General features: G+C 42.9%; 2 protein-coding genes across 2 annotated transcripts; both read right to left on the bottom strand.

Annotated features, from left to right (window-relative positions):
• Positions 1 to 42,537: 42,537 nt before the first annotated feature.
• yeats2 (YEATS domain containing 2) lies at positions 42,538 to 108,163 on the bottom strand. The gene is made up of 30 exons (XM_038963578.1): positions 107,918 to 108,163; positions 106,994 to 107,099; positions 106,728 to 106,825; positions 100,729 to 100,821; positions 100,395 to 100,628; positions 99,957 to 100,090; positions 97,424 to 97,585; positions 89,428 to 89,539; positions 89,074 to 89,118; positions 88,690 to 88,888; positions 86,190 to 86,432; positions 85,642 to 85,809; positions 82,234 to 82,328; positions 72,408 to 72,602; positions 71,492 to 71,729; positions 71,187 to 71,348; positions 68,900 to 69,018; positions 67,475 to 67,624; positions 60,969 to 61,154; positions 60,055 to 60,463; positions 59,735 to 59,863; positions 58,938 to 59,093; positions 54,232 to 54,406; positions 53,799 to 53,875; positions 53,239 to 53,318; positions 51,622 to 51,832; positions 49,673 to 49,908; positions 46,200 to 46,274; positions 45,913 to 45,986; positions 42,538 to 45,790 (listed from the first exon to the last, which is right to left on the bottom strand). The coding sequence occupies exons 2-26, from the start codon at positions 107,091 to 107,093 to the stop codon at positions 51,722 to 51,724; spliced, it is 3,870 nt and encodes a 1,289-aa protein (XP_038819506.1). The 5' UTR covers positions 107,094 to 107,099; positions 107,918 to 108,163; the 3' UTR covers positions 42,538 to 45,790; positions 45,913 to 45,986; positions 46,200 to 46,274; positions 49,673 to 49,908; positions 51,622 to 51,721.
• Positions 108,164 to 118,524: 10,361 nt separating this feature from the next.
• On the bottom strand, positions 118,525 to 160,173 carry LOC120020119 (kelch-like protein 24). The gene is made up of 8 exons (XM_038963577.1): positions 159,922 to 160,173; positions 154,843 to 154,946; positions 153,659 to 154,503; positions 151,036 to 151,220; positions 146,297 to 146,415; positions 134,152 to 134,340; positions 119,682 to 119,870; positions 118,525 to 119,353 (listed from the first exon to the last, which is right to left on the bottom strand). Exons 2-8 carry the CDS (start codon positions 154,915 to 154,917, stop codon positions 119,150 to 119,152), a joined length of 1,806 nt encoding a protein of 601 aa, XP_038819505.1. The 5' UTR covers positions 154,918 to 154,946; positions 159,922 to 160,173; the 3' UTR covers positions 118,525 to 119,149.
• Between the last annotated feature and the right edge of the window lie 51,727 nt (positions 160,174 to 211,900).

Below are 211,900 nucleotides of genomic sequence, written 5' to 3'. Positions count from 1 at the left end.
CCAATATTGCAAGCTCTGATATTGCTAAAATGTGGACTACAGGAAGTTAGTTGTCTGTCTGGCGGACTAAACTCCACTCCATGTTGAAGGAAGTTTCGGAAGAACTTCACCAACGTAGTGGAGCCGAGACCAGGCTTTGTGGAATCTAGCTCAATAGTTAAAAAAATTAATAATTATGAAACGCTTACCTATGTTTGTCCTCTGGAGTTGTGTGCCTTTCTTTGTTTGCTGAAATTAATACTTTTTCAATAAAAGTTAATACATTTCAGACATCGGAAGGATTTGTTTCATGATTTTGTTACTTTAGCCCATACTCATGTATGGAAGTCAGTAACCACCAAATAAAATAAAATGTCATTTGTCACATGTTTTGAAAAACAACAGGTGTAGACTAACAGTGAAATGCTTCCTTACGGGCCCTTCCCAACAATACTGAGAGGAAAAAAGAGAAATAATAACACATTGAGTTTAACTAGACAAGTCAGTTAACAACAAATTCTTATTTACAATGACAACCTACACTGGCCAAATTCAGACGATGCTGTGCCAATTGTGAGCCGCCCTATGGGACTCCCAATCACGGTCAGTTGTGATCCAGCCTGGATTTGAACCAGGGTGTCTGTAGTGATGCCTCTAATACTGATATGCAGCGCCTTAGACCGCTGCGCCACTGTGTATATAACTTTGCTATATACACAGGGTACCAATACCGAGTCGATGTGCAGGGTTACAAGGTCATTGAGGTAGAACATATAGGTAGGAATAAAGTGAATGGGCAATAGAATAGATGAACAGTAGCAGAAGCGTATGTGATGAGTCAAAAGAGTTTAGTGCAAAAAGTGTCAATGCAGACAGTTAACCAATAGCTACCCGGACTATCTATCTACAGTTGAAGTCGGAAGTTTACATACACCTTAGCCAAATACATTTAAACTCAGTTTTTCACAATTCCTGACATTTAATCCTCGTAAAATGACCTGTCTTACGTCAGTTAGGATCACCACTTTATTTCAAAAACGTGAAATGTAAGAATAAAAGTAGAGAGAATGATTTATTTCATCTTTTATTTATTTCATCACATTCCCAGTGGGTCAGAAGTTTACATACACTCAATTAGTATTTGGTAGCATTGCCTTTAAATTGGTAAACTTAGGTCAAACGTTTCGGGTAGCCTTCCACAAGCTTCCCACAATAAGTTGGGTGAATTTTGGCCCATTCCCCCTGACAGAGCTGGTGTAACTGAGTCAGGTTTGTGGGCCTCCTTGCTCGCACACGCTTTTTCAGTTCTGCCTACAAATTTTCTATGGTAATAGAGGCCAGGGCTTTGTGATGGCCACTCCAATACCTTGACATTGTTGTCCTTAAGCCATTTTGCCACAACTTTGGAAGTATGCCTGGGGTCATTGTCCATTTGGAAGACCCATTTGCGACCAAGCTTTAACTTCCTGACTGATGTCTTGAGATGTTGCTTCAATATATCCACATAATTTCCCTCCCTCATGATGTCATCTATTTTGTGAAGTGCACCAGCCCCTCCTGCAGCAAGCACCCCCACAACATGATGCTGCCACCCCCGTGCTTCACGGTTGGGATGGTGTTCTTTGGCTTGCAAGGCCAAACAGTTCTATTTTTGTTTCATCAGACCAGAGGACATTTCTCCAAAAAGTACGATCTTTGTCCCTATGTGCAGTTTCAAACCGTAGTCTTGCTTTTTTATGGTGGTTTTGGAGCAGTGGCTTCTTCCTTGCTGAGCAGCCTTTCAGGTTATGTCGATATAGGACTCGTTTTACTGTGGATATAGATACTTTTGTACCTGTTTCCTCCAGCATCTTCACAAGGTGCTTTGCTGTTGTTCTTTGATTGATTTGCACGTTTCGCACGAAAGTACGTTCATCTCTAGGAGACAGAATCGTCACCTTCCTGAGCGGTATGACAGCTGCGTGGTCCCATGGTGTTTATACTTGTGTACTATTGTTTGTTAAGATGAACGTGGTACCTTCAGGCATTTGGAAATTGCTCCCAAGGATGAACCAGACTTGTGAAGGTCTACAATTTTTTTTCTGAGGTCTTGGCTGATCACTTTTGATTTTCCCATGATGTCAAGCAAAGAGGCACTGAGGTTGAAGGTAGGCCTTGAAATACATTCACAGGTTCACCTCCAATGTCAATTAGCCTATCAGAAGCTTCTAAAGCCATGACATCATTTTCTGGAATTTTCCAAGCTGTTTAAATGCACAGTCAACTTCGTGTATGTAAACTTCTGACCCACTGGAAATGTGATACAGTGAATTATAAGTGAAATAATCTGTCTGTAAACAATTGTTGGAAAATTACTTGTCATGCACAAAGTAGATGTCCTAACCGACTTGCCAAAACTATAGTTTGTTCACAAGAAATTTGTGGAGTGGTTGAAAAACAAGTTTTAATGACTCAAACCTAAAGGGAATGTAAACTTTCGACTTCAACTGTAACTATTTAGCAGTCTTACGACTTGGGTGTAGAATCTGTTCAGGGTCCTGTTGAGGGTCCAGATTTGGTGCATCGGTATCGATTGCAGAGATTTAATTTTGCAGAGAGAATAGTCTATGACTTGGGTGGCTGGAGTATTTGACCATTTTTAGGGCCTTCCTCTGACACTACCTGGTATAGAGATCCTGGATGTCAGGAAGCTTGGCCCCAGTGATGTACTTGGCCCTACGCATTACCCCCATAGCGCCTTGCAGTTGGATTCAAAGCAGTTGCCATACCAAGCGGTGATGCAGCCAATCAAGAAGCTCTCAATGGTGCAGCTGTATAATTTTTTGAGTCCCTGAGGGCCCATGCCAAATCTTTTCAGGCTCCTGAGTGGGAAGCAGCATTGTTGTGCCTTCTTCACGACTGTTTTGGTGTGTGTGTACCATGATGATTCTTTAGTGAGGTGGACAACAAGGAATGTGAAGCTCTCGACCCGCTGGGGACGTGCTCAGCCTTCCATTTCCTGTAGTCCACCATCAACTCCTGTTTCTTGCTGATGTTGAGTGAGAGGTAGTTTCCCTGGCACCACACTGCCAGGTCACTGACCTCCTCCCTATAGGCTCTCTCATTGTCGTCTGTGGTCAGGCCACCACCATAGTCAGCAAACTTAATGAAAGTGTTGGAGTTATGCTCGGCCAATCTTTCGTTGGGTGAACAGGGAGCACGGGAGGGGACTGAGCACTCACCCCTGAGGGGCCCCCGTGTTGAGAATCAGCGTGGTGGATTTGTTGTTGTCAATCCTCACCACCTGTGTGAGGCCTGTCAGGAAGTCCAGAATCCAGTTGCAGGGGGAGGTGTTCAGTCCCAACTATGGTGTTGAATGCTGAGCTGTAGTCAATGAACAACATTCTCACGTAGGTGTTCCTCTTGTCCAGGTGGGAGAGGGCAGTGTGGAGTGCAATAATGATTGCATCATATGGGGATCTGTTGGGGCGGATGATGCTTATGTGAGCCATGACAAGCCTTTCAAAGGATTCTATTGCTACAGATGTGAGTGCTACTGGGCGATAGTCATTTCGACAGATTACCTTGCCATTCTTGGCCACAGAGACTATGGTAGTCTGCTTGAAACATGTAGGTGTTACTGACTGGGTCAGGGAGAGAATGTCAGTGAAAATGTCAGTGAAGAAACTTGCCAGATATTCAGCGAACGCTCTGCGCACACGTCCTGGTAATACGTCTGGCTCCGCGGCCTTGTGAATGTTACCCTGTTAAAGGTCTTACTCACATCGGTTACGTTGAGCGAGATCACAGTCGTCCGGAACGTGCTATGTGGCTCTGTCTGCATGCTAAGTTTTGTTTGTCCTATGTTGCTCTGCGTGTACTGTCACGGCCGTCGTCTAGGTAGAAATGACCGGACCAAGGTGCAGCGTGGTGAGCGTACATTTTCTTTCATTTAGAATGTCGCCAACAAAACAAGAAACAAAGAAACGACCGTGAAGCTTACGAGGGCTATAGTGCCACTAACAGAGTCAACTACCCACAAACACCAAAGGAAAAAAGGCTGCCTAAGTATGATTCCCAATCAGAGACAACGATAGACAGCTGTCCCTGAATGAGAACCATACCCGGCCAAAACATAGAAATACAAAACATAGAAATAAAGAAGCTAGAATGCCCACCCTAGTCACACCCTGGCCTAACCAAAATAGAGAATAAAAGCCTCTCTATGGCCAGGGCGTGACATGTACTCACTGCTCATTGATTGTCTGTATTGTTATTGTTTTTAATAACCTGCCCAGGGACTACAGTTGAAAATTAACCGGCTGGCTAAAACCGGCACTTTTACTGAAACGTTGATTAATGTGCACTGTCCCTGTAAAAATAAAAATAAACTCAACGCAACAGCTGGTGCTCTCATGCATGCTCTCATGCATGGTTAAGTGTTGCTTGCCTTGAAGCGAGCATAGAAGGAATTTAGCTTGTCTGGTAGGCACATGTCACTGGGCAGCTCGTGGCTTGGTTTCCCTTTGAAATCCATGACAGTTTGCAAACCCTTTCACACCCGACAAGAGTCAGAGCCGGCATAGTAGAATTCGATCTTAGTCCTGTATTGGTGTTTTGACGGTTCAGTGAGGATGTTGCCTGTAATCCATGGCTTCTGGTTGGGATATGTACGTACGGTCCTGTGGGGATGACGTCGTCGATGCAACTATTAATGAATCCAGAGACTGATGTGGTAAACTCCTCAATGTTATCGGATTAATCCCTAAACATATTCCAGACTGTGCTGGCGTCCTGTAGATTAGCATCCACTTCATCGGACCACTTCCGTATTGGGCGTGTCACTGGCACTTGCTGTTTGAGTTTTTGCTTGTAAGCAAGAATCAGGAAGATAAAGTTATGGTCTGATTTTCCAAATGTAGGGCGAGGGAGAGCTTTGTATGCGTTTCTGAGTGTGGAGTACAGATTTCAGTATCCCTGCATTAAAATCACCATCCACTAGGAGCGCCCCCTCTGGATGTGCATTTTTTCTTTGCTTATGGCCCTATATAGATTGGTGAGTGCGGTCTTAGTGCCAGTATCGGTTTGTGGTGATAAATAGACAGCTATGAAAAATAGTAAATAGTATGGTCTGCAGCTTATCATGAGGTATTCTAACTCAGGCGAGCAAAACCTCAAAGCTTCGTTAACATTACAGATCACACACCAGCTGTTGTTAACAAAGAGACACACACCTTCCCCCTTAAAACCTTAAGCTGCCATTCGGTCTTGACGATGCTTATAAAAACAGCTAGATGTATATTATCCATGTCCATTTTCAGCCACGACTCAGAGAAACATAAGACATTAAAGTTCTTCAGGTCCCGTTGATAGGATAGTCTTGAACAGAGCTCATCTAGTTTTTGCTCTAGTGATTGTACGTTCGCCAATAGAACAGAGGGTAGAGCCGTCGTAGTCTCGTCAGGGAGCTCACTCGTTTGCCTCTCTTGCTCCATTACGTCCTCTTTCGAGTCCTGGGGATTAGGGCCTGGTCTGGAATAGGAAGTACATCCACAGCGGCCGACTATTTGAAGTATAAATCTTCATCCAAATCCAGGTTAGGGATCACTGTTCTGATGATCAGAAGCTGTTTTTGGTCATAGGAAATGATTTTGGAAATATTATGTACAAAAAAAGTTACGATCAGCGTAAAGAAAAACGAAATAACAGAATTGTTCAGGAGCCCATAAGACGCCAGCTATCAACTGCAGCGCCATCTTCACAATCAATGCATACAGCAGGCCTCCAGAGTACCAGAGGGAGCAGTGGGATGTTTGCTCTGAGACTAACATTTCCAAGTGCCGTTCCAAACCGCTGCCATATCATCATCATATCATCGCACTACTTGTGGGTGAAGTCTCCATTCTCTAATGACAAGAAATCCGCGACGTCGTTCACCTAGCCTGGGAGATGGACAGCTCATAGGGCGGCCATGTCAGGAGTTGTTGGGCCACCTATAGGGACCGTACAGACCGCATTCCCCTTTGATGGTTGATGTGGAACACTCTCGATGTATTGTCTGATCGTATCAGGACATGTTTTTGTTTGAGAACAGGTAGAAAGTGTTTCAGGGCTAGGTAAACTGCCAAGCGGGGGCACCACTCTCCACGTACAATTATGTGTTGCTACACTGCTCCCCGGCCTGTTAGTGAAGCATCGGTCATCACTACTTCCCGCCTTGACAGAATTGATCCGAAAGGGATACCTGTAGTCAGGTAGATTCTCTTTCTCCACAGCTGCAGAGTAGAGTAGCACGCCCTTGTCACTCAGATTTTGGTGTTTCTGTCCCTCTTGGGTTCCAAGCAGCAGTCCTGTGTGGCTCAGGTAGCTAGAGCATGGTGCTTGCAATGCCAGGATTGTGCGATTGATTCATACGAGGGACCAGTACGAGAACAAAATATAGGCACTCACAACTGTAAGTGGCTTTGGATAAGAGCATCTGCCAAAATGTAACAAATGCAACCAGGCCTAACTGTATCACTGCGGAGGCCACCACAAGCATGCCCATCAGTTGTGGGAACGTTTGTACTTTCACCAACGTGTTCAACTGGAATTGTTGCAGAAGAATGCTGCCCACACCTTTATGGTGTGGGAGTTCAGAGTCATGCCAGTAAAAGTGACCTTTTGGCTTGGAGTGCTCTTTTAGTTGTTCATGGTAAGACCCAGTGCGCGAGAGGTGATTCAGATGAGCCAGTCGTCAAGGTAATTATTATTATTATTATTATATGAATGATTATTAAATAATTGTGAGCTCAGGGCTGCACTCATGCATCTTGTGAAGACACGAGGAGCCAGGGAGAGGCCAAAGGGTAATACCGCAAATTGGTATGCCTGGCTTTGGAAGGCAAACTGCACAAAACATCTGTGTTCCGGTAACACAAGAACGTGAAAATAAGCGTCCTTTAAGTCCAAAGAATGAGAACGATTCCCCTTCGGCTATGGTCTGAAAGACGTTGACCATCCGTGAAAGTGGAGAACTTTCCCTATGCAGGCCACTGTGTCGTAGGCCCGTGACAGTAGGTCAACAGTGGCCCTGCACTGAGGTCTGGGGAAGCGGGCGTCATCCTTCAGGGCTTCATCTGGGGAAAGCATCAGCTCTGCTATGCATAGGCATATGGTCCAGCCCATGTTGTTTTGCGCTGAGCAAGGCAGATAGCATTCTACTATCCTTGCCTTGGTGGGCGAGAACATGTGGGACGGCCCAGCATCTCAGAAGCTCCATAAGAAAAGCCGGTGAAGGTGGCACACCGAACGGTGTAGGTGCAAGCATTCTTAAATAACGAGTTAGTGACAGAGGCTGTGGCTTGAGAGCTCTAGCCTAGTTAAGACTGCACGCAGGACAGCATGTAGTTAGTCAGAGCCTTGGAATGACTCTTCTGACCCATCCTTAGCGTTGAAGCTGAATGGGTCCACAACACTGGTTGCCACTTCCCTCACCATGCTGGGCGTGTCATCATACTGGTCATTAAAGTGCCAGTTGGATGCCCGAGTTGGATGCCCAAGAATCAGGTCATCATCACGACTATCTGAGTCGGCTATGACATATGCCGCGCAGCAAGAGTCGAGTTCAGTCAGTGGTCCTGATGATACCTTTCCAGCTAGCTAGTTTGTGCTTGTGGCCAGAAACTTCAGAAGTCTCAACTTGTCTGACTTCAATGCCATAGTTGTACATTTCAGTGAAAATCCCTAGCCTGCAATAAATGTGCTTTAGCTGTAACCCTGGCCTGATAGTGGTTACACTATATAGCTAATTCCCTCTTCTTACTGCAGCAAGCGGGAGCGAAGGACACCGTGCCCGGTGTTGTTGTGTTGTCAGTTTGCAGCGTAAACGTTCTCCATTGGGCAGTAGACTGTATCACGTGACATTCAGATGGTTACTACCAATATTACAAGTTATTTCTCGTGTAGGCTGCTATTATACAAATAAAATGGCAGACATATCAGTGTGGATGACGGATCACCACCTCAAGCTGAACCTCGGCAAGACGGAGCTGCTCTTCCTCCCGGGGAAGGACTGCCCGTTCCATGATCTCGCCATCACGGTCGACAACTCCATTGTGTCCTCCTCCCAGAGTGCTAAGAACCTTGGCGTGATCCTGGACAACACCCTGTCGTTCTCAACTAACATCAAGGCGGTGACCCGTTCCTGTAGGTTCATGCTCTACAACATTCGCAGAGTACGACCCTGCCTCACACAGGAAGCGGCGCAGGTCCTAATCCAGGCACTTGTCATCTCCCGTCTGGATTACTGCAACTCGCTGTTGGCTGGGCTCCCTGCCTGTGCCATTAAACCCCTACAACTCATCCAGAACGCTGCAGCCCGTCTGGTGTTCAACCTTCCCAAGTTCTCTCACGTCACCCCGCTCCTCCGCTCTCTCCACTGGCTTCCAGTTGAAGCTCGCATCCGCTACAAGACCATGGTGCTTGCCTACGGAGCTGTGAGGGGAACGGCACCTCCGTACCTTCAGGCTCTGATCAGGCCCTACACCCAAACAAGGGCACTGCGTTCATCCACCTCTGGCCTGCTCGCCTCCCTACCTCTGAGGAAGTACAGTTCCCGCTCAGCCCAGTCAAAACTGTTTGCTGCTCTGGCACCCCAATGGTGGAACAAACTCCCTCACGACGCCAGGTCAGCGGAGTCAATCACCACCTTCCGGAGACACCTGAAACCCCACCTCTTTAAGGAATACCTAGGATAGGATAAAGTAATCTTTCTACCCCCCCCCCCCCTTAAAATATTTAGATGCACTATTGTAAAGTGGTTGTTCCACTGGATATCATAAGGTGAATGCACCAATTTGTAAGTCGCTCTGGATAAGAGCGTCTGCTAAATGACTTAAATGTAATGTAAATGTAAAATCAAGTGGGATGGGAACAAATTTGCCACGTTAGCTACCGCCTGCAAAATGTGATAGCTTACAGATGCCCGGTGGGAAGCAACTGCTGCCCATTGGGATGCAACTCACATCGGCAAAGCACCTCGATACAACACCGTTGTACTGGTCATTCACACTGGCTTGTTACGTTAGCCAATTGCTGACATCCAGTTGGTTACCAGTACTACAAGTTATTTCTCCCTTGCCCATTAAAATAAACATCACTTTATATTACACGTTTTAACTAGCGCCATGATGATGTTCTTGCCAGCTAGCCAGCCCATTAAAAAATTGGTAGCTGGGAAGAGCTCATCAGGACAACTGACTGAACCGAATCCATTCCACTCCACGTTCAGCTGCGCTACATACGTCATCAATTTGGGCACCAGGCTTGTTTCCCGTATGAAGTAGATTGGAACAATGTTTTCACTTTTAATAATTTCCACTCTGTTTGCAATCACATGACCATTTTCAATCACATTGTATTCACTGTGCAAGCAAGCATCCTGTTTTTATGTGTAAAACAACAAATAATTGTTTCGTTTTTTTTACATTGTGACAGATGTAACAGCACTTGAATTCCATCTAATTTGCCTAATATGCCTAATAGCCTAATATGTTGGACAACAAAATATATATTTAAATCAAATCAAATCAAATTTTATTTGTCACATACACATGGTTAGCAGATGTTAACGCGAGTGTAGCGAAATGCTTGCGCTTCTAGTTCCGACCATGCAGTAATATCTAACCAGTAATCTAACCTAACAATTTCACAACAACTACCTTATACACACAAGTGTAAAGGAATGAATAAGAATATGTACATAAAAATACATGAATGAGTGATGGCCGAACGGCATAGGCAAGATGCAGTAGATGGGATAGAGTACAGTATATACATATGAGATGAGTAATGTAGGGTATGTAAACAGTATATAAAGTGGCATTGTTTAAAGTGGCTAGTGATACTGTCAAGAGAATTATGTTCTCGATGTTCATAAACCAATTCAATCAAACTACTCAGTCTGCTCGATCAGGATTTGTAAGATACTGATTGAAATGAAACAGACAGAGGCCCAGCTAAAATAGTCAATAAGGTTTATTCACGGGAACGTTCTAAAGTCAAGAATACAAAACAATTCATTTTATACTGGCTTCTCACGCACACACCTTCACACAACCATACGCACACACATCCACACTAACATTAGCACACAATGTCCTGCCACGCACACACATTCACACTAACAGAAGGTATCCTACGCACATACTGTCTCACTACCCAGCCGACAGAGATTAAGGAGACCTTGAGACTTACTCCCCGTTCTCTCCCAAATCTCTAGTCAGGTCGGCGCCGAATTTTGCTCAGACATTCTGTCTTTAAAATACCATAAAGACAAACATTAGCTATATTGTTTTACCCTAATTCTGACTAGAACATCACATTAATTGATTATAGTTAAAAAAAAAAATTATACATACAATTCCATACAATGATATGCTTTCAGGGTGGAATATTCTAATCATTCAATTAACAGATAAATCCCATTAACAGATACATTTATTACATCAAGATGGCAAGATGCAGTAGATGGTATAGAGTACAGTATATACATATGAGATGAGTAATGTAGAGTATGTAAACATTATATAAAGTGCCATTGTTTAAAGTGGCTAGTGATACATTTATTACATCCATTTTTCCATTATTAAAGTGGCTAGAGTTGAGTCAGTATGTTGGCAGCAGCCACTCAATGTTAGCGATGGCTGTTTAACAGTCTGATGGCCTTGAGATAGAAGCTGTTTTTCAGTCTCTCGGTCCCCGCTTTGATGCACCTGTACTGACCTCGCCTTCTGGATGATAGCGGGGTGAACAGGCAGTGGCTCGGGTGGTTGTTGTCCTTGATGATATTTTTGGCCTTCCTGTGACATTGGGTGGTGTAGGTGTCCTGGAGGGCAGGTAGTTTGCCCCTGGTGATGCGTTGTGCAGACCTCACTACCCTCTGGAGAGCCTTACGTTTGTGGGCGGAGCAGGCGGTATCACCAGGCGGTGATACAGCCTGACAGGATGCCCTCGATTGTGCATCTGTAAAAGTTTGTGAGTGTTTTTGGTGACAAGCCGAATTTCTTCAGCCTCCTGAGGTTCTTCTTCACCACGCTGTCTGTGTGGGTGGACCATTTCAGTTTGTCCGTGATGTGTACCCCGAGGAACTTAAAACTTTCCACCCTCTCCACTACTGTCCCGTCGATGTGGATAGGGGGCTGGTCCCTCTGCTGTTTCCTGAAGTCCACGATCATCTCCTTTGTTTTGTTGACATTGAGTGTGAGGCTATTTTCCTGACAACACACTCTGAGGGCCCTCACCTCCTCCCTGTAGGCCGTTTTGTCGTTGTTGGTAATCAAGCCTACCACTGTAGTGTCGTCTGCAAACTTGAGGATTGAGTTGGAGGCGTGCATGGCCACACAGTCATGGGGGAACAGGGAGTACAGGAGAGGGCTGAGAACGCAGCCTTGTAGGCTATATTAATAACCATTATTTTCTGTAGTGTCAGAATACTCTAATTGTGTTTTGAAACATATTAATTGCTGTCTTCTATATTGTAAATACACTACATGACCAAAAGTATGTGTACACCTGCTCGTCCAACATCTCATTCCAAAATCATGGGTATGTAAACCACATTTTTGTGGTAGTTGAAGAACTATGTAGAATAGGTTTGTATGTAGACCTACTGATAACTAGCTGTAATTACAGTATATCTAATAAACAACCTCTTAAGGCTAACCGTGATCACTGAATAGTACATTTCCTGAAGAAAATGTGGTGTGCATGCTAGCTTGTTTGAAATAATGCATGATTTTGAAATAAGTTATAGTAGTGGTAGTGTCTGCAGTAGTAATGGTGGTGGTTGGTTATAGTTGAAAAGTAGGTCATGAAAATATTGATTGATTGATTGATTGATAGGATAGCCTGAAGATGTGAAAGTTGGTAAAGTGTCTCTTGCATGAATAGTACAAACTATTTTGGGGGGGTAATATATGCTAATTTATGCACATTTAAGTAGTTATAATTTTTAGTACAGACCAGAGCTAGTGCGAACCAAAGCTAGCTGGCTAAGCCCAGGACCAGAGCTGGACCAGAGCTAGTGCAGACCAAAGTAGTAGTTGTGGTCAGTATTTGTGGTCAATAGTTGTGGTCAGTAGTTGTGTGGTCAGTAGTTGTGTAGTTGCGTGGTTGTGTTCCAGGTTCTTTGGACCATACAGTATGGACCTGGTCAGTAGTTGTGTGGTCAGTACTTGTGTTGTCAGTAGTTGTGTGGTTGTGGTCAGTAGTTGTGGTCAGTAATTGTGCATTTGTGTGGTTGTGGTCCAGGTTCTTTGGCCTGGTCAGTAGTTGGTCAGTAGTAGTAGTTGTGGTCAGTAATTGTGTGGTCAGTAGTTTTGGTAAGTAGTTATGTGATCCGTAGTTGTGTGGTCGTGGTCATTGGCTGTGATCAGTAGCTGTGGTCAGTAGTGGTCAGTAGGTGTGGTCAGTAGTTTTGTGGTTGTGGTCAGTAGTTGTGTGGTTCAGTAGTTGTGTGGTCAGTAGGTGTGGTCAGTGGTTGTGCGGTTGTGGTCAGTAGTTGTGTAGTTGTGGTCAGTAGTTGTGTAGTTGTGGTCAGTAACTATTTGTGTTTAGTAGTGGTCAGTAGGTTTGTGGTTGTGGTCAGTAATTGTTGTTCCGTAGTTGTGGTCAGTAGTTGTGTGGTTGTGGTCAGTAGTTGTGGTCGGTGGTTGTGTGGTTGTGGTCAGTAGTTGTGGTTAGTAGTTGTAGTCAGTAGTTTTGTGGTTGTGGTCATTAGCTGTGATCAGTAGCTGTGGTCAGTAGTGGTCAGTAGTTGTGGTCAGTAGTTTTGTGGTCAGTCGTTGTGGTCAGTGGTTGTGTGGTTGTGGTCAGTAGTTGTGCAGTTGTGGTCAGTAGCTAGTTGTGGTTAGTAGTGGTCAGTAGGTTTGTGGTTGTGGTCAGTAGTTGTTGTTCAGTAGTTGTGGTCAGTAGTTGTGTGGTTGTGGTCAATGGTTGTAGTCAGCAGTTGTGGTCAGTAGTTGTGTGGTTGTGGTCAGTAGTTGTGGTCAGTAGTTGTGTGGTTGTGGTCAATGGTTGTAGTCAGCAGTTGTGGTCAGTGTCTAAACTACAGTTGTGTGTGAAAATGGAAAGAAGCACGCTGAGAAGTGATAGGGTAAAATATGAAGCGAGTGAACAGAGACAGCTTCGCTCTATCCAATCAGGGCAGCAGGATCAACGGTCAGCCCGCCCTTCTCTTCACAGACAGGCAACCTAGTCAGTTGAGTCATTTAGAGCACGAGACACCATCCCGAGAAGGAGGAGAAGCTAGTGATCATTAAAAATATTTCAATGTATCGTTCCAGGTCGTCCAGCCTGGGGAAACATTAGAAATGTTCTCTGTATCGTTCCAGGTCATCCAGCCTGGGGAAACATTAGAAATGTTCTCTGTATCGTTCCAGGTCATCCAGCCTGGGGAAACATTAGAAATGTTCTCTGTATCGTTCCAGGTCATCCAGCCTGGGGAAACATTAGAAATGTTCTCTGTATCGTTCCAGGTCATCCAGCCTGGGGAAACATTAGAAATGTTCTCTGTATCGTTCCAGGTCGTCCAGCCTGGGGAAACATTAGAAATGTTCTCTGTATCGTTCCAGGTCATCCAGCCTGGGGAAACATTAGAAATGTTCTCTGTATCGTTCCAGGTCGTCCAGCCTGGGGAAACATTAGAAATGTTCTCTGTATCGTTCCAGGTCGTCCAGCCTGGGGAAACATTAGATATGTTCTCTGTATTGTTCCATGTCGTCCAGCCTGGGGAAACATTAGAAATGTTCTCTGTATTGTTCCAGGTCGTCCAGCCTGGGGAAACATTAGAAATGCTCTCTGTATCGTTCCAGGTCGTCCAGCCTGGGGAAACATTAGAAATGTTCTCTGTATCGTTCCAGGTCGTCCAGCCTGGGGAAACATTAGAAATGTTCTCTGTATCGTTCCAGGTCGTCCAGCCTGGGGAAACATTAGAAATGTTCTCTGAATCGTTCCATGTCATGCAATAATGGAGTAATTTTTTTCAGATACGTCTCCATGAAATCGTATTCTTTCAAAGCCATTTTAGCTGTTGCGCTAGCTGTTCGGTCTGAAACAGATTTACAAGTCATGGGAATTTGTCATGCTATGAAGACATCTCTCTCTGAGGCATGTGCTGCTAGGCAACCACCCTGTAGTTGCTTTGGCAGGCTTGCTCCTTCCATGGCTAAAGCCAGTGTGAGAAACTTGCTAACAAACTGCACTCAGCTAACAAACTGCATACTGCACTCTGACCCACAAAACGTATTTGCTAGATTCATGTTAGTGTTGCTAGAGAAAGCAAGGAAACTTCAAAATGTGAAACAGTTTTTTGGGAATTTGCAGCTCAGATTTGAAAAGCAGAGAAATGGAAGAAGATTTTATACGCTCTAAGTTTTGTCTGACATGTTCGGGCGAAAAATACGGAGGTTGTTTGGAAAAAGTTGGGGAAAATGTGTTCATGCAGTTATTAAAACAGCTGTGATGTTGGATTATTAGTAACAGATCATTCTGTTCCAATTTCCATTTTGAATAGCAGGGAAGTAGATCAGGATGTCATATCCTCGAACTTTTTGTCTAGTTTGTGGGAAAAGTGGTCAAAATAGCCGATTCGTGTCAAAAGTTCCAATGTTGCATTTACAGCGAATGGAATGTCGGAAGTCATTATGTCACAATGGGGCCTTCAGAATGCTAAAAAAAAGTACCATGAAAGTGAATGAAGATTGACAAAAAGCTTAATAGTTTAAAAAGTATAAAAGTTGTATGTAAGCAACTCAATCCAGACCAGTTGTCACGTTCGTCATAACGAGGAGACCAAGGCGCAGCGTGATTATAATACATCTTCCTTTTAACGAAGAAAGAAACACGAAGAACACTAAACAAACTAACAAAAACTAACAACACAAACGTGACGCTATACACACGAGTGCTGCCATGCAACTACACATAGACAATAACCCACAAAACCAAAATGGAAAATGGCAACCTAAATAGGATCCCCAATCAGAGACGCCGATAAACAGCTGTCTCTGATCTGGAACCAATTCAGGCCACCATAGACCTACATTTACCTAGACAATACCAAAACCCCATAGATATACAAAAACCCCTAGACAAGACTAAAAACACCCATACCACCCTCGTCACACCCTGACCTAACCAAAATAATAAAGAAAACAAAGATAACTAAGGTCAGGGCATGACACCAGTCTACACGTTTTAAAGTTTGAACGGTGTTTCTAGCTTAAACGGTGTAAGAGGAGTAGCATTCCAAATCATAATAATTAGAAGAAAAACAAGTACAGTACGTCGAAGATTTAAAGTGGGGACTCTTGCTTCGCAAGCCTCATTAATAATAATAATAATAAGTATTTTGAATATTTAAAGAGGGGACCCCATTAATAAATCCCCAGGTATTAATGGAATTACATCAGAATTGTATCAGTTATTCTGTGAACAAGTAGCTCCCTTCCTACTTGAAGTCATTAAAAACAATGTTCTCCCTCCTACAATGAATTAAGGTTTATTAACACGGATCCCTAAGCCGAAAACAGCCTTGCTTCTCATCAATAACTGACGTCCAATTTGTCTTCCTAATAATGACTATAATATATTACCCTTACTAGTTTCAAAGATAATTAAAGAAGTCCTGGACGCAATCATTGACGAGACACAGACATATCTCTAACCTTATCAGACTAGTACTAGACATACTTGACTATGCAGACCTAATAACTGAGGACAGCTGTATATTTTTGTTTATTTCTATAATGCATTAGACACAGGAGACACAGTTCCTCTTCTTACTCCCTTAAATAATTTCGCTTCGGGGACTTTTTCTGTAGGTCTACTAAAGCTCTATACGAATGGTAACAGCTCTATCAAACTGAAACATGGCACTTCACCTAGATTTGAGAGGAATTAGGCAATGTTGTCCTATCTCGCTGTATCTGTTTTTATCAGTCACCCAACTTCTTACAAAATCTACTAATAATAGTCCTGTACGAGGTATTTCCATAGCTGGTAAAGAAATTATTATAATCTGAAAGACGCTAGTCGATTCCCATATCGATCAATGTGACAGACCAGATGGAAATGGATTCTGTTTTACAATTAATAAATGCGAACTCATGGCAGTCAAAGATTCTGTGACACCCTCATATCGTGGTACTTCACTGAAAGAAGAACTTACATATTTAGGCATAACCATTACTATGGATAAAAAAAATCGAGAGTCTTCCTAAATTTTAACCCAAGAAGAAGCTAAATCAATGGCTACAGTTGGACTTACAGTATCTTTAAAAGGAAGAGTCCTAATAACCAAGGCTGTCCACATTTTGGGACTTTTCAGCCTTATTCTAAAATGGCAACACAAAAAATCCCCCTCATCAATCTACACACAACACCCAATAATGACAAAGCAAAAACAGGTTTTTAGAAATGTTAGCAAAAATAAATAAAAAATACCAAACTCAAATATCATATTTACATAAGTATTCAGACCCTTCACTCAGTACTTTGTTGAAGCACCTTTGGCAGCGATTACAGCCTTGAGTCTTCTTGGGTATGACACTACAAGCTTGGAAAACTGGTATTTGGGGAGATTCTCCCATTCTTCTCTGCAGATCCTCTGAAGCTCTGTCAGGTTGGATGGGGAGGGTCTCTGCACAGCTATCTTCAGGTCTCTCCAGAGACGTTCAATCGTGTTAAAGTCCGGGCTCTGGCTGGGCAACTCAAGGACATTCAGAGACTTGGCCCGAAGTCACTCCTGCATTGTCTTGGCTGTGTGCTTAGGGTCGTTGTCCTGTTGGAAGGTGAACCTTCGCCCCAGTCTGAGGTCCTGGGTGCTCTGGAGCAAGTTTTCACCAAGGATCTCCCTGTACTTTGCTCCGTTCGTCTTTCCCTCTGTCATGACTAGTCTCCCAGTCCCTGCCGCTGAAAAACATCCGCACAGTATGATGCTGCCACCACCATGCTTCACTGTAGGGATGATGCCAGGTGATGCCAGGTTTCCTCCAGACGTGACACTTGGCATTCAGGCCACAGAGTTCAATCTTGGTTTCATCAGACCAGAGAATCTTTATTCTCATGGTCTGACAGTCTTTTAGGTGCTTGTTGGCAAACTCCGTGCGGGCTGTTGTGCCTTTAACTGAGGAGTGGTTTCCGTCTGGTCACTCTACCATAAAGGCCTGATGGAGTGCTGCAGAGTGGTGGAGTGCTGCAGAGATGTTTGTCTTTCTGTCAGAGTGACCATCGAGTTATATGTCACCTCCCTGACCAAGGCCATTCACCCCCGATTGCTCAGTTTTGCCGGGTGGCCAGCTCTTGGAAGAGTCTTGGTGGTTCCAAACTTCTTCCATTTAAGAATGATGGAGGCACTGTGTTCTGCAGAGGCCACTGTGTTCTGCAGTTCTGCAGACATTTTTTGCTACCCTTCCCCAGATCTGTGCCTTGACACAATCTTGTCTCGGAGCTCTACGGACAATTCCTTCGACCTCATGGCTTGGTTTTTGCTCTGACTTACACTGTCAACTGTGGGATCTTATATAGACAGGTGTGTGCCTGTCCAAATCATGTCCAATCAATTGAATTTACCACAGGTGGACTTCAATCAAGTTGTAGAAACATCTCAAGGATGACCAATGGAAACAGGATGCATCTGAGCTCAATTTCAAGTCTCATAGCAAAGGATCTGATTACGTTTTTCTGTTTTATATATTTTTTATAAATTTGAAAACATTTATAAAATCCTGTTTTCGCACTGTAGACCAGATGCTTTTTAACTGTAGACCAGATGCTTTTTAACTTTTTGTGGAAAAACTGTACCCATTACATTAGGAACACTGTTGTAATGAACACATGAATATAGGGGCTTCATTTTCCTGACTTTTCTACCTTAAATTATACTTTTAAAGATAAATTGGATAAAACCATTCCAAGAAGACCCTCTTCTATGTGCAACTTTATTCCTCATCAAGTCTTCTCTAATTTTGGTGGCCTTAAAACTTCTTATGGCTGAAGGGGCAGTATTGAGTAGCTTGGATGAAAGGTGCCCATATCAAACGGCCTGCTCCTCAGTCATAGTTCCTAATATTTGCATATTATTATTAGTATTGGATAGAAAACACTCTAAAGTTTCTAAAACTGTTTGAATTATGTCTGTAAGATTAATAGAACTCATATTGGCAGGCAAAATCCTGAGTTGAAATCAAAACAGGAAGTCAGAAATCTTAGCCTGTATTTATTCACCAGAGTCCCTAAAGAAACCCACTTGAGCTATTAATGATGTTGCACTGCCTAGGGGTTCCACTAGATGTCAACCATCAATAGAAATATAATGAGACTTCTATGATGTTGTGGGAGCGAATGAGAGCAGAATCAGTCAGGTGTCCATCAAGCAGCCATTTCCTTATCATGCTTTTTCTTCATGGAAGCCACTGACTTTCCATTGCTCACGAAGAGAACAAAGAATACTTCGGTTGGAACTTTATTGAAGCTATATGTTAAAAACATCCTAATGATTGATTCAGTACTTAGTTTGAAATGTTTCTTCGACCGGTAATATCACATTTGGAAGTTTTTGTCCGATATAAAGCTGACCAGAATTAGCGTTTGGACATGTTTACCAAACGGCTAACAATTGGACATAAATAACGGATTTTTTCGAACAAAACAAACATTTATTGTGGACCTGGGATTCCTGGTGTGCTTTCTGATGTAGATCATCAAAGGTAAGGGAATATTTATCATGTATTTTCTGGTTTCTGTTGAGTCCAACATGGTGGCTAATTTGGCTAATCACCTGAGCTACGTCTCAGATTATTGCATGGTTTATATTTCCGTAAAGTAAAAAAAAAATCTGACACAGCGGTTGCATTAAGGAGAGGTATATCTATAATTCAATGTGTATAACTTGTATTATCATCTATATTTATGATGAGTATTTATGTTGAAACGATGGGCTATGCAAAGTCACTTGATGTTTTTGCAACTAGTGAATCTAGTCGCCTCAATGTAAACTCAGATTTTTTGATATAAATATGAATTTAATCAAACAAAACATGCATGTATTGTGTAACATGAAGTCCTATGAGTGTCATCTGATGAAAATAATCGAAGGTTAGTGATTCATTTTATCTCTATTCTGGTTTTTGTGAAGCTATCTATAGCTAGAAAAAATGGCTATGCTTATTGTGGTTTTGTGGTGACCTAACATAATCGTTTGTAGTGCTTTCGCTGAAAAGCCTATTTGAAATCGGACACTTTGGTGGGATTAACAACAAGATTACCTTTAAAATGATATAAGACACATGAATGTCTGAGGAATTTTAATTATGAGATTTCTGTTGTTTTGAATTTGGTGCCCTGCACTTGGACTGGCTGTTGTCATATCGGTCCCGTTACCGGGACTGCAGCCATAAGAAGTTTTAACTTCGTGTTCTTTTGCAATTATAAGATTGGCAAAGTTCCAGTGAAACTCTCTGCTTTTCATCGACAGGTTATGTTGTCATGGCCCTTAATTTATAAGCATATTATCTCTCTGCACAGATATTATATCTGGAATAATCGGGACATCATTTTGGTTCCGAAATATGATCCTATTGGTGAAACAACTTGTAAATGCAGACGATCTTAATTATCACTCAACAACATCCCTGTAACACCTAAAGATTTTGCAATCGTTTTAAAAGCCATTCACTTTATTGTTGCTTTATTATTGAGGAACATGTCAAGACCTGACCCTAAGAACTTACCTTCGATTACCCCTGTTGACTCACCAGTAGGAAAGATGCATTTTTATTTTTGGTCCGTACAACAACAATAGAGCTATGCGTGCCTTGTTTCCGCAGGATGTATCCACACCTTATGTCATGCCTCGTTTTAGTGCTCATATCCGTGTTACATATTTTTATCAGTAGATTTATAATTGATCATATTTATGAAGGTTTTACCCTATTGTGGAGAGATGTACTGCTTGGATTCTTTACCTACGATATAAATCATTTCCTTTTTTATTTTTTTATTTCATTATTCTTTTGGCCAAATTTCATACTCACAAATGTTAATTTACAAAAAAAAAGATATACATTTTTACTTTACAAAATGAAATTGAACAATACGTTAAGATAATGAAATATTCCACCAACAAAAAAGATGTTAAAATTATAAACGTGTGTATGTCCCTTAAGGTCTTTGTGTAATTTGCTATTGTGCCCCGTAGCCCAACTGTCCTTTGTATACTCTATATGTATACTTCTGTTCCCCATGTACCTTTGTAGGGATTTATTACTGTAAAAATAATAATAACTTGTAGCACCGTGCCTACTTCACCCATTCAGTTTAAGGAATGGACAGAACTTGCCACATGTCAGGGAGTTGGACTGTGGTAATCCTGCCTTATCCTTCAAGCCGTTCCAGAGAAATACCTTGGGCGCCATTCCAACTTTCCAGCCTGCAGACACAGCAATATGAACTGCAAACAACATGATGATTTAAGGTGATCTTGGAGATCTGAGAGGTAGCTTTTGAAGGCGGTTTAAACTTCATGAGACTTTCATGTATCAACTTTAGAGGTTCTACCCAGTGTTCTTCTCAAATCAGTGATTTGCATAATGCATAGAATGAGAGATTGTTCTTGCAATGTACTCAATTTTTCTTCTGTATGCATCTACAAGTCCCCCACAAAATGTATTTTATTATTTTATCAAGTTAATACGAAAGTAGTGTTTTCTTTCTCCTTTGCACAACAGACACTGGGAAACTTTCCTTTGAACTGAAGACTCTCAGTGTCACGTCCTGACCATAGAGAGCCTTTATTTTCTATGGTGGAGTAGGTCAGGGCGTGACTGGGGGGTTAGTCTAGTTTATATTTTCTATGTGGGGTTCTAGGTTGTTTTTTCTATGTTGGGGTTTTGGTATGATTCCCAATTAGAGGCAGCTGGCTATCGTTGTCTCTAATTGGGGATTATACTTAAGTAGCATTTTTTCCACCTGTGGGTTATGGGATATTATTTATGTTTTGAGTTAGTGTTGTAGTCACGGTTCGCTGTGTATTGTTTTGTCGTTGCTAAAGTTTCACTTTAATAAATGATGTGGAACTCAACATACGCTGCGCCTTGGTCCGTTTCTACGAACAGCCATGACAATCAGCATATTCCCAAATTAATTTCAATATCAGATCTGTGGACATAGGGTATATCCTTCTCAAAACTTCACTGACTATGAGTGTCAAACAACAATAATATCCTCAGATACCTGTGAATTTCAACTTTGCAAAATATGTGATATGTGCTTGATGTGTGGGCGAAGAAATGAAAGGCACAGGATGCTTTTCCATCTAGCCTACAACTTCCGTCGCATGAATATAAGTTGTTATGGAGGAATGAACAAATTGTAACACTTGATTTTGAATCTGACATAGTTGTTATAACAGTAGTTTTAACTCCGAATGACATGCGTTATTATGTCAGTGTTATGACAACATCATCATGATGGCCTTAGGTAGGAGACTTTACATATCATTCATATTGGCAGAAGGCATTAATTCACAGTTTCAGATGAACCAAAATGACATGATAATTGTTCTTTCAGGAGCGTTCTTTAATTCTTTCAGGAGTCTGTGGTCTCAACCAGCAGGACACGGTGTTTCTGGTACTACCCAGGGTTCCAGAGGGTGCCTCATCAATGTGGTCCATCTCAGAACAGGTGAGCTGGGAAAGATCTAATAGATCAATATCATCGAACAGAGTACAAGAGTACGTCATTGTGTTGATTGTATTGATTGTACAGAAAATGTTTTGAGATGTGTTGCAAAGAAACAGATATGCATTTTTGGTGCAATACAATACTATGTTTAAGCTTTGGAAAAAAAACAATTTTACTAACAATGCTGGTATTATCTGATTGTTTCATGTTTCCGCTTCTTTATTTGTCTGTACTTATTACAAGTCCCTAAGACCCTAGTTTTGTCCCCTCACAGGTACAGTCCTGCTACCAGGCACCTCTCAGCTGACAACCAGGGACATCCTCCACCGGCTGCAGACCTGAGACCACTGTGTTACGACAGACGAGTCCCTGGCCTCCCTGCTGGATGCCGTGGCCTCTCAGTGCTCCAGCCTGCAGCACAAACTGCTGGTGTTCCCCCACGAAGAGAGAGGGATGGATGACATTTGGAGATCTGGTGAGGTAATGATAATGAGAGTTTTATCGTAATGGCTCCAACTCACTTTGTCTGATCTACTGGTTGATCTACACCTTTGACTGCTTGTTACTTTCGGCATTTCGTCCCCAACTTAAAATAACAACTGTCTCTCGCCGTAGAAACGCGTCTAGCGACCATGAGTGTGCGGAGACTCGCAGATATGACCCTATGACCATCTTCTTCACCAGCGGTACCACAGGGTCCCCTAAGATGACCCAACACAGCCGCAGCAGCTATGGGATAGGTCTCACTGTCAACGGAAGGTAGTCCCTCCGTCATAATCATAACCATAACACAACCAGAGCAGAACCATAACGTGGGTTGAACTTAGATCGCACTGGCACTAACGGCTTTTGGACTGAAACCCGTTTAACTGAACCCTAATTGAGGGTTCGTCTCCATCACCCTCCTTCCCTCCCTCTCGCCTGTCTGCGTGGAGGTACGGGTCGGGCCTGACGGAGAGGGATGCCCTGTGGAACATGTCAGATACATGCTGGGCCAAGTCTGCCTGGAGCAGTGTCTACGCTCCCTGGGTGTCTTCATCCATGAAATGCCCCGCTTCAACAGTCATACTGTACTAGAGGTGTGTGTGTGTGTGTGTGTGTGGTCTGAAAACACTTATTCCCTTCCCTCTTTGATGTCGGCACATCTTAGGGAAATGTATTACTTCAGATCTGCAGGCACTGAATTTGACCACTAGAGGGCGCTGTAAGACAGGTATTAAAATGTTGCACAAAAAGAATGGTGTCAGCTACTGTCGTTTCACTTCCAGGTATTCATAGCAGGTACCTTTAAGGGCACAACGATCAAAGCCGGGTCTTTCGGGAAGGCTTCACCAGCGTATGATATAGGGTTAGGTGCAGTCGACCAACCACAGTGTGTCTGTAGCACAGCAACAGTGTTGGAGGTGATCAAAGTCATTCGTTCATTCATTCATGTGATGTGTGCTAAACCATCAACAAATAATCAATGGGAATGCAATAAAGTTGCCACTTTTTGATACAAAATGCGGACATTGGCGACATATGTGTTCCTATCTCAGGTGGTAGATGAAGCTGGTAGTGTCTTGGCCAATGAATTGGAGAAGAACCTTTTCCCTCTTTACTGAATACACGGTATGAAGGACCACTTCACTGCAAGTCAACTAGATGCCACTAGGTCTTCCTGTCTGTTTTCTTCCAATAGGGATTGATTAAATATCCCCATGATTGATTGATTGGTTATTTGATTGATTGATTGGTCCTTCTATTTGATATTGATCTGAACTTTCTGAAAAGCATTATGAGATTGAGTGTTGGTTTGTTTCCTTGTAACTTAATGTTGTAATATTTTGTGTACACATCTATGCAGTGTGACCCTGTGCGGACAGAAGAGTGCTACATTGGGGACTTTGGGGTCGTAATGGATGAGGATGGCTACCTGGGATTTGTGGGTCGAGCTAATAACGTCACCTCTCAGCTGGGTAATACACTATGGTTGAGTTCCTGCCCGACTACATGTGCAGGCATTGCATCAACCAATGGTTGTGTGCCACATTATCGGCTGTGCAGTCGGGCATCAGATTTCTATGTCATCTGATGTGGTTAGCTGATTATGTTAAATACCAACCCAGGCGTTACAAGAGTTGGCATCTGTCTGGAATGTAGTCAGACAGGAACTCAACCGATATCTGTGGGGCACAAATGTAAATTCTAAATTCTTCTCAGTCCATGGAGAAGGTCAATCTGAATCCGGGAAACCGAATGGAAATGTTTTGTTGACTATGTCTGGGTTGGTTGTTTAGGTACCATATTGGTCCCTTTGAGGTGGAGAGCGCTTTGATAGAACACCAGGCTGTTGCTGAGTCAGCCTTGGTCTGCAGCCCTAACCCTATCAGAGGTGAAACTGTCACATCCTTTTGCAATATTACAACAACAAAGAAATGACTTCAATTGATGAACACTGTGTTTTTCACTTGTAAATATAAATCAGTGATTTATATAAACAAATTATGGCACAAAGCAAAGTCATAGTACTTGGAACATGAAAATCTATTTCTATTTAAAAAAATTATATGAGGCCACTATAGTATCTACTATATAAACATACAAACCTGTGTGTGCATGTGTGTGTGTACCCTATCTTTCACAATCCATTTAGTTACCCCATGTTCCTCAAAGGTCTTCAACTGAAGTCTACCACTTTGCATTTTCTTCTTCACACACTTGTTGGAGTTGATGACAGTGTGTGCCCAGTCCAGTTATTGTGTGACGTCTGTATAGAACCCTGGGAACTGGACCATCTGACAGCCCACACTCCAGGACACCACCTCCGACAGCATGGTAACACACACCAGAGTCCCCCAAGAGAAGAAAGTATAGTTTAAAATGATAAACATTTTTTTTCTCTTGTCAAGTTGCTAATCTGTAAGTGATTAAGTGGAAGCAAGATTTCCAACCTTGTCTCAATCAGTCCATCCCTCTCATGGGCCATTGATACGTGTATTTGTAACTCGTGACTCTGTCTTTTGTGTGTATTTGTATTTTTGTAACATTTTATGTACACGGTGCTATTTCCCTGTTTTGCCTTCTTACCAGGTCGCCCTCGCAAAAGAGGTTTCTAACCTCAAAGGGCCTTACCTGATTAAATAAAGATTAAATAAAATAAAAAATCAAGTAGTGGCAATTTGATGTTTTGAGTAGCAAGTTCTAATTTCTCCCAGCAGAGGGAGACCTCGACACATTTTGCTATGACTTTTGCCATGTTAATTTGATATCTGAGTGAGTGACTAACAAAATCAATGGGCGACCCCCCCCCCCGTCTGTAATTCAACCAAGTTTAGATAGCTGGCTAGACTAACTTATCAATTTATTTGAGTGACTTTCAGTGACTGACATAAGAGATAAAAACTGCTGATGCAAAACCAAATTTCAAATTGCACCTTATGTATCAAACTATTCTAACTCTCAACAGTAAGTTGAGACCGCGACGGAGTTGCTAAAAAAAATGTATGGCCCTAAGCGGTTGCTTATGTCGCTTATGCCCAGGGCCTGCCCTGGTCCCGGAACAGAACATCATGTGTGTGATAATTCCTTCATAGGAGCTGTTACTGTGTCCTGTATGTGAAGTTAGCAGCCCTCAGCAGCCCGTGTAAGAGGCGTCCCTTCTCTGGCTAGACCGAACCCAGACACCATGCAGTTCTGGCCAGCCTCGGCCCTGTCAGAAGGCCCTGGGGGCTCCACCAATCCCACCCTGTCCCCTAGCATCGCCTGCCGGATCAGCTGTGACAGAGGCGGGAAGAGCACTTCGTACAGTGCCTTGCAAAAGTATTCACCCCTCTTGGCGTTTTTCCTATTTTGTTGCATTACAACCTGTAATTTAAATGGATTTTTATTTGGATTTCAAGTAATGGACATACACAAAATTGTCCAAATTTGTGAAGTGAAATGAAAAAAATTACTTGTTTTAAAAAATAAAAAACTGAAAAGCGGTGCGTGCATATGTATTCACCCCCTTTGCTATGCAGCCTCTAAATAAGATCTGGTGCAATCAATTGCCTTCAGAAGTCACATAATTAGTTAAATAAAGTCCACCTGTGTGCAATCTAAGTGTCACATGATCTGTCACATGATCTCAGTATATATACACCTGTTCTGAAAGGCCCCAGAGTCTGCAACACAACTAAGCAAGGTGCATTACCAAGCAAGCGGCACCATGAAGACCAAGGAGCTCTCTAAACAGGTCAGGGACAAAGTTGTGGAGAAGTACAGATCAGAGTTGGGATATAAGAAAATATCTGAAATTTGAACATCCCACGGAGCACCATTAAATCCGTTATTCAAAAATGGAAAGAATATGGCACCATAACAAACCTGTCAAGAAAGGGCGGCCCACCAAAACTCACAGACCAGGCAAAGAGGGCATTAATCAGAGAGGCAACAAAGAGACCAAAGATAACCCTGAAGGAGCTGCAAATCTCCACAGCGGAGATTGGAGTATCTGTCCATAGGACCACTTTAAGCCGTACACTCCACAGAGCTGGGCTTTACGGAAGAGTGGCCAGAAAAAAGTAATTGCGTAAAGAAAATGGTTAACGAGATATGTGATGCTCCATACACATTACAGATTGTCTAATGGAAAGCCTCGCAAGGAATTTTCCAACTAACCAGTTCTTGGCGATACTTTCTTTGTTCTAGATTCTGTAAAAAGTGTGTCTTAAAAATGTCCATGCCCAGTTGCAGATGGTTCTCCAAAAACCATAGAACATTCAGAAAGATAATAAATCCACATTTTGTGTAAGAGTGAGAAACGCCTCTTGTATGTGTGTAGATGTTTGTTTTGGTCGCGCGGTGTGACATGCTGTCATCTACAGTACCAGTCAAAAGTTTGGACACACCCACTCATTCAAAGGTTTTTCTTTATTTTGACTATTTTCTACATTGTGAATAATAGTGAAGAAATCAAAAACTATGAAATAACACATATGGAATCATTTGGTAACCAAAAAAGTGTTAAACAATATTATTTTATAATATTATTTTATTTTATATATTTTATATTTGACATTCTTCTAAGTAGTCACCCTTGCCTTGATGACAGCTTTGCACACTCTTGGCATTATCTCAACCAGCTTCATGAGGTAGTCACCTGGAACGCAATTAAGAGGTGTGCCTTGTTAAAAGTTAATTCGTGTAATTTCCTTCTTTCCTTCTTAATGCGTTTGAACCAATCAGTTGTGTTGTGACAAGGGGGTGGTATACAGAAGAAAGCCCTATTTGGTAAAGACCAAATCCAAATTATGGCAAGAACAGCTCAAATAAGCAAAGAGAGACAACAGTCCATCATTACTTTAAGACATGAAGGTCAGTCAATATGGAACATTTCAAGAAATTTGAAAGTGCGGTCGTAGAAACCATCAAGAGCTATGATGAAACTGACTCTCATGAGAACCGCCACAGGAAAGGAAGACCCAAAGTTACCTCTGCTGCAGAGGATAAATTCATTAGAGTTACCAGCCTCAGAAATTGCAGCCCAGATAAATGTTTCACATAGTTCAAGTAACAGACACATCTCAACATCAACTGTTCAGAGGAGACTGCATGAATCAGGCGTTCATGGTTGAATTGCTGCAAAGAAACCACAAGTAAAGGACACCAATAAGAAGCAGAAACAAGAGCAATGGACATTAGTCCGGTGGAAATCTGTCCTTTGGTCTGATGAGTCCAACCGCCTTGTCTTTGTGATACGCAGAGGTGAACGGATGATCTCTGCATGTGTGGTTCCCACCGTGAAGCATGGAGAAGGAGGTGTGATGGTGCTTTGCTGGTGACACTGTCTGGACAATGACCCAATACACATTCAGGCTGTGTAAGGGCTATTTGACCAAGAAGGAGAGTGATGCAGTGCTGCATCAGATGACCTGGCCTCCACAATCACCTACCTCAACCCAATTGAGATGGTTTGGGATGAGTTGGACCGCAGAGAGAAGGAAAAACAGCCACGAAGTGCTCAGCATATGTGGGAACTCCTTCAAGACTGTTGAAAAAGCATTCCAGGTGAAGCTGGTTGAGAGAATGCCAAGAGAGTGCAAAGCTGTCATCAAGGCAAAGGGTGGTTACTTTGAAGAATCTAAAATCTAAAATATATTTTGATTTCTTTAACACTTTTTGGGTTACTACATTTGATGTCTTCACTATTAATCTACAATGTAGAAAAGAGTAAAAATAAAGAAAAACCCTGGAATGAGTAGGTGTGTCCAAACTTTTGATTGGTACTGTACTTCTACACGTGGCTGCGGCCGCATTGCATAGTCCTGCAAAGATGTTGGGAAAAGCAAGATGTCTGGCATTTAAAATGGAAAGGGAACTTTTCACTCAGTGCAAAACGTGGATTTAATATATTTCTGAATATCTCCTCCAACTGGACACGGACATTTATAAGATACACTTTTTACAGAATCGAGAACAAATAAAGTGTCACCAAGAAAAGGTTAGTTAAAAATTCCTTGTAAAGCTTTCCATTAGCAAATCTGTAAAAGGTATTATTAGAGAGCGATAGTAATGGTGTCTTTTTGTAGGCACTGGAGGCTAACTCTGCCACGGCTCATTGAGAAATGTATGTTTTTTTTGTGGGGTCATGTTAACTGACTGATCTTATACTTATTGTCCTATGAGATAACATCACCTAACCCTGTGTTAACCTCAGACCTTATTTTCCAACATGATATCATAGGAAAACGTCATCCTGGCATGTTTTGGTAAAAAGGTCAAATGTCATAGTAGCTGACATATTTCTCAGTACATTGTAGTCAATGGGAAGGATGAGTGTCACATCCCGGCTGAACCCTAAACCTAGCCTCAACTCTAACCCTAACCCAAGCTTCGTATCACCTCCTGGCTGAACCCTCAACTCTTACTGTCTATCTGTGTGTGGATATGTCTGTCTGAGTAATTCATCAATTTACCCATTTCAGCTCTATCACAAACTTTTTTGCCTTGAATGCAATGTATTGACTTATGCACCAAAATACTGTCTGTGGAGGTGGGAAAGTGGAGAGAGGGGTGGGGGATAAGAGAGAGAGAGGGAGAAAGGGAGAAAGAGAGTTTAGGGTGTCATGTATGTGATTCCTTTTCTATGCGTCCATACAGTGAAGCTAATCTTACCCCATTGAATGCAATGTATTACCTTATCCATCAACCCTGTGGCACTAATCTTTCCCATCGACTGCAATTTATTGACATAAACTTCAACCCTGATTGAATTGTTTGACGCTTATCTTTTCCAATTGACTGCTATGCATTGACATAAGAATCAACCCTGTGACACTCCTCTTTTCCCATTGAATGCAATGTATTGACATAAACTTCAACCCTGTAACAATCATCTGTTCCCATTGACTGCAATATATTGATAAATACGTTAACCCTTTGACACTCATCTTTTCCCATTGACTGCAACGTATTCGGAAAAATATCAGCTACTGTGACATTTTACCTTTTTACAAAAACCTGCCGGGATTACGTTTTCAGGCTTATAACGGGCTGTATTTTCAGGGTTCATCCCAAAACCCCATTCTTTCCCAATTCATTTGTCCCATAGGAATGGCTTAATGAACCAGAGGTAACGCAGGTTTTTAGGACCTCTGTTAAGCTCCCTTCCTCCCATGCCAGCACGCCATCTATAATTGGCAAAACAAAAGCACATCTCTCCATCTTCAAGTTTATCTAGAGACTTATTTACTGGGTAGTTTCGTTTTATAAGCAATTCAGTCATGATTTAAAAAAAATCTCTGGACAGAATGCTGAGAGGTAGCATAATCACAAGAAACAAGAGTTAATTGGATTTTCTATAGCTACACTGAACAAAAATATAAACGTGTGGTGCTGGTCCCATGTTTCATGAGCTGAAATAAAAGATACCAGAAATGTTCCATACGCACAAAAATATTATTAATCAAAAATGTTGTGCACAAATTTGTTTACATCCCTGTTAGTGAGCATTTGTCCTTTGTCAAGATAACTCATCCACCTGACAGGTGTGGCATATCAAGAAGCTGATTAAACAGCATGATAATTACACAGATGCACCTTGTGCTGGGGGACAATAAAAGGCCACTCTAAAATGTGCAGTTTTGTCACGCAACACAATGCCACAGATGTCTCAAGTTTTGAGGGAGCATCTAATTCGCATGCTGACTGCAGGAATGTCCACCAGAGCTGTTGCCAGAGAACTGAATGTTAATTTCTCTACCAACGTCGTTTTAGAGAATTTGGCAGTAGGTCCAACCTGCCCCACAACCACTGACCACATGTAACCACACCTGCCCAGGACCTCCATATTCGGCTTCTTCACCTGCAGGGTTGTCAGAGGTGGGGTGCTGAGGAGTATTTCTGTCTTTAAGGAAGCTCTTTTGTGGGGAAAACCGACTTTGAACTGCATTGTTGGTTAAAGGCTCGTAATTAAGCATTTCACGGTAAGGTGAAATGTTGTATTCGGTGTATTTGGTGCATGTGACAAATAACATGTGATTTGATTTGAAAAATGTATTCTGATTGGCTGGGCCTGGCTCCCCAGTGGATAGGCCTATACCCTACCAAGCTCACCCATGGCTGTGCCCCTGCCTAGTCATGTGAAATCCATAGATTAGGGCCTAATGAATTTATTTCAATTGACTGATTTCCTTATATGAACTGTAACTCGGCAAAATCTTTGAAATTGTTGCATGTTGTGTTTATATTTGTGTTTAGTATAATTGGTTAATTGACTGGATCTTCAAGCTTCCCTGGTTTATACACGAATGCTTTTATCTGGGAAAATATGACAACTACTTGAGTGTGGAGTCAACAGTTTATTTACCTGTGGTGACCAGAGGCAACGTGAGCAAGAGCTGTCTCATGGCAGCCATGTGGAGGGTTTCACACAAAAGCAGATGACTGCAATTACTCAGTTATAAAGCCTTGTCAGGGCCATGACGTGATTGACCTCTCAATGATTATTTTTATACTTCAAGTTTAGACCATATAGCCTCGAGCCTAATGTCAGTTTCAGATTTATGTTCAGAGAGCATAGGCTACATGAGTTTGATTACTAGGCTAATAAAGGGTTGTGCATGATGGGCCCATTATGTTTGATGCAGTTTTGGAATGAGAGAGAATAGCATATTCTTGCTGAATTCGTAATGGAATAACTTGACCTGAATAGCAATCGCAAAGCGTTTCTCTCTGTCGGACTTCGGATGAATCATTTGCTATAGATTTCTCCGCATCAACTCGAAGCCTTCGGTACCACGTGAGAAGAATGTGCAATGACAGCTTCACGAGCGGCTCCGCTCCCATCTTGGCATTCCAGAGCGGTGGCGTGGAGACAGCACGCTGGCGAAGGTTTGCAGGAATGGGCACATACACACGGCCGCACTTCTGAATGTAGTTAACGTTTGATATATATATATTTTTTCAATTTTCCTTATTTTCTTTTCTTTTTTCCCCCTTTTCTTTGATTAGCCTATTTTTATTTTTTTATTCGAACCAAATCGCCATGGCTTGGCCGTGCATAAGCAGAGTGTGCTGTCTGGCTCGGTTCTGGAACCAGTTTGATAAATCCGATCTTTCAGTGCCACTGACCATACAGAACTACTCGGAAATCACCGACCAAGAGGTACAATCCGTCACCAGGCAGGTACCGACGGACCGGGTTCTGAGGCACAACTATTCCACCACGGAACACCGCGGATCCCCCCAGACACTGGGAGATGCCCCGGGGACCCAGAGGTCAATGAGGGGCAGGAGGGAAGCCAACTTCAAACCCCAGGAAGACTACCACCAAACCGGTGTGCCTTTCTCCACTGTCACCCAGTACAAGCAGGATTACAAACCCTGGCCTATTCCGAAGAAGGAGAATTTCCCCTGGATTAGCAATGGCGGAAAAGGGGGTGAAGTTGGTTCGGATAGCCCCGTAAACATTAACCCCAATGCGAGCCAGACTAGAGGGGACATGGGGGAGAGAGAGGAGCGGGGCAGACAGAGGTGGGGGGAGCAGGGGACGGTAACAGCCACAAGCTCTTACAGGTAGGTTCCATCACTCTAACGATGTCCTTTCAGAACCGCTGTTTCTTTCATTTCAGCACCTGGAGCTCTTCACTGACTAAAAAAAACATTGATAACCCATTGCGCTCAAACCTAACGATTCCATTCGTCTGTTTCAAGTTTGCTTTAATTTATTAGCTAATGATGCACGCTCTGAAATTCGTTAAATAATTTGGTTGGATTGTGTACAGTGGGGCATTGTCCCAAATCTAATCTGCAGTATACATAATCATGTGATACCTTTTTCAACGGAAACTGCTATCAGGCTAGGTCTTTGTGTTCCGTGTATGTGTGTGTGTGTGTTTGCGCGAAAGAAATTGGATACATTAAATGTCACGCTACAGAAATAATCAATAGCTTTAATCTGGAAAGTCGGCTGCTGCTGCTGCTGAAGTAGAAACACAGCAAAAACGCTTTCAATTATTCATAAACTCACACACTTGTTATACCCCCCCATGTTGGACACACTTAAAAACATTTTTTTTTATCCATCATAAAAAAATTAATTGAAGCTATTCTGCCTTAGATCCTGATGTAATGATAACCCGATGCTGCAGCTAACGTTTAATAACACTGTTTAAAAAAAAAAAAAAAAATTGATGACAGCATGCCACCATCCTCATTCCCTAGATGCACTAAGCTGAAAATGTATGCCCCATTAACAGAACCCACCTGAGCCACTCTACCCCCTCTGCTGTAGCCCCAATCGATGTCATTACCATTCAATGATAAGCCTATGTCATTAGGCCTTACCTTGCTCTCTGATTGGTTCCTTCATAATTTGGTTGGTTCGATTTACACAACAATACAGAAGTTGCTAAATGTTCTATGTTAAATAGCCTACAATATAAAAGCAAAAAGCTAAAGGACAAAACGTTTGCAGTGTTTGTAAAATAAAAATACTTTTGCAGACCCGTGAGCGCTCTCTCTTACCCTTCCATCCTCTCCTCCTTGTAGACAGGAGTACAGGCCGTGGACGGGGGCAAGACCAGCCAAGACCACCAGAAAACAACGCCCCCCTGCCCCGTATGCCAGTCCCGGGTCGGGGGTCTCCCACCTCCCTAATGAGACCAGCTACCAAGCCGCCTACAACGGAGGCGGGGAGGCTTTCAGACACACAGAGCTTCACCAGAGGGACCATACTCCCAGCACCTCCACTGCTGACCTGCTGACCCCCACCCCCACCTCCACCGTAACCCCACTCCAGCCCTACTCCATTGCCACTACCACCCCTATCACCACCACCGCCGGCCTCCAGCAGAGCAGCCTGCCAGAGAGACCTGACCTCATTATAGGAACCATGGGAGAGGTTAGAGGACTTTTTGTGTATCACAGTGTGTTTCAGGGCACAAATCCGGGTTTTTCAATGTTATTTAAAATGGGTCGAATCCTTGATGTGAGCAAAGTCTTAGTGGTAGTATCTCGTCCTATAGAAGTCATTGTATACATCTCTGATGATTTCCTATTCCTTAGATAGTACTATTTCTGGCTAAAGGTAAAGCCACTTGAAAGACATAGACACTGGATGGGGAATATAGGGTAAAGGTATGGTTTGGGATATAGCTGTTGTTCCAGCTCGGCACCCGGTGTTCCCAGTGGTGCTGAGGCATCTCTAAGAGCAGCCCATTATTAGCCTGAAAAGGTCATCCTGACACGTTTTTGCAGAAAGGTAAAATGTCACAGTAGCTAATGTCTTTCTCAATACATTGCAGTCAAGGGGAATATATTAGGTGATACAGCATCCTGTCCTGTCCTAAATCTGCTCAAAGTGACCCAGCTGTTTCAGATGATTATGTAACACCCGAAAACGGCCAGGCTTATGACATTGACCTGGTTAGAGCAGGCATTACATGAGGAGAAAAGAGGGTCAATAATATTCAGACTAGAGGTCGACCGATTATGATTTTTCAACGCTGATGCCGATACCGATTATTGGAGGACCAAAAAAAGCCGATACTGATTAATTGGACGATTTTTTAAATGTATTTGTAATAATGACAATTACAACAATACTGAATAAACACTTATTTTAACTTAATATAATACATCAATAAAATCAATTTAGCCTCAAATAAATAATGAAACATGTTCAATTTGGTTTAAATAATGCAAAAACAAAGTGTTGGAGAAGAAAGTAAAAGTGCAATATGTGCCATGTAAGAAAGCTAACGTTTAAGTTCCTTGCTCAGAACATGAGAACATATGAAAGCTGGTGGTTCCTTTTAACATGAGTCTTCAATATTCCCAGGTAGGAAGTTTTAGGTTGTAGTTATTATAGGAATTATAGGACTATTTCTTTCTATACCATTTGTATTTCATTAACCTTTGACTATTGGATGTTCTTATAGGCACTTTAGTATTGCCAGTGTAACATTATAGCTTCCGTCCCTCTCCTCGCTCCTACCTGGGCTCGAACCAGGAACACAACGACAACAGCCACCCTCGAAGCAGCGTTACCCATGCAGAGGAAGGGGAATAACTACTCCAAGTCTCAGAGCGAGTGACGTTTGAAACGCTATGAGCGCGCACCCCGCTAACTAGCTAGCCATTTCACATCGGTTACACCAGCCTAATCTCGGGAGTTGATAGGCTTGAAGCACAGCGAAGAGCTTCTGGCAAAACGCAGGAAAGTGCTGTTTGAATGAATGCTTACGAGCCTGCTGCTGCCTACCACCGCTCAGTCAGACTGTTCTATCAAATCATAGACTTAGTTATAACATAATAACACACAGAAATACGAGCCTTAGGTCATTAATATGGTCGAATTCGGAAACTATCATCTCGAAAACAAGACGTTTATTCTTTCAGTGAAATACGGAACCGTTCCGTATTTTATCTAACGGGTGGCATCCATAAGTCTAAATATTCCTGTTACATTGCACAACCTTCAATGTTATGTCATAATTACGTAAAATCCTGGCAAATTAGTTTGCAATGAGCCAGGCGGCCCAAACTGTTGCATATCCCCTGACTCTGCGTGCAATGAACGCAAGAGAAGTGACAGAATTTTACCTGGTTAATATTGCCTGCTAACCTGGATTTCTTTTAGCTAAATATGCAGGTTTAAAAATATATACTTCTGTGTATTGACTTTAAGAAAGGCATTGATATTTATGGTTAGGTACACGTTGGAGCAACGATACGCACCGCATCGATTATATGCAACGCAGGACACGCTAGATAAACTAGTAATATCATCAACCATGTGTAGTTAACTAGTGATTATGATTGATTGATTGTTTTTTTATAAGATACGTTTAATGCTAGCTAGCAACTTACCTTGGCTTCTACTGCATTCGTGTAACAGGCGGGCTCCTCGTGGAGTGCAATGTAATCAGGTGGTTAGAGCGTTGGACTAGTTAACTGTAAGGTTGCAAGATTGAATCCCCCGAACTGACAAGGTAAAAATCTGTCGTTCTGCCCCTGAACGAGGCAGTTAACCCACTGTTCCTAGGCCGTCATTGAAAATAAGAATGTGTTCTTAACTGACTTGCCTAGTTAAATAAAGATTAAATAAAGGTGTAAAAAAAAATCTGCCAAATCGGTCTCCAAAATTACCGATTTCCGATTGTTTTGAAAACTTGAAATCGGCCCTAATTAATCGACCATTCCGATAAATCGGTCGACCTCTAATTCAGACATCTGGTCAATTGGATGTGGAGACTCAATCACTGAGATGGTGTGTCAAAGTGGGTTCAGGTGTGGAGAGAGGGAGGCAGGGAGGGAGTGGGGGGACGGACAGAGACTGAAATACACATAGACAGAGAGAGAAAGAGCAGTACTAGAACTCTTCTCCTGTTTTGATCCTAGCGTGACAGGGAGTGGAACTCTTTGGGGAATCTCCAGAGGTTTAGTGCCCCCCCCCCCCCGCCCACGCTCCTCTGCGCCATCTGCCAGCGGAGAGTAGGGGAGAACGGGTTTTTCCGCTTTCACTCGTCATCTATGCCAGAGAGATTAGAGAAAGAAGAAACTCCTGCACACTGCTTGCTAGGAATGTTTCAGTTGTCAATTTAATAACAAGTTGAAATAAACATATTTTGGGCCAATCACGTGGGAGAACATGTTTTAGTGTATAGTCGTTCTGTTGCAGCAGTAGCGTAGCCAAAAATGTTTGGGGTGGATGGGCCTGCAGAAAACAGCTAACTCCCTGCAATTCTACACATTTTGCCATGGGGCAAAGAGAAACATTTGCAGTTTTATAGCTAATCTCATGCTGTTCTCCACATTTTGACATGAGGCTGAGAGAAAATGTTGCTGTTTTAAAGCTAATGTCCTGCAATTTTACATATTTTGCCATGGGGCAAAGAGAAACATTTGCAGTTTTATTGCTAATCTCATGCTGTTCTCCACATTTTGCCATGAGGCTGAGAGAAAATGTTGCTGTTTTAATGCTAATTAAAGCTACAAGCTAGGTGTGTTGACTGCGATAAAGGTACTGAATTATGTTTTATTCGCTACGTGGGCAGTGGCATGGTGCATATAGCCGTACAAGCACAGTGACATATGCCTCAACGCGGTCATAGTTGTGGGGGGTGTGGCTTTCAGTTAGTTATTGTTGGCCACCCATCCCATGAGACTGAATGTCATTCCAGTTCATCTGAATGTCGTTCCAGTGCACCTCTTGCTATTCATTCTATCTGATGGCGTTTGCACGTTTAGGGAAAAAGACAAATAATGTCCCGTTTGGAACACTTGACAAGTAGAGAGCATAAAAAATAAAATAACACTTGTTTTTCTGTTCAATCTGATTGGGTGGACCTGTGCCTACGCGGCTGTGTTGTAGAAGGCCAGTCCAACAGTGTTTGACAGGCCACAGGATTTAATATGAGATATGTCATCTGTAGGTCATGGTCTATTAATAACCATGGCCCAAAAACCAGGGTGAGATGTGTGTGTTCAGGGTGCATGCAGGGAAAGGTACAACACTACAGTAGGCTACTATGTAAGAGCTGTTACCAACTACAGGCTATGGTCATCATATTGGACCCTCTCTCTGTACACCCCCTAACCCATCAATCAACTTCTACTTCAGTAATACCTCCCCTCTAACCCCAAACAACAACCTAGTGCTCCATCGTTTTGATCGGTCACCGAGCAATCTGCCATTGGATCTATATTAAACAGTCCAGTCCAGTCCCAGCCCCCACACACTGCCAAGTCATTATTGACACCCCAACCCACTAAGCTCTCTGACCAAGCACTTCGCACGCACGCACGCACACACACACACACACACACACACACACACACAGCACTCAGGGTATTGTCCATCGACATGATGAGACAATGGAAACATTTTTCATTGACTCATCAAGGTCATGGATAGACCAAAGCACAGCTGTGTAACAATTACCCGGGGATGCGGGCAACACTGGAGCATAGTGCACAGACCCATGCACACAGGTAGTGAGCAGTTAGTACCATCACAGTGTGTGCTGATAAACCTCTGAGAAGTTGATCCGTTTTCATAGCATTCACCCATCCATCAAGGGAATGAATACTGTACCCCTCATTATGCTTTTGTTACCAAAATCAATAAACTTGGTTATGAGAGGGAGTGAGTGATTAAAAATATATTTATATATTTTTTCAAATTAGCAGTACCCTCACAGTTAAGAAAGAGGCTACAAGCCATTTCTTTCTGAAACACATGCAAGCTTTGAGTGCTCCCTGAATGTTTCTGGTAAACACTTAGACATACAATTCTGTAGTTCCATCAACGCTACTGAGAGTGTTTTCTCCCATGAGACATTAAGAATCTTGTTTTTAGCACTGGTGGAGAACATTGCCTGAGCTTTTGAATGTGATATAAAGAGTTTTTTCCCACTTTGTACCGAAACAGATAAACAGGGGAGAAATGAGGATGTGGTTTACAATGGGCTGCATAAAGAGAGGATCAAACTGTGCAGACACAAAGCATCCTGCAAATCACCTCCCTTTGCACCCCTTTCCTCACTCTCATCATCTCTCCTTTCACCCTCCCTCCAGTCCCGCTCCTCTTTTTTCTCTCTCTTTCCTGTCTCCCTGTTCGGTTGAATTGGAACTTTCCCCTTTTCCCACGATGTGTCTGACTACAGCCACTGTCATGAGCCAAACCAGCAGGGTTATATCAAGGGAGGGAGGGAGAAAGAAAAAAACAGAGAGTGAGGGATGGAAAGGGTGAGAGGAAGAGAGAGCAATAATGGATTATTTGCCATTTTGCCAGTGTGATGGCGATGCAGTGGCTTGCAGTCATTTCAGCGTGAATCTCATTTAGGAGAGAGGCAGACCTGGCTGCTGTACTGAGTGGAAAAGAGTGTGTGTGGGAGGAGGTGAACATACACACAGATACACAAACACATATGCAAACAGACTGAAGCACACACACACTTTTTTCGAAGCTGCAGTTTGACAAATTTCCCGTACAGACACAGCCTCACATCCAGCAAATACAGTAGTAGTCATATCCTATTTTTCATTGGCTGAAGAGACTGCCACTGAGACTACGACTCTGCCAAACAAACCTTCCGTTTGGCCATTGTACCTTTCATGTAGGTTCCGGCTGGACGTTCTTTCAGAAAGTAGCATCAGTAGCATTTGCTGTGATTAATTATGTCTACCAGTCCACTGACAGGAAGGCTGATGCACTATGACTGCACAACCAAACAAGTCACCTCTCATATTATCATACAATCAGTGCCCAGTTTATTTGGTACACCCATCTAGTACCGGTCGGACCCCCCTTTGCCTCCAGAACAGCCTGAATTGTTCGGGGGTGGATTTTACAAGGTGTGGCGTTCAAAAATTGCTCAATTGGTATCAAGGGACCTAACGTGTGCCAGGAAAACATTCCGCACACAATTACACCACCACGACCAGCCTGTACCGTTGACACCAGGCAGGATGGGTCCATGGAGTCATGCTGTTTACGGCAAATCCTGGCTCTGCCATCAGCCTAACGCAACAGGAACTGGGATTCGTTGGACCAGGCAATGTTTTTCCACTCCTCAATTGTCCAGTGTTGGTGATCGCGTGCCCACTGGAGCCGCTTCTTCTTGATTTTAGCTAACAGGGGTGGAACCCGGTGTGGTCGTCTGCTGCAATAGCCCATCCATGACAAGAACCAAAGAGTTGTGCGTTCCGAGATGCCGTTCTGCACACCACTGTTGTAATGCGTCATTATTTGCCTGTCGGTGGCCCGCCTGTTAGCTTGCACGTTTCTTCACATTCTCCTTCAACCTCTCCCGTCAACGAGCTGGTTTCGTCCACAGGACTGCCGCTGACTGGATGTGTTTTGTTGGTCGCCCCGTTCTCTGTAAACCCTAGACACTGTCGTGCAGGAAAAGCCCAGGAGGCCGGCCGTTTCTGAGATACTGGAACCGGCGCGCCTGTCACCGACGATCATACCACGCTCAAAGTCGCTTAAGTAATTCGTTTGGCCTATTCTAATGTTCAATCGGACAGTAACTGAATGCCTCTATACCTGTCTGCCTGCTTTATATGGCAAGCCATGGCCACATGACTCACTGTCTGTACGAGCGAACCATTTTCGTGAACAGGGTGGTGTACCTAATAAACTGGCCTCTGAGTGTATGTCACATATCCTATCTGAACAGCGCAAGACCTGCATTGCTTGTGGTCATCTTTGATTAACCCATGTGTTGTTTGTATTTTTGCAGGAGCAGTTGGTTAGGACTAAGATCTCTCCCAACCCCTCTGCAGTGTTTCAAAGCAGATCCAGGATCTTCAACATATGACAGACTCTCCAAATCCTGCTACTAGGTTACGGGGAGTCCAAAGAACCAATTAGGGAATGTTCTCTGTCCATTCCACACTATAACAACATCTATGCAAGGGAATGTACATCTTCTTAATGTAACCAGAAAGGAAAAGTCAGCTTACCGTCCAGTATAGTAAATCAGAGACAAGAGTGAATGAGAAACTAGATGTCATAAAACAAGATAAATCATTTTACAATTCTGTTCTATTGCTGTGAAAATGTAATTTGCATGAAACAAACTAGTTTGAAATCAAGCTTTTTTGCCGTTAGACACTCCAAGACAACACGGCTGCTCTGTAATGTGTGTTTGTGTGTACTGTATGTACAGGTATGTTTGTGTGTATGTGTGTGCACCTGTTGAGTTGGAATGATTTAAGTTAATAAATCATTTTTGTACATACTGTTGGATCTATTGAAATGACAAGAAATGTATGCTCAAACTACACTTTGTCCCGAAAGTGTGTTGATCTTTGCTAGTCTTTTGTTAACGGAAACAAAAAATTGTATTTCTTTCATTTCTATTCAATTACTGGTCGGTAACTATTTTGAGAAAATAGTTATATCTGGTGTATACGTTCATTTTGTAAATCTGCTTCAGAAAATAAAAAGTTAAATATGATATAATGTACAGTATATTACAATAAAAGAATGTTAGGTTCTTAACTCCTGTTCGTCTAATTGATGTCGATGTTTCTGCTACACCCATCTTATATGACATCTACTGTATCGACACGATGAACTGTTTTCTTTGATCAGGACCCGTATTCATAAAGCGTCTCAGATTTGGAGTGCTGATCTGGGATCCCCCCATATAATATTAGTCATCACGATCAGAAAGGCAAAACAGATCAGATCAGCACTCCTACTCAGGAGATGCTTTATGAATACAAACCAGATTCATTCTTGAGATAGTGAACCGATATCCAACAGGGTGAACATGAGCTGGTTGGACACATTGTGACGTGTGTGCTATAGCACCTTTGATCTGTTCATCTGATGTGATGGAGCTGAACCTGAGGGAACAAGCTGAGAGAGAGCGGCCTGCATCTCCATAAGTGTGATGATGATTTAAAAAATGGTCATTTACTTAACATGGCAAGTCAGTTAAGAACAAATCATTATTTACAATGACGGCCTACCCCCGCCCAAACCCTCCCCTAACCGGACGACACTGGGCCAATTATGCGCCACCCTATGGGACTCCCAATCAAGGCCGGTTGCAATACAGCCCAGGATTGAACCAGGGTCTGTAGTGACACCTCTAGCACTGCGATGCAGTGCCTTAGACCGCTGCGCCACTCGGGAGCCCTCGAGTGGCACACCATGTTCTCTTTGTTCCCCTTTTATGTAACATCTTTCAACAGTGGAGGAGCACCATGGGGTATGTGTGGTGGTTTTGCATGCACAAGCAGTTCATGACAAAATCTATGCTCACAGCAACTAAATCGGAAGCAATAATGACTCACTTCCCTGGTCCATCAACATGATCCACAGAATGAAACAACAACACAACACATAATACTACAGCACATTCTATGACTTGCACTCAATTCTGTACCGGTTTTTTCAATCTATTAGTTGAATGGAGCCTGTTGGAAATTATACACAAGGTCAACAGGATCAGATGCATAACCCCTTTTTCAGATCAGTCCCTTTATCCCAGCCCTAACCTTACAGTAACCGAATCGTACAGAAACCTAATCTAATCTGGGGCGGCAGGTAGTCTAGTGGTTAGAGCGTTGGGCCAATAACCGAAAGGTTACTAGATCGAATCCCTGAGCTGACAAGGTAAAAATCTGTCGTTCTGCCCCTGAACAAGGCAGTTAACCCACTGTTCCTAGGCTGTCATTGTGGATAAGAATGTGTTCTTAACTGACTTGCCTAGTTAAATAAAGAATCTAACCTTACAGCAACCTGACCAAAATGTATAGTTAACTAACATTAACCTGATCTAAGAGTAATGAGCAAAACACTATTGGAACAAATGTGATGCTGAACATGACCATATTATGTAACGCATGTCACACAGCTCTGATACCATCACAGAATATGTTAACAGGAAGCATCTGTTGACAAACATGGCTCTCTCTGATGTTTGCATGTCGGGTCATTCTGGCTAGTACCTGGAAACCTGGCTGTCTCTATCCCTGCCTAGATATCAAAAAAAATGTGGGCTCTGTCAGTGATCTGCGGCTTTGTGTTTCTGGCTTCTGGAATAGTGATATCCGAGGGTCAAAGAAGGCCACTACTTAAGAGTTTAATCCCTCAATGAACCAGATCCTTTCTCATCCCTCTTATATGTCATTTGCCATCCTTTCGGATAGGAAAAGGGAGCGAGGCATGGGAGTTGAGCCACACTGAGAATGTAAATTACTGCCATCTGATCCTACCATCCCACCAAAGCCTCCTCAGTCCAGCACCCTGTAATCTCTCCAAATCTACTGTAGCCCTATCACACAGGCTGTGCTAAAAGGAGAGAGGGAGAGGTGGAGAAAATGTGGCCCAGTTCGTAGAGCATGGCACTTGCAGCGCCAAGGGCTATGAGTCTGATTCCAACTGGGGCCAACCGTATGATATCATATGCATGCATAGCTGGAAGTAACTTTGGATTAAAGCATCTGCTAAATATGATTATTTTTAGAAAATTAATGGAACGGGCTGTTACTGCAATTTCAGCTAAAAATGTCAATGCATTTCAGCTGCTTCAAAAACATCGCTCTGCTATTACCATTTATACTGTAGGAATGTTGGCTCAAAGAAGCAATTTACACTGGCCTACTTCAAGGGGGGCAACGGTCGGACGAGTGTCGTGCTCTACTTCCAGAGGTGGCGGGCGAGATGTAGCAAGTAGGCAAGTTCACATTTGAGTAATATGAGTAGCTGACTGTATTTCTTTGAAAAGTGTGAAGAAGCTGTCAGAGAGAGAGAGAGAGATAGAGGGAGGAAGAGGGGGTGGGGGAACCGGGAAAGGGCATCCTGGGGGCGGAGGGGGGATAACAAGTCACTTCAAAGTCACTTCAAAAACACAACCACAGTTTTATAAACAAGTTGTCCATTTTAATACAAGAATATCGATCATATTTTTTGGTGTGCACTGGAAAATGAAAATATAATGGTCAATTGGATATTATTTCTACAATACATAAAGTTTGGTCAAACAGGCAAGGTGACCACTCAGTTTAGAGTGAGCACGCCACACACTTACCAGATTCATACTGAAACATAACACCTACCACCTTCACTCCTACACAAGCTGAATGTCCACCAACAACCATGTACACACACAACATCCAAAAATGCATCATATTCAAAGATATTTTCATGAATTCACCTTAACTTTCTCCCACTCTCGTATACAGGTACATACAGTACACCCATATTCACACCACATTTACCCCCAACGCACACTAACACAAACACATAAATAACGCACGCAAACACATATTCTAACACACCATAGTAATGACTTTGCTGGTAGCGGGGCTTGATATGAAGTGAACAAACAAAAAAACTGGAGTCATACAGTCATACACACAATGTACACAAATACACAGTCATAGTGGTAGGGACATACATACTGTATCGAAAACATAACATGACAAATGCACTTCACCAACAATTGAAAGTCAACCCCACTCCAGAGGGGAGTGGACCGAGTAAAAAACACGTTCATCTTGGGACTCACACAGATGAATGTGTGGCCCCTCCATCCCTACTGTCCAACACTTCCAAATGGTAGCACTCCTTCATTGACACATATCGATCTAGCCTGGTCCCAGATCTGTATGTGCATGTTAAGCTCGACTCCTCTGGCTCTTGTTGTCATTGCATACATGCTTAGTCGGCTGAAAGACACACACAGATCTGTGATCAGGCTGATATGTGACACTTGAGAACAGTCTAGACACAAACACAACAGTCGGGATTGGGCCCTGTTCCATTTCAACTCAGTCAATTCAGGACAAATATATATATATATATAATCTGTGATTCTAAAATCCCTCATGGAAAAGAATTGAACCAATTGCATTCTGATTTCTAAATGAATGAATCTCTTGAATTGACTGAATGAAAAGAACACTGTTCCCAGAAGAGTACAATGGTATTAAGACTGTTATTGGGGGGGTCATCGTCTGGTCTGATGCACAGTAGGTCTGTAAGCCACTTACTCTACCCCCTGTGACTGTCAGACAGACAATACTTTAATGGCCGAGGCTGCGGATCTGACTTTTCTGGATCTTTCTTCATGACAGCTAAAGGTCCCGAAGCTTCTGCGCACGTGCAGAATTCTCTACTTTACACAGCCTCTGCTCCACTCGTAGAGAACCTCCCTTGTGCATTTCTCACTGTCGATCGTGAATTATAATTCTTCAAGTTTTACTGGTGAAACGTCCATGCAGCATTTGCATCCCGACCATTTGATCTCGACGGAGTTTCATGAGGATATGCATTTTACATCTTCTTGAGTTATAGGGTACAGTTTCAAAGTAACCTTCACCAGTGAGCAAATTCTAGAGCGGATGGCGTTAACAAACGAGCATAGCCTACATGTGTTTAGTTCCACTCAAAGCACATATTTGGCCTAGTGGCGTGCATTGTTGTGGCCATTTGAGAGAAGAATTCAACCATTTAATTCAAACATAACCCCGTTACAAGGCGAGAGAGAGGACACCAGACACACTGTCCCATAGACATCTATTTTGAAGCATTCGACAATGTTTAAGACCCACAATGTTCAATACAACCTTTATCTCACATTGTTGTGGTGGTTTAAAGGGACCAGACTGAGCCCAGCTGTGATTAAGTCAGTGGATACAGTACATTAGTCTGACTGTCAGGTAAACCAGTTATACAAACTAAAACAGATTATGAAAGAGACGGCTATGCCAGGTATGTTATGATGGATCCCCGGGGTCGCATTCAGTAGGGCACAGCGTTACATAAATACTGTTTATTGAGTCGAACAGGTATACTGATCTGTCATCATATAGAGTAAAGCAACGGTATTCCGACTTTTTCAACGGGGACTCCATTTTTTAATCACTAAAATGTCAGGGGATTGGGGACCCCATAACAAAATAAAGCTAATTCAGAGTCCACAGACGCAGAGACGCGATAGTCCTGCGGCCCACTGTGACACATCTGGATCCACGACCACCGACCGCAGGGGATGCACAGCCTGACTGCGCACCTCCCCCAAAATTCCCAACCAACACGGCTCCCGCTATTCATTTGAATGTGGCGACGGTTGGAGCGATAGCCCGAGCAGCGCTGAGAATTCGAAAATGATGAAAGCCAACGGTCCAATATTCTAGAACCGCTGGAGGAAACGTACACGTTTTGGACTCTGATAAGGGTTTTAGAGATTATGTCGTATCTTAATGTTCAGAAGGTTGTGGAGTCCTGAATTCCACCCAGGCGTTTGGTGTTGTCTGTGTTTTCCCTTGATTCTACTTTATGATACTGAGATATGAAAAGTAGCTGACTAATGGTTTAAAATGTTGGTTGGTGAGATGGTCTTCCAGGTGAGGTCGGAGCACTCCTGCTGCGCTCTGACTGTTTCTCTGTTGTGGTCAATGTCTGTCAGAGAGTTCTTCTGCCGGGCCGACAGTTCAGTTTAAACCCAGAGGCAGGTCCATATGCTCGTTCTGCATCTCTTACTGCCCGCCTATCAGCTAGTGTGAGTGTGAGTAGCCAGTAGTGATGGGGGAAATATCGATAGAGTTACATAATGGAACATTATTTCTGACGATATATCGTATCGTTTTGACAATATCGCAATATTATTATGGCGCTAGTTGTCTGTACCTGCACCAAAACGACAGCATTTCTCCTTCAGAGTTTGTTCTTCATTTTCTTTTTAAATAGGGAGCCAATTTGTTTTCATCACTTTTATTAACCATGATAAAAACTCTTTCTCGTGGCTCTCTCTTGTCCCTCGGTAGCAGACATATGGTGAGCAATATGTTTGGAACATCAAATCGCAATGAAATCACAGTATTGAATTGCAATACATATAGAATTGTGAGAATTGCAATACATATCGTATCGGCGCGTAAGTATCGTGATAATAATGTATCGTGAGGTCCCTGGTAATACCCAGCCCTAGTAGCCAGTGTGCGTGTATCTCTCTCAGTCTGGGTGGCCGTTGTTCTTTGTTAGGTTGTGTATAAGGTTGTGTGTAATCAGTCCTCCTTGGTCAGGTAGCCCATGTGCGTGTTGGTGAGGAAGTCACATGTGGGGATGCTGCTGGACGCCTGGTGAATATTTATGGCTGTGATCTCTCTGGGAGTCCTGAGGACACATCAGGAAGATATTCATTGACCTAATAGTGTATTTAATAGGGACAAATATAATACATTCTCAGTGGTTAGTATACCAGCTCAGTGTGAAGGAGGAAAATGAGTGTGTCTCACCTGTTCTGGTGGGATTTTACGTGGGCTCCAGCCAGAGCTTCTCTCAGGATGTCACTAGCAAACTGCTCTGTCGCCTACCGAAGACAGAAACACTTATCATACCCTACAATCTATACAACATCACAGAACATCTTATATCAGAACAAGAACAAAGACTGGTGCACAGAGGGACACAGGAAAAATGTATCTGTCAATCTCGTGAATGATGCCTAACTTTAGGCGAGGCCGACTTTCATTCTCGTTGTTCATTATGCTGTGTTGTGTTTGAGGCATCCGGAGGGACTAACCTTGAGAATCATGGCCTCGATCACCGGAGCAAAAACATTCTTCTCCACCTCCACCTGCTGAAAGGCCACGCCAATCTAAGAGAGATGGAGAAAGGAGAGGGTTAGGGGAGAAGGGAGAGAGAAAGAGGGAGACTTAAAGTTAGGAGATGCTGTTACGACAAGATACTTTACACAGTTGTGCTGATGCTAGGAGTGTATATTTTTACACTCTTTTTCCCGGTTTTTCCTTGTCCCACAATCCTCTTGCATCTTAATACAGCACCGTGAAAGCTGGCCATTTTTAGGAGCTTATCAACTTTCATAGCCTACCTCTAGTCTGCAAATTGTCCACTGAGAATTGAATTTCACTGCAAAGTGCACATACTTGCTTTCCTCCAAGGTCTAAATCGGTATACTTATATGGCAAGAAAGAAAGCCAGCCATGGAGGATCAAAGTTGTGCAATCCTAAGTAAGGGTCAACTTCGTCCAACTCCCTTATTTGTCGGTGCTGACCACAGTGCCTTGCAAAATATTCACCTCCCTCGGCAATTTTCCTATTTTGTTGCCTTACAACCTGGAATGAAAATTGATTTTTTGGGGGTTTGTATCATTTGATTTACAAAACATGCCTACCACTTTGAAAAAACTGAGCGTGCATAACTATTCACCCCCCCTCCCCCCCCAAAGTCAATACTTTGTAGAGCCACCTTTTGCAGCAATTACAGCTGCAAGTCTCTTGGGATATGTCTCAATAAGTTTGGTACATCGAGCCACTGGGATTTTTGCCCATTCTTCAAGGCAAAACCGCTCCAACTCCTTTAAGTTGGATGGCTTCCTGCTGGTGTGCAGCAATCTTTAAGTCATACCACAGATTCTCAATTGGATTAAGGTCTGGGCTTTGACTAGGCCATTCCATCACATTTAAATGTTTCCCCTTAAACCACTCAAGTTTTGTTTTAGCAGTATGCTAAGGTTCATTGTCCTGCTGGAAGGTGAACCTCCGTCCAAGTCTCAAATCTCTGGAAGACTGAAACAGGTTTTCCTGAAGGATTTCCCTGTATTTAGCGCCATCCATCATTCATTCAATTCTGACCAGTTTCCCAGTCCCTCCTGATGAAAAACATCCCCATGGTGCTCTCGGGGTGATGAGAGGTGTTGGGTTTGCGCCGGACATAGCGTTTTCCTTGATGGATAAAAAGCTACATTTTAGTCTCATCTGAACAGAGTACCTTCTTCCATATGTTTGGGGAGTCTCACACTTGCCTTTTGGTTAAAAACTTCTTATGGCTGCAATACCGTTAACGGGATCGATATGACAACAGCCAGTGAAAGTGCAGGGCGCCAAATTCAAACAACAGAAATCTCATAATTAAAATTCCTCAAAGATACATGTATCTTATACCATTTTAAAGGTGATATTGTTTTTAATCCCACCAAAGTGTCCGATTTCAAATAGGCTTTTCAGCGAAAGCACCACAAACGATTATGTTAGGTCCCCACCAACTCACAGAAAAATTCAGCCATTTTTCCAGCCAAAGAGAGGAGTCACAAAAAGCACAAATAGAGATAAAATGAATCACTAACCTTTGATGATCTTCATCAGATGACACTCATAGGACTTCATGTTACACAATACATATATGTCTTGTTCGATTAAGTTCATATTTATATCCAAAAACCTCAGTTTACTTTGGCGCCATGTTCAGAAATGCCTCCAAAATATCCGGAGAAATTGCAGAGAGCCACGTCAAATAACAGAAATACTCATCATAAACTTTGATGAAAGATACATGTTTTACATAGAATTAAAAATACACTTGTTCTTAATGCAACCGCTGTGTCAGATTTCAAAAAGCTTTACGGCAAAACACAATATTCAATAATCTGAAAACAGCGTTCAGCCACAAAAGCAAGCCATACAGTTACCCGCCAAATTGTGCAGTCAACAAAACTCATAAAAAGCATTATAAATCTTCACTTACCTTTGCTGATCTTCGTCGGAATGCACTCCCAGGACTCCCACAAGAAATGTTTGTTTTGTTCGGTAATGTCCATCATTTATGTCCAAATAGCTATTTTTGTTAGCGTGTTTGGTAAACAAATCCAACGTCAGAAAGCGCATTCACTAAAAGCTGACGAAATGTACAATAGTTCCGTAACAGTCAGTAGAAACATGTCAAACGATGTATTGAATCAATCTTTAGAATGTTTTTAACATAAATCTTGAATAACGTTCCAACTGGAGAATTACATTGACTTCAGATGAGCGATGGAACAGAGCTCCCTCTCATGTGAACGCGCATGGTCAAAGCATGGTCAGGTCATGGCAAACCTGACTAATTCCCCTCTCATTCGGACCCCCTTCACAGTAGAGGCATCAGACAAGGTTCTACAGACTGTTGACATCTAGTGGAAGCCGTAGGAAGTGCAAACTCATCCATATCTCGCTGTGATTTCAATAGGATCTTGGTTGAAAATCGACCAGCCTCAGAATTCCCACTTCCCGTTTGGATTTTATCTCAGGTTTTTGCCTGCCATATGAGTTCTGTTATACTCACAGACATAATTCAAACAGTTTTAGAAACTTCAGAGTGTTTGCTATCCAATACTAGTAATAATATGCATATATTAGCAACTATGACTGAGGAGCAGGCCGTTTACTCTGGGCACCTCTGTGCACCTTTCATCCAAGCTACTCAATACTGCCCTTGCAGCCATAAGAAGTTAACACCAAACGTGTTTGCTTATTTTTTTCTTTAAGCAATGGCTTTTTTCTGGCCACTTCAGTAAAGCCCAGCTCTGTGGAGTGTACGGCTTAAAGTGGTCCTGTGGACAGATACTGCAATCTCCGCTGTGGAGCTTTGCAGCTCTTTCAGGGTTATCTTTGGTCTCTTTGTTGCCTCTCTGATTAATGCCCTCCTTGCCTGGTCCATGAGTTTTGGTGGGCGGCCCTCTCTTGGCAGGTTTGTTGTGGTGCCATATTCTTCCCATTTTTGAATAATGGATTTAATGGTGCTCCGTGGGATGTTCAAAGTTTCGGACATTTTTCTATAACCCAACCCTGATCTGTACTTCCCCACAACTTTATCCCTGACCTGTTTGGAGAGCTCCTTGGTTTTATTGGTGCCGCTTGCTTGGTGGTGCCACTTGCTTAGTGGTGTTGCAGACTCTGGGGCCTTTCAGAACAGGTGACACTTAGATTGCACACATGTGGACTTTATTTAATAAATTATGTGACTTCTGAAGGTAATTGGTTGCACCAGATCTTATTTAGGGGCTTCATAGCAAATACATATGTATTACATACCTTCCCGGTGTAATTTTTCTTTTAAGTTCTTTTTTTCATTTCACTTCACCAATTTGGACTATTTTGTGTATGTCCATTACATGAAATCCAAATAAAAATCAATTTAAATCACAGGTTGTAATGCAACAAAATAGGAAAAAACGCCAAGTGGGGTGAATACTTTTGCAAGGCACTGTAGCTCCTCACCTGTTGGGCTGTGTCGCTGACGAACTGGGCCGAGGGGCATGGGGCCAGGAAGTACTTGGGCTCGGGGTCCGTTTCCTGTTCCTCTTCTTTGACCTTTAACTTCTGAGAGGGTGGGGTCACACTGACGATGTCTAGGACTTCATCATCGTCATCCTCTGGCTCAGTCTTCAGCAGGGTCTGCAGCTGCTCCAACCGTTGGACCAACTCCTCACAGCTGCCCAGGGTAGAGGGGCACTCTACAAAATGATGTATACACACAAGTTAACGCACACACAAAGGTTCCAATAACCGCGAATGTTCTCTATCTACAGCCTAAAGTAGCAGCGGGGTGAAATGAGCTGTGAAATGTGCGAGCGTCTACACTGAGTGTACAAAACATCGGGTTCTTGGTCACCTCCCTGAACGAGGCCCTCCTCACCTGATTGCTCTAAGAGTCTTGGTGGTTCCAAACTGCTTCATTTAAAAATGATGGAGACCACAGGTGTTCTTGGGGACGTTCAATGCTGCGGACATATTTTGGTACCCTTCCCCAGATATGTGCCTCGACACAATCCTGTCTCAGAGCTCTACGGACAATTGCTTCGACATCATGGCTTGGATTTTGCTCTGACATGCACTGTCAACTGTGGGACCTTATATAGACAGGTGTGTGCCTTTCCAAATCATGTCCAATCAATTAAATTTACCACAGGTGGACTCTGATCAAGTTGTAGAAACTTCTTAAGGATGAGCAATGGAAACAGGATGCACCTGAGCAAAATTTCAAGTCTTATAGAAAAGGGTCTGAATACTTATGTAAATAAGGTATTTTTTTTTATTATTTTTTTTATTATATATACATTTGCTACAATTTCAAAAAATCTGTCTTCACTTTGTCATTATGGGGTATTGTATGAAGATTGACGAGGAAAAACAATTTATTAAATTTTTGAATAAGGCTGTAGCATAACAAAATGTGGAAAAAGTCAAGGGGTCTGAATAATTTCCGAATGCACTGTACACACGGGAAACTGTTGAGCGTGAAAAACCCAGCAGCGTTGCAGTTCTTGACACAAACCGGTGTACCTGGCACCTACTACCATACCCCGTTCAAAGGCACTTGCCCATTCACCCTCTGAACGGCACACATACACAATCCATGTCTCAATTGTTGTCACTCAGATAAAAAAAAAAATTCTCCTCCCCTTCATCTACACAGATTGAATAAGGGATCATAGCTTTCACCTGGATTCACCTGGTCAGTCATTTTGTACACAGTGTATATTGCTCTGTACTCCATAGAAGGAGTAGAAGGACAGAGGTTGAATCAAGATAAATGGACAATTTAGAGAAATGTAAATAAACAACTTTGGGGTACCGCAAATAAAGACTTCCTTGCTCTTTATATTAATTACATCTTGAAAATAATCTTCAGAAAATAGGCTAACAGGTGAGAGCTTTAAACAGGCGAGAGCTTTTAAACAGGTTTGTTCCGAACTTTGTATTTGTATTGTATCTGTTCCGAACTTTGTATTTAGACATGCAGAGAAAGACAGTGAGAGTGAGTGAGGTAGAGAGAGTGTATTGAAAAAGAGAGAGCAAAAGAGAGTGTGCATTTGGGCCATAGCGATCAGAGCAAAGCCTGGCAGAACAGAGCTTGGCTGTTTGGGCTCTCAGCCTGGTGTGTGACTCATCAGGCTAGAGGCCTCCTTTCTCCTCCACGCAGGAACAGGAACAATGGACAGAATTAATGAGGACTGCCTGTGAATACCAGGCAGGCCTGCATACTAGCACTAATAACACAGTACATTGACTATTGAAAAAGGTTACAAAATGCCTCATAATAGAGTTAGAGTGGCATGCACATGCACTCTTCTAAAAATCATAAAATCTCTCTTTCTCTCACACACACGCCTACACACAACAACAACCCTCTTCACCTCACCCCCCCCCACCCACCCACACTCTACCTGGTTCGTTGTCTATCTGTGTGAGGATGTCTTCTATGGTCCCTTCGTCAGGCCTGCTGCTGCGTAGGGGCTCGGGGTCCGGGGGTGTGTAGTCCCTCTGTCAGCACCACTGGACCACCTCTTTGGTCTTAGGGGGAGTGAGGGCCTGCAGGCGGGGGCAGCGCTCCAATACATCCTGGACCACACGCTTCACTGCCACCGCACGCTGGAGCTACAGTGAGACAACCATATCAACTTAATTCCAAGTGCACTCAAGTCAACACACAGGTACTCGCCAAAATAATGGAAACACTTGTGTAAATGAGGGATACAAAGGATATTGAAAGCAGGTGCTTCCACACAGGTGTGGTTCCTGGGTTAATTATGCAATTAACATCCCATAATGCTTAGGGTCATGTATAAAAATGCTGAGAAGGCCATTATTATGGCTACCATGGCTATGCTCCCATAGGATGACAATGCCCCCCGTTCACAGGGTACAAGTGGTCACTGAATGGTTGGATGAGCATGAAAACAATGTAAAGTCAATAGATATCAACCCAATTGAACACTTATGGGAGATTCTGGAGCGGTGCCCGAGAGAGTTTTCCACCAAATAAAACACCAAACTATGGAATTTCGAGGAAGAATGGTGTCACATCACTCCAACAGAGTTCCAGACACTTGTAGAATCTATGCCCAGGTGCATTGAAGCTGTTCTGGTTTGTGGTGGCCCAACGTCCTATTAAGACCCTTCATGTTGGCGTTTCCTTTATTTTGGCAGTTACGTCTATATACATACTAAATACAAACCAGTCAACACACCTTGCACATTATAATGGAGATGGCTCAGAATCCTTTTTTCTGTCCTAATGTCTTTATTAATGACGATCACAATGTAAATCATGGGTCAGAAGACATAGTACAATACAATTAATAGACGGGAGGACAGCTCTGATTCCTCACAATTCTCAGAAATCTCCCTTTATTCTCTTTCAGCAGCTGTCACTCAAATATTATTGAGCATATTAATCACATGGAGTCTGTTGATATGGACTAAACAGAGGATTTTAACAAATTGGATTCTAGCCAGAGAGCACAGAGCCAGCCCTCTCCAGGGTGTCTTCGGGCATTACTCCCTCTGAACCTCCTTTATGAGTTCATAGGAGATATGAGTTACCATGACAGAGTCAGTAGTAAGCCTCGGGTGGACCATTGCCACACACTCATAATCATCATACTGTGTTCCTGGGTAGAATAAGTCTGAGCTCTGGGCTCTGGGGCAGGCAGCATAGAACACTGCTGTCTGAGAGACTGACTGTCAGATAGAGAATAGAGTAGAAAACCCGTCTAGACTGTCTCCATAGATAATGGGTTTACAGGGGCTCTAGGCAGCATTTGTGTGTGTGTGTGTATTTTGTAGAGATGAAAGAGGAGGATGATGACGGGGCAAAAATAGAGAGAGAAGAATCCGACTGGACAGGGAGACATGAGGTAAGCAGAAAATATGCAGAGTCATGTGTAAACACATGTGTAAACACATATAAACAACACTAATGAACTCTGACATGTTTACACACGTTGTACACAGCCAGACTAACAAACACACGGCCAACAACACAAACAAACAATCTTTACCTCCGCTGCCCTGCGTTTCCCAATGTTCCAGGAGTAAAACTGCTCAGTGGACACGGCACAGAACGGATGGGAGTCCTCGGCTAGACAACACAACACAATATTAACCATACAACACACAACATACAGTCTTCTACATATTAATAATAATAATAATAGATTGGATTTATATAGTGCCTTTCTACCAACTAAGGCACTCAAAGCACTTTACATAGTAAGGGGGAAACTCACCTCATCCTCCACCAATGTGTGGCAACCACTCGGGTGATGCACCGCGACCATTATGTGCCCGCACGCCCACCACACATTAGGTAGCATGGTGGAGAGGTGAGGAGTGATATGCCAATTAAGAATGAGAAATGGAAATGGGACCAGGTTGGGACTTTTAACACCCCTAGTCCTGCGATAAGTGGCATGGGCTTTTTAATGACCACAGTGTCTGGACACCGGTTTAACATCCCATCCGTCTCACTCAAGCTTTATTTACATGGCAAATCGTCGAAGAAGAATGGATGTAAAGAGAATCAGGAGTGAGAACAACGAAAATGATGAAGGGAGCTTACTCTTCTCGGGTACGATGAGGGGGGATTTCTTCACCACGGCGGTGAGCAGCTGCATGAGGGTCTCTATGTGTTCCGTGCTGAGGAGCCAGGAGAGGTACAAACACATTACCACACACAAGACACCAACAGACTCTCAAGCAAACCCATAGGTCTGGGTGTGGTGCCAAAACCATCCATATCCAATAGCCCACTTTGCTTCTGTGGTGTAGAACAATGCTTGTGCTGCTATGCTAACGGTTTGGTGCTTCCTTGTTCGCAAATAGCCAGTCCTTTTCATAGCATATACTGTTTTGGCTCTGATATATCTAAGTAGTACTTACTTGTTAGCCAACGGCCAACGCCATTTATAGTGTAACTGATGTGGTATGAGCTTAGTTCAGGTTCTCCTGGGACCCCTTTGTAATAACTCCTATTGCATCCGAGTTGTCCTTACTTGATGACCTCGACGTGGTGGTGTGAGCTGGTGTCGGCCCCCTGCTCCAGTTTGACTGAGGCGAAGGCAGTGGGAGGAGCAGCTACATGGGTGGAGAAGGCAACAGGGGCTGTTACAGGGGGCGACGGGGCAGGTGTAGCAGAGACGGGTGTACAGACTCCTGGCTCTGTCTTCACTGTAGAGGAGACGGGAGATACAGAGAACGAGATGGGGCTCAAAATACAAACAAGACCAGGCAAAACGCAACCTTTACAAGGACCGGGGTATGAGGAAGAAGGGGGAGAGAGTGGAAGAGAGGCGTTGAGGGTGGAAGTGTAAAAAGTGGAGGAATTGTTAAGTGGTAGAAACGTGAGGTGAAAAGGAGAGATGGAGAGCTGAATGTGTGGAGGAAAGAGAAACGAAGGCTAAAGGGTGTCCGGGCGCTTCCCAGCCGAAACAGTTTGGAACAGCTTGTGCGTATATCATTTTTTATTTCTTTAACCTTTATTTAACTATTTATGACAACATTTTGTGACGTTTTGGACTTTGGAAAGGGTTTCTTCGGCGAGCCAAAGTCTACGACCCCTCGTTGGCGATTGGTCAACAGTAGGGATTCGTCAATGAAGTAAAAGGGAGGGAGGGAGAGACATAGCTGCATGTGAGCTCTCACATTTTTCAACATGTTTTTTTTTTAAACAAAAAGATAGATTTGGAGTTAGATAAACTTGGATTTTTCGGCAGGGACATACAGGATGCTACCCTCCACAGCATAACCTTCACTCCAGATCAAAACTCCAAACCTACAACCTCATTTTGGACAAAATTACCTGGAAGGTTTACTACTACCAAAGATTCATTTTTCCAAGCTATACAGAGGGTGCTCTGCCAAAACAAACAGCAAAGACCAGAGGACACCATCCAACCTGGAACTGAGAAAGACCAGATATAACTTCAAGTAGAACTGAGGTGTGAAGTGAGAGGTGTCGAAGCCTTTGAGCCCAACAAATGGCAGGAGTCTCACAGGCTACCCCACCCAAATCCAGAGGCCTTTGAAGACCACTCCCGCTGTTCAGTGACCATCCATCTATCCATCCATCCATCCATCTATAAGAAATCTGCCTCCAAAAATAAAAGCTTCTCCCAAGTGGGTGTGACACCTACTCCCGTTGCCTGCTGCACTGCTGCTTGGATTCCACCTGGCGATCTGTTCACCGTCTGCCATGGCTTGTCTCCAACTGTCTGGTACAGGTACCCCCACCACACTCCCCCCTCTCTACCGAGCTTTCGCTCGCCTCCAGCACACAGGCACTGCTGTGGCGAGTGACTCTAAACTTACAATGAATGGCCCCAAGTCGTTATATATAGCTTTTTTCTTGTGCATTTTGCTATTTGCCTCATGACTCCTGCATGCTTTGTTGACTATGAACTTTCATGTTCACCCAACCGTGGGAAAGACCATGTTTGTTCCCACACTCGGGACTCTGACTATCTATTGGTTACACAGACTTTTGGCCTCCCATCCTATTCTAACCACCTCTCGCCGGCGTTGTATTCACGTTACCTGATGAAATTGCTGTACAATATGATCTTGTTGCCATCTAATGCATATTCAAATGTCATAAACCAACACTGTCCTCTGCCGTGCCTTGATTGTTAATGATATCTGGAAATGTGAATGTACGCCCTGGCCCATCTACTGTTGCCAGCCCCAATTTGGACATGCTTAAACATCCTGACCAAGTCCTAAAGCAATGGGACTCCCTAAATCTTTCTCAGATTATTACCAATCCCACAAGGTATGACTCTAAACACCCAGAAAAGGCAACTCTCCTCAATGTTATCCTCACAAATAATCTTGATAGGTATCAGTCTGGTGTTTTCTGTAATGACCTTAGAAACCACTGCGTTACAGCCTGTGTTCTTAATAGCTGCTCAGTGAAACGACCTGTCCTGATTTGTCATAGAGGCTTGCTAAAAAACTTTAATGAGCAAACCTTCCTTCATGACCTGACGTCTGTAAATTGGTATAGAATCAGCTTGATCCCCTCTGTCGAAGACGCTTGGACCTTATTTTTTTGATATTTTCAGTGGGATTGTTAACAAACACGCCCCCATAAAGAAAATGAGAATTAAAAATAGGTTCAGCCCCTGGTTCGACTGTTTTCTTGCAGAGTTTCACCACCTCAAGAATTGCATTTGGCGAAAGGCTCGGCACACGCATACTCAGCTGACTGAGTTTCGTTCAGGCAAATGAGAAATAAGTGCACTCAGGCTATCCGGAAGGCCAAAGGAAGTTACTTTAAGGAGCAGTTCTCTCTGTGGGTCTAACCCCAAGAAGTTCTGAAAAACGGTTAACGACCTGGAGAATAAACCCTCCTCCTCACAGCTGCCCATGTCCCTTTAAATTAATGATGTGGTTGTTACCGACAAGAAGCACATGGCTGAGCTCTTTAATCACCAATTCATTAAGTCAGGATTCCTGTTTGACTCAGCAATGCCTCCTTGCTCGTCCAACATTTCCTCATCTCCCAGCCCTTCTAATGCAACTAGCCCTGATGCTCCTCCCTTTTTTCCCCTGCCCTGCTACAAAGTTTCCCCCTGCAGGCGGTCACACTGAGTCCGAGGGGCTAAAGGAGCTCCTTAAACTTGACCAACAAAAAAACATCTGGGTCAGATGGTTTCGACCCTTTCTTCTTTAAAGTTACTGCCCATCATCACCAAGCCTATCTCTGACTTTTTTAACGTGGCTCTCCTCGCTGTGGAAGTTCCCATTGCTTGGAAGGCAGCCACGGTTCATCCTTTATTTAAAGGGGTTCCTTTCTGTTATAGGCCTATTTCTATTTTGCCCTGTTTATCAAAAGTGCTGAAAAAACTTGTCAATAATCAAATGACTGGCTTTCTTGATGTCTATAGTATTCTCTCTGGTATGCAATCTGGTTTTCGCTCAAGTTATGGATGTGTCACTGCAACCTTAAAGGTCCTCAATGATGTCAACATTGCCCTTGATTCTAAGCAATGTTGTGCTGCTACTTTTATTGAATTGGCCAAAGCTTTTGATACGGTAGACCATTCCATTCTTGTGGGCCGGCTAAGGAGTATCGGTGTCTCTGAGGGATCTTTGGCCTGGTTTGCTAACTACCTCTCTCTCAAAGAGTGCAGTGTATAAAGTCAGAATATCTGCAGTCTCAGCCAATGCCTGTCGCCAAGGGTGTACCCCAAGGCTCGATCCTAGGCCCCAACAACATAGCTCAGGCAGTAGGAAGCTCTCTCATCCATTTATATGCAGATGATACAGTCTTATACTCAGCTGGCCCCTCCCTGGATTTTGTGTTAAATGCTCTACAACAAAGCTTTCTTAGTGTCCAACAAGCTTTTTCTGCTCTTAACCTTGTTCTGAACACCTCCAAAACAAAGGTCATGTGGTTTGGTAAGAAGAATGCCCCTCTTCCCACAGGTGTGATTACTGAGGGTTTAGAGCTTGAGGTAGTCACCTCATACAAGTACTTGGGAGTATGGCTAGACGGTACACTGTCTTTCTCTCAGCACATATCAAAGCTGCAGGCTAAGTTAAATATAGACTTGGTTTTCTATATCGTAATCACTCCTCTTTCACCCCAGCTGCCAAATGAACCCTGATTCAGATGACCGTCGTACCCATATAAGATTACGGAGACGTAAGTTATAGATCGGCAGGTAAGGGTGCTCTCGAGCGGCTAGATGTTCTTTACCATTCGGCCATCAGATTTGACACCCATGCTCCTTATAGGACACATCACTGCACTCTATACACATCTATACTTACTCTATACTGGTCATCTCTGTATACCCGTCGCAAGATCCACTGGTTGATGCTTATTTATAAAACTCTCTTAGGCCTCACTCCCCCCTATCTGAGATATCTACTGCAGCCCTCATCCTCCACATACAACACCCGTTCTGCCAGTTACATTCTGTTAAAGGTCCCCAAAGCACACACATCCCTGGGTCGCTCGTCTTTTCAGTTCGCTGCAGCTAATGACTGGAACGAGCTTCAACAAACACTCAAATGGACAGTTTAATCTCAATCTCTTCCTTCAAAGACTCAATCATGGACACTCTTACTGACAGTTGTGGCTGCTTTGCGCAATGTATTGTTGTCTCTACCTTCTTGCCCTTTGTGCTGTTGTCTGTGCCCAATAATGTTTGTACCCTGTTTTGTGCTGCTACCATGTTGTGCTGCTGCCATGTTGTGTTGCTACCATGTTGTCCCAGCCCCCGTCCCCGCAGGAGGCCTTTTGGTAGGCCGTCATTGTAAATAAGAATTTGTTCTTAACTGACTTGCCTAGTTAAATAAAGGTTAAATAAAATTAAAAAATAAAAGTGCCTGAGACGACTCGCCCGCATGTACATTTTTTCACTTGAGAAATACTACACCATCCTAGTCAGACGCAAAATTGCGTTACTAAGATCTCCTCGACAAAAACGTCAAAATTCATGACAGATTTCTTGAGTCATCTTAGATTAATTCTGAGTGTATGCTGGCTACGGCGTCTCAAAATGGACAAACAATAGTATTGCCACTTTTTTCTCGTTTTTCAAGCGAAGGTCTCTTACGAGAAAACTTGTTCGGCTCGCCTAGCCGAAACTGAAGCATTAAGGGAGGGCCACCCACAGAGAGGCATGAAGGAGAGATAGGAGGATGTTGAAGGAGAGGCAAGAGAGAGGGAGGCGAATGGTGCTCCTCTCACCTTGGGCCAGGGGCAGGGTGAGGGAGGGGGAAGGCGAGGCCTGGGCAGCAGCAGCAGGACTGGGGGAGACTCCAGCTGCAGCCACTCCTGCTCCAGGCGAGGGAGTGGAGCTACTACTGGGAGCTGGCCCTTTAGACACATAGCCGGACTGGACTACTACACACACACAGACACACACACATGAGGGGACAACAAGAACAAACGCATGAATACTGAATGTATAATGAATGAAACAGTGACTTTAGCTGTGAAGGTGACTGCTTTTCTGTCTCCCATGACTACGCACCAAAACCTCTATATTCACACATGTAGGCCTGGAGCTCAGCTGATGGCTAGACCTCCTCCTCAGTACACAGTGTGCGAGCCAGTTCATTTAAAGCCCAGGTGCACTGTGTGTGTGTGTCTGTGTGCGAGGAGTTTTAAGATCGCAACATGCCTGCCCCCCCCCCACCATCTCTCTCCAGCTGCACTAACTTAATCCCCAGCCCACAGAAACGCATCTCTCTGTCTCCCAGGCCCTGCCCACATCATGTACTTTGTCTGGATCTGGGGAATAGGTAGAATCCCACAGCACACAGACTTCTGCTCTCCAGTCCTCAGCGGGTGCTGTGAAAGTCTGTCTACCTGGTTTTCTATTGATTTCAATAGATGTCAGATACTCTGGAGAAGAGTCATATGCTTTTTTGGGCCTTTGTGTCACTGTCTGAAAAATACATGTCAGGAAAAACGCTGGATTGTCTGATGGATCGATTGCTATATTATGGAATAATTTACCATGGATGGACTGACTGACTTACCTTTGTTGACGGGCATGTGTATGGTCTGTACGCCTCCTGTGCCCACCCCCAGTTGTTTGGGCTGGTTGGCAGGGACGGTCAGCACTGTCTGCTGGGAGCTGGACCCGCCAGAGTGGATCTTCAGCATACCTGGACAAGACCAGAGCACAGGAGACAACTCTTAGCCTGGATGGGGCATTTGGCCATTTAAATGATCTATCTATTTGAAATCTATGCTTTGTTTTTACACAGGTGATCCTACTGAGAGAAAAAATTGAGACCTGTTCCAAAATAGCAACAATCCACTTTCTCAAACAACATAAGAGATATTCTCTTCCTACCTGATAAGGTAGCAGCAGTCTTTCCCCCTGCCACCATCCCACTGAACAGCGATGCTGCACTGACCAATGTCGTGCTGGCGCTCTTGGGCACACCCACTACCATAGAACCCGCCCCTTTGGCCATGCTGATGACGTGCATGTTGGTAATGCTCTTAGCAACGGTCACAACGGTGCCAGAGGTGGTGGGACCCTTTGCCAAGGTGACAGTTGGCGCTGTGGCGCCCTTCTGCATGGTTACCAAACCGGTGGCGCTCTTTGCCATGGTAACGGCGGTCGCTGTGGATTTCCTTGCCATGGTAACGGCGTTAGCGGCGCTGGCGTTCTTTGCGGCGTTGATGACTGCTGCCTGGTTGGCTGCCACCAGGACAGAGTGGGATACAGGTTTGGCCTGAACGGATACCTCCGCTACCTGGAACCAAACAACCACAAACAGCTGGCATTCGTGAAGATGAAGTTACACAGACACAAACAGACAGACTCACACAGTTTTACTGCCCGAAATATCACCACATGGTTTCAGTCTGTGTATGAAATAAATAAACTGACAAAAACAACTTTTTAGAGAGAAAGAATGATACAGACTACGGGTAATACACCTTTCTAGTTTCATAACTCTTTCATAATATGTCAGGGTCCACCGCCCTGTGCTCCCCTTCAATGATAAATCCCATTCATTGTAATTACGAGGCGGACTGATCAAGCTAGGCCATTGGGTTTAGGGAGTTCTAGCTGAAACAAAGGAACACATTTCTCTCTGGCAAGATGCTAACATTCTAATTAACAGTTCCGGAAGAGCAGAGTTCCAAAATGGGGATCAGGCACGGAAGAGAAGCTTCTTGGTTCCATAAAGGACCAGATCATCTAGTTCTGATTCAGGGTCTATTCAGAGGTAACCCCAAACTCCTGCCACTCACCGGTTGACTGGCAGTTGCCGTGGCAGCGGCGGTGGAGACAGCGCTGGGGTTGGAGCTAGCGGCTGTGATGACTCCGCCCGTCATCCTGAGCATGGTCGTGGCCGGCTTGGACAGGTGGGCCGCTGTCGCCGTGCTTACCGTCTTCACTGAGCCATCAGACAGCTTCACCTGGGACCCGCCCAGCGCCTGTCAATCAACAAACAGTCCACACAAATAAATTAGATATAACTTTATTGATTCTACATTCTTATACAGGAAGTGCCCTGTGTAGCACATAGGAAAAGGTGCAGGACAATATTATCAATGATTATGCAGAAAATAGACAATGCCTAATTAGAGACAATCGTTCAATAGTAAATCCCACAAGTACTCCTGCTCTACATTGAGAGAGATCTATGTGATCTACACCGTGTTTCTCTGCTGTTTCTGACTGACATGAGGCAGATCTGTCCTCAAACGAGCTGCACTTAGCGTGACCAAACACACCCGACACAAAAGCTCTAGCATGCACTCAAAACCGTTTGTAATAGAATCCAGAGAATTTAGAGCATTGAGCCCCAGTATTGTGACGCCACATGATGTGAATACCCAGGCTGGCAGGCCAAGGCCCCAAGGGAACAGAGGGAGGAGCTCAGGACAGGAGGGTAATTTGGGAGAGAGGTGAAAATGGCTATTGTGGTTATGTAAGCTGACTCTTCTCCTCTAGCTAACACCAGCACAGATTGGCGCGCGCGCGCACGCACAAACACACTGTCCTACACCAATAGTCTCCACACATACACTAATACAGCTGTCCTCTCAAATGGTCTCTCACCCAATGCAGTCGGTAGATATGCTTCTTAATAAAAAGTTGAATGAGCCATTAAACTTTGTTGATATCGTGACATTTCATTATTATCACAAACCCTGAGGCTGCGGTCATTCGATTGGCAGTGGCATATAATTCTTCAACGAGATCACATCGTGAAAATAGCATTTTATTCTTATTAAAGAGATCCGGACAGGTTCATTTCGCAAACTTTCTGAATGGACATATAGAGGGAATCAGCGAACTCACGCACGCACACCGCCGGTAAAAGCAAACCCTCAATCAAATCCACCAGCGTATGTCAGACATAAGAGCAGATCTTACTTCTTTCCTTAAAACATATGAAAAAAACAGGGCCTAACTTGTGGCTTTCCAAAAGTAGGCTATGAGATAATGAATTGACTCGGAAAGTTATCACGGGGACAGCTATGCTATAGTATGAAAATGAAATTGACAATCGTTAAAAATAGAAACAAATGCATCCGTAGCCTATTTATCAGAGACGCTGATTAGAGGGGGAGAGGATTATCAAATACTAAAATACAAAAATAAAGACTTTGTTGACTGATAAAATGAATGATAAGCGCAGCTGGGCACTTTCCTACATTTGACATTTGGAAGAAGCAGGTACTTCTACGCGTTCTCAGGGGCACGCCCTCCGTCAACAGCAGACACATGCTCATTGCTCACATGGAGCGAGTAAATGACGGTATGAAATAAACACAAACGTGTTTCTCACAAGCGTAACAGGTTGTGAACTCTGCAACCAAAGTTTCGACTCCGAGAATGAGAATGGTAAATTACTCTAATTAATACATGCATTAAACAGGCAATTTTTGTTGGTCCCGCCTAAGGCGCATTGTCAACTTGACACAACATTAGTGCATTATAGGCCTCAGAGCCAGAACAACCTTGTCGACTGCTGTTGAATAATTAATGGAGTCAGACACATCCAACCTTTTTTTTAAAGAATGCCGATGTACTTATTTACTAGCAAGCTATGAAAATGTGCATTGTATATATATATATATATATATATTTTTTTTTTTAAGTCCACACATCAAAGATTTTATTACTGACGTGCCGTAGCCTATAGCGCTCTACATCGCCGCACATCTAACAGATTAGCTGCTGGAGCATCAAAGGAAAGTTGGAAAGAGGAGCTGCAGACCGTTTAATGGACGGATTAAGTTAGCAAAACAAGTTCTTACAATCATTAGTAAACACTTCTGTTATTAGGGCAAGCTAATCTACATGAGCCTACAATCAATGGAGGCCTATTGAAACGGTTTTGAGAGTCATTTTATGTTCATGACTGTCTTCATCCATAACCGTCAGTTCCACGGTTATTCAATCACCGTCACGGCCCTACCGGTTAGCCTCTTAAACGGCACATAGATTGAATTACTAGCTTAGTTTAGTGGTATTTGCACCTGCTGTTTTCAAGAGGGACTAATCCATAAAAGGAAAAAGAAAAGTTAAACGATATGTCCATAGAGGACATAACTACTGCCCGACTCCATAATAAATAGCTTCATAAGTTCAGACCACGGCAATGATAAAATATACTGGCAGAGGAGAGGATGAGAGAATGTTTGCAATTAAACGGAGGGAAACAGAGAGGGACAGAGAGAGAAATAATTAGCCGAAGTTAAAGCTCAGACGACTGCCAAAGGCATAATTATTAGCACTAATCTGATAGTCAGGGCAAACAAAAAAACAGACAACACACACACACACATAGCAAAACGCACAAGAACTCCCTTGTGAAATGCCTTTTTAAAGCCCACTCAATGAGTCCCATTTATTTTTAGGATAATACCTACTGGAGAAACACACATTTAATAACACGGTATAGTATTCTATATCTATGCAAATTATGGCTTAAATCACTGCCCTTATACCCTCTTGAAGCTACTAGATATAAATGACCATTACTACGATGGTATAATAATGTCTTTAGTGCACCATGTTGTGCTACAGTATGTTTGTGCCTGTGTGAGGATAGACGGATGTAGAAAAGTTGGCTGGCTATAGATTTATCCCCCAGAACATGCATGGTGTGACCTAGATACAACAAGGCAGTGTGTATCTGTGTGTGTACTGTGTACCCACTCCAACTCACAAAAAGTTGAGTCTGGCGCTATTTCATGTTTCAATTGCAGTCTGGGCGATTACCTTATATCATAGCTAACCATAAAATACACTAATTGTCAGGAAAACTTAAATAAATCCATCGCCCCTCTCAATGATGACATATACAGTTCCTTCAGAAAGTATTCACACCCCTGACATTTTTCCACATTTTGTTGTGTTACAGCCTGAATTTAAAATGTATTAAATTGAGATTTGTTTTGTCACTGACATACACAAAATACCATATAATGTCAAAGTGTTGTGTTTTTAGACATTTTTACAAATTCATTAAAAAATGAAAAGCCGAGGCAATAAGTATTGAGGCAATAAGTATTTAACCCCTTTGGTATGGCAAGCCTAAATAAGTTCAGGAGTAAAAATGTGCTTAACAAGTCACATAATACAGTGCCTTCGGGAAGGTATTCAGACCGCTTGACTTTTTCCACATTTTGTTACGTTGCAGCCTTATTCTAAAATGGATTAAATCGTTTTCCCCCCTCATCAATCTACACACCATACCCCATAATGACAAAGAGAAAAACTGAAATGTCACATTTAACCAAATATTCAGACCCTTTACTCAGTACTTTGTTGAAGCACCTTTGGCAGCGATTACAGTCTTCTTGGTTATGACGAGTTTCTGGGGAGTTTCTCCCATTCTTCTCAGCAGATCCTCTCAAGCTCTGTCAGGTTGGATGGGGAGCATCGCTGCACAGCTATTTTCAGGTCTCTCCAGATATGTTTGATCGGGTTAAAGTTTGGGCACTGGCTGAGCCACTCAAGGACATTTAGAGACTTGTTTAGAGACACTCCTGCGTTGTCTTGGCTGTGTGTTTAGGGTCGTTGTTCTGTTTGAAGGTGAACCTTCACCCCAGTCTGAGGTCCTGAGTGCTCTGGAGCAGGTTTTCATCAAGAATCTCTCTATACTTTGCTCTGTTCATCTTTCTCTTGATCCCGACTAGTCTCCCAGTCCCTGCCGCTGAAAAACATCCCCAAAACATGATGCTGCCATCACCATGCTTCACAGTAGGGATGGTGCCAGGTTTCCTCTAGACGTGACGCTTGGCATTCATGACAAAGAGTTCAACCTTTTACCAGACCAGAGAATCTTGTTTCTCATGGTCTGAGAGTCTTTAGGTACCTTTTGGCAAACTCCCAAGCGGGCTGTCATGTGCTTTTTACTGAGGAGTGGCTTCCCTCTGGCCACTCTACCATAAAGGCCTGATTGGTGGAGAGCTGCAGAGATGGTTGTCCATATGGAAGGTTCTCCCATCTCCACAGAGGAACTCTGGAGCTCTTTCAGAACCATCGGGTTCTTGGTTACCTCCCTGACTAAGGCACTTCTCCCCCGATTGCTCAGTTTTGCCGGGTGGCCAACTCTATGAAGAGTCTTTGTGGTTTCAAACTGCTTCCATTTAAGAATGATGAAGGGGACCTAGTGGACCATCAATGCTAACAACATACTTTTTGGTACTTTTCCCCAGATCTGTGCCTCAACAAAATCCTGTCTCGGAGCTCTAAGGACAATTTCTTCGACCTCATGGCTTGGTTTTTGCTCTGACATGCACTGTCAACTGTGGGACCTTATATAGACAGATGTGTGCCTTTCCAAATCATGTCAAATTAATTAAATTTACCACAGGTGGACTACAATCAAGTTGAAAAATTAATTAGCAAAGAATAAGGGAATGCCAAAAGTGTGCAGAGCTGTCATCAAGGCAAAGGGTGGCTACTTTGAAGAATCTCAAATATAAAATATATTTTGATTTGTTTAACACTTTTTTTGGTTATCACATGATTCCATATGTGTTATTTCATCGTTTTGATGTCTTCACTACTATTCTACAATGTAGAAAATATTAAAAAATAAAGAAAAACCCATGAATGAGTAGGTGTGTCCAAACTATTGACTGGAACGGTACGTGTTTGAGAGAGTCTCACCTTTCCACAGAGGGGTCAGTGTGTAGCTCAAACTGCTCAAACTGTTCGGACGCAACAGACAGAAGTTGGCAGATCGGCTGTACCGACTTCAGACGAGTCCCAAGACGCTTGTGGGGGTCATAGAACAAAATGTAGAACACTATTGTGTTCGTGAGAGTAGTTTGTTTGGAGGCCAAACCATTCGGACGCTACAGACGACTTTGTGAGAAGACCAATTTTCGAGATGTCTCATGGTCTGACAAACACCACTCTAGCTCTGTCATCTTTCATCGCAGATGCAGGAAGTGCGACATAGGCGGATGCGGTGGATTGAGACACATAAAAAAAAAAGAATATCTCTAGCTTACTTCTATGGGGATTTTTGTATTATGCTAATTGATTTCCGCGGGGGCTCGGACATCGATCTCCAGAAATGAGCCCATTAAGATGAAAAGCAATATCTTTAGGCCCTGTACATGGTTCGTATCAGGCAGGTGTGCTATTTTAGTAATTAGCATCATCACCTGTCTTGATGCAGCATGGTGGCTACTTGGCTGAAGCATGGGGTTGCTCCTCTGCATTGTTTACCACAAAGGTCTAATCGTTAGCTAGATCACAGCCTCTAAATATCATCGTTGCTCGATTAATGTTCTAAAAAAATATATACTGGCAAGTTTATGCTTTCGATTGGCCGACGCACTACCCGCAGTAATCTTTTATATTGTCATGCTAGACACAGAGATTGTAAAAACGATGCCAATTGCGCAAACATTTGAGTTGATAAAGAAATCTAACAGCACTTAAAAGCTGGGATCCGGCGCTTTTCAATAATTGTCATCAAAACTGTTGTCTTTTTCCCCGAGATTGAATTTAGGAATGTTGCGCAGTGACTGGCCTTATTAGAGCACATTTGTCTCTGCACAGCAATCAGCAGTGTGAAGAGTTGAGCGCTCTTTACAGCCGACAGTTGATATTCAGCTCATAAATAAACAACATAGCTCATTAACAGCATTGGGAATGAATCTGTTTTTTTAAAACAATTATGTTGACTACAGAATAGCATTATTACAATATTCATTTATGTATTTAACCAAAAAGTGATTTGTGTAAATAATGTTCATGTCTTGACAAGCAAGCAGCTAATAATGACATCGCTGTGTCTGATATGAAAAATGACTGAAAAGGAGGTGGAGGACTTAAATGAGCGTGCCGATGTTCAACTGTGAATTGATGGGCTTCCCGTCTCCGCTGAGATGGTTCTGGCGTATCTAGGACTACTGGCGGGGCTCACTCAAGACGGAAGGCTTTGACATACTTGACGAATTCTGGTTGATAACAAGTGTGAGGCATCAGATATCAGGAATATTGTGAAGGATTAAATATATATACTTTTTTTCTGGTTTGGAGTTTGAAAATGTACGGGCCCAAGCGGGCCATATGAAAGCTTGATTAACTTGCCCGGTGAGCTCGGCAGATGTTTCCGGGCCAGCGGGCAGCCCTGAATGTCAAGCTCTGTTATACAACTTATATGACCACTAACTTGCACGTCTCCCCAGAAGTAACTATGGCTATAGTGTAAGTAACTATGGCTATGGCGGACAGGCTATACCTGTCCACCATTTTGTGTCTAGACAGTACTGACCTGAGCCAGGATGGCAGCCTTCTGACCCGCTGTGACACGGATGGCCTGCTGGGTGATGGTCGCAGGGGACGACACTACGTGACCTGTGGAACTGGCCGCGCCCTGCTTCCCCACTGCCTGCGACGCCGGCTGGCCAACCAGAAACGTGCCCTGGAAAAGATCAATCAGAAACAGCTTGGTCGATACGACACCAAAAGATAATATCAACAGCAATGGGTTTTACAATACCATCTGAGAGCTTTTGTTAGAGCTTTTCTTGAAGAGTTTAGAAGTATGGAGGGGGATGGTAACATTTATTTGTTGTTAATTAATTGGTTTATTCAACAGTTTGGGAATAAGGGTTGGTGGGATGAATGGGTGGCACATTGTGGTTGATACATTTGAACATCCTCTTTGGCACAATTAGTCAGCAGTTAGGGAGGCAGATAACAGGGGCGGGTGATTTCTTTAGTTAGGCTGTTTAAGGATGTAGGAGCGGTGTGTGTGTGTGTATGTGTACACAAACACTCGCAAATGTGTGCATGCGCAAGTGTGTGATTGGTGACATTCATTTGCTGCTACCGACCAGTGGAACGGTGGAAAGGAAGAGGATGTCTAAATGTGTCCGCACTCTCTGCAGGCGCCCCGATGGCAAAGGCTAAAGTTTTCCCCAAAGGTTCGACTGACGTGAGAGTGAGAACAGCGAGCGGTGACATGAAATGATCTCTGCCCCAGATTTAGGTTTTCAGGTGGGAGGAAGAGAGGACGCACATACTTCATTAGATAGTTGTTGGAGACGGCATTGTTCTAGAGTTAAGAGCTGGATCAATGGCTCGATAATGAATGTATCTACTTCAGGGATATAGCTAGCAGCAGGCTCAATCACTACTGAAATACTAAAGATAAGGCTTTACTAAAGTAAATTACCCACAGAGAATGTACTTTATAAAGGGAAAAGTCTTCAAATAATCACTACCGGAATACTAAAGACAGACTTTACAAAAGGAAAATCCCAGCCTTCATGAACACAAAACAGTAAAAATGTATTCTTTAGGAACAAAAAATCCGCTAGCAAGTAGTCTTTAAAATTAACGAGTGTGATGGATTTGAGAGACTGAAGAGAGTACTTTTATTCTACTCTGAGCATGACATGAGACTCTCCACAAGAATTAGACATGAAAGGCAGCAGCTTGTTTCACTCAATGATTATTCGAAGAGGATAAAAGGGTGAACAGAGAGAGAGTGAGAAGATGTGATTATCAGTGTGTGTGTGTGTGTGGTCTATTTGAGGAGGTGTACACGTATGTGTGTGTGTGTGTACCTGCAGGGTCTGTGAGGACGAATGTGTGTGTGTGCGTGCACACCTGTGCGTGTATGTGTGTGTGTTTGTGCACCCCTGTGCGTGTATGTGTGTGTGTGTGTGTGTGTGTGCGCCTTTGTGTGTACCTGTGGGGTCTGTTTGAGGATGTATGATGTGTAGGAGAGGTTAGAGGGCAGGCTGCTGGATGAGGAGGTGGGGGTCTGGGAGCCAGAGCCTGTAGAGGAGCTGCCCTGGGACTGCTGACCTGCACACACATAAACACAGAGAGAGACATAGTTCAGCATAACACAGGGTTTTTTCTGGATAAAAAAGGGCTTAGGTGGTGGGCACGGACGGCCCGGCTATAGAGAACATGTCCTGTAATTCTACACATTTTGCCATGCAACTGAGAGAAAATTAAGCTAATTCCCTGCATTTTGCCATGGCTAATGCTTTATACTACTAAATTCCTTGCTTTGGTTATTTTCAATTCTCCCTGACTGTTTAGCTTTTATTTAGGTGATTGTTAGTTCTCAAAGATTAATAAAAAATAGTTAGGTCCATTATCTTTTCAATGTACGTTATATCTGGTTTTAGTCAGTGGTGTAGTGGAGGGTATGCAGCCACTTATTTTTCAGCGAAAATTGCGTATACTCACTTCTGAATCCCCACAATGTGTATCAAAGTAGTGTAGTGGAGGTATACGCCGTAACAATTAATAAGGCCGATGGAACAGATCAGAATGTTTCGCTTAGAATTATGATAAACGATCATCTTTTCACATTTTATACGCAGCCATGTGCACACAGCGGTAGGCCTACGGGCGAATGCTCCAAAATGCAATTTGGTCACTGCAAACGAGTGCGGCCTCATGGACAGAGATGGAAATATCCGTTCGAAATTGGTGAGATCTAAAGATGCAACATCATGGGTTGCTAATGTGACTAGGATAATGCCTTTGGCTGCTAGACAATGAAAGACCGTTGAAAGAAAACCAATAGAACAGGAGAACGCATTTGAGGAAGTCTTCATAAAATAATTGCCTCCGTGTTTCTACGGTGGGATTGTGGCTATAGGCTACTTTGAAGCAAGGTAAGACACACCTCATAATATGAAGTAAAACATCCATTTAAAAAAAATTAAGGAACAAGAAAAATATAGCGATGCTAACGATAGGCCTATCCATCTTCTGGTAGATGGAAAGGCTTTCCCAAAAACCTTCTCAATTAAATGTTAACTAGCTACAAAGTAGCCTATGCTTACCTTGCAGAATGATATTATGATTACTTGCATCAATCCAGTGGTCATTTGTTTTGCAAACTCATGTGCTACAGAAACGTCGCTTACCAAACAACAGTGTTCTGTGCCTGCCCACTTCAATTGAAGGGTAACTACACTAAAAAAATCGACATTTATTCGATTTTTCACAGACCTCAAAAGTGGTCTCCTGATGTGGTTTAAGCATTGCTGTGCATTTTTTAAATAAAATGTAATGGAAAAGTAGAAACCTGTGACTTTCTCACTCAGTTGACAGCCTAATTTATCTGTTTCAATAGTAGGCCTACTATTAGCCTACTTGCTCAGTACAGCTTGGGTTGACCTGACTGTGAAAGACCAAAATGGGATTTATCATTTTAGGTCATTCAGAGTTTATGTCACTGTTTCTCATAGACTTTTTCACACAGGGTGCCGTGGATGTCGATTAAGGCAGCCCCCCGCACCTCTCTGATTCAGACGGGTTGGGTTAAATGCGGAAGACACATTTCAGTTCAATACATTCAGTTGGACAACTGACTAGGTATCCCCCTTTCCCTTTCCTTCGCTGGGGGGGGGGGCAGTTTGAGTATACCCACTTCTCCGGCACTACACCACTGGTTTTAGTCGTTTTAGTTAACACTAAAATCGTATTTCCAGCCCGCCCAAGGATTTCAATGGCAGACAAATCCCTGATAATACACCCAGAGACTGCTCTCATACAGAGACACAAACACACACAGAGATAGACATGCTTCAGCATAATACGCCTAGAGCGGGGCTCTCCAACCCTGTTCGTGGAGAGCTACCATCCTGTAGGTTCACTCCAACCGTAATCTAGCACACCTGATTCTAATAATAAGCTGTTTGATAAGCTGAATCAGGTTAGTTACAACTGGGGATGGAGTGAAAACCTACAGGAGGGTACCTCTCCAGGAACAGGGTTGGAAAACCCGTTACCTAGAGACTGCTATCCTATACAGACATAAACACCTACAAAACCTGCATTCATACCCCAAAGAGGTGAAAAACACCATGGCATATTCACTATTCAGTGGGGGTTTGTTTATGTGACAAACTGGATTGGATACAAGGATGGGGTCGGGGAGGAAGAAGAAAATAGGAAATGAAAGGAGAGGAGTTGGTAAGGATAATGAGGTGTGTGTGTGTGTGTGTTACCTGCTGAGTTGGAAGCTCTGAGGATGGCTCCCTGGGGAATGAGCAGCAGCTTGCCCTTCCCTGATGGGTTCTTGCTGTTGGTGGTGAGGTACAGCTTGGTGCCCGGGGGCAGATTGGCAAGGTTGGCCAGGTTGTTGGCTGGCAGCTGGAGGGTAGCCATCACTGTGGAGAGAGAGAGAGGGGGGAGAGAGTTTGTCTGTCAAGAGTGTTTGTTTGTGTTTACGTGTCTGCATGTCTCAGATAAACAGGCACCTTTTCCCAATGTTTGTATGCGTGTGAACAAACAAAAGTGAAGTGACCCTCACCTCCGCTCTTTCCTGTTCCCCCTGCAGCCCCCGTTGCCTTAGCAACAACCTGCTGACCCACGATGCTACCAGCCGCTCCGCTGACGATGGCCTTGGCGACGCCCTGGGCGACCACCTGCTTCCCGCCGATCACCTTGGAAACGGAGGGGTTACCCTTGGCAACCAGGATCTGTCCGCTGCTGATGGCCACCTGCTTCACCGCTGCCTGGAGGGCGGAGCCTACAGGGATACCCAGAACCTGGAGAGGGGGGAACATTGGAAATATAGTTTTACAGTTCAAAGCCTTTGCTCTCTGATACTGTGCTCACTGGCTGTGAACCATCTCTGTGTGTGTGCATGTCAAATCAAAACGATGTTCATTTGATCAGATGTTAAAGCGGGTGCAGCGAAAAGATTATGTTATTTGCGCCTAACAAAGCAGTACAATATTAAACAAGTACATAAACAAAATACATTTTCTTCTATAAATCAATAAATGTCGGAATGAATCCAAATAACAACCCAAATAGCCCTGTAAGAGTAATCGAAATGCAATCTATACGTATCTACACAGGGTGAATTTGCACTAGACATACTAAGAATGATATGTACAGCAGTAGATATAGAGTGAGCTATTATATTATAAATATGCGGTGAGTATAAACAGTATCATTAAACGCAATGTACAGTAGTAGAAATATTAGAATGAGCTATGTCGAGAATACGGTATTTAAATATACAGTACAAAACCACATGGCAAAATGGATAGAAGTACAGGAAATTAGCTTCCGGACCAGAGTGTGGAATATATGTATGTAAGTGATAGACAGTATGTGAATAGAAAAGGTGTGTATAGCAGTAGTTACATAGGATGAGCCATGACTAGAAGTTCAAGTGTGTGTGTGTGTGTATGTGTCCGTGTATTTCTGTCTGATACCTTGCTGGGTGGAGCCCCTGCCCCGCTGGCCCCTCCTGTCTGTTTCTGTGGCGACATGGAGATCACGTGGCCTCCCTTCACTGCGACAAATTGCTGCGTTGCTGCGGCGGCAGTCTGCTGGGCTGCCGTTACCGAGGAAACCATCTGCTGCTGATGCTGAGTGGGAACCTCCCCCGGCTCCTGCTTGATAATGACCTGCAGAAGTAGAGAGCGTAGAGAAAGAACATTACCACAAGGACTACCAGTGCTAGAAGCAACCTGGCCAAGCAACAGGTTAAACAATGATTCACACCCCTTGACTTTTTCCACATTTTGTTGTGTTACAGCCTGAATTTCAAATGGATTCACACACAATACCCCATAAAGTCAAAGTGGAATTATGTTTTTTACAAATTTTTACAAATTAATTCAATAAGTCAATAAGTATTCATTCCCTTTGTTATGGCAAGCCAAAATAAGTTCAGGAGTACACATTTGCTAAACAAGTCACATAAGTTGCATGGACTCAATAATGCAATAATAGTGTCTAACATGATTTTTGAATGACTACCTCATCTCTGTACGGCACACATACAATTATCTTTAAAGTCCCTCAGTTGAGCAGTGAATTTCAAACACAGATTCAAACCACAAAGACCAGGGAGGTTGTCCAACGCCTCACAAAGAGCACCTATTGGAAGATGGGTAAAAATAAAGCAGACATTGAATATCTCTTTGAGCATGATGAAGTTATTAAATACACTTTGATGGTGTATCAATACACGCACGCAGTCACTACAAAGATACACGGGTCCTAACTCAGTTGCCGCAGAGGAAGGAAACCGCTCAGGGATTTCACCTCGAGGCCAATGGTGACTTTAAGACAGATACAGAGTTTAATGACTGTGGATGAATCAAAAACATTGCAGTTAGGGTGGCTACTTTGAAGAATCTAAAATATAAATGTATTTTGATTTGTTTAACACTTTTTTGGTTACTACATGATTCCATATGTGTTATTTCATAGTTGTGATGTCTTCACTATTATTCTACAATGTAGACAATAGTAAAAATAAAGAAAAACCCTTGAATGAGTAGGTGTTTCCAAACTTTTGACCGGTACTGTAAATGTACTACAACTATTGCAAGACCTGAAAATGGTTGTCTAACAATGATCAACAACCAATTTGACAGTTTGAAGCATTTATTAAAAGAATAAATGGGCAAATGCTGCACAATACAGGTGTGGAAAGCACTTAGAGACTTACCCAGAAAGACTCACAGATGTAATTGCTTTAATATATATATATTTTTTTTAACCCACTTTGAATTCAGGCTGTAACAGAACAAAATGTGGAATAAGTCAAGAGGTATTAATAATTTTGTCCCATTCCAAACAGGCAAGAAAAAACCAGCAAGGCAAAAAAGAGTGAACACTCACCATTGGTTAGTTAATACAATAAGTCAATATCATTGTTGTGATTAGACATTGGTTTTAATAACAGCGACTGACAGATCACAAAGAACCCTGCTTTATTTTCAGCCCCCCGGCAGAGAGAGAAGGCTTGGTGCTGCCCAGCAGAGAAAGAAACAGTGCTGTGGGTTGAGGTTTGATGCTGAGTATCACAGCAGCACCGCGTTCCTGCCTACAGTACTGACGGAATTCATCTGCCATGAAATTGTGTTTCATCATCTGTGGAGAGTTTGGGGAGTGGGTTGATTTTATTACAGGGGTTTGACACCATCTCTGTGTGTTTTTGGGGGGTTTTACTATCCTTGTGGGGAGCAGGAGTCCTCAAAAGGATAGTAAAACAAGGAACATTCCAACCTGTGGGTCCCCACAAGGAAAAAAGGCTGTTTTAGGCTTAGGAGGTAGGGATACAATTGGGGTTAGGTTTAAGTTAGGTTAAGGGTACATTTAGAGGTTAGGGAAAACAGGATTTTCAATGGGAATCAATTGATTGGTCCCCACATGGAGAGCAAAAAAAACAGGTGTGTTTAGATATAGAACCTTGCAGTGCAATTCCCTTTTAGAATGATGTCCCAGTTAAATGTCTTGCCAAGTGGCTGCCTACAGCTGCTGAAGATAGCACCCAGAGTGGCACACTATTAATAATACACAGAGCGAGAGAGAGAGTGTTGTTCAAGGGAGGAAGTGTCTACAGAGACAGGAAGTCACTATACCACACAGACTGCTGGGTTGGCTCTGACATAAATCTCCTGGAAGCTCAACACTGTTAGGTCTGAAAGAGTTCTATGAAAAGTACTCATGACAGGTTAATGCTTTGGTTATCAAAGTCAGTCATGGAAGACTCCTGTGTATTCAGGGTTTAAACTTGAAAGGGGCAATCTGCAGTTGAAATAATAACAAAGCATATCCCACCACTTGGGTAAAAAGCTAAGGGGTTGGGGCTGGAGAAATGTAACCACTCTCAAATTCATAGACATGACCAAAAGTATGTGGACACCTGCCTGCCGAACATCTCATTCCAAAATCATGGGAATTAATACAGAGTTGGGCCCCCCTTTGCTGCCTCCACTCTTCTGGAAAGGCTTCCACTAGATGTTGGAACATTGCTGTGGGGACTTGCTTCCATTCAGCCACAAGAGTATTAGTGAGGTCGGGCACTGATGTTGGGCGATTAGGCCTGGCTTGCAGTCTGCCTTCCAATTCATCCCAAAGGTGTTAGATGGGGTTGAGGTCAGGGCTCTGCGCAAGCCAGTCAGGTTTTTCCACACCGATCTCGACAAACATTTCTGTATGGACCTATTTTTGTTTACAGGGGCTTTGTCATGCTGAAACAGGACAGGGCCTTCCCCAAACTGTTGCTACAAAGTTGGAAGCATAGAATCGTTGCATTGCTGTAGCGTTAAGATTTCCCTTCACTGGAACTAAGGGGCCTAGCACGAGCCATGAAAAACAGCCCCAGACCATTATTCCTCCTCCACCAAACTTTACAGTTGGCACTATGCATTGGGGCAGGTAGCTTTATCCCACTCCAGCCGACTCTTGGCATTGCACATGGTGATCTCAGGCATGTGTGTGGCTGCTCGGCCATGAAAACCCATTTCATGAAGCTCCTGACAAACAGTTCTTGTGCTGGCGTTGCTTCCAGAGGAAGTTACTAAACTCGGTAGTGTGTTTCAACCGAGGACGGACCATTTTTAAACGCAATGCGCTTCAGCACTTGGCGGTCCCGTCCTGCTAGCTTGTGTGGCCTACCACTTCGTGGCTGAGTCATTGTTGCTCCTAGACATTTCCACTTCACAATAACAACACTTACAGTTGACCGGGGCAGCTCTAGCAGTGGAGAAAATTGCCATGTTGAAAGTCATTGAGCTCTTCAGTAAGGCCATTCTACTGCCAATGTTTGTCTATGGAGATTGCATGGCTGCGTGCTCGATTCTATACACCTTTCAGCAACAGGTGCGGCTGAAAGAGGCAAATCCACTCATTTTAAGGGCTGTCCACATACTTTTGTATATATAAGTGTAGCTATGAATGCAAGGACTGACCATTTATGATATCAAAATTATAGCTTTAACCAGGGCTTGACATTCACCTTTTTTTGCCACTTGTCCTTGGGACAAGCATCACAGATTTTTTTACTTGTCCAAAAGCTCAAGTCACTAGTCCAAAAAAATAAAAATAAAAAAGGGTCTGTAACACCAATATTAGGAAGGTGTTCCTAATGTTTGGTATACTCAGTGTATATACCCATTCATTCTTGAAGAAAATAACTTCTAAATGCCTTAGTTCAACTGTCATAACCCAAAATATAACCTTATTTTACTCCAATGTTTGTAAACAATGTCAATGTAAACAAATACTGTATAGCCTAAAAACATGGTTAGTTAAAATAAATAAAAAATCGGACGAGAACAATATAGATATAATCACACAAAAATCACCATGAAACCATTACCGCGATCAGAATTCGATCAGAGAGGCCAACATTGGAATAATATTCAAATCTATTTTTCCTGTACATAAATAAAATAGCCTACATGTAATAAAAGTGTAGGTGATATGCATATTGGCTATAGCCTCATGTCGAAACCGATGCCGACAGGAGGGAGGTGCCAGAAAACGTAGCCAAACTTTACTGAGACTTTTAATTAACTAAATGTAGACTTAACGCCAGTCGTGACTGACAAACAAAATGAGACCATTTAACCGTAAACGTATTTGTTTACAACCTAGCCATTTTATGTAATTTTATGATGCATGTCTTTCCTTGTTTCAAAGTAGCCTAGCTAAAATATGACCATAGAAATGTTGAGGGAATTATTTTATAAACACTTAATATGACATTGAAACCGGCATTTTTCACATTCTATTTGTTTTCAAATAAATGTTCTTTTATTGTCCAGCAGCCAAAGGCATAATCCTAGGTCATATTAGTAACCCTGCTAGTTGATGATAATCCTAGTCATATTAGCAACCCTGCTAGTTAATGATAATCCTAGTCATATTAGTAACCCTGCTAGTTGATGATAATCCTAGTCATATTAGTAACCCTGCTAGTTGATGATAATCCTAGGTCATATTAGTAACCCTGCTAGTTGATGATAATCCTAGTCATATTAGCAACCCTGCTAGTTAATGATAATCCTAGTCATATTAGTAACCCTGCTAGTTGATGATAATCCTAGTCATATTAGTAACCCTGCTAGTTGATGATAATCCTAGTCATATTAGTAACCCTGCTAGTTGATGATAATCCTAGTCATATTAGTAACCCTGCTAGTTGATGATAATCCTAGTCATATTAGCAGCCCTGCTAGTTGATGATAATCCTAGTCATATTAGCAGCCCTGCTAGTTGATGATACTCCTAGTCATATTAGTAACCTTGCTAGTTGATGATAATCCTAGTCATATTAGTAACCCTGCTAGTTGATGATAATCCTAGTCATATTAGCAACCCTGCTAGTTGATGATAGTCCTAGTCATATTAGTAACCCTGCTAGTTGATGATAATCCTAGTCATATTAGTAACCCTGCTAGTTGATGATAATCCTAGTCATATTAGTAACCCTGCTAGTTAATGATACTCCTAGTCATATAAGTAACCCTGCTAGTTGATGATAATCCTAGTCATATTAGTAACCCTGCTAGTTAATGATAATCCTAGTCATATAAGTAACCCTGCTAGTTGATGATAATCCTAGTCATATTAGTAACCCTGCTAGTTAATGATAATCCTAGTCATATAAGTAACCCTGCTAGTTGATGATAATCCTAGTCATATTAGCAACCATGCTAGTTGATGATAATCCTAGTCATATTATTAACCCTGCTAGTTGATGATAATCCTAGTCATATTATTAACCCTGCTAGTTGATGATAATCCTAGTCATATTAGTAACCCTGCTAGTTGATGATAATCCTAGTCATATTAGCAGCCCTGCTAGTTGATGATAATCCTAGTCATATTAGTAACCCTGCTAGTTGATGATAATCCTAGTCATATTAGTAACCCTGCTAGTTGATGATAATCCTAGTCATATTAGTAACCCTGCTAGTTGATGATAATCCTAGTCATATCAGTAACCCTGTTAGTTGATGATAATCCTAGTCATATTAGCAGCCCTGCTAGTTGATGATAATCCTAGTCATATTAGCAACCCTGCTAGTTGATGATAATCCTAGTCATATTAGCAACCCTGCTAGTTGATGATAATCCTAGTCATATTAGTAACCCTGCTAGTTGATGATAATCCTAGTCATATTAGCAACCCTGCTAGTTGATGATAATCCTAGTCATATTAGTAACCAACCCATGCTAGTTGATGATAATCCTAGTCATATTAGTAACCCTGCTAGTTGATGATAATCCTAGTCATATTAGTAACCCTGCTAGTTGATGATAATCCTAGTCATATTATTAACCCTGCTAGTTCATGATAATCCTAGTCATATTAGTAACCAACCCATGCTAGTTCATGATAATCCTAGTCATATTTGCAACCCATGCTAGTTGATGATAATCCTAGTCATATTAGTAAACCATGCTAGTTGATGATAATCCTAGTCATATTAGTAACCAACCCATGCTAGTTGATGATAATCCTAGTCATATTAGTAACCCTGCTAGTTGATGATAATCCTAGTCATATTAGTAACCTTGCTAGTTGATGATAATCCTAGTCATATTAGCAGCCCTGCTAGTTGATGATACTCCTAGTCATATTAGTAACCCTGCTAGTTGATGATAATCCTAGTCATATTAGCAGCCCTGCTAGTTGATGATAATCCTAGTCATATTAGTAACCTTGCTAGTTGATGATAATCCTAGTCATATTAGCAGCCCTGCTAGTTGATGATACTCCTAGTCATATTAGTAACCTTGCTAGTTGATGATAATCCTAGTCATATTAGCAGCCCTGCTAGTTGATGATAATCCTAGTCATATCAGTAACCCTGTTAGTTGATGATAATCCTAGTCATATTAGCAGCCCTGCTAGTTGATGATAATCCTAGTCATATTAGCAACCCTGCTAGTTGATGATAATCCTAGTCATATTAGTAACCCTGCTAGTTGATGATAATCCTAGTCATATTAGTAACCCTGCTAGTTGATGATAATCCTAGTCATATTAGTAACCAACCCATGCTAGTTGATGATAATCCTAGTCATATTAGTAACCCTGCTAGTTGATGATAATCCTAGTCATATTAGTAACCCTGCTAGTTGATGATAATCCTAGTCATATTAGTAAACCATGCTAGTTGATGATAATCCTAGTCATATTAGTAACCAACCCATGCTAGTTCATGATAATCCTAGTCATATTAGTAACCAACCCATGCTAGTTCATGATAATCCTAGTCATATTTGCAACCCATGCTAGTTGATGATAATCCTAGTCATATTAGTAAACCATGCTAGTTGATGATAATCCTAGTCATATTAGTAACCAACCCATGCTAGTTGATGATAATCCTAGTCATATTAGTAACCCTGCTAGTTGATGATAATCCTAGTCATATTAGTAACCTTGCTAGTTGATGATAATCCTAGTCATATTAGCAGCCCTGCTAGTTGATGATACTCCTAGTCATATTAGTAACCCTGCTAGTTGATGATAATCCTAGTCATATTAGCAGCCCTGCTAGTTGATGATACTCCTAGTCATATTAGTAACCTTGCTAGTTGATGATAATCCTAGTCATATTAGTAACCCTGCTAGTTGATGATAATCCTAGTCATATCAGTAACCCTGTTAGTTGATGATAATCCTAGTCATATTAGCAGCCCTGCTAGTTGATGATAATCCTAGTCATATTAGCAACCCTGCTAGTTGATGATAATCCTAGTCATATTAGTAACCCTGCTAGTTGATGATAATCCTAGTCATATTAGCAACCCTGCTAGTTGATGATAATCCTAGTCATATTAGCAACCCTGCTAATTGATGATAATCCTAGTCATATTAGCAACCCTACTAGTTGATGATAATCCTAGTCATATTAGTAACCCATGTTAGTTGATGCATCTTTCTTAATTTCTGTGACATGAAACCACTCCAGCATACTCTGCGCTTTGAGAATGTTTTTTCCCGCTAATTGCATTTGGGAACATTTGTGCACATTCTTAAGCTTATAATTGTTGCATGAATTCATATATTTTCCCGCCATAATTACACCAACAATCACAAATGACAGATGAGCTTGCTTTGTAATGTTCATAATACAATAAATGTATTACTAGTAAGAAGTTGTGGTACATTACTCAATTCAATTTATTTTTGTGACCCAAGTCTTTTAACCAGTGTATGTTAAAATAAATTATTTACATACAATAGTAAAAAGTGAAACAGATAAACAGTTCTACAACTGAACATCAAGAATCAGTGCCTGCCCTGCCACAAAATGCTGAGTGATACGACTTATTTATTATTATTAGTTCAGGGCTCTAATGCAAAAAAATATTTGACAAGGACTACATACTGTTAGTTGATATTCATGAGCATACAAATAAATTCAGGAGTACAATTAAATTGTAAAAGTATAAAATCGTGTGTATAAATGGTTTTTGGAGTGTTCCATGCTCAATGAATCACAACGTACCCCCAAATATATGAGTCATTAGATGAGACAAAAATGTCCAGCTGCCCCTTTAAGGGGCGGGCCATTACGGTGATAAGGGCACTCAGTAGCTGTGTTCGAATACCCATACTAACATATTGTATTCTACATACTTAATGAGTATATACTACATACTATTAGTTCATTTTAGTATACTGTAAATTAACAGTATCCTTCAGTTGAGCGTACTAGCTCTTCACCTGTCTACCGGAAGTTGATGCTGTTGCTATGCAACCTCTCGCTAGCGTAACAAATTACTAGTTAGACATTTTACGACTTTGGGTGTGTTCTTAAATTCAATCTGGAGTGCCAGAGTGCGCTCGTAAATTCAAAGCGTTGTCAGATGGTCCGTTTGTAAATTCAGATTGTTGTCAGATGGTCCGTTTGTAAATTCAGAGTGTTGTCAGTGGTCCGTTTGTAAAATCAGAGTGTGTAGTTCTCGGAGCGCACACTGGACGCTCGGGCCGAGGAGTAGGGTTGATTTGAGCATTCTGACCTTACAACGGCAGTCAAGCACCCAAGCTAACGTCGGCTAGCTTGCTAGACACAAATGAGACCACTCTGACCATTTACTCGCACTAGCAGAGCTGGTTAGGCTGTTTCATGTTATCTAGAGCGTTGGTGACTAACTGTGCTGCTGGCAACAATTTAATTACGCTTTTTGCAGACGTTTACTGACACCGGCCATATTCAACGGGTGTTGAGCGCTCGTAAATTCATTATTCTCCGCTCTGTGACACCGGCCATATTCAACGGGTGTTGAGCGCTCGTAAATTCATTATTCTCCGCTCTGGTACACTCGGACGAGAGTGCTCTGAAATCGGAGTAGATAGCCAGAGCGAATTTACGAAAGCACCCATTGAGAACGCACAACGACAAAAACCATTTAGCTAAGCTAAGAATGACGGGAATAACCAAGTCAATAAACGTTGGGTCGTTAGTTAGATAGCCTATAGTTAATATACTGGCAAGTTTGATATATAAGTAGCCAACTAACGTTAGGTAGCTAGCTAACATACTGCTGTAATAATATGCTATGTTGTTCGTAAGGACAGCGTAGTTAACACATTGTCAACCAACATATGGTGTAAGGTAACTTATTTGAAAAGTCATTACTTTATTACATTGTTCAACATTTGTCATAATTAGTTAAAGCAATGAATTTCTATCCGCTCTCGTACTTTGGCTGCATATTTCCGCCATTTTCGTCGAATCTGAAATCGAGGTGAAGCCACGCCCATTTCCTGAAGAAATGCATATGGGCCCTAAAGTACGGAAATAGTGTCATCTGCGCGTATACTTCATATTTTGGCGCATTTAGTAGGACATCCGGGAACTTTTGGCATTCTAACTATATCCATACTATGACCAATAAGCATACTATATACTCAATTCACGTCACAAATTGCACAGTTAGTATGAGTATTCGAACACAGCTAGTGTGATTCTATGTTTATCTGTGTAAAATGTGAAGCACAAATAAGCATCTAATGACTCACTTAGCTGTTTTATGAGTTGTCTGAGGCAGGTGTTAGATTACGCGCGTTTTCAAGTGCAACGTTAATAACAATAGTTTTGGGAAACAGTTCTGAGATTTAACAATGCTCCTGTGAAGGTTCTAACAATTAACTTAGCCATAAGATGCTTTTGGGAAATCGGGCCCTGGATATTAAAATGTTTTGCTGAATATTTTACCGTGGTGACACGGCCATTGACATTTGAGCGATCTCTATGTCAGCTCTGTGTAACTCACCTTGACCCCTGAGGACAGGAAGCTGCCTGTGTGAACCTTGGGGGCCGGAGAGCGAGTCCCCTGGGCCGCAACCGACTGCTTGGCTGTGGGACTTCCTGTAAGACAGAGACCATCAATCAATTATCAAAATGTATTTTGGTCACTGCCTGAAACTGGGTCCTGGTAATGGTCAGGTCAGGTCAGGTTCACAAGGATATTGAATTCAAAAGCTTTAGGTGGGTTACAGCACTAAAACTAAGCTATTGAGAGAAAAAGAGAAACTAAGGAAAACTAAGTGAATCAGCTCAAACTCCAGCTTGAAATAACATGAAACACTTTAAACCCCTCTGCCCGCCCTGGATCAGTTGAAACTAAGCGTTGGTGGATGTATGGGATATGGGAGAGGCTGTGTGGGAGAGCAGAGCACATGACTGGAATGTGAATGGGAGCTACAAAGCGATGAAGTACAGCAGTGGGAGAATGTGATTTCACTGTGCTCCACTTGAGACTGACACTGATACATTGAACGGCCAAATGCCAACACGCACATTCTGTAATTGAATTTACAATGAAGCGTAGCCTAGTCAGTATACACCAGGGATGGGCAACTGGCGGCCCTGTGCACAAAATAATGTAGGCCCCGGATCAAATTACAAAAACAAAAAATATATACAATGCGTTCGGGAAGAATTCAGACCCGATTACTTTCTACACATTTTGTTACGTTACAGCCTCATTCTAAAATGTATTAAATATATTGGCTACTTAAAAGATTCATAAATAAACTCAGCAAAAAAAGAAACGTCCTCTCACTGTCAACTGGGTTAATTTTCAGCAAACTTAACATGTGGAAATATTTGTATGAACATAACAAGATTCAACAACTGAGACATAAACTGAACGAGTTCCACAGACCTGTGACTAACAGTAATGGAATAATGTGTCCCTGAACAAAGGGGGGGGGGGGGGGTCAAAATCAAAAGTAACAGTCGGTATCTGGTGTGGCCATCAGCTGCATTAAGTACTGCAGTGCATCTCCTCCTCATGGACTGCACCAGATTTGCCAGTTCTTGCTGTGAGATGTTCCCGGACATTTCTGGGGGGGGAATGGCCCTAGCCCTCACCCTCCGATCCAACAGGTCCCAGATGTGGTCAATGGGATTGAGATCTGGGCTCTTCGCTGCCCATGGCAGAACACTGACATTCCTGTCTTGCAGGAAATCACGCACAGAACGAGCAGTATGGCTGGTGGCATTGTCATGCTGGAGGGTCATGTCAGGATGAGCCTGTAGGAAGGGTACTACATGAGGGAAGAGGATGTCTTCTCTGTAACGCACAGTGTTGAGATTGCCTGCAATGACAACAAGCTCAGTCCGATGATGCTGTGACACACCGCCCCAGACCATGACGGACCCTTCACTTCCAAATCGACCCCGCTCCAGAGTACAGGCCTCGGTGTAACGCTCATTCCTTGGACGATAAATGCGAATCAGACCATCACCCCTGGTGAGACAAAACCGCGACTCGTCAGTGAAGAGCACTTTTTGAGAGTCCTGTCTGGTCCAGTGATGGTGGGTTTGTGCCCATAGGCGACGTTGTTGCCGGTGATGTCTGGTGAGGACCTGCCTTACAACAGGCCTTCAAGCCCTCAGTCCAGCCTCTCTCAGCCTATTGCGGACAGTCTGAGCACTGATGGAGGGATTGTGCATTCCTGGTGTAACTCGGGCAGTTGTTGTTGCCATCCTGTACCTGTCCCGCAGGTGTGATGTTCGGCTGTACTGGTCCTGTGCAGCTGTTGTTACACATGGTCTGCAACTGCGAGGATGAACAGCTGTCCGTCCTGTCTCCCTGTAGCGCTGTCTTAGGCATCTCACAGTACGGACATTGCAATTTATTACCCTGGCCACATCTGAAGTCCTCATGCCTCCTTACAGCATGCCTAAGGCACGTTCACGCAGATGAGCAGGGACCCTGGGCATCTATTCTTTTGGTGTTTTTCAGAGTCAGTAGAAAGGCCTCTTTAGTGTCCTAAGTTTTCATAACTGTGACCTTAATTGCCTACCGTCTGTAAGCTGTTAGTGGCTTAATGACCGTTCCACAGGTGCATGTTCATTAATTGTTTATGGTTCATTGAACCAAGCATGGGAAACAGTGTTTAAACCCTTTACAATGAAGATCTGTGAAGTTATTTGGATTTTTACGAATTATCTTGAAAGACAGGGTCCTGAAAAGGGGACGTTTCTTTTTTGCTGAGTTTATAAAATATATTTTGATTTGTTAAACACTTTTTGGTTACTACATGATTGCATGTGTGTTATTTCATAGTTTTGATGTCTTCACTATTATTCTACAATGTAGAAAATAGTAAATATAAAGAAAAACCCTTGAATGAGTAGGTGTGTTCAAACTTTTGACTGGTACTGTATATATATATTTTATGGAATTCAGTCCGGGTCTGAATTTACTGTAGAATACACAAGGTGCAATTTCGAACGTTGGTTGTGCATCAGCAGTTTTGCTCTTGTTATGTCAGTCACTCAAACAGCCCATGTCAGTTAACTTTTTTTTTGATTGGTAAGTTAGTCTAAACAGCGATTTCAACTTGTAGTAATCATGGTCGAATTCCCGAATTCCCGCCCCATACTAATTTCACTTAGGGCCCCCAAAAGGCTAGTGATAGGCTCTGACTGCATGTTTGGGTCTGCATGTGGGTACACACTGCAGCCCCTCATGATGAGTTCAGATTACCCATCCCTGGTACAAAGTTACCCATCTCTGGTATACAAACACAAAAGAGTTCCTCAATCTCACACACAGCCTCCCACGCTGTATACCTGCGAATTCTATAGCAATCTCACTCACACACACCTCTGAATGTCTAACCCCCCCCCGCACTGTCCAGTAATCTGTCCCTGACACTGAGCCACGGAACACAGCAGTACTTCCTGTCACAATGGAAGCCCCTCTCATACCATCAAAAAGCTGCAGCATTATACAAGTCATGATTTATGGAGAGAGAGACAGAAGGAGGGAGAGAGAGAGACTAAGAGAGAGAGATCGGAGACAACTGAAAGGGTTCAGGCTTAGGAGCGTTAGAGAATATAGTCAACTGTGGAGGTTTATCAGTATCAGAGGAGAGGAGAGAAGTAAGAGTGCACTAGATTCAGCCTTGGGATGTTTGTAACGGTGGTGTGTAGGAGGGGAACGTTGGCCCTACAGTGGCCGAGGAGAGCCTACAACACCATTATCATGTGCTGTGTGGGAGGCACAGTCTACAGTACATCCTCACATTGTGCTGCAGGAGCTAACCCAAAAAACCTAACCCAAATCATAACTTTAACCATTAGGGAAAACCAGCGAAACTGTTCTTAGATCAGTGTCTAGAATCTAGGGGCAAGAGTGGAGCTGTCGAGCAGAGCAGTAGCGTACCTGTGGAGGCGCCGGAGTTCGCTGCCATGCCGATGACCTGGCCGGGCTTGTCGACAATGATGTAAGGGTTGTTGAGTACGGAGGAGCCCTGTTTGGTGTGTACCGGGGTGGAGGTGTGGGTACGGGGGAGGGGGAGGGGCGAGTGGCAGGGTGTGGAGATGGGTGAACCTTTGGGATCAAAACAAAATCACAAACAACATGCTCATTATAAAGATATTCATTTTAAAACATGCATTTTTCTAAAGCTCTGTATCTTAAAAAAAAAGCCCATGAACAAAAATCGATTTTAAAGATTTCCTTAATGCGCTTGTGCCTCATATTTGAAATTCAAAACCTTTTCAATCTTAACAGAGACAGTGTTTTAATACTGAGATTGGCCTATAGTTTCTTAATTTTGGGGGGAATAACGAAACAAATCAAACAAATGTCTCCACTGACACTGACTATGAAAACAAAAATCTGAATAACACCATTGAATTATTAATCAACTCACAACCCCTTCCCTCCCCCCACTCCAATACGGCCAGATCCCATTGGGAGATAGTTACCTGACACAATCTTACAGCTCATGGTGATTGGCTGAAAGGATTTCCCGGGGGACTCAGAGGGGCTGGGCAACTGTCCCTGGGGGACGATCTTACAGCTGGCCGTGATTGGCTGGAAGGCCGAGTTGCCATGGGAACCCAGTGTGATCTTCTCGGTGACTTTAGGACGGGACGGGGTGCGTTCCGAAGCTGAGGGGGGCGCGCTGTACACCCCAGACCTCCCAGTCTCTGTTTTGACGGGCAGACCTGGACGGAAGGGGAAGATAATAAAGAGAAAGGAAGGGAGAGAGAGTGAGGAGGATGATAACCATTAAAATCCACTCTAGGCATAATCTTCATTATAATTATCCTCATCCTGGCACAGAGAGATAGGCAGAGAGAGATGATTTCTCAGTGCAGTGTCGTCAATAATTCACTATAGGCCTGCGGAGGAAAGGATTTAAAGAAACAAAAAAGAGAAATCATAGAAAATCATGGCACACTTGGACAGGTCGTGATTCACTGGAAAGGAGAAATTGACATAATTCCGATGGAAACAGTTACAGCTACAGTGGGGCAAAAAAGTATTTAGTCGGCCACCAATTGTGCAAGTTCTCCCACTTAAAAAGATGAGAGAGGCCTGTAATTTTCATCATAGGTACACTTCAACTATGACAGACAAAATGAGAAAAGAAAATCCAGAAAATCACATTGTAGGATTTTTTATGAATTTATTTGCAAATTATGGTGGAAAATAAGTATTTGGTCACCTACAAACAAGCAAGATTTCTGGCTCTCACCTGTAACTTCTTCTTTAAGAGGCTCCTCTGTCCTCCACTCATTACCTGTATTAATGGCACCTGTTTGAACTTGTTATCAGTATAAAAGACACCTGTCCACAACCTCAAACAGTCACACTCCAAACTCCACTATGGCCAAGACCAAAGAGCTGTCAAAGGACACCAGAAACAAAATTGTAGACCTGCACCAGGCTGGGAAGACTGAATCTACAATAGGTAAGCAGCTTGGTTTGAAGAAATCAACTGTGGGAGTAATTATTAGGAAATGGAAGACATACAAAACCACTGATAATCTCCCTCGATCTGGGGCTCCACGCAAGATCTCACCCCGTGGGGTCAAAATGATCACAAGAACGGTGAGCAAAAATCCCAGAACCACACGGGGGGACCTAGTGAATGACCTGCAGAGAGCTGGGACCAAAGTAACAAAGCCTACCATCAGTAACACACTACGCCGCCAGGGACTCAAATCCTGCAGTGCCAGACGTGTCCCCCTGCTTAAGCCAGTACATGTCCAGGCCCGTCTGAAGTTTGCTAGAGAGCATTTGGATGATCCAGAAGAAGATTGGGAGAATGTCATATGGTCAGATGAAACCAAAATAGAACTTTTTGGTAAAAACTCAACTCGTCGTGTTTGGAGGACAAAGAATGCTGAGTTGCATCCAAAGAACACCATACCTACTGTGAAGCATGGGGGTGGAAACATCATGTTTTGGGGCTGTTTTTCTGCAAAGGGACCAGGACGACTGATCCGTGTAAAGGAAAGAATGAATGGGGCCATGTATCGTGAGATTTTGAGTGAAAACCTCCTTCCATCAGCAAGGGCATTGAAGATGAAACGTGGCTGGGTCTTTCAGCATGACAATGATTCCAAAAACACCGCCCGGGCAACGAAGGAGTGGCTTCGTAAGAAGCATTTCAAGGTCCTAGAGTGGCCTAGCCAGTCTCCAGATCTCAACCCCATAGAAAATCTTTGGAGGGAGTTGAAAGTCTGTGTTGCCCAGCAACAGCCCCAAAAACATCACTGCTCTAGAGGAGATCTGCATGGAGGAATGGGCCAAAATACCAGCAACAGTGTGTGAAAACCTTGTGAAGACTTACAGAAAACGTTTGACCTCTGTCATTGCCAACAAAGTATTGAGATAAACTTTTGTTATTGACCAAATACTTATTTTCCACCATAATTTGCAAATAAATTCATTAAAAATCCTACAATGTGATTCTCTGGATTTTTTCTCCTCATTTTGTATGTCATAGTTGAAGTGTACCTATGATGAAAATTACAGGCCTCTCTCATCTTTTTAAGTGGGAGAACTTGCACAATTGGTGGCTGACTAAATACTTTTTTGCCCCACTGTACATGTTCTGCAGTGCACCGTGTGTTTGGATCTTCTTTGAATCTTCTATGGTGTAGACCAGGGTTTCCCAAACACAGTCCTAGGGTCCCCCCCTGGGTGCACGTTTTGGTTTTTGCCCTAGCACTACACAGCTGACTCAAATAACCAACTCATCGTCATGCTCTGATTATTTGAATCAGCTGTGTAGTGCTAGGGTAAAAACCAAAACGTGCACCCGGGGGGGGGGGGGGGGGGTGTATATGGCAGGACCCAGTTTGGGGAACCCTGGTGTAGACTAGAGTTAAAAGTCTCATTCACATTCCTAGCTGATAGAACAGGTGAGTGAAAAGGTAGACTTGAATGTATATAACCTCCCATGCATCTCACCTTTCTCTGCGATGGTGGGGTGGTTGTCCTGTGAGAGGGGGAGTGGAGAGCTGCAGCGGCCAGAGAGAGGGCCTGGGGTTTGGGGCAGGAAGGATGGGGACGAGGGGCTGGCTGCACGCTGGTGGTGGTGGGCATGGGAGGAGGAAGAGAGCACATAGTCTTCCCCCAGGGAGTTCCTGTGGAGCTCGACATCCACCACCTGAGAGGAAAGTAAGTTCAAGGGTCAAAGTTCACAGTGGTAAAAAACAAAAACCGGCGTATTCAACACAACGAGTCAAGTCTGAGATCAGTGCTGGGGCTATGGTCCCATGAAATGTAAGACAGGTGTCTTGCTAGTAGACTTGATAGAGAAGTTTGAACACAGTAAATAAATAACAGACTTACTGTTTCTGCCCCCAGTGTCTGCAGGCCTGTGTAAGTTCTGTCGAGCTATAGGGAGAGACAGTAGGATTTATTATGCACTTTTAAATAGAGAAAAAAAAAACATTCAAAACTGTGTAAAAAATAAGAAAGAAACCATATCAGTGAATCTCACTTAAGAAATCAAAAAGCCTGTGAGAAACCTTTAGAACATTCTCAAGTAGCTAGACTTATACAACTTTAAAGAACCACTACTGCCACTTAATTGGCAACCAAGAGTCCTCTTTTGAGGAAGACGGAGAGAGACAGAAGTGCTCCTCTGTGGACGAAACATGCGTTTCCAGTGCAAATAAAGATGTAATGAATCTACAATCGGACCTTGAGGTGGTGTATGATGTCTATGCGTTTGTTGCGGGGGTCTTTGAAGTGGATCTGGATGCGGACAGGGAACTCCCCCCAGCCACGACGTGTCAGGTGGAACGGAGGCTCACTAACAACGGACACATTTAGAGTCATGAACAACACACACACTTAGATCAGGGACAAACACATTTTGAATACTTTATGACACACACACACAGACACACCATGGTTTGAGAATAAACATCATCCATGAAAACAACATCATAACTACCCCTTTAAGTATTAAATACAGCCAGACAGAGAAGGTATCCCATCACCCCCTATACTCTTGACTCATTGCTCTTTGTAGACATTCTACCCCAAATTCAATGAGCGGGAAGCTTTCTCCCTCATCTCCTCTCTCTTTGAAGCCTGCGGTTCTTATCCTTGTGGCCCAGAGCCTGAGCTGACAGTGTGTCTGTCCGCTTGCGCTTTATTCCCACACTTGAAGACCTTAGATGTGTTAGAATCAGCAAACAGCTTGAGCTACATCTCTGTGGGGTTCAGTACGTTTGAATCCTCTGCTCAGTCAGTCAGTCGGGATGCATCTATCGGGGGTTACTGAAACCTTTGTGTCTCGTCAGCTTAAAACAGCCAGAGGGCTGAGGATTTTTGGGGATTCAGAATGGGGATGTAAAGCAGGATCAACCTGCATGCCGTGTCAGCGCTCGAAGCAATCCGGGGCCTGAAGTATTCTGAGGTATTAGATATTCGTTTTCTGAGTGATTACACTGTCTGTAGGTAAAGGGTGTGTCAGCACGGTTAGTCACGACTCATGTGTACTGTTGACTCCATTTCTGACTCATACTGCTCACACAAATCACAGGAACTAAAGTATATGTTTCAGACGCGTCAGGGGGCTCCGTGCAGAAGTTGCCCTTAGGCACAGGTCTAGGATCAGCTTTCCTACCACAAATCCCAAAGGGCAAGCTGGTCTTAGAGCAGTGTCAAGGGGCAACTTGATCTAATGCCTGTGGGCTGGCTAGAAGGTTTATCTGCATTGTCTCATGTCACAAGGGGCACTATTACTCCAAGGCATTTCAGTTTGATTACTACGATGGGAGTGTTAAGACATTCCCAGCAGAACAGTTCGGAAGAGTTTGTGCAGATACAGTATTATGAAGACATTTTGTGCCATTTTTGTTTGTTTTGGACTTCGGCAAGGGTTTTTCGACTGTTCGGGCACAAATAAATGTCTTGAGGCAAGACAAAGTCGGAAGCCAAAGTCGACGCCCCTTTGTCGGTGATTGGTCAACAGTAGGGATTCTTCAATAAAGTCTTTGTTGTCAATAAACGAGAGACGAGTCGTTTTCATGCACATTTTTTCACTTGAGAAATACTGCACCAAACATCTTAGTTAGATGTCAAATCATGGGACTAAGATCTCTTCTGCAAAAACGTGAAAATGAAAAGCAGATTTCTTGAGTTAACGTAGATTCATTCTGACTATTTAGCTACGGCGTCTCAAAATGGACAAACAGCACTAGTGTCTTTTTCAGTTTTCAAGCTAAAGTTTTTTAGGGGAGTATGCGAGCACACTCGTTCGGTTCGCCTAGCCGAGCTGAAGCTTGCTGACGCCTTTATCAAGGTGTACACTCGGTTCTTCTCGGGTCCAAAAAGCTGGACCAGGACCCGAACGGACAACCAGACCTAGACCCCAGAAATATGATTATCCTTTATTTTCTGGTTAACGAATAGGTCTTTATATGTTGGCTAGGCCTTCTATAACTACTATTTGAGAAGGTCCAGAGACAAACATTTCCTAGGTGGCAAAGGTCCGGATGGATATCGTCTTTTATCGGCACTGTCGTACAGCGTAGTAACAAACATATTCGTCTACAACATAGCAAACACGTTTTTATATGAAATGCCATCTGTAAATATGAATAGAATGGTTAAATTATGAGCCTAGTTGGTTTAGCCAAAGATGAAGCCAACAACCTTCCCGCTAGCCATGATTGGCTGAGATAATGGTCTGCAATATAACACGCTTCTGTCTATTTGAGCTGGTCAGTATGTCTAGGTAATCCTGTCTAACGTGGCTATTGTTTTTAAATGTATCGTGTATTAAAACTTCATAAGTGTTGCTCTCCACTTTCTGGAGGACTGAGTTTTGAAATCAGTGGAATTCGAGTATGATAGCTAAGGAGATGGAGAAAACACCAGTCTCCAGATTACATCTTCAAACGGACACCCATGGCATCCGTCAGGAGACGCGTCCAACCATGAATGACGTATACGGTTAAGATAGTCTAGCTAGCTACAGTAAACGTTGGCAATTTTTTTTAATTCAATTGTTGCCAGCAGCACAGTTACAGTCACCAACGCTCTGGATAACATGAAAACAGCCTAACCAGCTCTGCTAGGGGGAGTAAAATGGTCAGAGTGGGGTGTTCTCTCATTATGTTTCTGGAAGTAGCTAGCCAATGTTAACCAGTTAGCTCGGGTGCTTGACTGCCGTTGTGAGGTCAGAACATTCGGATCAACCCTACACATCGGCCAGAGCATCCAGTGTGCGCTCTGAATGCGAAACGCTCTGAATTTATGACGGACAATCTGACAGCACAGTTGCAGTCACCAACGCGCTGGATAACATAACACCATAACCACCTCTGCTAGGGCGAGTAATGTTCAGTGAGCTGTTCTCTCTCACTTAGATGTCTGGAAGTAGCTAGTAAGTTAGCTTGGGTGCTTGACTGCTATTAGTACATTCGGATCAACCTTTAAAGAGATGGGTGGGGCTAAAGGTTAAGAGGGTGTGAACGATGTTGAATGGGTGTAGACAAAGAAGGGCTCTCTAATAGTAGTACCAAAACATTCAAATGCCCTTTTCACAAAAGTGAGTTTACAAGTTGATCAACTTTCAAAGCAAAATAACTTTCCCATTGTTCCTCAACTGCAGTGTATGATAAACCATTTTGTAGCTCTGAGTCTCTACTTTTGTCCAATGTAAAAAAAACACTTTCAAATTTTGCTACATAAGACCAATTTGAGCCAGTCGGTCACATATTTTCTGGAGAACAAAGGAGAGTTTAACAACAACAAAAATATCTGAATGCACAGAACGTCACTGTGGGCCATGCAATATTCATGTAAAAGTCACTCTGGGCCTTGCCCTGCATTAATGAGAGAAATTACACTTTCGGTCTCCTGCCAATGCTTTGAATCTTGGCACAAATGGTGCAGGTGTTCATTGGTGAACCCGGTGCGATATTTGTTTTTAATAAAGTTAATTCACAGCTGTATGTGGTGCCAAACATGGTCAGGATGTATAGTGCCAGTTTCTTGAGAACAGGGACATCAGCTGCAGGCATCATCGTTCCCCAGAAAGTAACAGGGTCACAACCACCAGCCTGCTCCTTCAAAGACACGTTTTCTTGCAGCTCAATCAACTCCATTTGCAGTGACGCAACATCTACCCATCAGAAAGACCGGTTTTGCTTCTTCTGACAACTTCATCACATTTGTGACCAAGAAGGGCATCTGGGTGAGCAGCAGCAGTTCTCTTCCAACAATGAAGTCATCAAAGCATGCCTTGAAGTTATCCATCAGCTTCTGGATGAAATCAACATGTTTGGGAACATCTTTGTCTCCCAGCGTTTGCACCAAAAGATTGGGGAAGTGGACAAGTTCTCCCTTAAAAAGGCTCAAATTTCCTCTGGAAAGCCCGGACAGCTGTTATCATATCACACACGGTGTTGTCTCGTCCCTGCAGCTTAACATTCAGTTGATTAAGGTGTGGTGTAATGTCTGTCAAAAATTCTTCTTATCTTCCAAAAACTCAGAAACTGAGTTTTGGAACGCCTTTGTCAATCTTTTGCTCTGATAAGAAAGCTTTGATTTCCACCTGAATGGCACAAAGGCGTTCCAAAACCCTGCCTTTGCTGAGCCATCTGACATTGTTGTGCAGAAGTAAGTAATTGAAACTGGCATTGGCCTCGGAGACCACAGACTTCAGATCTATCCCCCTTTTGGTCAGCATCCCTTTGATGGCCTCATGGATATCTTCTCCCTGTGTGTGTGCTTCTAGATTTGTTAAGTCCAACAGCTCCTCACAGAATTCCCACCAGAAGCTGGGCATTATCAGTGTTATCTGTTGTTTCATGCAGAGCTAATGAAATGCATGGTGCATTCTGAATGGCCTCATCAAGTTAAATCTTCAGCTAATATTTCAGTTCTCCTCCATTGCTGTGGAATCTGACAGTGGGGATCTGTTTGATATTTTCCCTGAGCTTTTTGTTTACCTCCGAGCAAGGTCTCAGCAGCATCTGAAAAGGTTTTTTGGTGTTTTCCCAAAACCCAAGCTATCCTCACTGAACATTCCATTGCACACTGTTGGGCTGTCATGGAATTGACAAGGACTTTGGTGGACCTCTCATATTGGGATTTGAGTTGGTTTATCTTGTTTGTTCTCACCTCCGTGTTCAGGGGATACGTCTGACCGAATTTACTATGCCTGGTGTCATAATGGCACTTTTCACGAGAGCTACGGACTCACTGCATATCAGGCACAATGGTTTTGTGCTAGTTGCGGGGAGAATGAATAAATACTGTTCCGTCCACTCGCCTTTGAATATACGGTTTTCAGAATAAACTTGTAAAAAAATGTAACAAGCCATATAAACAAAGTTACTGGTAACTAAGCTCCTTCTATCTGTGATATTTACAGTTGAACTGCAGTCAAATCTTTCTGTTTCTTTCTGCCTGCTTGTACCAAGGTTCCGCTGAGGATATTTGGATTAATGCGATTGGGTAAGACGCGGCCTCTTGTATTTGCATATAACCACGCGATTGGATTAGACAGGGCACTAGTACATGTGGCAGTTGCTTCAAGAGAGACAGAGAAATAGAGGTTAATGAGGTAAAGAGGCCGCTGCGCCCGGTTGATAAAAAAAAAAAACGGTCTAAAAATGACTTTTATATAATAAAATGTCCGGATTGACCCTTCTCTGGGTCCGGACCCGGACCGTAAGTTGAGTTTGGCTGCAGAGCCGTGGTTGGCTCCATTCGGGTCTCTCAGCTGTAGTTACATAGACCTGAGATCCGATGACAAACTAACCAGACCGGAGTGAAAAGTTTGAATTTTGGGTCCCGGGTTGGGTGTTGGTTTTTCAGGTTTTGGTGGACTCATGAATACCTCTAATGTTTACTACTCAACCAGTCAAACAGATTTTTCTGCAACTGAAATCCTTGGGCGTACCACCATAGCCTTTTTTTCCAGGTTGCCTGAGTCCAAACTGTAAAATAATAATAATAAATAACCCCAAAAAATGGGATGGAAAAACCCTTCCAGTGTCAACTTATACATCTAAAACAAGATAAAGTATGTAGAAAAGACAATGGACCTATATATTTATTTTATGGAATCTTTGAGAAATAAAAATCACCAAAATAAAAGCTAGACAGTGAGGGAGAATTGAAAATATCAAAAACACTGAATATAGAAGTATATACAGGGCATTCGGAAAGTATTCAGACCTCTTGACTTTTTCAACATTTTGCTAAGCTACAGCCTTATTCTAAAATGGATTAAATAAAAATACATCTCGTCAATCTACACACAATACCCCAAAAAAAACAGGTTTATATAATTTTTTGCAAATGTATAAAAATAATAACGGAAATACCTTATTTATGTAAGTATTCAGACCCTTTGCTATGAGACTCGAAATTGAGCTCAGGTGCATCCTGTTTCCATTGATCATCCTTGAGATGTTTGCACAACTTGATTGGAGTCCACCTGTGGTAAAATCAATTGATTGGACATGATTTGGAAAGGTGCACACACCTGTCTATATAAGGTCCAACAGTTGAACGTGCAAGTCAGAGCAAAAACCAAGCCATGAGGTGAAAAGAATTGTCCGTAGAGCATCCAAGACAGGATTGTGTCGAGGTCCCCAAGAACACAGTGGCCTCATTCATTCTTAAATGGAAGAAGTTTGGAACCACCAAGACTCTTCCTCGAGCTGGCCGCACGGCCAAACTGAGCAATCGGGGGAGAAGAGTCTTGGTCAGGGAGGTGACTCTGACAAAGCTCCAGAGATCCTCTGTGGAGAATGGAGAACCTTCCAGAAAGACAACCATCTCTGCAGCACTCCACCAATCAGGCCAAGCGTCAAGTCTGGAGGAAACCTGGCACCATCCCTACGGTGAAGCATGGTGGAGGCAGCATCATGCTGTGGGGATGTTTTTCAGCGGCAGGGACTGGAAAACTAGTCAGGATCGAGGGATAGATGAAATGAGCAAAGTACAGAGAGATCCATGATGAAAACCTGCTCCAGAGCACTCAGGACCTCAGACTGGGGCAAAGGTTCACCATCAAACAGGACAACAACCCTAAGCACACAGCCAAAATAACGCAGGAGTGGCTTCGGGACAAGTCTCTGAATGTCCTTGAGTGGCCCAGCCAGAGCCCAGACTTGAATCCAATCGAACATCTCTGGAGAAATCTGAAAATAGCTGTGCAGCAACACTCCCATCCAACCTGACAGAGCTTTAGAGGATCTGCAGAGAAGAATGGGAGAAACTCCCCAAATAGAGGTGGGCCAAGCTTGTAGTGTCATACCCAAGAAGACTCAAGGCTGTAATCGCTGCCAAAGGTGCTTCAACAAAGTACTGAGTAAAGGGTCTGAATACTTATGTAAAAGCAAAAAATAAAAATGTAATCAATTTTAAAATAAGGCTGTAAGGTTACAAAATGTGGAAAAAGTCAAGGAGTCAGAACACTTACCGAAAGCACTATATTTTGTTATTATGTTTGAACAAAAGAACACAGGATTATCCATAGCAAAATGCATAGAATTGGCGAAAATTAGCTTTAAAACAGCATGTTCTCTCAGCTCCATGGCAGAATATGTAGAACTGCATGAAACGTCCATTAAATCTGCAACGTTTTCTCTCACCTGCATGGCAAAATAGGTAGAATTGCAAGAAATGTGCTTTAAACTGCAAAGATTTCTCACAGCTCCATGGAGAAATTTGAGAAAATGTTCTCTAAAATTAAGCCTCGCTGACCACGACCCCTGCCAAGCCCACCACCTTAGCCCCTTTTTAATACAGAAAAAACCCTGGTCTAACAGTAGATAGGCCTACATCTGCACTAGCTATGCCTACATCGTTGTCTAGCCAAACAGAAGTTGTTCAGAAAACTTTTGTTGACCTATAAAATTAAATGAAAACGGTGTAAATACGGGCAAAACTACATCGTAGCTCAGGGTTGGGCAAATGGCTCACCGAATTAATAATTAATAAAAAGCAACTAATTCGGGGTCTCAACTTACTGTTGAAAGTTATAATATTAGAATGCACAAGGTGTCAGCTAACCTTTCTTTAGATTGCTAAATTAGTCTAGCCAGCTATCTAAACTAGTAATCATGGTCAAATTACCAACCGGGAATGCAGGGCACATTTTGTTAGTCACTCTCATTTAGATATCATATTAACATGGCATATATTAGGGCAACATGTGTAGAATTGCAGGAAATGGGTTATAAAATTACTAAATCTTCTCTCCGCACCATGGAAAAATGTGTAGAATTGCAGCAAATTTGCTTTAAAACTGCTAAATATTCTCTACACCTCATGGCAAAATGTGCATAATTGCAGGAAAAGAACTCACTCTGCTGACAAGGGGGGGGCTAAAATATTTTGCCTGCAAGGTGGAGGGGGGCCCCCAAAATGTTTTTGCTTTGGGGCCGGCTCTGACTGCATATGTGGGTATGGATGTGGGTACACAGACCCACATGCCACTGCTGCCCCTCATGATGAGTTCAGATCTTTTTGTTTCCCCCACCCCCATCAAAGTTACCCATCCCTGTCGTAGCGCGTCAGATCAAAACATGTTGCACAGAGAGTCTCAATCTGTCTGCTGTTGCCTGAGGCCTGCATTTAAAAACAACACCCCAGTGATCTCTTCAATAACAAGACGAGCACTACCTCCAAAGTACAGACACGTGCGCACACAAAAACATACCTGACTTCCACCAGGTCATTGGGCTTGTAGCTGGGGTGCAGGAAAAACCAGACTTTCTTGACAAAGTGGTCGATGCTGGGCTCTCTTCTGGAGCCTCTGACGTACACCATCCACTTATGGGTCGACTGGTCATTCTCCTCCCGCTTATCAGGAGGGATATACCTGGGAGACAGGAGGGAGATCATATATTTCAGCCATTTAGCAGCCGTTTTTAGGTAGGAATATGTGGCCCCAGGACCCTGGCATTACTAGTGCCACACTCTTACCAACTGAGCCACATACTCTAGGACCACCAAAGGTATCGAGAGAAAGCAAGGAAGGTAGGGAGAAGGGGAAGAAGAAGGAAAGATAAGCTGGGGGACGGGGAGAAAGAGCGAGAGAAAGAGAGAAAAGTAGAGAATAAAAAACAATGAGAAAACACAAAGAGGGAAAGAAACAGCGAGAGACAGGTATGCAGGAAGGGCTGTCTAGCAGAGCTGTCGGTCACTGTGCACTAGTGCCCCGGTTCTGTTTGTTTACCTCGGATTGACAGATGGAGGGGAGGAGAGAGTGAGAAAGAAAGAGGGAGGGAGCTGCCTCGCAGGGGGAAAGGAGGAGATAGAAAGAAGCTGGAGCTCAGACGGAGTTCTCTCTACTCCCTGGGCGGCATGTAGCCTCGCGGTTAGAGCGTTGGGCCAGTAACCGAAAGTCAATGGTTCGATTACCCGAGCCGACAAGGTGAAAAATCAACAACCATCACTCCTGTGTTCCAATGACACGTTGTGTTAGCTAATGCAAGTTTATAATTTTAAAAGGTTAATTGATCATTAGAAAACCCTTTTGCAATTATGTTAGCACAGCTGAAAACTGTTGTTCGGATTAAAGAAGCAATAAAACTGGCCTTCTCAGACTGGCCAATAAAAAGAAAAGATTAAGATGAGAGTTCCTCTGTCCAGTGTCTGTGTTCTTTTGCCCATCTTAATGGAGAGTTGAGACTGGTGTTTTGCGGGTACTATTTAATGAAGCTGCCAGTTGAAGACTTGTGAGGCGTCTGTTTCTCGCATGGAATAGCCTTCATTTCTCAGAACAAGAATAGACTGACGAGTTTCAGAAGAAAGGTCTTTGTTTCTGGCCATTTTGAGCCTGTACTCGAACCCACAAATGCTGATGCTCCAGAAACTCAACTAGTCTAAAGAAGGCCAGTTGTATTGCTTCTTTAAATCAGAACAACAGTTTTCAGCTGTGCTAACATAATTGCAAAAGGATTTTCTAATTAGCCTTTTAAAAATGATAAACTTGGATTAGCTAGTGCAATTGGAAAACAGGAGTGATGGTTGCTGATAATGGGCCTCTGTACGCCTATGTAGATATTCCATTTAAAAAATCTGCCGTTTCCAGCTACAATAGTCATTTACAACATTAACAATGTCTACACTGTATTTCTGATCAATTTGATGTTATTTTAATTGATAAAAAATGTGCTTTTCTTTCAAAAACAAGGACATTTCTAAGTGACCCCAAACTTTTAAACAGTAGTGTATATAGCTAACATTTGAAATACATTTCATAGAGTAAAGTAAGGTGCTAGTACATGATGAAGCTTTTACAGATAGGGAGTCTAGCTACTTTGTTAAGTCAAGGGACATAATTAATAATTACTGTTTCATGACACCGTTATGACATTGTCGTATCCTACTTGTTGTCTTCTAGTAGAGTGTCTCCCTGTAACCCCTAAACTTGTGATCCAGGGAGAAAACATGTCATTGATCAAGAGTCCTGTATCAAGACTGGGCTTGCATGACAGGCACCCAGTTACCCAACTGCTCACTGTGATGGGAGGGAACAAAAACAAGGTGTGCTGACTGCCTACTGAGAAACTCAACTGAGGGCCCAAAAAGGTGACACTATTTTCCTGCATGGGACACACGCAAAAAATCTGTAAACTGCACGAAAAAACATTTAAAAACTGATGGAGATGCGCAGAAAGATCGGACGGAGAGAAGCAGCTGAGTAGGCTAATGGCTGGTTAAGGGATGCGGGATGGCTGCTCACAGCTATCACACGTGATATTGGATGAAGCGCTCATTCTGATATGAAATATCTGACATCGCGCTCTACACTGATATTTGTAGAACGCGTAGGGATGCATTCTGTGCTCAGTCATGAATGTGGATATCAGAAAGATACACCATTATATTTAGTGATCACACGGGAGAAAATCTCTTCACGTCTCTCTCCGAATGACCAAGTGGCGATACAGTCTTGGGTCTGCGCACTTTTTTACGGAACTACCCGATTCATGTGGATGACCTATTTAGACATCCAAACGGCAAATATTGCCTGAAAGTGATGAGTTTGCAACCCTGTAACTGTATAACAAGGGCTTGCAACACACTGCTGTTGTTCATACCTTCCTGTATCTGTCACACAGGACTAGAAACATTGTGAAATGACTTAGAAAGTTCACCGTGTCAAAAAAAAGAATGGGACCACTGCCTTGAAAAGCTCTCATTCAACTGAGTAAAAAAAGTCGTTGATAACGTCATTCACGTACTTGGAGACATTTCCCACCACGATGGTCTTCTTTATGTAGAGCCTGGAAGCCTCATCTCCTGTAGTGTGGTAGGTCACCCTCTGTTCCCCCCCGTCTGACGACAGGACACCTGACGACGGGATGCCAAACGTGTCCTACAACAAAGGAGACAGTCATAGTATTAATGTTAGAGGGTGTATCAGAAGCCTTTTACCGCTGCAGTAATAATCATGAGGGTCATCGTATGATTGCCTTCCCAAGGGTGCGTCTCAATAATCTACAGTGCCTCCCTCTCTTTAGCTCCTTTGCCTCATCTGCATAGGTCTGAAAATACAGGATGGGTGAAAGCAATTTGCTTATACCTGACCAGGTTTTTCAGATCAGTACAGATAAAGGAAAAAAAATAAAAATAAAAAATAAAGGAAAGGAGACGGGGAGTGGAAGTCACTTCAGACTCACCTTCCCTGTGTTGCGGCCCGGCCTGCGCTCCTGCCTGCCCCTGTCCTCTCTCCAGGCCCCCTCCCCGTCCCTATCCGGCCCCTCACCCAGCTGTGACAGGGACTCAGACTCCGAGGGCCCCAGGGAGTGGGCGTCCGAGCCCTGGTTGAGAGGGGAGGAGGAGCGGGAGGGTGACTCCAGGAAACGCTTGATGGCCGGGTGGTTCAGCACCGCCGGGTCGCTCTTGGATGCCTGCTTGTAAACGTAGGAAAGGAGAGGGGATGAAGTTGTAGAATTTATATTTGTTGAATACAAAGTGGGTACAAATAAGAAATTAGACTTAAAACAACCTTACCTCTTGGAGCTTGGGCACCCCAGCGTTGGCATAGTAATTGGCCACGATACAGGCTCTGAGCTTGTCCATCATTCGCCTGGCCTCATTCAGACGCTGTAACAGAGAAATGAACAGCAACACTGAAACTTTCTCCTGCAGCATAAACGTGTAATTAACCTTTCTCCTACAGTTTAAGCATGTAAGTACCCAAGCGGCTAAGGAGTTAGCCGAAAGGTGGACGGTTTGATTCCCAGGCCGGGCCTTGGGAAAAGGGTGGAATTGATCTGGCAAATGGATGGCTGCTGGGTTCACATCCTCAAGACATTCCCCTATCGTTGGGCCCTTGAGCAAGGCCCTTAACCGCACAACATGCTCTCCATCCAGGGGCGCTGCACTGCAGCTTGGCCATGCGCTCGTCTCAACTATATGTGTGATGTGTGCTGTCTGAGGGTGTTAAGAACGGAGAAGACACATTTCCATTGTTCTCTGTAACATATGGACAATAAAGTAGTATTGTATTAGAGCTGGGAGATACGGACAAAAATTCATATCGCAATAAATGTAACTATTTTGCTCGATACCAATAAATACAACATACAATTATTATTTTTATATGGACAGTTACTACTTTGCATTAGCGGCAGGGGTCTAGACAATTTTCTTCCAGTGCCAAGTAAGACAACTGAGATGGTAGCCTATGACTCAAAAGGTAAGCTATTCCATCTAACATATCCAGGAAAAACATGATTGATATTTTGATGTGCAACCTGTCTAAATAGGATCCAAAATGATCACATTTATTTCTGGCTCTGCGGAGATGAATTGTCCGACATCTTTGTGCATATTGGCCTAGGCTATACCTATTATTCACCACCTGAGGAAGTGGGAACTCTTTAGATAGGTTGATTACTCTAAATATGATATTGTTGCTAGATAGCCATGTAGGCTAATTGATTCATCTATCAATAAATGCAATGTCTGACAAAAACGTTCAAGCACTAGGCCTAGGCTAATTGATGTAGGCCTATTACCGACAAATGGCGTGCTCTGCTCAGCTCCGTGGGCGTATCAAAACCATGCTACATAGCCTACTCAGGTAGTAAAGTGGTACCATGTCGGGTTGGCCGATATTACAATAACATTGTCTATCGACAATGATTGACAGCCATCGTCGATGGCGACGACACTGTGATGTGACTGACGATGGTTTAGCCTAAATGTTGAACTTACAGCATTGCAAGCGGTACCGATGAACCGAGTCTGGAACCAACGGGACCCTGACAAGCTTGTATCCCCAAGCCATAAGACTACTAAATAGCTAACCAAATAGCTACCCGGACTATCTGCATTGACCCTTTATGCACTAACTACACTGCTCAAAAAAATAAAGGGAACACTTAAACAACACAATGTAACTTCAAGTCAATCACACTTCTATGAAATCAAACTGTCCACTTAGGAAGCAACACTGATTGACAATAAATTTCACATGCTGTTGTGCAAATGGAATAGACAAAAGGTGGAAATTATAGGCAATTAGCAAGACACCCCCAAAAAAGGAGTGATTCTGCAGGTGGTGACCACAGACCACTTCACAGTTCCTATGCTTCCTGGCTGATGTTTTGGTCACTTTTGAATGCTGGCGGTGCTCTCACCCTAGTGGTAGCATGAGACGGAGTCTACAACCCACACAAGTGGCTCAGGTAGTGCAGTTCATCCAGGATGGCACATCAATGCGAGCTGTGGCAAAAAGGTTTGCTGTGTCTGTCAGCGTAGTGTCCAGAGCATGGAGGCGCTACCAGGAGACAGGCCAGTACATCAGGAGACGTGGAGGAGGCCGTAGGAGGGCAACAACCCAGCAGCAGGACCGCTACCTCCGCCTTTGTGCAAGGAGGTGCACTGCCAGAGCCCTGCAAAATGACCTCCAGCAGGCCACAAATGTGCATGTGTCAGCATATGGTCTCACAAGGGGTCTGAGGATCTCATCTCGGTACCTAATGGCAGTCAGGCTACCTCTGGCGAGCACATGGAGGGCTGTGCGGCCCCACAAAGAAATGCCACCCCACACCATGACTGACCCACCGCCAAACCGGTCATGCTGGAGGATGTTGCAGGCAGCAGAACGTTCTCCACGGCGTCTCCAGACTCTGTCACGTCTGTCACATGTGCTCATGTGCTCAGTGTGAACCTGCTTTCATCTGTGAAGAGCACAGGGCGCCAGTGGCGAATTTGCCAATCTTGGTGTTCTCTGGCAAATGCCAAACGTCCTGTACGGTGCTGGGCTGTAAGCACAACCCCCACCTGTGGACGTCGGGCCCTCATACCACCCTCATGGAGTCTGTTTCTGACCGTTTGAGCAGACACATGCACATTTGTGGCCTGCTGGAGGTCATTTTGCAGGGCTCTGGCAGTGCACCTCCTGGCACAAAGGCAGAGGTAGCGGTCCTGCTGCTGGGTTGTTGCCCTCCTACGGCCTCCTCCACGTCTCCTGATGTACTGGCCTGTCTCCTGGTAGCGCCTCCATGCTCTGGACACTACGCTGACAGACACAGCAAACCTTTTTGCCACAGCTCGCATTGATGTGCCATCCTGGATGAACTGCACTACCTGAGCCACTTGTGTGGGTTGTAGACTCCGTCTCATGCTACCACTAGAGTGAGAGCACCGCCAGCATTCAAAAGTGACCAAAACATCAGCCAGGAAGCATAGGAACTGAGAAGTGGTCTGTGGTCACCACCTGCAGAATCACTCCTTTTTTGGGGGTGTCTTGCTAATTGCCTATAATTTCCACCTTTTGTCTATTCCATTTGCACAACAGCATGTGGAATTTATTGTCAATCAGTGTTGCTTCCTAATTGGACAGTTTGATTTCACAGAAGTGTGATTGACTTGGAGTTACATTGTGTTGTTTAAGTGTTCCCTTTATTTTTTTGAGCAGTGTATTTTGACTCATCACATACGCTGCTGCTACTGTTTATTATCTATCCTGTTGCCTTTACCCCTACCTATATGTACATATATACCTCAATTACCTTGGAGCCTTACACATGAACTCGGTACTGGTGCCCCGTCCATATAGTAAAATGATCGTTACTCATTGTTTAATCTTTTCTATATCTCTCTCTGCATTTTTGAGAATGGCCCGTAAGTAAGCATTTCACTGTTTGTAAACAACAGGTAGACTTAGAAAAATTTGATTTGAACTTGACTGAGTCTCGCAGTGCACAGCAGGGCCGCATACAAGTGACATTGTGAGTAATTTGCCTATTCCTATTTTCTGTAGCCTATTTCAATAAATGTGCTATATAGATTTGCAAAAAAAATATTTTAAAAACAGTTTTCTCTTTGTCATTATGGGGTATTGTGTGTAGACTGATAAGGAAAATGTTTTATGTAATCCATTTTAGAATAAGGCTGTAACGTAACAAAATGTGGAAAAAGTGAAGGGGTCTGAATACTTTCCGAATGCACCGTATACCCTTAATCCCCCCCGCCAAAAAAATACACTCCTCTCTTCACCATACTGAGCAGCACCCTAACCAAACCCTTACCCTACATCTTACCCTAAACCGGGATGGTATCCTAACCCCAATCCAAACCCCATACCGGGTTCATATCCAAATCCCAACCCTCCCCATACACTAATACAACACACTCTTTCCCTTCTTTGAGTCCACCCCTCTCTTTATTCATGTATTGTTTAGTCAAGTTTAGTTTTGACTCCTATTTAGTATTTTCTTTATCATTTCTATAATTGTAAAGTGACTTTGGGTCCTTGAAAAGCACTATATAAGTCCAATGTATAATTATTACTATAATTATTATTATATATCACTATGTTTTATTGGTACATAATCACGATAGGACAAAGGTTGACATCGCCCAACCCTAGTACCATGAACTCAATATTAAGAGGTGAGAAATACAGTTGAAGTCAGAAGTTTACATACACTTAGGTTGGAGTCATTAAAACTAGTTTTTCAACCACTCCACAAATTTTTTGTTAACAAACTATAGTTTTGGCAAGTCGGTTAGGACATCTACTTTGTGCATGACACAAGACATTTTTCCAACAATTGTTTACAAACAGATTATTTCACTTATAATCCACTGTATCACCATTCCAGTGGGTCAGAAGTTTACATACACTAAGTTGACTGTAATTTAAACAGCTTGGAAAATTCCATAAAATTATATCATGGCTTTAGAAGCTTCTGATAGGCTAATTGACACCATTTGAGTCAATTGGAAGTGTACTTGTGGATGTATTTCAAGGCCTAACTTCAAACTCTGTGCCTCTTTGCTTGACATCATGGGAAAAGCAAAAGAAATCAGCCAAAACCTCAGAAAAAAAATGGTAGACCTCCACAAGTCTTGTTCATCCTTGGGAGCAATTTCCAAACGCCTGAAGGTACCACGTTCATCTGTACAAACAATAGTACGCAAGTATAAACACCATGGGACCACGCAGCTGTCATTCCGCTCAGGAAGGAGACATGTTCTGTCTCCTAGAGATGAACATACTTTGGTGCGAAATGTGCAAATCAATCCCAGAACAATAGCAAAGGACCTTGTGAAGATGCTGGAGGAAACAGGTATAAAAGTATCTATATCCACAGTAAAATGAGTCCTATATCGACATAACCTGAAAGGCCGCTCCGCAAGGAAGAAGCCACTGCTCCAAAACCACCATAAAAAAGCCAGACTACGGTTTGCAACTGCACATGGACAAAGATCGTACTTTTTGGAGAAATGTCCTCTGGTCTGATGAAACAAAAATAGAACTGTTTGGCCATAATGTCCATCGTTATGTTTGGAAAGGGGGAGTCTTGCAAGCCGAAGAACACCACCACGCAGCATCATGTTGTGGGGGTGCTTTGCTGCAGGAGTGACTGGTGCACTTCACAAAATAGATGGCATCGTGAGGTAGGAAAATTATGTAGATATATTGAAGCAACATCAGTCAGGAAGTTAAAGCTTGGTCACAAATGGGTCTTCCAAATGGACAGTGACGCAAAGCATACTTCCAAAATGGCTTAAGGACAACAAAGTCAAGGCATTGGAGTGGCCATCAGAAAGCCCTGACCTCAATCCTATAGAACATTTGTGGGCAGAACTGAAAAAGTGTATGCGAGCAAGGAGGTCTACAAACCTGACACCAGCTCTGTCAGGAGGAATGGGCCAAAATTCACCCAACTTATTGTGGGAAGCTTGTAGAAGGCTACCCGAAACGTTTGACCCAAGTTAAACAATTTAAAGTCAATGCTACCAATTACTAATTGAGTGTATGTAAACTTCTGACCCACTGGGAATGTGATGAAAGAAATAAAAGCTGAAATAAATCATTCTCTCTACTATTATTCTGACATTTCACATTCTTAAAATAAAGTGGTGATCCTAACTGACCTAAGACAGGGAACTTTTACTAGGATTAAATGTCCGGAATTGTGAAAAACTGAGTTTAAATGTATTTGGCTAAGGTGTATGTAAACTTCTGACTTCAACTGTACATGATATACTCACAGAAAGCTGTGCCTCTACTCTCTCTAACTAGAACAGTAGTTGCCTTGAAAAATGTATTTTTCCCAATGCATCTCTCCCTCCTCCTCTGTGCACAGTGGGGAGAGGAAGTGAGAGTGGCTTGCTCACACAGCAGCCAAAACAGGGACAGGCAGATAATTTTATAGCAGGAATCGACATAATGCATAGGCTATTGACCAAATTATGGTTGTGGAACAATCTACAGGAACGTTGGACAGCAAAATCACCGATAATTACTGATGTAAGCAAAATGCTTTGTTCGGTAAGTGAAGGTGATGTCGGTGTCAGTAATTTCTGGTTAATCATCCCAGCTCTATATTGTACATTGTAATTACACACAATTAAAGGTAATAAACATGAAAACAGAGTGTGTGTCTTTGCATGCATTTAAGGTGTTAGTACTTTTGTACCCTCATGGTTCTGATATGATTCATGTATGGTGGCATGATACTCATTCAGTAGATGAGGTTAACAGTTACCTGTCCGATCACTTCGATCTCATGTTCTTTGTTCTTCATCTCCAAAGAGAACTGGTCTTTGATAATGGCCTCAATCTTCTGCACCGTAGCTTCCCTCGCTGGCAAGTTTGAAAAGAGTATGAAAATGCAGACAGAGTGAGCTAGGTCACATGTTAGCATCATCCTAAAGATACTGTGAACCAGTAATTGTCCATGCAGCCTAAGTGCACAAGTACAGGAAGGCTTTAATAGTACAATAGCATGTGTTGTAGAACTTCCAGTCTTACCATTTTGTTCCACTACTTTGTGTCGCTTGTTCTCCTGAACCTGTGAGATGTCTTCATAGTCTGGGTCCTTGTCTTCAATCTTCCTCTTGATGCCTGACATGATTGACTGAGAGATAGAGACAACGGCAATGTGTAAATTCAACCGCTGTGCTCTGGAAACCATGTCCCTGTTGCTTGCTCTCTGGTATATGCTAGATATATTTATCACTGACTAAAATGGAGAAGATGCTGGCAGTAAGCTTTTTATCTTGTAGCAGCAACAATTGCTGAGTTCTCAATATTATTCCAGATAATCAAATAACAACCTAGCTTGTTAGAAGTGTATTACATTTCCCTACATGGTATTTGTGCAGTTCACAAACAATAATGTATGAAATCACTGCACCTGCTAGCCTAGCATGTTAGCTAGCATAATATGTCAAAAGGGGAATAAGTGCTAACAGAAAATGAAAAACATTGCCCGTTTCCAACAACAAACCTCACAAAACATGGCATTCTATTGAATGGTTATATATTTTTTTTACTTCGCTAAATTATATGTACAGTGGCTAGCTAGATGTTCTAATTTAGCATATATATATAGCTAGTTAGCTAGCCAGCCATCTAACTGGAGATCTATGCAAAAATGTAGCATTAAGCATAGCTATGTAGGTGCTAAATGCTACCTAGCATAACATGGAGCAAGTCGGGTAACTCTGCTACTCGACCCTGATGTCTAGCAAGGCCTTTGAACTACAGTAACGACGTTATTAGCGAGCAGCTAGCTAGCATTGTTTCGTGGTACACCAGTGATTTGTGAAGACACTTTGCTACCAAACTTGACAATGCAGTCATCTATGGTACATTTACCCATTACGATAACATTATATTGGAATCGTTTTCCCACTCTCACAACATACCCCAATGTTCGACAATTTACCCTACCTCACGCTCGTGGTGCAGGAACTGGGAGGCGTGCTGGAGAAAGTTGCTAGCAGGCTAACTAGCTAGCTGAACGTGTGTTGTGATTGTGTTTGCAAGCAAGCCGATACGCCCGCTTCTGTAGTTTAATAATTACTTTTCTGCGGACGTTTCTATATAAAGTGAGTTTTCATTCAAAGTTAGCTATCTATGTTTATTAATGTTTTGCTGGGTTTGTAGAATCTCGAGCTAGCCCCATGGCATTCGCCTGCAAACAGTTGGGCCTTGCGATTCCTGCGATGAACCAGATGGGGGCACTAGAAAACAGAATCATAATCCAGACTGCACAGAATACAGTGACCTGCCTTACACAGTACAGTATCCGTGTAATAATTTAAGCTTCGAAATAGGGAAATAATGTAACCAATGTCATAAAACACATCACACATAATCAAGAAGTTATTGAAACATCTTTGCTTTTCTTGTTGAGCCTTTGCTTTCCCTCAAAAGACGCTTTACCCAATTCAAATAGTTTGTAAACACACTATACAGTGGCCAAGGGTTTCTAATGCCAAGACCATAGCCCACTTGATTTATTTGTTTATCAAATAGAAAACAATCTGGCTTGTGCCACATCTGTTTGGTACAGTAACCCTAACAATATTGTATAAATATGCCCTGAAATGACATCACCACATATAAATCCATAGGTTCATAACAGTGCATGTGGGTGAGATGAGATGTGAGAAGAATCGCAAAATGGTGCCAAATGTCTGCATTACAGACTGGATTTATTAGATCACATGGTCAGGTTAATTGTAAAGATGTCATAGATACAAATTGATCTTGATAAACCTTTGAGACAGTGTTTTTATTCTCCAGTATGAAATCCGTGTGGGTTTATTGCTATATAATCTGAGAAAAATGTCTGAGGTTTTGATGTAATGCTTCTACATTAGAATAAAAAGAAAGGGAATTGAATCATGGGCAATAGTGGTATGCTTACCTTTAATAATAATAATCTGTAATCCCAACATGTTTCAAACTGCCGCTATTGTCCTTGTTCCCAATAACTCCAAGGTAACCTGCCTAAATGACTATCTGTGGTCTGTAATTATGAAGTGCTTCGAAAGGCTCGTCATGACATACATCAACACCATCATCCTAGACACCCTGGACCCACTCCAATTCGCACACTGCCCCAACAGATCCACAGATGACGCAATCTCTATTGCACTTCACACTGCTCTCTCCCACCTGGACAAGAGAGGAAATAACTATGTGAGAATGCTGTTCATAGACTACAGCTCAACGTTCAACACCATAGTCCCCTCCAATCTCATCACCAAGCTGGGGAACCTGGGACTGGGCACCTCCCTCTGGAACTGGATCCTAGACTTCCTGACAGAACGGTGGTGAGGGTGAGTGTAAGCAACAACACTGATGACGCGAAGGTGGTAGGCCTGATCACAGACGGTGATGAGAGCCTACAGGGAGGAGGTCAGAGACTTTGCTGTGTGCCATGGCAACAACCTCCCCCCTTCGTCAGTAAGACCAAGGAGCTAATCGTGGACTACAGGAGAAAGAGGGGAGAGCACGCCCCTATCCACATCGCTGGGGCTGAAGTTGAGTGGGTCGAGAGCTTCAAGTTCCTTGGCGTCCACATCACTAAGGACTTAACATGATCTACACAAACCCGCACAGTCATGAAGATGACACGACAGCGCCCCTTCCCCCTCATGAGGCTGAAAAGATATGGCATGGGCCCTCAGATCCTCAAAAAGTTCTACAGCTGCACCATTGAGAGCATATTGACAGGCTGCATCACAGCTTAGTATGGCAAATGCACCACCCTCGACCACAAAGCGCTATAGAAGGTGGTGCAGACAGCCCAGTACATCACTGAGGCCAAGCTCCCTGCCATCCAGGACCTCTATATCAGGCGGTGACAGAGGAAGGCGCGAGAAATTTCCAAAGACTCCAGCCTCCCAAGCCATAGATTGTCCACTCTGCTATTGTCCGGAATACAGTACCGAAGCATCGACTCTCCGGCCAACAGGCTCCGAGACAGCTTCTAGCCCCAAGCCATAAGACTGCTAAATAGCCATAGGACTACTAAATAGTAAATTAATGGTTACCCAGACTATCTACACTGACCCTATCTTGCACTGACTATATGCACACGCACACGCACACTCACATTACACTGACACTTCATACAACACAAACACACATACACACACACACACACACACATACCAACTCAACACAAACACACATACACACAAACAAACTATTTTACACTCATCATATGGTGTTGCTACTCTGTTCTTTATTTTACTCTAAATATTATCTCTCCTGATGCCTAGTCACTATACCCTGCCTTCATGTACTGTATATATTTAACACTAATACCTCATACCCCAGCACATTGACCTGGTACTGTCTCCCTGTATATAGCTCAATACATTTGTATTCTATTCCTCTTGTGTTACTATTTTTCTTTTGATTATTCATTTTTTTACTCTGCATTGTTGGGAAGGGCTCGCAACCAAGCATTTCGCGGTTCAGTCTACACCTATTGTGTTCGGCGCATGATTTTGATTTGAACAGAATTACATTTTGCTAAATAGATAACCTTCTGTCCTGGCACCACCTCTCAAGGTTGTGTACACAGAGTATGCTAGATCTATGTTTATGTTCAGTGAAGATATATGATTGAATACCTCTTATAAAATATTGCCTTAAAAGAGTACCTGTGCCTAAATATAAACTGTTACAGCACATGAAAATTACTACCGGCACCTATTTCAGTCCAAGTCAAGCACTACTTCTCACCCACACCCCACAAAAGTGAAACAGAATAGAATTTGCATACTAAAATATGGAATCGATATAGATACAATCTTTGCAGAACTGATGTATGTTTGTTGTTGATGCACCGTGGATAGTTTGTTTTGTCTACAAGATAACTGAGACCAATCTCTTAGGCCCTAAACACAGTCTGGAATTATACTATACCACTGCTCATGATCTATCCTTCCATTCCCCCTTGAAATAAAAGAGAAACCATCACCTCGCTCTGCTGCAAACATATAAACACCGTAGGAACATATCTAGGATCAGATTACCTTTAACCTATCCTAGGGGGTTATAGCAGTGAGGGTTAGGGTGGATCAGAGCCAGATGGCTCTGGGGTGGATGGGACTCAAAAACTGACCTGAGATCAGACAGCTTCATAAACTCCATCATCACGCCCCCTGTTGTAGCCAACCTCCAGACTGCCAGCACAACAGATGGTTCCCCATGAGAGTAAACATCCATTAAGTGAAACAACATCTTGGTTTAGCAACATATGCGTTCACGTGTGTAGCATGTGAAATTGATAAGAACAAACCAGAAACTCATGAATAAAGTATGAAGCCACAATAGACGTTTTCCAAAGTAGTGGAATTATTCTCCATAATATTGGTGTTTAAGCACCCTTTTTGTTGTTCATTTCTTTTCAGATGTACAGTGCATTCAGAAAGTATTCAGACCCCTTCGCCTTTTCCACATTTTGTGACATTACAGCCTTATTCTAAAATGGATTAAATTGTTGTTGTTTTTTCTCATCAATCTACAAGCAATGCCCCATAATGAAAAAGCAAAAACAGGTTTTTAAAACATTATAAATGATAAAACACTGAAATATCACATTTATATAAATATTCAGACCCTTTACTCAGTACTTTTTTGAAGCACCTTTGTCAGCGATTACAGCCTTGAGTCTTCTTGGGTATGACGCTTCAAGCTTGGCACACCTGTTTTTGGGGAGTTTCTTCATTCTTCTCTGCAGATCCTCTCAAGCTATGTCAGGTTGGATGGGGAGCGTCGCTGCACAGCTATTTTCAGGTCTCTCCAGAGATGTTCGATCAGGTTCAAGTCCGGGCTCTGGCTGGGCCAGTCAAGTACATTCAGAGACTTGTCCCGAAGCCACTCCTGCATTGTCTTGGCTGTGTGCTTAGGGTCGTTGTCCTGTTGGAAGGTGAACCTTTGCCCCAGTCTGAGGTCCTGAGCATTCTGGAGTAGGTTTTCATCATGGATCTCTCTGTATTTTGCTAATTTAATCTTTCCCTCAATCCTGACTAGTCTCCCAGTCCCTGAGGCTGAAATACATCCGCACAGCATGATGCTGCCACCTCCAGACGTGACGCTTGGCATTCAGGCCAAAGAGTTCAATCTTGGTTTCATCAGACCAGAGATTCTTGTTTCTCATGGTCTGAGAGTCTTTAGGTGTCTTTTGGCAAACTCAAAGTGGGCTGTCATGTGCCTTTTACTGACGAGTGGTTTCCATCTGGCCACTCTAGCATAAAGGCCTGATTGGTGGAGTGCTGCAGAGATGGTGGTCCTTCTGGAAGGTTCTCCTATCTTCACAGAAGAACTCTGGAGCTCTGTCAGAGTGACCATCAGGTTACTACCCTGACCAAGGCCCTCCCCAGATCTGTGCATCAACAGAATCCTGTCTCGGAGCTCTACAGACAATTCCTTTGACCTCATGGCTTGGTTTTTGCTCTGACATGCACTGTCAACTTATAGAGACAGGTGTGTGCCTTTCCAAATCATGTCCAATCAATTGAATTTGGAGGCGAAAGAAACACACACCTGTTTAGGTGAGGCACTGGCTAGCAAAGTAGAACACTTAAAAAAGAAAAGGAGAGACGCACACTCTAGGAGCTCAGACGCAATAATTTAATAATCTATAACCAACGTTTCGACAGACAAGCTGTCTATACTCTGATGAAGACAGCTTGTCTGTCAAAATGTTGGTTATTAGGTTATTCAATTATTGCATCTGAGCTCCTAGAGTGTGAGGCTCGCTTTTTCTTTTTCAATCAATTGACTTTACCACAAGTGGTCTCCAGTCAAGTTGTAGAAACACCAAGACGATCAATGGAAACAGGATGCACCTGAGCTCAATTTCGAGTATCATAGGAAAAGGTCTGAATACGTATGTACATAACATATCTGTTTTTATTTGTAATACATTTGCAAAGATTTCTAAAAACCTGTTTTAGCTCTGTCATTATGGGGTAATGTGTGTAGATTGATGAGGAAAAACAATTATTTATTCTATTTTAGAATAAGGCCGTTGTCACATCCTCATCTGTTTCACCTGTCTTTGTGATTTCCTCCACCCCCCTCCAGGTGTCGCCCATCTTCCCCATTATCCCCTGTGTATTTATACCTGTGTTCTCTGTTTGTCTGTTGCCAGTTCGTTTTGTTTCATCAAGCCTACCAGCGTTTTCCCCTCTGTTCCTATCTCTCGATTGTTCGTTATCCCGTTTTTGTCTGCCTGCCATGACCCTGAGCCTGCCTGCCGTCCTGTACCTTTGCCTACCTATCTGGATTACTGACCCCTGCCTGCCCTTGACCTGTCTTTTGCCTGCCCCTGTTGGATTAATAAACTGTTGTTAGTTCGACGTTATCTGCATCTGGGTTTTACCTGAAACATTATAGCAGTAACGTAACACAATGTGTAAAAAGTCAAACGGTCTGAATACTTTCCAAATGCACTGTATTTTGATGTGATAAGGCATTTCCGTGTAACTTCTCCCCTAGGCCACTTCCCTTAGATGATTGACAGGTAAACACCAATGTAATAGCCTGTATAATGTTTAATACTAGTGTAATTCCTCTGCTCCAGTCTGTAGGTAAGTGGGTGTGGTAGACAGGTAGTCAGGCATGTAAATATCTTTACATTATTCTGATCACTGTGATTATAAGACAGCATAGTTTCACATTTCCAACATGTATGGCTTGTTTTATCTACTACATTTGCACTATACCATAGTATTGCTGCCACTGATGTTTTTAAGCTATGGTATTTTATATTGTATTGCAATATGCCATATAAGAACTGCACACCACGTTCAGTATAGAGAATAACTTTATTGATGCTTCATTTACACAAGTCAGCAATTACAGTCCGACATACTACAGCTCAGACAGTCCACGCAAATTTTCAGAAGAAACAGAAGAACCAAGGCGAAAGCGAGATTTGAATATCACATCATACATACTTTAATGTTCTGTTTCCTTAATAAAAAAAAGTACTGTAGGCTATACAAATTCATCACGGCCATAGTTCAAATCCAGAGTTCCCATGAAAGCTCAGTTCAAAACCTCACCTCGGGGATTTGATCTGAGCCAAATGCCTAACTCCGCATTTACATCCATTTCCCTTGAGAGTCATCCAAAATAGAGCAGACAACTTACCTGTGGCAGACTGTCAAAAACAAGCATCACTCGTCAACAACACACACAATCCCAGCATTCACCACAACAACAGGAAACAACAAGTCTCTCTCGCTCAACTATGACACAAAACACTGGAATGCAGATTAAGCTAACATGCCTCACATTTTCTTTCACTTTGATTTGTTTAGTAAAAACATAATTGAGTAACAAAACCGTTCCTTATCCTTCACCCAATAACGGAGTGCATGTTCCTCTACCCCCCTCTTTTTCTCTCCCTGTGTTGATCTTGATCTCACATATTATAGTTGTGCTATTTGTGGGGAACCACAGCAATAGCAGGCAGACCAGTATGAGGCGCTGACAGGCTCCATTCACTCCACTTACATACGTCACATGAAAGCAAATATAATTTACTGATACAGTAATAAAAGGAAATAAAAAATAATATGTACATTGTGATATAATAGTAAAAGTGCACAATTGGGGCTATCGGATACAAAAAAAAACACCAAAAAGACACAAACCATATGCGAACAAGGATGACAGAACTTTTAAATAAAAATGTGGTAAAGAGAAGGCCTCAACGTCACCGTATCACAGCAATACATCAATTCACAGCAATTCATCTCTTATTCTAACGACACCAAAAGTAAAAAGCGACTTTTACTGACCAGAATCAAGACTTAAAATTTCCACCATCACACCTGCCAATCAATCATATCCTGTGAGTTAATACACAGGTGTCAGCTCGTTAGAGCTAAAGGCACACACACCTGGAGGTTTCCATGGTTACCCCGAGCTACATTGTGTACATGAGCTATACATTGTATGAGTATACAGGTGAGAGGTGCCATTGTCTATGTATGGCATAGAGTTCTATAGAATTTGCATATATGAGGCAAGGCCACTGGGTAAGCAGCACAATAGTAAACAGAATATTATGATATAAAGCTACAACTGGTTTACATATAATAAAAATCACCCAATATACCACTCACTTATAACAGTCTTTGATATTTCATCTACTAAGGCATCTGATATCGAGTGCCGTTTCTAGGCACAAGCGACATAAGCGGACGCTATTGGGCCCCCAACCCATGGCAAAATGTGTAGAACTGCATGAAATTAGCTTTTGATGATGCAACATTTTCTCTCTGCAAACCAAGTCTCGCTTTGGGCCCCCAAAATGCTAGAAAACGGCCCTGCTGATATTGACTAAATCACCCCCACACCCAACATCCAAATCAACTATCTAAACTCTATGTAGCAACAAGCACACCACCAAGCACAAGGTATAACATCAGTACAAATATCCAACCGTAAAAAAGAACAAATATAATTTAATAAATTGAACAACAAAAAATCAGTGTGTGTGTGTGTGTGTGTGTGTGTGTACAGCAAAGATTAAAGGGAATTATGATGGCAGTGTCAGTGACAAGCGGTAGGATATGAGAAGAGGAAAGAGATGATATGGAAAGATTAAGTAAGGGAACCTCTAACAGGAAAAGGAAATAGGAGAAACACAGAATCAGAGTTCAGACCACAGCAGGAGGTAGCTTCCTAAAATGAATGTCATTTGAAATTAGTGGCAATGAGACAAAAGAAGACAATGAAAATAAGACGTTTCGTTCTATTTGGACATGGTTTTTTGGATAAGCATAGGCCAGCTTGTTTTGTTTTATACCAAACAATCACTGCTTAGCGACATATAAAATTGAAGTCATGGAACCACATTCCTACCCTCTGGCTTCCAGGTGCTTGATACATTCCATGATACTGTTCCAATTTCCATGATACTATCAAGTGGTTACGAAGAAAGAGGAGGCCATTTTAAGACTGTTGGAATGCATATTGCCTTTTAAAACTGGGTTCTAAGAATTACTGTATCACCCCTTGTCAATCAGTGGCAGATTCCTATGAATTTCTCTCAAGTCCAAATCAAAGCTTTCCTGTTCACTATCACAATTCACAATCTGTCAGTACTTGTCCACATGAACACTTGAAGATTATGGAGATCATCTCTAAAAGCTACACTTTGTTTCATCCACTATCACGACTCCCTATCAGTCCATCAAAGATAGTCTCTATCTGTCCATCAAAGAGCACAATCTCTGGTTCTTAGGAAGAGGAGATGAGGAGCTGCTACTGGCACAAGAATGCATGTGGCCTACACACTGATGCTAGGCATGTCTAGGGCTGTTACAGTGACCGTATTACCGCTGCACCGCCATTCACAAGTCATGACCGCAGTCAAATTCCACGTGACTGTTTAGTCACGGTAACTAGGCTTCTCCAAAACTGCGCTCTGATGCTACTGGTGGTCATTAGTAGCCTACCAAACTTGCTAACTGCCTGCTGCTCAGCACTCTATTGTCCCTCTAATCACTCGGACATCAATGCAAATGTGATCGGAAAATCAAATCAAACACTTCATGAGAGCCCGTGAGCTCATGTTGCGCAACAATTCTATAGGCTATGCAATTGCGTGAGAAAACAGAGTGATGGCCTCTACTAAAAAGAGGAGGCTCCCATCAGCTTTCTATAGACTAGGCCTAATATATTTATTTCTCAACTTTCTTAATATTAAGCACATTGCTTTCTTTACAACAGGAGTATAGCCTACCTGGCTGGCATGAAAATTAACCACGGGAAAAGAGTCCTCCATTCGCTATTTAAGTGCATAGATGACACATATTTTTTTCCCCTGCCACTGTTCTGAGACAAGTGTATGATAATGGTTAATTCAAAATCAAAACTAATTTCACACATATATTATTTAGTATATGTACAGTAAAGACAAGATAAAATTAATAGTCTGATAACAATATTATCACTTGTGAATGATGTATTATCACTTGTGAATGATGCCCAGCGTGCCCAGTAAGATAAGAAACAGTGCATGCCTTTTTTCTGTGACTTTTTCAAATCAGAGTCGCACACCTAATGTAGCCTAGCCCATAGGCCTATATGTTTTGATAAGGTTAGTATGACAACTCAAGTGGTCAAATAACTTCTTAGAATTAAGCACATTAATCCCCTTTACAACTGGTGTAGAGACTAACTGGCATACATAGGCGGCTTGTGAAGACGATAATAAAGCATTACATGCACAATCACATTTGCGGTCACTTTTGAGAATGGTGGTTTCCCGCTAACTGGTTGCATTTTGGAACATTCGCACTTATCTTATCTTATCTACTGTCGTGTGCGCATTGCTGTGCTTATAATGTGAAGAAATAGCCTTATCGTTAATCAAGATTTTAAGCTAAACGTTCTGATCTGTTGCATCAGCCTCATTGCTTTTTAAAAACAAAATTGATGTGAGTGGTTGTATTAATTTGGGATCTATCGCATCCCACAACTGTCCCAGAGTAGGTTTGGAATATTTATTTCTGGCACAGAAGGACAAGTTGACCAATAGAATAGGTCAACATTTGTACTATGGGGGATAGTAGATTGACATAGGCTAGTGCTTTTGCTGTTCGTTAGGTCTACTCATCGTGTTGGCTGACGAAAAGCAAATGTGGACAATTCTTCGAACATTTACAATATGCGCCTCGGAATTGGATAAGGATGCGCGCAGTTGCGTCCCTGATCTGTCTGTCTTCACTTGTAGCCTACTTCTGAGCTGAGATGCCAGTGAGAAAGACCCGATCACGTGACGGGCATTGGCTAATAAGAATTGAGATATTTGAGAGAACCATGTGAGTGAGAGGTGCTTTGGAGCATGCCGATTGGCAGGCGGGAGAAGGGAATTATACTTATTATATTATATTCAGCCCAAGGGCACAATGGCCGCAAGGCATGGATTCTTTTAGGGGGCATTACGGCCACACCATGGGGATGCAGCCAGGAAATTCGAGGCCTGGTGAGAATATTATCAAGTGCTTGTCAAATTGTGAATGAGAGACTGATGAAGTGTGTGCAAGCTGCACAAGAAACACAGCAGAACTAATGCCTTTCATGCGACTTTAAAAAAAATCATCATTAGAGTCACATCATGCAGCCTTAGAATGTATTAAAAATCAAAACACATAGCCCAACGTTTGAATCACAACTAAAGTTGCATATATAATTCCAAATGAAGCAGTATAGGAGGACCTGTTCCTTTGTTTAACCGCACTCCCTCGGAAATCGTTTTGAGAAAATATTATTTATATTTTATTCCGCTATTGTATTCTTCATACTGTAAAATAATGCCATGGAATTCTAAGCAAATCTTGTCTGCTAAATTAACTAGTGTAGCCCACAGCCATATGGCATAGTCAGATCAGGGCCGAACATAAGGACAACTCAGAGTATGCTTTTCTGTTCTTCTGAAATACAAACTACATTTTCTTCATATCATGTTTCTTTAGACCTGTCTAAAATAAATGATGGATTTATTGGGATGGGGTAGGCCATATTAAATGGATTTATTAAGACTTTTAAAAAATGTATATATTCCAAAGGTCTGCATCAGTGGCGTGTAGGCTATGAGTGGAAGCCGGGAGATGTGAAAGGTGTTTACGTTAATTAACGGTTCAATTACCGTGATACCGGCAGTTATTTGCTCGAACATCATCGGCTGACAAAATGTCACGACCACAACCCTAGCGCATGTCTGCCTGCTCTGATCTGATCCTGCTACTGGCTCCATGAAGGCTCTATCTAAACACAGACATAGTGGTGTCTGGAGGCATACCAGCCAGTCCGTGGTTTGGTTTTCCATTGAACAACCACCTTAACAAAGTCAACTGGCAGGCATAGATGGATCTGGAGTAGCATAGCAGGAATACCAGCAACAGAGTGTTGCTTCACGGGACAATAAGGAAACAAGTGAAACTGAAACTGGGGCTGTGGTCTGAATTTCTAAATGAGTTGCTTCTTGAGAGGAAAAAAAGGGTTGAAAGTGTGTGCATGTCTATTTGCACCCTTTTTAGAGAGCGCGTATCTGAAGAATATTTGTGTGTGAGTGAATGTCTTTTAAAGCATGTTTATGTACACGCCTGTTTGTTTGTGAGTGTGTTTGTGTGGTCAGGGCCGGTGGTGGAACTTCTCGTTGTAACGATGGATGGTGACACAGCCGTGGTAAGAGATGGGGCGAGGCATGGCCGCCACGCCAGTGATGATGCCCGTTGCCGGGTCGTAACACAGGATGGTGTCAGAGGCCTCGCCGTTCTCACCCCGCCCACCCAGGATGAAGATCTTCCCATTACACACCGACATTCCACAGCTCTCCTGGAGAGAGACAGAGAGAGAGAGAGAGAGAGAGAGAGAGAGAGATAGGGAAAGGAGAGTGAGAGAACGAGAGAGAGCGAGAGGGAAAGGAGAGAGCAAGAGAGAGCGAGAGAGTCAGGGAAATATGCCTTATCTTGTTGAACTTATCAGGGGCTTTGACAAAACAAAAACAACGTAATTTTGTGAAATCAGAAAGCTCCAGTTAACATGTAAGTTCAACATTGTATTTGTCTTCATAGACCATTGTTATGTGCTAACCTCATAGCAGCTTTGAACTCGAAATGAAACAGAATCTCCAGTGTCTCTGTGCCATAAATGACATCCTTACCTGCTTGCTGAAGGTGTGCACCACGTGCATCCAGTAGTCCTCTGCGGGGTCGTAGCAGAAGATAGACTTGGTTAGACCACCTGACACGTAGATCAGGTTGTTCAGGGAGACCGCCGTGATGCAGCGCTTAGCGATGGGGATGCTTGCCCTTAGCGCCCAGGTGTCTGCCTCTGGATCGTAGCACTGGACCTAGAGAGATCACGTGGATTGAGTGATTCATGATTGATTGATTCTTTTTTGCTTTGAAAAAAAGTGTGGTATGAAACATAGCTTTGAAAGGATAATTGGACTCAGAACATAATGCATGAAAACCTTATGAAGTACAGCATTTATTGTCTACTGTATGTGCATCTGGGTGAAACACTAAGAAACAGATTTATACACTGCTCTTTCCATGACTTAGACTGACCAGGTGATCCCTTATTGATGTCACCTGTTTTATCCACTTCAATCAGTGTAGATGAAGGGGAGGAGACGGGTTAAAGAAGGATCTTGAAGCCTTGAGAGAATTGAGACATGGATTGTGCATGTGTGCCATTCAGAGGGTGAATGGGCAAGACAAAAGATTTAAGCGCCTTTGAACGGGGTATGGTAGTAGGTGCCAGGCGCACCGGTTTGAGTGTGTCGCTGCTGGGCTTTTAACGCCTGACTGTTTCCCGTGTGTATCAAGTACGGTCATAACAGCCTGATGAAGACAGCTTGTCTGTCGAAACGTCGGTTATTCAATTATTGCATCTGAGCTCCTGGAGCGTGCGGCTCTCCTTTCCCTTTTCACGTACATCAAGAACGGTCAACAACCCGAAGGGCATCCAGCCAATTTGACACAACTGTGAGAAGCATCGGAGTCAACATGGGCCAGCATCCCTGTGGAACGCTTTCGACTCCTTGTAGTCCATGCGGACAAATTGAGGCTGTTCTGAGGGCAAACGGGGGGTGCAACTCAATATTAGGAAGGTGTTCCAAATGTTTTGTACACTCAGTGTAAATCCCTGGGTTAATATAAATGCTATGAAAATAAAGAGAGTCGCACACTCTATATATACACTCCCAGTCATTTATTGGGTAAATCACCAACGTTTCGGCATCACTGTGCCTTCTTGAAGAGTGCGCGACTCTCTTTATTGTTGTAGCTTATAATTTATTCGCTGTTAGACAGCACCTCAACATAAAATACTTTTCTCTGGGTGTGCGCCAGCTCATGTTTTTTATTTGACTTAAATATTTCTGTCAGTTGATGTCAGTTAGCGCTGGAATTTAAGGCAAGATATGCAAATGTTGTTCTGTGGTCTGCATCTGGCCCGAGACACTGTGTAGGCTTGAGGCAAAACCCTCCATCTCTCTTACCTCCCCCTTTTATCAATTTTAGGTGCTGCTTTTATCAATTTTAGGGAGTCCCTTCCCTGTTTCACACCTGGTAGTTTGGTGGATGGGACTACCAGCTTTCTGTAACCTAGAGGACAACCAGTGGGTCCATCTCCTCTATACCATGTTTCTTGTAGGATGACAATATCTGTATTTCTGATTTCTTTGGAGAAGTCCAAGTTCCTGCTCTTTAGGCCAAAGGCAGATGACCTCAGGCCAGGATGAGATGGCGAAGGCTTTGTGTTCCATAAAGTGTCCAATGTTGTTAGTCGTATGGCTTGACCTCAGACCAGTAAGTGTGAGCAGAGCCTGCTGAGCAGCTGGTGCATGCCATTGGCTTGGGCTAGTGTACGCATGGGGGTTGGGCCTGTATGCCTACTCACAGCCTGGGCGTATGTGTGACTTTCATGTTGAGGCCCTCTTTGCGGGTGTGGGGGGCATGGGGTGGGCAGGAAGGGCATAGGTCTGATCTGAGGGGGACTATATGGGGTTTGGGCATGGTTGGTTTGGGGGGGGGGGTATTGATTGGTTGGGGTGGGGGGTGTGGCTGGTGGTGCTGTGGTCCTGCAGGTCTGGGAGAGTGTCTCGCTGGTCTGGGCGGGGTGTCTGTTGATCTATTGCTCCTGTGTGAGGTGTTGGGGCTGCGGTTGATGGGCGATGTCCTTTAGGGTCTTGGCGAAGGTGGGCACTGCTGCCTATAGGTGGACCTGGTCATAAAGGCTGATCAAGTCCAGGATGGAGTGGCGGGCCAGGTAAACATTTGGTTTTGAGGCACAGTCACGGGAAATACTTGTGTTTACCTGCTGTATTGTATCAGGGTGAAAGTATTTTCGTGGTAGCAGGGTGGCGATAACCACTTGTCCATGGGAGCAAGTAGAATAAGCTTTTTCAATCACTCCCTTGAGTGCTATGGCCACCCTTTTCTTGCTATGCTCTCAGGTCATTTGTGCCTGTGTGTATTATTATGTGGCTGAGTGACCCTAGGTTGTCCCCAGACAGAAGGTCTAGGGCGTGCTGGGTGTTTGGACACCAGAATTTAGTGACAGTGTGTTTGGGAAAAAGTTAATTTTCCTTTATATATTTCCCGTTTGAGTACAAAAGGAGTACAATCTGTGCCCTGTGTATGTCTTCAGTGGGTGTGGGGGCATTGTCAGGAGGGCTATCAGGGTGGCTGACAGGGGGAGTGCTCAGAGGGGGTGGGATCCCCTGGGCTTGGGGTTCTTTCTTTGTCTGTCCTGCTGTGATGTCGAGGCTATAGTCAGGGTCTGGGGTTGGACTGTTCTTTCTGTGGTGTCGAGACTTTGATCAGGATCTGAGGTGTGGGCTGTTCTGCTGGCATCTCTGTGGGGGTGGCCAGCTCTTATCTGGCCTTCATCTCTCATTGTCACAAACTGAGCAGGTGCTGAAATACTTGGCTCCTACCCTCCTGCACGGTCCTCCATAGAGACAGAGAGGTGAAGAGGTGACTGGAAAATAGGCAAGGTGACAAAGAAAACTAGAAAATGACACATAGGGGAATAGGAAGGGCCTCAGAAAACATGACCCCATTGGCCCCACGTGGGTATTCAGTGGGAAAGGTGGGCACAGGCTAGCCCACACCAAGCCCACACCAGCCCAAGATGGGTTAGTCCACAACAATGCCACATCAGCCCAACATGGGCTAGCCTACACGTTTCCTAACACAGACTAGGCCACCCCTGCCCAACACAGGCTAGCGCACGCCATAGCAAAACAGGCCAGCCCATACCAAGCCCAACAGGGACAAGCCCACACCAAATCCAACAGAGACTGGCCCACAGCAAGCCCTATAAAGGCTAGCTCACACCAAGCCCAGCTAGAAGTGGGGGCTCATTAGAATATTTGGGTTTGCATACAGGTCGTTTTGTGCAACCGTTACTTAGTGTCATTCCAGTTTAAGTGTTGTGTTGTGTGATGTCAAAAATACTTAAATAAGTGCATTTGACATATGAGAAATTCAACAGGTTTTTTTTGAAGGCTCAGCCCTGAACTATGTGCTCTCTGTCACCTCTGGCCCCATCTCAAATGGCCCAACAAAATACTTTTAGGGGCTAGTCAGCCCTGCCCCTGCAGAGGGGCCAAAATGTCTTTCTGTTACAGTATCCAGCGGACTGACTATTGGAATATGTAATACTACTGCAGCCATGTTTGGTATCTATCTAAAACTTATCCTACGAGGAGAACATTGATGCCATCTACTGTATATGGATGCATGATCTCTGTGACACTGTATTCAAGGATATCTTTTGTCCTCTCAGAAATTCTCTATTGTACCCAGCCCACCCCCTCAGGTCATCACACATAGATGTGACTTTCATCACATTAACTGGATAGTCTTATTACGGGTCACATGTGATGTATACAGTGTACAGTGCCTTCGGAAAGTCTTCACACCATTTTACTTTATCCACATTTTGTTACGTTACAGCTTTATTCTAAAATGGATTAAATAAAAAATCCTCAGCAATCTACACACAATATCCCATAATGACAAAGTGAAAACAGGTTTTTAGACATTTTTGCAAATGTATTAAAGAACAAAAACAGAAATACCTTACTTACATACAGTACCAGTCAAAAGTTTGGACACACCGACAGGGTCACCAGAAAAGCACCATCACACCTCCTCCTCCATGCTTCACGGTGGGAACCACACATGTGGAGATCATCCCTTTACCTACTCTGCGTCTCACCAAAAATTCAACCAAAAATCGCAAATTTGGACTCCAGACCAAAGGACAGATTTCCACCGGTCTAATGTCCATTTCTTGTGTTTCTTGGCCCAAGCAAGTCTCTTCTTATTATTGGTGTCCTTTAGTATTGGTTTCCTTGCAGCAATTCGATCATGAAGGCCTGATTCACGCAGTTTCCTCTGAACAGTTTATGTTGAGATGTGTCTGTTACTTGAACTCTGTGAAGCATTTATTTGGGCTGCAATTTCTGAGGCTGGTACAATAACTCTAAATGAACTTATCCTCTGCAGTAGAGATAACTCTGGGTCTTCCTTTCCTGTGGCAGTCCTCATGAGAGGCAGTTTCATCATAGCGCTTGATGGTTTTTGCGACTGCACTTGAGGAAACTTTCAAAGTTCTTAAACTTTTCTAGAATGACTGACCATGTTTTACAGTAATGATGGACTGTCATTTCTCTTTGCTTATTTGAGCTGTTCTTGCCATAATATGGACTTGGTCTTTTACCAAATAGGGCAATCTTCTGTATACCACCTCTACCTTGTCACAACACAACTGACTGGCTCAAACGCATTAAGGAAAGAAATTCCACAAATTAACTTCTAACAATTTTAACAAGACACACCTGTTAATTGAAATGCATTCCAGGTGACTACCTGGAATGGTTACTACATGATTCAATATGTGTTATTTCATAGTTGTGATGTCTTCAATATTATTCAACCATGTAGAAAATAGTAAAAATAAAGAAAAACCCTTGAATGAGTAGGTGTGTCCAAACACTTGACTGGTACTGTAAGTATTCAGACCCTTTCCTATGAGACTCAAAATGGAGCTCAGGTGCATCCTGTTTCCATTGATAAGGATGATCAATGAAAACAGGATGCCCATGAGCTCAATTTCAAAATGTTTCTACAACTTGATTTGAGTCCACCTGTGGTAAATTTAATTGATTGGACAAGATTTGGAGAGGCACACACCTGTCTATATAAGGTTCCACAGTTGACAGTGCATGTTAGAGCAAAAACCAAGCCATGAGGTTGAAGGAATTGTCCATAGAGGATAGTGTCGAGGCACAGATCTGGGGAAGGGTACCAAAAAGATTCTGCAGCATTGAAGGTCCTCATGAACACAGTGGTCTCCATCATTCTTAAATGGAAGAAGTTTGGAACCACCAAGACTCTTTCTAGAGCTGGCCGCCCGGCCAAACTGAGTAATCAGGGGGGGAAGGGCCTTGGTCAGTGTCACGTTCCTGACCTGTTTTCTGTTATTTTGTATGTGTTTAGTTGGTCAGGGCGTGAGTTGGGGTGGGCATTCTATGTTTTGTGTTTCTATGTTTAGGTCACTTGTAATTAGCCTTATATGGTTCTCAATCAGGGACAGGTGTTTGACGTTTCCTCTGATTGAGAACCATATAAAGGTTGGCTGTTCACACTGTTTGTTTGTGGGTGATTGTCTTCCGTGTCTGTGTATGTTGCACCACACGGGACTGTTTCGGTTTGTTCGTTCGTTTGATGTAGTCTGTTCCTGTTCGTGAGTTCTTCGTGTATTTATGTAAGTTCCATGTCCAGGTCTGTCTACATCGTTTTGTTATTTTGTAATTTTCCAAGTGTTTTTCGTGTTCGTCTTCGTCTTTCAATAAATTCATTATGTATTCACAACCCGCTGCATTTTGGTCCTCCGATCCTTCTCTCCTCTCCTCGTCCGAGGAGGAGGAAGAACTAGACAGTCGTTACAGAATCACCCACCAACCAAAGACCAAGCGGCGTGGGAGAGCGCAACAAAGAAACCAGGACTCGTGGACATGGGAGGAAATATTGGACGGAAAAGGAACCTGGGCTCAGACAGGGGAATATCGCCGCTCGGTTGAAGAGAGGGAGGCAGCTAAAGCCCAGGAGCGGTGGTTTGAGGAGGCAGCAAGGAGATGTGGCTGGAGACCCGAAAAGCCTGTGAGTAAACCCCAAAAATTTCTTGGGGGGGGGCTTAAAGGGAGAGTGGCGGAGTCAGGTAGGAGACCTGTGCCCACTCCCTGTACTTACCGTGGAGAGCGAGAGTACGGGCAGACACCATGTTACGCAGTAGAGCGCATGGTGTCTCCTGTACGTGTGCACAGCCCGGTGCGGTACATACCAGCTCCTCGTATCGGCCGGGCTAGATTGAGCGTTGAGCCGGATGTCATGAAGCCGGCTCTACATATCTGGCCACCAGTGCGTCTCCTCGGGCCGGCTTACATGGCACCAGCCTTACGCATGGTGTCCCCGGTTCGCCTACATAGCCCGGTGCGGGTTATTCCACCTCCCCGCACTGGTCGGGCGACGGGGAGCATACAACCAGGTAAGGTTGGGCAGGCTCAGTGCTCAAGGGAGCCAGTACGCCTGCACGGTCCGGTATTTCCGGCGCCACCTTCCCGCTCCAGGCCAGTGCCTACACCACGCACCAGGCTTCCAGTGCGTCTCCAGAGCCCTGTTCCTCCTCCACGCACTAGCCCTATGGTGCGTGTCTCAAGCCCAGTACCACCAGTCCCGGCACCACGCACCAAGCCTCCTGTGCGTCTCCAGAGCCCTGTACGCACTGTTCCTTCTCCCCGTACTCGCCCTGAGGTGCGTGCCCTCAGCCCGGTACCAACAGTGCTGGTACCACGCACCAGGCCTATAGTACGCCTTGAGAGTCCAGTGTGCCCTGTTCCTGCTCCCCGCACTAGCCTTGAGGTGCGTGTCTCCAGTCCGGTACCACCAGTTCCGGCACCACGCACCAAGCCTCATGTGCGTCTCCAGAGCCCTGTACGCACTGATCCTTCTCCTCGCACTCGCCCTGAGGTGCGTGCCCTCAGCCCGGTACCACCAGTCCCGGTACCACGCACCAGTCCTATAGTGCGCTTCGAGAACTCAGTGTGCCCTGTTCCTGCTCCCCGCACTAGCCTGAAGGTGCGTGTCTTTAGCCCGGTACCTCCAGTTCCGGTACCACGCACCAGGCCTACAGTGCGTCTCAGCCGGACAGAGTCTGCCCTCTGCCCAGCGGCGCCTGAACTGCCCGTCTGCCCAACGGCGCCTGAACTGTCCGTCTGCCCAACGCCGTCTGAACTGTCCGTCTGCCAAGCGCCGCATGAACTGCCCGTCTGTATTGAGCCTTCAAAGCCGCCCGTCGGTACTGAGCCTTCAAAGCCGCCCGTCTGCCATGAGCCTGCAAAGCCGCCCGTCTGCCATGAGCCTACAGAGCCGTCCGCCAGACAGGAGCCGCTAGAGCCTTCCGCCAGACAGGAGCCGCTAGAGCCTTCCGCCAGACAGGAGCCGCCAAAGCTTTCCGCCAGACAGGATCAGCCAGAGCCTTCATCCAGCCAGGATCAGCCAGAGCCTTCCGCCATACAGGATCAGCCAGAGCCTTCCGCCAGACAGGATCAGCCAGAGCCGTCAGCGAGCCATGACCAGCCAGAGCCGTCATCCAGCCATGACCAGCCAGAGCCGTCATCCAGCCATGACCAGCCAGAGCCGTCATCCAGCATTAAGCCATCATCCAGCCAGGATCCGCCAGAGCCAGCCAGCCAGGATCCGCCAGAGCCAGCCAGCCAGGATCCGCCAGAGCCAGCCAGCCAGGATCCGCCAGAGCCAGCCAGCCAGGATCCGCCAGAGCCAGCCAGCCAGGATCTGCCAGTCATTCTGGTGTTGCCCCTCATTCTGGTGTTGCCCCTCATTCTGGTGTTGCCCCTCATTCTGGTGTTGCCCCTCATTCTGGTACTGCCCCTCATTCTGGTGCTGCCCCTCAGTCCGGTGCTGCCCCTTACTCCGGTGCTGCCCCTTAGTCCGGTGGGATTAATTTGGAGGGTGGCCATTTGGAGGAGGCTACAAAAGCGGGGTTTGACTAAGGTGGGATGGGGACCACGCCCAGAGCCTGAGCCGCCACCGTGGACAGATGCCCACCCAGACCCTCCCCTAGACTTTTGGTGGTGCGTCCGGAGTTCGCACCTTGAGGGGGGGGGTTATGTCACGTTCCTGACCTGTTTTCTGTTATTTTGTATGTGTTTATTGGTCAGGGCGTGAGTTGGGGTGGGCATTCTATGTTTTGTGTTTCTATGTTTAGGTCACTTGTAATTAGCCTTATATGGTTCTCAATCAGGGACAGGTGTTTGACGTTTCCTCTGATTGAGAACCATATAAAGGTTGGCTGTTCACACTGTTTGTTTGTGGGTGATTGTCTTCCGTGTCTGTGTATGTTGCACCACACGGGACTGTTTCGGTTTGTTCGTTCGTTTGATGTAGTCTGTTCCTGTTCGTGAGTTCTTCGTGTATTTATGTAAGTTCCATGTCCAGGTCTGTCTACATCGTTTTGTTGTTTTGTAAATTCTCAAGTTTGTTTAGTTTTCGTCTTGTTTAAATAAATATTCATTATGTCGTATCACAACGCTGCGTTTTGGTCAAATCCCTACTTCGTCCGAAGAGGAGGAGGAAAACCGTTACAGTCAGGGAGGTGACCAAATGCCTTCATGGTAGAGTGGCCAGATGGAAGCCACTCCTCAGTAAAAGGCACATGACAGCCCGCTTGGAGTTTGCCAAAAGGCACTAAAAGGACTCCAAAAAAAACAAGATTGAACTCTGGCCTGAATGCCAAGCATCACGTCTGGAGGAAACCTGGCACCATCCCTATGGTGAAGCATGGGGGTGGCAGCATTATGCTGTGGGGATGTTTTTAAGTCAAGGAGTCTGAATACTTTCCGAATGCACTGTATATGATAAATATTACCCAACTACACTCTTGTAAAAATATATGTAGGATAGTAACAACTTGGTTGTATTTCTGATATAATGTATCAATGTTCCTTATATAACTTTAAGGCTTGAAAACTATGCAATTTATGCATTGAACTAAATTGTAATGAATAAATTATAGAAATAAATACATTCATATTAAATAGAAAAAGAGCATCGGCCCAATGTGGGCAGCCTACACGGGGCCAATATTTTAGTCCGCATTGGGCCAATGTGGGTATGTTTGCTGGGAAAAGCTTTGTTCAGGCAAAGTGAGGGCTGTCTTCACCTAATTAGGCTGCCATACTGGGCCACACTCAATGCCTTGGGGGCCAGCGTGGAGTCGATGAACAAAGGCGCATTGGCCCAATATTGGCAGCCTACATGGGCCAACATTTTAGCCTGCCTCGGGCCAACATCGTGCCAATGTGGACATGTTTGCTGGGAATACACAGGATAATGAGATATAAAGCTATTCAACAATTAGAACCCAGCCCAAGTGTGATCCCTGTGCTACCTGAGACTCAGACAGACTCAGAGACAGAGACACTGCAGCCTTTGTTGTCTGTGTCTGTGTGCATGTATCAGACACCACCAGTGGTTCAAAGAAGAGAATAGAGAAACCCTACTGCCACTCTAATTCCAGGAGATATGATTGTCCTAGATTTTGAGTTCGGTTAACATCCGGACTCCAGCCACCTAACCAACAAAGGCTGTTTGCAGTCTGCATAGTTCCTTACAGTAGATAAACACAACATCCTGCATGTCTGTGGAAAGCCCTGTCTGCTCTCTGTAAATTTGATATACAGTAGAAGCGTATGTTCAAGACTACTATCTAATCTAACAGTCTCTCAAACCATACTATTCTGTATCGACTAAATTCTAAGGCTCTAATTTCACTCATGTCTTTATCCTTTGGCAAATGCCTGCCACCAATACATTCAGTCTTTGTGTGTCCTCAAACTTAAAGCTTCTCCTTTAAATAACGCCCAAACATTTCTAACAGTATAGGCTAAAATGGGGAATATTCAAGACACAATATCACTAATATTGTTTAATCTAACTTCACTGTATTCCCTGCTGCCTCAACGTCAACAAAACAAAGGAGATGATCGTGGACTTCAGGAAACAGCAGAGGAAGCACCCCACTATCCACATGGAAGGGACGGCAGTGGAGAAGGTGAAAAGTTTTAAGTTCCTGGGCGTACACATCACAGACAAATTGAATTGGTCCACCAACACAGACAGTGTGTAACGTTCGTTCTCCTCCTCGTCTGAGGAGGAGCAAGGATCGGACCAAAATGCAGCTTGGTATGTTTCCATATTTATTTTTATAATAATAACGAAGACGAAAAACACTTAATAAACTACAAAACAATAAACGACGTTACAAGACCTGAACATGTGAACTTACAGACAATGAAGAACGCAATGAACAGGAACAGGAACAGACTAACAAACGAAAGGAAACAGCCCCGTGTGGTACAAACACTGACACAGGAACAATCACCCTGTCCACGGCATCTGTCCACGGTGGCGGCTCTAGCGGCTCCTGTCTGGCGGACGGCTCTAGCGGCTCCTGTCTGGCGGACGGCTCTGAAGGCTCAGGACAGACGGGCGGCTTTGAAGGCTCAGGACAGACGGGCGGCTTTGAAGGCTCAGGGCAGACGGGCAGTGCAGCGCAATCTGAGCTGCCTGCCTGCCCAGCGCCATCTGAGCCGCCCGTCTGTCCCGAGCCGTCAGAGCCGCCCGTCTGTCCCGAGCCATTAGAGCTGTCCGTCAGTCAGGAGCCGCTAGAGCTGTCCGTCAGTCAGGAGCCGCCAGAGCCGCCCGCCAGTCAGGAGCCGCCAGAGCCGCCCGCCAGTCAGGAGCTGCCAGAGCCGCCCGCCAGTCTGGAGCTGCCAGAGCCGCCCGCCAGTCAGGAGCTGTCAGAGCCGCCCGCCAGTCAGGAGCTGCCAGAGCTGCCCTCCAGTCATGAGCTGCCCTCCAGTCATGAGCTGCCCTCCAGTCATGAGCTGCCCTCCAGTCATGAGCTGCCCTCCAGTCCGGAGCTGCCCCTCGGTCCGGAGCTGCCCCTCGGTCCGGAGCTGCCCCTCGGTCCGGAGCTGCCCCTCAGTCCGGAGCTGCCCCTCAGTCCGGAGCTGCCCCTCAGTCCGGAGCTGCCCCTCAGTCCGGAGCTGCCCCTCCGTCCAGTGGCGCCCTCTAGGATAGTCTTCAGTCCGGGACTCGCTGTAAGGGTCCTCGCTCCAGAGGCGCCACCAAAGCGGGTATTGACTATGGTGGAGTGGGGTCCATGTCCCGCACCCGAGCCGCCGCCGTGAGAAGGCCCACCCGGACCCTCCCCTTCTGTGTCAGGTTTTGCGGCCGGAGTCCGCACCTTTGGGGGGGGGGGGGTATTGTCACGCCCTGGCCTTAGTTATCTTTGTTTTCTTTATTAGGTCAGGGTGTGACATGGGGGATGTATATGTTTTTGTATTGTCTAGGGGTTTTTGTATGTTTATGGGGCAGTGTTCAGTCTAGGTGTTTGTATGTCTATGGTTGCCTAGATTGGTTCTCAATTAGAGACAGCTGTCTATCGTTGTCTCTGATTGGGAGCCATATTTAGGCAGCCATAGTCATTAGGTAGGTTGTGGGTGATTGTCTATATCTTTACGTTAGTTGCTTGTGTCTGCACTTTCGTTCTATAGCTTCACGGTCGTTTGTTGTTTTTGTATAGTTTGTTTGTGTTCGTTCGTGTTCGTCTTCAAATAAAAAGAAGATGTACTGTTATCACGCTGCGCCTTGGTCCTCCTCTCTTCATTGTTACGACGATCGTGACACAGTGTGGTGAAGAAGGCGCAACAGCGCCATTTCTGAATGTGAAGTGTACCAGTCCCTTCTGCAGCAAAGCACCCTAACAACATGATGCTGCCACCCCCGTAATTCATGGTTGGGATGGTGTTCTTCGGCTGGCAAGTCTACCCCTTTTTCCTCCAAACATAATGATGGTCATTATGGCCAAAGAGTTCTATTTTTGTTTCAGGAGACCAGAGGACATTTCTCCAAAAAGTATGATCTTTGTCCCTATGTGCAGTGGCAAACCGTAGTCTGGCTTTTTTTATGGCGGTTTTGGAGCAGTGGCTTCTTCCTTGCTGAGCGGCCTTTCAGGTTATGTCGATATAGGACTCGTTTTACTGTGGATATAGATATTTTTGTACCCGTTTCCTCCAGCATCTTCACAAGGTCCTTTGCTGTTGTTCTGGGATTGATTTGCACATTTCGCACCAAATACGTTCATCTCTAGGAGACAGAACGCGTCTCCTTCCTGAGCGGTATGACGGCTGAGTGGTCCCATGGTGTTTATACTTGCGTACTATTGTTTGTACAGATGAGCGTGGTACCTTCAGGCGTTTGGAAATTGCTCCCAAGGATGAACCAGACTTGTGGTCTACATTTTTTTCTGAGGTCTTGGCTGATTTCTTTTGATTTTCCCATGATGTCAAGCAAAGGTGCACTGTGTACACCTCCAATTGACTCAAATGATGTCATTAGCCTATCAGAAGCTTGTTTAAAGGCACAGTCAACTTAGTTTATGTAAACTTCTGACCCACTGGAATTGTGATACAGTGAATTATAAGTGAAATAATCTGTCTGGAAAAATTCCTTGTGTCATGCACAAAGTAGATGTCCTAACCGACTTGCCAAAACTATAGTTTGTTAACAAGAAATTTGTGGAGTGGTTGAAAAACGAGTTTTAATGACTCCAACCTAAGTGTATGTAAACTTCCGACTTCAACTGTATATACTGTATTTTATACCATCTATTGCACCTTGCCTATGCTGCTTGGCCATCGGTCATCCATATACTTATATGTACATATTCTCATTCACCCCTTTAAATTTGTGGGTATTAGTTAGTTGTTGGGGAATTTTTAGATTACTTGTTAGATATTACTGCACTGTCGGAACTAGAATAACAAGCATTTCTGCTAACCATGTGTATGTGACCAATAACATTGGATTGGATTTGATCCATTATGACCACCACTGTGGCCCTTCCCTAGACCTCCATTTAGCTATAGGTAGGTGTGGTGATATACCTTCCCTAGTCCTCCATCCTCCCTCCAGCTATAGGGCCATTCCCTAGTCCTCCTTCCAACTATAGGTAGGTGTGGTGATATACCTTCCCTAGTCCTCCATCCTCCCTCCAATTATAGGGCCATTCCCTAGTCCTCTGTCCTCCTTCCAACTATAGGTAGGTGTGGTGATATACCTTCCCTAGTCCTCCATCCTCCCTCCAATTATAGGGCCATTCCCTAGTCCTCCGTCCTCCCTCCAACTATAGGTAGGTGTGGTGATATACCTTCCCTAGTCCTCCATCCTCCCTCCAATTATAGGGCCATTCCCTAGTCCTCCGTCCTCCCTCCAACTATAGGTAGGTGTGGTGATATACCTTCCCTAGTCCTCCATCCTCCCTCCAATTATAGGGCCATTCCCTAGTCCTCCGTCCTCCCTCCAACTATAGGTAGGTGTGGTGATATACCTTCCCTAGTCCTCCATCCTCCCTCCAGCTATAGGGCCATTCCCTAGCCCTCCGTCCTCCCTCCAACTATAGGGAGGTGTGATGATATACCTTCCCTAGTCCTCCGTCCTCCCTCCAACTATAGGGAGGTGTGATGATATACCTTCCCTAGTCCTCCGTCCTCCTTCCAACTATAGGTAGGTGTGGTGATATACCTTCCCTAGTCCTCCATCCTCCCTCCAATTATAGGGCCATTTCCTAGTCCTCCGTCCTCCCTCCAACTATAGGTAGGTGTGGTGATATACCTTCCCTAGTCCTCCATCCTCCCTCCAGCTATAGGGCCATTCCCTAGCCCTCCGTCCTCCCTCCAACTATAGGGAGGTGTGATGATATACCTTCCCTAGTCCTCCATCCTCCCTCCAACTATAGGGAGGTGTGATGATATACCTTCCCTAGTCCTCCGTCCTCCCTCCAACTATAGGGAGGTGTGGTGATATTGCTCTCTGTCTGATGTCACAACACCTCCAATGACAACGGATGAACTATAAAAGGTGTCTCATTAAAGCTCATTAAAAATATTGCCATGGTTTGACTCATCTGACTCTGGTATCACTCGCTGCACTTGATCTGAATAAACCTCCACCTTATTCAACCCGTGTGTTGTAATGTCAGTCTGGGTTATTAGACAGTGTTGTTGGATCGAGGTGTAGGGTAGGCGCAAATCTCACAAGTACTTGATTCCAAAATCAGATTCCCTGTTTACTGTTATGAATGCATAAGGGGAGAGGTGGTGATGGTGGTGGTGGAGACAGAGGGCTGTTGATGTGCTGTATAAGTGTAACTGTTATGAATGCATAAGGGGAGGGGTGGTGATGGTGGTGGTGGAGACAGAGGGCTGTTGATGTGCTGTATAAGTGTAACTGTTATGAACTGGGGAAAGAATTTCCTCTTGAATGACAAATAAGGACAGTAAAGGTAAGTTAACAACATTCATTCATTACTGGGATTTATAGGTTCGTATCTAAAAGGTAGGGTGTAGGTGTGTATCAAACCTTTTCTATTATCCATGTTTATCTAACATGTGGGGTGTAGCTACGAAAAGTAAAGGTGCATCTTTGCCAGTTATCCATGTGTATGGTGTACCCTATGGGTCTACCCACCTTATCAGAGCAAGTGTTGTCATCGGGCCCTCCCCCGATGACAAAGAGCTTCCCAGCACAGCTGGACACAGCCGGAGAACTGACCGCCTCCTTCATGGGAGCCACCTCTGTCCAGCGGTTAGAGAAGGAGTCATAGCACTCCACACTGCTCAGACGACTCTGACCGTCATACCCTCCCACTGCATAGACCTGTACAGAGAACACACATAATCACAGTGGTTAGAACAATATTGATTAGAGTTTGCATTGGGCTACACACCTCTGGTAAGAATTCCCCTGCCAAGAGTGCTCAACCTGTGCACACACAAAATCCTGCCTAAACACTGCATATACAGTAGCAGTCAAAAGTTTGGACACACCTACACATTCAAGGGTTTTTCTTTATTTGACTATTTTCTACATTGTAGAATAATAGTGAAGATATCAGAACTATGAATAAACACATATGGAATCATGCAGTATCCAAAAAAGTGTTAAATACATCAAAATATATTTTATATTTGAGATTCTTCAAATAGCTACCCTTTGCTTTGATTACAGCTTTCCACACTCTTGGCATTCTCTCAACCAGCTTCATGAGGTAGTCACCTGGAATGCATTTCAATTAACAGGTGTGCCTTGTTATAAGTTAATTGACCTTCATTTAAATGCATTCCAGGTGACTACCTCATGAAGCTGGTTGACAGAATGACAAGAGTGTGCAACAAGGCAAAGGGTGGCTACTTTGAAGAATCTCAAATATATCATATATTTTGATTTGTTTAACACTTTTTTGGTTACTGGTACTGTATGACACTTACGAACGCACACACCCATGCATGCACGCACAGTGCCATTGTCTGTGGCATAGAGACAGGTTTGTTTACAAGAAGCCACTGTTCCATGTGTGTATACCAGTTCCTGCCTCATGAGGTAGAACCGGTCAATCCGGTAAACGGTATAAGATGACCTGATTCATGCTTTAAATTATTTATTTTTTTAACCTTTATTTAACCAGGTAGGCCAGTTGAGAACAAGTTCTCATTTACAACTGCGACCTGACCAAGATAAAGCAAAGCAGTGCGACATCAACAACAACATAGAGTTATACATGGAATAAACAAACGTACAGTCCAATAGAAAAGTCTATATACAACGTGTGCAAATGAAGTAAGATTAGGGAGGTAAGGCAAGAAATAGGCCATGGTGGCAAAATAATTACAATTTAGCAATTATACACTGGAGTGATAGATGTGCAGAAGATGAATGTGAAATTAGAGATACTGGGGTGCAAAGGAGAAAAATAAAAAAAACAGTATGGGGATGAGGTAGTTGGGTGGGCTATTTACAGATAGGCTATGTACAGGTGCAATGATCTGTAAGCTGCTCTGTCAACTGATGCTTAAAGTTAGTGAGGATATGAGTCTCCAGCTTCAGTGATTTTTGCATTTCGTTCCAGTCATTGGCAGCAGAGAAATGGAAAGAAAAGCAGCCAGAGGAGGAAATGGCTTTGGGGTTGACCAGTGAAATATTCCTGCTGGAGCGCGTGCTACGGGTGGGTGCTGCTATGGTGACCAGTGAGCTGAGATAAGACGGGGCTTTACCTAGCAAAGACTTAAAGATGACCTGGAGCCAGTGGGTTTGGCGACGAATATTAAGCGAGAGCCAGCCAACGAGAGCATACAGGTCGTAGTGGTGGGTAGTATATGGGGCTTTGGTGACAAAACGGATGGCACTGTGATAGACTGCATCCAATTTGCTGAGTAGAGTGTTGGAGGCTATTTTGTAAATGACATCGCCGAAGTTAAGGAGCGGTAGGATAGTCAGTTTTACGAGGGTATGTTTGGCAGCGTGAGTGAAATATGCTTTGTTGCGAAATAGGAAGTTGATTCTAGATTTAATTTTGGATTGGAGATGCTTAATGTGAGTCTGGAAGGAGAGTTAACAGTCTAACCAGACACCTAGGTATTTGTAGTTGTCCACATATTCTAAGTCAGAACCGTCCAGAGTAGTGATGCTAGACGGGGGGCAGATGCAGGCAGTGATCGGTTGATAAGCATGCATTTAGTTTTACTTACATCTAAGAGCAGTTGGAAGCCACGGAAGGAGAGTTGTATGGAATTGAAGCTTGTCTGGAGGTTAGTTAACACAGTGTCCAAAGAAGGGCCAGAAGTATACAGAATGGTGTCATATGCATATGCGTGGATCAGAGAATCACCAGCAGCAAGAGCGACATCATTGATGTATACAGAGAAAAGAGTTGGCCCGAGAATTGAACCCTGTGGCACCCCCATAGAGACTGCCAGAGGTCCGGACAATAGGCCCTCCGATTTGACACACTGAACTCTGTCTGAGAGTAGTTGGTGAACCAGGCGAGGTAGTCATTTGAGAAACCAACAATATATGACTTTATTACAACTGGCATCATAACCCTCCTATTTGTGTGTGTGTCACGGGTAATACATTAAAGACATAGCAGACAGTAACCACATCAGACAAACTAGCTCTTCAACTCAATCACACTACATCTCACACCGCGCACACACGCACATGCACATACACACACATCCAATTTCCAAATTCCGGTCTGGAGTGGATGGCTGATTTAAACTCATCTTTGTCACAGCAGTGTGAGTCCTATTTCATGTTCAGAACCTTTGATTGTGAATTCATTGGGTTTCACATATCTTTCGCCCGAGTCATTCATGTAAAATCAGAGTTTTCCGTGAAATACCACGAGAACATGGTTTAGTCAACAATACATCAGAGGCTCACCATTTAGTTATTTTAACTGCCATTTCATCCAATAGCAAAAAATACACATTTTGAACTGCTGAATAGAAAAAATTGTCAATGGTAAATAACATTTTCCATACAGTATTTGACTATAACTTGACAGTCCCCTGGTGGTTGATGTTAATGGGTTCAAAGCATATCAATTCAGTAAGGTAGAGGAAAAACTGAAGGATGTGTATGGGTGCCAGAGAGACAGAGAGCAGACAGTCTGGACTGGTTCAACTGATATACAAACACATCAACACGTCTCTTATGCAACCTGTTGCCTCTTGGCTGTTCCTGCCTCTCTTCTACATAGGCAGGTGAACAGGTAGAGAGGTAGAGGAGGGAGGGAGATCGCGGGGGGGGGAGGGAAGAGGGGGTGGAGGTAGAGATTAAGAGAGAAATAGGAAGGAAGGAAAGAGAGACAGAGACTTGCTATTGAGAAAGGCCGCCGTAGGCAGACCTGGCTATCAAGAGAAGACATGTGAACTATGTGAACACTGCCCACAAAATGAGGTGGAAACTGAGCTCTAGTATGACCATATTAGAGACACATATTTCCCTCAGATTAGACAGATCCACAACGAATTCGAAAACAAACCCAATTTTGATAAACTCCCATATCTACTGGGTGAAATACCACAGTGTGACATCATAGCAGCAAGATTTGAGACCTGTTGCCACAAGAAAAAGGCAACCAGTGAAGAACAAACCCCATTGTAAATACCATTGTAAGTCCATTTTTATTTTCCCTTTTGAAATGTAACTATTTGCACATCGTTACAACACTGTATATAGACATAATATGACATTTGAAATGTCTTTAGGAACTTCTGTGAGTGTAATGTTTACTGTTCATTTTTATTGTTTATTTCACTTCCGTTTATTATCTAGTTCACTTGCTTTGTCAGTGTTAACAAATGTTTCCCATGCCAATAAAGCCGTTAAATTAAAATTGAATTGAACTCGACACTTCTAGAGAAACAGAGAAGGTAAGCAAGAGACAAATAAAGGACAAAGAGATGGGGGAGGAGGCAGAGAGCGGGAAAGAGAAATGAGAGGGAAGCAGACCGAACACCTGGCTATTTGCATAGCAACTGAGGCAGTTTAAATTCGGCCTACTTTCCAAACTGGAAAAAAATGAAATATATATATATAGGGAGAGAGAGAGAAATATTGCTACTGTAGGTATTTTTTATGTGTGCGTGTTCAAACCATGCACCTTGCTACCCACAGGAGTCATAGCAGAGCCACGTGCTGCTAACAACAGGACAGACCATCACCCCTGTTTCCCCTCCATCTCACATCTCCTTAAACAAATGCAACATATATGACTCACAGAAGATATATAGTATGTACACAGAACAAAAAATATAAAACGCAACATGCAACAATTTCGTGGAATGTTGACGATTCCAAAGCATCCCAAACATGCTCAATAAGTGACATGTCTGGTGAGTATGCAGACCATGGAAGAACTGGGACATTTGCAGCTTCCAGGAATTGGTGTACAGAGGTAATGGCGGCCGATGAATGGCACGAAAATGGGCCTCAGGATCTCATCACTGTTCCTCTGTGCATTCAAATTGCCACCGATAAAATGCATTGTGTTTGTTGTCCGTAGCTTATGCCTGCCCATACCATAACCCCACCGCCACCATGTGGCACTCTGTTCATAACGCTGACATCAGCAAATCGCTCGCCCACACAACGCCATACACACTGTCTGCCATCTGCCCAGTACAGTTGAAACCGGAATTCATCAATGAAGAGCACACTTCTCCAGCGTGCCAATGGCCATCAAAGGTGAGCATTTGCCCACTGAAGTTGGTTACAATGCCGAACTGCAGTCATGTCAAGACCCTCCTGTTAAAACTTGAGACATCTGTGGCATTGAGTGGTGTGACAAATCTTCACATTTAGAGTGGCCTTTTATTGTCCCAACACAAGGTGCACCTGTGTAATGATCATGCTGTTTAAACAGCTTCTTGACATGCCACAGTGACTCGGTCAATAAGAAAGTGGTCAGATGAAGCAGATGCTAAGCTAAAGGACTGTTTTGCGAGCACAGACTGGAATATGTTCCGTGATTCTTCCGATGGCATTGAGGAGTACATCACGAGTCACTGGCTTCATCAATAAGTGCATCAATGACGTCGTCCCCCCAGTGACCGTACATACCCCAACCAGAAGCCATGGATTACAGGCAACATTCGCACTGAGCTAATGGCTAGAGCTGCTGCTTTCAAGGAGCGGGACTCTAACCCGGAAGCTTATAAGAAATCCTGTTGTGCCCTCTGACGAACCATCAAACAGGCAAAGCTTCAATACAGGACTATGATTGAAACGTATTACATCGGTTCCGACGCTCGTTGGATGTGGCAGGGCTTGCAAACTATTACAGACTACAAAAGGAAGCATAGCCGCGAGCTGCGCAGTATCAGGTAAATTACTTCTATGCTGGCTTCGAGGCAAGTAACACTGAAACATGCATGAGAACATCAGCTGTTCCGGACGATTGTGTGATCACGCTCTCCGTAGCCGATGTGAGTAAGACCTTTAAACAGGGCCAGACGGATTACCAGGACGTGTACTCCGAACAGGCGCTGACCAAATGGCAAGTGTCTTCACTGACATTTTAAACCCTGACTGGGTCTGTAATACCAACATGTTTCAAGCAGACCACCATAGTCCCTGTACCCAAGAACACTAAGGTAACCTGCCTAAATGACTACTGACCCGTAGCACTCATGTCTGTAGCCATGAAGTGCTTTGAAAGGTTGGTCATGGCTCACATCAACAACATTATCCCAGAAACCCTTGACCCACTCCAATTTGCATACCGCCCCAACAGATCCACATATGATGCAATCTCTTTAACTCAACACTGCCCTTTCCCACCTGGACAAAAGCAACACCTATGTGAGAATGCTATTCATTGACTACAGTTCAGCGTTCAACACCATAGTGCCCTCAAAGCTAATCACTAAGCTAAGGACCCTGGGACTAAACACCTCCCTCTGCAACTGGATCCTGGACTTCCTGGCGGGCCGCACCCAGGTGGTAAGAGTAGGTAACAAGACATCCGCCACGCTGCTCCTCAACACGAGGGTCGCTCAGGGGTGCGTGCTCAGTACCTTACTGTACGCCCTGTTCAATCATGACTGCATGGCCAGGCACGACTCCAACACCATCATCAAGTTTGCCGATGACACAACAGTGGAAGGCCTGATCACCGTCAACGATGGCACAGTCTACAGGGAGGAGATCAAAGACCTGGCCGTGTGGTGCCAGGAGAACAAACTCTCCCTCAACGTGATCAAGACAAAGGAGATGAGTGTGGACTACAGGAAAAGGAGGACCGAGCAAACCCCCATATACCCCCTCTTTGCTTATTTGAGCTGTTCTTGCCATAATATAGACTTGGTATTTTATCAAATAAGGCTATCTTCTGTATACCACCCCTACCTTGTCAAAACACAACTGATTGGCTCAAACGCATTAAAAAGGAAAGAAATTCCAGAAATTAACTTTTAACAAGGCACACCTGTTAATTGAAATGTTTTCCAGGTGACTACCTCATGAAGCTGGTTGAGAGAATGCCAAGAGTGTGCAAAGCTGTCATCAAGGCAAAGGGTGGCTATTTGAAGAATCTCACATTTAAAATATGTTTTGATTTGTTTAACACTTTTTTGGTTACTACATGATTCCATGTGTTACTTCATAGTATTGATGTCTTCACTATTATTCTACAATGCAGAAAATAATAAAAAATTAAGAAAAACCCTTGAATGAGTAGGTAATCAGAGTGGTACTGTAAAAATAACTGACATTTCGGATGATCGCTCAGCACTAACACACACACGGGTGTTTGCGGACGCACATACCGTGACGTCTCTGTTGACATGCTTTTAGTTGTCTGTTTCACTGGAATATGCAAATGACAACAGCATGTGGTTTGAAAACCTGCTCCAGAGCACTCAGGACCTCAGACTGGGGCAAAGGTTCACCTTCCAACAGGACAATGACACTAAGCACACAGCCAAGACAAAGCAGGAGTGGCTTCGGGACAAGTCTCTGAATGTCCTTGAGTGGCCAAGCCAGAGCCCGGACTTGAACCCGATCAAACATCTTTGGAGAGATCTGAAAATAGCTATGCAGCAACGCTCCCCATCCAACCTGACAGAGCTCGAGAGGATCTGCAGAGAAGAATTAGAGAAACTCCCAAATACAGGTGTGCCAAGCTTGTAGCGTCATACCCAAGAAGACTCGAGGCTGTAATCGCTGCCAAAGGTGCTTCAACAAAGTACTGAGTAAAGGATCTGACCTGAATACTTACGTAAATGTCATATTTCAGTTTTTCATTTCTAAAAACCTGTTTTTTTCATTATGGGGTATTGTGTGTGTAGATTGATGAGGGAAAAAAAACAATTTAATACATTTTAGAATAACAAAATGTGGGGAAAAAATCAAGGGGTCTGAATACTTTCCGAATGCACTGTATTTCAACAGACGTAATTGTAGCTTTGCTACCTAATGTTTACCTTCCCCTAAAACTATAAATTGTTGAGTCGTCAAGTCTATCCTCACTTCATAGCATTTATTAGTACATTTTAAAGACCATCATTAACCAAAACAAATGCTGACCACTTGTGTAACAATGTTTTCCTTAATATTATTCTTAATAGCATCCATGCTGTTATTACCTGGTATTATTAAAGCTGACAGTCTAATGACAAAATGGCAAAATGAAGACAGCCTTTTAACAGCCTCAGTCAGTAACAGCATGACACGGGCGGTATGCTGTGATTTGCATCGATTGCTCAAAACATGCTTTCTCTGGCACTACAGGGCCTGATTGTGGCCAGCCTGCATTGGTCTTGTCTACACCCTACAGGCCTGCCTTACCACAACACAATGAAGTAACCAGCTTTCCCACAAGCACACACATGTGCACAAACACACACACACACACAAAACAACACAGCACAGCTAAACGGGCACACCAGAGCAATAAAATACAACTATAAAACACACATGCATCAGAATATGGTAAAAACAACAGGTTTGGTATGGTTTCCATTCAGTTTGGCATTTCTAGTTCCCAATAATAGGAGGATGGGGGTGAGAATAAGTCAGTATTCCAGTTACAGTCTGATCCAATTAGTTATTTGCTTGTGAATGCCACTGGGTACAGAATAAAACAAATACTAATAAATAGGAAATACTACTACAGTACATTTGTTTCACTCCAATTCACCTCACATTGTCAAGATGCAAGTAATGATCATGGTTTAAGATGGGGCGGAGACATGGGTCGAGTTCGAATACCCGAATTCCCATTTGTCGTGTACGTGAGTCAGGAAAAATGAGTGAATTCTACTAGATCAAACGCCTTAATGAGTATGCAGTTTAAGTATGTAGTTCGCTAGTATGGGTCTTTTGGACACGGCCGTGGTGAAATATAATTGGATGGGACCAAATATAGTAGTTAGGCTTAGGAATCAGTTACATGTAATCTGATTACAAACTAACTGTAATCAGTTACTTTACAAGCAAAACATACTGCAATCAGATTACAGATACTTTTGAAAAACTATATGATTACTTCTTGGATTACTTTTAAATTCAGAAAGGATGTTCACGATAAAAATATATTATAACACATTTCTTTTTTCTCAATGACATTCCATTCAGCATTGAAAAAACGTGCAAGTCTAAATTTGTTCCGGGCCTTCCGAGTGGCGCAGTGGTCTTAGAGATCTTAGCTGTGCCACTAGAGATCCTGGTTTGAATCCAGGCTCTGTTGCAGCCAGCCGCGACAGGGAGACCCATAGGGCAGTGCACAATTGGTCCAGCGTTGTCCGGGTTAGGGGAGGGTTTGGACGGCAGGGATGTCCTTGTCCCATCGGGCTCTAGTGACTCCTGTGGCGGGCTGGGCGAATGCACGCCGACACGGTCATCAGGTGTATGGTGTTTCCTCCAACACATTGGTGTGGCTGGCTTCCGGTTTAAGTGGGCATTGTGTCAAGAAGCAGAGCGGCTTGGTTGGAGGATGCACGGCTCTCGACCTTCGCAACTCCCGTATGGCAGCGATGAGACAAGACTGTAACTACCAATTGGATACCATGAAATTGGGGAGAAAAATGATAAAAAATATTTAAATTTGTTCCACCTGAGCGAGTCTGACCACAAGTCAGCGACCACTATGTTGACACCAAATGTGTTTGATGGAATGTAAATTTTTTTTTTTTAAGTAATCAGAATACGTTACTGAGTTTGGGTAATCGCATAGTTACATTACTGATTACAATTTTGGACAGGTAACTAGTAACTGTACCGGAATACATTTTGAAAGAAAACCTACCCAATCCTGAGCTCAAAACATAACAGCTGAATTGGCAGAAAGATGATTTTGCAAAGCCAACAGTTCAACAATCTATAAAGGCTGAATGAATTTATGGTTTCATAACTATTTGACATAACCGCCCTCTATATGAGATAAAAAGGGAATTTCCATATCTGCATATTAGGCTGGCCCTCTGGCTACAGGGAGCTTGAGTTTAAGTGGCGGTTTGTAGATCCTGAGGCGACCGGGGGAAGCATGAGATGATAATCACATGATGTCATTATTAGCCAGAAGGCAGAGATGGAAAACTAGACTCGAACAGTTCAACAGTGTGGATTGATGATACAATTTCTAAAGAGAATAGGGGGAGGGGACACCAATGAAAAACACTGGAGGAATTCATGACTAACTTATTTTCTCTGCCTGCTGCTGACCAATGTCATATCACATCTAGGAAGTGGAGAACTAGTGTTTATCCACTCTTCCTCATTCTACTATAATACAATTGAAGTCGGAAGTTTACATACACTTAGATTGGAGTCATTAAAACTAGTTTTTCAACCACTGCACACATTTCTTGTGAACAAACTATAGTTTTGGCAAGTCGGTTAGGACATCTACTTTATGCATGACACAAGTCATTTTTTCCAACAATTGTTTACAGACAGATTATTTCAGTTATAATTCACTGTATCACAATTCCAGTGGGTCAGAAGTTTACGTACACTAAGTTGACTGTGCCTTTAAACAGCTTGGAAAATTCCAGAAAATTATGTCAATGCTTTAGAAGCTTCTGATAGGCTGATAGACATCATTTGAGTCAATTGGAGGTGTACCTGTGGATGTATTACAAGGCCTACCTTCAAACTCTTTGCTTGGCATCATGGGAAAATCTAAAGAAATCAGCCAAGAACTCAGAAAATAAATTGAAGACCTCCACAAGTCTTGTTCATCCATGGGAGCAATTTCCAAATGCCTGAAGGTACCATGTTCATCTCTACAAACAATAGTACGCAAGTATAAACACCATGGGACCACGCAGCCATCATACCGCTCAGGAAGGAGACGCGTTCTGTCTCCTAGAGATGAACGTACTTTGGTGCTAAAAGTGCAAATCAATCCCAGAACAACAGCAGAGGACCTTGTGAAGACGCTGGAGGAAACAGGTACAAAAGTATCTATATCTACAGTAAAACAAGTCCTATATCGACATAACCTGAAAGGCCTCTCCGCAAGGAAGAAGCCACTGCTCCAAAACCGCAATAAAAAAGCCAGACTACGGTTTGCCACTGCACATGGGGACAAAGATCGTACTTTTTGGAGAAATGTCCTCTGGTCTGATGAAACAAGAATAGAACTGTTCGGCCATAATGACCATCATTATGTTTGTAGGAAAAAGGGGGAGTCTTGCCAGCCGAAGAACACCATCCCAATCGTGAAGCACGTGGGTGGCAGATTCATGTTGTGGGGGTGCTTTGCTGCAGGAGGGACTGGTGCCCTTCACAAAATAGATGGCTTCATGAGGTAGGAAAATTATGTGGATATTTTGAAGCAACATCTCAAGACATCAGTCAGGAAGTTAAAGCTTGGTCGCAAATGGGTCTTCCAAATGGACAATGACCCCAAGCATACTTCCAAAGTTGTGCCAAAATGGCTTAAGGACAACAGAGTCAAGGTATTGGAGTGGCCATCACAAAGCCCTGACCTCATTCTCATAGAAAATTTGTGGGCAGAACTGAAAAAGCGTGTGCGAGCAAGGAGGCCTACAAACCTGACTCAGTTACACCAGCTCTGTCAGGAGGAATGGGAATTCACATCATAAATAAGGGCAGTGATTGGTAACAATAACAAATCAGACTAGCGTGTACGCTGGGAGTCGGGAAGCCAGTTCAGGGAGTGTATTTAACAAATACATTTACATATAACAAAACAAGAAACACGGGTAGCGTACACACATGAACACTGGAACAGAAACAATAATGCCTAGGGAAAGAACCAAAGGGAGTGTCATATGTAGGGAAGGTAATCAGGCAGGCGATGGAGTCCAGGTGAGTCTGATCAGGCGCTGGTGCGCGTAACGATGGTGACAGGTGTGCGTAATAATGAGCAGCCTGGTAACCTCAAGCACCGGAGAGGGAGTATACGTGACACAGACATTGAATATCTCTTTAATCGTGGTCTAGTTAATAATTATGCTGTGTATTATGTATTAAACCACCCAGACACCTCAAAGATACAGTCGTCCTTCTGAACTGAGCTGCAGGAGAGGAATTAAACTGCTCAGGAACGTTACCACGAGGCCAATGGTGATTTTAAACCAGCTACGGAGTTCAATGGCTGTGATGGGAGAGAACAGAGGATGGATCAACAACATTGTGACTTCACGATAATGACTTAAATGACAGAGTGAAAACACAAAATATTCCAAAACATGCATATTGTATGCAACAAGGCACTAAAGCAATACTGCAACAAACAGGGCAAAGGGATACACAGGCAAAAACCTAGAGCAAAACATGCTTCAGTCTGCTTTACACCAGACACTGAGAGAGGAATTCACCTTTCAGTAGGACAATAACTTACAACACAAGGCCAAATCTACACTGGAGTTGCTCAATTATCAACTTGACAGAGCTTGAAGAATTTTGAAAAGAATAATAGGCTAATATTGCGCAATCAAGGTGTGTAAAGCTCTTAGAGACATACCCAAGAAGACCCACAGCTGTAATTGATGCCAAAATGTGTTTATGTATGGACTCAGGGAGCTGAATACTTATGCAACAACTATATTTTAGTTATTACATTTTTATTCATCTTATAAAAAGAAAAACATCGATTTTTTGGTCCACTTTGACGTTAGAGTATTTTGTGTAGATTGTTGACAAAAAAATGACAATTCAATCCATTTAAATCCCACCTTGTAACAATAAATTGTGACAAAATCCAAGGGGTCTGAATACTTTTGCAAGGCACTGTATATATAACTAGATAAACACGAAGACGATGAAATAACGGGTGTCTGGACAGTGATCTGCTTACCTTCCCCAGCAGGACCACCATCTTGTGTCTCCAGCGTCCTTTGTTGAGTGAAGCCACTCTGATCCACAGGTTGAGCTGAGAGTTGTACATCCACACGTCTCTGCCGTTGATACGGCCCCCTGGAACAACACACACACAACACCGTTAGCCTTGACACTGAGTAACTCAGGATGATGTCAGCCCACCGAGCTCAAGCCTAGGCATTAACTCCGAGAGCTAGCCAGAGTGTCAGGCAAAGTTACTCAACACGTGAGTGTAGTTCACCGAACCATCTCTGCCACACCAGTGTATTTTAGCTAACTTGTCATAGTCTTCTCTGGTTGTTTTCACTAATCTCGAATTTCATTGTATTGACACACAGCAATAGCCAAAAAAACAACGTCTGTATCAACCCCAAGATTCCAATTCAAACCACTTTCATCTAATAAAGACATTTCATCATAAATAGAATAGGTTGATCTTGAGCAACATCCAAACTGTGAATGGGTTATGTATTTGGGTTGAAATGGCAAGGCCACATTTAGTAAGGCACAGCTGACACTGAGTACGGTTACATGCCCACAATAATCAGATTGTGTTTACATGAACACAGGCTACCTGACGGCACTCTGATAAATGCAGAAAAAAATTGCCAGTCAATATGTATGCTCGACCACAGCGAGTATGTTCTTTTTGGGAAGCGCATTTGATTCGGAGTTCCGACATATAACGTTTGTATATGAAAACTACTTCTAAGATGCAAACATTTAGGAGGCTCACTCAGCTGGTGCTAACACGTGCAGATCAAATATACCGCTGGAAAGCCATTTAAGGTGTTATCATGTCCTAATAATTCAAAAGATTGCTCAGAAAACCAGGTGTTTTATGAATCGTCTGCCTACTGCCAGTTTAATATAACAATTATTACTGTGCAATGTGTGCATGTAAACATACTCATTGTCTTATCTGAGTGAAAGGTTTGAGCTAGGCTTTATGGGCAATCCTGCTGATCAAAGTGTACTTCGACACGGCGCAAACGACACACACGTATGTCACGAACACACACACACACACACAAGCACCATGGCTCTTTACAGGTGCTTACAAACACAACATGCATGACACAAACACGCGCAACCACACAGCACATACGTATAGCACATGCATACCCCTGTCTAGCACAACACAACACAACACAGAAACAGGATATCTTCATTTTTTATAAAGCAGCAGTCGGATTATTTCCCCTACTCCCGGTCTCTGGGCAAACATGAACTTTAAGGAACAGTTTTTTTTCTATTCTCCTCAGTGAGAAGGAACAACAACATGTGTAGCTATTAAGCCAACCAGGTTACAGACACATTGCCAACAAGCCCTGACACCACCTTTCTCTCTCTCTCTCTCTCTCTCATAAAGCCTGAGGCAATCAAAAGGCCCCACTGATCCTTGCGAAAAAACAAAGACAAGGCACTGAACAAACACTACTTTTTTTGCTAACACAAGAGAGAAACGAAAGATATAGAATAAAGCCGTAAAAACACCGGGAAAAGGTAAACAAATCAGGTTTGACCCTTTTACCCTATACTTTAAGGAAAAGAGGTGCAAACTTGAACTTAGAAGCAGTAAAGTACTGTACATTAGTTCCCTCTGAAGTAATATGAAGATGTTGGGAGATTGACATGAATGCTGAGTGTCAGAGAAAGAAGCCCTTATCCGAATCATCCGTCCAAACAAATAGATGGCTCAGAGTTTGTGAGGCTATGTTGAGAGAGAGTGGAGGGAAAAAGACTAGCCAGTGTGGCCATGTGTGTTAGCCAGACTCAGCATCAACAGAATCACACAACAACAAGATTAACAACAATAAGCAAGTAAACCGGGGCGATAAGTCATATTGTGACATAAAAACATATCCAATAGCATAATCGTGTGTCTTAATTACAATATATGACACATAAAATATAATTGCTAAGCTTTTAAACAATAAGATCGGAAGTCCCATCTACATTTACCCCCTCCAGTTCTAAACTGAGATGCCCCAACTGAAAGGAGGAGCCGCTGATTTAATAAAAGGACTTAGCATAGTATAATAGTTGGGCTTATCTTCTAACAATGACATTAAATGATTTCTCAATCCGTCACAGTCTGTTGGGCTTAGAATGGGTGTTTAACCATAATTAAGAAAGGGTGGCTGTGTACTGCAGTAAACAGCAACATATACAAGGCTGGCCAGCAAAAACAAATGTGTTGGTATCTTTTTTGGGACTCGCCGAGACAGTTAACTAGTTGTGTTCATATGTCCATTGAGAAAAAAAACCTCCTATTTGTGAAAATGATGTCTGAAACATAATGATACGTGGCTGCCACCTGCCACCTATTTTAGGTGAAGATTAAGGAAAGGACACAAGGAGAAGTCATGTTATCAGTAATAGTACACAGCCATTGTTACTTTTTAGTGGTGGGTAGTAGTATGTGACTATTGTATAACCCTCTAATAGTTGTGTCTGTCTGCCATGACTGCCCTATAGGCCCCTATCGGTCTCCGAAGAACAAACAAAGCATATGACAAGAACCAGTTTTCTAGAGAAAAAAAAACGTCAAATGCTTCAAAGTGCAGCATGACATTGAACCTACTCATAAGCCTTTCAAACCAGGTCTGTTCTCACAGGAAGCAAGTGTTGGTCACATACTCCTAATCATGAGCTCGTGGAGAGAAACAAACTTGCGCCCTAAAAACACCCCTTAGGAAACGTCAAGGAGAGGGGCGTCAAGAAAAGAATGGCACTGGAGTGAATAGCGACCGTTTTACGGGCTCATGACCAGTTGTGCTATTTTGTAGTTTTTGCGCTGATCTGCACTTTTTTTGTACATAATGTTTCCTCCATTTCCTATGATCGAAAAGAGCTTCTGACGTGAGGTGATTTCTTAACTAAGCCACCTGTGAGGCTGATTCCGAGCCACATTCCCATGTCATTGCTAACGTTGCTAACTGTCGACAGTTGATTCATCTTCCTATCGTACAAAACATGTCACTCGGGAGTCCAATAAAATGAACCGTTGATCAAGTATTGTGGTCATGTGGTTGCAATCTCCCGTTGACATTAATGCATGACAATTACATAAAAGTTCACCTCAGGATTCCCTTAGAGGAGAGTTGACAGACACACTATTGGTCAGATATTGTGGTCATTGACAGTGAGTGTTGTGAGCTGAATTATGCGGTCAGTGTGGGAAAGACAGTCACGCCCAGGGTTATGGTCACAGTCAGTGACAGTAACGATCCAGGCAGACTGGAGGGTCCCAAGCCCATCTCATTCTGATCCTATTTCAGACTGGGCTTTAATGCAGCTGTACTGCTGCAGTGACACCCTCCAGAGAATGTGAGTGTGAGTGTGAGTGTGAGTGTGAGTGTGTGTGTGTGTGTGTGAGAGAGAGAGAAAGAGAGAGAGAGAGAGATAGAGCGCACACGTGAGGACTTGGCACACGTGAGGACTTGGCACAAGTAGAGCACAAGACATAAACAATGGACTCTTTCGCTCTTGGGCAGACTGTGAACCTCTCTCTCTCTTTTTTCTTTCTTTGTCTCTTTTCTCCCTGTACTTTGGCAGATTTGTACTTTTAACATGTTTGTTATCTGAGGCTAATTTATTGCTTTTGAGCAAAAACAATCCCAATTAGCACCAATGCTATGATGCATGTGTGCATTAATGTACAATGTGCATTAAACCCGATACAACCTTTGTCAAAGTTGGATAGATTTCTATGTTTCTGTGATTATGGTTCTTTGTTAGCCTATAGTTTCAGATCTGTTCGCAGCCAACTCCTCTAATGTGTTAGCTGTCATGACAAAATATATGTTTAAATGTTTGTTTAAAGCTAATTAGAGCGAAAGCCTGGGGTATGGTATTACAATAGAACCCATGCTGTTTTCATTAGGGAGTGTAGATGACGTTATTCTACCGCTGCCCTGTTCAATTTGGGTGCAGTGAGGCTTTAAAAAGGGTATTTTGTGCCAAACTTGGCAGCACACTTCTCCCAGCATTAATCAGCCCGGTCAAAAGGCTATAAACACTCTGGGTAGAAGTTGCCCACTGACACAGATCTAGGACCTCAACCATTAGAGGAAACATTTTAAACTGACCAGAGATCAGACTGTAGAAGCAACTTGATCCTCGAAAGCTATAAAGAGCAAAGAGCCATGTGACCCCGGCTCTTGGCCAATGGGAAGAGATGCGTGAGCTGGCCAATAAGGGCCTCCCTGGGCACCACGCCTGCAGAGTGTGTCCAGATGTTGCTCTTACATTTCTCTCTTTTTCAAACGGGCTGGGGCATAACAAATACGTGGCAAAAGGCCATCACATTACTCCCTTTCCTTTACTCCACAGTGAGGGACCACATAGCTGAGGCACTCTAAGGCTGTGTCTTAATAGGCTTCAATAGAGTTATTCCCTTAATAGAGCTATTGTCTCCTTTCCTCCAATAGTGTTAAGTGGTTCCTTTCCTCGTCTCGTTTATTTTCAAGACAACTGATTAAGTGACAGTTATATGGTACAGACTTAACCAGTCTTTCTAGTTAAACAATGAAAGAGGGTTGATACTAATTTACCAATTGGAATTGGTGACTCCCATGAGTACTTCCTGGTATTTCCTGATCTCTGTCATGACATAACCTATTCATTTTTTAAATAATCAATATGACATTCTTCCATGACTAATCTGTGTTTATCTCTCCGTAGGGTGGCAAGCAAGGGTGAGGAGCTCACCTGAGACCAGGATGTCATTGCGGAGGGCACAGACGGCGTACTCTGACTTGGTGAACTCCGGGAGCTTGGCCAGGGACTTCCACTCCCCTGTCACAGGGTCGTAACACTCTGTGTAAGGCAGGTTGAACCCCCCCACCCTCTCACAGCCCCCCACCACCACGATCACCTCTGAGAAGCCCGTCGACCTGCAGAGAGAGAGAGAGAGAGAGAGAGAGAGAGAGAGAGAGAGAGAGAGAGAGAGAGAGAGAGAGAGAGAGAGAGAGAGAGAGAGAGAGAGAGAGAGAGAGAGAGAGGGAGGGAGGGAGGGAGAGAGGGAGGGAGGGAGGGAGGGAGGGAGGGAGGGAGGGAGGGAGGGGAAGATCACAATACAGGTGAGGTGGGGCAGTAATAAAACAACAGCACAGTGACAAGACGCAACAAAATAACAAGTACACAAAACACTAGTTGCTGTGGAGAAATAAGACAACAACACAGACACACTGCACAGAGGGACAATACACAACACAGCACCACTCCAGAGGAACATACACAATGCAGGTAATAGTGGAGAAATGAGACAGCAACAAGACAATACAGGCGAGTCAGTTTAGATTCATGACTAAAGTGAAAGAGAGAAGACAGTATGCTGCACAGCTTTAGATTGGTAATTCACAACGTGTAATGTGTAATACTTTACATGATTGTATATGTCTGCCTGGCAAAATACACAGTCTTCTTGAAGAACAGAATTGTACCTACTAAAGGCTCTTCTCCACTGAATATCAACGACCTCAATAATACATCCAAATGCTTCCCAATCGGCCTGTTTGGAAAGTGCATGCCAGGGCTATAGCATGATCCCCCATCAACTCCACGCTACTGTCAAAGAAACGTTATTCTTTATAATTAAACTTCAAAATATCCCCACCTGGATGAAACGCTAAGCTAACTCGAAATCAAACTCAGTGACATGCTAGTTAACAACGTGTTTTGTGGACTTTTGCCTATACTAGCCTATATTTTCCTACATTCCCTACCTGTTTAGACACAATACTGGTAAAGATTAGCTCAGGTCAGACACATGTATGTGAGAGATCAATAGAGGGCAGTCAGACCCCCAGACTTTCCCCATGGGGACCATTTTGGGGTTTGGAGGGTGGAGATGGCATGCATCTGTTGGCAGGAGCTGATACTAGGGGCCCCCGAGGCTACACACACAGACAAAGACAAACACACAGGAGGCTCTATGTCTGGTCTGTTGTGATCTGCCTGGATACTGACACGGTACGCCTGAGAGAGACACGTCACCTCCCGGCTATCTAACTGACACCCAGCGTCAAATCATGCTTAACCCTTAACAACTCCCTAGACAAGAGAACAGCACTGTTTAAACCAGCGGCGTCTAAACAGTAGATACTGTATGCATCTAGGTTGCCTTTTTAAGAGCAATTGAAAATGACATGGATGAACTCAGAGCCACACACACTCACGTGAACCTATCGACAGTATATTGTACACAAACAAATAACATTCAAATGAAAATAAACAGGACTGGTGTGTGACACACTGCTTTACTTCTGCTATTAAAACAAGATCCAACGTACATATGGTCCGGGCTGCGAATGCTTGCAACCTACTTATTCTGTCAGCAAACCGGAATGTGTATGGTTTTCCACCTCGTGACACATTTTAATTTCAAAAATAGGACTACAGAACAATTTAAATGAGTCTCTGTCTGCACAATAACACTGGAGGCACACAAGCAAAGGGTTATGCGTTCGTGCACAAACCATCCACTGTGGAGGAGAAAACAGTGGACAGCGCCACTGACATTCTACCTCACCTTTCTCTCCGTCTCATCTCTCTCTCCCTCACAGAGGAAGAGGTGGGGTGGTTATTTGACCGAACTAAGAGTAAACAGACCATTTCTAATACTTTATAGGATCCAAGTTCATCTCCGTAAAATGATTGTGTCAGATAAGTGACAAGCCAAGAGGAAATAGAAATGACCCATAATCTGCTTTCCAGCTCTCTGGCAAGGAAGAAGATAGATCTGGAACTGTACCGTACACAGTCACAACACTTCCTGTTTCAGCATATATGGCATATATGCCAAATAACAAATAAACTAAACACTAGATGCTGTGGAGAAATACAACAACAATACAGAAACACTAGACAGAGCAACAACAATGTCACTTTACCCCTACCTACATGTACATATGACATCCATTACCTCAACTACCTTGTATCCCTGCACAGTGACTTGGTACCGGTATTCCTTGTATATAGTCTCGTTATTGTTATTTTATTGTGATACTATTTCCTTTTCTTTGGTGGTAGTTTATAACTCTGCATTGTTGGGAAAGGGCTTGTAAGTAACCATTTCAGAGTAATGTTGTATTCAGCTCATGTCACAAATAAAATGTGACTTGATTTGAATGCACAACACAGCACCACTCCAGAGAAACATACACAATACAGGTAACTAGCCCTACTTAGATGTATCAGAACATTCAATCCCAAAAGATGTTCCATATTCATTTATCCTTGAGGGAAAATAAAGTTGTATTGAATTGAATAGAACAGAGTGACCATGTTGGGTCCCTCTGAACTACACCTCCCAGCATCCCCTGCACTATACCTGCGTGGGCGCGTTCTGGGTGACATCATCTCGTTGCCCAGTACGTGGTACCGTCGGGCCTCGTGGAGGAGCTGGTAGCACTCTGGAGCGGTCTGGATGATCTGATCTCCTTCCACTGTCTGGACAAAGTAGTTGGGGTGCAGCAGGGGCAGACGGACGTGGTGCAACAGTTCTTTAAGCACGGGCCTCCGGGGCTCCACACTGTGGTACACCCAGCGCATCACCGCCTCAAACACCACCTCCTCCTTCCCGATGGCCAGTTCGTCACTGCAGATGTACTCCTCCAGCTCGTCCCTCCTCAGGTCCAGGAACTCCTCGTGTTGGGCCACGTCAGGGAAGTTGGCCAGGGCGTACGAGCGGCAGCGGCTGGCCAGCTGTTTCAGAGAGTGGGCATCTGCGAAGCGCTGGATGCCCAAGCAGTTGCAAGGGTCTAGTTGGTCTTCTAGGAACTTGGCGCAGGCTTCACGCAGCGTAGAGATCTGGAAGAGGCTGGAGGTCTCGAACAGGAACTGCACGTTGTCGGTTGTGATCTTGGCGCGGCCCGTGTAGACGTAGCTGAGGAAGGAGTCCATGGCCTCGGCCAGGATGCCGTTGATCTCCACCAGCATCTCGCGTGACTCGCGGTGGTCGTTGCAGAACATCGCGCGGAAGTAGGAGGAGCAGGCAGAGAGCACAGCGCGGTGGCAGGGGAACTCGCGGCCCTGCACGCTGATGACCACGTCGGTGAAGAGGCGGCTGTCGCGGAACTCATTGAACACCTGCAGAATGGCCTCTGAGTGGGAAGAGCCGGAGGAGAAGTCCAGCACTTCATTACCGGTCAGCGTCTTGGAGTCCACCTCGAACACCTTGGGGAGGGAGGAAAATGATGATGATGATGAGTTTGATTTTATGGTCCAAAGTGGTGTTCCGGAATTGGCTAGTAAACTAAGGGGGTGGGGGAGGGGGAATGTAACTGTTTGTTTAGCTTCTAGGCCAATTATGTTTTTATTATGTATTATTAGGTTTTATTAGGTTTTTATAATGTTTTTATAATGTTTAATGATGTTTTATTATGTTTTATTATGTTTTTATTATGTTTTATTATGTTTTTATTATGTTTTATTATGTTTTTATTATGTTTTATGATGTTTTTATTTGCCACTGGGGAATGATTGCTTCACATTGCACTTCTAAATGCTTTTCACCTTTCGTTTGACGGCGGGGGAGTCCCGGGTCCCAGAGTCCTCCCTGTTCAGCCGTCTGCCCAGGATCAACACCATGGCTGCTGCTCTGTAGACCTACCGGATACCTGGAGGAAAGCCAGAAAATCATTTATAAAGGGGTAAATAAATGTGTGGATCAAGCTATTTCTATTTACAAGTTTTATAGGCCTGTACGTTTAAATCAGATTATACCCGATACATTATAGAGAGAGAGAGAATTTTATAAGACTATATAAGTGTAAATCCGCTTATGTGTTTTGCGTTATACCCTATAGAACTGTAGATCTGATTATACATGTGTTACAGACGTGTTTTAAGCCTGTGTGACTCTAGATCAAATCGTACAATATATAAGTATAAATCAAGTTATACAAGCTACATGTACTTAAACTTAACTTGAACCACTGTTGCGGTGATGAATTGGAGAAAACAAGTGCACACCAGAGGCAGTAGATATAAAGAAGTCATAAGGGAAACAACCTACTTTGCCCTTCAGTAAGAAGGGAACTGTCACACCCTGGCCTTAGTTTTCTTTGTTTTTTGTATTATTTTAGTTAGGTCAGGGTGTGACATGGGGGATGTATGTGTTTTGTATTGTCTAGGGTTTTTTGTATGTTTATGGGTGCTGTGGTTTAGTTGGTTTAAGTGTTCAGTCTAGGTGTATGTATGTCTATGGTTGCCTAGATTGGTTCTCAATTAGAGACAGCTGTCTATCGTTGTCTCTGATTGGGAACCATATTTAGGCAGCCATATTCATTAGGTAGTTCGTGGGTGATTGTCTATGTGTAAGTTGACAGTGTCTGCACGTATTGTTTGTATAGCTTCACGTTCGTCTGTTTGTTGTTTTGATTAGTTTGTATAGTGTTCGTTTCGTTTTCGTCTTCTAATAAAAAAGAAGAATGTATTGTTATCCCGCTGCGCCTTGGTCCTCCTCACTTAAATGTTACGACGAACGTGACAGGAACGAGTTGTACTAACAATTCCAAAGCCTTCAGGGTAGAGATACAGTATCTTGCATCACAGTAGACCAGTGGTTCTCAAACTTTTTATAGTCCCGAACCCCTTCAAACATTCAACCTCCAGCTGCGTACCCCCTCCAGCACCAGGGTCAGCGCACTCTCAAATGTTGTTTTTTGCCATCATTGTAAGCCTGCCACACACACTATACAATACATTTATTAAACATAAGAACGAGTGTGAGTTTTTGTCACAACCCGGCTCATAAGAAGTGACAAAGAGCTCTTATAGCACCAGGGCACAAATAATAATATAATAATAATCAATAATTTTTCTCTTTATTTAACCATCTTACATATAATGAGAAGGGTGTGCTTGAAAGGAAGCACATAACTCTGCATTGTTGGGTTGTATTGGAGAGAGTCTGAGTCTTAAATCATTTTCCACACACAGTCTATGCCTGTATTTAGTTTTCATGCTAGTGAGGGCCGAGAATCCACTCTCACATAGGTACGTGGTTGCAAAGGGCATCAGTGTCTTAACAGCACGATTTGCCAAAGCAGGATACTCTGAGCGCAGCCCAATCCAGAAATCTGGCAGTGCTTTCTGATTAAATTACATTTTCACAGAACCGCTTGTTGCAATTTTGATGAGGCTCTCTTGTTCAGATATCGGGATAAGGAATCCAGTTGTATGTGTCATCTGTTTCAGGAAAGTACCTGCGTAATTGCGTACCCAACTCACTCAGGTGCTTCGCTATATCACATTTGACATTGTCCGTATGTAACGTCCTGACCAGAGTTCTTATGTGTTTTGCTTGTTTAGTGTTGGTCAGGACGTGAGCTGGGTGGGAATTCTATGTTGTGTGTCTAGTTCGTCTGTTTCTGTGTTCAGCCTAATATGGTTCTCAATCAGAGACAGCTGTCAATCGTTGTCCCTGATTGAGAATCATATATAGATGGCTTGTTTTGTGTTGGGGATTGTGGGTGGTTGTTTCCTGTCTTTGTGTTTTGTCTGCACCAGCTAGGACTGTGACGGTTAGTTTGTTTTGTCATTTTGTATAGTGTCTTGTTTTGTGTTAATTAAATAATGGAAAATTACCACGCTGCACATTGGTCCTCAGATCCTTCTCGCCTCTCCTCGTCTGAGGAGGAGGACGACTTAGACTGCCGTTACACCGTAAGCTTGAGTTAATTTGCAAACAAAAATTCATACAATGATGGAAAGACCTGTGTTGTCCTTGTTAATGCAGACAGAGAAGAGCTCCAACTTCTTAATCATAGACTCAATTTTGTCCCGCACATTGAATATAGTTGCGGAGAGTGCCTGTAATCCTAGATTCAGATCATTCAGGTGAGAAAAAACATCACCCAGATAGGCCAGTCATGTGAGAAACGTGTCATCATGCAAGCGGTCAGACAAGTGAAAATTATGGTCAGTAAAGAAAACTTTACTCAATTCAAAAAAAGTGTCAATACTTTGCCACTTGATAACCAGCGCAATTCTGTACGTTGTAAAAGCGTTACATGGTCGCTGCCCATATCATTGCATAGTGCAGAAAATACACGAGAGTTCAGGGACCTTGCTTTAACAAAGTTAACCATTTTTAAGGTAGTGCCCAAAACATCTTTCAAGCTGTCAGGCATTCACTTGACAGAAAGAACCTCTCAGTGGATGCTGCAGTGTACCCAAGTGGCGTCGGGAGCAACTGCTTGCACGCGCGTTACCACTCCACGATGTCTCCCTGTCATGGCTTTTGCACCATCAGTACAGATACCAACATGAGCAGCAGCTACGTTTGGCTACATACGGACCGTTAGTGGAATTCCCACGAGAGAGTAACGGTTCATTTGATCGAATGTTAATTATTTGACTAGGCTACCATAATTTGACATTGTTGTTGTTATTTCGCTTAATACAAGATGGTTTCATTTTATTTTTGGCAGCGAAACGAGGCTAATCAGGTGAGAAAAATACCTCACCCAAATGTATAGCCCCGTTGGAAAATGGACGGGTTTGGAAATTTGAGCCGTTTTCAAATATCTCCTAAACCCTTCCTCTGGCTCTGTACTGAAGCAGTTCTGCCCTGGGGCACAGTGCAACAGTTGAAAAGGCCATAATCACAGAGACTATAGAGTGAGAGAGGTTGTTGTGCAACGGTAAGCGGGGCCACCCCAAATGTCAATCACGTTTGTTGTGAGAGAAACCAGGTGAAGGAAAGACAGGCATCACGTCATCATGTTTTTAACGGTGAGCTATCTGCGAAGCCGGTTAAAACCGGGCCTACAGTCTTTTCAACGGGGATCATCTAACTGCGTGGGCCTAACGGAAAGACTGACTGCCAAACCAGACCAATGTCAATCCATTCCGGGAGGGAGCCTCGTCCTCCTCTTCTGGAGTGTCTTTTGTTCACCTCCATTAGAGGGGCAAGGGTGAGGGATTTTAAACAGGTATAAAGTAGAACATGTCTGTTCATCAACTCACAGATTTTGTCTAATGGTTTCTGACTTTGGTAAGATGGTAAAATTGAAACAGGAACGCACGCACGCACGCACGCACGCACACACACACACACACACCCACAGGTGTGGGCTATCCTATGCTGACTATCTCAAACCACACATGTTTATTTCTTCTAAAAATTGAATCCTTCATAACAACTGCTTTCTCGTAAAGATAAAGAAGTTGACATATGCTTGCATTGTCTTGGAGGCACCAGCATGTGCCCGTCCCTCCATGTGCATGTACTGGACAGAGGTCGCTAATAAAGCGAATGCGTCTGGCTTTACTGATAAATTAGGGCATTCTCCCTCCAGGCTATATTTAACCTGGCACACAAAGCCAAACGCACAAGCGGAACCTGTTTGCGTGTGCTTATCCTTGTCCGTAGCACCTCCTTCTAATCAAGCAACACAAAGAAGGTCAGGTTTTGCCAGTGGCCCTAGCCTTTTGGGGGCCCTAAGCGGGATTTGGATGGGGGGGGGGGGCACCTCGCAACAAAACATTTTATTGGACCCTCTCTTGACGGCAGAGAGAAACATGAGTTTTAAAGAACATTTCCTGCAATTCTACACATTTTGCCATGCTGCGAAGATACATTTTTGCAGTTTTAAAGCTAATTTCCTGAAATTCTACACATTTTGCCATGACTTATGCCATGTTAATATAATATCTGAGTGAGAATGTCTAACAAAATCAATGGGGCCCACTGGAGGTCAGGGACCCTGGGCATGTGCCTTGGGTGCCTAGTCCGTATTTGGCCATGATTACTACAAGTTTAGATTGATTGCTGGCTGGACTAACTACCAATCTAAAAATGGTTAGCTGAAATGGCTAATTGAGTGGCTGTCAGTGACTGACATAAGGAAAAACTGCTGATGCACAACCAAATATCGAAGTTGCACCTGACGAATTCTTATATTCTGACTCTCAATAATACATTGAGAGCCTTACTGAGCCCCCCCCCCCCCAGTAAAAAAAAGCCCGGCCCTGGCCAAAAAGACACCAACAAAGTGTTCTATGCAGCTATCACTTATCTAGCCAGAGTGACCATATGTCTATCTTGTCATGTGTCTTTTTTGAGAGATTCGTTTATAGGTGAATTCTAAATTGAAAATGGTCATATAGCCTAGGTATAATTACGCACAATAAACAAGCAAATCACACAATCTTTGAGCAGATGAAATTCTGATCAGGATTGACATATTATTCATCGTGGAATCGACCATTATAATGATTAAATGTCAATATTGATGCAGCAATAGGTGGACGATGAATGTCAACATGTTTTGAATAAAATGCATGTAGGCATATGCGCAATAACAACTGCAAAAAAGTTCAAAACCCGTGAGTTCTCTTTATGGTAGGCATTATAATCTCGTAAATTATACATTAGCCTATCTGGTAGTTTTTGTTTTTATTGTCGATGACCTCTTCTCGTCAACCTTGAACGGTGCTTAATCATGCGTAGCACAACAAAGGCACACAAACTTCACTTAAACAGGATACGACTATCCAGTGCCACAATTGAATACAAGAGCGTATTGAAATACACGTAAAGTTTTACATACTATTTTTACAGTACGTTAGGGCTAAAGTCCTTACCTTATCCTGGAGTTTTCGTATGAGCCGCCTCGGCTATTTCGAGTGCTGAATAAAGCAAGAAACAAAAAAAAGTTCTGAAAATGTTGATCCGAAAATTCTTGATCCAAAAATTGTATGATGGCAATGTTTCTTATACAAAAAGATATGTGTCTATGCCCCAGACATCATTATTTATTATGCTCTCAGAGACAAAGAACTGGAACAAAGTGTAAACATCACACGAAGATATATGTCACATCCTCGGGATATGCCGAACTAGTCAGCTAGAATTATTGGTGCTTATGGGTAGTGTATTTCAGTTGTGGAGTCAGAAACAGCACCTCCCAAAGTACATTTGTCCTCCACGTGGCTGGCCTTTGTTTGCAAACACTTCCCTGACGTTGTCCACTTTTTCACAAAAACTCTTGAAACTTTGTTGTCAACACCGATTGAGTAATCATGTACAGGATATTGCCTAATAGTAATCTAGGCCTAATTATTATTCATTAAGTCACGTATGTGCATGAGTTGGGAGACTAGGAAAGTATAAATCAGACATACTTCAGTAATTTTCCTTATTGCTGAATGCTGACAAAGAGTTTTAAAGTTTAATTGGATGTAAAACAACCATTTACTTTATATACAATCCCACTCTGGTCAATAACATAATTGTTACAACCTATCATATTAATTATATTTTATATACAGTACCAGTCAAAAGTTAGGACAAACCTACTTATTCACGTTTTTTTTAATTATTATTTTTTTAATTTTTTGTACTATTTTCTACATTGTAGAATAATAATGAAGACATCAAAACTATAAAATAACACATATGGAATCATGTAGTAACTAAAAAAGTGTTAAACAAATAAAAATATATTTTATATTTGAGATTCTTCAAATAGCAACCCTTTGCCTTGATGACAGCTTTGCACACTCTTGACATTCTCTCAACCAGCTTCATGAGGTAGTCACCTGGACTGCATTTCAACTAACAGGTGTGCCTTGATAAAAGTTCATGTGTGTAATTTCTTTCCTTCTTAATGCATTTGAGCCAATCAGTTGTGTTGTGAAAAGGTAGGGGTCGTAAACAGAAGATAGCCCTATTTGGTAAAAAAAAACATATTATGGCAAGAACAGCTAAAAATAAGGTTAGAGAAACAACAGTCCATCATTACTTTAAAACATGAAGGTCAGTCAATGCGGAAAATGTCAAGAACTTTGAACGTTTCTTCAAGTGCAGTCGCAAAAACCATCAAGCGCTATGATGAAACTGGCTCTCATGAGGACCGCTACAGGAAAGGAAGACCCAGAGTTACCTCTGCTGCAGAGGATAAGTTCATTAGAGTTACCAGCCTCAGAAATTACAGCCGAAAATAAATGCTTCACACAGTTCAAGTAACAGACACATCTCAACATCAACTGTTCAGAGGAGACTGTGTGAATCAGGCCTTCATGGTCCAATTGCTGCAAAGAAACCAAAGGACACCAATAAGAAGAGACTTGCTTGGGCCAAGAAACACAAGCAATACACATTAGGCTGGTGGAAATCTGTCCTTTGGTCTGATGAGTCCAAATTCAAGATTTTTGATTCCAACCACAGTGTCTTTGTGAGACGCAGAGTAGGTGAACTGATGATCTCTGCATGTTTGGTTCCCACCGTGAAGCAAGGAGGAGGAGGTGTGATGGTGTGGGGGTGCTCTGCTGGTGACACTGTCAGTGATTTATTGAGAATTCTAGGCACACTTAACCAGCATGGCTACCACAGTATTCTGCAGCGATACGCCATCCCATCTGGTTTGCACTTAGTGGGACTATCATTTGTTTTTCAACAGGACATTGACCCAAAACACACCTCCAGGCTGTGTATGGGCTATTTGACCAAGAAGGGGAGTGATGGAGTGCTACATCAGATGACCTAGCCTCTACAATCACCCGACCTCAACCCAATTGAGATGGTTTGGGATGAGTTGGACCGCAGAGTGAAGGAAAAGTAGCCAACGAGGGCTCAGCATACATGGGAACTCCTTCATGACTGTTGTAAAAGCATTCCGGGTGAAGCTGGTTGAGAGAATGCAAAGAGTGTGCAAAGCTGTCATCAACGCAAAGGGTGGCTATTTTGAAGAATCTCAAATATAAAATATATTTTGATTTGTTTAACACTTTTTTGGTTACAACATGATTCCATATGTATTATTTCATAGTTTTGATGAGTTCACTATTATTATACAATGTAGAAAATAGTAAAAAAAATAAAGAAACATGAGTAGGAGTCTAAACTTTTGACTGGTAAGTTATGTATAATTGTAAATCTACATAAAAGCAATGAAGATGCTTGGAACTTTCAGACACGGGGTAAACAAAGTGTATGTTTTTCAGGTGTAACCCAATATGGGGCATTTGGATAGACTGGTGCCAAACATGCTGCTGCAGCAGCTCTCTACAGGGAACAAGGGGAGGGGTTAAAAGGATCATGGCATCATTTCATAGCTGCATTATTATGTTGTACAATCCTACTCGGATAAGGAGAGCTATACTTAGAGAGCTACTTCCTCACGTCTCTGAATCACTTCTGTTCTTGGGTCTCTGGCCCATTTTCAATGTTTTGTCCCAACCTGTCGATGCAATGTGTCATCATAAGTCGAAGCCTGTTTTGAAACACCATTACCCTCTAGTGGATATTCAATGCACATGCTTTCTTAATGAAATTATTTTAGAAAAAAACATTTTGCCTTTAGTTGAGGCTGACATGATGGTTGATACAGTAGATAAGTAGGTAGTTACATAAATAATTATCTGTGGTACTGTACCTTTAACATCCTGCAACAGATGTGGATTCCAGATGTTGTTGACTATCCGAGGGACATAATACAAAGCAGAGTCTATGATTTAGCCGGCCAACTTTGATGAGCAACCAGAAATAACCATTGATTTTATGGTTCACTTAAAAAGCTAAACTTAGATATGTCTTTTCGTTTGTTAAATCAATTAGACCATCACCATTTCAAGCTTATCTTTCTACAAAATAAAAAGTTATATCAGAATATTTTGGTTTCATCATTGTTTCAACATAATTTGTCAACGTATTGTGATGTGGAATCTACATCGAAAATACATTGGATTTTGAAATAAGTCAACTGTTGCTTAGAGGGTGAAATTTCAACCACATGATTATGTAATCATGGTCACCAAATGTCAACATAGAGAGACCTTGTATTAAATATGTTGCATTTGTACCTTTAAAACAACGTCAGGTCTTCAACGTTATATCCACTATCAGAAAAAAACAATAGGCTGGGCAGCACCTCCTACTAGAGTATATATATATCTATCTACAGTTAGCCTTTGGTCTCCCTGACTGCCAAACCAGATCAATGTAAATCCATTCTGGGAGGGAGCCTCATCCTCCTCTTCTGAAGCAATAATTTATATGTTGGATTCACATATCCATCTTTACCAAAAATTGAAGTTAAAGAATAGGACTAAATCAAATGTTATTTAAAAAGTGCATTTAAAGTTTGATTTGATTTAGTCCTATTCTTTAAGTAACATTTTTGGTTGAGATGGAGACGTGAATCCAACATATCAATTATTCATTTTTAGACAAACTGGAATTAAAGCCAGGCTAAGCCACTGGCAGAGATGGAACTATACAAGCAGAAGATAAACCTCCTTCAAATGTTGATATTTGGTTGCGTTGACAACCAAACACAATCCATTATCACTTTTGAAATACAATAAATAGCCTATTAACTTGTTAACAAATGATATGTTGAATTCAAGACTCCGACTCAACCAAAAATACAAGTTAGAGAACAGGATTAAGCCAGTGGCTCAGATGGAACTATCCAAGTAGTACATTGTTTTTCCAATTATATTTAATTGCCCTTTTAGATGGTTGAAAGCATACTGATAACACATTGGAAATTCAATTAACTTTTGGCAGTTTTTTGAGTGGATGAATATATACAGGCCCCCATGAGCCACCAGTACAGCTTCAATGTGTCTTGTCATAGATTCTACAAGTGTCTGGAACTCTTCCAGAAGAAATTCCATAATTTGGTATTTTGTTGATGGTGGTGGAAAACGCTGTCTCCAGAAAGAGACATACACAGACACAATCTTTAAACCCCCTCTGCTCCCTCTTTTAAAATCACAGAGATCTCTTCATGGAGCCAAAATAATGGGCAACTGGAAATAAATGACCCCTAAGCATGATGATCAATTGCTTAATTAACTCAAGAACCAGAGCTGTGTGGAAGCACCTGCTTTCAATGTACTTTGTATCCGTCATTTACTCGAAAGTTTCCTTTAATTTGGCAGTTCCCTGTAGGTTCCACTCTCATCGATCAATGTCTCAACCAAATATTTCCCAATTATTCATGTTGAAATGACGTGGTGTGCCCAGTGGGTGTTTTATTGACAGCCTTACAGTCCTTTTTGCTCCCATAGCCCCCTTCATTCAATGGTCACATGACAGGCGAGACAGCCATGGACACTTCAGCCCATAGAAGGACAACAGGGCCCCACACAGGTCTCTGTACCTGAGGCCATACAGGTACGGTGCCAGGGCTTTGGGCAGCACTAGGAAGATGTTACACACCACTAGGGAGGTCCAGGGCATCGTGGTGGCAGTAGTGCCTGCAGCACCAGCATGGGAAAGACAGGAAGAGGTAGAGGTATTTGATGAGGAAGGTGCCTTTGGCCCGGGAGGAGTGTTCTCCTCTCTACACGCTAGACATGCGGGTGCGATAGTACAGAATGCTGAGCCAGAGAAGACTAGGAGCAGGATGAAAAGGTTTCCTGTTACTGTCAGGAGCATGGACACCTGAGAATAGGATGCATAAAGTCAGAATAAGTTTGCCTAGGAGAGGCAGAGAGCAGATGTGTAGGGAGCAGGGTCCTGTAGAGTGGTGCCAAAAACACCCCTACAGACCCTGCTGGTAACAATGCAGCACTGTCCAGCTAACAGCGATCGCCCTCCTCGTCCTACAGAGTGGAGAGGAAAAAGAGAGGAGAGAGAGAGAGAGGGAGAGAATGAAAGATAGAGAAAAAATGAAAGAGAGTGACGAAAGAGGAAGAAGTGGAAGAGAAAATAGAGAAAGGGTTCGTTTCTCTAAACTCCATCCATTATAATAGTGAAGTCATTACATTTACTAATAAAACTCTCCTAGCCTGTGTTCCCACTACCTGGAGACTGGCAACAGGGCATAGTATCGGAGTGGAGCCAGCACAGCCAGTGAGGTGTCCAGCACCATGGCCTTGATACTGAGGATCCCGCTCTGACATCAGCACACCTGCCACGTTCAGACAGGTGCTCACCATTGTCGTGACTTTACTTGATGACTGTTATTTATTTCATCCACTAACTGTGTTTAAAACTTCTCTGCGCTACGGATCCCTTTTACGGGATCACTTTCCTAAACAACCGCTAGAATTGCAGGGCGCCAAATGTATAAATATTACTAAAAATATTTATAATCATGCAATCACAAGTGAAATATACCAAAACACAGCTTAGCTTGTTGTTAATCCACCTATCGTGTCAGATTTTGAAAATATACTTTACAGCAAAACAAATCCAAGCTTTTTGTTTTGGTATATTTCACTTGTGATTGCATGATTATAAATATTTTTAGTAATATTTTTTAATCTGATACGTTTGGGAATTTTCATCTTCCTTTCAGGACCGGAACGAGGCTGTAGTTTTCTCAGCATAACGCGCAACCCAAATGGCGTTTTTTTGTGATAAAAGTAATATCATTCGAACAAAAATAACATTTGTTGTGTAACTGGGAGTCTCGTGAGTGGAAACATCCGAAGATTATCAAAGGTAAGCGATTCATTTTATTGCTTTTCTGACTTTCGTGACCAAGCTAACCAAGCTAATATAAGGCTAACTGTTATAGCATTGAATGCTACACTCACAAAAGCTTGGAATTCTTTCGCTGTAAAGTATATTTTCAAAATCTGACACGATAGGTGTATTAACAACAAGCTAAGCTGTGTTTTGGTATATTTCACTTGTGATTGCATGATTATAAATATTTTTAGTATTATTTTTTAATCTGATACGTTTGGGAATTTTCATCTTCCTTTCAGGACCGGAACGAGGCTGTAGTTTTCTCAGCATAATGCGCAACCCAAATGGCGTTTTTTTGTGATAAAAGTTATATTTATCGAACAAAAATAACATTTGTTGTGTAACTGGGAGTTTCGTGAGTGGAAACATCCGAAGATTATCAAAGGTAAGCGATTAATTTTATTGCTTTTCTGACTTTCGTGACCATGCTAATTTGGGGCTAGCTGTTGTAGCATGTATTGCTACACTCACAAAAGCTTCTTTCTAAATTTCTTTAGCTGTAAAGCATATTTTCAAAATCTGACACGATAGGTGGATTAACAACAAACTAAGCTGTGTTTTGGTATATTTCATTTGTGATTGCATGATTATAAATATTTTTAGTAATATTTATGCATTTGGCGCCCTGCAATTCTAGCGGTTGTTTAGGAAAGTGATCCCGTAACAGGGATCCGTAGCGCAGAGAAGTTAAAAAGCATACTTTCATCATTCTTCATATTGTATTCACATCAGATTGGATGAAAACTTGACAGTTAAACAGGGTTTCCTTCCTAAGTTACAATATTTGGTTTATACAGTTTTTAATTACATCAAAAATGACAAACAATATGACATTAGTTTTCTACATCTACCCACTGACCATTTGCAACATTCCCCGTTCGAGTTTTGGGCTGGCACAAGTATTCTGGGGACAAAGACATTCCATTGATTGATACTAGAGAGCCAAGAGATACAGGTGAAGTCGGAAGTTTATATACACTTAGCTTGGAATCATTAAAACTCATTTTTCAAACACTCCACAAATTTCTTGTTAACAAACTATAGTTTTGCCAAGTCAGGTATGACATCTACTTTGTGCATGACACAAGTCATTTTTCCAACAATTGTTTACAGACAGATTATTTCACTTATAATTCACTGTATCACAATTCCAGTGGGTCAGAAATGTACATACACTAAGTTGACTGTGCCTTTAAACAGCTTGGAAAATTTCTGAAAATTATGTCATTGCTTTAGAAGCTTCTGATAGGCTAATTGACATCATCTGAGTCAATTGGAGGTGTACATGTGGATGTATTTCAAGGCCTACCTTCAAACTCAATGCCTCTTTGCTTGACATCATGGGAAAATCAAAAGAAATCAGCCAAGACCTAAGGGAAAAAATAGTAGACCTCCACAAGTCTGGTTCATCCTTGGGAGCAATTTCCAAACTCCTGAAGGTACCATGTTCATCTGTACAAACAATAGTACACAAGTATAAACACAATGGGACCACGCAGCCGTCATACCGCTCAGGAAGGAAACGCGTTCTGTTTCCTAGAGATGAATGTACTTTGGTGCGAAAAGTGCAAATCAATCTCAGAACAACAGCAAAGGACCTTGTGAAGATGCTGGAGGAAACAGGTACAAAAGTATCTTTATCCACAGTGAAACAAGTCCTATATCAACATAACCTGAAAGGCCGCTCAGCAAGGAAGAAGTCACTGCTACAAAACCGCCATAAAAAAAGCCAGACTAAGGTTTGCAACTGCACATGGGGACAAAGATCGTACTTTTTGGAGAATTGTTCTCTGGTTTGCTGAAACAAAAATAGAACTGTTTGGCTATAATGACCATCGTTATGTTTGGAGGAAAATGGGGGAGTCTTGCAAGCTGAAGAACACACCCCAACCATGAAGCACGGGTGTGGCAGCATCATGTTGTGGGGGTGCTTTGCTGCAGGAGGGACTGGTGCACTTCACAAAATAGATGGCATAATGAGGGAAGAAAAGTATGTGGATATATTGAAGCAAGATCTCAAGACATCAGTCAGGAAGTTAAAGCTTGGTCGCAAATGGGTCTTCCAAATGGACAAGGACCCCGAGCATACTTCCATAGTTGTGGAAAATGGCTTAAGGACAACAGAGTCAAGGTATTGGAGTGGCCATCACAAAGCCCTGACCTCAATCTCATAGAAAATGTGTGGGCAGAACTGAAAAAGCGTGTGCGAGCAAGGAGGCCTACAAACCTGACTGTTACACCAGCTCTGTCAGGAGAAATGGGCCAAAATTCACCTAACTTATTGTGGGACGCTTGTGGAAGGCTACCCGAAACGTTTGACTCAAGTTAAACAATATAAAGGCAATGCTATCTTTGGCGTACAGCAGGTCAGCCACCAGGGGGAGACTCGTCGAGGCCTGGTGACAGACGGTGTATACATCACGAGGCGATGGCTCTATCTGCTGGACGTGCCAGGTCTCGGTGTGTTCTCCGGCCAGGACTAATTGTGGCTGATTGGGAGTTGGTGAGTAATCAAGGGCTGATTGCTCACCAGCTGTGTAAGGCCCATAAAGCTGCCAGAAGGGCAGCACACAGGGAGAGAGGGGAAGAAAGAACTCCCGTATAGTTGGGGACGGTTACAGAGGTAACAGGAGTGAGTTCAGTTTTTGATCCCCACAGGATACTGCAAGACCCGGAGCCCAGAAGACGGTATCCCTGAGAGGGTCTTATGGGGGAGACCTATCCTTTTCTTTTGATTTATTATTTAAATAAACACCCTTGAAACCGAGCTAATCCTACTCTGTCCATGTCTGATCTGTGTAAACGTCTTGACCAAACCCCCTGGTCTGCCACATACCAAATACTAATTGAGTGTATATAAACTTCTGAAACACTGGGAATGTGATGAAAGAAATAAAAGCTGAAGCTTCTCTCTACTATTATTCTGACATTTCACATTCTTAAAATAAAGTGGTGATCCTAACTGACCTAAGACAGGGAATTTTTACTTGGATTAAATGTCAGGAATTGTGAAAAACTGAGTTTAAATGTATTTGGCTAAGGTGTATGTAAACTTCCGACTTCAACTGTAGTTGTCTCCTGTTTAATTTACGACCAGGTGTGAGGTGTCAGAAACCGTCCCAGCCCCCCCTTTCCTCTTCTGTGGTTGAGAGAGGCCCTGGCCATTGACAACCATTACCAAGCTGATCTGAGCCCTTGGATCCTCACGTGTATCATGACAGTCCCCCTCTGGTGGGTTCAACCTTGGATGGATTCTGCAAGTTGCAACCCACCATAAAAATGAACACGGGGATGTCCTGGTTTGTGAATCATCGTAGCGGTCCCCCTCTGGAGGTTTACCTTGGTAGACTGAAACCTGTTCAGAATGAGTCTGACTTCATCAGATAATTTCTGTGTCACTGACCGTGTGTCAGTAAGAATCGATATCGACCTCAAGACATATGTTAAGGGGACCTGTAGTAGTTTTACTACACGTCAATGTGTCTTACACCATTGTAGTGGTGATAGGTATGAAGGATTCTTTTTCATAGCTATGTTATCCACGGAGGAGCTAACCTCACGACAGAAGTATGGTATACACACTGAACCAGTCATACGAGGTGTGATCATGGTTCATGATTTCTCATAACTTTCCTCCTGAATGGACAGTTCTATGTATTAGTGACATGTTTGTTAACCATCAGAAGTGTGTTTTTGGAGACTCCCTTCCATGTTTTGCGATCTGAGTGACTACTACCGCCTCTGTCGCTTTCAATGGCGATTCAAATTATGAGGTCTCTAACCTTCTTCCTGATTGTGGCTGGACTGACTGTTGCTGGCAGTGGTACTGGTACCCAAGGTGACCAGCAATCCTACAGATTTATTCTGAAATGTTATCCTACCGAAACACATGATTAGAGCATTTTACTAGATGAATTGTAGTTGAGACTACACATGGCATGGAATTATTATTGTTACCATTTGTTTTTGGAGGTGGAAGTCCACTGGACTTCTTATACAACCGGGGTAGTACACCACAGTGATATCTCAGATGCATTCTAAGGTTATCCCCGTCAAGGGGCTTGTCTGCTCCTCTCTGTTCTCGTGGGGAAGTTTACAACTTGATTTGTTTCCTTATCGGGTGGCCTCGTACAGTGTTACACGAAGTTTCGACCCCCCCACCGGGCTCGGGTCGTGTTGGTGTCCGAGGCACAAACTAAAAGGTCGGACCCTTTGTACGAGTTGTCAGCAGCCGTGTTGTCAGTAGATTGGCTGTGATCTTTCAACCAAATCTCTTTGTGTTTGTGCTTCAAAACGCTCAGTGGCTGTCGTGGCCTGCCAGTCACCACAGCATCCGCGTGTGGCAACCGTTCCAGCACCTGCGAACTGAGATGAGGATATCTTTCTGTGATGTCGCACAGTGTTTCACCAGTGGGAGTCATCGGGTCAGTGAGGGACTGATGCCGTTAGTGTCATAGAAAAGGGTTTCAGTCCTTTCAAAATGGAAAATGTATCTTCGGAAGCAGAGTCCACTGATGCTTTTATTCCTGCTTGCGGAAGTGTCTGAATGACAAGATAAGTTAATCTTAGTGACGGTATCACATGACTCCAAGGAGGAGGGAAGTTGCTCAATCACAGAGACTGCAGGCTCAAAATCATGAAAAGAATAGTCAAACAGGTTTACTGATTGAATATGACGAGATATTGTAATATCCGCTTGAGTCAGGTTCTGCACCAAGAGGTGTCAAATGGTCTTTTTCCCGAGGGGTCCTTTCGACAGACACCCCTTGTGGATGACTGTGTTGCAGCTAGCGTTAGGAGAAGACAGTGTGGTCAGTGGAGACGGCACGGTTACCTATGACCATATTTGGTTGGTTTTCCAGTCCATTAGTGGGATCAAACGATCCATCAAGTCTGCTCCGAGTAGCAGGTGTTCAGTTTCAAGGCTGGTAACATACACAGGGTGAACAAGTGATAGGTCTTTGAGTACATATTAGTACATATTCTGTCACGAAGTTTCAGCATGAGTCTCAATGTGAGAGGCGAGGTAGTCTGAGTGAAACCTCTGAGTTTAGTGTCGCATCGTTCCGTTTTTAACCAACGTTCAGCTAAGTTCAAAGCCCCTTTGAAATCATTGAACAATGTTTGAGAGGTAAGTGATATTGTCGAGACCAAATCAATTAGCGCATTACAGGTTAAGCAGTCCTCCAGGACTGTTTTGAGGTATGGCCTCTGAGTTGCGTTTTGTGATCATATTCCCCATAAAGTGGAGTGAACGTTCACAACGGCGTGACGTGTCATTTGTGTTCACGGTTGAAACAGATCGACTCATCGGAGTTTGAGTGGAAATGGCTATTGTGATGTTTACTTTGTGCGTTGCAATATTTGTATCTGAGTCTATAGTACAAGGCTTGTTTCTTGATCGAGTGGGCCCTGGATAGGGACCCCTACCGGTCATCATTGAAGCTTTTGTTACCCTTGTTACCCTTGGGCCTTGACACTTTGTGTGGGTAGGCTGCAGGAACTTAGCGATCAGGTTGATCGTAGTGGTAGTCGTTTCGCTGGCGATGTACTTTATAGCTATTTTGACAGTGGTGGTTATTGGTATCGTGGTTTCGTGGTCTCACCACCTTCGTTGCGCGCCATCTCTCAACGCTCCTATCTCTGTTAACGCACCCTCAAACTGGGGTGAGTGCTCCTGTTCAATTTTCAAAACCCGAGATGTCAAGGCTCTTTGATGCCTCAAAAGCTGTGCCCGCAAGCTCTCTAAATTCTGAGATTGGCAAACCAATGTGGGCTGTAGGGCCCAACTAGCTAATGAAGCGGGGATACATGTTTAACAGAAACATTTATTTGAATGGCAATAGCTCTTCCATTCCTGTTCCAGAAGAGGAAAGAACTGATCCCAGCCACGAAAGCTGCCAGAGCGCATGGGGACATTGCTTACATCCGCTATGACAGGCTCATTGTCCACCCTCCATCCCAGAAGCCTGGAAGGGATAAGAGAGCCAAGCCTATGGGTTCGTAGCTTCATCCTCGCAGCACACACACATACACACACACCAATTGATTAATGGACTGCTGAATGTATACTTTGCTCTCTTGCTTTGTCTGCTCTTTTCAGTATTATGTCCATCTCTGATAAGCTACCCAGGAAAGGGCTGAAAACTGCACATATTAATATATGTAGCCTTAGAAATAAGGTTAATTAAATCAATAACTTGCTAACATCAGATAACACTCATATATTTGCCATTTCTGACTCACTTAGATAATTCATTTGATGATACAGCAGTAGCAATACAAGGAATAAACATCTATAGAAGAGACAGAAATGCTTAATGGGGGAGGTGTAGCTGTATAATTTCAGAGCCATATCCCTGTAATGCTTGGAGAAGATCATATGTCAAGTGTTATTGAGGTGTTGTGGTTGCAGGTTCACTTGGCACATCTAAAGCCTTCTCTTTTGGAGTGTTGCTGTAGGCCACCAAGTGCTAACAGTCAGTATCTAAATAATATGTGTGAATTGCTTGATAATGTATGTGATGTAAACAGAGAGGTCTACTTTCTTGGGGACCTGAATATAAGCTGTCCGCTCAAGAGGACGTTTCTTACTGTAACCAGTGCCTGTATTCTGGTTCAGGTTATTAATAAACCTACCAGGGTGTTTACAAAACACTTCAGGAGCAAGATCATCCACATGTATCGATCACATTTTTACTAATAGTGCAGAACTTTGTTATAAAGCTGTATCCGTACACATTGGATGCAGTGATCACAATATAGCGGCTATATCCAGGGAAGCCAAGGTTTCAACAGCAGGGCCTAAAATAGTGTATAAGAGATCATACAAAAGACTTTGCTGTCGCTCTTATGTGGATGATGTTGAAAATATTTCAATGTCTGATGTGATTAATGAGGAGCATCCAGACACTGCATTTGATGAATTTATGAAATTGCTTCTTCCAGTTATTGATAAACATGCACCTGTTAAGAAACTGACTGTTAGAACTGTTAAGGCTCCATGGATTGATGAGGAATCAAATGTATAGTTGAAAGAGATGGGGCAAAAGGAGTGGCTAATACGTCTGGCTGCAGATCTGACTGGCTTACTTACTGCAAATTTAGAAATGATGTGACTAACCTCAACAAAAAGAAGAAGAAACTGTGTCATGAAGCCAAGATCAATGATATAAAGAATGATGGAAAACAACTTTGGAGTACTTTAAATGAAATTATGGGCAGAAAGACAAATTCAACTCCATCTTTCATCGAATCAGATGGCTTATTCATCACAAAACCATTTGATGTTGTCAATTATTTTAATGATATCTCACTGGCAAAGTGGGTAAACTTAGGCAGGAAATGCCAACAACCAACAGTGAGCAATTGTATTCATGCATAAAAAGCTAATAATGAAAGAAAAGTTGAATTTTGTAAAGTTAGTGTGGGAGAGGTGGAAAAATTATTGTTATCGATCAATAATGACAAACCTCCTGGCATTGACAACTTGGAGGGAAGCCAACGTAATTCTGCTACCCAAGAGAGGTAAAGCGGCCTTTACTGGTTCTAACAGCAGACCTGCCAGCTCTTAGCAAACTGTTGGAAAAAAATGTGTTTGACCAAATATAATGTTTCTCTGTTAACAACAGACTTTCAGCATGATTATAGAGGGCACTCAACATGTACTGCAATGACACAAATGACTGATGATTGTTGAAATAAATTGATAATAAGAAGATTGTGGGAGATGTACTGTTAGATTTCAGTGAAGCCTTTGATATTATTGACCATAACCTGTTGTTGAAAAAAACGTACACTACCGTTCAAAAGTTTGGGGTCACTTAGAAATGTCCTCGTTTTTTAAAGAAAATTTTAAAAAATGTCCATTAAAATAGCATCGGAAATACAGTGTAAACATTTTTAATGTTGTAAATGACTATTGTAGCTGGAAACGGCAGACTTTTTATGGATTATCTACATAGGTGTACAGAGGCCCATTATAAACAACCATCACTCCTGTGTTTCAATGGCACGTTGTGTTAGCTACTCCAAGTCTCTAATTTTAAAAGGCTAATTGATCATTAGAAAACCCTTTTGCAATTTTCTAATGGAATTTTCCAAGCTGTTTAAAGGCACAGTCAATTTAGGGTATGTAAACTTCTGACCAACTGGAGTGAATTATAATCTGAATAATCTGTCTGTAAACAATTGTTGGAAAAATTACTTGTCATGCACAAAGTAGATGTCCTAACCGACTTGCCAAAACTATAGTTTGTTAATAAGAAATGTGTGGAGTGGTTGAAAAACCAGTTTTAATGACTCCATCCTAAGTGTATGTAAACTTCTGACTTCAACTGTACATACATATATATGTGTATATATATATATATATTTTTTTTTCTATAAAGTTTGGGTTTTGAGTTGTTGGAAGCTGTAAAAACGATTGTTATCTATTTATAGACGTTAATGAATCAATACTGGATCAGTAATGTGGGAGTTGGACGTCAATTAATTTGCAAATGCAAATTTAATTGATTAATCAATGTTAATGATTAATCATGCCTTTATAGGCCATCTGGGAATTAAACGTTAACTGACCTGAAAGTCTCGCTGTATCTAGGTTAAGATTGACAAGTTTAATATGTCTCATTGGTTGGAACAAATTAGTGAGGTCCTTATCCCAATTATTCAACCTGGCAAAAGGTACGTTTGGCAATTTAACTTCCTTGTTAAATCGAATGAGACCATAATATCCAATCAGTTGAGATTGGTTGGATATTATTCAAGTGTAACCGGTTGTTACAAACGTGAGATGACGTTGGCCCTCACAATAAAAAGATTTTTAAAATACTGGAGGTTTTTCACCACAAGGGGTCACTTACCCCTGAAAGCTGAAACCACACAAGGTTCCAGCGAAGGCGGCACTTCCGTCAATACTGGATCAGTAACGAGCTTGCAAAAGCAAATTTTATTGATTATTAATCAATGTTGATGATTAATCATACCTATATAGGCTACATGGTAATTAAACTTTAATTAACCTGAAAGCATCACTCTATCTAGGTTAATGTGGAAAAGTTTAAAATGTCACATTGGTTGGAACAAATTAATTTGGTCCTTATCCATAGATCAACCTGGTAAACGGTTTATTCGGCAATTTAACTTTCTTGTTAAATTGAATGAGACAACGATATCCAATCAGTTGAGATTGGTTGGATATCATAAAGTGTAACCCATTGTTACAAATGTGAGAAGACGTTGGCCCTCGCATTGGAATGTTTTTTTTTCAACAACAAAAATATTGGCGATTCTTCACTTATTCCTGAAAGCTGAAACCACGAGGGATTCCAGCAGAGGCGGGACTTCCATTGCCCAAGGCACAGGGTTTACCCCTGAAAGCTGAAATCACATGGGATTCCCGCAAAGCGTTGGATTTTGCCAAGCACAAAGGAAAATGGCTGCTCTTTCTTTGTTAGCTTAGCATTGAATGCAGAGCTAGCCGTTGTTGTACAGGAATGTTAACTTCCAAGCACAACAGGTCCCTTTCATTTCGGGAATGGGGGTTTACTAATGACGTTTCACTTTCAACCCAATCAGTGTTTCTTTGCTAGCAATGTTTACCGGAACACTAGGTAACATAAAGAAATCATGAGAGACAGGGACAATACTTCGCTTTGGCCAAGTTAATATATATTCTCAAATTTCCATCACAGGCTGGATCATATGTCCTAGCCCTAGAAATGTCATAATTCCCCCAACAAATCAAAATCAAATCAAATCAAATTTTATTTGTCACATACACATGGTTAGCAGATGTGTAGCAAAATGCTTGTGCTTCTAGTTCCGACAATGCAGTAATAACCAACGAGTAATCTAACCTAACAATTCCACAACTACTACCTTATACACACAAGTGTAAAGGGATAAAGAATATGTACATAAAGATATATGAATGAGTGATGGTACAGAACGGCATAGGCAAGATGCAGTAGATGGTATCGAGTACAGTATATACATATGAGATGAGTAATGTAGGGTATCAAATCAAATCAAATTTTATTTGTCACATACACATGGTTAGCAGATGTTAATGTGAGTGTAGCGAAATGCTTGTGCTTCTAGTTCCGACAATGCAGTAACAACCAACAAGTAATCTAACCTAACAATTCCACAACTACTACCTTATACACACAAGTGTAAAGGGATAAAGAATATGTACATAAAGATATATGAATGAGTGATGGTACAGAACGGCATAGGCAAGATGCAGTAGATGGTATCGAGTACAGTATATACATATGAGATGAGTAATGTAGGGTATCAAATCAAATCAAATTTTATTTGTCACATACACATGGTTAGCAGATGTTAATGCGAGTGTAGCGAAATGCTTGTGCTTCTAGTTCCGACAATGCAGTAACAACCAACAAGTAATCTAACCTAACAATTCCACAACTACTACCTTATACACACAAGTGTAAAGGGATAAAGAATATGTACATAAAGATATATGAATGAGTGATGGTACAGAACGGCATAGGCAAGATGCAGTAGATGGTATAGAGTACAGTATATACATATGAGATGAGTAATGTAGGGTATGTAAACATAAAGTGGCATAGTTTAAAGTGGCTAGTGATACATGTATTACATAAAGATGGCAAGATGCAGTAGATGATATAGAGTACAGTATATACATATACATATGAGATGAGTAATGTAGGGTATGTAAACATTATATTAAGTGGCATTGTTTAAAGTGGCTAGTGGTACATTTTTACATCATTTCCATCAATTCCCATTATTAAAGTGGCTGGAGTTGAGTCAGTATGTTGGCAGCGGCCGCTAAATGTTAGTGGTGGCTGTTTAACAGTCTGATGGCCTTGAGATAGAAGCTGTTTTTCAGTCTCTCGGTCCCTGCTTTGATGCACCTGTACTGACCTCGCCTTCTGGATGATAGCGGGGTGAACAGGCAGTGGCTCGGGTGGTTGTTGTCCTTGATGATCTTTATGGCCTTCCTGTGACATCGGGTGGTGTAGGTGTCCTGGAGGGCAGGTAGTTTGCCCCCGGTGATGCGTTGTGCAGACCTCACTACCCTCTGGAGAGCCTTACGGTTGTGGGCGGAGCAGTTGCCGTACCAGGCGGTGATACAGCCCGACAGGATACTCTCGATTGTGCATCTGTAGAAGTTTGTGAGTGCTTTTGGTGACAAGCCGAATTTCTTCAGCCTCCTGAGGTTGAAGAGGCGCTGCTGCGCCTTCTTCACAACGCTGTCTGTGTGGGTGGACCAATTCAGTTTGTCCGTGATGTGTACACCGAGGAACTTAAAACTTTCCACCTTCTCCACTACTGTCCCGTCGATGTGGATAGGGGGGTGCTCCCTCTGCTGTTTCCTGAAGTCCACAATCATCTCCTTTGTTTTGTTGACGTTGAGTGTGAGGTTATTTTCCTGACACCACACTCCGAGGGCCCTCACCTCCTCCCTGTAGGCCGTCTCGTCGTTGTTGGTAATCAAGCCTACCACTGTAGTGTCATCCGCAAACTTGATGATTGAGTTGGAGGCGTGCATGGCCACGCAGTCGTGGGTGAACAGGGAGTACAGGAGAGGGCTCAGAACGCACCCTTGTGGGGCCCCAGTGTTGAGGATTAGCGGGGTGGAGATGTTGTTACCTACCCTCACCACCTGGGGGCGGCCCGTCAGGAAGTCCAGGACCCAGTTGCACAGGGCGGGGTCGAGACCCAGGGTCTTGAGCTTGATGACGAGTTTGGAGGGTACTATGGTGTTAAATGCTGAGCTGTAGTCGATGAACAGCATTCTCACATAGGTATTCCTCTTGTCCAGATGGGTTAGGGCAGTGTGCAGTGTGGTTGCGATTGCGTCGTCTGTGGACCTTTTGGGTCGGTAAGCAAATTGGAGTGGGTCTAGGGTGTCCGGTAGGGTGGAGGTGATATGGTCCTTGACTAGTCTCTCAAAGCACTTCATGATGACGGAAGTGAGTGCTACGGGGCGGTAGTCGTTTAGCTCAGTTACCTTAGCTTTCTTGGGAACAGGAACAATGGTGGCCCTCTTGAAGCATGTGGGAACAGCAGACTGGGATAAGGATTGATTGAATATGTCCGTAAACACACCAGCCAGCTGGTCTGCGCATGCTCTGAGGACGCGGCTGGGAATGCCGTCTGGGCCTGCAGCCTTGCGAGGGTTAACACGTTTAAATGTTTTACTCACCTCGGCTGCAGTGAAGGAGAGCCCGCAGGTTTTGGTAGCGGGCCGTGTCAGTGGCACTGTATTGTCCTCAAAGTGAGCAAAAAAGTTATTTAGCCTGTCTGGGAGCAAGACATCCTGGTCCGCGACGGGGCTGGTTTTCTTTTTGTAATCCGTGATTGACTGTAGACCCTGCCACATACCTCTTGTGTCTGAGCTGTTGAATTGCAACTCTATTTTGTCTCTATACTGGGACTTAGCTTGTTTGATTGCCTTGCGGAGAGAAGAGCTACACTGTTTGTATTCGGTCATGTTTCCGGTCACCTTGCCCTGGTTAAAAGCAGTGGTTCGCGCTTTCAGTTTCACGCGAATGCTGCCGTCAATCCACGGTTTCTGGTTTGGGAATGTTTTAATCGTTGCTGTGGGTACGACATCGTCAATGCACTTTCTAATGAACTCGCTCACCGAATCAGCGTATTCGTCAATATTGTTGTTGGACGCAATGCGGAACATATTCCAATCCGCGTGATCGAAGCAGTCTTGAAGCGTGGAATCAGATTGGTCGGACCAGCGTTGAACAGACCTGAGCGAGGGAGCTTGTTGTTTTAGTTTCTGTTTGTAGGCTGGAAGCAACAAAATGGAGTCGTGGTCAGCTTTTCCGAAGGGAGGGCGGGGGAGGGCCTTATATGCGTCGCGGAAGTTAGTATAACAATGATCCAAGGTTTTACCAGCCCTGGTAGCACAATCGATATGCTGATAGAATTTAGGGAGTTTTGTTTTCAGATTAGCCTTGTTAAAATCCCCAGCTACGATGAATGCAGCCTCAGGGTGTGTGGTTTCCAGTTTACAAAGAGTCAGATAAAGTTCGTTCAGGGCCATCGATGTGTCTGCTTGGGGGGGAATATATACGGCTGTGATTGTAATCGAAGAGAATTCCCTTGGTAGATAATGCGGTCGACATTTGATTGTGAGGAATTCTAGATCAGGTGAACAGAATGACTTGAGTTCCTGTATGTTGTTATGATCACACCACGTCTCGTTAATCATAAGGCATACACCCCCGCCCCTCTTCTTACCAGAAAGATGTATGTTTCTGTCGGCGCGATGCGTGAAGAAACCAGCTGGCTGCACCGACTCCGTTAGCGTCTCTTGAGTTAGCCATGTTTCCGTGAAGCAGAGAACGTTACAATCTCTGATGTCTCTCTGGAATGTTACCCTTGCTCGGATTTCATCAACCTTATTGTCAAGAGACTGGACATTGGCGAGTAGTATGCTAGGGAGTGGAGCGCGATGTGCCCGTCTCCGAAGCCTGACCAGGAGACCGCTACGTTTGCCCCTTTTACGGCGTCGCATAGGGTCGCCGGCTGGGATCAGATCCATTGTATTGGGTGGAAGGCAAAACACTGGATCCGTTTCGGGAAAGTCATATTCCTGGTGTTAACGGTGGTGAGTTGACGTTGCTCTTATATTCAGTAGTTCCTCCCGACTGTATGTAATGAAACCTAAGATTACCTGGGGTACCAATGTAAGGAATAACACATAAAAAAACAAAATACTGCATATTTTCCAAGGAACGCGAAGCGAGGCGGCCATCTCGGTCGGCGCCGGAAGTAGAAGGGTATGTAAACATAAAAGTGCATAGTTTAAAGTGGCTAGTGATACATGTATTACATAAAGACGGCAAGATGCAGTAGATGATATAGAGTACAGTATATACAGAGGGGAATATTTCTAGTATCTTGTTCAAATCTCCACCACAATCCTGCCTACGGCTCTAGTGGTGTATATAATGTAATTTGCTACCCAATTCATATAGACTGAAGTCAAGAGCAAGGCTTAATTCTGTCTTAGATTCCTCGCATGGGGGCTCCAATATGTCGTGACTTTACTATTAATCTGATGACTGTTATTTATTTAATCCACTAACTATGTTTAATTGTTACCCAATTAAATTATTTGTGTAACAATGAACTAATTAGGATTTGGGGCACCACGGAAGAACTTGTTTTTTAACGAGTTACCATTTCCTGAATTAAACTCTGGAAGATATATAAGTTATATATCGATAACAGTCACTTATTAATCATTACCTCATATCAATTCTCATTCTGAACAGTCGTAACCTTCTTGGAACTGCAAGAACCTCCAGCCCTGCTCAATATGCCTTAGCTACCCCTTTTGTTCCACCCCTGACACATGTGGTGACCTCACCTGGTTTAAATGGTGTTTCTATAGACAAAATCTCTCTCATCGTCACTCAATGCCTAGGTTTACCTCCACTGTATTCACATCATACCATACCCTTGTCTGTACATTATGCCTTGAATCTATTAATATCTTAACAAAAATACTTTCACAATTCTTCATATTGTATTCACATCAGATTGGATGAAAACTTGGATGAAGACAGCTGAAGAGGGTTTCCTTCCTAAGTTACAATATTTGGTTTATACAGTTTTTAATAACATTACAAAATGACAAACAATATGACATTCGTTTTCTCCTGACCTCGCCTTCTGGATGATAACGGGGTGAACAGGCCATGGTTCAGGTGGTTGATGTCCTTGATGATCTTCTTGGCCTTCCTGTGTCATAAGCGCTGTTGCGCCTTCTTCACCACACTGTCTGTGTGGGTGGACCATTTCAGATTGTCAGTGATGTGTACGCTGAGGAACGTGAAGCTTTCCACCTTCTCCACTGCGGTTCCGTCGATATGGATGGGGGCATGCTCCCTCTGCTGTTTCCTAAAGTCCACGATTAGCTCCTTTGTTTTGTTGACGTTGAGTGAGAGGTTATTTTCCTGGCACCACTCTCCCAGGGCCCTCACCTCCTCCCTGTCGGTTGTCTCGTCATTGTTGGTAATCAGGCCTACTACTGTTGTCACGTCTGCAAACTTGATGATTGAGTTGGAGGCGTGCGTGGCGCAGTCATGGGTTGGACGCAGTCATGGGTGAACAGGGAGTACAGGAGGGGGCTGAGCACACACCCTTTTGGGGCCCCAGTGTTGAGGGTCAGCGAAGTGGAGGTGTTGTTTCCTACCTTCACCACCTGGGGGTGGCCCTTCAGGAAGTCCAGGACCCAGTTGCATAGGGTGGGGTTCAAACTTAATGATGAGCTTGGAGGGTACTATGGTGTTGAATGCTGAGCTATAGTCAATGAACAGCATTCTTACATAGGTATTCCTCTTGTCCAGATGGGATAGGGCAGTGTGCAGTGCGATGGCGATTGCATCTTCTGTGTATCTATTGGGGCGGTAAGCAAATTGAAGTGGGTCAAGGTTTGTCAGGTAAGGTAGAGGTGATATGATCCTTAGCTAGCCTCTCAAAGCACTTCATGATGACAGAAGTGAGTGCTACAGGTCGATAGTCATTTAGTTCAGTTACCTTTGCTTTCTTGGATACAGGAACAATGGTGGACATCATGAAGCAAGTGAGGACAGCAGACTGCGATAGGGAGAGATTGAATATGTCTGTAAGCACTCTAGCCAGCTGGTCTGCGCATGCTCTGAGGAAACGGCTAGGGATGTCGTCTGGTCCGGCAGCCTTGCGAGGATTAAATCAAAGATTCAGCGACTGACTGACTGGCCTTATCAGCTCTGTTGACTCATAGAAGATACAGTAACACAGGGATGAATAAAGACATGGCCACTTACTGTAGCTGTTTCACAGAGACATGGGCTGAGTTTCATTCCAGAGAGAAATGTGTCTCCCCTTTAGCCTTAATCATTCCCTATCACAGATCTCAGAAACATGGTTGATGGAAGGCTAAATCAACATATTTTTGTATAAATGATCTAATAATGAATTAGAAAGAATGCTGTTTTGAATTTTGAAGTTAGTGTGGGAGAGGTGGAAAAACTATTGTTATCCATCTGTAATGATAAGCCACCAGGTATAGAAAACCTAGATGGGAAACTATTGATGATGTAGCAGACTGTATTACCACCAGGTATAGACAACCTTGATGGGAAACTATAGATAATGGTAGCAGACTGTATTACCACCAGGTATAGACAACCTAGATGGGAAACTATAGATAATGGTAGCAGACTGTATTACCACCAGGTATAGACAACCTAGATGGGAATCTATTGAGAATGGTAGCAGACTGTACTACCACCAGGTAGAGACAACCTAGATGGGAAACTATGGATAATGTAGCAGACTATTGCTACCCTTATTTGCTATATATTTAACCAAAGCCTAAAGGAGTGTGTGTGCCTGTGGAAGGAAGCTAATGTAATTCCACTTCCTAAAAATAGTAAATCACCCTTTGCTGGCTCTAACAGCCGCCCAATCAGTTTTCTGCCTGTTCTTGGTAAACTGATAGAGAGAATTGTGTTTGACCAAATGCAATGCTATTTTCAGAGAAGAAGTTAACTACTGACTTTCAGCATGCATATAGAGAATTGCACTCAACTTGTACAGCACTGCTCAGATGACAGATTGGTTGAAATAAATGGATACTACGATTATAGTTGGAGCTGTATTGTTAGATTTCAGTGCAGCCTTTGATGTTATTGATCATAATTTCTTATTGAATAAACTCACTTGCTATGGCTTTATATCACCTGCTCTCACATTGTTGGAGAGTTATTTATCCAATAGCACCCAGAGAGTGTTTTTCAATGGAAGCTCCCCTAACATCAGATATGTACAGTACGGTGTCCCTCAGGGCAGTTGCTTTTGGACTTACTATTCTCTATTTTTACAAATGATTTGCCACTGGTCTTACACAAAACCTGAATGACTATCTACATGGATGATTACACACTCTACATGTCAGCACCCAAAGCCAGCAAGCTCACTGAAATTCTAAATAAGGAGTTACAGTCAGTATCAGAATGGGTGATTAATAATAAACTGGTCTAAAATACATCTAAAACTAAAAGCATTGTATTGGGTTCAAAACATTCTCTAAGACCTAAACCTCAACTGGAGTTGTGCATAAAGGGTATTGAGAAAGTTGAGGAAGCTAAACTCTTAGGTATAACATTGGATGGTCAATTATCATGGTCAGGTCATATTGACAAAGACGTTGTGAAGATGGGGAGAGGTATGTCTGTTACAAAAAGATGTTCTGAGTTTGACACAAATCAACTGTACTAGTTGATCAGGCACTGGTCTTGTCCCATCTTGATTACTGCACGGTAATATGGTCAAGTGCAGCAAAGAAAGACCTAGCAAAGCTGCCGCTGGCTCAAAACAGAGAAGCACGCCTTGCCCTTAACTGCACATACAAAACTAACATCAACAACATGCTTACCAGTATTTTCTGGTTGAGGGTTGAAGAGAAATTAACTGCATCTCCTAGTTATGATAAATATTAGTGATTAAAATTCCAGATTGTCTGCATAATCAAATAACATTCAGCTCAGACACCCATACATACCCAACAAGACATGCCACCAGGGGTCTCTTCACAGTCCAAAACAAATTCATGGCAACTTACAGTAGTATACAGAGCCATGATCACATTGAACTCCATTCCATCTCCAATTACTCAAGAAAACAGCTAAATGTACTTAAAAAAAAACGGATTAAACAACATCCCATGACTGTGACTATGGGATGACACACAAAAACAATATTTTTTGTTGTATTGTTTGTATTATTTTTGTTGTGGTATTGTTTGAATATCTTATTTTACATTTGTGTGACTGTCCTTGTTTATCAGTTTTTTGTTACTTGTCATGTTTTGTGTTTTTGTGGACCCCTGGAAGAGTAGCTGCTGCTTCTGCAAAAGCTAATGTGAATCCCAACAAATCTGTCAATAGCGCCACTTTGTCTCCGCAATATTGCAGCCCCCCATCCACTCCTGTTGCATTCATGAAGGGAAGAAGAGAAGAGAGGAAGGGAAACAGCTTTGTGGAATAAAATGCAACCGTAGAGAATCAGTAAATAAGCACACTCTCCTCCTCCGATCCAGACAGTTGGGACTAAACTAACAGAGCCACAACAGTTCAGAGTGTTCTTATCAATTAGCTCTCATGGTGTTGACATCATCTCATCTCCGAATGGGACCGATCGACACTAATTTCCAAGCCGCCATATGCTGCCTAGGGCCAACCCTGACAGGGAACACACACACTAGTCAACATATGCCTCAAGGTTGCCACTTCACTTTACCCTAGCGTAGCCATGGATACCTGGCAGCTCAGGGAAAACTGGACGAGTAAATAAATTCATGGGCAGTTAGGTGCAGTTTCGAGAATCAGATGGGACACGTTCCCAAACTGTGTCTATGTTAGTGCATTTACAATTGTGTGTTTGTTCAATGAGTGGGCAGTCATTTACGGCAGACACACAGTAGTACCGAATGTTCATACAACACACTAACCTCAATAACAGTCAAGCAATCAACATGAAAATACTTTATTACATTTACAAGTGATAAGTAGCTAGATCTTTTTGAAAGTCCATTCAGTTTCAGATATCACAGGTTCCCGCACAATCTTTACCTTCATCTCTTTCTCCTCCTCCTCTAGCAACTTTTGATCTATTCATCTTCGTCATCATCATCATCATCATCATCATCACTGTTAGTTCCCATGTCCCTCTCCTGCTCATCATCCTCGTCCTGCCACTCTTTTGCCATCAGCTTCTGGAACACCTCAAACTTCTCCTGCGTTGCCATGACGATGTTGGCGAGGTAGGTTTCTTCGGCGTTGGCGAGAATTTGGGGTTGATGATGAGCGTCTGGCCGTTCTTGACGGGGATCTGGTACCGCCCCTAGTGCTCCAGGAAGCAGTGTCTATAGCGTACCGCCGCCATGGTTACCCAGAACAGCTTGGACTTCACCATCTCCGTCTGCTTGACCCCCATGCGAAAGTAGGCGTACTGCCGAGATGGATGGGGAAAACAGGTGTAAGAAGAGAAAGAAAACTAATGTCAAATATTTGACATAAAGGACAAACATACTCAAAAACATATAGGCTTAAAACTTCTTATGGCTGCAAGGGGCAGTATTGAGTAGCCAGTTAAATCGTGCCCATTTCAAACGGCCTCGTACTCAATTCTTGCTCGTACAATATGCATATTATTATTACTATTGGATAGAAAACACTCTCTAGTTTCTAAAACCGTTTGAATTATTTCTCTGAGTGAAACAGAACTCATTCTGCAGCACATTTCCTGACCAGGAAGTGGAATGTCAGAAATCGATGCTCTGTTCAACTTCCTGCCTATACATGGGCATGATACGTAAGAGTCTACGTAAACTTCATACACCTTCCCCTGGTTGTCAAGAGGCGGTGAGAGAAGAAATTTCGTGTTTATCTTGGTCTGAGGTGGAATTAAAGCTCTTTGTATGACGTGACCGTCCATTTCCTGTTTCTGGAGCGCGCGAAAGGGGACATGGATTTGCCTTCTGTTTAGCTGTCGTTATGGACGACTAACATCTCCGGTTTAGATTTTATTTGATACATGTGACCATATCATCGTAAAGTATGTTTTTTCAATATAGTTTAATCAGATTATTGAAATTTTTTCGGGAGTTTTGCCGTGTTCCGTTCTCTGACTTTGTTGACGTTGGAGAGATCCGTGCCACTTGGCAAGTGCCCATGCTAAATCAAGAGGGAAATTTGCCGTTCCAGATCCAAACAACGACTGTTCTGGACAAAGGACACCTTGTCCAACATTCTGACGGAAGATCACCAAAAGTAAGAAACATTTTATGATGCTATTTCTAATATCTGTCGTGCATGTGAACTGGTCGTCGGCGCCCAAGTGTTTCTGGCTATTGTGGCTACGCTAATATAACGCTATATTGTGTTTTCGCTGTAAAACACTTGATAAATCGGAAATATTGTCTGGAATCACAAGATGCCTGTCTTTCAATTGCTGTACAATGTATTTTTCAGAAATGTTTTATGATGAGTATTTAGTTATTTGGCGTTGGTGTCTGTAATTTTCCTGTCTGCTTTCGGTGCAATTTCTGACTGTAGCTGCAATGTAAACTATGATTTATACCTGAAATATGCAAATTTTTCTAACAAAACATATGCTATACAATAAATATGTTATCAGACTGTCATCTGATGAAGTTGTTTCTTGGTTAGTGGCTATTTATATCTTTATTTGGTCGAATTTGTGATAGCTACTGATGGAGTAAAAAACTGATGGAGTAAGAAAAGTGGTGTCTTTTGCTAACGTGGTTAGCTAATAGATTTACATATTGTGTCTTCCCTGTAAAACATTTTAAAAATCGGACATGTTGGCTTGATTCACAAGATGTGTACCTTTCATATGCTGTATTGGACTTGTTAATGTGTGAAAGTTAAATATTTAAAAAAAATATATTTTGAATTTCGCGCCCTGCACTTGAACTGGATGTTGTCATAAGTGTACCGGTGTCGGGCTGCACCCCAAACAGGTTAATGATCAGCTAAATGTTTTTGTAGTTGTCTTGCAGCTAAAGCATGAACCAATAAATTTACTATATCTGAGTTGAGAATACAGTCTCCTTTCAATTGCCTTGTCTTTTTTATCTTACTCTTCTACTCCATCATTATCATTCCCAGTGAGTCTGACCTGAAAAAGCCTTGTAGCCAAAATTTGCTTTCAATCCCATTCAGATATTTTACCTTAAATCGCAACTCCCAGTGAGTGTGACCTCTGACCTGGAACTTGTACTCCAGCTCTCCCAGGTCATCCTGCACCATGGCTGGAGAGTCTCTGAAGAGGTCAGTGACCTGCTGGACAGTGAAGGCGCACTTCTCTCTGAGAAACCTGGCCACTGTGTTTACCCTCCTCGGAGGAAGGGTCAGGATCTGGGGGTAGTGGCTCACCACCCGCTGCAGATTGCCTGGAGAGAGAGAGACAGACAGGGGAGATTGTGTTCGAGAGCATCCATGGAAAATGGGTGGAAGATGTTATGCACATACACATCCAATAGCTTTGTGAATAAATACAATAAATAACACTTAGACCACTATGATCCAGCTCTAGGCCTATCTCAAACTGTGATGTGGTAACAACACCCTCAACCTGTATAACCTGAGACAATACAATGCAAAGAGAGGTTCACCCTCTCAACTTCAAGCAGCCCTAGTCTCCTCAGGTTGTCCATACGTTGCTGCAGTTGAGTGCCCTTCACATAGAACAACTCTGGACACTTCTCCAACACACTAGACGAGAATAGAGCCATGAGAATAGAAGAGGCATGTTCACTCTGCCCTCCTCGACGCCTGGTTGCTGCCTCTAAGAGTTGATCTGCCTGGTTGTCTGTGAAGCCCATGTCGAGGAGAGCTTGCAGGGATAGCGCCCTGCCCGGGTGCAGTTGGTGCCGTGACAGATCAGTATGCTGATGCTGGGTGCTAGTCTGGTTGTTGGTAGAAAAATCTGCATGTTGTGAAAACTGGTTGTCACACATTGTGTCTCCCAAGGATGGTTCATAGACTCAGGACAGGGCAGGTTGAATATATATATTTTTTATAACTAAACCAAGATAGACTACAGCCTGTCGTTTCAATTGGGAACAAACGAGCCATAGTGGGCAGAACAAGCAAGTAGGTGGGCAGAGCCAAGCACAGTTCTAGCGACATTTGCATATTTCCGTTGGGGAACGCCTACGCTGTGAAGTGCACGTGTGCAATAACTCAATTCGCCTTTGCACTCCTTCTAAACAACACCATTTTTTGAAACTCTGGCAAAGGGTAAAGAATACAAAACTTGTCCACTCTGCTCGTAACAGATTTGAGTTTTGAGAGCAGTAAACTGTATTGAGATGAAATGTTTCATTGATGAGTAAATTAACAGAATGTCAGCCAAAATCCATCTCATTCCATACTCTCCCACTGCAGGCCACTGGGCTTCCTCTCACGACTATATTTGGTAGTGAGTCGGAATGCCAACCGGATGCTTCACATTTATACATCTGATGAAATATCGGTCTCATTATTCTATCTATGCCCTTACCATTTTAAATGAGTTACCTCGCTGCAGAGGATACGTTCATTAGAGGTACCAGTCTCAGAAATTGCAGCCCAAATAAATGCTTCACAGAGTTCAAGTAGCATACACATCTCTACATCAACTGTTCAGAGGAGACTGTGTGAATCAGGGCTTCCTTTTGGAATTTCTGCAAAGAAACGACTACTTAAGGACACAAATAATAATAATAGACTTGCTTGGGCCAAGAAACACAAGCAATGGACATTAGACAGGTGGAAATCTGTCCTTTGGTCTTATGAGTCCAAATTTGCAATTTTTGGTTCCAACCACTGTGCCATGGGGTCATATTGCAATTCTTAAGGCTTCCACTAGATGTCAACAGTCTTTAGAACCTTGTTTGAGGCTTCTACTGTGAAGTGGGGGCGAATGAGAGCTGAATCAACCAGAGGTCTGCCAGTGTCATGAGCTGATCACGCGCGCACGTGAGAGCGACCTGCGTTCCATTGCAATTCTAAAGACAAAGGAATACTCCGGTTGGAACATTATTGAAGATTTATGTTAAAAACATCCTAAAGATTGATTCTATACATCGTTTGACATGTTTTTACCAACTGTAATATAACTTTTCGTCTGAACTTTCGCCTGGACACTTGTCTTTCATAATTTGTTCAGATATACTTGAATGTGTAGTGTCAGCATTTGTTGCTGGCATGTCATGCCAAAGTTTGCTAATCTTGCCAATTAATAAATCATTAAAGTAGTTGGCAATATCAGTCGGTTTTGTGATTAATGAGCCATCATAGTGTAGTTTCTTCTTTTTCTTTTTATTCAGTTTAGTCACATGATTTCTCAATTTGCAATACGTTTGCCATACCTCTCAACCAATTTTTTTTAAATGCCTCATCAATCCATGGGGATTTTACAGTTTTTACAGTCATTTTCTTAATGGTTGCATGTTTATTAGTAACTGGAATAAGCAATTTCATAAATGTGTCAAGTGCAGCGTCAGTTTGCTCCTCATTACACACCACGGACCAACAAATAATCTTTCCATCAACAACATAGGAATCACTACAAAACGTATTTTATACACTATATTAGGCCCAGCCTTTGGAATTTTCGTTTTCCTATGGCTACCTTATTGTGATCACTACATCCGATGGATCTGGATACTGCTTTCAAGCTAATTTCTGCAGCATTAGTAAAGATGTGATCAATACATGTTAATGATTTCTTTCCTGTGTTGTTTGTAACTACCCTGGTAGGTTGACTGAACCTAAACCAGGTTGGGAGGCACTGGTTACAGTTTGAAGCTTTTTCTTGAGTGGGCAGCTTGATGAGTGCCAGTCAATATTTAAATCTCCCAGAAAATGTTCCTCTGATGATATCACATACATTTTCAAGCATTTCACACATGTTATCCAGATACAAAACTAATCTGGCACTAACTTCGTTAGCTTGATTGCTAGCAGCTTAGCGGCTCTGTCAAGCAGGCTTCAACCTGTCTGTTAAGCGGGATTACGAGACAAGACATAGCAACCCTAGCTGGGGCGGCAGCGTAGTCTAGTGGTTAGAGGGCTGGACTAGTAACCAAAACATTGCAAGATCAAATCCCCGAGCCAACAAGGTACAAATCTGTCATTCTGCCACTGAACAAGGCAGTTAACCCACCGTTCCTAGGCCATCATTGAAAATAAGAATTTGTTCTTAACTGACTTACCTAGTTAAATAAATGTTAAATAAAAAAGCTAACCGCATCACAGAATCCACGCAAAAACAAGTTTGATATTTAATGAATACTGGTTATGTTTTAGTCAAAAATAACAAACCGAGTGTTCCCAGCATACAATGTTCAGCTGCGCACTCTGATTTCACACTACTTTTGGATTATAATTGGATTTTAAGGCTCGTATGAATGTCCTGCTTAATTTAATGCTTGTGTCATCATCGCAAATGAACGGCATTATACTCAATTAAAAAACCTTTCAACTTCAACCGGTAAAATGGCTCTTTGGCTAGCTTTTTCTACAGCCTATATCAATGAGCGGTAGCATTCTAGCTAACAACTGCTGCATCCAAAATTGTTATTTTGCAAAGATCACAACCAAATATAATCTTGACGACTGTTCAAGCAAGAAACAAAACATAATTGTAAGCATAAGAGAACCCCAAAAAGTTAATTTATTTAGATGTAATAAAAACTTAAATCTAGGCTATGTTGAATGGGCGCCGATGGCGATGGCTTTCTTACTGACGCCAAGAATCATGCGCATCTGTGCCTGACGTCAGTGTGTCATCTACTGGAAAAGGGTCTGTGACTCCCTACACTGGCTCTGGGGCCTGCGAGGGTGGGAACACACGGGACAGAACTTCATGTAGCTCCTCAGACGTGAAATGTTTTAATTAATCCTCGAAATCATTCAGCTTCAGAAACAATCATTTAAATGTTCCTAAATGTCTCTAAATAATGCTAATTGAACCAATCTCAACAGCACATCAGAACGCGACATATGTTTGTTGTTGTTGAACGCTTTGAACGGCAAAACTTGAACTAAAGACCTCAGTTTAAAAGCTGACAGTGTTTTTTGGTACCTTCATTTTATTTTTGGATCCTACGCCTCTTTTCGGTTAAATTGCTGTGACCTATTCTGGTCTGGTTGAAGTTTGGCCACAGTGTCGGCTCTCCACAGCCAACTGGCCGGTGCTCGGCAGGGTTCCATCCTCGAGGGGGTCTTCCCCTTCCCTGGGGAACAGAGTTGTTCTCGACCCAACCAACCAGACATGGAAGTACGTCACTCGCCGTATAGTCGAAGAAAGCGTCCTCTGGCAATGGGGGTCTCCATGGAGATGTTGAGCCCGGAACTGACACAGACCAGAAACAGCTTTGCCGCCCTGGATCCAGAGGTTCCGGCGCCTTCTTCATTGGGGGCTTCTCATTCAAGATCGGATACGGAGGTACCTGCATCTTTGTCCTCGGTTCTGTCTCCCTCTTCGGTGGCTTCTACCTCAGGTTCAGATCCTTGGAGCTCCCACCCTCATCAGACCGTGAGGCTGCCTGAGAGACCAACCCGTTCAACATCACCAGCTGTCATCATAGGCAGCTCTATGGGGAGAAACATCTTGGTCCCCAAGGCAATAACCCTGTGATACCCAGGAGCACGAGTACAGGACATAACAAGGCTGCTTCCGACTGTTCTAACACAGATGCCGGGAGCTGACACTGTCACAGTCCATGTGGGCTCAAACGACATCAGAAGGGCCAGCTCGGAACATTTGAAAATCGATTTTAAAGAACTGATTTTAGCATTAATAAACTCAAAAAATGGCCAATCATTTCAGGTCCATTACCATTGTTAGGCCATGGGTGGAAAGATTCAGCAGACTGCTGGAATTACACATCTGGCTAAAAGGCTACTGTAGCTCTGCTGGAGTCACTTTTATAGATAACTTTGACACCTTCTAGAAACAGAAGATACTCTACAGGAATGACGGAGTCCATCCAAATCATCTTGGCTCCTGGACTCTGTACAAGCATTTCAAGGCTGCATTGAAACAATGACTGGTCAATGATCCAAGACCAGCTCAGTTAATAATCCCTACCATTGTGACAATGAGTCGTCATAATGCTGCATCAAATGTACATGATCCTAGGGGCATTGGTAAACACAATGTAAGTCATTTAATGTATGTACCCCTAATTGCACCGAATACTTCTGTTTATCCCACAGCTATTGTATGCAGTAATCATGAGCCTATGAACCAGAGTTACACTGTTAGCACTGAGGCGGTGTGCCCTAGTAGCAAGAACACTTTGTGCAGCTCACCCTGCACTATCAGCTCCAATGTAAATAACATGAGTAAGCCTATTTCTAATAAGCTTCCCAATAAAGCATTAAAAACAATCAAGTAACCAAGAAAAGTGCTAAAAATAGCCCATATAAACATATGAAGGCCCATGAAGAAACAAGGTCCATGAAGTCAATAAGTAGGTAGGCTTACTCATAAGTAAGTAGGCTTACTCATGCTTGTAACAGATGACATTCATATTCTGGCTATCTCTGAAACACACTTAGATAATACCTTTAATGATACAGTGGTAGTAATACATGGTTATAACATCTACCGAAAAGACAGAAATGCCAACGGGGGCGGTATTGAGGTCTATATTCAGAACCACATTCCTGTAAAGCTTAGAGACGATTGTAACGCTCGTCCTCCTCCTCGTCTGAGGAGGAGCAAGGATCAGACCAAAATGCAGCGTGGTTTGAATACATACTGATTTATTTCCGAAAGACGAACACGAAGAACACTTGACAAAATACAAAATACAAAATAACAAAACGACGTGAACAGACCTGTACTTGAGAACATAAAACAAGAACGCACGAACAGGAACGTACACACGAACGAACGAACGAAACAGTCCCGTGTGGCACAAACACTGACACAGGAACAATCACCCACAAACAAACAGTGAGAAACAGTCTACCTTAATATGGTTCTCAATCAGAGGAAACGTAAAACACCTGCCCCTGATTGAGAACCATATCAGGCTAGTTGAATGAACCCAACATAGAAACACATAACATAGAATGCCCACCCAGCTCACGTCCTGACCAACTAAACACATACTAAACAAAGGAAATAAGGTCAGGAACGTGACAACGATCTAATGTTAAATACAGTTGAATATGGTTACAGGTTCACCTGCCTCACCTAAAGCCCATTCTTGTGGGAAGCTGCTATAGACCACTAAGTGCTAACAGTCAGTATCTGGATAATATTTGTGAAATGCTTGATAATGTATGTGATATCAACAGAGAAGTATATTTTCTGGGTGATTTAAATATTGACTTTGAAGTGCATTATTTTTGGATTTGTGTGCCCATGAGAACTGTTTTCACGGCGAAACATAATGAAATGTTACACAAAATGCATTTTCCAAGATCCATGTTTCGTACAGGGTTTAAGTTCAACGTTCTAATTCAATTGTTAAATGCTTAATAATGGCACATAACACTGTCATAAATGTCATTAATGTAAGGAAAGAAAGGTAGTGTTTTATGTCACATGATCTGTAGAGAATCCAAGCATTAATTCATGGATTATGGATTACTAATATACTATGGTGTAAAACATGTTTTGATACAACTCATGTATTGTATTGAATATAGGCTACCTATTCTCTGTGTGTTCATGTGTTTAAAATTGCCTTGGCTGAGAGGATAGGCTATCGGCCTAGTGGAGGGTAAACACAAATAAACGCAGTTTACCCACTTTTTTCTGAAAAATGTATCACCGTGAACCGCAATCAGTTTCCCCACCTATTCTTTTAACACTACCCACTTGCTACAGGTAGGCCTATTAGAAGTTCATGGTAATACACATTGTAGCCTAATCGATCTAGTAAATTGACCATGTGTGTTAGGGGGACCATCCTGTTTTTCCCGGGACAGTTTCAGCTCCATTACAGGTGTCCTGACTTTTCACGCTACAAAAGGTAAATTTGTCTGCAAGACGCATCAATTAACCTGGCTTAATCAATGGAAATCGCTGAATGTCATTTGGCACATTTGTGGTTGTTTTGTAACAGATTTCTGTAACAGGTTTCTATTTCCATTCATCAAATGGAGCGTGTATACATGCAGTTTGGATGCAGTTTGGAGTTTGCAGTTTGGATGCTGGAATTATTTTGGATTGGCCGAACATGTACAGGTAGCCTACTTTTAGAAATAAAAATATCAGATGAAATCAGATGAAAATATGCCTATTGTGTTCATGCCACATTAACAGGTAATCCATTTTTACCATTTAATAATGTATGTATTTATTATTAGGCCCATAAAACATTTTTGTAAAGCGCATGCACTCAATACAGAAACCGACGAATGTCACGGTGTAATGATGGGGTATCTGCAGCACAAGATGCATTTTCAACAATAATTGGACAAAAGTCCACTCATCCTTTTTTCCATCACCGGATGCAAGCTCCACATCAGTTTCCGCCATTTCTCCAACAATCCTCTAAAAATCTACATTGGCTCCGACTCCAATCTCAAGTTTCAAGTTATCATTATTAAAGTAGCTAAATATTTTTATATTTGATTGACAATGAATAAAAAAAGGAAAACAGTCTGTGAAACTGTGATGAAGCATTTATTAATGAGAATGAAATGAAAATGAAAATACTGTAACAAATATTTACAATTGTGCACTCAACACGATAATAAAATAAGCAGTTAACACTACTATTTCATCGATTAACATGTCTGCTTTAATATATCAGATAACAGAAAAGCAAAGTGAATGCATCTGGACCGTTGGAGACCAGTTGCATCTAAAATCAGTCAAATTTATGTGCAACTAGTTTGAGGTGGCTTGAGGTTTCAGTGCATTATATTTTGTAGTGAATCTAGTCTTCAGCTTATGACCTAAGGCTTTGGCAGCTATGCTACATTCTTATTTGCCTGATATTTTCATGCTATACTGCACAGTTCCTCTACAAATAGATTATAGCAAATAAAGGCACCCGTACGTAATCTATAGTCAGCCCATTTTTATTTTGCTTCATCTTTGAGGTTGTATTCACTTGAAGTAAATAAATAGCTTTTTAGATACAGCTATCCACGTTTAAATTTTTGATTTTTTTTTGTAGTAAAAGCAGACCTGGTGTTTAGCATTTCTTCTGTCAGTCCAGGGCCCGTATCCACAAAGCCTCTCGGAGTAGGAGTGCTGATCAGTTTAGCCTTTTAGAGAAAAATGAATACGATTATATTGGATCAGGTTGGGGACCTGATCCGAGATCAGCAGTCCTACTCTGAAACGCTTTGTGGATTGAGGCCTAGGGTTTGTCAGTGTCCTAATATACAATGACAAGACCTGGGATGCATCCAATAGTTTAGTGGTTTCCACCCCTTGTCTCCTTCCCATAGAATAGGACAGTGCATATAAAAGGGAATGGGAGAGGAAGAGGAAGCCATGTAAGACTACTGAGATGCATCCCTGAAGTTCAGAATCTTCATTAATTCAGAGGTACTTCATGAGCTCCGTGAAGAGAAGAAAGTGACTATGGGTGAATGTCTGAGGCTGCTCTAATATTGAAACAATCCTATACAGATTAGTGTCTTTTTCTTAATTTCTTGATTAACTATTGCAAAAAAAAAAAAAAAAAAGCCAACGGAGATGAGAGAAAACAACAAACCCTATGAGAAATGGCTGTGTGTGTGTGTATATGTACAGTTGAAGTCGGAGTCATTAAAACCTGTTTTTAAACTTCTCCACCAATTTCTTGTTAACCAACTATAGTTTTGGCAAGTCGGTTAGGACATCAACTTTGTGCATGACACAAGTCATTTTTTCAACAATTGTTTACAGACAGAATATTTAACTTATAATTCACTGTATCACAATTCCAGTGGGTCAGAAGTTTACATGCACTAAGTTGACTGTGCCTTTAAACAGCTTGGAAAATTCCAGAAAATTATGTCAATGCTTTAGAAGCTTCTGATAGGCTAATTGACAACATTTGAGTCAAATGGAGGTGTACCTGTGGATGTATTTCAAGGCCTACCTTCAAACTCAGTGCCTCTTTGCTTGACATCATGGGAAAATCTAAAGAAATCAGCCAAGACCTCAGAAAAAAAATTGTAGACCTCTGGTTCAGCCTTGGGGGCAATTTCCAAACGCCTGAAGGTACCACGTTCATCTGTACAAACAATAATATGCAAGTTTAAACACCATGGGACCACGCAGCCATCTCGGAGGAGACGCGTTCTGTCTCCGAGAGATTAATTGACTTTGGTGCGAAAAGTGCAAATCAATCCCAGAACAACAGCAAAGGACCTTGTGAAGATGCTGGAGGAAACAGGTACAAAAGTATCAATATCCACAGTAAAACGAGTCCTATATCGAGATAACCTGAAAGGGCGCTCAGCAAGGAAGAAGTCACTGCTCCAAAACCGCCATAAAAAAGCCAGACTACGGTTTGCAACTGCACATGGGGACAAAGATTGTACTTTTTGGAGAAATGGCCATAATGACCATTGTTATGTTTGGAGGAAAAAGGGGGATGCTTGCAAGCCGAGGAACACCATCCCAACCGTGAAGCACGGGGTGGCAGCATCATGTTGTGGGGGTGCTTTGCTGCAGGAGGGACTGGTGCACTTCACAAAATAGATGGCATCATGAGGGAGGAAAATTATGTGGATATATTGAAGCAACATCTCAAGACATCAGTCAGGAAGTTAAAGCTTGGTCAAAAATGGGTCTTCCAAATGGACAATGACCCCAAGCATACCTCCAAAGTTGTGGCAAAATGGCTTAAGGACAACAAAGTCAAGGTATTGGAGTGGACATCACAAAGCCCTGACCTCAATCCTATAGAACATTTGTGGGCAGAACTGAAAAAGCATGTGCGAGCAAGGAGGCCTACAATCCTGACTCAGTTACACCAGCTCTGTCAGGAGGAATGGGCCAAAATTCACCCAACCTCTTGTGGGAAGCTTGTGGAAGGCTACACGAAAAGTTTGACTTAAGTTAAACAATTTAAAGGCAATACTACCAAATACTAATTGAGTGTATGTAAACTTCTGACCCACTGTGAATGTGATGAAAGAAATTGAGCTGAAATAAATCATTCTCTCTACTATTATTCTGCCATTTTACATTCTTAAAATAAAGTGGTGATCCTAACTGACCTAAAACAGGGAATTTTTACTGGGATTAAATGTCAGGAATTGTGAAAGAAAGAGAGATAAAGAGATGACATTTCACACAATACCCATCTTTAGCACTTTTATTTTTCTGCCCATATTTCACAGTTTCCTTTCTACACTCAGGTGCCAAGAGATAAAGCACCCATTCTTCCTGAGATTGTCAACCAGAGAGAATGTCTCCCTCTCCTGTCCTGTACCTGTCTGAAGATGTAGCTGGCCAGTGGCTCGTCCACATGGGGCTATTTGTCTATGAACTCAAACAGGTCCAGGCCCTCTCCATGCTTTTCCATCACAATCTGGAAGTAACTCTCGTTCTCAAACACCTCCTAGAAACAGACAGATGTATAGAGATTAGATACAGAGGATGAACTGATAAACGAAGGGAAAAGAGACTTTTTTCGATCTGTGTTTTTAGTGTATACGGTTTGTGTTATTTTGTGTCTGTAGATGTTGGTTACCACAGAACCAAATATGAAATAAGGAGGAAAAAACACACAAGGAGGATGAGAGAAAAGTTGTGATCCCCTCTAGTCCTTTAAAAGGCTGTCTCTTTACCTTGACAATGTTGTGGTGTTGTAGGCGGGTGAGTATGGCGATCTCCTGGCAGACATCTTCCTGATGAACTTCACCACCTGAGAAATTAGAGAAATTGATAATAAATGATTGTGGGACCTGGACTACTGTCCAGTCATGTGGTCAGGTACCACAAAGAGGAACTTAGAAAAATGACAATGGACCCAGACCATGACAGCACGGTTGGCCCTTACACGGAGAGCTAACATTAATAATATGCATGTCAATCTCTCCTGGCTCCGTGTAGAGGAGACATTGACTTCATCACCACTTGTATTTGTAAGAAGGATTGAAAATACTGAATGCACCGCGCTGTCTGTTTAAACTACTAGTACACAGCTCAGACACTAATGCATACCCCACAATAAATGGACTGTGAAGAGACCTCTGGTGGCAAGTCCAGAACAGATTATGGGAGGCACACAGTACTACATATCAAGTAACTCATGCAAGCAGTAAAATCATATTTAAAAAAACTGAGGAACAGCGGAGACACACACACACAATAAAATGCGGGGGCCTGAGGGCACAAACTAAATATGTTGTAAAATGTAATGTAATTATTATATATACATATGTACAGTAACAGTCAAGTTTGGACACACCTACTCATTCCCGTTTTTCTTTATTTTACTATTTTCTACATTGTAGAATAATAGTGAAGACATCAAAACTATGAAATAACACAAATGGAATAATGTAGTAACCAAAAAAAAGTGTTCAACAAATCAAAATATATGTTATATTTGAGATTCTTCAAATAGCAACCCTTTGCCTTGATGACAGCTTTGCACACTCTTGGCATTCTCTCAACCAGCTTTACCTGGAATTATTTTCCAACAGTCTTGAAGGACTTCCCACATATGCTGAGCACTTGCTTTGACTTATCTCCACGGTCCAACTCATCCCAAACCATCTCAATTGGGTTGAGGTCAGGTGATTGTGGAGGCCATGTCACGGCCGTTGAAAGGAGAGGACCAAGGTGCAGCGTGGTGAGCGTACATTTTCTTTATTTTAATAAAAATGACGCCGAACAAAACAATAAACAATACCAAAACAAACCATGAAGCTTAAGGCTATGTGCCATCAAACAAAGTCAACTTCAAACAAAACAGGTGGAAAAAAGGGCTACCTAAGTATGGTTCTCAATCAGAGACAACGATAGCCAGCTGTCTCTGATTGAGAACCACACCCGGCCAAACACAAAGAAATAGAAAACATAGAAATAAAGAAACTAGAATGCCCACCCTAGTCACACCCTGGCCTAACCAAAATAGAGAATAAAAGCCTCTCTATGGCCAGGGCGTGACAGGCCAGGTCATCTGATGCAGCACTCCATCACTCTCCTTCTTGGTCAAATAGCCCTTACACAGCCTGGAGGTGTGTTTTGGGTCACTGTCCTATTGAACAACAAATGATAGTACCACTAAGCAGAAACCAGATGGGATGGCGTATCGCTGCAGTTTGCTGTGGTAGCCATGCTAGTTAAGTGTGCCTTGAATTTTAAATGAATCACAGACAGTGTCACCAGAAAAGCACCATCACACCTTCCCCTCAATGCTTCACGGTGGGAACAACACATGTGGAGATCATCCGTTCACCTACTCTGCGTCTCAAAAAGGCACGGCGGTTGAAACCAAAAATCTGACATTTGGACTCATCAGACCAAAGGACAGATGTCCACCGGTCTAATGTCCATTGCTCGTGTTTCTTGGCCCAAGCAAGTCTTTTCTTCTTATTGGTGTCCTTAAGTAGTGGTTTCTTTGCAGCAATTCGAACATGAAGGCCTGATTCATGCAGTCTCCTCTGAACAGTTGATGTTGATGTGTCTGTTACTTGAACTATGTGAAGCATTTATTTGGGCTGCATTTTCTGAGGCTGGTAACTCTAATGAACTTATCCTCTGCAGCAGAGGTAACTCTGGGTCTTCCTTTCCTATGGCGGTCCTCATGAGAGCCAGTTTCATCATAGCGCTTGATGGTTTCTGCGACTGCACTTGAAGAAACTTTGAAAGTTCTTGAAATGTTCCGCATTGACTGACCTTCATGTCTTAAAGTAATGATGGACTGTCATTTATCTTTGCTTATTTGAGCTGTTCTTGCCATAATATGGACTTGGTCTTTTACCAAATAGGGCTATCTTATGTATACTAACACAACGGATTGGCTCAAATGGATTAAGAAGGAAAGAAATTCCACAAATTAACTTTTAACAAGGCACACCTGTCAATTGAAATGCACTCCAGGTGACTACCTCATGAAGCAGGTTGAGAGAATGCCAAAAGTGTGCAAAGCTGTCATCAAGGCAAAGGGTGACTACTTTGAAGAATCTCAAATCTCAAATATATTTTGATTTGTTTTACACTTTACTACATGATTCCATATGTGTTATTTAATAGCTTTGATGTCTTCAATATTATTCTACAGTGTAGAAAATAGTAAAAATAAAGAAAAACCCTGAGATGAGTAGGTGTGTCTAAACTTTTGACTCGTACTGTATAGAAAACACTGTCTCCTCTGGACTGACATGATGTTACAGTACCCACAACATGTGTGAGTACTGTCCATCTTTAACTTTACTAGTAAAAGAGAAGCACATTGTCAGTCTCACCTTCTGTCCGTCTGAGAGTCTGCAGGCCTGCCACACGAAGCCGAAGGCCTCTTTCCCCATGGAGTGGAGTGGCTGGTGTTCCTCTGAGAACTGGCCCTCGCATGCACGGGAGTGCTCCAGGTCCACCGTGGGGTGCAACGCCTCCCCGACCCCGCTGTGTCTGACCTCCATGGTCGCCTGAGTCAAAATACACAAATATATTATACATTTCAATAGTCTAAAGAGGAATACTCTTATTTTTTTGTGAGATTTTACGACAACATACAGATTTTACGACAACATACAGATGCACACAAACATACACAACATCACCCCTGCCCAGACCCACCTGCTCGCTCAACCTCGTCTCCAGCTACCGTATCACCCCCCCGCCACATGGCCTCAAACTGCACCATTTTGTTTGTTTTTCTCTATCGCCCACGCACTTTCAACATTTAGATATTAAAGCACGCTATTCCTTTCCCTTATGTTAACGATGGAGGATGGTTGATTTCCAGTTTAAGTATACGTTTTTTTTTCAAGATTGATGAGAAAAGTATTGTCCAACCCATTGGGTATCTCACTCATGCCTTGAAATATGCAGACAGATGGGTTAAAAGGAAATTTACATTGTAAAAGTTCTGAACTTTCTAACTCCGCTTAGGTCTGTTACGGTGACCGTATTACCGCCAAACTGGCAGTCATGAGTCACGAAAGTGAATACTGGAACAATATTTCTAACATCAGAAAGTATTTTTGTTAAGATAGTAAAGTGAATTTAGGAGCCATAAGAGATAATTGTTTACTATAAACTTTGCATAGTAAGTAGCCACACCCAGAGTGAGGTCAGAGAGCGTGTCAGCCTGACAGAACCGTCCGTGTCGACCAGAGTGCATAAAAGGATTTGTAAATATAATATTTAATATTTAGACCAGGAAAGACAGGGAGTTGCAGCCCACGTCTAAAGTGGTTTGAACTCTGAATCTCATAGACCAGAACATCGCAAGGCTGCAGCTGCGTGTGTAAAGTGGTTTGAACCCTGAATACCAACAAGAGGTGGAGAAGATAACTCCCCTCTCAGACAATCACTGGTACGGCTGATTATCTGTCCTAACTGAAGTATCTAGAAAAACGAATTTAAGTGGGACCATTCAACTACTCTTCTCAAATCACCATAGTACGCTACTCTAATAACCATCGACACGGCAGGCTAGCCTATTTTCAAATAAGCAGCTTCAGGAGCGAATGAAACAAAGCGAACTCTGTAGTTCTGTTCAGGACTACACAATGGACAAAGACATTCACACGTAAATACATTAATGATTTTTTATTCCAAACGGGTGGCGGGTTCGTGTGCAAAGTATATGATTCATGTGAGAATAGTTTCTAAAATGTATCAACGATAAGTCTCTCTCCCCCTCTCTATCTCCATGTCATTGTGTAAGAAGCAGCCATATTCTTGTCAGTCCGCTAGGGACCTTTTCCTAATGTATTAAGTGTGTATGTTTATCCTGTGTTATTATTTAGTTAGCTTGTCACGACTTCTACCGAAGGTAACTCCTCTCCCTGTTCGGGCGGCACTCGGCGCTCGGCGTCGCCGGTTTATTAGCCGCCACCGATCCCTTTTTCCTTTTCTGGTTGTTTTGTCTGTGTTCCTTTTCACACCTGGTTTCAATTGCGTTTATTTATGTGTGTATATAGGGCACCTGTTACCTGCCTTATTTCGTGCGGGATTAAGCTTGTGGGTATTTTGCGCTCGTTTATCGTTGATGTTTCTTGTTCTCGTTATTACGCACGTGTAGTTTATTTTCGGAACTGAGTTTGTTCCTCCTTGCGTTTGGCACGAGTTTCTGTTTTGTTTTCACTATTTAGGCACTGTGATCTGTGGGACCTTATATAGACAGATCTGTGCCTCGACAGTATCCTGTCTCTGAGCTCTACGGACAATTCCTTCGACCTCATGGCTTGGTTTTTGCTCTGATCTGCACTGTGATCTGTGGGACCTTATATAGACAGATCTGTGCCAATTTTGTATTGGTGGACTATGTATATATAATTATTATATTAAACACGCTTCTCAGTAATCCCTGCTCTCCTGCGCCTGACTCCTACACCTCTCACCGAGACGCACCTTATCACATAGCTAGTAAATAAATATTTAAACCAATTTGTGTAGTACTGAATTATAAGTATTGCTGTTTTTTTTTGCAGATGCAGGAGATTACGACTGTTCAGAATTATGATTTGATAAGAGGTTATGGTTAATACGTTGACTGTTTTATGGATGTTATGGGTAAAGACCTTTAGAGTTTAATTCGAGAGATGGTAACTCTTTAAACAACTGCTCTCGTTATCACGTTCTGACCTTAGTTCCTTTGTTTTGTCTTTTGTTTTAGTATGGTCAGGGCGTGAGTTGGGTGGGTTGTCTATGTTAGTTTTTCTATGATTTTCTATTTCTGTGTTTGGCCTGATATGGTTCTCAATCAGAGGCAGCTGTCAATCGTTGTCCCTGATTGGGAACCATATTTAGGTAGTCTGTTTTCTGTTGGGTTTTGTGGGTGGTTATTTTCAGTCTTTGTGTGTCTGCACCAGACAGAACTGTTTCGGTTTTCACTTTGTTGTTTTGTATTTGAAGTGTTCAGTTTTGGATTTATTAAATAAGATGAACACTAACCACGCTGCGCTTTGGTCCTCTCCTTCCACCGACGACAACCGTTACACTCATGGTGCCCCAAATTCCTAATGAGTTAATTGTTACCTGATTAATTTAATCAGGTAACAATTAAACATAGTTAGTTGATTTGATAAATATCAGTCATCAGATTAATGAAAGTAAAGTCACAACATGTTTATTTTGACCTGTCTAAAAGAAATAATGAATTTATTGTGAAGTTGTAGGCTATATTCATGGATTTATTAGACTTTTTAAAATGTAGATGTTCCAAAGGTCTGCATCAGTGGATGTGTGGAAGCCAGGAGAAATTGGTTTATGTTAATTAACGGTCAATTACTGTGAGACCGAGATTTGCTTGACAATCACCGGCTGCCAAAATGTTGTGACCGCCACAGCCCTAACTCCGCCCATAACTTTTAGACTTTATACAATTCCCAGAAGGCATGAATTACTGAGTCATTGTTCGTTTTACAAAGTGGAATACTCTCATATGTTTACTGGACGGGGGAAAGAAAAATATTTCAACTACCTGTTTATTAAATAAAATCTAGTTTTTTTCCAGATCAATCTGGAATTTCTACTGTCTGTATACTGACCTCTACCAGACTTAGTGCTGATGCGTCCTGTAGTGAAGCACTGTTGCTGTAGATGTCACTATAATGCAACATGGCATCCTGCTGGCCAGGCCTGCTCAGCCACACACCAAACACACACCTGCCCCCATGGAGCTCAGCCCTACGGATGTCACACTGCACCTCTGGAGGGAGGAGAAAAAACAAAAAAGCGGGTCGGACTCTACCAAGTACGGGGAAGGGGTGTGCAGGAGCTTGGCGGTATCATCTGAGGTATAGGAGAACTCGTCATTATCAGCATGTGCCCCAACACTAGGCAGCTCTATACTTCCACTCAGGTCCGGCTCTGCCATGGCCCGAGTCACCTAGTCCCCGTTGGTGTCCGGGTCCAGGTAGCAGATGGCTGAGTCCACAACCTGGGCTGACTGGGAGGCCCCATCCTCTGGACTGGACCCCCCATGACCCAAAAGTTAGGCTTAGTCCCATATCCACCCCTAGCCCCTACAATTGATCTTCACTTAGATCTACAAAGATTGTATTAGACACGCAATTCGCCTACTTGAGGCCCTCATCACCTACTGATTTATCATTATATTTGATTTGGTATTTGATTAATATGTGGGAGGTGTCAGTGGGAGGTATCAGTGACATTTACTAGCCAAAGTGGAAATGAAAATCAGCATGAAAACCAAAGGGAGCATGACGCACCCACGCTATGTGGTTATTTCGGGACTGAACTAACTTGCCCACAGGTAACGAAGGTGACTCACCTGACCATGGGTGTGGAGGTAACATCAGCGGGCCCAGGGTGGAGGGAGTGCTGCCCTGCTGCTCCATTCTTGTACTGGTCCCAGTAAAGATCCTGCCCTTTCCAGTGGAGCTGTTTCTCCCCAGTCACCAGCCAGTAGAGAGGTGGGTTCTAGAAAAAAATAAGTAATTATTTGAATAACAAGCACAATCCCTATTGAATTGTTCTTTTGGCAGCCTTACTTTGATTACATAAAAGTACAAGTGATTTGGGGATTTGAGACACCATGAAGAAGAATCACCGATGTGATCAGCACAACAGTGAAATCAGGAAGAATGGTTTGGGGGGTAGGTTCTTTTCAGTATGCATGAAGGACGATCACACTTTGACTATGCAGAAATAAATGGATTTCATGAATAACACGAGCACGGGAAACATCAGAAAAGTTAGTGATGAGTGAGAGCCAAACTTTTCCCTGCTGAAATTTGCCTCCCATTGGGAGTGTGTGACTGCGCTGAGTAACCATTCTAGTTCCAGGGACAGGGTTAGGATGATGAGAGCATCTACAGGGGTCTGGAAGGAGTGAGATGGAGAGGAACAGACACTTACTGCTCCGTCTACTGGAGATGCAGGAAACAAGGAGTCTGACAAACACCCATAGCTGGCTGCCATCCAACAGTGTTTGTTTTCATGGAGTGGAAAGCGCCAATTGGATTACAGGATGCATCCCAGCCCAGGTGCTAATCTTGATGCTAAACCAATAGAGGTTCAGATGCCTTGTGTCCCTGGCACTACACACACATTGTTCATCTCTACAACAGTGAGTGTTCCTCACTCCTGGTTCTGGAGAGACAGTGTGTGCAGGCGTTTGTGCCAGCCCAGCACTAACGCAACTGGGACAATCAAAGTCTTTCTTGATGAATAGTTGATTAGCTGAATCAGGTGTGTTAGTGCTAGGCTGGAATAAAAGCCTGTACACACTACGGCCCCCTAGAACAAAGAGAGAAAGTGAACTAGAAGAGTCAACCTTGTTGCTAGTAGAGGGGTTGGACGAGCCTGTGTGTAGAAACCCACCCCCTGGATGATGGGTAGAGGACTGGCACCATTCTCCGAGCCACAGGAACACTCATAGAAGGCAGGCATCAGGAAGGTGACATCCTGTAGGGACCAAAGACTGACTGAGGACTATTCAATAGAGCTACATTAGGCAGCCCACTACAGCATATAGACACAGCTACAGAAGAAAAGTACTCTGAAGTACTTTAGCTTATTGAATACAAAAGGTTCATAAAATGAGTCTCGTTTCCATCAGCCATTACCTGAAAACACAATGAAGGGTGCAGAACTCATAACTATGATAAAGATGAAAATGTATATTAGAAAGAATTTAATTGAAAGCAAACCCCTGAACCAGAGTCTGTATGACATAAGAGGTGCCATTGAATACCTTTCCCTGTAGCTCAGCGTTGCCATAACCCAGGAGGCTGAGGGTGGAGGGTGAGGAGACCACTGAGGGGGGCAAACACCCACACCATCCCAGAATACACCAGCCCCGAACCAGAGGAGAGGACACCACTGTCCTCTTTGACTCCTGAAGGATGGCACATAGACTTCAGAGAAATACATAATATTGATCTTACATTATGCATGGAATTATACATAAAACATAATGTAAAAAGAATAGAAAACGAGAATACCACTGTGTCCTACCAGAGGACAGTTCCTTTCCATGTGGCTGCTCACAGTGCTGTGAGGGCTCTGCTGCTCTGCAGACTGGGAAGGAGCGGAGGGGGAAACACTGCTGGTTCTTGAGTCCTCCAGAGGTGTCTTTGGGTTCTGAGCAGACCAACCCATCCCCATCCCTCAGCTGCTGGGGTTTCCCACACACCACCGCCCCCTGGGGTTTAATACAGAGGGGAAGGGAGGTGCCCCCCCCTGCTTCGACTGGACACAGGGAGTACAGGAGGGGACTAAGTACAAACCCCTAAGGGGCCCCAGAGTTGAGGATCAGCGTGGCAGACGTATTGTTGCCTACCCTTACCACCTGGTGGCAGCCCGTCAGGAAGTCCAGGATCCAGTTGCAGAGGGAGGTGTTTAGTCGCAGGGTCCTTAGCTTACTGATGAGTTTCTTGGGCACTATGGTGTTGAATGCTGAGCTGTAGTCAATGAACAGCATTCTCACATAGGTGTTCCTTTTGTCCAAGTGGGAAAGGGCAGTGTGGAGTGCGATTGAGATTGCGTCGTCTGTGGATCTGTTGGGGCAGTATGTGAATTGGAGTGGGTCTAGGGTATCCGGGAGGATGCTGTTGATGTGAGCCATGACCAACCTTTCAGAGCACTGCATGGCTGCTGACGTGAGTGCTACAGGACGGTAATCTTTTAGGCAGGTTACCTTCGCTTCCTTGGGCACAGGGACTATGGTGGTCTGCTTGAAACATGTAGGTATTACAGACTCAGTCAGGGAGAGGTTGAAAATGTCAGTGAAGACACTTGCCAAATGGTCCGCGCATGCTTTGAGTACACATCCTGGTAATCCATCTGTCCCCGCGGCTTTGTGAATGTTGACCTGTTTAACCTCTTTGGGCCGCAGGGGCAGTATTGAGTAGCCTGGATAAAAGGTGCCCATTTCAAATGGCCTCGTACTCAATTCTTGCTCGTACAATATGCATATTATTATTACTATTGGATAGAAAACACTCTCTAGTTTCTAAAACCGTTTGAATTATATCTGTGAGTAAAACAGAACTCATTTTGCAGCAAACTCCTGACAGGAAGTGGAAAATCTGAAATCGATGCTCTGTTCTAGGGCCTGCCTATAAATGTGCTTGATATTTATTAGTATACATGCACTTCATACGCCTTCCACTAGATGTCAACAGGCAGTGAGAGAAGAAATGGAGTGTATAACATGATCTGAGGTCGAATAAAAGCTCTTGGCATGACGTGACCCCAATTTCCTGTTTTCTGGAACGCGCGAGAAGTGACCTGGTATTGCCTTCTGTAAAGCTGTCGTTATAGACGGCTACTATCTCCGGCTTTGATTTTATTTGATAAATGTGACAATATCATCGTAAAGTGTGTTTTTTCAATATAGTTTAATCAGATTATTTAATTTTTTTCGGGAGTTTTGGCGTGTTCCGTTCTTTGCGTTTGTTGACGATGGAGAGCTTCGCGCCACTTGGCAAGTTTGCTTGCTCATTCGAGAGGGAAAAATGACATTCTAAATCCAAACAACGATTGTTCTGGACAAAGGACCACTTGTACAACATTCTGATGGAAGATCAGCAAAAGTAGGACCCATTTATGATATTTCCTATTTCTGTGGAAAATGTGTTGTGGTGTTTTCCGCTTTGATTTTGGGCGCTCTCTCGCAATAACGTAAGCTGGATGTCGTACTGAAGTTATTTTTAGAATTCTAACACGGCGATTGCATTAAGAACTAAGCTATCTTTAATTTGCTGTCCAACATGTATTTTTTAGTAACGTTTATGAATAGTTATTTGATTAGATTAGGTGCCTCTCCAAGATTTCTCCGGACATTGTTATTGCATTTTGCCTAGTATTCACATTGTATAACCACGATTTGTGCCGCTAAATATGCACATTTTCGAACAAACAATATATGTATTGTGTAATATGATGTTATAGGACTGTCATCTGATGAATTTTGAGAAGGTTAGTGAAAAAATTAATATCTTTTGCTGGTTTATTCGTTATCGCTACTGTTGGCTTGAATCAATGCTGTTGTGTTTTTGGCTATTGTGGTAAGCTAATATAATGCTATATTGTGTTTTCGCTGTAAAACACTTAAAGAATCTGAAATATTGGCTGGATTCACAAGATGTTTGTCTTTCATTTGCTGTACACCATGTATTTTTCATAAATGTTTTATGATGAGTATTTAGGTATTTCAATTTGGTCTCTGTAATTGTTCTAGCTGCTTCGGTGCTATTTCCGATTGTAGCTGCAATGTAAAACTATGATTTATACCTCAAATATGCACATTTTACGAACAAAACATAGATTTATTGTATAACATGTTATAAGACTGTCATCTGATGAAGTTGTTTCTTGGTTAGTTTGGTTGGTTCTTGGTTAGTTAGGTTGGTTTTGTGCACGCTACCTGTGCTGTGAAAAATGTCTGTGCTTTTTTGTATTTAGAAATATTTAACTTTCACACATTAACAAGTCCAATACAGCAAATGAAAGGTACACATCTTGTGAATCCAGCCAACATGTCCGATTTTTAAAATGTTTTACAGCGAAAACAGCACGTATATTTATGTTAGCTCACCACCAAATACAAAAAAGGACAGACATTTTTCACAGCACAGGTAGCATGCACAAAGCCAACCTAACTAACCAAGAACCAACCAAACTAACCAACAAACAACTTCATCAGATGACAGTCTTATAACATGTTATTCAATAAATCTATGTTTTGTTTGAAAAATGTGCATATTTCAGGTATAAATCATAGTTTACATTGCAGCTACAATCAGAAATTGCACCGAAAGCAGCCAGAATAATTACAGACACCAACGTCAAATACCTAAATACTCATCATAAAACATTTCTGAAAAATACATAGTGTACAGCAAATGAAAGACAAGCATCTTGTGAATCCAGCCAATATTTCCGATTTCTTAAGTGTTTTACAGCGAAAACACAATATAGCATTATATTAGCTTACCACAATAGCCAGAAACACAAGCCATTCCCCAGTAGCAAAAGTTAGCGATCGTAACAAACCAGCAAAAGATATATAATTTTTGACTAACCTTGATAAGCTTCATCAGATGACAGTCCTATAACATCAGGTTATACATACACTTATGTTTTGTTCAAAAATGTGCATATTTAGAGCTGAAATCAGTGGTTATACATTGTGCTAACGTAGCATCTTTTTCCCACAACGTCCGGATATTTTTCGGACACTTTTTCTGACACACATATTCTGACCAAATAACTATTCATAAACATAACTAGAAAATACATGTTGTATAGGAAATGATAGATACACTAGTTCTTAATGCAATCGCCGTGTTAGAATTCTAAAAATAACTTCATTACGACATCCAGCTTAGGTATAGCGAGAGAGTACCCAAAAGCTGGGCGCAAACGACTAGCACAAAATGTTCGACAGATATATGAAATAGCATCATAAAATGGATCCTACTTTTACTGATCTTTCATCAGAATGTTGTACAAGGGGTCCTTTGTCGGGAACAATCGTTGTTTGGATTTAGAACGGCCTTTTTCCCTCTCGATTTAGCAAGCACACTTTCCAAGTGGCGCGAATCTCTCCATCGTTGACAAACAAAGAGAACGGAACACGGCAAAACTCCCGAAAAAATTTCAATAATCTGATTAAACTATATTGAAAAAACATACTTTACGATGATATTGTCACATGTATCAAATAAAATCAAAGCCGGAGTCGTCCATAACGACAGCTTATCAGAAGGCAAATCCAGGTCCCTTGACGCGCTCTCCAGAAAACAGGAAACTGGTGACACGTCATACAAAGAGCATTTATACGAGCCCAGATCAAGTTACACACTCCATTTCTTCTCTCACTGCTTGTCGACATCTAGTGGAAGACGTATGAAGTGCATCTAAACGAATAAATATCAAGGACTTTAATAGGCAGGCCCTAGAAGAGAGCATCGATTTCAGATTTTCCACTTCCTGTCAGGAAGTTTGCTGCAAAAGGAGTTCTGTTTTACTCACAGATATAATTCAAATGGTTTTAGAAACTAGAGAGTGTTTTCTATCCAATAGTAATAATAATATGCATATTGTACGAGCAAGAATTGAGTACGAGGCCGTTTGAAAGCCGCACCTTTTATCCGGCTACTCAATACTGCCCCTGCAGCCCAAACAGGTTAAGATAACCTTCGGGCCGACTGGGAGCCCAAGGCTGGTTAGGAGACACCGCAAGAGACACTATGTAATTGTGATGAAGTGAGAGAATATTAGGGTAGCACTGTAATTCATGAATCATATTCTGTCTTCTCTGCTCCTCTGTTTTACCTCTCTCCTTTTCTGTCTTCTACACCTCTTTCCCCACCTCCTCTATCTTCCTATTTTTTATAATGCATACCATATGTGCATTGAAGTACAGACTGAACTTGTATTTATAATGGAATATTACAATTATAATATTTATAATGCATGTATTATGTATTTATAACACCTGGATAATGAACTTTCAATAAAGCGTTAAACATGCTCCACTGGTTGAAATTAAGAATTACTACACCTATCCTGTGTCCTCAGATTAATGCACATGAAGGGAGTTAGATTTGCATAGGTGTATTTCGTATATATGAATTACAAATCAGCCTTTACTTAAATCATGTTTCTAGTCTTTTGCATAGTTACAATGTGTAATCATTGATGTCCCAGGACCAGGAGTGGTAAACACTGTTGAAGTGTATAATTGTAATACATACATGCAGACACAGAATCATTTAAAGAACTGCTGCTCATTCTGTTCCCCAGTTCCAGAGGTCTACGTCAACGGCTTTCTAGGATTCGCTGACCAGGGATCTTCCCCGTTGGCGCCAGACCGACCCGCACCGCGCCCCTGTGGTTGTCCCCGAGGCCGGTGTCGTCCCGCTGCTGGTGCAGCGTATCGGGGGGGAGGAGGAGGGGGCTTTCTAGGCTTCTCTGAATGAGATTTATTATCATCAACTCCGGACTGTCTTTTCTGATTACACACACATGGTTCCCATTTCCCCTGATTAGTATGTTATATATTTGCCATCTGTTCCCTCTGTATTTGTCGGTTATTGTTCCCATGTCTGTTGGTCGTGTGAGTACCTATGCATTGGTGCAGCTGTTATGCTGAGTGCTTTATATATTGTGTATTACGGGTATTGTGCCGTGTCATTCAACGAGGTTTACCCTCACTCTTTTTTTGGGGTACAGCCCAGTGTTTTGTATACGTGTTTGTTTCGGGTGTATTAAAAATCCCTATTGTGTATTCCTGCGCCTGTCTCCAAATCCTTTATACCAGCGTGACAGTTTGATACACCTGGTATTGGATATGACTGAAAATAATGTCTGACAGAGATTCATACCTTATATATTTATTTGCACCTTTATTTGCCAAGGAAGACTATATGATCAGTGAATATATTCAATGTACAGACTGCAATGTGGGGATCTCATGCATGGTAATAACTACAGTACATTGAGACGGCCCTGAAATTTTCTGAACCGTCTCAGTGCTTTTCCTTCCAATAGGGCGCTTCCCCTTTAATTCCCAATTAAATAGCCAGCATCAGCTGCGCAAAAGTGGGGTAGTGATTGAGACATGAATGAGGATGTGTTCAACCCTCAGTTCCTGAAGCTTCGCTATTCCGTTTGTTTTGTTGCCTTAAAGTGTGTTTTGTAGCCTAATAGCTAGTTTACCCAGGATCGGATCCACTCTTTGCGTCTGTGGACTACACCTCTCTGTTGTTCTTCGTGGCCTTTTCTCCGCTCCACAACCTTTTTGTACACGGTATTTCATTTGTTTTGGGGTGATGTATACTGTGATTTATGTAGTTAGTTGTGCGAACGTATTAGTCTTTGATACGCTTTATAGATGTGTTGTAAAATAAGTGGTATTTTGATTGTATGATTAATACTGGGTTTACACTACGGACCAACGTTGCGTGACTAAGGTCACTTGAGTCCCTGAACTTCTTTACCGGGCTGGACTCTTTTTAGGCCCGAGGTACAGGACATTTCTGGAGGAACCAGAGCTCATTATTTGTTATATTGTTATGTGTGTGTGTGATCATTTGTTGTTAATACAACCCACACAAAAGAATACACTTGTTTTTCAAGTTCTTTCCAATGTTTTAAGGGTTTATGAAAAGTGTATTTCCATCCTGACTTTTACATAAGTCCTTTGTATTGGTGTAGACTTGACGGACCAGATGGGACTCATTCCCTCCCAAACCAAAAGGAGAAACCAAAGTGGTAGGCACAACCTACCTGGCACCCCTATAAATAACCTCAAGTCAAAACCGTTACATAAAAAATGGCACCCCAGATGGGACCTCAACATTGAGAACTAACCAAAGCAAATCTTTGTGTGGAATTAAAATAATGGATTCACCCCAAGAAAATGTGCACATCCATATTCTACCTGTCAATGGGAATACACAGGGCCATTCTGACCGCCGACAA

Source organism: Salvelinus namaycush, chromosome 25 (genome assembly GCF_016432855.1).
Source record: "Salvelinus namaycush isolate Seneca chromosome 25, SaNama_1.0, whole genome shotgun sequence".
NCBI lineage: Eukaryota > Metazoa > Chordata > Actinopteri > Salmoniformes > Salmonidae > Salvelinus > Salvelinus namaycush.
The sequence above is the reverse complement of the archived record's forward strand: the minus strand, read 5'-3'. Positions and strand labels throughout refer to the sequence as shown.

Bases quoted from the DNA above. Each gene is read 5' to 3' on its own strand.
- yeats2 (XM_038963578.1), bottom strand. From the start codon at position 107,093: ATGTCAGGCATCAAGAGGAAGATTGAAGACAAGGACCCAGACTATGAA. The intron at 72,603-82,233 runs GTGAGTTACACA...CTACTTCTGCAG, and splicing joins TCCTGTCCTCAGGGGTCAAG to GTCATTATCAAGCAGGAGCC. The intron at 53,319-53,798 runs GTAAGCTCCCTT...TGTGTTGTCTAG, and splicing joins CCTCATCGTACCCGAGAAGA to CCGAGGACTCCCATCCGTTC.
- LOC120020119 (XM_038963577.1), bottom strand. From the start codon at position 154,917: ATGGTGTTGATCCTGGGCAGACGGCTGAACAGGGAGGACTCTGGGACC. The intron at 134,341-146,296 runs GTAAGCAGATCA...TTCTCTGTACAG, and splicing joins TGGTGGTCCTGCTGGGGAAG to GTCTATGCAGTGGGAGGGTA. The intron at 119,354-119,681 runs GTAAGGATGTCA...GTCTCTCTCCAG, and splicing joins TGCACACCTTCAGCAAGCAG to GAGAGCTGTGGAATGTCGGT.